At 45.4% G+C, this 237,387-nt stretch overlaps 1 protein-coding gene across 1 annotated transcript; it reads right to left on the reverse strand.

The window, feature by feature from the left end:
• Positions 1 to 32,215: 32,215 nt before the first annotated feature.
• Positions 32,216 to 140,638, reverse strand: LOC140197291 (chloride channel protein ClC-Kb-like). Its single transcript, XM_072257228.1, has 18 exons — positions 140,437 to 140,638; positions 138,963 to 139,091; positions 127,399 to 127,527; positions 122,087 to 122,226; positions 117,072 to 117,149; positions 113,922 to 114,000; positions 109,856 to 109,981; positions 107,728 to 107,812; positions 92,792 to 92,893; positions 88,845 to 88,929; positions 79,401 to 79,580; positions 76,616 to 76,685; positions 67,461 to 67,571; positions 64,548 to 64,761; positions 62,775 to 62,908; positions 56,560 to 56,696; positions 34,373 to 34,430; positions 32,216 to 32,257 (listed from the first exon to the last, which is right to left on the reverse strand). Exons 1-17 carry the CDS (start codon positions 140,636 to 140,638, stop codon positions 34,401 to 34,403), a joined length of 2,031 nt encoding a protein of 676 aa, XP_072113329.1. The 3' UTR covers positions 32,216 to 32,257; positions 34,373 to 34,400.
• Positions 140,639 to 237,387: the final 96,749 nt, after the last annotated feature.

The raw sequence follows: 237,387 nt of genomic DNA on the forward strand, positions 1-237,387 counted from the left end.
CGTCCTATTGGTATTCAGATAAATGCAGCCGTATTACCAACCATCGTACCATTCAAAAGGCGCTTCAGCTACCAGAAGGCCGATTGGAACGGGTTCACAGGAGCACTTGACCATAAGGTTAAACGTATTAAACCACTACCTGAGCACGACAACCTGTTTGCAAAAGCTGTCCAGGAAACAGCCAAAAGGAAGATCCCCCGAGGTTGTAGAGCACACTACATCTCTGGTCTCACCAAAGAGAAGGCTGAACTCTACAGAGAGTATGTCTCAATGTTTGAATCTGGCCCCTTCTCAGAGGAAACAATATCTACCGGTGAGAGGATGATGTTAAGTATCTCTCAAGAGCATCGAAACTCATGAAACACCTTGATATAGACAACAAAGCTTAGTAAAAACAGCAAGAAGGCATGGTCTCTCATAGGCAAACGTGGAGGCGACCCCAAGAAAGCTGCCCAACATCCCAATGTGTCTGCTGACCAAGGTGCACACCAGTTGCTCCTAAATGGAAAAACCAACAAGAAACAACCAAGAGGACAATGAGATAGGAAGAAGTACAGTGATGACCCTGGCTTCACTGAACCATTCACCATGGAGGAGCTGGAAATTGGTATATCTAGTCTAAAACACGGGAAAGCAATTGGTCTTGACAACACAGCATCGGAGCAAATAAAGCATTTTGGACAGCAAGCAAAGAAATGGCTCCTTCAATTGTTCAACCACTGCCTGGCAACACACAAGCTTCCTAATATTTGGTAGAAGTCACATGTAATAGCACTACTAAAGACCGGAAAAGATCCCTCAGATCCTAAGAGTTTTTGGCCAATCTCACTGCTTTGCCACACCTATAATTGTCATGGTCCAGTCCGTGAATTCCTCATTCCAGTTCACGGTCCGGTTCATCGATCCTTATTCCGGGTTTTCCTGTTTTCCCTTGTTCCATTGGGTGCCTTAATTGAGGCACCTGATTTTCCTTTTGGGCTGGCACATAAATAGCTCTGCGAACCAAGGATTCCCTGCTGGACTGTTCCCTTCCCCTCCCCATCTGAATCCCTGATGGTCTCCTCGGCAGTCATCCTCGGCGGTCATCCCAGCCCTGCGTCCTTGGAGGGTCCTGGTCCTGCGCTCCAGGGAGGGTTCCAGCTCCGTACCCGGGAGCCAAATCAAGCCGAGTCCAAGAACCACGCCCTGCCCAGGAGTACCTTGCCCTGCCCAGTGCTAGAGTTTCCTCATCCAGTTATATAGCCACGTCTTGTCCGTGCCTAGATCCGGGGTCTGAGCCCGAGTCAAGACCCAGGTTCCGGGTCCCTGTACAGTCTCTGCTCGGAGTCCTAGCCCAGGCTCCTAGTTTCAAGTTCCTTGTCCTGGTCCCGCTTTCCTAGTCTTAGTCCCAGCCCAGGCCTGGTGTCCTTGTCTCGTCCAGGGCCTGTGTCCATGTCCAGCGTCATTTCTTCCTGACTCCCCTTGCTTTCTTGATAAACCTTGTCCTGTTCCGAGTACTTAGGTGTCTGTGTCTTGCTTCTGGGTCCACTCCCAACTCCCTCTTATGACAATAAGCTGTTTGAACGCCTGATATTTTTTACAAACACCCGTTAGGGTGCATTCTCCAGTTACCTTGTAAGGTAACCGTAGCCTTCAGCCAGGAGCAGATGTCATCAGGTGGTTCCCAACCTTCACCGAGTGTTTCAACCCCTAACCACGACACTCTCCAGTTGGTGGGCCGGCAGTGGTGGCCAAATCACTGCCCATCTGCTCCTGGCTTCCAGCTTCCCTCCTCTTGCCTACTCCAAATCCAACAAGAAGCTCATTCTGCCTCTTCCTCCATCCTACGAGCTGCTTGTTTTTTGCTCCTTTTATCCAGGCCCAGATCTGACAGCAACCGCCATGTCGGTGGTGGGGAAACTGCTGGAGTCAGTTATCAAGGATGTGATAACAGCACATTTGGAAAGCGGTGAAATGATCGGACAAAGTCAGCATGGATTTGTGAAAGGAAAATCATGTCTGACGAATCTCATAGAATTTTTTGAGGATGTAACTAGTAGAGTGGATAGGGGAGAACCAGTGGATGTGGTATATTTGGATTTTCAGAAGGCTTTTGACAAGGTCCCACACAGGAGATTAGTGTGCAAACTTAAAGCACACGGTATTGGGGGTAAGGTATTGGTGTGGGTGGAGAGTTGGTTAGCAGACAGGAAGCAAAGAGTGGGAATAAACGGGACCTTTTCAGAATGGCAGGCGGTGACTAGTGGGGTACCACAAGACTCAGTGCTGGGACCCCAGTTGTTTACGATATATATTAATGACTTGGATGAGGGAATTAAATGCAGCATCTCCAAGTTTGCGGATGACACGAAGCTGGGTGGCAGTGTTAGCTGTGAGGAGGATGCTAAGAGGATGCAGGGTGACTTGGATAGGTTGGGTGAGTGGGCAAATTCATGGCAGATGCAATTTAATGTGGATAAATGTGAAGTTATCCACCTTGGTGGCAAAAATAGGAAAACAGATTATTATCTGAATGGGGGCCGATTAGGAAAAGGGGAGGTGCAACGAGACCTGGGTGTCATTATACACCAGTCATTGAAAGTGGGCATGCAGGTACAGCAGGCGGTGAAAACGGCGAATGGTATGCTGGCATTTATAGCGAGAGGATTCGAGTACAGGAGCAGGGAGGTACTACTGCAGTTGTACAAGGCCTTGGTGAGACCACACCTGGAGTATTGTGTGCAGTTTTGGTCCCCTAATCTGAGGAAAGACATCCTTGCCATAGGGGGAGTACAAAGAAGGTTCACCAGATTGATTCCTGGGATGGCAGGACTTTCATATGAAGAAAGACTGGATGAACTGGGCTTGTACTCGTTGGAATTTAGAAGATTGAGGGAGGATCTGATTGAAACGTATAAGATCCTAAAGGGATTGGACAGGCTAGATGCAGGAAGATTGTTCCCGATGTTGGGGAAGTCCAGAACGAGGGGCCACAGTTTGAGGATAGAGGGGAAGCCTTTTAGGACCGAGATGAGGAAAAACTTCTTCACACAGGGAGTGGTGAATCTGTGGAATTCTCTGCCACAGGAAACAGTTGAGGCCAGTTCATTGGCTATATTTAAGAGGGAGTTAGATATGGCCCTTGTGGCTATGGGGATTAGGGGGTATGGAGGGAAGGCTGGGGCGGGGTTCTGAGTTGGATGATCAGCCATGATCATAATAAATGGCGGTGCAGGCTTGAAGGGCCGAATGGCCTACTCCTGCACCTATTTTCTATGTTTCTATGCTGATTTGGCTGGGAAACCTCTGCAGCTGATCTCCACAGGGAACAACCATGCCTGCCATCCCTTGTCTTTACACTCCTGCACTACGGTCTGGTACTTCAAGGCCTTTCTCTCGTGGGCCTCTTCCCATCCCTCCTCCCATGGCACAGTCAGCTCAACCAGAATTATTTTCTTGTCTTCCGTTGACCACAGTACAATGTCCGGGCATAGGGTTGTGTGCACCACATCCGGGAACTGCAACCTCCTTCCCACATCGACCCTCATCTCACAGGGCCTGGTTATTAGCAGCAGACTGGGCTTTGGTTGTTTGGTTACGAAAGGCCTAGCTCTCTCTTTGATGAAGGTGATGGCCTTCCTCAAATCTGTGCCAGCCGTCCTCTCAATAGGATAGCACCAATAGGATAGGATACTCAATAGGATAGCACCAACTGTAGATGAGAAGATTATTCCAGAGCAAGCAGGTTTCCACCCCGGCAAATCAACAACAAGCCAACTGCTTAACCTCACACAATATATTGAATATGATTTTGAGCAAGGGATGGTAACAGCTGTTGTTTTTGTAGACTTGTCAGCAGCTTACGATACTGTAAACCATAGATATCCCCTCTGCAAGATCCTAGAGATGACAAAAGATATTCTGTCATATGGGGGAGGGGGGGGGGGTGCTGGCAGCGGACCCAGATGCAAGACACAGGCACTGAAGTACTAGGAACAGGACTTGACTAGAGAGCTGGGACAAGAACACAGACTTGGGCTAGGACATTGGCTAGGTGAGCGGGACCAGGACAAGGAACTGGGAACTAGGAGACTGGGCTTAGACTCCGAGCTGGAGACTGGGCAAGGACCCAGAACCTGGGTCTCGACTCGGGCTCGGACCCCAGAACTAGGCGAGGACATGACATGGCTACAGGACTGGACGTGGCTCGGGTTCTTCGGGGCGAGGACATGACGAGGCTTGGGTTCAGACTCTGAGCCAGAGACTGGACAAGGACCCAAAACCTAGGTCTTGACATGGGCTTGGACTCCGGAATTAGGCAAAGACATGACGCGGTCTTGGGAGACAGGACTAGGTGAGGCTACAGGACAGAACAAAAGACTCCTGGGCAAGATGAGGGAACTCCAGCACAGGATGAAGCACATGGACAGGACGAGGCACATGCACAGGACGAGAACATGAAGCCTTGACTTGGTAGTCAGGAACAGCCGAGCCTTGGACTTGGGATGACAGGAACCTCGGAACCTTGGACTTGGGACGAGAGGAACGCAGAACACGGAGCCTTGGTCTTGGGGAGGACAGGAACACAGAGCCTTGGTCTAGAGTACAGGAACACTGAGCCTTGGACTTAAGAGACAGGAACACAGGGACATGGAACACAGAGACGGGACCCCTCCTTGAGAACAGGACTTGGGGCCGGGGCTTTACACAGAATGCTGAACACGAAGAGATGGTTCCCAGCAGTAGGTAGCGGCAAACGGCCGGACCTACTTAGTGAAAGTGTGGACACAGAGATGGTTCCTAACATTAGGTAGCGGCAAATGGCCAGATCTACCTAATGAAGGCGTGGACACAGAGACAGTTCCAACTCAACGATAGACAGTGCTTTATCTTGACACAGCAAGGTTCCAGTCTTGCTCCGATGGTAGAAGGTTGCGGGTAAGGCTCCAGACACAGGTTGCAGGGCAAGGCTTCAGCAGGAAAGGGAAGGGAAGGGAACAGTCCAACCTCAGGGTAATGGCAAAAATGGCCTGGCTTACCCAACAGAGGCAAGGACAGGAAGGGACAGATCCAACCGTAGGGTAACAGCAAAGACAGCCTGACTTACCACATGGAGGCGAGGACGGGATACTGACGAGACAAACCAGAAACCACACTCAAACCCAGGGCCACTTATATTCCCAACCTCAAGTCGAGCATCAGGTGCCTATGATTAAGACCAACTGAAACAAGGGACAGCCAGAAGACCCGAGTCCGGAGTCCACGGACTGGACCATGACATATTCACTTAACAGAGCTGTGAGAAAGCATGCTTCAGAGTCGCCGGTTCTATGTTTAACGAGGTGGGAAGCGCAGCAGGTGACGTATTCAGAAGAATGGTCTTCCTCAGGGAAGTGTGCTTGCACTGCTGCTGTATGACACCTACGTGAATCACCAACCTATAGATGATGTCACACACCGTTTTATATATGCTGATGACTTGTGCATCACTGCCCATAGCACTGATTTTAACACTGTGGAGAAAACGCTTTCTGAGGCCTTGGAGGGACTAACATCCTACTATGAAGAAAATGACTTCCGTGCAACCCATCAAAGACGCAAGTTTGTGCATTCCAGCTCAGGAACCCTGAAGCCAGACGACTGCTTAAAGTGACCTGGTGTGGAGCAACACTGACACATTGCGAGCACCCTATCTAATGAGGAGCCACCCTTGACAGATGCCTCACTTTCAAGAGCCACATCAATAAGACAAAGGCAAAAGTGAGCACATGAAACAACATCCTGAATAAGCTCACTAACACAAAATGGGGAGCAAGCTCGTAAACATTGCGAGCCAGTGCACTTGCTCTTTGCTATTCCACCGCCGAGTACGCCTGCCCTGCATGGGAAAGATCTACTCATGCTGAGAAGGTGGATGCCGTTCTGAATGCAACCTACCGACTTATCACAGGCTGTTTAAAACCAACAACACCAACAGCCTATATATCCTGCTGGGTATCACTCCCCCGATATAAGGAGAACGGTAGCCAGCAAGAAAGAACGAATCCATCAAACATCAGATGAGAGGCACCCTCTACATGGTCGTACACCTACACCCAGCTGCCTAGAGTCAAGGAAGAGCTTCATGAACAGTGTTGTTCCATTACAATCAACCCCACCTGAAGCCCGCATCGCCTTGTGGAAAGACCAGCTCGCCAGTCTTAAACAACGCCCAACAATGGAAATTCCACCGGAGGAAAGCCTTTCCCCAGGAGCTAATTGCAACTGGGCAACCTGGAAGTGCCTGAACAAACTTAGGACTGGTGTAGGTCATTCAAAGGTGTCACTAAGCAAATACAACCAGTCCAACAACTTGTGAATGTGGAACTGAGCTACAAACTATGCAACATCTCTTGCAATGCCCATCGCTGGAGGAACCCTGTACTGTTGCAGATCCTGCCAAATTCAACAACAAGGCACAAAAATGTGTCCAGTTCTGGCTGGGCCATGTATAGACTGTCTGTGGACACGATAAGAAGACCCACTCTATACCGCTTGATGACGGAAGCTGTTTTCTTGTGGCAGTGACCATGATGGGGAGGGCTTTGCCTGTGAGGTAACTCATTGCCAACGAAGGTGTTTCCTGCTTGGCATTGCTGCCTATGCACCTCCAACAGTGGCCTTAGGTCAGCTGCAGGGTCAGCAGCCAGTGACCACCATTTATTGCTGTTTCGCTCCCTCTGTCCTGGTACGCCCCCTGGTGGCAGAGTAGTGTCAGGGTCCCTACAGCTTTCAATGCGGTTAGTCGGTCGCCCAGTTTCTGCCCTTCCGCCCCAGCCACAGACAAAAGCTGCGCTTTTCTGCCTCCCCAAACCTCTGGTGGCCCCCCAAGCTTCAGTCCAGTCACTGCTATATCCAGAAAACTGTGGAGGCTAAATTATTTTGTATATTTAAAGGGGAGATTGATTTGTTCTTGTTTAGAAACTGTGTCAAACATAATGATGCGAAGCAAGACAATTGAATTGAGATGGATAATAAATCGGCTATGGTGGAGTGGTGGAGCATTCTCGATGGACTAAATGGTCCAATTCTGTTCCTGTGCTCTATGGTCTCATGGGTTGCTATATCTTGGGACTGGGCCCCTTCACGAGAAGGGACTTCAGTGGACTTCACCTTGCCTAGGTCTGTAACCTCATCTCCATCAACGTCAGGTAAACTTTCACCACTTAAATCTGACCTTCCAGTCACGTTGACTTTCATCCTCTGTCCCAAGCTCATTGTTTCCTCTTTTCTTATACTGTTGCAATGAAGTTCAAGGAGCAACGTCTCTTCTTCTGTTTGGGCATGTTAGAACCCTCAGAGCACACTTCACCAGTTTCAGATAGCAAGTCATTCCAGTTTGTGCCTCATTTTCCCGGTGTTTCAGATTCACTCCTCCCTTGATGCCTTCTCTCTATTCACCAGCCCTCATCATTCTCACTTGATGGCATACCACCTCTGACCACATTCCGTGCTGGTCTCTTACCACTTATTCTCAATCTACCACTCCCCCTCTCCTCCACCAAGCCCACCCATGCTCTCTCTATCTCGCAACATCTGTTTATACTTCCAAGGAAAGAGTTGAAATTGGATATAAATAAACAAAGTCCTAGGAAAACAAGAAAACTTGGCTCAGTTAAATTAATCCTGAAAACATGTTTTTAGAAACATAGAAAATCTACAGCACATTACAGACCCTTCATCCCACAATGTTGTGTTGACCATGTAACCTACTCGAGAACGACCTAAAATTTCCCTACCACATAGCCCTTTATTTTTCTAAGTTCCTTATACCTATCGAAGAGGCTCTTAACAGACCCTATTGTATTCCCTTCCACCACCATCACAGGCAGTGCATTCCATGCACCCACCACTCTCTGTGTGGAAGAATGTAGCTTTGACATTCCCTTAGTACCTACTTCCAAGCACCTTAAAACTATGCCCCCTCGTGTTAGCCATTTCAGCCCCGGGAAAAAGCTCTGGCTATCTACACAATCAATGCCTCTTATCATCTTATACACCTCTATCCGGTCACCTCTCCTCCTCTGTCGCTCCAAGGAGAAAAGGCCAAGTTGTGCAGGAAACAGCAGCTAAGAAGAAAGACAGTGCTGATCACGCCGAATGTTTAAAACAAATCGAAAAGCTGCAAAGTCAACTCTCAGCTCAGGTAGGAGTGACAAGTGCATTTGGTGAGAGGGCTGATGATGATTGTGATGTAGATTGGTGTAATTTAGCATATGAGGGGATACACTGTAATAGTGAGAATGATTTTGAGGAAGTGGTCCGCCTACCCTGCTCTTACTAGCTCTTCCTTCAGTTAGTCCTGACGAAGGGTCTCAGCCCGAAACGTCGACTGTACCTCTTCCTAGAGATGCTGCCTGGCCTGCTGTGTTCACCAGCAACTTTGATGTGTGTCGCTTGAATTTCCAGCATCTGCAGATTTCCTCGTGTTTGCACCTACCCCAATGATGTCCATGGTGATGAAGAGAGTTCAGGTTACACCACGGCCAGGGGCATCAGGATGACATGGTATTCTACCCCTTTTGATGTGGCCCAATTGATTACTGTAGCTGTGAATACACCAAAGTGTGGGCTGGGAGATGATGCATGGGAACTTTTCCAGTGAATTTGGCAGTACAAGATAATTCATAGTTCAGATGAACAGAACATACAACATAGAAATCTACAGCACATAACAGGACCCTTTGGCCTGTCAATGTTGTGCCAAAGCGTAACCTACTGTAGAAGCTGCCTAGAATTACCCTACTGCATAGACCTGTATTTTTCTAAGCTCCATGTACCAATCTAAGAGTCTCTTAAAAGACCCTATTGTATCCACCTCTACCACCGTCACTGGCAGTGCATTCCACGCATACACCACTCTGGAAAAACTTACCTCTGACATCTCCTTTGTATCTACTTCTAAGCACCTTAAAACTATGCCACCTCATGTTAACTATTTCAGCCCTGGGAAAAAACCTCTGGCAATCCACATGATCAAGGCCTCTCATCATTTTATACACCTCTATCATGTCACCTCTCATTTTCCGTCACTCCAAGGAGAAAAGGCCATGTTCACTCAACCTATTCTCGTAAAGCATGGTTTCCAATCCAGGCAACATCCTTGTAAATCTCCTCTGCACTCTCTCTATAGCATCCACATCCTTCTTATAGTGAGGTGACCAGAAATGAACTCAATTCTCCAGGTGGGGTCTTATATAGCTGTAACATTACCTCACGGCTCTTGAACTCAATCCCACAATTGCTGAAGGCCAACATACCATATGTCTCTGAACAACATTATGCAGCAGCTTTGAGGGTCCTATGGACATGGACCCCAAGATCTTGCTGATCCTCCACAGTGCCAAGAGTCCTACTATTACTATTATGTTCTGTCTTCAGATTTGACCTGCCAAAATGAACCACTTCACACTTGTTTGACAACAGATCAAGAACTTTACACCAAGGACTTCCGACGAGGCACAAGGCAAGATGACAGCACAGCACTGAGCGCTGACATATAAACCTCCTTTTTCATGTTCTTTAAGGCGCATAGACGTTCTTAATACAAGGCTGAGTTGGAGAAAGATCTAACTAAAGACGTGACCTCAAAAAAAGATTCAAACTCAACCAGGAAACAAGATACCAGCAGACGACACCAAGCTAGCGATTCATCCGAGGAAATAGCTATGCTATTAAGCAAACAATGGCAACGGAGATGGAATCGCTGCAAGAAACAATAGCCAGCATGCTAAAGGAGTCGTTGGAAACGGCTCTCGACCCCATACAGAAACATATGGCAGAGAATGGCATCATTTTCCAGTCGTTAAAGGAGCAAGTGGACATTCATGCTAAAAAAAATTAACATGGTCTTCAACAAAATAGACAACATTCAGGTTTGCTTACACAAGAATGAGAAAGTTACGAACTTGTCTCACAGAGGTGACTAAGATACGGAAGAAGCTAAACGACTTGGAGGACAGATCCAGGAGAAACAATGTGCGGCTGGTCAACTTACCGACAGGTACTGAGGATGACAAGACAAGAGGTTACCTCCAGAAGATGCTGTCTAATTGGATTCCAGCGCTCAAGAACTCCCACAGCACTCCATTGGAGATCGATAGAGCACATAGGATCTTTTCCAACAACACCTCAAGACCACGGACCATGGTTTTTAGGCTTCCACGGTACACCGACCGGCAGGTTATCCTGGAGGGCATGAGGAAACCTACTGTCCCTGATGGCACCCAGCTGCAGTTCTTCGCCGACTACAGCCCTGGTACGATGCAGGAACGGCAGGGATACAAAGAGATCCGTGCTAAGTTTCGACAGAAGGGGATCGACTCGTTCCTCATATACCCGGCGATTTTGAGAGTGAATATCAAGGGCATGAAGATGTCATTTAACTCAGCAGAGGAAGTGAAAGAAGTTCTGAAATCATCAGTGCTGGGAGATATGGAAGAAGACCCTGGACAAAGTCCACATGCCCCTCGGGAGGAGATGGAACTGCATTAAGAACTCGGACCAGCCCGTATGTGCAATCTAACGGGCCCAGGCAAGTTAACATCCTAGGTGTGAAGTTTTCTGGTTATTCTTTTATTGGAAACTCGTTTGATGCACTTTTGTATTTAGTTAATTAAGGGGCCAATTTGTTTCTGAGTATTGCAGGTCAGAGTTTTAAGGTAATGGCTCTGTTAACAAGGATAACATGGTAAGGTGATATAAATCCGCCTAGATTTATACTTTTTATCTTTTACTTTTTAAGGTGATATTCAATACACCCAAATGTCATACTTCATCAAGAACGAAGCTGAAAAACAACAGTTTGTTTTGAATAACTTTAGAATGTTATGTCTCCAGTAGACTTGTTTACGTTTCTGGGCACCAGATAAGACGTCACTGCCACCATCACTAAGCGACGGTCTATTAAAGCGACAGTTTCTCGCAAGAGGCTGTTGGGGTCTTGATTATGTGTTATATTATATTTGAAATGGAAATGATTTTATATTTTAATTATATAGGTTAACGGGTTTGTCCAGGTTTTTTTTCTTGTCTCTTTGATATGATTGTCTGTGAGAACTGCTTTGCCTTTCTAATGAGTTGGTGCTAGAGGTGGGTGGTTAATGTTCAGTGTTAGGCATTGTTAAGTGACGCTCACAGATGTTACAAAGTAAAGGGTTGAATGGGAGGGGTGATGGGAGTGGGGTGGGAAGAGAGTAACTCAGGGCTCCACCACCAACATACAACAACAGATCCAGGGGAAGATGAGCAATACGGATAAATTAGAAAATCTTACTATTGTATCATTTAATGTTAGAGGATTAAACTCTCCTTACAAGCGTTCAAAGGTTTTAGATTTCTTACGCAGAAAGAAAATAGATATCGCGCTGTTACAGGAAACACATCTTAAACCTAATGACGTTCCCAGGGTTCAGAACTGCTTTTATAAATAAACCCATTGTAGCATCAGCTGATGGTACTTGTACGAAAGGAGTTATGATATTAATGAGACGTAGTATTAATGTATCAGTTGAAAGGATTGGCTCCGACAATGAAGGATCTAGCTTTTTGCTGTACATCCATTCAGGGTAAAAAAGTTGCATTCATTAGCCTATATGCCCCAAATATATTCGAGGTTGAATTTTTTTCCCTCAATTACCTCACAATTACTGAAGTTAAGTGACTACCAACTATATGTTTGTTCGGACATGAATGCTTTGGTAAACATTAACCTTGATAAATCTTCCTCAACTATATCAAGCTCTCAAGAATCTGCTTCCAAAGCACTTAACCTTTTTCTAACGGATTTAAATTTAACTGTTGTGTGGAGAGTGCATAATCCATCTGCTAAAGACTATACCTTCTTCTCCACAAGACATAAAACTTTCTCTCCGATAGATTACATTCTTATATCCTCCAGTCTGCTGCCTTTGGTACACTCAGTAGAATCTTTGCCCAGACATCTATCTGATCACAACTCAGTCATATCTACTTTTAATTATGGCAAAATTAAAAATAGGGCTACTAGGTTGAGGTTTAACTCCACACTTCTAAAAAACGACAAATTTCTTTCACAACTGAGAACAAAACTGACAGAATTTATAAACTTAAATAAAAATAGTGTCTCAGATGTGACAGTGATTTGGGCCTCCATCAAAGGTTTCTTATGAAATAACGCTATATGGTTCAGTTCTCACCTACATAAAAGCCGGCTTCAAAAGATTTCCACCCTAGAAGAACAAAATAATGTTTTGGAGAATGATCTCAAAAGGAGATACACCACAACAAAAAAAAAACAAGCTCAAAACAAAACAAACAGAATTAAATGATTTATTAAGAAGCAGGGCAGAATATATGATCCATATAACTAAATATGAGTATTATGCAGAAGGCAGGAGACCGAGCCATCTTTTAGCTCTAACACTCAAACAACAGGAAACTAAAAGGTCTATACCAGTGATCAGATGTGCTATACGTGGAGTAGTACCTTCGACAGAGGAAATAAATGAGACATTCAAGAATTACTTTAAAGAACTGTATACAAGTGACTCAGTTCCTTCTGAGAATGACTTCACCGAATTTTTTAGTGGATTAGACCTCCCTATGTTGTCATTAGAGGACACCAAAACTCTAGACTCTATTACACTGGGTGAGCAGTAAACCAATCAAAGCTACAAATAAGGACCGTACGCCAGGTATAGATGGCTTTTCTGTAGAAATTTACCTAGCACTTTGGAATATTCTTGGACCAGTATGGTTAGAAACATTAAATTATGCTTTTGAAAATGGCGCTTTACATAGAGATCTAAACACAGCCCTGATCACAGTTATACCTTAGCTCGGTAAGGACCCCTTGGATTGTGCCAATTATTGTCCAACCTCCTTGATAAATGCCAATCTCAAGATATTTTCCAAAGTCTTAGCCAGTAGGCTTGAGACAGTAGTTGGGAAAATAATTAGATTGGATTAGATTATGAGGACACTCAGAGTAAAACTGACAAAACCACATAATTATAACATATAGTTACAACAGTGCAAATAAATAACATAATTTGATAACGAGCAGACCATGGGCACGGTAAAAAAAAGTCTCAAAGTCCCGATAGACTCATCATCTCACGCAGGTGGCAGTAGGGAGGAAAGCTCCCTGCCATGAAACCTCCAAGCGCCGCCAACTCGCCGATGCAGCACCATTGGAAACACCCGACCACAGCAGACTCTGAGTCCGTCCGAAAACTTTGAGCTTCTGACCAGCCCCTCCGACACAGCCTCTCTGAGCACCATCCTCTACCGAGCGCTTCGACCCTGCCCCGGCCGCCGAGCAACAAGCAAAGCCAAGGACTTGGGGCCTTCTCCTCCGGAGATTCTGGACCACACAGTGGCAGCAGCAGCGAAGCAGGCATTTCAGAAGTTTCACCAGATGTTCCTCCGTGCTCGCACGTCTGTCTCCATCAAATCAGGATTGTGCATGGCACCCTGCTTGACAAATAACAGACATCACCACCGGAGTGGCTGCTGTGAGCTGCGTCGCGCCGCCATCTTGTCCTCTTCTCTTCTTTAGCCCAGATCAAACGGGCTTTATCAGGGGACGTCGTGCATCTGATAATATTTGCCGGCTCTTGCACATACTGAGTGCAACACATAAAATCCCGCCTGCCTGTGGCCTGCTATTTCTAGAAGCTGAAAAAGCATTCGATCGTCTTGAATGGCCATATCTTTGGAGAGTTCTATAAGAATTTAAGTTCGGCGATAAATTTATTAATATGATTCAAACACTGTATGCTAATCCTTCAGCCCAGGTATGTGTGGGAGGAGGTTTCTCAGAGTTATTTGACATAGGACGGGGCACATGACAAGGGGATCCTTTGTCTCCTTTAATTTTTACTATACCTATTGAACCACTTGCACATTTAATTAGAAACTCTGCTCAGATCTCCCCTATTACAACATCACGTTCAATATCACTTTACGCGGACGACACGCTAGTTTATATGGCAAATGTTCAACAAACTCTCCACTATGTTTTAAAAACACTGGAGCAATTTGGATTTCTTCCAGGATACAAAGTTAATCTGTCAAAATCAGCACTGATGCTGATTAATACAGATAAAAGTAAGGTGTCTCTCCCTCCCCAGATTAATGTTACAAATGAGGTCCTCTACTTGGGTATTAAAGTTAATACTTCCCTATTGTCTGTGGCTAAAACAAATTATTCTTTAATTTTGAAAAAAATAGAAGATATTAATAAATGGAGACACCTGCCAGCATCAGTCCCAGCCCGTATATCGGTCATTAAAATGAACATCTTACCCCGCATTAATTTTATCAGCTCAATGATCCCACTTGCACCTCCAGCAGGATATTGGCAAAAACTGGACTCCTTAATACGATGCTATGTTTGGAACAGTTAACGACCCAATATAAAGTAGTCAGCTCCACAATTCACAAAGTCGGATGGGGGATTGGCATGTCCAAATTTTAAATTGTATCACTGGACATTTGTATTAAAAAATCTTAGCTATTGGATGGAGGAGGATAAAGTTTCAACATGGAAAAATATAGAACAAGAGCTAATAGTACCAAAAAATGTGATTTGTATTACAGTCCAATTTTAACTCATATGCTACAAGTGTTCAGAGCAGCAGAAAAATTCCTAAAATTTAAAAGCGTACAGTGCAAATCATCTCCATTATGGAACAATAGTCATTTTCTATCTGGGGGGGAAGAAACCATTCACCAACAGAACTTGGGAGGATAAAGGTATTACTACTCTTCAAGATATTAACAGGACAAGTACTATCCTTAGCTTTCAAGAACTGGTATCTTGATATAATATTGATAAACACTCTCTTTTCTTCTACTTTAGAGCAAGATCAGCTTGCAAAGCCTACAGCGTTCCATGGGGGTCAGATTTAAAGGACCATCCCATTTTAAGTTGGATACAGAGTGCTCCAGGACAGATAGTGTCATATATCTATGATAAATTAAACTCCAAGAAATATATGCCCACATCAGGAATAAAAGCCTGGGATAGGGACATATCTGAATTGGGACAAGACTTATACTGGGATGCGATTTGGGATAATGCTGCCGGTGCTTCAAAACACACAAATCATTGGTATATACACTTGAAATTTTGCCATAGAGCATATTTAACACCGAGAATTAGACTTCAAATGGGACTGGTTCCTGTCCCAAATTGTTCATTTTGCCCCCACGGAAGCGTTGGCTCTTTTATACATGTTGTATGGGAATGTCCAGGGGTTTTTGGTTTGTGGGGGAAGGTTATCAGTACTCTTACAGAACTAACAGGGATACAATTACCAATGGACCCCGCTGTACATCTTCTAAATGATGACTCCCACCTTTCCCTTATGGAATAAAACATTCAAAGTCTGGCTGGCAGGCCTGACTGTAGATAAGAAGATTGTAGTCCAGCGTTGGAAACCTCCCCATGATATTTCAAGTACTCACTGGCTTCGGAGCTTTTTGGACATTTCTTACCTGGAACTTTCATCAGCAAGAATAAATGATGCACGACTAAACACAATCTTAATGTGGACAAATTTGATATCTAACTTAAAAGATCTTTTGTTAAAATAGGAATGCTTTGTCTGTGTATGTACTACTATTCAGTTGGTTGGTGGAGGGGAGAGGGATGGGGGGAGAGGGAGGTGGAGGAGGGATGGTGATGAAGGTTGGGGGGTGGTTGGGTTAAACAGTCAAAATGTAATTGGCAATTGGTTGTATTGAATGTAATTTGTTGGTGTTGCAATAAAAAATTAGTAATAAAAAAGGAACTTTACACCAAAATGGACGAACCATGGAACACTCCCAAATCATGTGAAAATATATGTCCACCTCATTTTTACATTTCCAGCATAAATTATTATCAACAATCCCCATTTTGTACAGTCTAGTTGGTGTCCAATAATATCTGTGTACTATCTTATACTGAATAAATTTCCCTCTCGCTTCCCTAATACGTCTACCCACATCTGATAAAATATTTGACCACTCATTATCTTCAATACTGCTTCCAAGATCCTTCTGCCATACTGCTGTGAGATTGTTACACGGTTCACCCACAGAGTGCTTGAACAGTTTATAAAACACTGATGCTTTATGAACTTCCTGTATTCAGTTAAAGGGTTACTTTGTGGGTCACCGTTCTTAAATATGCTACTAACGCAATGTCTTATTTGTAAATACTTCCAAAAACTCCCTTTATCTACAAAGTTATATTTCCTATGCAAATCCACATATGACATAAAAATCCCATTCTCATAGAGATCACCTACTGTATTTACACCTTTAATCTTCTATTCTTCCCAGTACACCATTCTTTTCCCAATGCATATCTCAGGGTTATTCCAGAGTGAGGAGCATAACTGGTTTAAATGTGACATTCTACAGGCTTTATGAATTGTACTCCACACACTCCTTGAGTGAAACAGTATAGGATTTAGATTAGTCTTGTTTTCCACGTGTTGGGAGAGGATGTTACGGGGAGAATATGGTGCAGCCAGGCTCTGTTCTATAATTACCCAATCTAAATCAACATCAGCCCTGTCCCAATGTTTAGCTAACTTGGTCATTTCAAAGGATAATTTATATGCCCTGACGTCTGGTAGACTGAGCCCACCCACGTCCCTGGACAGACACATCTTACTCATTTTAATTCTGGGCTTCTTCTTGTCCCATAGAAAATCACTGATAATTTTGTTGTATTGCTTGTAAATCAAATCTGATATATTTAAAAGAAGCATCACAGAAAGATAGTTAAACTGAGGTGCTATGACCATTTTAACTACATTGACTTTACCCCAGAGTGACAGTCTCAGTGCCCCCCACTTATCCAGATTATTTCTTATCCTACTTAATAATGGATCATAATTTAAAGTGATTATTTCATCCAAATTCTGACTGAGTTTGACCCCTAGATATTTCATCCCAACTAGCATCCATCTGAAATTAAACTGAGATACTGAAGTTGAATAACACAATTTTGTCATTGGCATAGCCTCAGATTTGTTGCAGTTGATTTTATAACTAGATACCTCAGAATATAATTGAATTGTTTTCATTAGTGGGAGTAAGGAATTCGGAGGGTCACTAATCAGTAATAAAATATCATCAGCATATAACATCAGCTTATGCTCCTTTCCACCTCCCTTCACCCCTCTAATATTTGGATCTGCTCTAATCATGATTGCCAACGGTTCCAAAAAAAAAATCATAAATAACAGTGGGGAGAGGGGGCAGCCTTGGCATGTACCCTTTGAAATGTTGAAAAATGGGAATATGATACCATTTGTAATAACTGCAGCCTTAGGGTTTTTATACAAAATTCTAATCCATGATTTAAAGATAGAGCCAAACTCAAAGAATGACAAGGCTGTGGTTAAAAATCTCTACTCAACTATGTCAAAGGCCTTCTCGGCATCCAGGGAGATGGCAGTAACTGGGATACTACTTGGGGAGTTCAGCCGTATTAAGTGCCAACCTGGTCAGTATTAACGATAGATGGCAATACCTTCTCTAATCGTGAAGCCAGTATTTTAGTCAGTATCTCACAGTCCACATTAATTAAACTTATAGGCCTATAATTGGAAGGATGTATTGCATCCCTGTCTTTTTTTTTGGGATCAACGATATTAATGCTTCATTATATGTATTAGGTAAAGATTCCAAATTAAATGCTTCTGAATAGATTTTTGTTAGAATAGGAGCCAATATGTCCAGAAATTTCTTATAATATTCAACTGGGAAGCCATCCATACCTGGAGATTTCCCCATTTTCATAGCTGCAATAGCCCATCTGACCTTATCCTCAGTAATTGAGGCATCCAAGGACTCAGTTTGTTGTGGAGATAATGTAGGCAATTTTATGTTAGCAAAAAACTGATTCAGCTCCTCCTGATCGTGGTTAAACGGTGATGCATATAAATGTTCATAGAAATGTTTATATTTCTTTAGATGATGACACTAATGTATCCCCTTTCTTAATTACAGGTGTAACACTATTCGTATTCTGCTGCTTTAAATATCGTGACAGCAGCCTACCAGCTTTGTCACCACCTGTTTTTAATCTAAATAATGCATATTCTGCTTTTTTGTTATATATATTATTTAGCTGGAATTTCAAATTGCACAGATCTTTGTATAAGTCATCGGTATATTGTCTTGCTAAGACCTTTTCCAATGTGGTTATTTCTGCTTCCAGTTTTTTTATTTACTCCATACTTTCTTTCTTCCTTTTAGATATTCGTGCTATTAATTTTCCTCTTATATATGCCCTGGATGCCTCCCATACCGAGGACAGCTTTACTGTGGTCCCTATGTTCAATTCAAAAGACAAAGTCAAATCCTCAGCCAACTTATCACTAAAATCCTCATCTTTTAACAGCATAGTATTCATTTGTCACCTAGCCCACCTTCCCCTTTCAGTATTTAAATCAATTTGAAATTCAACCGGTGCATGGTCTGATAATGCTATTGGGCCAATTTTACAGTCTATCACCTGTTCTACGATGGAGTTGGATATTTGAAAAAAATCTATTCTAGAGTAGAATTTATGTCAAAGAGAGAAAAATGTATATTCTTTTCCGGATGGATTCAACAATCGCCAGATATCCACCAGACCGATATCCTCAATAAGTCGATGTAAAGCAGCCCTGTCCCTAGGTACTGGTGATGTCTGAAATTTGCTTTTATCAATAACAGGGTCCATTACTTGGTTAAAGTCTTCTGCTAAAATTATTTTTCCTTCCTTGGTACCTAAAATTTCGTTCACCTTGTTAAGAAAGTCTGGGTTTTCCTTATTCGGTGCATATATGTTACAAAGTACTACTTTGACCCCATTAATAAGTGCATCTATACAAATTATCCTGCCTTCCTTGTCTTTAAATTCCCCAAGCAACACAAAACTAAGTTTTTTGTTAACTAAAACCATTGTCCCATTTTGTTTGCTATTAAATGATGAATAGAATACCTTGCCCACCCAATCCCTTCTAAATTTCAGTGCTTCAACATCTTTAAAACATGTTTCTTGGACAAATGCAACATCAATTTGATTACCTTTAAGGTATGATAAAATCTTTTTCCTCTTGATTGGATTTCCACACCCATTAATGTTCCATAATATGAAATTAACCATTTTCATACCCTAAACCTCATGCACACATGTGAAAAAATATACATTGACCCAGACGGCTGAGTCTAGAATGCAATAAAATGAAAACTCTGAAAAAAAATCTGAACTCTATCCCCATGCTCAATTATTATCAACAAACACTGTAAATGCTGCACTCCCAAACAACAAGTAAACAACCAACATAACCCAAAAACATAGAAGTGATATATTCCTGCCAGATTAACTAACAAATAAAAGCAAACAGGCAGGATAAACTCCACAAAGAAACAGAAAAGAAAAAGACTCATGATATGGTCTGCAAAGTGCTGTGCCAGCTAGTAAGCCTAGCCCTAATCAGATGCTTTAACCAGCTCCCCACCCACCCTGTTATACCTAAAAAGTTATCACCACCTGTTACTGTAATCATATCCTGTCTCTCAGTCAGTGCCAGTGCCGCGCTTTTACTGAGTGAATTTCTCTGCTTATGCAGCAGTAGTAAAAAACTTGTTCTTTCCTTTCCACGTGAAGCGTAGAAGTGCTAGATAAGCAAGTGTATACCTCACACTGACTTTTTGCAGCATTTTCCAAGCCGTAGTAAATGCCCTTCATTTTTCAGCCGATTCTCTGGACATATCTGGAAAGAAGGAAACGTTGCATCCCTCCCACTCAACTCCTTTCCTTGCTTTGGCCACTTGCAGCACTTTCTCTCTGGCCGAAGAGCGCAAGTATGGAATTAGAACCAGCCTGGGAGGGCGATTCTCGCCTGGCCTAGGAGCCGAGGCCCGATGTGCCCTCTCGATCTCAAACTCTGCATTCAGTTCGATGCCAAATCCTTTGGACATGATTCTTTGCACACACTTAATCAGAGTGCCCATTTCCGCACCCTCCTTTAGACCAATCAGCCTGACGTTGTTGCGTCTGCTCCTGTTCTCCAGCTCCTCGACACGGTTCCACAGCAGGTCCAAGCGTTTCTTATTCTGCTCGCTGGCACCCACCAGTTGCACAGTGGTGTCCTGCACACTGGACAGGTGGCCCTGGGCTTCTGTCAGCTTCTCTTGAATGCCATTGATGGAGTTCTTCAGCTCCGTTGTCATTTCCTTAATCATAGATACATCAGCAGCCACCACGGGTAGAGTGGAACTCATACGACTAACCTCAGCCAGTAAATTCTCCGTGTTGGAGCCTTGGTTCGTCTGTGTCATTATTGCGGCTTGCACTTCGGATTGTGGGCTCTGTCTTGTAGCCACGCAGCTCGTTGTAGCGTTCTTAGAAGGTCTTGACATCATACAGAGTTATCTCACAAAGCTGTTATCAGCACTTTTAGTGAAGAAAACACTCACAACACGCCAGAGGAACTCAGCAGTCGGGCAGCATCCGTGGAAATGATGAGTCGACGTTTCGGGCCAGAACTCTCCATCAGGACTGTAGAGGGAAGGGGCAGGGGCCCTATAAAGAAGGTGGGGGGAGGGTGGGAAGGAGAAGGCTGGTAGGTTTCAGGTGAAAAACCAGTAAGGGGAAAGATAAAGGGGTGGGGGAGGGGAAGCAAGGAGGGGATAGGCAGGAAAGGTGAAGAAGGAATAGGGGAAAACACAATGGGTAGTCGAAGGAGGCGGAACCATGAGGGAGGTGATAGGCAGCTGGGGGAGGGGGCAGAGTGAAATAGGGATAGAGGAAGGGAGGGGGAGGGAATTACTGGAAGTTGGAGAATTCAATGTTCATACCAAGGGGCTGGAGACTACCTAGACAGTATATGAGGTGTTGCTCCTCCAACTTGAGTTTAGCCTCATCATGACAGTAGAGGAGGCCATGTATGGACATATCTGAATGGGAATGAGAAGCAGAGTTGAAGTGGGTGGCTACTGGGAAATCCTGTCTGTTGTGGCGGACGGAGCAGAAGTGCTCGGCGAAGCGGTCCCCCAATCTGCGTCGGGTTTCACCGATGTAGAGGAGGCCGCACCGGGAGCACCGGATGCAATAGATGACCCCAACAGACTCACAAGTGAAGTGTTGCCTCACCTGGAAGGACTGTTTGGGGCCCTGAATGGTGGTAAGAGAGGTGTAGGGACAGGTGTAGCACTTACGCTTACAGGGATAAGTGCCGGGTGGGAGATCCGTGGGGAGGGACGTGTGGATCAGGGAGTCGCAGAGGGACTGATCCCTGGGAAAGCAGAGAGGGGTGGAGAGAGAAAGGTGTGCTTAGTGGTGGGGTCCTGTTGAAGGTGGCGGAAGTTGCAGAGGATAATGTGCTGGATCCGGAGGCCGGTGGGGTGGTAGGTGAGGACAAGGGGAACTCTGTCCCTTTTGTGGTGGCGGGAGGATGGGGTGAGGGCCAAAGTGCAGGAAATGGGGGAGATGCAGGTGAGGGCATCATTGATGACGGCAGAAGGGAAACCACCTGTCCTTACACCTCCTCTACTGCCATGATGAGGCTAAACGCAGGTTGGAGGAGCAACATCTCATATACCATCTAAGTAGTCTCCAGCCCCTTGGTATGAACATAGAATTCTCCAGCTTCTGGTAATTCCCTCCCCCTCCCTTCCTCTATCCCAGTTTCACTCTGCCCCCTCCCCCAGCTGCCTATTACCTCCCTCATGGTTCCGTCTCCTTCTACTACCCATTGTGTTTTCCCCTATTCCTTCTTCATCTTTCCTGCCTATCACCTCCCTGTCTCACCTCCCCCACCCCTTTATCTTTCCCCTTACTGGTTTTTCACCTGGAACCTACCAGCCTTCTGCTTCCCACCCTCCCCCCACCTTCTTTATAGGGCCTCTGCCCCTTCCCTCTATAGTTCAGATGAAGGGTTCCAGCCCAAAACGTCGACTCATCATTTCCACGGATGCTGCCCAACCTGCTGTGTTCCTCCAGCGTGTTGTGAGTGTTACTTTGACCCCAGCACCTGCAGAGTATTTTGGGTCGTGAAGAAAACAAAGAGTTTCTAACTGCAGGACAGCTGTATCTGGAGAAGGCGGGATAAATATGCTCTAATTAATAGAATTTCATGGTGGGTTGTCAGAGCTCCGCTCATGTGCGGCCATCTTGCCTGACGCCCACATGACTCCCCCCTTCATAGAAATTTTTGTGCCTGGTGATAGCAAATTCCATCCTTACAGTCCTGAACCCAGTAATTATTACTAAAATCTGTCCTGCCATGCAGCAGCCGTGCTGCCTAAGCAAACCTAAGCATGCCTAGACAAGATAGAAAACTTTCCAGCTTACATTGTAGGCAACATTTTAATTGACTTGAATTATGAATTATAATAATAAACATAAGTTTATTTAAAAATGGTGCCTGATAGGGAAATTTCATGGTGATTTTCATGATCAGTAGCCCAAAATTCATAAGATACGCCTAAAGGTATTCAGGAAGCAAAATCTTTGTTGTCCAGTGTTATCAGAGAAAGGATCTGTTGGCATCTGAGAATGTCCAAGGAGGTACATGAGAATGATCCTGGAATGAAAGGGTTAACATATGAGAAGTGTTTAGTTGCTCTGAGCCTGTATTTGTTGGAGTTTAGAAGACTCACGGGGGTGGGGGGGGGGGGGGTGTGTGGTGATCTTATTGAAGCCCATCGTATATTGAAAGACTCAGATAGAGCTGATGTGGAGAGGATGTTTCCTATAATGGACCAGAGGGTACAGCCTCTGAATAGAATGACATCCTTTTAGAACAGAGTTGAGAAGGCATTTTTTGGCCAGACAATGGTGAATCAGTGGAATTCAATTCCAAAGAAGACTGTGAAAGCAAAGTTTTTTGGTATATTTAAAGAGTAGGTTCTTGATTAGTGAGGGTGTCAAAGGTTATGGGGAGAAGCAAGAGAATGGATTTGAGCTATGGTGGAATGATGGACCATACTTGATGGGCCAAATGTCCTCATTCTGTTCCTATGTCTTATGATCTTACAGGTTGCTCGATTGTAGGGACTGGACCCCTTTACTAAAATGGACTGCAGTAGAGTTCACCTTGTCTGGGACTGTAATCTTATTCCTGTCAACCTCAGATGAACTTTCACCACCTAAAACTGACTTTTCAGTCACTCCCATTTTCATCCTCTGTCCTAAGCTCATTATTTCCTCTTTTATAATACTGTTGCAATGAAGTTCAAGATACAACATCTCTTCTTTTGTTGAGGTATGTTGGAGCCCTCAGAATGCCCTTCACCAATTTCAGATAGCAAGCGAATCCAGTTTGTGTCTCATGTTTCCTGGTGTTTCTGATTCATTCCTCTAACGACACTTTCTCATTATTCACCAGCCCTCACCAGTCTCATATGCTGGCACATTCATTTCTGACCAGATTCCCGCGGGGTCCTTTACATCTTTGTTCTCCATCCAGCACGCCCCCTCTCCTCCACCAAACCTACCCATGCTCTCTCTCAACATCTGTTTCTACTTCTAAAAATTAGGGATAATCAGTTAACGATCTGGAAAATGAAGAAGTTACATTAACCCCAAAAACTCGGATTGTTGAATGGCTTTTGCTAATGCCTTTTCTGTTTTAAGACTTGAAAGTTAATTTTCTTGGAGAGGCTTACAGGACGTTAACAGGCTTCTCGACCCAATTGGTTCATGCTGAACAAAATGTCTAAGCCAGTCCAATTTGCCGATATTTGACCCATATCCCTCAATAGTGGTAATGTCTGGGGCCAGAGGGCACAGCGTCAGAATAGAATGCTGTCCCTTTAAAACAGAGATGAGAAGGCATTTGTTTTGCCAGGGGGTGATGAATCTTTAGAATTCATTGCCACAGGTAGCTGAGGAGGCCAAGTCATTGGGTATATTTAAAGTGCTGGTTGATAGGTTCTTGATTAGTAAGATTGTCAGGAAGAGATGGAAGAGTGGTTTGAGGGGGGAAATAAATCAACGTTGACTGAATGTCAGAGAAGGCTTAATGAATAAATGGCTAATTCTGCACCTGTATCTTATTATATCTCAGAGAATGAGCAATCTGGGGGTACCTAACAAAATGGCACTCTCTCTGCAGTTGGGATAACCAAATCAAATCCAAGTCCTTGTTCCATTCATGCGCATTTGGTTGTTAAAGTTCCTGCAACTTTCCCAAGATCCTTTTAGCACGTGAGCTCTTGAGTTTCAAGCGGTCAGTTGGTCAGAATTTCAACCTGTTATTGGTTTGACAAACAAGACGAGGAAGGGAGAAAGAGTGGGGGAGATGAAAAGGGTAATGGATAAGGGAAGGAGCCAGCCTGATCACTGAGACTGATCCCATTGATTCACAATTCAAGTTTATTTACCATGTGTATATCAAAACATATAATGTAATGTGTCAATTATGTTAATGTCCAACACAGCCAATGATGTGCTGGGGGCAGCCCACCAATTCCTCACATATTCCAGAACCAACCATGCTCTGTAGTGTTAACCATTCATTAATAGTTATGGGTTAGGAAACTAGATATGCAACTCTTAATTAGGGGAGGAGGAGAAGATGGTGGTGCGACGCAGCACGCACAGCTGCTCCAAAATGATATCATATTTGTGAAGTAGGATGCCGTGCACAATCCTGATTTGATGGAGACGGACGTGAGAAGCACGGAGGAACGTCTAGAGAAACTTCTGAAATGCCTGCTTCGCTGCTGCTGCTACTGTGCGATCGAGAATCTCCAGAAGGGAAGGCTCCAAATCCTCGGTTTTGCCTATTGCCTGTTACCAGGGCCGGGGTCGAAGCACTCGGCAGAGATACTGCTCAGTGCTTGGTGTTGGAGGGCTGGTTTGAGGCTCGAAGTTTTTGGACGGACTCAAGAGTCGGCTGTGGTCGGGTGCTTCCAGGATGCTGCATCGGCAAGTTTGCGGTGCTGGAAGCTAATGGCAGGAAGAGAGTTTCTCTTCTCTTCCTTCTACCATCTGCGTGAGATGATGGGTCTTTCGAGAGACTTTGAGACTTTTTTTTACCATGCCCATGGTCTGTTCTTCATCAAATTATGGTATTGCTTTGCACTGTTGTAACTATATGTTATAATTATGTGGTTTTTGTCAGTTTTTTTAGTCTTGATTTGTCTTGTGTTTCTGTGATATCTTTCCGGAGGAACATTGTATCATTTCTTAATGCATGCATTACTAAATGACAATAAAAGAGGACTGCGTGTCCTCATAATCTATAATCTATCTATAATTACTTGAAACTTGCACTGTATTGTCTCTGCACAAACAACAATGTAATTTTGTTGACCATAGGCCAACAACTTAAAGCATGAATTCTACTGTTCCCTCTGTGCCAATACTTAGTCTGCGCTTTTTCAATTTATAACACTGAAATAGGGGGATCTCTGTTGGCCAGATGGTCGATCCTTCCTTCCCCCAGTCCCTGGTACAGAGGTTCTTCCTTGCGATAGCGGGTCTGTGAAGAGAATTATCACCACCTTGTATCTGAAAATCTTTGCTTTTATGTGCATTTCTTATCAGTTCAAATGTTGCCTTTCAGTGTTATTGGCTATGGGTTATCTGACTGACCTGTAACATCTTATTGGCTCTGGTCCAAGCCAGCATCCACTTCCACAAGTGATAACTGGTATTTTGTGTCTCTTTATTTTAAATTAGTTACCAAACCAGTAGCCAGTTTAAATCACTCAGGGCAGACACAGACCCTACAGTCACAAACCTGCAAGTTATATCTGTAACTCTCGCTTCGGCTAGTGGCTTCATATAGGGGGTGATAACCCCCGGCCCGGCCAGACTTAAGAAATCTCGTTTGGGTGGATGCTGCGCGGTGTCCCCTGTTACAAATCAGTACCCCGAAATAACAAACAGTACACAATATGTGATTAAGCAATTAAGCTTTATAATTCTTACTTTGATTATATGGTTAGTAAAGAAACGAAAAAAAAAAAGAGCCCAATCTTATTAAACAGTCTGTTGCGCAATGTTGGCGCTCACTGATAAGTCGATCATCCACCATCGACCTCCTCCGATCGTCGCTGCCCTTCGGACCCTTGCTCCAAGTCCACCCCTTCCGATGGTCTATCAAATCTCTTCATTCGCTTCTTTTCTCCTCATCTCTCCCTGGCAAAAGACCGCAAAAATCTCTTATCCAGCTCACAAGAAAGAACAACAGCATTCGAAACCCCATTATCTCTAGTCATAACCCAAACATTGCTGCTACAGAGAAACCTTTACATTAACAGTGAAAGCCTACAGCATGTTACATACCTAAGCAAAGAACACCTCACAAATAACTTCTTATTTGAAAATGATCCTGTCATGGTCCGGATCGTGATCCCTTTAAATTTACCTTGTTTATGTTACGTTCCGGACCGTTGAATCCCGGTTTTCCCATGTCCCTCGGCTTTGGTGATTAGAGGCAATTAATGCTTGGCTGAACCGGTAGTTTATAGGCTCTGGCTTTCAGCCGTTCGGCGGGGGAGTGTCTGCAAAGTCATCAAAGGTACGGTGTGCCGATGTCATCTGGCCAGAGCAAGCCTAGTCTCTGCCGAAGTGAGTGCCGGTAATTCACCCTTCCTCACCTGAGCAACCCTGTCCAGTTACCTCGCCGAAGCGAGCCTGCAAAGTTTCCTCATCAAGGTGGGTCCGTCAGTTAACCCGCCGGAGAGAATCAGGAGCTGCTGTCTACTGTTCCCGAGTCGAGTCGAGAGCTCGCCACTACCCGGAGGCTCCAAGTCTAGTGCTGGCTTCGGGGGCATTCAAGTACCAAGTCAAGTCCTGGCCCTGGCGGTCTGTGATTCCTGTCCTACCCCCCTGTCTGAATCCCTTCTCTGCCCCTCTCGCCTCTAGCCCTTGTCCGCTGCCCTCGCCTGTACTTCTGTCTAGTTCTATTGCCAGAGCTAGCTAGGTACTGTCTGGTGTTCTTTCGTGTTGGTCTTGTCTTGTCTTGGTCTCCGTGGGGTAAGTCAGGCCGTCTTGCCGTTGCTCCGCGGTGGGTCATGTCTTGTCTTGTCCTTGCCTCCGTGGAGTAAGTCAGGCCGTCTTGCTGTTGCCCCACGGGAAGTCATGAGTCCTGGCCCTATGTCCTGTACCCAAGGAGGGATCCCAACTCTGTATTCTGTGTATCTGTCCATGGTTCCAAGTACCTGCTCTCCCAAGACCGAGGCTCTGTTTTTCCATGTTCCTCCTCTCCCCAGCCTATGTCATGTCCATGCCTGGTTCTGGGGTCCGAGCCCAGGGCAAGACCCAGGTACTGGGTCCTTGCCCAGTCCCTGGCTCGGAGTCCATACCCTAGCCTCTTCATGTCTGCTGTAGTTCTGGGGATCCGATTCCGAGTCCTAGCCCAGACCCTTAGTCTCAGCCTAGTCGTAGTCCTGAGTCCTTGTCCAGTTTGCTATTCCTGTTCCTGTCTTGCTCTCCTGGTATCGAACAATAAACTAAATTTAATTAACTTCACAAGATGTATCTTGCATTTGGGTCTACCCTTGCTCCCAATGCCCCCCGCCAGTATGACAGATCCCTGGTCCTGCAATTACCTGCAGTGTAATTTTGTCTACTTTAAAACATTAATCAAGCCAAGCAAGTTCAGTTCGCAAAATGGAAGACTGCTTCCATTGTCCTTGACCCTTTCCAGTTCGATGTTTTCTTTCTTATTTTAATTCCTCGATGTCAACATCTCCCCCCTTTTGATCCACAGGTTAATCTCGGTGGTCACAGGATGTCTGAGTGAATACAGTACACAAGGAACACCAGCATTCATGACTACGTCAAATAATACTGGTAAAGATACTAGCAAAATATTGTTGGCTGTAAACATGGATTAAAAACAATATCAAAACACTGTCATATTCAAAAATATTATTAGTATAAAAGCATGTACCCAATTTTATGCAAATTCTTAAGTTATTTAAGTTGGCATCAAAAACACTTACGAAAATACATTGGATAACTATTAAAACGAAGAGAAGAACAATAATAACATGCACATCAAAGGATGTACATTAAGTGGGAGAACCCAATGCCTAATGGATGATAGGAAAGTGAATTCATTGAGTTATTGAATGAGTGTTTTTTCACCCAGTGTGTTAATGCACCAACAAGAGGGGATTCTGTCTAGGTTTGATATTCTGTAACAATCACGATAGCACATTGAGTACAGAAGTTGTTGAGCCTTTAGCAACAAATGATCATAATATTGTTAGTCTTGAAGTTTTTTTGGGAGAGTTTATCAGTAAAAACCAAAGCCATTAAATTAAATTTCAGAAAGGCAATGTTTGTGCAGATGCGGCAAAGACTTCGGAAGGTAAACTGGAAGGAACTGATTGATGCTGAGTCAGTTGAGGAACAATGGGGTTGATTTAATGTGGTAATACACACCGTGCAGGAAATGTTCAAACCCAAGGTCGGGAGAAGCAATAAAAATAATAATCAACTGCATGGATGAATAAAGGTATGCATAAAAATTATTAAAGACAACAATATAAGGAATACAGAAAAATATAGTAATGGTGTTAACCGTAGGGCATATGAAAATATGAGAGCTATAATCAAGAGGAGAATTTGGATTGCCAAATGTCAGGTTTGGAGGAGCTTAGGCGGAGACAATGGCGCCTAACGGTGACTCCTTTACTTGCATCTTCGGAAACAGCTCTATTTCCAGCTTTAATTTTTCCCTTTCAGGGTTCTTTTGAAGACCCTGACCTGGAGTTACATGCTGACTTCAGTTCTTTATAGGAATGGGACCCACTCTTGGGATTTCACGACTGGCCGTTGTTTAGCACACCAAGGGTGCAGCCTAAGAGCTCAGCTCATCTCGTGGCTCTGAAGAAGGGTGGATCGAAGGTCGGGGTCTTGGCAGATCAGTGTGTCGTGGGAGTTGGAAGATCTATGGTTGAGTGCCCAGAGATCTGAGATCTTTGGGCACAGAGCTTAGAAAAAGCAAAGCAATAGACTTTTAACATCGTAAACCAGTGAGTTGTTTGTTATGTCTCCCTTCTCGCTGTGGAATGGAGACATCTCTTTCTCCCTTATTAGGGAGAGAGAGCACCTGTGGTATGTTGAAATACTGGTTGAATGAGTAGACTTTGGGGTATTGCAAGTCTGTGTCTTTGCTGTTGCTTTGCTGTATGCTTGAGTTCTCGGTTGCAGGTACCAATGCTTTTGTTTTGCTGGTGGGAGGAGGGGGGATCGTTAGGCACCATTGTCTCCCCCTGTGCTCCTCCAAACCTGCCTTTTGGCAATTTGAGTTTCCCTCTTGATTATAGCTTTCTTATTTTCATATGCCTTACAGTTAACATCATTACTATATTTTTCTATATTCCTTACACACGGGAGGGAGGGGAGCTGGGGAGGGACTCTGGGGTTCTAACATTTAGCTGTCATTCATTCTTTGCGGGCATTCCTCTGTTTTCGTGGATGGCTGTGACGAAAAAGCATTTCAGGATGTATATTGTATACATTTCTCTGACATTAAATGTACCTTTGAAACCTCTGAGGTTGAGAAGGACATTGCTGATGATGCTAAGATTGACCCCAAGAGATTTTTTTCAATACTTTAGTGGTAAAAGTCAAGGAGGAAGTTAAGTGTATTAAGAATAATAGTGGGGTGTTAAGTTATGCAGAGAATGACATAACGGATACTCTTAATTCATATTTTACTAAAGATGTTAGCAATATGCCAGTAAGTGCAGAGAAAAATAAGGTTGTTTTAAGTGACAGAGATCTTAGAACACAAGGTCCTGCTTCAGCTGAAAAGGCTGCAAGTTAATAAACCTCCAGGGCCAGACAACATGTATACAAAAGTACTTAAAGGGGTCTGTAATTATATAAACAAGCCCCTAACATGTATTTTTCAAAAGTCATTGAAGACTGGTGATATCCCCAAGGACTGGAATTGGGTTAACATTGTCTCAGTATATAAGAGGGGTGACTGCATTTAACTATGGTAACTTTAGATCAGTAAGCTTAATATGTATCATAAGTAATATAATGGAACAATAATAAAGAATGAGTTAGGAAAGCAGTTGATAAGAACAGACATGTTAGCAGAAAGCCAACATGGGTTCAGAAAGTGAAATTCTGTTTTAGAAATATTCTGTAATTCTATGAAGAGACAACTAAAATTTATGATAACAATAGAGTGGTTAATATCGATTACTTGGACTTTCAGAAGGCTTTTGACAAAGTACACCACACGAGGGTAATAATCAAATTATAGGAGGATTTCAGGGTAAGGTGTGCGAAAGGGTGCAGAATTGGCTCAAAAACAAAACAGTTATGATGAGAGGATCATTTTCACACCAGAAGATGTTAAGAGTGGGGTTCTGTAGGGACCAGTTTTGGGGCCGCTGCTGTTTTTAATTTACATTAATAATTTGGATAAGCACATAACAAATAAACTAGTAAAGTCTGCTGATGACAAAAAATTAGGGGGACAGGCTAATAACATTCAGGCAGGTGAATCAATACAGTTAGATCTAAACAAAGTCCAGCTGTGGGCAGATAAATAGCAGATGAAATTTAATGTAAGTAAGTATTACAACATAGGAAGTAGAAATATTAGGTATAAATACACAATGGGGGTTTTGAGTTAGAAAGTGCACTGTATGAGGAGGATTTAGGCATCCAGGAAGACTCATCACTATCAACATCTAGACAATGCACAGAAGCGAGAAGGAAGGCTGATAGAATGTTGGGCTATATAATGCACTCAGTGGAGTTCAAGTCTAGAGACATTCTCCTTAAGCTGTATAATACACTTGTGAGGCTACACCTTGAGTATTCTACACAATTTTGGTCTTTATTTTGCGTGAAGAATATGAAGGCACTGGAGAGAGTTCAAAGAAGGGCAGTGAGAGTCATCCCAGGTCCACAGGGTATAAGCTATGAAGAAAGATTTGAAGAATTAAATCTTTTTAGCCTAAGCACTTGTAGAACGAGAGGAGACATGATAGGAGCATTCAAACTCAGGAAGGATGTAAGTAAGGTGGATGCCAACTGCTACTTCAAAATTAATCCATCATCAAGGACACAGGGCATAGGTAGAGACTGGTTAAAGGGAGATTTCAGACTAACATCAGGAAGAATTTCTTTACACAGCGAGTTGTGGACACTTGAAACATAATACCTAGTTGTGTAGTTGAGAGCAGTACTGTAGAGATTTTCAGTCTAAGCTCGATAATTCTTTCAACACCATGTGAATAGGAATTTGGCAGGCTTTTTTGGACCTAATGGACTGTTCTTGTCAAAAATGTTCATTAATGTTTAAACCCCAGTTCCAAACTTTACTCCAAAAAGAATGGATTCTGCAGAACATCATTAACTAAATCCACATGATCTTTAATTGCCTTGGAAACTTCATTACATTATTTAATAATAGCTTCATTCTAGTAAGTAAGTCAATCCCGCTGTGCTGTAAAATGAAATGCATGATAAATGTAGAGAAAAAATGAATTACAGTAAGTATATATATATGTCTATTAAATAGTTAAATTAAAATAAGCAGTGTGAAAAACAGAAATAAAAAGTAGTGAGTTTTTTATACAATATCCATTCAGAAATCAGATGGCAGAGGTGAAGAAGCTGTTCCTGAACTGCTGAGTGTGTGCCTTCAAGCTTCCTGATGATAAGAATGAGAAGAGGGCATGCCTGGGTGGGGGGAGGGGTTGATGTTGTCCTTAATGATGGACCTTGCCTTCCTAAGGCAACGCAACTTGAAGAAGCCTTGGATGCTACGAAGGCTAGTATCCTTGATGGAGCTGACTAATTTTACAAGTTTCTGCAACTTACTTTGATCTTGTGCAGTAGCCCCCCGCCATACCAGATGGTGATACAGCCAGTCAGAATGCTCTCCACGGCACATTTGTAGAAACTTTTGAGTGTTTTAGTTTACAAACCATATCTCCTCAAACCCCTAACAAAATATAGTCTTGCCTTCTTTATAGTTGTATCAATATATTGGTCCAGGTAGATCCTCAGAATCTGACACCCAGCAACTTAAAATTGCTCACTCTCTCCACTTCTGAACCCTCTATAAGGATTGGCTTGTGTTCCTTCATCTTACCCTTCCTGAAGTCCGCAGTCAGCTCTTTGGTCTTGCTGATGTTGTGTGAAAGGTTGTTGCTGTGACACCACTCAAATAGCTGGCATATCTCACTGCTATAGGTGGAAGAACAGTTGAACTGGTGGTTTTACCAAAGGTTATGGTAATATTTGCCCAGTCAAAACTAAGTCCTGCAAAACATTAAAAACTGAAAATTACTTAAGAATCCCTTCTTGTAATGTGTGCTTGAAGTATCAATGTAATTAGTATCCTTCACCAAGCAGATTTCAGCAATGTACTGTCATTGACAGGTAAAATGAATAGAGAATAATCATAAGGAACAAACCTACAACCTGTTAACCGATTCTTAATGAAATTCACTAGACAAACCCAATAATCTCCTTCTTGATGACAAGAAGCCAAATTTACTCCCTTTGTAGTTCCAGACCTCATCACACAACAAAGGACTAGCAGAATTTGGCACTGCAATGGTTGTGGTATCAGTTATTGTCAATTCCACATTGGAGTAAGGTATATATGGAAGATTGTGGAGCTCTAGAGACACTGAGATTCATCTCAAACAACAGGAATTCTGCAGATGCTGGAAATTCAAGCAACACACATCAAAGTTGCTGGTGAACACAGCAGGCCAAGCAGCATCTGTAGGAAGAGGTGCAGTCGACGTTTCAGGCTGAGACCCTTCGTCAGGACTAACTGAAGGAAGAGTTAGTCCTGACGAAGGGTCTTGGCCTGAAACGTCAACTGCACCTCTTCCTACAGATGCTGCTTGGCCTGCTGCGTTCACCAGCAACTTTGATGTGTGTTGCTGAGATTCATCTGCCTGGGGCACATACTAGCCCATGATCTTGTTTTTGATTTGTGTCAACGTGCCACTACATTCATAATAAAGTTGTACTCAAATTATAAACCTCTTTTTTCCTAAAGCAGGACCCCCCAAAAAAACATGACTTCCCACTGTTATCCTAGCACTCCCATCTTTTTCCCATATTTGGCCACAAGATTCCACAAAACATCAATCTCATTTCCTTTACGCAATCTCATCTCAGTTCATCACAAGTTCATTCGTAGTACATGTAATCTTCCACCACTGAGGCCACTCATCAATAGTATTCCAACACCAATCATTTCCGAACACTAGTGTATCTTTTAATTACTTCAATGTGTTTACTTCATTGATAGATTATCTCCTTTGCCTCATTCACAACACATATCTGGTCTGCAGTCAAGTGACAGATCAGTGGCAACTTGATAACAACATAGTCCCAAAAATATTGATCTGCATCACTGCGTTGCATTGTGAGGTTTTCCTTCATTACCACATTTACTGCTAGCTAAGAATGTTTGTCCTCCAACAGCCAGATCTGAAATCACATTCCCAGTTGTGACATTGTGACTTTTCAAAGGATATTGTTTCCATCCCTCGGTATAACTCATTGTTGTGGTTACTATACAATATGGATATTGTCAGATAAACTGATTATTCTCAAGCAATGAAAATTTTGCATAAGAACAGATAACACAATTTGTAAGTTTTGTCACATTAATGAACGTTTTCACTCTACTTTCCCACTGTACAATGTTTTCCTGTCTACAGTTAATAATATTATCCTTTGGAAAATATTTGGCTGTAGGCACTCCAATAAATTTATCTTGAGTGAACTTCAGCCCCACTGATATTTGCACAAGTGTGATCCCATACATCTATAATCTTACCATGACCATCATTATCTAAGGGTTGCTCAATAATTGGATCTAAAAAGTGACTATTATTCCCTCTGTGATACTTGATGTGAGCTTCCACCTTTATGACTGTGTTCTTTTTTTCCTTCACATATATCCCACAGTTGGCTTTCCTCTCAGCATCCTGTACATGTGAGGAACCATCGAAAAAAGAAGTTCTTCCTTCCTTTGTTTGTGTCTTCCTTCTCTGGTTTTGCTTTCTGATCTCCTTCTACCTCCCCTTCTTATTATTTTGATACAAATGGTCCCTTGGGGTCATTTGGTATCATATCCTGATGCCCATGCTGTTCTCCAGTCCAATGAAGATTATTTATAAGGAAGGGAGAAATTTTAATACCCTTTTTAGCTACAACTGAATTCTTCAGTGCCAAGGCTGACTGATCAAGACATTTTAATTCGAACATCCAGCAGTAGCTAGATAAATATGTGTTTTAAGATAGTAAGTGAATTAATGCTGAAATACTGTTTTGACCAGTCCAATATTTAAATCGAATTTTCATTTGCAATTTATATGACAAAATACTGATTACATTAAAACAATTTACCATGGAATGGCAATTCAAAATCCATATGTCAAAGGTTTCGGGCAACATCTTTTATCTTCTGTAAAAGGAAGCAGTCTTGTTAGTAAAACAACTTTAGGATTAGTCTCCAAATACTCTAATCTTCCCAAAATCATTAATTTCAAATTCTCAATTTAACAGTTCACCAATGAGCAATTCCCCTAAATGTCCATTTCCCTCTGAAATGGGGACATCTCATATCCAGAACAGAGGTGCACAAATTTCCATCTCAACATAGATTACACATGGCCAGTATGGAATCTTGGTTTCTCTGAAAACAATTCCATGGAAAATAAATGGAAAAAACCCCAAAACACAGACAAGACAAAATACAAAATCCATACTTGTACTGTTGTTCATTCAAATCCTCTACAAGTAACTGCAAAAATTAGAATAAACTTTTAATTTCCACCCTTGAAACATACTCCAAAGGACAAATGAAAAAAAACAATTCAGTTAGGTGGGGGCCCCCAACACATTAACAAATTCATGAACCTTTTAAAGGCACAGGCTCTTAAGACAAGATTGAAATTGCTCCAAAGTAGGAAATTAATTGCATTAATCACCTTTTGGTCTGAAACTTCCTCCCAATATCGATTGAGCAAACACAGAACAGTCTTTGCATTCTCTCTCACACAGACATGCTCACACACCCTCAAATAAACTCACATGTGGCTATACTTCACAGAATTAAAGCATACAAACCATTCACACTTTAAACCATTTTAGAAAAATTCTTATTCCTAAGGGTTAAATTGTTATCAAAACATCCAGTTACAATCTGATAAAACTGAGGAAATCCATTACTTCAGAATAAAGAAATCCTTGAATTTATTAATCATGTACAAGTAAATAACATTCAGCAAGTGTAAAGCATGAAATCACCCAAAATTCCAACATATCCCATGACCCTCTGTAATTCCAATCTCTAACTGTGTTAGGATGTAGATTACATGACCCCTGCCCTGGTGCCTGTTCCTCCGTCAGGGCAGAGTGTAACACTGAAGTTAGACACGGAAGGCTAACTTTACAATGATGTTGGAGAGAGATAAGAGCAGACAATTTGGGAAAATATTTAATTGGGGTAGGAGAAAGTTTGATGCTTTTAAGCAGGAACTTGGGAACATAAATTGGGACCAGATGTTCTCAGGGAAATGCACAGCATAAATGTGCCAAATATTTAGGGAACATTTGCATGGCATTCTGCATAGGTATGTTCTATTGAGGCAGGGAAAGGATGGTAGGGTAAAAGAACCATGATGTACAAAGGATGTAGAAAATCTAGTTAAGAAAAAAAAGAAAAGCTTATGAAAGTTTCAAGAAACTAGGTACTATTAGAGCTCTAGAAAATTACATGGGTGCCAGGAAGGAGTTCAGGAATGAAATTAGCAGAACTAGAAGGACTGTGAGATGGCCTTGGCGAGGATTAAGGAAAACCCCAAGGCATTCTAGAAGTATGTGAAGAACAAGAGGATGAACCGTGTGAGAATAGGGCCAATCAGGACTGATGGTGGAAACATGTGCATGGAGTTGGAGGATGTAGCAGAGGTACTTAATGAATACTTTGCTTCAGTATTCACCAGTAAATTCTCAACATGACTTACAGTGGACCGAAATGCTTGGATGTGTAGACATTAAGAAAGAGGATGTGCTGGAGCTTTTGAAAGGTATTAAGTTAGATAAGTCACTGGGACCAAATGAGATATACCCCGGGCTACTATGGGAATTGAGGGAGCAGATTGCTTATCCTCTCGTGATGATCTTTGCATCATCAATAGGGATGGGAGAAGTACCAGAGGATTAGAAGGTTGCAGGCATTGTTCCTTGTTCAAGAAAGGGAGTAGAGATAACCCAGGAAATTACAGACCAGTGACTATTACTTCAGTGATGGGTAAGTTATTGAAGAAGATCCTGAGAGGCAGGATGAGCATTTGCAGAGACATAATCTGATTGGGGATAGTCAGCATGGGTTTGTCAAGGGCAGATCATGCCTTACAAGCCTGATTGAATTCTTTGAGGGTGTAACAAAACACAATTGATGAAGGTAGAGCAGTGGATGTAGCATATATGATTTTAGTAAGGCATTTGATAAGGCTCCCTATGCGAGGCTCATTCAGAAAGTAATGAGGCATGAGATCCAAAGAGACCTTGCTTTGTGGATCCAGAAGGCAAAGGGTGGTTGTAGGTGGTTCATGTTCTGCATGGAGGATGGTGACCAGTGGTGTTCTGCAGGGATCTGTTCTGGGACACCTCCTCTTTGTGACTTTTATAAATGACCTGGATGAGGAAGTAGAAGGGTAAGTAAGTACACAAAAGTTGGGGGTGTTGTGGATAGTCTGCGGGTTGTCAGAATTTACAGTGCAACATTGATAGGATTCAGAAGTGGGCTGAGAAGTGACAGATGGAGTTCAACCCAGGTAAGAGTGAAGTGGTTCATTTTGGTAGGTCAAATTTGAAGACAGAATGTAATATTAATGGTAAGACTCTTGGCAGTGTGGAGGATCAGCGAGATCTTGGGGTCCGTGTCCATAGGACACTCAAAGCTGCTGTGCAGGTTGACAGTGTTGTTAAGAAGGCTTATGGTGTGTTGGCCTTCATCCACTGTGGGATTGAATTCAAGAACCATGAAGTAATCTTACAACTAAGTACACCCAACTTGGAGTACTGTGTTCAGTTCTGGTCACGTCACTACAGGAAGGATATGGAAGGATACTATAGAGGGTGTGCAGAAGAGATTTACAAGGATGTTGCCTGGATTGGGGAGCATGTCTTATGAGAACAGGTTGCATGAACTTGGCCTTTTCTCCTTGGCGTGATGGAGGATGAGAGGTGACTTGATAGAAGTGTGTAAGATGATCAGAGGCATTGATTGTGTGGATAGCTCAAATGGCTAACACGAAGGGGCACAGTTTTAAGGCGCTTGGAAGTAGGTACAGGGGGATGTCAGGGGTAAGTTTTTCACACAGCGAGTGGTGAGTGCATGGAATGCACTGCCAGTGACAGTGGTAGAGGTGGATACAATAGGGTCTTTTAAGAGACTCTTAGATTGGTACATGGAGCTTAGAAAAATACAGGTCTATGCAGTAGGGTAATTCTAGGCAGTTTCTACAGTAGGTTACGCTTTGGCACAACATTGACAGGCCAAAGAGGCCTGTTATGTGCTGTAGATTTCTATGTTCTATGTGTGTCATCTAAACTATGAATTATCTGGTACTGCCAAATACACTAGAAAAGTTCCCGGGGAACATCTCTCAGCCCACACTTTGTTGTATTCACGGCTACAGTAATTAATTGGGCCATATCAAAAGGGATGGGATCATGTCATCCTGATCCCGCTGGCCGTGGTGTAACCTGAACTCCCTTCATCACCATGGACATCATTGGGGCAGGCTGCCCACTTCCTCAAAATCATTCTCACTATTATAGTGTATCCCCTCATGTGCTAAATTATATTAATCTACATCACAATCATCATCAGCCCTCGCACCAAATGCACTTATCACTCCTACCTGAGCACAGAGTTGACTTTGCAACTTTTTGATTTGTTTTAAAATTGTTTCTTCAGCAGTTTGAATGGGGCACGACTGCACAAGCGCGTGGAAGTCGGCCAGTGAGGACAGCAGAAAGAGTTTAAAAAGAAGCCAGTTTTACAGAGCGGGCATCAGAGGAACGGGTGACAGAGTACAGGGAGACAGAGAAGGAAGACCTTGGCTCAATGGGACTTCAGCGATAAAGGGTCGAAGCGAGGTAGGTTATCTGTTTAGAATACAGACAGAAAGAATATGTGTGAGGCCAGTTTTCTGTGCTCGGTGTCAGGAGTGGAAGGCCCTGGAGACTCCCAGCCTCCTGAGTGGCCACATCTGCACCAGATGAATTGAGCTGCAGCTCCTTACGGACCGCTTTAGAAAACTGAAGATGCAGCTTGTTGACCTTCATCTGGTCAGGGAGAGCGAGGAGGTGATAGAGAGGAGCTATAGGCAGGTAGTCACACCAGGGCCTCAGGAGACAGATAAGTGGGTAGCAGTCAGAAGAGGGAAGGGCAAGAAGCAGGTGCTAGAGAGAACCCCAGTGGCTGTTCCTCTTAACAATAAGTACTCCTGTTTGAGTACTGTTGGGGGAGACAGGCTACCTGGAGGAAGCAACAGTGGCCGCGCCTCTGGCACAGAGTCTGGCCCTGTGGCTCGAAAGGGTAGGAAAAGGAAGAGGATGGCAGCAGTGATAGGGGACTCTATAGTTAGGGGGTCAGACAGGTGATTCTGTGGATGCAGGACAGAAACGTGGATGATAGTTTGCCTCACAGGTGCCAGGGTCTGGGATGTTTCTGACTGCATCCACGATATCTTGAAGTGGGAAAGAGAACATCCAGCGGTTGTGGTACATATTGGTACCAACGACATAGGTAGGAAAAGGGAGGAGGTCCTGAAAGCAGACTACAGGGAGTTAGGAAGGAAGTTGAGAAGCACAACCTCAAGGGTAGTAATCTCAGGATTACTGCCTGTGCCATGTGACAGTGAGTATAGGAATAGAGTGAGGTGGAGGATAAATGTGTGGCTGAGGGATTGTAGCGGGGGCAGGGATTCAGATTTCTGGATCATTGGGACCTCTTCTGGGGCAGGTGTGACATGTACAAAAAGGATGGGTTGCACTTGAATCTGAGGAGGACCAATATCCTGGCGGGGAGGTTTGCTAAGGCTATTGGGGAGAGTTTAAACTAGAATCGCTGGGGGGTGGGATCCGAACTGAAGTGATTGAGGAAAGGGAGGTTGGCTCATAAATAGAGCAAGCTTGGAGACAGTGTGAAAAGGAGGATAGGCAGGTGATAGAGAAGGGACGCACTCAGACCAATGGTTTGAGACGTGTCTATTTTAACGCGAGGAGTATTACGAGCAAAGCAGATGAGCTTAGAGTGCGGATTAGCACTTGGAGCTATGATGTTATGGTCATTACAAAGACTTGGATGGTGCAGGGGCAGGAATGGCTACTTCAAGTGCTAAGCTTTAGATGTTTCAGAAAGGACAGGAAGGGAGGCAAAAGAGGTGGGGCGTGGCACTGTTGAGATAGTGTCACGACTGCAGAAAGGAAGGAGGTCATGAAGGGGTTGTCTACTGAGTCTCTGTGGGTGGAAGTTAGGAATAGGAAGGGGTCAATACTCCACTCGGTGTTTTTTATAGACCACCCAATAGTAACAGGGACATGGAGGAGCAGATATGGGTTGTTGTGGGGGGAGATTTTAATTTCCCAAATATTGATTGACATCTCCCTAGAGTAAGGGATTTAGATGGGGTGGAGTTTGTTTAGGGGTGTTCAGGAAGGTTTCTTGACACAATATATAGATAACCCTACAAGAGGAGAGGCTGTACTTGATCTGGTATTGGAAAATGAACCTGGTCAGGTGTCAGGTCTCTCAGTGAGAGAGCATTTTGGAGATAGTGATCACAATTTTATTTCTTTTACCATAGCATTGGAGAAGGATAGGAACAGACAAGTTAGGGAAATGTTTAATTGGAGTAAGGGGAAATATGAGGATATCAGGCAAGAACTTGGAAGCATAAATTGGAAACAGACGTTCTCAGGGAAATGTACGGAAGAAATGTGGCAAATGTTCAGGGGATATTTGCGTGGGGTTCTACATAGATATGTTCCAGTGAGACAGAGAAAGGATGGTAGGGTACAAGAACCGTGGAGTACAAAGGCAGTTGTAAATCTAGCCCAGAAGAAAAGAAGAGCTTATGAAAGGTTCAAAAAACTAGGTAATGTTAGAGATCTAGAAGATCATAAGGCAAGCAAGAAGGAGCTTAAGAATGAAACTAGGAGAGCCAGAGGGGCAGTGAGAAGAACTTGACTGACAGGATTAAGGAAAACCCCAAGGCATTCTACAAATATGTGAAGAGCAAGAAGATAAGACATGAGAGAATAGGACCGATCAAGTGTGACAGTGGAAAAGTGTGTATGGAACCGGAAGAGATGGCAGAGGTACTTAGTGAATACTTTGCTTCGGTATTCAGTACGGAAAAGGATTTTGGCGATTGTAGGCATGACTTGCAGTGGACTGAAAAGCTTGAACATATAGATATTAGGAAAGAGAATGTGCTGGAGGCTTTGGAAAGCATCAAGTTGGATAAGTCACCGGGACCGGACGGGATGTACCCCAGGCTACTGTGGGAAGTGAGGGAGGAGATTGTTGAGCCTCTGGTGATGATCTTTACATCATCAATGAGGACAGGAGTTGTTCCAGAGGATTGGAGGGTTGCAGATGTTGTTCCCTTATTCAAGAAAGGGAGTATGGATAGCCCAGGAAATTATAGACCAGTGAGTCTTACTTCAGTGGTTGGTAATTTGATAGAGAAAATCCTGAGAGGCTGGATTTATGAACATTTGGAGAGGCAAAATATGATTAGGAATAGTCAGCATGGCTTTGTCAAAGGCAGGTCATGCCTTACGAGCCTGATTGAATTTTTTGAGGATGTGACTAAACACATTGATGAAGGTAGAGCTGTAGATGTAGTGTATATAGATTTTAGCAAGGTATTTGATAAGGTACCCCATGCAAGGCTTATTGAGACCCTGGTCAGACTCCACTTGGGGTACCGTGCTCAGTTCTTGTTGCCTCGCTACAGGAAGGACGTGGAAGCTATAGAAAGGAAGCAGGAGAGATTTACAAGGATGTTGCCTGGATTGGGAAGTATGCCTTATGAGAATAGGTTGAGTGAACTCGGGCTTTTCTCCCTGGAGCAACGGAGGATGAGAAGTGATCTGATAGAGGTGTACTAGGTAATGAGAGTCATTGATCGAGTGGATAGTCAGAGGCTTTTTCTCAGGGCTGAAATGGCAAGCATGAGAGGGCATAGTTTTAAGGTGCTTGGAAGTAGGTACAGAGGAGATGTCAAGGGTAAGTTTTTTACGCCAAGAGTGGTGAGTCCGTGGAGTGGGCTGCCGGCGGCAGTTGTGGAGGCGGAAATGATAGGGTCTTTTAACAGGCTCCTGGATGGAAACATGGAGCATAGAAAAATAGAGGGCTATGGGTAAGCCTAGGTGCTTCTAAGGTAAGGACATGTTCGGCACAGCTTTGTGGGCCGAAAGGCCTGATTTATGCTGTAGGTCAGCGCTGCCTTTCTTCTTAGCTGCTGTTTCCTGCAAAATATTTATAGCAGCCTGTAAATCCTGAAACAGACTTTTCCATTTCTCTGCTCCTGTACTTGCCTTTTAACATTCCTCTTCCTGTTTCTCCTTTTCTCTCGTTTGGCATTCGCAGTGAGCCTGAAACAGACTCATGTGTATCATATCCGCCTGGCCCTTCTCCCTCAGGATTTCATTTCCTTTCCTTCTTCACTTCAGCTCTTATCTACACTTACACAATTCCCCTGCCAGTTTTAGTTTTTTCTCTCTCCATCTCAATTATAATAGCAATTATGATAGCTTTTTAAAATCTCTTGTAATTTATTCTATTTCCTCTCACTAACTGTTTTTCACAATGCATTCCCCAGGGTCCATAATCTTCCACTCTCAAACTTACCTATCCACTCCTCATAATTGGGCCATTTTCTTAATATATAACTAGGAAAGTAATTTCTCTGCTACTCCAAACCCCCTGGGTTCTTCTTGTACTTTTCCCATTTTAATATCCCAACCTAGTGGGTGGTTCAACTCAAAACTAGGGTCCCAGACCCTTATACTTTTTATTCAAACCTACCCAGGGATGCCAAAATATGTTGACCATTTATCAAAGGAAGTAGTTTCAGAAATTAACTCCTAATTAATCGAAGCAGGCACTTTAACAACAATATTGACCCTGGGCCAACAACTTAAAATGTGAATTCTACTGTTCCCTCTGTACCAATACTCAAATCAGACCACATTTCGCTTTTCAAAATATTGGATCTCAATTAGCCAGATGATCAATCCTTTCTTCCCCCAGCCCCTGATGTGGAGGCTCTTCCTTGCAATGGTGAGTCTCTGAAGAGAGGTATCACTACCTTGTACCTGAAAACCTCTGCTTTATGTGCACTCCTTGCTAGTTCAAATGTTGCCTTTCAGTATTATTGGCTGTGCGTCATCGGATTAACATTTAACATTTTATTGGCTCTGGTCCAAACCTGCATACATTTATTGGCCCCCTTCTGAAAGTGACAACAGGTAATTTGTGACTCCTTATCTTAAATCAGTTACCAAACCAGTAGCCAGTTTGAATCACTCAGGGAAGTCACCAACCCCACAGAGAGAAGCCTGCATATTATATCTGAACAAAGAACACTTCTCAAATAACTTTTTATTTGGAAATGATCCCTGGTCCTGCAAATTACCTGGAGCACCATTTGGTCTACTTTAAAGCATTAATCATGCCAAACAACTTCAGTTCACAAAATGGAGGACGCAGATCTGCTTCACAAAATGGCAGCCTCCATTTTTTCGACCTCATGGCAAGAACAAAAACAATAAGTTTGTCTGCTTCCACCATTCTTGAACCATTCAGTTTGGCATTTTCATTCTTATTTTAACTCCTCCATGGAAAACAGTAGAACAACCCACAACACAACAAATGCTGAAACAGCAACAGCAAAATCAAGGCCCATTCTTCACTCTCACCCACACATATACAGTCCTTTAGCCCCAGGACAAGCTTCTGCATTCAGTCTCTACCAGACATGGATTTGGACAAGCGGATTTGACCTCCCCAGCAGACCCAGAGATTTATAGCATCAGCTCTGGGCTATGGGCTTGGACTTCCAAAACTTCCAATTCGACCCTCAGGCCTCAGTCCTCAGTATTGACCCCAGGCCATATCAATTGCCAAACATCAGGCCTCAGACTCCAATCTCAATGATTCACAAACCCAAAGTGTCATCAGAAATTATTCCTCCTGCCTTTGCATCCACAAGTTTGTTATTGTCTTTGACAGAAATTTGCAGATTAAAGACAACAATCATGGAAAGTACGGAACAAATCAGACAGATGTTGTCCTGCCACACTTTTTACTGCTGCTTCCTCTTTCAACTGTGGATGCCTGGGGCAACTTCATCCTTTCTGCCCTCTTAGTTTGATGAAGTGTTAAGGAAAGAGAAAAAAAGATCATCCTTGTCCTTTCTGTGACTCCAAACCCACCAGTCCAGCTGAGCTTTGACTGACTTATCTCCTCAGGAGCAGTTAGGGGCAGACATTAAACGTTGGCTTTGTTGGTTGAGAGGGCTAATAAATCAGCTGTGTTTGAATTGCAAAGCTGACTTGATGGGCCAAATGGCCAAAATCTGCTCCTATGTCTTTAAGTCTTATGGCGATATTCTCTCTGTCTCCCTCTTTCTATCCTGTTTCTTTCATCCTTTACCACACTCAGCTTCTACCTTGAACAGCGCTCTTGTGCGATCGGGTCCACTCTCGAACTCACAGTCATTATGATCTTGTACTTTATTGTGCTGCATTTCCTCTGCAGCTTTTCAACTTCATTCTACGTTATTGTTTTACCTCATTCTTGCTCAATGCACTGCATAATACTTTGATCTGTCTGAACAGTATGCAAGACAGGATGTTCTCCGCGTCTTGTAAACCAATACAACTATCCTACTTACTTTTTTAAATGAACCCCTCAACTCATTTAGGGAGAAATCCATTGAAGGTTTGAGGTGGTGAGGAAGAGGAAGATGTAGCGGAAGGATTCAGATCGATCACTCAAGGAGCATGAAAATTATGAAGGTTGAGCGGCCTGTTTCTGCCTGAGGTATTTGATCGAGTCAATCTCTCCAGTAGCTCTTGTCACTTGAGAAGCTGCTCCACCACCAGCAGGTGGATGGCTCGACTGTCAATTCTGATGGTCACTTTCCATTGATATTTGAGGTTGGATTTTAGTCAAATTTTATTTATTTAATTATTGAGATACAGCACAAAATATCCTCTTCGAGCTACGCCACTCAGTTTAATGCCAGCCTAATCATGGGACAATTTACAATGACCAATTAATCTACCAGCAGGCATATCTTCGAACTGTGAGAGGAAACCGGAGCACATATGGTTACAGAGAGAAAATAGAAACTCCTTACAGGCAGCAGTGGCAATGGGACCTGGGACGCTCTTACTGTAAAGTGTTATGTTAACCACTACGCCACCATGCTATATCATCGTGTGAGAGTCTACGACCAGAGGGCACAGCCTCAAAATAGAAAGATGTCCCTTTTGGGACAGAGCTGAGGAGGAATTTGCATAGCCAGAGGGTGGCTAATCTGTGGAATTCATCGCCACAGACACTGCGTTTATTCTTAAAGCAGAGGGTGGTAGGTTCTTGATTAGTAGGGGTGTTAAACATTACAGGGAGAAGGTATGAGAATAGGGTTGAGAGGGGAAATAAATCAGCAAATGGTGGAGCAGACTCGATAGGCTGAATGGCCTAATTCTGCTCCTATGTCTTATGAACTACCTGCCTAAGTCTCATGAACTACCTGCCAAACTTTCTTTCTACCTGGGTAAGTTTCATGTTTTTGGAAGTCTAAACCTAAGGTTGATCATTTAGAAATGTAGGAGGTGGGTGTTGTTGACAAGACCAGCACTTATTGCCTATCCCTAGCTGCCCCTTACTTACAGAACATAACAAACGTACATAGACATAACAACATTAGTCTACGTTGAAGGATGTATAGTCCAAGGCACCGTTAGAGTTTTTCAGGTCAGTTCAAGAATCTGATGGCAGTCGGAAAGAAGACCAGGAAGACTCATGTTCTCAGTATTTATTTATTTATTTATTTGCACAGTTTGTCTTTTGCTTAGACCATAAGACCGTAAGACGTAGGAGCAGAATTAGGCCATATAGCCCATCGAGTCTGCTCCACCATTCAATCATGGTTGAAACTTTTTTTCTATCTCCACCTCAACCCCAGTTCCCGGCCTTCTCCCTGTAACCTTTGATGCCATGTCCAATCAAGAACCTATCAACCTCTGCCTTAAATACACCCAACGACCTGGCCTCCACAGCTGCATGTGACAACAAATTCCACAAATTCACCACCCTTTGGCTAAAGAAATTTCCCTGCATCTCTGTTTTGAAAGGGCGTCCCTCTCCTGAGGCTGTACCCTTTTGTCCTAGACTCTCCCACCATGGGAAACATCCTTTCCACATCTACTCTGTCTAGGCCTTTCAGTATTTGAAAGGTTTCAATGAGATCCCCCCTTCATCCTTTAAAATTCCAGCAAGCACAGACCCAGAGCCAACAAATGTTCCTCGTATGATAACCCTTTCATTCCTGGAATCATCCTTGTGAACTTCCTCTGGACCCTCTCCAATGCCAGCACATCTTTTCTAAGATGAAGGGCCCAAAACTGATCACAATACTCAAGGTGAGGCCTCGCCAGTGCCTTATAAAGCCTCAGCATCACATCCCTGCTCTTATATTCTAGACCTTTTGAAATGAATGCTAACATGTGTGACGCCAAACCAAGCTATCGGACGATTGATGCTAATGAGAGAGATAAGAGAGACAATGGAGAAACATTCAAAATGCTAATAAGAGAGGAGAGAGGGATTAACGGAAAAGAAACACAATTCAGAATATTGACAGACTGGTTGCTTTGAACCTGAACTGTTTGAAGTTTGATGGACAGGTGATACCCCAGCAGGGGGATAAAAAGGGCAGGTTCGCTAAGGCAAGCGACACCACGAGACCACGAGACAACGAGACCCTGGAAAGAGCAGTGTGCCCCCACAAGTGGTGGGAGTTTGGAGGTCCGGTTCGCGGGAACCGACCATAGGCTCGCAAGGTGTAAAGGTACGATCGGTGGGAACCTGGGGTGTGTGTCCGCCCTTGCCTAGGTGCCGGGTTCACCACGGAAGAACAATCGTATCCGGAACAGAGGGGTCACAGTCGGTGACCACAGCGGGATAGAAGACATCAAAAAGGGTCTGCCCGAAACCAACTGTGAAGACATCAAAGGTCTGCCTGAACCAAATTGCATCTCTCTCTCTCTCTCCAACGGTACAACAGCGATTACTGCGAACTGCACTAAGCTGAACTGAGCTCTGTGTCACTGTAAGACTGATCATTTTACCCCTCGACTGCGATAGAGCTTGGTTGATTCCTATTACCCTAGTTCTTTGTATAGGTGTGTATTATCATTGCTAACCTGTTACATTTATATCCTTACGATTAGAGTACTGTATTATTTGTTTCTTTAATAAAACTTTATTAGTTCCTAGTAATCCAGACTCCAACAAGTGTTCCATTTCTGCTGGTTTGGCAACCCAGGTACGGGGTACGTAACATGGCATTTGCCTTCCTCACCACTGACTCAGCCTGCAAGTTCACCTTCAGGGTGTTCCGCACAAGGACTCCCAAGTCCCTCTGTATCCCAGATTCCTGGATTTTCTCTCCGTTTCGAAAATAGTCCGCACATTTATTTCTGCTACCAAAGTGCATGACCTTGCAGTTTCCAACATTGTATTTCATTTGCCACTTTCTTGCCCATTCTCCTCATCTAAAGTCCTTCTACATCCTACCTGTTTCCTCAATACTACCTTCCCCTCCACTAATCTTTGTATCATCTGCAAACTTGGCAACAAAGCCATCTATTCCATCATCTGAATCATTTATATACAGCATAAAAAGAAGTGGTCCCAACACTGACCTCTGCGGAACACCACTAGTCACTGGCAGCCAACCGGAAAAGGATCCTTTCATTCCCACTTGCTGCGTCCTACCAATTAGCCAATGCTTTAACCATGTTAGTAACTTCCCTGTAATAGCATTGGCTCTTAACTTGGTAAGCAACCTGATGTTTGGCACCTTGTCAAAGGTCTTCTGAAAGTCTAAATATACAACATCCCCTTTATCTATCCTACTTGTAACCTCCTCAAAGAATTCCAACAAGTTTGTCAGGCAGGATTTTCCCTGAAGGAAACCGTGCTGCCTTTGTACTATCTTGTCCTGTGTCACCAAGTACTCCATCACCTCATCCTTAACAATTGAGTCCAACATCTTCCCAACCACCACTGAGGTCAGGCTAACTGGTCTATCAGTTAGGAGGAGAAGATGACAGCGCAACGCGTGCACGCAGCTCTCCGGTGAAAATGATATCATATCCATTAAATAGAGGCCGTGGACAATTCTGATTTGATGGAGACAGACGTGAAAGCACAGAGGAACACCTGGATAGATTTCTGAAACGCCGGCTCGCTGCCACTGTTACTGGGCGATCGAGAATCTTCCGGAGGGAAGGCCCCAAAATCCCCAGATTTGCCTGCTGCTAGCAACTAAGGCTGAGGTCGAATTGTTCAGATAGAGATGGTGCTCGGTACTCGGTGTTGGAGGGCTGATCAGAGGCTCGAAGTTTTCGGACGACTCAGAGTCAGACTGTGGTCAGGAATGGCAGGGAGAGTTTTCTTTCTTCTCCCGTCTGCGTGAGATGCGGTACATTCGAGAGACTTTGAACTCTTTTGCTGTGCCATGGCCTGTTCTTCATCAAGTTATGGTATTGTTGCACTGTTGTAACTATATGTTATAATTAGGTGGTTTTTGTTGGTTTTTCAGTCTTGGTCTGTCCTGTGTTTATGTGATATCACACCGGAGGAATATTGTATCATTTCTTAATGTATGCGTTACTAAATGACAATAAAAGAGGACTGCGTGTCCTCATAATCTAATCTAATCTAATTTCCTTTCTGCTGCCTTCTTCCTTTCCTAAAGAGTGGAGTAACATTTGCAATTTTCCAGTCCTCTGGCACTATGCCAGAGTCCAATGATTTTTGAAAGATCATTTCTAGTGCCACCACAATCTCTAATGCTACCTCTTTCAGAACCCTGGGGTGCAGTTCCTCTGGTCCGGGTGACTTATGTACCCTTAGGTCTTTCAGCTTTTTGAGCACCTTCTCCCTTGTAATGGTAGCTGCAGCCACCTCTCTTCCTTCGCACACTACAACATCAGGCACACTGCTAGTGTCTTAGACAGCGAAGACTGACACAAAATACTCATCTAGTTCATCAGCCATCTCCTTGTCCCCTGTTATTATTTCCCCTGCCTCATTTTTTAACGGTCCTATATCCACTCTCATTTCTCTATTATTTTTAACATATTTGCAAAAGCTTTAACTATCCACCTTGATGTTAATTGCTAGCTTGCTTTCATATTTCATCTTTCCCCTTCTAATGATTTCTTAAGTTGCTCACTGTAGGTTTTTAAAAACTTCCCAATCCTCTATCTTTCCACTAATTTTTGTTTTGTTGTTATGCCCTTTCTTTTGCTTTTAAAATAGCTTTGACTTCCCTTGTCAGCCATGGTTGTACTATTTTACCATTTGAGTATTTCTTCATTTTTGGAATACACACGTCCTGCACCTTTTACATTTTACCCTGAAATACATGCCATTGCTGCTCTGTCAACATCCCTGCCAGCAGCTCCGTCCAATTTACTTTGGCCAACTCCTCTCTCACACCACTGTAATTTCCCTTACTCCATTGAAATACTGCTACATCAGACTTCAATTTCAAGTTGAACACAATCATATTGTGATCACTGTTTCTTATGGGTTCTTTTACCTAAAGCACCCTAATTGCCTCCATTACATAACACCCAGTCTAGTGCAGCTGAACCCCTCGTCAGCTCAATGACAAACTGCTCTAAGAAGCCATCTCATAGGCATTCAACAAACTCAAGATCCATTACTAACCTGATTTTCCCAATCGACCTGGATGTTAAAATCTCCCATGACTACCATAACATTGCCTTTTGACTCGCCTTTTCTATTTCCTGTTGTGATCTGTGGTCCACCTCCCAGCCACTGTTGGGAGGCCTGTATATAACTGCCATCAATGTACTTTTACCCTTGTAGTTTCTTAACTCAACTCTCAAGGATTCAACATCTTCTGATCCTATGTCACATCTTTCTACTGATTTGATGCCATTCGTTACCAGTAGAGCCACACCACCCCCTCTGCCTACCTTCCGATCCCTCTGATATAACGTGTAACCTTGGATATTCAGCTCCCAACTACAACCATCCTTCAGCCATGAGTCAGTGATTGCCACAACATCATACCTGGCAATCTGTAATGTTGCAACAAGATCACCCACCTTTTTTCTTATACTATGTGCATTTAGATACAACACCATGAGTACCGTATTTGCTATCCTTTCTGATTCTGTATCCCTAATGATTTGATACTCGGCCTGTTGGCTGCGACTAAGTTCCATCACCTGTCAATGCCCCTCCTGACAATCTGACTGAAGGCTATCTTTACTTTTTACCACCTGTCCTTTCCTGAGTTCCTTCACTCCAGTTCCCACTATCATGCCAAGTTAGTTTAAACCCTCCCCAACAGCTCTAACCAAACTGCCCGCAAGAATATCGGACCCCTCGGGTCCAGGTGCAACCTGTCACTTCTGAACAGGTCATGCTTGCCCCAGAAGAGATCCCAATTATCCAAGAACTTGCGGCCCTGCCCTCTGCACCAGCTTTTCAGCCATGCATTAATCTGCCAAATCATCCTGTTTCTACCCTCACTGGCACGTGGCACAGCCAACAATCCAGAAATTACTACCCTAGAGGTTCTGCTTCTCAGCTTTCTACCTAGCTCTCTAAATTCTCTTTTTTGGACTTCATTGCTTTTTCCTTCCTATGTCATTGGTACCAGTATGTACCAAGACATCTGGCTGTTCCCCCTCCCTCTCCAAAATGTTGTGGACGAGATCTGAGACATCCCTGACCCTGGCACCAGGGAGGCAACATACTATAGAAACATAGAAACATAGAAAATAGGTGCAGGAGTAGGCCATTCGGCCCTTCGAGCCTACACCACCATTTATTATGATCATGGCTGATCATCCAACTCAGAACCCCGCCCCAGCCTTCCCTCCATACCCCCTAATCCCCATAGCCACAAGGGCCATATCTAACTCCCTCTTAAATATAGCCAATGAACTGGCCTCAACTGTTTCCTGTGGCAGAGAATTCCACAGATTCACCACTCTCTGTGTGAAGAAGTTTTTCCTCATCTCGGTCCTAAAAGGCTTCCCCTTTATCCTCAAACTGTGACCCCTCATTCTGGACTTCCCCAACATCGGGAACAATCTTCCTGCATCTAGCCTGTCCAATCCCTTTAGGATTTTATACATTTCAATCAGATCCCCCCTCAATCTTCTAAATTCCAATGAGTACAAGCTCAGTTCATCCAGTCTTTCTTCATATGAAAGTCCTGCCATCCCAGGAATCAACCTGGTGAACCTTCTTTGTACTCCCTCTATGGCAAGGATGTCTTTCCTCAGATTAGGGGACCAAAACTGCACACAATACTCCAGGTGTGGTCTCACCAAGGCCTTGTACAACTGCAGTAGTACCTCCCTGCTCCTGTACTCGAATCCTCTCGCTATAAATGCCAGCATACCATTCGCCTTTTTCACCGCCTGCTGTACCTGCATGCCCACTTTCAATGACTGGTGTATAATGACACCCAGGTCTCGTTGCACCTCCCCTTTTCCTAATCGGCCACCATTCAGATAATAATCTGTTTTCCTATTTTTGCCACCAAAGTGGATAACTTCACATTTATCCACATTAAATTGCATCTGCCATGAATTTGCCCACTCACCCAACCTATCCAAGTCACCCTGCGTCCTCTTAGCATCCTCCTCACAGCTAACACTGCCGCCCAGCTTCGTGTCATCCGCAAACTTGGAGATGCTGCATGTAATTCCCTCATCCAAGTCATTAATATATATTGTAAACAACTGGGGTCCCAGCACTGAGCCTTGCGGTACCCCACTAGTCACCGCCTGCCATTCTGAAAAGGTCCTGTTTATTCCCACCCTTTGCTTCCTGTCTGCTAACCAATTCTCCATCCACATCAATACCTTACCCCCAATACCGTGTGCTTTAAGTTTGCACACTAATCTCCTGTGTGGGACCTTGTCAAAAGCCTTTTGAAAATCCAAATATACCACATCCACTGGTTCTCCCCTATCCACTCTACTAGTTACATCCTCAAAAAATTCTATGAGATTCGTCAGACATGATTTTCCTTTCACAAATCCATGCTGACTTTGTCCAATGATTTCACCGCTTTCCAAATGAGCTGTCATCACATCTTTGATAACTGACTCCAGCAGTTTCCCCACCACCGACGTTAGGCTAACCGGGTGTCCTGTTCACATCCACAGAATCTCCTGTCTGTTCCCCTCACTATCGAGTCCCCTATCACTAGCTCTCCCTTCCCTCTCTCTCTCTTTCCCTTCTGCAAGACAGACCCATGCTCAGTGCCTGTAACCCGGTCGCCATGGCATTCTCCTGGGAGGTCATCCCGCACAAAAGTACCCAAAGCGGTGTACTTGTTTTTGAGGCAGATGGCCACAGGAGTGCACAGCTCTAACTGCCTATTTCCATTTCTCCTGACAGTCACCCAGCTACTCGCCTCCTGCAACATTGGGGTGATTACCTCCCTGTAACTTTTGATCAATTATATCCTCGCTGTCCCGTACAAGCTGAAGGTCATCCAATTGCTACTCCAGATCCCTAACACAGTCTTCGAAGAGCTGCAGTGAGATGCACTTCATGCAGATGTAGTTCTGGGAGAGTCTGGGTCTCCCAGTTCTCCAGCATCCGGCACGAAGAGCACACCATGGTCATTTAAATGGTACAGTAAGAGAGGAAAAAATAAAACAAAAAGGAAACATTAACAGACATTTGTTGATTGTTTGTCAGTCTTTAGGTATAGTTTTCCATTGAATCTATTGTAATTCTTTGTTCTACTGTGAGTCCCAGGAAGAAAATGACAGTCAGGGTAGTATATGGTGATTGGATATTGTAGTATATGTAATTTAATAATAAGCTTACTTTGAACTTTGATGCTGTTGAGCTTTGAGTTGTGGGTCTTCAAGCTCTTGTAGCTCCTTCCTGATGTCAGCATTGAGAAGAGGGCAAACCAATCAGAATGCTTTCTGCTGAACCTATGCTGATGTGGTCTGTGGTCCTCCTGCATTGATTACTGACTTCAATGTTTTTTGAGGAGGTGGCAAAGGTGACTGATAAGTGTAGAGCTGTGGCAGTTGTCTACATGGACTTCAGTAAGGTGTTTGACAAGGCCCCACATGGGATCACATGATCCTGTGCATCTCCTGTGATAGTTTTCTGAACCAACATGTCAAGGAACCAACTAGAGAGTAGGCCATTCTGGACTGAGCAATGAGGAAGGGTTAGTTAGCAATCTTGTCGTGCGAGGCCCCTTGGATAAGAGTGACCATAATGTGGTGGAATTCTTCATTAAAATGGAGAATGATAGAGTTAATTCAGAAACAAAGGTTCTGAACTTAAAGAAGGGTAACTTTGAAGGTATGAGACGTGAATTAGCTAAGATAGACTGGCAAATGATACTTAAAGGATTGACGGTGGACATGGAATGGCAAGCACTTACAGATTGCATGGATGAACCACAACCATTGTTCATCCCAGTTTGGCAAAAGAATAAACCAGGGAAGGTAGTGCACCCATGGCTGGCAAGGGAAATTAGGGATAGTATCAATTCCAAAGAAGGAACATACAAATTAGCCAGAAAAAGTGGCACACCTGAGGACTGGGAGAAATTTGGAGTCCAGCAAAGGAGGACAAAGGGCTTAATTAGGAAAGAGAAAAAATATTATGAGAGAAAGCTGGCAGGGAACATAAAAACTGACTGTAAAAGCTTTTACAGATATGTGAAAAGAAAAAAGATTGGTTAAGACAAATGTAGGTCCCTTACAGTCAGAAACAGGTGAATTGATCATGGGGAACAAAGACATGGCTGACCAATTGAATAACTACTTTGGTTCTGTCTTCACTAAGGAGGACATAAATAATCTTCTGGAAATAGTAGGGGACCGAGGGTCTAGTGAGATGGAGGAACTGAGGGAAATAAATGTTAGTAGGGAAGTGCTGTTAGGTAAATTGAAGGGATTGAAGGCAGATAAATCCCCAGGGCCAGATGGTCTGCATCCCTGAGTTCTTAAGGAAATAGCCCTAGAAATAGTGGATGCATTAGTGATAATTTTTCAAAACTCTTTAGATTCTGGACTAGTTCCTGAGGATTGGAGGGTGGCTAATATAACCCCACTTTTTAAAAAAGGAGGGAGAGAGAAACTGGGGAGTGATAGACCGGTAAGCCTGGCATTGGTGGTGGGGAAAATGCTAGAATCAGTTATCAAAGATGTGATAACAGCACATTCGGAAAGCGGTAAATCGCATGGTTATTTGAGTTACTGTCACCTTCCTGTCAGCGTGAACCAGTCTAGCCATTCTCCTCTGATCTCTGTTATATTTTGTAAGACGTTGAGTTTACGCTGACTGGCAACTCCTGCGATGCTGCTGGTGCCAAACTGTATTGGTCTCTGCCGTTCCTTTACTTGGAGAGGGGGAGCTTACTACATGGGCAACCATTTGCTCTCTTTATTATAGTGCCCTGTCTTATATATCTAGTGTAACGCCCCGTTAAAGATTACACTGCTAACAGTGTTTGGGTTATTGTTAGAGATAAGGGGTGCTTAGGAATGTGGGCCATCCAACCAGGAGAGAAGGCTGGGGGAGTGCATTTTTCTTGTGCCCGACACTGGTGGGAGTTTTGGTCTTTGTTTGGTGGAAGATGAAGACAGAACACAGTGGAGAGAACCGGTTATAGGATTCGATCCGGAGGGGACCGTGATTTGATGGAGCCAAGGTGTGGGAGCCTACTGGGGAGCAGTGAATATGACTTTTGGAAGATTTGAGCTCCAGCCTGTGCACATTTGACTGTTTAATTATAATGGGTCCTTTTTGTGTTTTTTTTTCTCTACTAACCCCTTAGTTAAGTTAATAGTTATAAATTTACTTTTTATTGTATGCCGTGTGCGATCTGTCATTGCTTGCGACGAGCTGTAACAGGGCAGCAAATCACACAGCATTCACACAAACCGGGGCTTGGCTGGACGAGACATCCCAATCTCACGGATTTGGTGGGACCACAGTGTGTATACCCTAGAAGTGCATACCCTAGAGGATGGAGAAAAGTGGGCTTCTGTCACTGAGTTGAGAGACTGCCAGTGGGGGCTAACTAGCTGAGATGCCCAGGAAGAAATAGGGTTTCATTAGATAGCTAAGATACAACATCTATAGTTCACCCTGACCAACGGAGGTCCAAGCAAAATCCAGACCATGATGCAACCAGTCAGGATAGTTTCAACAGCATGGCTATACAATTTTAAGGATCGAGGATCAAGGATTAACTTTATTCTCCATATACATTTACATGTATTAGGAATTTGCAGTGGTGGGTGTAGTTGAGTAAGAATTTGTTAGAGTGTTTGGTGACTCTGCAACCCTCATTAATCTTCTGAGAAAGTAGAGACACTGAGTATATTTTTATAATAATCTTATGGAGATCAGAATCACTATCACATAGAGAAGGCCGCAGAAATTTAAAATCTCATGCAAGGTTAATTGTCAATTTTAAGTCTGAAGATGTTAGAATTTTGTTATCCAAAGACATTCAAAGATGAAGGTAAAAAGGAAGATACACAGCCATGGATTGGTTCTGATGCCATGTGGAGTGCTTTGGAATGCTTGTTATATGCTTAGTGGCCACTTTATTAGGTACACCTGCTTGTTCATGCAAATATCTAATCATTTGGCAGCAACTTAACGCGTAAAAGGATGTAGACATGGTCAAGAGATTCAGTTGTTCTTCAGAATGGAGAACAAATGTGAACTAAGTGACTTTGAGAGCAGAATGATTGTTGGTGCCAGACAGGGGTGGTTTGAGTATCTGCTGATCCCAGCAGTCTCTCGAGTTTACAGAGTGTGGTCAGTATATGGAATGAGCTGGCAGAGGCAGTGGTTGAGGCAGGAACACTAACCACATTTAAAAGGTATTTGGCCAAATACAAGGAGCGGAAAGGGGTTGATGGATATGTACAAAATGCCAGCAATTGTGACTAAAGATTAGCTTTATTTGTCACACGCAAGTCGAAACATCAAAATGTATTGAGAAGTGCGTCAGTGACCAATGCAACCTGATGATTTGCTGGGGGTAGCATGCAAGCGTTACAATGCCTCTGGCGCCAACGTAGCATACCCACACACTAATCCTAACCTGTACGTCTTGGGAGTGTGGGACAAGACCAGAGCGCCGGAGGAAACCCATACAGTCACAAGGGGAACGTAACAAACTCCTTACAGATGCTGGTGAGAATTAACCCCTGTTCTTCTGATCACTGGTGCTACGTAGTCATAGCCTAGGGAAACTTGGTCAGCATTGTCATACCAGATCATGATTCTGAGGGTTTATGAGGCACTGGTGAGGCCTCACCTTGAGTATTGTGAACAGTTTTGGGCTCCTCATCTTAGGAGAGATGTGCTGACATTGGAGAGGGTCCAGAGGAGGTTCACAAGAATGATTCTAGGAATGAAAGGGTTATCATACGAGGAACGTTTGATGGCTCTGGGTCTGTACTTGCTGGAATTTAGATCTCATTGAAACCTTTGGAATATTGAAAGGCCTAGACAGAGTAGATGTGAAAAGGATGTTTCCCATGGTGGGAGGGTCCAGGACAAGGGGCACAGCTTCAGGATAGAGGGGTGTCCATTCGAAACAGGGATGCAGAGAAACTTCTTTAGCCAGAGGGTGGTGAGCTTGTGGAATTTGTCACCACAAGCAGCTGTGGAGGCCAAGTTGTTGGGTGTATTTCAGGCAGAGATTGATAGGTTCTTGATTGGACATGGCATCAAAAATTATGGAGAGAAGGCTGGGTAATGGGGTTGAGGAGGAGAAGAAAGAAGGGTCAGTCATGACTGAATGATGGAGCAGACTCGATGGGCCAGTTTAGCCTAATTCTGCTCCTAGGTCTTATGGTCAACCAGTCAGGATAGTTTGATAGAGGATTTGGTGACAAACTGAATATCCCCAACTTTCTCCCTGTTCATCTGACTAAAATCTTACTGTCTGCCTTCACAGGGTGTGCCAACTTTGATCTTGTGCTTGAGTGTCTAGAGTGGGACCTGAATTCACCACCTTCAGACTTAGAGGTAACGAGATCACACACTGAGTGGAAGTGCAATGGTATTGTAGAGTCTGGAGAATCTCACCATGTGGATTGGATAGACTTTCAGGGGGCAAGGAGCAAGTTCGTTGCCAAATTCAGTGTTGGGCGGGGTTCTTACACTATGGCTCCCCTCCTCCCAGCCGCCTTCCCCCTCGCCTCACCTCATGCTCTACAGGTGTCTCGCTGGGCTGCTGCCCTCGCTGCTGCTGGAACCGTAGCCTCCTCTCTGGGCTTAGTTGCGTGGCGAGGAGTCTGGCCAGGTTCTTGCGCTTAATAGACCCCAGGAGAACCTTGGACTCTGAGAAAACAAACAGGGCAGATTCTTTACCACAGGCCTCCTGGCATTCCACTTCATCACTCTCCCAGTGAGTTTTGTAAAGAGGTTTGTTAACAACACAAATTCTTTCTCACATTCAGTCTCCCTCAGCCTTACTGATGTTCCTCTTCTGCTCCCTCCTTTTCCTGTTCTTACACGCTCTCCACTTCCCTTTACTCCCACTTCTCCCCTCCCTCTCCCTCAATCTGGTCCCCAGTCTCTGTCAAAGGGAAAGGGTCTCCAACATTTCAAAGAAATTTCCGAATGGAAGGAGGACATTACCGTGGCTGACAAGTGAAGTCAGAGCCAAAGTAAAAGCAAAAGAGAGGGCATACAAGGAAGCCAAAGGTAGTGGGAAGATAGAGGATTGGGAAGCTTTTAAAAACTTGCAGAAGGAAACTAAGAAGTCCATTAGGAAGGTGAAATTATGAAAGGAATTGGTGACTAATATTAAAGAAGATACTAAAAGCTTTTTTAAGTGTATAAAGGGTAAAAGAGAGTCGAGGGTAGATATAGGACCAATAGAAAATGATGCTGGAGATATTGTAATGAGAGATGCAGAGATGACAGAGGAATTGAATGCATATTTTGCATCAGTCTTCACAGTGGAAGATGTCTGCATTATACTGGACATTCAGGAGTGTCAGGGAAGTGAAGTATGTGCAGTGAAAATTACAACTGAGAAGGTGCTCAAGAAGCTTAATGGTCTGAGGGTGGATAAATCTTCTGGACCTGATGGAATGCACCGTTGGGTTCTGAAAGAAGTAGCGGGAGAGATTGCAGAGTCATTAACAATGATCTTTCAAGAATCAATAGATTCTGGCATTGTACCGAATGACTGGAAAATTATAAATGTTACTCCGCTATTTAAGAAGGGTGGAGGCAGCAGAAAGGAAACTATAGACCTGTTAGCCTGACATCAGTGGTTGGGAAGTTGTTGGAATCAATTGTTAGGGGTGAGACTACAGAGTACCTGGAGGCACATGACAAGATAGGTCAAATACAGCAAGGTTTCCTGAAAGGAAATTCCTGCCTGACAACCTACTGCAATTCTTTGAGGAAATTTCAAGGATATGGTGTACTTGGATTTTCTGAAGGCCTTTGACAAGGTGCCACACATGAGGCTGCTTAGCAAGGTAAGATCCCATGAAATTACAGGGAAGTTACTAGCATGGGTGGAGCATTGGCTGATCAGCAGAAAACAGAGTGGGAATAAAGGGATCCTATTCTGGCTGGCTGCTGGTTACCAGTGGAATTCCACTGGGGTTGGTGTTGGGATTGCTGCTTTTTACGATGTATGTCAATGATTTGGACTATGGTATTAATGGATTTGTGGCTAAATTTGCCAATGATACAAAGATAAATGGAGGAGCGGGTAGTGTTGAGGAAACAGGGAGCCTGCAGAGAGACTTGGATAGTTTAGGGGAATGGACAAAGAAGTGACAAATGAAATACAACATCGGAAGGTGTATGGTCATGCACTTTGGTGGAAGAAATAAACGGGCAGACTATTATTTAGATGTGGAGAGAATTCAAAATGCAGAGATGCAAAGGGACTTTGGAGTCCTTGTGCAAGATACCCTAAAGTTTACCCTCCAGGTTGAGTCAGTTGTGAAGAAGGTGAATGCAATGTTGGCATTCATTTTTAGAGGTATAGGATATAAGAACAGGGACGTGATATTGAGGCTCTATAAGGCACTTGTGAGACCACACTTGAAGTGTTGTGTGCAGTTTCGGGCTTCTTATTTTAGAAAGGATATATTGACTTTGGAGAGGGTTCAGAGAAGATTCATGAGAATGATTCCAGGAATGAAAGGGTTACCATATGAAGAACATCTGGCAGCTCTTGGGCTGTATTCCCTGGAGTTCAGGAGAATGAGGAGGGATCTCAGCAAAGTTATTTCCCATGGTAAGGGATTCTAGGACAACAGGGCACGACTGCAGAATTGAAGGACGGCCATTTAGAATAGAGATGCAGAGAAATTTCTTTAGTCGGAGGGTGGTAAATCCGTGGAATTTGTTGCTATGAGTGGCTGTGGAGGCCAAGTCATTGGATGCATTTAAGACAGAGATAGATTGGTTCTTGATTAGCCAGGGCATCAAAGGGTATGGGGAGAAGGTAGGGGAGTTGGGATGACTGGAAGAACTGGATCTGTCCATGATTGAATGGCAGACCAGGCTTGATGGGCCGAATAGCCTACTTCTGCTCCTGTATCTTATGGTCTCATGGTCTAACTCTGTCCGTCCTTCCTCAGTGTTCAGTAACGTACCACTCAGGACATGCACCCTTCTCATCACTACCAGCGAGGCAGAGTTTCAGGAGCCTGAAAACCCATACTCAATGTTTTCCCCTCCGCCATCAGATCTCTGAGTGGAATCCATAAGCACTACCACAATATTTTTGCACTAACTATCTATTTTTTATTTGTCCAGTATGCTTCTTGTTATAATTGTGGTATATTTTATGTTGTTCACTGTACTGATATTACAAAATGTGGAGTGGATGTTTCCCATTGTAGAGGAGTACAGGACCAGAGGGCACAGCCTCAGAATAGAGGGTCGTCCATTTAGAACAGAGATGAGGAAGAATTTCTTTTGACAGACAGTGATGAATCAGATGGCTGTGAAGCCAAGTTGTTTGGCATATTTAAAGCGGAGATTGATAGGTTCTTGATTAGTCAGGGCATCAAAGGTCACAGGGAGAAAGCAGGGGAGCGGGTTTGTGAGGGATAGTAAATCAGCCGTTATTTATTTATTTAGTGATACAATGGTCCTTCCGGCCCTTTGTGCCGCACCGCCAGCAACTCCGTCAACCCCGATTTAACCCCAGCGTAATCGTGGGACAATGACTAGTGACCAATTAACCTACCCGTTACGTCTTTAGGAGGAAATGGGAGCACCCGGAGGAAACCCACGCAGTCACGGGGAGGACAGACGGACATGCCTTACAGAGGAGCCTGGGATTGAACTCTGAACGCCAGCGCCCCGAGCTGCCATAGCATCGTGCTAATCGCTGGGTACCGCTGTACCCAAGGAGGAGCAGATTTAATGCCAGAGCAGACTCAAAGGGCCGAATGGCCTAATTCTGCTCCTGTGTTTTATGGTCTATGGTTGAAAACAACAAATTGCACGACGTATATTGGTGATAATAAACCTGATTCAGATACCACTCAGTACTGTGCTCCCTCCTCCAGCTATTCTTTGCCCACCCCACCCGATGCCATCTGAGCAACCAGCAGGTCGGGGTTACAGGGAGGAGGCCTTTCTGCCCACTTTCATTCCTGTACTCAGTTAAACTCAGCACAGTCTGTCCCTGAATACCAAATGTGTCCTGTTTTCACAGGGATCTTTAAGTCAAAATTACACAAAAGTCAGACAATAAGGAAACCATACCTCCAACATAGTTGCAAAGAATGGCATCAAAAGCACACAAGATTGATTAGGAAGAACATCCGAGTTGCAAAGCAACTTGGGAGTCCTTAGGCAGGATGAAGATTAATTTGTTGGTTGAGTTGGTGGTGAGAAAGGCAAATGTAATGTTAGCATTCATTTCCAGAGGTCTAGAATATAAAAGCAAGGTTGTAATGCTGAGGCTTTATAGGCATTGGCGAAGACTCACTTGGGGTATTTTGAGCAATTTTTGGCCCCTTATCCAAGAAAGAATGTGATGACATAGGAGAGGGTGCAAAGGAGGTTCATGAAAATGATTCCGGGAATGAAAAGCTTATCATATGAGGAGCATTTGATGGCTCTTGGCCCCATATTTAAGTAAGGAAATGCTAGCGTTGGAGAGGGTCCAGAGGAGGCTTATAAAATAATCATGGAAATGGAAGGGTTAATGTATGAGGAGTACTTGATGGCTCTGGGTCTGAATTCACTGGACTTTAGAAGAATGAGGGGAAGGGAACGTCGACTCAGACCATGAGAGGCCTGTGTCGGGCATTTTCATGCCTTACAAGGCGCAGATTGGAAGTCTGTGTGGGGTGCCACTCCTCGCACATTAGAAGAATGAGGAGGGGTGTATTTTATTGAAACCTACTGAATATTGACAGGCCTAGATAGGGTGGATATGGGGAGGATGTTTCCTATCGTGGGGGAGTCCAGGACCAGTGGGCCCTGTCTCGGAAATAAAGGACGCCCGTTTAGAACAGAGATGAGGAGGAATTTCTTTAGCCAGAGGGTGGTGAATCTGTGAAATTCATTGCCAGATGGCTGTGGTGGCTAACTAATTGGGTATACAGTATATAAAACGGTGGTTGACAGGTTCTTGATTAGTAAGGGTGTCAAAGGCAGGAGAATGGGGTTGAGAGGAATAATAAATTAGCCATGTTTGAATGGCAGAGCAGATTTGATGGGCTGAATGGCCTAATTCTGCTCCCTTGTCTTATGGTCTAGTTGCCATTTCACCTCTTCTCCTCCACCACCTCATGACCTGTCCATCATCTCCTTCTGGCTCTCCACCTCCTTCCCTTTATTCTATTGTCTACTGTCCTATCCTATCAAATTCCTTCTTCAGCCCTTTATTTCTTCCACCTATAACCTCCCAGCTCACCTGGTCACATGTCAGTTTGTGCCTCTTCCCCCTCTCCCTCCCCCACACCTCCTTATTCTGGCTTCTGCCCCTTCCTTTCCGCTCCTGATGAAGGATCTCAGCCTGAAAGCATCTCCCGGTGGTCACCCATTTCAATTCTGCTTCCCATTCCAACATGTCAGTCCATGGTCTCATCTACTGTACCAATGTGGCCACACTCAGGTTGGAGGAGCAACACCTTATATTCCATCTGGGTGGCCTCCAACCTGATGGTATGAACATCACTTTCTTGAACTTTCGGTAATTGTACCCCTCCTTTCCTTCACCATACCCCTCTCTTGTTTTTCTCTCACACCTTCTCTTCTTACCTGCCCGTCATCTCCCTCTGGTTCTCCTCCACCTTCCCTTCCTTCCATGGTTTTCTGTCCTCTGCTATCATCCTCTCCCTTCTCCAGCCCTTTGTTTCTTTCACCAATCTACTTCCCAGCTCTTTACTTCACCCCCCCTCCCCATCACTTGGTTTCATCTATCACCTACCACTTTGTACTTCTTCCTCCCTTCCCCCTACCTTACTCTGACCTCTGCCCTTCTTTTCCAGTCCTGATGACTGGTCTTGATCTGACACGTTGAATGTTTACTCTTTTCCACAGAGTCTGCCTGACCTGCTGAGTTCCTCCAACACTTTTGTGCATTGTTCAGCATTTCCAATATCCACAGAACCTCTTCTGTGGAGCAGCCTTGATGGCCTTCTCCCTTTCCCTGCTTTATCAAGTCCCAGACATTCAAGGTCTTTGCTGAAATTTTGTCTTATTCATGAGAATGTGGATAATTGATAATCCAACTAATTCTTGCCCCCTCACTGAATGCCCCTGAGCTGAGAGGCTTATGGGACTCCTATTGGGTGGCAGTTGAGTATCTGGGGTCACATACTGGGCTGAGTCCCTCCTCTGACAGGAAGTTCGGGTGGACTGTTATTGACTTATTGAGTTCTGTGAAAGTGAATTCCTCTTTTAAACTCACGTTAAGAAGTATAAAGCCTCGACTGATAGAGGACACACTGCATGTTTGATTGGCACATCATCAAACATATATTCGCCATTGTCCGCCAAACTCACCTTAGATTCTACCCCTCAACGCACAAACTAGGGGGGAAATTTACATTAATTGACCCACCCTGTATGTCACACCGGAGGCCAGGATTGAAGCAGCTCAGCTCCAGAGCTGCCTCTCCTTACCAATCCGCCGACCTGTCCTCCATACACGCTGACTTATCCCAGCCTGAAGCAGATTAACATGAGGTCGTGACTGCAGCAGCCCAATGGCAGGAAGGAGAGAACTAGCCACTTTCAGACCTGCCGGCTCCATGGATTCATGAACTCTAACAACCTCACTGTTCCTTTCTTTTGCAGCATTTATTTATTTTGAAATTTCCAGCGATTTTATGCACTTGCACTGCACTGCTGCTGCAAACACAACAAATTTCACACCAGGCAACAGTAATAACAAGCCCAGTGGTGTGCTGTATGTACCTGTGGAGTCAACCAGGGGGAACTGCTTCAGCTCACTGTTCTTCAGCAGGGATCGGACGTCCTTGTACTTCTGGTCCTTTGCCACGTACTTCAGGTCCGTCACCATGAAGTCCTCTGCGTAGATGTCGTGGGCGCTGTGTTAACAAACAGCCTCAGCATCAGTGCTCAAGGCAGGTGGCTCCCCTGGTCCCTCTGACCTTCTGCTCCCTCTGCTCCTCGCTGAGGAAAGCGTTATTCATGGGATACCTCAGATCAGTGGGGGGGAGGGTGGGGACACTGAGAGCCGAGGATGCCGGGGCTGCACAGCATCTGTGGAGGGAGAAACTGAATTGATCGTTCAGGGGTGAAACGTTAACTATTTCTTTCTCCACAGATGCCACCAGACCTATTGGGCGTTTCCAGCATTTTCTGATTTTATTCCAGATTTGCAGAATCATAATATTCTACTTTTTTGCTTCTTTGATAACTGGGCAGTGCTCAGGAGGGGGACCCAGGCCCCAGTAGAGCAGGGTCACCAGGAATCTTGACCGTAAGAGGTGGCAAATTTAGCTCAGTTTGATGTTTATTGAACACTTACAGACAAATACACAACCACAAACGCAGAATATCACAGGTACATGAATGAACAGGCACACCACACACAAAACACTCATATCATACAGGACATGCACACATTTATATCATATACTGTGTATAATCACACACATTTACAAATAATCACACCACACAAATATAAATTAGATCACACACATGCACACACACATGCACCGTTCCTTTCTGAGAGGGAAGGGGTTGGGTGGTTGGGGTTTTTGATGTTCTAGCTGTCGTTTTCTGGGTGGGTGTGGTCAATCTGTTAGTTTTTGTTTGAGGGAGGGGGTTGGGCATTTAAGGTTTGATGTTCTAGTTGCTGTTTTCCGTGTGGGCAATCTGTTCACTTTTTTTGTGTGAGGGAGGAGGTTGGAGGTTCCAGGTTTGTCGTTCCAGCTTCTGTTTTCCATGTGGAGCGATCCATTAGTTTTATGTGGGACGGAAGGGGGTGGGGGGGTTTGGGGTTTGTGAGTTTTGTTTCCTCTTCTTTTCTGTCGGGGGGTGGTCGGTATTTCACGGCTATCTGGAGAAGACGAATATCAGAGTTGTATTGTACGTGCATACTTTGACAATAAAATGAACCTTTAAACACACACACACGCTTTAGGTGATACACACACAGGATCACACATACACACAACTGGATCACACGTGGCACTTGACTACACACACTGTTGTTCACACTCACACGGAGTGGAGAGTTTCACACGTAAGCGGAAATACTTCCATTAACATCAGCCTTCCACAACCTCGGCTATCTGATGAAGTTTAGTGAGGAGAGAACCACCTCTATGAAGAGCAGACAGTATTATAACACAGGCAACGCAGCAAGCAATGAGTGCATATCCTGATCCCACAAACAGGAACTGCCCAATATTGATTGGGGGATTGGGGAGGGGAGGATAAATATTATCCGAGATCACGGTGAAATAGCGTGGATTGGATCCAAGCTGCGACAGGGTAACATCTCACCTGGGGGGATACACTCTGGCAGGGCGGCACTCTCTCAGCACTGCCCACCAGTTCCAGACCAGAGGTGGAGGTTCATATCTCCAACCCTGTCCCCCCCGACCTTTAGAATCAAAGGACGAGAGGGGGACGAGAGGGTTACGAGAGGGCTGGGGCAGATGATACTTCCAGCCTCACCCCCCCCTCCCCTCAGAACGCGCTCCCTCCATGCCTCACCCACTCTTGCCCACAGTCAGCTTGGGCAGGTAAGGTAGCTTCTTCACAATGACAATCCCGTCAAAGAAGGAGGGCTGGCAGCGCTGGCTGATGGCGTTGGCCACCAGGACAGCGATGAGCACCGGCAGGGTGTGGGACATCTGGCCCGTCAACTCGAAGACCAGCACGGCAGTCGAGATGGTGTGGGTGACAGCTCCGGAATAGGCAGCAGCCCCTGCAGGAGAGGGAGAGGGATGGAAGGCGGTAGAAAGAGAGGGTGGATGTAGGGGAGAGAGGGAGAAGGAGGGAAAGGGAGAGAAGAGGAGGGAGGAAGGACGAGGAGCAGGGGAGAGGTGGAGCAGGGGAGGAAGGGTTGCAGGATGGTAGGAATGGTGAGTAACAGAGGAAGAAGGAATGAAAGGAGGAGATAAGGTAAGGGGGGAGAGAGGGGGAAGAGGGGAAAGGGGAGAGGGAGGGAGAGAAAGACTGGAATTTAGAGAAACTAGAATGGTTTCCATTCTGACATCTATGGCCTCCTCTACTCTCAGATTGGAAGGAATAACACAACGAGACCATAAAATATAGCAGCAGAGTCAGGCCATTTGGCCCATCAAGTCTGCTCCAGCATTTTATCATGGTTGATCCATTTTCCCTCTCAGCCTCAATCTCCCACCTTCCCCCGTAACCCTTAATGCCCTGACGAATCAAGAATGGCAACTTCTGCCTTAAATATAACCAATATTTAATTTGAGAATGATGCAATTTGCATTTGAGCAGCAAAAGATAAAGCTAGACGTCTCAGTCTAACAGTGGGGTAAAGGGAATTACGGAGGCATGAGAGAGGAGCTGTCCAAAATGGATGGAAGGGGACACTGGCAAGGATGATGACAGAGCAACAATGGATGGAGTTTCTGGGAGCAATTCGGAAGGCGCTGAATAGACACATCCCAAAGAAGAACAAATATTCTAAAGGCAGGATGATGCAACCGTGACTGACAAGAGAAGACAAAGCCAATATAAAAAGGGAATCACCATCAACTTCCGGTAATTTCTATCCTCCCCTTTCCTCTGTTTTTTCCATTCCTCATTCTGGCTTCCCTCTCACCTCTTCTCTTCTCCTCACCTGCCTAATGCCTACATCTGGATCCCTTCCTCCTTCCCTCTCTTCCCCTATCAAATTCCTTCTTCTTCAGTCCTTTACCTTTTCCTGCCATGGTCCGGTCCGTGAGATCCGCATTCCGGTTCACAGTCAGGTCTGTTGATCCTTATTCTGGGGTTTCCTGTTTTCCCCTGTTCTGTTGGCTGCCTTGATTGAGACGCCTGATTCTCGTTTTGGGCTGGCTACATAAATAGCCTCAGGATTCAGCTTCTTTTGCTGGGTTGTTCCCTTCCGAATCCCCGTCAGAAACCTCATCGTTCCTCGTCTCAGTCCCCGTCAGTACCAACACCCAGAGGCTCGGCTACAGAACTCTTTCCAGGAAGTTTGGCATTAGAGACCCGCCAGAGTGAGACTGGAGCCTTGTCACGTCAAGATAAGGAACATTCTATCGTTGAGTGCTGGACTGTTCTTTCTCTCTTTCTCTCACCCCCTCTCTCCTCCCTTCTGAATCCCCGGCAGTTACTTTGGCAGTTTATCTCAACAGTTATTTTGGCACTAACCTTCATCTGTAATCTTCATCTGTTACCTTCGCTTGCTACCTTGCCTGCAACCTGGTCTGCGTCCTCGCATGTATCGCCGTCTAGTTCAACCGCCAGAGTGAGACTGGAGCCTTGCCACACCACGATAAAGAGCTATCTATTGTTGAGCTTGGAACTCTGTGTGTTCCCGTGTTTAGCGTCCGTGTCAAAGAAGAGCCCCGGCCCTATGTCTGTTCCCAAGGAGGGGTCCTGGCTCTGTGTTCCGTGTACGAGTCCTGGCCCTATGTCCTGTTCCCAAAGAGGGGTCCTGACTCTGTTTTCCTGTGCTTCAGTCCAAGGCTCTGTGTTCCTGTGTTCCAAGACCTAGTCCAGGTGTTGTGTTCCAGCCCTGTCCAAGTCTGAGCTTTGTGTCCTCATCCAGTTCTGGTGCCTTGCCCAGCCCAGGAGTTCCTCACCCAGCCCAGTGCTGGAGATTCCTCGTACTGTCCTATAACCACATCTTGTCCTTGCTAAGATCCTTGTTCCGAGTCCTAACCTAGACCCGGGTTCCGGTTCCGAGTTGAGACCTGGGTTCTGAGTCCCAACCAAGGCCCAGGTTCTGGGTCCTTGTCCAGGCTCTGGTTCTGGAGTTCCGAGTTCCTAGTCCAAGCTCCTTGTTCCTAGTTCCTCGTCTGGGTTCCGTGTTTCTTGCCCAAGTCCTAGCCCAGGCCCTGAGTCCTAGTCTCGTCCAGGGCCTGTGTCCGTGTCCAGCTGCGCTTCTTCCCGCTATGCTTTGCTCTCTCCTGGATTTCCCTCTGATCAATCCTTGCTTCCTGACTTCCCTAGCATTCTTATGGTTATAGTCCGGTTCTTAGTACTTCAGTGTCTGTGTCTTGCATTTGGGTCCGCTTCCAGAGTCCCCTGTATGACATTTCCATCTATCACTTCCCAGATTCTCACTTCATTCTCCCTCTCCCATCCACCTACTTCCCCCCTCACCTTGTCTCACCTAGTTTACCCTCCTTCCCCTCCCCACCTTTTTATTCTGGCTACTCCTCCCTTCTTTTCCAGTCCTGATGAAGGGGTCTTAGCCTGAAACACTGACTCTTTTTCCCTTTCCATAGATGCTGCCTGGCCTGCTGAGTTCCTCCAGCATTTTGTGTGTGTTGCTCTGGATTTCCAGCATCTGCAGAATCTCTTGTGTTTAAGGATTGCATTATAACACTGCTGCAAAACAACAAGTTTCACCATATGCCTGTGATAATAAACCTGGTTCTGAAATTCTCCTCCAACTCTGACACAAAGAGGGTTGCTCACCCGCCAGTGCATATCCTGAAGGAGTGATTTTGATCTGAATTCCTTCTGATATGATTCCTTCTGGAAAGATCTTTGCCATTATTTCCCCATACAGCCGCCCAAGTCCTGCACCTGTGAAAAGGGAGAGCGTTTCAGGAGATTTGGTAACTTAATGCGATTACAGCCAGTCTCCAGCCCCAGGCCAGGGAACTGGAGCTTGTCTTGCAAACTGTTCATAGATCAAATCATTACACAGTGCATTGAGGTAGAGCAAGGTAAAGCTATCATAATGCATAATACAGAGAAGGTGCAGTGCAGGTAGACAAGAAGGTGCAAGGTCAAAATGAGGTACATCAAGAATCCAATTTATCATATTAGGGAGCCATTACAGAATAAAGTGTAACAGGTACAAGAAAGGACATCAAAACATTGAAACATAGAGTGAAATCGAGTTTTGGGGCGATTTGCCCTGCTAAGTGATGAACTGAGGTTGAGGTTATGGGCCTGCTCCAGCTGCTGTGGACTCAACTTGGTTTGGAATGCTGCTGCTTGCTTTTACTGTCTGCATGACTTGTGTGTTGTTTTCTCGTTCTCTGCGCATTGGGTGTTGGTCCTTTTTTTAAACTGGGTTCTTTTGGGTTTCTTGCTTTGTAGCTGCCTGTAAGGAGACAAATCTTAAGGTTGTATAATAATAATAAATGTACTTTGAACTTTGAAATGTGTTGTTTGCATCAATGACCAACACAGTCTGAAGTTGTGCTGGGGACAGCTTGCAAGCATCACCATGCTTCCAACGTACAATGCCTACAATTTACTAACCCTAACCCCTACTTCCTGGAATGTATGAGGAAACCAGAGGTCACCCACACAGTTATGGGGAGACCATTAAATCTCCTTACAGACAGCAGTGGCAAGTGAACGCTGGCCACGGGCATTGTAAAGTGTTATTATAACCGCTATGCTACCATTCTTTTTCCTTCTTGGCCCTTAGCTTCCAGTGGAGCTTAGGCCATTGGTGACCTCCCATCTTCATCGTCCTCAGTTTTAAGCTAGCCTCCCGAGAGTAGACCAGGAGTATCCCCATTTCGTCCTCAACATGTCTCCTCCATGTGTTCTTTGGGCATTCCTTTTCCCTCTTTCCTTGGGGATTGCATTTTAATGCCTGCCTGGTGATGCTTTTGGTTGGCTTCCTCAAGGTGTGGCCAATCCACCTCCATTTCTGTTTGCGTATTTGTATTTTTATGAATTCCTGGTTGGCGTTTTCCCACAGTGTCTGTTTGGTTACTCTGTCATCCATCTGATGTTTAGAATCCTTCTCAGGCACTGACTGATAAAAGGCAACCAGTCTTTGCAGTGTCTTCATTGTTGTTTTCCAGGTTTCAGAGCCATACAGGATCTATGCTACCATACCACCCCTAAAAATGCAGTGTAGGTAAACAACGAATAAACTCTCCTTGGGCTTCCAGTCAGGTAGAGGTATCGATTTTAATCGACGTTTCGATGACAGACTTTGCCATCCTCATCAGGGATTATGCCTGGACATGTCTAGTCCGGTGGTATTTATACCTTTGTCATCCCGTCCCCTGATTAACTAGTCTTCATCCAATCAGTTTCCGCTGTCCCACCTTGTTTACAATTGTATTCCAGTTCTTACTTACAGCGAGATCTTCATCTTCGTTAAAATTTCCTCTGATTTTATTTCCATGGCTTCCTTTACCAGGCGGTCCCAAAAGCCATTGGCGCAGGACTGTCGTTTTGTGCCATTGAAGTCAATGCTATGGCCATTGCGGATGCAATGTTCTGCTACTGCCAGTTTCTCCGGGTAACCACTGATGAAGATGGCAGAATTTGTCATCGAAAGGTTAATTAAAATCGATACCTGTACCTGGCTGGAAGCCCGAGAAGGGTTTATTCATCCTATATGCCAGGAAAGCACTAGATCCTTTTTAAATACAGTACAAGATCATAACAAGGCAGATTGTGAGGTTAGGAGTCCATCTTATCGTACATGGGGTCCATTCAAGACAGCAGACCAGAACCTGTCCTTGAGTCTGGTGGTATGCGCTTTTGGGCTTTTGTATCTTCTGCCCGATGGGAGAGAGGAGAAGAGAGGAATGTCTGGGGTGGGTAATGTCTTTGATTATATTGGCAGGTACCCACTATACTGAGGCGGCGATACTCTAGCCATATATGTACCTGAGACTTTTGCACAGTACTGTATCTGCACTGCATGCTGGCCCTTCAGATCCATCCCGAGTAGTCTCACACAGCCCTGGGCTGGTCCTGTCAGGACAACGTTAGGTGCAAGATCTGGTCACCTTCCGCAGAAGGCTGGTATGTCAGTCAACATTCTCTCCCTCAACCAGGAGATGCTTGACGGTGTGGATCCTTTCTGGGGAGTCGCTGCATTTGTGACTGGTTCTTCTGCCTTTGCTAGAGGAGACTGACTGGTCTGGCTCTGTGTAGGTTTGGCGAGTGGCCAGTGAGGTGCTCCTCATGGTCACAGATCCTGTCGACCTGCAGAAGATTTGTGAGTGCCAGCATGGATTGACAGGGAGAAATGTTCCTGACTCCTGGTAGGTCAGCGGCGAGCAGACTCCCTGCTGGCACGGATGAGCTTGTTTGCGTGGAGAATCATGTACCCATTGTATCTGGGAGTTCACCCAAGCCCCACTGAGGAAGACTGGCCGGCAAACTGAGTAGGAGCTGGAGGCGCTGGGAGGGACTGGTGTGAGTTACCACCCGGCTGGGGCGCTGGGCAGGACTGGTGTGAGTTACCACCCGGCTGGGGCGCTGGGCAGGACTGGTGTGAGTTACCACCTGGCTGGGGTGCTGGGCAGGACTGGTGTGAGTGCTTTCTCACAGAAACCAACTAATGGTCAGGAACAACCTGTCACCTCCATGCTTGGCACATGTGGGTCTCTTTAGCCCTTGGTGTCAGGTTCCAGAAGAAGCAGTGGGTTTCTCCTCTGGGTGAGCTGACGCACTTGGGTCCCTGCCCCAGCTCGGAGTCTCCTGACTGAGGAGGATGTCTATCACTGGTGAATGTCTGAACCCTGGTGGTGACTAACCACCTGAAGACTCCTCAGAGATACCTGTATGTAGAGCATTCTTCCAGATAAAATGGACTCTTGACCTCTCAATCTTCCTCATTGCACCTTATTGTCTGCCTGTACTGCACTTTCTCTGTAATGGTGCAACAAGATTACAGTGCCAGGTTCAATTCCCACTGCTGTCTTTAAGGAGTTTGCATTTTCTCCCTGTGACCATGTGGGTGTCCTCTCTCATTCCAAAGTCATATGGGTTAGAGTTAGTGAGTTGTGGGCATGCTATGTTGACACCATTGGTTTCTTAAGATTGTTATAGCTGGGAGTGATAATGGGGATAAGTTCCCACTACCTATTAAATGCTCCCAATGGTGTGCGTCTCAAATAGCCTCTGACAACCAAGTCCAACTCCTGACCTTTATGTGAGGCTTAGCTACTAAGCCCGGCAGAACTGTTTCCACTGACAGGAGAAGGGGCAAAGGCGGATTACTGGTGCCATAAAACCAGTTACGCTCATCAGCTGTGAGTTGACAGCTCATCTAGGAGAAGGAAAACTCTGATCTCAAACCTCCGCTGCCTTGCAGCTATACCCACTCATGGGGAAGACTTCGGGAGTAAGCCCCGATGGAAATATCCAGAGCGGAGGTTCCTAAGACAGTCCTACGTTGAGTTCAACACTGACTGGAAATTCCTGCGATGCTGCTGGTGCCAAACTGTATCGGTCTCTGCTGTTCCTTTGGGTTCATCAGATGCGTGGAGAAGGGGAGCTTGCTACATGGGCAACAGCTTGCTCCCCATATTGTACTGCCCTGGCTTGTGTATCTAGACAGCTAGGATTCAACATTGATGGTTGACCCAGACTGATGGAGGGCATGTATACTGTATGTGGTGCAATCCTGTTTGGTTTGATCTGAAGTAATGGACACATTTCACTGTATGTTTGGTTGTATGTGTGACAAACAAAACTAACTTTTTAACATTGTGTTCTTGTTTTCCCTTGTAGTACCTCAAAGCATTGATGTGCTGAAATGACCTGTATGGGTGGCATGCAAAACAATGTTTTTCCCTGTGCCTTGATACATGTGAAAATAGTAAACCAATTTACCAATTTAATTTACTGACTGTATTTCCTTCCAGCAGGGGCTGAATGACACGCAGCTCCCAATGGTGAGCATCAGCCGCGCTGCTCTGCGGGAGTTGCCTGCCCTTTTCAGACACTGGGACACAGTCACCTCCATTCAGAGTGAACCCCCATACCCCCATCTTTTGAGGGGTGTGCTCTGGCTGGACGGATGAAAGGACAGATCAGATGGCAGAGGCATGAGGGCCCGTGGCCAAAATCTCTGGACATCCTGTCACAATGGCTGTCGTGCTGGGCTGGGCGGGGTGGAGGGGGAGGGGCGGTCTAGACAGGGCTGAAAGTTACCTGGCTGGAATTACTCATCGGATCCAGGCCCCAAAACCCCTCCACCGAAACCAGTCTCACACAACGTAGATTATCTCCCAGGAACGGCCTCAGTGTCATTGGCACGCCGTGCAGAGGCGTTTCCTGTATGGGCGCTCATGTGCACTCTCCAGCCCCTTGTCCTTCTGCTCGATAATGACTGTGTGGTCAGATTCCATTCTGGCTCCATTCTAAATCAGGGGTTCCCAAACTTTTTTTAATGCCATGGACCAATACCACTAAGCAAGGGGTCCCTGGCCACCAGGCTGGGAACCCCTGATCTAAATGTTTGCAAGTGATATAGCCAGTAGGTGCAGGAGTAGGCCATTCAGCCCTTCGAGCCAGCACCGCCATTCACTGTGATCATGGCTAATCATCCACAATCAGTATCCAGTTCCTGCCTTATCCCCATAACCTTTTGATTCCGCTATCTTTAAGAGCTCTATCCATCTCTTTCTTGAAAGCATCCAGAGACTTGGCCTCCACAGCCTTCTGGGGCAGAGCATTCCATACATCCACCGCTCTCTGGGTGAAAAAGTTTTTCCTCAACTCCATTCTAAATGGCCTACCCCTTATTCTTAAACTGTGGCCTCTGGTTCTGGACTCACCCATCAGCGGGAACATGCTTCCTGCCTCCAGCGTGTCCAATCCCTTAATAATCTTATATGTTTCAATAAGATTCCCTCTCAGCCTTCTAAATTCCAGCGTATACAAGCCCAGTCGCTCCAATCTTTTGACATATGACAGTCCCGCCATCCTGGGAATTAACCTTGTGAACCTATGCTGCACTCCTTCAATAGCAAGAATGTCCTTCCTCAAATTTGGTGACCAAAACTGCGCACAATACTCCAGGTGCACTGCAGGAGATATGGGTCCTATCTAAAATAATGATGAGTCAGAATACAGGAAGGAGGTAGAGATCCTCGTGACATGGCGTCATGACAACGACCTTTACCTCAATGTTAGCAAAAGAAAAGGGATTGGTGGTGCACACTCTTCTGTCTATTTCAATGGTGCTGAGAGCTTCGAGTTCCTAAGAATGAACTTAGAGCATCCTGTTCCAACCATGTTGATGTCACAGTCAAGAGAACTCACCTATGCCTCTACTTCCTCAACAGGCTAAAGAAATTTGTCATGTCCCCGTCGACTCGTACCAAATTATTATTGATGCACCACAGAAAGCGTTCTGTCAGGCTCCACAACAGCCCGGAACAGCAACTGCCCTGCCCATTATCACCAGAAACTGCAGAGAATTGTGGACACAAATCCGGCCCTCCGTGGACTCTGTCTACACACCTCGATGCCTCAGTGAAGAAGCTGGCAAAATTAAAGACCCTCACCCATCCCGGACATTCTCTCGTCTCCCCCCCATCGGGCAGAAGATACAAAAGCCTGAAAGCACATACCATCAGGCTCAAAGACAGCTCGGATCTCATGGTTATCCAACTCTTGAATGATAAGATGGACTCCTGACCTCACAATTTACCTTATTATGATCTTGTACCTTACTGTTCACCTGCACCGCACTTTCTCTGCAGCCGTTACACTTTATTCTGCATTGTGATAGCTTTACCTTGTTCTACCTCAATGCACTGTGTAACGATCTGATTTCTACAGTGTGCAAACTTTTCACTGTATCACAGTACATGCAACAATAATAAACCAATTCCAATACCCATGCCTGCATTCCAGACACATTACATGTTCCCTGTGGAGGTCTCTCTACACTGGACTCTTCCCTGCCTTTACATCAGAATCTGGGGTGGACAGCACTGGACAGAGCAATGTGACACAACAGGTCTTTAAGTTGGTTCATGGACACCTGTGCCACCTGCCATTTCTGCACCGGAAGGAGTCCACGTTCCAGTTATAAGAAGACAAGAAATAGGAGCAGGGGCAGGCCATTTGGCCCATCGAGCCTGTTCTGTCACTGAATAAGATTATAACTGATCTGGCGATGGACTTTGCTCCATCCGCCTGCCTTTATTATCGAAGTATGCATACGTGATACAACCTCAAGGTTTGGCTCCTAACAGGCAGCCACAAAACAACCAAAATAACCCATTAAATAAAACACTGTCAAATGCCACAAATTGCAGCAAAAAAAAAATCATGCAAACGATAACTGCAAGTAAATAGCGTTCTGAGCTGAAGTCCACAAAGAGAGTCCGAGACCCGTAATTCGGCGCAGAGCCAAGTAAACGTTGCAGAGCAGCGAGCTGAACCGGCCCATCCCTCACCTCGGGTCCCGACTCCTTGACCTTTTCAATGTGACCCGGTGCTTAAATCATCATCCAATCATCGGGTTCAGTCACTTTGATACTCTCTGAGGCCTGGATCCCCCACCACCTCGATTCAGCCTGTACCTGACCTTTCTAATTTGGCCCGGTGCTTAAATCAATTGAACCTCCGAACTTCCTTGCTCTCAGCTATGGCCCGCTGCCTCACCTCGCCTCAGTTCTGCCACATGGAATTGCTTCCATTGCCTTCATGTCCAAAGGGAAGTTACAGGCCTATGGGTTATGACGATAGTTTGCCAGAAAAAGAGCGATTAACAAAGTATTCAGATGTTTTCCTATTTCATTGGGCTCTAGCCAGAAGTGTCTGAGATTCATCAGCACCATCTTGAACTGAAGTTCCCCTACTAAGCAAAAATCTAACTATGTCTTAAATATGTTTAATGAGGAGGCCTCTACTGATTCCTTGGGCAGAGAATTCTACAGGTTCACTGCTCTCTGGGAAAAGCAGTTTCTCCTCATCTCCATTCTAATTCTACTCCTCTGAAACACTAAGCCAACTCCCCTAGTTTTAGGCTCACCTACCAGTGAAAACAACTTTTCCCTCTATCCTATTAGTCTCTATCTTATTTATTTCTCATAACTTTATATGTTCCTCGCAGATCTCTCATTCTTCTGAGTTCCAGTCAGTACAGTCCCAGGTGACTCAGTGTCCTTTTATAGACTAAACCCCTCATCTCCAGAATCAGCCTGAGGGTCTGAAGGCATGGATTTTTCAGCCCTGCTCCCTGATATTTGGGCATTCAGTGCAGGTGGTGTCATGATGTGCAGGGACAATATTGGAACCCAGGTACGGAGGAAGATCAGGTTCCAATGTAGAGATGGCAGTGAGAGCTTACTCACAATAATTCCAAAGAACATCGGTGGGTCCACAGAGTGACATCGTGAGATGTAACATTCTCAAAACTAGGACCCCGTGTCTAGAGCTAATCAGGCATCCACTTAAATAATACGAGTAACATGGAATCCCAAAGCCAATCAAAATAAAGTTAATAAGTTTATACAGAAGACACCAGGAGACCACTTTACAAAGAGCAAGTCACTCAAGAAAAAACAATTAACGACTCTCAATAAACAACAATTAACCATTTCAGGTGCTCTAAAACCCTCAGAGCTCAATGCTCTCCAGTGCCCTGCATGGACAAGAAGAACTCATTAGGGTGGGGGGAGGTTATAGAAAAAAACAAAAACACACAAAATGACCTATTATAAAAGTTTAAAAAACAGTCTCAATACTGAATAAAAATAAAGACAGAAAAGTGGGTTAAACACGGAGTAAAGCTCCCTCTACACTGTCCCATCACACACCCCCAGGGTCAGACACAGAGTGAAGCTCCCTCTACACTGTCCTATCACACACTCCCAGGGTCAGACACAGAGTGAAGCTCCCTCTACACTGTCCCATCACACACTCCCAGGGTCAGACACAGAGTGAAGCTCCCTCTACCCTGTCCCATCACACACTCCCAAGGTCAGACACAGAGTGAAGCTCCCTCTGCACTGTCCCATCACACACTCCCAGGGTCAGACACAGAGTGAAGCTCCCTCTACACTGTCCCATCACACACTCCCAGGGTCAGACACAGTGTGAAGCTCCCTCTACACTGTCCCATCACACACTCCCAGGGTCAGACACAGAGTGAAGCTCCCTCTACACTGTCCCATCACACACTCCCAGGGTCAGACACAGAATGAAGCTCCCTCTACACTGTCCCATCACACACTCCCAGGGTCAGACACAGAATGAAGCTCCCTCTACACTGTCCCATCACACACTCCCAGGGTCAGATACTGAGTGAAGCTCCCTCTACACTGTCCCATCTCTCACTCTCAGGGTCAGACACAGAGTGAAGCTCCCTCTACACTGTCCCATCACACACTCCCAGGGTCAGACACAGAATGAAGCTCCCTCTACACTGTCCCATCACACACTCCCAGGGTCAGATACTGAGTGAAGCTCCCTCTACACTGTCCCATCTCTCACTCTCAGGGTCAGACACAGAGTGAAGCTCCCTCTACACTGTCCCATCACACACCCCCAGGGTCAGACACAGAGTGAAGCTCCCTCTGCACTGTCCCATCACACACTCCCAGGGTCAGACACAGAGTGAAGCTCCCTCTACACCGTCCCAACACACACTCCCATAAAGTAAAGGTCCCTTTACACTGTCTAGTAAGAGCAAACAGAATGTAGTTTGCTACAGAGCTCAATACTATGAATTTGATAATAGCATCTGAACACAATTTCCAAGAGAAGTCTGTTGTTAATTGGCCATTCCCAACTGTCTGAATTTTCTGTTCTGTGTTAACTGCTGGGTTTGAATGACATTGAAATATTTACCCTTGGTGCTGGGAGTTGGGTCTCAGCAGTGCCTCTGCAGAACTCACCATAAACAAACACAGGCAGGAAATAACCAGCGGGAAGCACCATTGTCGTGGCCAGCAATAGCATGAAGAACTAGGGTGAGAAAAGAAAGGTCAAGGGCAGCTTGTATCAGATTCCCAGTCTGCTGTGGTTCTGTTGTGAGATGATAGGGGAGATGCCATGATTTTGGACTGGAGCTACTGAGTGGGAGACACAAGTTCAGATCCCAGCAGCACAGCTAAGCAGTCATAGAATCATGTTGCACAGAAACAGGCTCTTCAGCCCATCTAGTCCATGCAGACATGATCTGCCTAGTCGCTTCTTCCTGCCTCCAGATCATATCCATCCAAACTCCTCTCCTCCAAAGTTCTCCTTAAGCACTTATCTACCACTTTTGCTTGCAGCTCCTTCCAGACTCCCACCTCTCTTTGACTGAAGACATTTCCCCTCAGGTTCCCCTTAAATATTTCACCTTTCACCCTAAACCTATGACCCCTAGTTTTAGTCTCACCCAACGTGAGGGAGAAAAACCTGCATGCATTCATCCTTTCTGTACCCCTCATAATTTTGTATACCTCTATGAGGCCTCCCCTCATTCCCCTGCAATCCTGGGAATAAAATCATAACCTGTTCAACCTTCCCCTATAACTCTGGTCCTCAATTCCAGGCTATATCCTTGCAAATTTTCTCTGTACTCTCTCAAATTTACTGCTATCTTTCCTGTAAGCAGATGTCCAGAAATGCTGCATATAAAATATAATAAATTGATCCTCACCAACGTCAACATAACATCCCATCTCCTGTACTCCTGCACTGCTTTATAAAGGCAAATGTGCCAAAGCTCTCTTTACAGCCCTATCTGTCTGTGATACCACTTTTAAGGAATTACGGATCTGTATTCACAGATCCCTCTGTGCCACTTCACTCCTCAGTGCTCTGCCTCTGACCATGTAAATCCTACCCCGGTTTGTCCTCCCAAAGTGTAAAATCTCACACTTGTCTCCATTAAATTCCACCTGCTATGTTTCAGCCCATCTGCCCAGCTGGTCTAGATCCTGCTGCAAGCTTTGTTAGTCCTCCCCGCAGTCCACTACACTCCCAATCTTGCTGTCATCACAAATTTGCTGATCCTGCTTACCATGTTACAATCCAATTCTTTAATATAGATGATAAACAACAAAGGATCCAACACCGATCCCTGCGGTGTACCACTAGTCATAGGCCTCCTGTCAGAGATACCACCTACTCTCTGAATTCTTCCGTTAAGCTAATATTGGATCCAATTTACTACTTCCTCCTGAATGCCAAGTGACTGAACCTTCCGGACCAGCCTCCCATGCAGGACTTATTCAAAAGCCTTGCTGAAGTCCATCTAGTCAATGTTCACTCTCTTTCCTTTATCAATCTTCTTGGTGATCTCCTTGAAAAAGTCTATAAGACTGGTTAGACATGACTTACTATGCAAAAAGCCATGTTGACTATCCTTGATCAAACCCTGCCTATCTAACTACTTATGCACCCTCTCACTTAGTATGTGTGAGTGGAGGGCGTGAGTGATGTCTCAGTGGGCTCAGAACTCACCAAGGTGCGGGCAAAGGGAGATAACTCCTGATCTTCATGTTTGGCTTGGCTACTAAGCCCAGAGAAACTGTTTCTATTGACAAAAGAAGGGGCAAAGGTGGATTACTGGTGCCTTAAAATCAGTTGCTTTGAGCAGATGGGGCCCGTCGGCAATGGCTGGCAGCTCATTTAGGAGAAGGAAGGCTCTGATCTCAAACTTGCATTGTTTTGCAGCTATACCCACTCATGGGGGAGGCTTTGGGACTAAACCCTGAGGAAAAATCCTCTGTTGAGTTCAACATTGATTGGCAACTCCTGAGACGCTGCTGGTGCCAAACTGTATCGGCCTCTGCCATTCCTTTGGTTTCCTCAGCTGTGTGGAGAGGAGGAGCTTGCTACATGGGCACAGCTTGCTCTCCATATTGTACTACCCAGGCTTGTGTATTACGTAGATAGCTACGATGCAATATCCATGGTCCACCCCAATCAACAGAGGGCAAGGAGGCTTTGGAGAGCGTGCTGAAGAGGTTCACCAGGATGTTGCCTGGATTAGAGAGTATGTGTTATAAGGAGAGTCTGGACAAACATGGACTGTTTGCTTTGGAGCAGAAGAGCCTGAAGGGAGATCTGATAAATGTAAAGAAGATGTGTAGGTCAAGGTTTTTTACAGAGCCATGGATGCCTGAATTGGATTGCCAAGGAAGGTGGTGGAGGCAGATACAACAGAGGCATTTAGGAGGCTGTCAGACAGACACATCAACATGCAGAGATGGAGGGAGCAGGGTCAAAGTTCAAAATTCAAAGGTTAAAGTAAATTTATTATAGAAGTACATATCTATCACCATATACAACCTTGAGGTTCATTCCCTTGTGGGCATACTGAATAATTCCATAGAATAATAACCATGACAGAATCAATGGAAGACCACACCAAGTTGGGTGTTCAGTCAGCAAAGACAGAAAGCTGTGCAGAGGCAACAAGAAAGAAATAATAAAAAATAAATAAGCAATGGATATTGAGAAAGTGAGTTCATAGGTTGTGGGAACATGTCAATGAAGGGTCGAGTGAAGTTGAGTGAAGGCAGAAGGGATTTAGTTTAATTTGGCTTTGTGTTCAGCACAGACATTGTGGGTTAAAGGGCCGGCTCTGCTGCTTCACTGTTCTGTGTTCTACAATGGGCCAGTTAGCACCTGCCATGCTGTGGATTTCTGTGATCCAATGATGTTAATAGAAGTGTAGGGGCTTACCTTGAGTATTATGAAGAAGGTCAACATTTCCAGAGAGGACAGCCTGGGGTGGGTCCATTGAAGCCACTTGGCGTTGTAGGTGGGGAAGGGAGGCTGGCTGCTGCTGTTCAGGAACCTCTGCTCATCGGAGCCCCACGTTCGGTTGTCGAAGAACGTTTCCAGGTGCTCCTTCATGGACAGCTGAAGCCAAAAACATTTGGGCTTAAAACTGACACATTACCACAGCTGGGCATGAATCTGCTTGTACCTACAGGACTGTGCAAAAGTCTCAGGCACATATATATTGCTCGGGTGCCTAAGACTTTTGCACAGTACTGTGGCAATTGTATGTATTGCACTGTACTGTGACCACAAAAAATATAAATTTCATGACATATGCAAGTGATGATAAACCTGATTCTGATAGGGGTCTCTGTTGTGGACTGAGAGTGGGAAGGGGGGAGGGAGAGAGGAATCACAGTAGGGTAAAGAGGAAGGGAGAGGGGAGGGAGCAGGAAGCACCAGAGAGACATTCTGTAATGATCAATAAACTAATTGGAATCGGATGACCTTTCTTTGTGTCTAAGGACTGGGTGTATCTGCACCTACACCAACCAACCCGTGGCCCCCCCCCATCTTTGGCACACCTTCTCTGCCACCTGTCCCACACTCCTCCCTGAGGGAGCACTGCACCCTCACCACTCCCAACATCCTTTGCTCCTGCCAGACTTACAAACTGGCTCTCTGCTCCACTTTGACAAATACAGTACTGTGCAAAAGTCTTCAGCACCCAAGCTGTATATATGTGTATATACTGTATAATATATCATGGGCTGCAAGTAGTGCTGGTATCTCACAGCTCTGTCAAACCCAGTTCAATCCCAATGTGCGTGTGTGTGTCTGTCCATCCATCCGTCCATCTGCGTCCGCTTGGGTTTCCCTCATGAGCGCTGATTTCCTCCCACATCTCAAAGAATCAGAATCAGAAACAGGTTTAATATCAGCAGTATATAAATACATCGTCAAGCTAAATAAGCAGTGCAGAAACAGAAATAAAAACAGTCACCGGGTAGTGTTCATGGGTTCAATGTCCACTCAGAAATCAGATGGCAGAGGGGAAGAAGTTGTTCCTGGATCATTGAGTGTGTGCCTTCAGGCTTCTGTACCTCCTCCTGATGGTAGCAATGAGAAGAGGGCATGCCCTGGGTGATGGGGGTCCTTAATGATGGCGCTGCTTTTCTGAGCTCTGCTCCTTGAAGATTCCTGGGATATTACGGAGGCCAGTACCCGTGATGGAGCTGACTAAGTTTACCACTCTCTGCAGCTTGTTTCGATCCTGTGCAGTATTTGCGCTCCCCCCCCCCCCGCCACAATACTTGATGGTGAGGCAGCCAGTCAGAATGCACTCCATGTTACATCTGCAGAAGTTTTCAAATGTTTTAGGTAACAAATCAAATCTCTTCAAACTCTTGATGAAATATAGCTTCTGTCGTGCCTTCTTTATAGCTGCATCAATATGTTGGGACCAGGTTTGATCCTCAGAGATATTGTCATCCCGGAACTTGAAATTGCTCACTCTCTCCACTTCCGATCCTTCTATGAGGATTGGTTCGTGTTCCCTCATCTTGCCTTTTCTGACGTCCACAATCAGCTCTTTGGTCTTATTGACGTTGAGTGCAAGGTTATTACTGTGACACTACTCAACTAGTTGTAATATCCCACTCTTGTCTCCATCTGAGATTCTACTAACAATGGTTGTATCATCAGCAAATTTATAGGTGGTATTTGAGCTATGCCTAGACACACAGTCATGTGTTTAGAGAGAGTAGAGCAGTGGGCTAAGCACACACATCCCTGAGGTGTGCCAGTGTTGATTGTCAGTGAAGAGGAGATATTATTATCAATCTACACAGATTGTGGTATCCACTTGCAGAGGGAGGTACAGAGACCCAAGTTCTGTAACTTATCAATCCGGATTGTGGGAATTACAGTGTTAAGCGCTGAGTTATAGTCAATGAACAGCTTCTTGATATAGGTATTTGCATTGTCCAGGTGATCTAAGCCTATGTGGAGAGCCATTGAGATTGCACATACTGTAGACCTATTGTGGGTCCAGGTTATAGTTAGCTAGTTGGTAGGTTAATTGGCTATTGTAAATTACCTTGCATATGAGGGGGGGGGGTCAACAGGAGAATTGGGATTGATTGACAGGCAATGGCTTCCAGAGAAACAAATTGGGGGGGGGGGGGAGATGAAGGGTATAAGATCTTCTGATGGCTGGCATCGACTTCAAGGGCCAAATGGCCTCCTTTGCCATTTGTGAGGAAGTAAGTTATGGTCTCAGGAACTTTTTCCAAAGGATATTCCTGTATCTAGCTTGATAAAGATTTCTATAGATTCAAGTCTGTCTTGGGCTAGAGACAGGAACATTTACTATTATGAAATAGTATTTCTCCATACCCACTGTGACCCCAGTGATGCTTGAGAGGGCAACATTGCGGTCATGGTGGTTATGAAGAAAGAACCGCACAACGTGAGCAAGCTTCCAGCATCACCAATTTATTGAAGCAGTCCCTACATTTAATTGGTTGTCGTCCTATGTAAAAGAAATGTCCATAAAGTGAGGTTGTAGTATGTTGCATGCCTAAGTGTGATTATCCAGTGACATCACTGAATGATGGTCCCTTCCTCTTACCTACCCTCCGAAATGACTGAATTCAATGCTGTTAAGAAGCCATGTGGTGTTTTGGCCTTCATTAGTCACAAAGTTGAGTTCTGGAAATGCAAAGTAATGTTGCAATTCTATATATATAGAAAAAGAGTTAGACCACACTTGGATTATTGTGTTGAGTTCTGCTCGCTTCATTACAGGAAGGATATGGAAGCTTTAGGGAGGGTGCTGAGATTTACCAGGATGCTGTCTGGATTAGAGAGCATGAGTTATGAGGAAAGGTTGAGTGAGCTAGAACTTTACTTTTTGGAGTGAAAGAGGATGAAAGGTGACTTGATAGAGGAGTACAAGATGATAAGAGGCACAGATCAAGTGGACAGCCAGAGACTTTTTCCCAGGATGGAAGTGGGTTTTAAGATAATTGGGGGAAAGTACAGAAGGGATGTCAGAGATAACTTTTTTTTATACAGGGAGTGGTGGGTACGTGGAACAGCCTGAAGGATGGTGGTAGAGGCAGATACATTAGGGATATTTAAGAAACTCTTAGATAGGCACATGGATGATAGAAAAGTAGATGGCTATGTGGGAGGAAGGGTTAGATTGACCTTGGAGTAGGTTAAAATATTTTCACCACATCATGGACTGAAGTATCGTACTGTGCTGTCTTTAGTCCTATGTTCTATGAAGTAAATGGGCGATTAGGTTAAGAACTGGACTTGATTGCCTTCAGTTACTCTGGGTGGAAGGGAGGGGTTCCTTCTCAACAAGCCAATTGCAAATGCAATGTACCAATCATTCAGCTCTTTGAATCCACTCTGCTATTCAAAATTAATCAGTAAACACCAAAACATGGGCCTCAGTATCCCCTTGTGCAATTGGACCCCAGTTGGTCAAATTGGCAAAATCATCTCCTCCACAATCTCCATCAGCACAGATGCACCACAGGGATGTGTGCTTAGCCCCCTGCTCTACTAGTTTTACACCTATGACTGTGTGGCTAAGTGCAGCTCCAACACCAGATACAAGTTTGCTGATGGCGCTACTGTTGTTGGCCGTATCAAAGGTTTAGATTAGACTAGATTAGATTCAACTTTATTGTCATTGTGCCGAGTACAGATAGGAAGCCAATGAAATGCAGTTAGCATCTGACCAGAAATGCAAAGAATAGTGTTATTTACAAAATAACTGCGAATAAAAAGTAAGTGCTACAGCACACAAATATAAAAGTACTGAGACAGTACAATTTGAGTGTAATACTGCTTAGCATTGTGATGTGAGGTTCAGCAGTGTCACAGCCTCAGGGAAGAAGCTGTTCCTGTGCCTGCTGGTGCGTGAGCGGAGGCTCCTGTAGTGCCTACCGGATGGGAGGAGAGTAAAAAGTCCATGGTTAGGGTGAGATGCATCCTTGATAATGCTTTTCGCCCTGCCCATGCAGCATTTATGGTAGATGTTCTCAATGGTGGGCAATTGGGAGCCGATAATCCTCTGGGCAGTTTTCACCACTTGCTGGAGTGCTTTGCGGTCTGATGTGGGACAATTGCCATACCACACTGAGATACAGTTGGTGAGTATGCTCTCAGTGGTACAGCGGTAAAAGTCCGTCAGTATCCTGGGACAGAGGTGAGCTTTCTTGATGCTCCGCAGGAAATAAGGGGGCTGTTGTGCCTTTTTGCCCAGGATGGAGGAGTTCAGGGACCAGGTGAGATCCTTGTAAATGTGGACACCAAGGAATTTGAAGCTTGATACACGCTCCACTACAGCTCCATTGATGGTGGTGATGAATCAGCGAACAGGAGAGAGATTGAAAACTTGGCTGAGTGGTGTAATAACAACCTCTCACTCAATGTTAATAAGACCAAGGAACTGATGGTAGACTTCAGGAGAGGGAAAAAGAGTTCCAGGAGTCAGTAGTCAAAGGATCAGAGGTAGAGAGGATGAGTAAATTTATATTCCTGGGTGTCACTATCTCAGAGGACCTGTCCTGGACCCATTAGGTAAATATAATTGCAAAGAAGGCACAGGCAGGAGTCTGCGGAGATTTGACATGTCAGCAAAAACCTTAGCAAACTTCTATAGAAGTTCAAAGGTTCATTTATTATCAAAGTATACAACTCTGAAATTCTTCTTCTCCAGATAGGCCAGAAACCAAGAAAGAAACAAATGGCAGCAGGACCATGAACACCCAAATCCCTGCTCCCTGCACTAAAAACACACAAAAATGGAACAAGGACATTGATCCCCTCCCAAATCCTCCTCCCCTGCACCCAAATAAAATGAGGAAGTTCAGAGGGAAAAACACAGAATACAAAAAAAAACCATATGACTGAAAAAAAAGTCCACAGTCCAAATCCACGTCCAAAACACAGAAAACCTGGGCAACATTCTCCTCTCTGTTGCAGAGCGATCCCACCAGAAATAAAAATACAATCTCTCCTCTCTGCACGCAGTGATCCTCAGTGATAAAAAGGCAGGCAGCCGGTGTTTCAATCTCCTTCGTCACGTTAATTGGTGAACAATTTAATTGGCCTACAATGTTGTGCCAATCAAGTAACCTACTCTAGAAACTGCCTAGAATTACCCTACCACATAGCGCTCTATTTCTCGAAGCTCCATGTACCTATCTGAGAGAAAAATCTAAGAATCCCTTAAAAGACCCTATTGTATCCGCCTCCAGCACCGTAGCCAGCAATACATTCCACTGACCCACCACTCTCTGTGTGAAAAACTCACCTCTGACAGCCCCTCTGTACTTACTTCCAAGCACCTTAAAACTATGCCCCCTTGTTTTCGCCACTTCAGCCCTGGGAAAAAGCTAATAGCGAACAATGGAAACTTTAATTGTCAAAATGGAGTTGAACATCGGCTTGCAGCCTTCTTGCCACGAGGTTCCCGCATGCTGCCTCTGCCTCCCGGAATTCCCTTGGAGACTGCGGAGCACTGAAATACCCAAACAATCTCCACACTGCAAATCACAGGCTCCAACAGTTCCAGAATCACATTCAAGATGAAAAAGAAATGTAAAAGACATAAATGGAGTGACATATATGGTTTCATGATCTACCTAGAAGATGTCGACTGAAGAAGTATTGTACGCAGGCACCATCTTAACTGGGTGGTGGAAAGTGTGCCGACTGGCTGCCTGGTATGGGAACACCAATGCCTCTGAGCAGAAACTCCTACAAAAGGTAGTGGGTTCAGCCCAGTACATCACGGGTAACGCCCACCCAATCATTGAACTCACCTACTGAAACACTGCTGTAGAAAAGCAGCATCCATCATCAAAGATCCTCACCACTCAACTGGTGCTCTTTTCTCACTGCTGCCATCAGGTAGGAGGTACAAGAGCCTCAGGACTCGCACCACCAGTTTCAAGAACAGTTACTACCCCTCAACCATCAGGCTCTTGAACAAAAGGGGATAATGACACTCATTTAAGGTTTCTGTTATCTTGTCATTTCATGCTTGTTATTTATTGCTTGGCTGGTGGCATAGTGGCATTGGCGCTGGACTGTGGAGCGGAGGTTCCGAAGTTCAAACCCAGCCGGCTCCCCCCGGCACGCTTTCCACCCATGCGGGGTTAAGAGCTGGTGATCTCTTTGGGAAAAGAAAACTCACCCAGCAGAAGGCAATGGCAAACCACTATTGTAACTTGCCTCGTATGCGAATTCCAACTACGTCAGAACGGCATGGGAGGAAGTCGCCTGCTACCTGGAAAAGTTCTGGATGCGACCTACATTACTATTATTATTATTTATTACTATTTACTTTTTATCTGCATTTGCACAGTTTGTTTGCAGTTTACAGTTCCCAATGTTTACAGATCCTGTTTACAGTTCCCATTCTATAGATTTGAAAGTACGCCCACAAAGAAAGAATCTAGTGTTGTGTGTGGTGAAATATATGTACTCTGATAATAAATTTTACTTTGAACATTGAACGTTGAAGATTGGTCCTCCACCTCAGTAGCTTATGCCTGTCTCTCTGCTTGCCTCGGAATCTAACCAGCTCCTTCGTAAACTTCAGTCAATAAACTTCTGTGTCCATGGGTAATATGGAGTTGGTACAAGTTCAACAGCAGCTGATGGAGATACTTCAAAATCCTTAGACCATGATCCTTGGTCCTCAACCCACTCCAGCCAGGGGCAACTTTTCCCTGTCAGAACTTCAGTGAGATCTCCTCTCATTCTTATAAACTCTAACTGTCCTATGTTGTACCAATTTTCCTTAAGGCAAGCATCCTGCCACCCCTGGGTCCAGTCTGTGGACTAAGAAACAATCTCAGACACAAGAGATTCCGCAGATGCTGGGACTGTTGAGTGACATGCACAAAATGCTGGAGGACCTCAATGCTGCTCGATGGCTTGTCAGTCTTTGTGTGTAGTTTTTCATTGATTCTATTGTATTTCTTCGTTCTACTCTGAATGCCCACAAGGAAATGAATCTCAGGGTAGTAAATGGTGACATATACAGTATTGTGCAAAGGTCTCAGGCACATACACGTAACTAGGGTTCCTAGGACTTTTGCACAGTACTGTATTTGTCAACGTGGAGTGGAGAGTGAGTTTGTAAATCTGGCAGCAACAAAGAATGTTGGGAATGGTGAGGATGGAGCACCGTGGGAGGCCTGGTTGGACAGGTGGTAGAGGAGGAGTGCCAGGGGTGGGCGGAGGTGGCACGGGTGCAGACACACCCAGTCCTGAGACACCTGGCAAGGTAATTTGATTCCAAACAATTGGTTTATTGATCATTACAGTATGTCCCTTTGGTGCTTCCTGCTCCCTCCCCTCTCCCTTCCAGTTTTTCCAACCATGATTCCCCTCTCCCTGCCCCCTTCCCACTCTCAGTCCACAATAGAGACCCGTATCAGCATCAGGTTTATCATCACTCACATATGTCATGAAATTTGTTTTTTTGTGCAATACATAAAGTTACGACAGTACTGTGAAAAAGCCTTAGTCTCTCTAGCTTAGACTTTTGCTCAGTACTGTACATACTTTGGTAGCACATTTACTTTGAACTTTATATTTCCATAGAAGCTACCCAGCTTGCTGAGTTCCTCCACCATTTTGTGTGTGTGACTCTCAGGAGAGTCCTTCATGGTAGCACCATCTAATAACGTTTAACAGCAGTGCCAATACCAAATACTGGATCAGTTCAATCATTGCCTTTGGTCAACAGGGAGCTTGTCATCAACTAAAGGCCCGGCCTCCAGTGGTGGAGTGATTAAAAGTCCAGAGAGATCAGGAGGTCAATGGTAGAATGGGCAGGGGCGGAGATCAGGAGTTTACAGGGATGGGAGTCTGTTATTGCACTGTCCCTTGCTGGACTTTCTCCTAGCTGCGTGGGTCAGACAGCTGTGGAAGCCAAGTCATTGGTTATACTTAAAGTGGTGGTTGACAAAGTTCTTGATTAGTAAGGACGTCAAAAGATACGGGGAGAAGGCAAGAGAGTGGGTTGGGGAAGGATAATGAATCAGTTGTGACTTATTTATTTATTTGGAGACATTGTGGAAAAGGACCTTCTGCCTTTTTGAGCTGCTCTGACCTGCAACCTTCAAAAACTTTGATTTAACCCTCACCTAATCACGGGACAATTTACGACGACTGTTGAACTTGCTTGGTACGTCATTGGACTGTGTGAGGAAAGCGGATCATCTGAAGAAAACGCACACAGTCTACAGGGAGGACATACGAAGGTGCGTTACAGAGGGGCAGCACGGCAGCATAGCGGTTCGCACAACACCTTACGGCACAGGCAACCCAAGTTCAATTCCTGCCACCGCCTGTAGGGAGTTTGTATGTTCTCCCCATGACTGCATGGGTTTCCTCCAGGTGCTACGGTTTCCTCCCACGGTCCAAAGACGTACCGGTTGGTAGGTTAACTGGTTACTGTAAATTGTCCTGTGGTTAGGCTAGGGTCAAATCAGGGTTGCTGAGCAGTGCGGCTCAGAGGGCTGGAAGGGCATGGTTTGTGCTGTACCTCAAAAAATAAATAAAAAGTAAAAATCCTGTCTGGTATTAACAATCATTCCATGGTTAAAAGTCACTTAGTCACATTCTTCCCCATTCTGATGTTTGGTCTGAACAACAACTGAGCCCCTTGACCACGTCTGAATGCCCTTATGCATTGAGTTGCTGCCACGATTGGTTGATTTAATGATGAGGTGAAAGGTCTACAGATGTGTCTAATAAAATGGTCACCGAGTGCATGGGAGGGCTGGGAGAATATGCCACTACTTGCACAGAGTAATGGTATTGAATACTGAATATTTGACCATCTTTACAACCGCATACACTGCTTACTTGCCACCCATTATGCTGCTTGTGTTTAGGGCAGCAGTGAAGGTCCTCCATGGCTTAGTTCATCGGTTTTCACTACTGTCAGTCATGCAAGTCCCGGGTGGAGACTCAGGAATATCGTCACACTCAGATGTAGAAGGATCCTTCATTGCTGTTTCTGTAACAATTTTGTTTGACCAGTCAGAGTTGTTAGCCATGAGCTGAACTCCCGAACCTGTAGGACTGGTGGACCACAATTAGTCTGGCCTCTACCCTTTGACCTGTTTGGCATGGGTGACCCTACCAAGAGCCAAAGCATAAAGCCCTGACTCCAGCCAACATCGCTCTCCAGGTCATCGAGGCAAGCAAGCCTCCAAACCGTGACAAGGTTGTGGTCTTCTTGGAGGTGCGTACATTGCAGACACTATTTAATTCCTGGAGGCTCTAGGATGATGTGAGGAGGTTAACAACCCCAATGCAAAGGAAGGTAATGCAGGAAGGTCAGTGGCGACTCACCCTGGAACCAATGTACTGTCCGACTCCATGAGGGAACGTCACACTCGCCAACACAAGAGCCACAAACCCCGCAAAGAGGATCTTGCTGCAGGAACAGAAAACGAGGCAATTAGTTCGGCAATGACGTTGGTGGACAGAGGAAGGGTTAGTTGACCAAAAGCAGGCCTTCCTGCCCGTGTTGTGGATCCACATACACTGCAGCACAGTGCACACCTGGATTCAGAATCTTAGAGGGCGATGAGGAGGGGTACAGAAGTGAAATAGATCAAATGGTTACATGGTGTTGCAACAAGAATCTGTATTGATCAATAAACCAACTGTTTGGAATCAAACGATCTTGCCTGGTGTCTCAGGGCTGAGTGTGTGTGTATATATATATATATATATATACACACACCCAAGACTGTTGCATAGTATTCTAAATAATTAGTGGAAATCAAGAATAGTGAGATAGTGTTCATGGCCAATTTAGAAACCTGATGGCAGAGGGGAAGAAACTACTCCTAAGACATGGAGTGTGGTATTCAGGATTCTGTACCTCCTCCGTGATGGTAGTAATGAGAAGAGGGCATGTCCCAGATGGTAACTGCTGCTTATCTGATGCTCTGTGCCAGTGAAGCCACAGCAAGCAAGGTTTTCTTCACGCCTGTGCACACGTGGACTTGTGCAGATGACAAGGAACTCCACTTTGAACCTTTAAGAGGAACCAGGATGCAGTTCAATCATCAAGATAGAGAAGGCTACGGACCAAGTGCAGGTAAATGAGGTTTAGGTAGAAGGCTCCTGATGGCCAAGCATTGACAGGATGTGCTAAGGCTCTGTTTCTGTGCTGTGTGACTTTAAGATTGTTTGACAGTTTCCATCTGGAAGGATCACAGCAAACCAAATGTTTATTGTTATTTTGTCGGTTTACAGCTGCTAATCTGGATATTAACTTTTAAAATTCCAGATTTAATTAAAAACTTAAACTTAAGTTCCCCAGTTGTCGTTTAGGGATCCAAACTCGCGGTCACGAGCCCGATGTCCTTGAAAAGTAATGGATGCAACCCAGTCCATCATGGATAAGGCCCTCCCAACCACTGAGCACATCTACATGAAACATTGTTGCAGGAAAGCAGCGTCCATTATCGGAGATCCCCACCACCCGGGACATGTTGCTGCCATCAGGAAGAACGTACAAGATCCTCAGGACTCACACCACCAGGTTCAGGAACCTTAGTTTTTAAGAGCTATTGAAGCCTTGGTTAAGAAAAAGAAAGAGGTGTATAGCAAGTATAGGCATGTAGGGAAAAATTAGGTACTTGAGGAGTAAAAGAAATACAAGATTGCACTTAAGAGGGAAACCAGGAGGACTTAAAGAAGGCATAAGGTGCTCTCGCAGACAAAGTGAGGAAGAATACTAAGGGCTTCTGCAGATACATTAAGAGTAACCTTGTTGCTGCTGCCATCAGGAAGAAGGTACAGGATCCTCAGGACTTACACCGCCAAGTTCAGGAACAGTTATTACCCTCAACCGTCAGGTTCTTGAACCAAAGGGATAACTTCACTTGCCCCATCATTGAAATGTTCCCTCAACCTATTGCCCCACTTTCAAGGAGTCTCCATCTCATGCTCTCACTATTTATTGCTTATTTATTAATTTTTATTATTTATTTCTTTTTGTATTTGCACATTGTTGACTTCTCTATACTGGTTGAACACCCAAGTTGGGTGGTCTTTTATTGATTCTATTACGGTTATGATTCTATAGATTTATTGAGTATGCACACAAGAAAATGAATCTCAGGGTTGTATATGGTTTACATACTTGGAAATTAAATTTACTTTGAACTTTGAATATCCCCAGCACAGTACCATTTTGTTCTGAAGGCAGCTCTTCAACTTGAAATGTTAACTGTTTCTCTCTCCCCAGATGCAGCCTGTCTCTGAGTGTTCCCAGAACTTTAACATTTTTTCTCCAGCCTTCCCGCTTTTCTCCTAAATCTTTAGGAAGGGGCTTGGTCGAGGGGAGCAGAGGGATAAATCTAACCCTCTAATACTCCCCATACGGGTGGTGGGGTGGAAATATGAATCTACCAAAGGAGGTGTAAGGCATTCCTTCCCTTCGCTAGCCTGCAGGTCACCCTTGGTCACCCTTGGGCAAGGTGTAGCACCTGCTTAGCACCCCCCCCCCCCAATCAGGGATATGCAAAGCCATGGGATCAGGTGGTGGATGGTTGTATGAGCAGCCGGTGCAGATCACAGGTCCTGGTTATGCGACCACTGACACCAGGCAGACAATCTCTGATAATGGCTGGGGTCGCCCGTCTTGTAAAGACACTGCCCAGATGAAGGCAATGGCAAACCACTTCTGTAGAAAAATTTGCCAAGAACAATCATGGTCATGATTGCCCATGTCATAAGACATGGCACGTAATGATGGTGATGAATACTCTGTTTGAAGCACCCATTGCATGTAGGATATCAGAAGGATGAGGGGGAATCTCACTGAAACTTACTGGCTACTGAAAGGCCTGGATAGAGTGGACACGGGGATGATGTTTCCATCGGAAGGAGCTTCTCTAATCTGAGGGAACATTCTCAGAATAAGGGAACTGAGAAGAGGAGGAGTTTCTTGTGGCTCTTGTGGCTTGGCGCAGAAAGCTAAACCCCATGCCAGTCCCCAAAGGCTGGGAAAGCTTTGTATTAACAGAGTCCAGGCTCATGAGCTTCAAGTGCTGAAGGAATATTCAGGATGGGACCATGTCTTAGGAAGACTGAGGCTCTATAAGGCATTGGTCAGACTGCACTTGGTGTGTTGTGAGCACTTTTGGGCCCCTTACCTAAGATAAGATATGCTGGCATTGGAGAGAGTCCAGAAGAGGTTCACAAGAAGGACCCTGGGAATGACAGAGTTAATGTACGAGGAACCTTTGATGGCTCTTGGCCTCTACTCATTGGAGTTTAGAAGAATTAGGGGGGGATCTCACTGAAATATATCAAATATTGAAAGACGTAGATGTAGAGAGGATGTTTCCAAAAGTGGGGGAAGTCTAGGACCAATGGGCACAGCCTCAGAATAGAAGGACATTCCTAAGGACAGAGATGAGGAGGAATCTCTTTCACCAGAGTGTGGTGAACTTGTGGAGTTCATTGCCACAGACGGCTGTGGAGGCCAAGTCATTGGATATATACAAAGTGGAGGTTGATGGGGTTTTTGATTAACAAGGGTATCAAAGGTTACAGGGAGAAGACTGGAGAATGAGATTGAGAAGGATAATAAATCAGACAAGATCAAATGGCGGATAAGACTCAATGGGCCAAATAGCTTAATTATACTATTTCTTATGGTATATAGCGACCAGAATTGCAGGCTTTGATATACAGTCTTGGTGTAATTTAGCTGCCCTCATAGCTTGGTGCAGAAAGATAAATTCACTCCATGCCAGCCCCTAAAGGATTTGTTGAAAGTTCAAAATAAATTTTATATTAACAGACTCCAGACTCATGAGCTCAAAGTGCAGAAGGTACATTCAGGATGGGAGCATGTGTTAGGAACACACTGAGGCCAGCATAAATGGTGGAAGGAATCCCCCATCTCCCAAGCTGTTTCCTGCCTCAGCTGTGGCAGAGTCTGTTGGTCATTCACTGGCCTCATCAACTAAATTGGAACCCACCGGAGTTTTCAGGTGAGGGGATGCGTAGTAAGACAAGGAACTGCTAATCCCAAGCAGGAGAATATCTGCAGGTGCTGGAAGTCCAAGCAACACACACAAAATGCAGGAGGAACACAGCAGGCCAGGCAGCACCTATGGAAAAGAATATAGTCGATGTTTCGGGCCGAGACCCTTCATCAGTCCTGTGGATATCGGGACTAGAATGGAAGGCAAGGAGACGGGTGTGACGCAGAGCAACGGGAGGGGCAGAGAACTCGTCCAGTCAAACCCCACCTGGCTGAAAATACTCACTTATCAGCCATGAATTTGGAGATCTTTCTATGTTTGGTCAGGAACATGGTGAGATTCCTGTGGCAGAAGAGGTAGAGGCAGCAGAGACAGCCACAAATGACCCTGGAACCATGCAAGAAATGAGATTAGGCATAGGTGGCTCACGCATAACATCAGTAAGGTATCTCGATCCCTCTTACTATAACATACCACTTACCTTCCTAATTTCTTCCAGTCCCTGAGTGTTACTTTTCAGCGACTCCTGTATCAGGGCACCTAGGTCTCTCAGAACACTGACACCTTTTAATCCCTCATTGTTTGAATTTTTCCTATTTTTCCTATCAAATAGAATTGACCTCATGTTTTTCCATGTTTTATTATCTACAACATGGAACATGAATTGTTTCCTATACCTAGAATAGGAAACCTATCGACCTGGCATGGCCAAGAATGGAAAAGCCTACAGAAAGTGGTGGATAGAGCTGAGTCTATTTCCGGAACATCCCTCCCCAACATTGAGCACATTTTAATGGAGCACCACCTCAAGAAAGCTGTATCCGTCATCAAAGACCATTCTGGCCACGCTCCCTTCTCACTGCTGCCATTAGGAAGGGCACACAGGAGCCTTAGATTCCACACCACTAGGTTCAGAAACAGTTATTCGACCAACACTGGCTCCTGAACCAGTGTGAATAACTTCATTCACCTCAACACTGAACTGATTCCACAACCTATGGACTCACTTTCAAGGACTCTACAACTCATGTTCTCAATATTATCTATCTCTTGTATTTGCACAGTTTGTCTTCTTTTATCAGTCTTAATTTGTAGTCTTTTATTGATTTCATTGTATTTCTTTGTTTTCCTGTGAATTCCTGCAAGAAGATGAATCTCAGGGTAGTAGATGGTGACATATACATAGGCACTTTAATAATAAATTTACTTTGAACTTTATTTTCTTATCAATAAGAATCGTTTCTTTTTTTCTTATCAATAGGAACATTCCTATCAATAGTAGTATTTCCTACTTTTTCTATGAATAGGAATTGACCTAACATTTTTCTGGGATATAAAACACCTGCCACACACCTGCCCATTCCCCTAGACTAGGGGTGGTGAACCTATGGCACTCATGTCCAAGATGGTATGTGCAAACATTTTATTGGCACATTGCCCTTCAGTTCTTTAAACCTCACCCATAATAGGGAGATACATAATGATCATCTTTGTTGCCAAATTAAATAGTAAAATGATTTTCTTACAACCTGGGTTCAGTGTGATATTTTCACAAGAAACATCTCACACCTGCTTGGTGCCAGCTAAAGGGTTGCAAGAAAACGTGATGCTAGGTGATACATTTTGAAACCTTGCCAACCTGGTGTCATCATCATTATTTCACTTTTGCGTCTTTTACTTGTGTTTTTCACCTTGAATGTGATTCTGGAGGTGTTGGAGCCTGTGATTTTCAGTGTGGAGATCGTTTGGGTGTTTCAGCACTCTGCAGTCTACGAGAGGATTCTGGGAGGTAGAGGCACCATGTGTGAACCTTGTGGTGAGAAAGCTGTGGGGGACACGAACCGATGTTCAACTCCATTTCGCCGATTAAAGCTTCCATTGTTTGCTGATTAAAGCAACGAGGGAGATTGAAACAATGTGTGAATATGGAAGGTGAGGGCCGGCTGCTTGTCTTTTGATTGCTGGTGGAATCGCTCTGCTATGGAGTGGGGAGACTGCCTTTTGATCGCTGGTGGGATCGCTCTGCTATGGAGTGGGGAGACTGCCTTTTGATCGCTGGTGGGATCGCTCTGCTATGGAGTGGGGAGACTGCCTTTTGATCGCTGGTGGGATCGCTCTGCTATGGAGTAGGGAGACTGCCTTTTGATCGCTGGTGGGGTCGCTCTGCTATGGAGTAGGGAGACTGCCTTTTGATCACTGGTGGGGTCGCTCTGCTATGGAGTGGGGAGACTGTCTTTTGATCGCTGGTGGGATCAGTCTGTTACCGGAGAGAGGAGACTGTCTTTTGATCGCTGGTGGGGTCACTCTGCTGCCACAGAGAGAAAGGCCTGCTGCAATGTTACCTAGGTTTTCTGCGTTTTGGATATGGTCTTGGACTATAGACTTTTTTTCACTCTTATGATTGTTTTTGTATTGTGTATTTTTAGCCTGATCTTTCTTTTTTTTTGTGCGCAGGGAAAGGGGGATGGGGTTGTGGTTGACGTGCCTGTGCTATTTTTGTTCGATTTTTGTTTGGGAAGCATTTGGGAGTTCATGATCATGCTGCTGTTCTTTTCTTTCTTGGTTTCGTGGTTATCTGGAGGAGAGTTGTATACTTTGATAATATATGAACATTTGAACTTTTGATAAGGTGCCATGCCCTATGATGTGGGCGACCATGGTTTTTCCATGACCATAACAGTTCTTCGCAAATTTTTCTACCAATGTATTGCCTTCTTCTAGGCAGTGACCACAGCCATTATCAATATTCTTTGGAGATCATCTGCCTGGTGACAGTGGTCACAAAACCAGGACTTGTGATATGCACCAGCTACTCCTACGACCATCACCACCTGCTCTGATGGCTTTATGTGACCCTGATTCGATGGGGGAGACAAGCAGGTGCTTCACCTTGCCCAACAGTGACCTACAGGAGCACCTTACACCTCCTTTGGTAGAGACACATCTCCACCCCACCACCCATAGTCCTGGTGTACTGAACAGTATTTGAACAGTATAGTTACAAAAACAATATTATTGAAATAATGTCATTTTTAATTGACTTTTTAAAAGATTAATATTACAGGCTTTCTGAAGCACTTCATTTATTCTAATCTCTCCCTGTTACTTTCTTATTAATAGTAAAACACTGAGTACTTGCAAATAAGCAACAGGACTCATCCTTTTTTCTTAAAATGTCCATAATTATTATTACTAATTTATTAGTCAATAATAGAATCTGCTCAAAATTACTATGGCATGCCAGAGAGTTTTTTTAGAGGATTATCACCAACTTGGACACTTGACACGTTTTGCCAACCCTGCCCTGGTCTATCCATATCCCCTCTCTGTATCCTCCTTACCAGCAAACTTTAATATATTCCACTTGATCCTCCCAACCATATCATAGACATAGATTGTGTCAACAAGTGACGTACCAGCTCTGATTTCTGTGGCATTCCTCTGGTGTTAACCTGCCAGTCCCCTATAAAACTGTTCCATTATTCTTACTGTCTTTTCCCTATTCTTCTAGTGAGTTATCAGGATAATTGAACAATTGTGCAACAGAGGGAATGCCACACCACCATCTTTTGGTGTAAACTTTACTGAGGGGATAAGAAATGATTGGGTGCAGATGGGACATACTGCGATCCACTGTTGCTGAGAAGATAGAAACCACAGAAAAACTACAGCACAGAAACAGGCCTTTTGGCCCTTCTTGGTTGTGCCAACCCATTTTCTGCCTAGTCCCACTGACCTGCACACGGACCGTATCCCTCCATACACCTCCCATCCATGTCTCTGTCCAATTTATTCTCAAATGTTAAAAAAGAACCCACATTTACCACCTTGTCTGGCAGCCTCTTCCACACTTCCACCACTCTCTGTGTGAAGAAGCCCCCCCTAATGTTCCCTTTAAGCATTTCCCCCTTCACCCTTAACCCATGTCCTCTGGTTGTTTTCTCCCCTTGCCTCAGTGGAAAAAGCCTGCTTGCATTCACTCTACCTATATCCATCATAATTTTATATACCTCTATCAAATCTCCCCTCATTCTTCTACGCTCCAGGGAATAAAGATGTTTGATTGCATAGTGGAAGAGAGTTCAAAAGAAGCGACCGGAGGCAGTCGGGACATTCTGTGTGCCACGGTTCCCGAGGAGATGTTGAATTGTGTACAATTAGGCACTTGGCAAGGGACAATAAAAATAAGTTGGGTTTATGTGGAGTGGCCATTGTGGGAGTGGTCCAGTTTTAGAGTGGGGAGTTTAGGCTTTGGCTCATACAGGCTTTAATGAAGAGAGATAAAGGCTGTAGTAGATTTTTTTTGGTTGAATTTTTCATTCTTTCTTTCTTATTGCACAGTCAGAGCAGTGGGGATGCCAGGCAGAATAGTGGAATGCTGCGTGAAGTCAGGAAGGCCTCTAGTGACCCTGATGACTATACCTGCAAGAAGTGCATCCAGCTGCAGCTTCTTTCCAACCACGTAAGGAAGTTTAGCTGTAACTATATGAACTCCTGTTCTCTCAGGAGGCTGAGGGGTTGCTCAACAGGACATACAGGGAGGTAGTTACACCCAAGGTGCAGGGCACACGTATCTGGCTGTCTGTCAGGAGTGGGAAAGGGGATAGGCAGCCAGTGACCACTTTGTCTGTGTTGGTGGGGGAATTCTAGCAGAGCAAAGCACAGGTCTCTGGCACAGAATCTGGATCTGTAGCTCTAAAAGGAAGAGGGAGAAGAGGAGAGCTATAGTGATAGGAGATTCAAAGGTTAGGGGAACATACAGGAGGTTCTGTGGACAGGAACAAGATCCCAGATAGTGTTGTATGTTGCTTCCCAGGTACCAGGATCAGGGACATCTCAGATTGAGTCCCCTTAAGTGGGAAGGTGAGCATCCAGAGGTTGTGGTCCACATTGGTACCAATGACATGGCTAGGATGGGTGTGAAGGTCCTGCAAAGTGAGTTCAGGAAGTTAGGTGCTGAGTCATAGGATAGGAATTCCAGGGTTGTGATCTCAGGATTGCTACCCATGCTACATGCTAGTGAAGTCAGAAATAGGAAGATCATACAAATTAACTTGTGGCAAAGGAAATGGTGCAGGAAGGAGGGCTTCAGATTTTTGGATCATTGGGGACTCTTCAGTGCCAGATCGGATAGTGGAGTTGATTGTTGGGAAAGGTGTTGTTAAGCCTTCGTATCAAGCCAGGAAACGAAAGGTTGAGCATGGTGGGTGTAATGTTCAGAGTTATATGTATTTCAATGCAAGCAGTATTGTAGAAAGTATGAATAAGCATAGGGCACGGATCAGATGTGGAATTATGATATTGTAGCCAATAGTGAGACTTGGTTGTAGGAGGAGAAGGACTGGCAGCTCAGTGTTTCAGGGTTCTGTTGTTTCAGACGTGACAGAGCAGGAGGGGCTAAAGGGAGAGGGCTAGTATTAAGGGTCAGGGAAAGTGTCACAACAGTGCACAGACAGGACAGACTGGAGAGCTCATTTACTGAGGCTATATGGGTGGAACTGAGGAATAAAGATAGCAATGATCGCATTATTGGGATTATATTATAGGCCACACAGCAATCCGTGGGATTTAGAGGAACAAACTTGTAGAAGGAGATAGAAGACTGTTGCAAGAAACATAATGTTGTGATAGTAGGTGATTTTAACTTACCACATATTGACTGGGACTTCCAAACTGTAAAAGAGTTGAATTAACTAAATATGTTCAGGAAAGTTTCTTTAATCAGTACATAGAAGTCCCAACTAGAGAGAGCATGATACTAGATCTCCTATTAGGGAATGAGACAGGGCAGGAGACAGAAGTTTGTGTAGGGGAACACTTCGCATCTAGCGATCACAATGCCATTAGTTTCAAGATATTATTCTGGAAAATTAGAGAAAGGCAAATTTTGGTGGTATCAAAAAGGATCAGGCAAGAGTGGATATGGACAGTTTGTTTACTAGCAAAGGATGTGCTTGGTTTGTGGGAGGCATTGAAAAGTGATATTTTGAGAATATCGAGTTTGTATATTCCTATCAGAATAAAAGGTAAGGACAATAGGTTTAGAGGACCTTGGTATTCGAGAGATGTTGAGGCCCTTGTTAATGAAAAGGAGGTGCATAGCCGGAAAAGGCAGGTAGGAACAAATGAGGACTCAAGGAGTACAGTTTAAGAAATGTAAGGGAACAGCTAAGGAGGATATCAAACACAAGGCATGAAGTTGCTCCAGAAGACAAGATGAAGAAGAATCCCAAGGGCTTCTACAGATAAATTAAGTGCAAAAGGGCAGCAAGGAACAAAATTGGTCCTCTTGAAGATCAGAGAGGTCATCTAAATATGGAACCAAAAGAGACGGGGGAGATCTTAAATAGAATGTTGCATCTGTATTTACTTGGGAGACATACATAGAAGTAGCCGTGAGATCATGGACTGTATGCAGGTTACAGAGGAAGAGGCTTTTGCTGTCTTGAGGACAAGACAGGCCCCTGGGATAAATTCCCAGGTGCCTGACAACGTGTGCCCTTGAGAGGCTAGTGCAGAAATTTCAGGGGCTTTGCGGAGATATTTAAAATGTCCTTAGCCACGGGTGAGATTTTGGGGGATTGGAGGATAGCTAATGTTGTTCCATTGTTTAAGAAAGGATCTATGAATAAGCCAGGAAGGTGAGCCTGACGCCAGTAGTGGGAACTTACTGTAAAGTACTCTAAGGAACTGGATATAAAATTATTTGCTGCAACACACATAAAAGTTGCTGGTGAACACAGCAGGCCAGCAGCATCTATAGGAAGAGGTACAGTCGATGTTTCAGGCCGAGACCCTTCGTCAGGACTAACTGAAAGAAGAGCTAGTAAGAGATTTGAAAGTGGGAGGGGGAGGGGGAGATCCAAAATGATGGGAGAAGACAGGAGGAGGAGGGATGGAGCCAAGAGCTGGACAGGTGATTGGCAAAAGGGATATGAGAGGATAATGGGATGGGAGGCCTAGGGAGAAAGAAAGGGGGAGGGGGGAAACCCAGAGGATGAGCAAGGAGTATAGTGAGAGGGACAGAGGGAGTAAAAGGAGAAAGAGAAAAAGAATATATATATAAATAAATAACGAATGGGGTACGAGGGGGAGGAAGGGCATTAACAGAAGTTGGAGAAGTCAATGCATTATTTGGACAGACAGGACCTGATTGGGGATAATCAAGATGGCTTATAGATCTCTGGAGAATCCCAGAGTTAATAAGGTTGATGATAGTGTGGGAGACAATGGCTCCTTCATGGGGTCCTGTTCCAGGGGTAAGTAAGAGGAGGTGTCTGACTGTTGTTGCAATGCCTCAGCAAGGTAGAGGCCAGTCCGTCAGACACTTGGGTGTTTGGAGACAATCCTCCTCTCACCCCACCTTCCCTGAACACCTCAACCCTCCTCTCACCTCAGACTCTATCAACACCCCTCATCACCTCCCTCTGATCCCATCTCTCATCCATGCTGGGTCTTCACCATCCCCTCTGACCTTCCCTTCTCTGAGGCAGAACATTCTGTTCTCAGTAAGGTCCTCACCTTTGGCCCCTTGCTCCCACACCTCGGTGAGTTCTGTGCCCGCCACGGCGCTGAGCTCCTGTTCTGCTGCCTCCGTCTCCGTGCCCACTCTCCATTCCTCACCGATGACACCTTCTCCCGCCTTCAAACCTCCTCCTCCAGGACACTCCGCTCTGGTCTTCTGCCTGCTCTGGATCTTTTCATTGCTGACTGCCAACAGGACATCAACTGCCTCGACTTCAGCACTCCTCTCTCCAATTCCAATCTCACCCCTTCAGAACGCTCCGCCCTCCACTCCCTCCCTCTGCACTAATCCTAACCTCACCATCAAACCTTCATATAAGGGATGCTGCAGTAGTCTGGCAGACTGACCCCTACCTTGCTGAAGCCAGGCAACAACTCTCAGACACCTCCTCTTACTTGCCCCTCAAAAAGGACCCCACTCAGGAATACCAGACCATTGCCTCCCACACCAGCACCAACCTTATTAACTCTGGGGATCTCCCATTCACTGCCACCAACATCACAGCTCCTGCACCCCACACCTCTCATGTCTACCTCCTACCCAAGATCCACAAACCTGCCTGTCCAGGTAGACCCATTGTTTCAGCTTGTTCCTGCCGCACTGAATTTATATCCGCAATCCTTGACTCTGTCTTATTCCCCCCAGTTCAGTCCCTTTCTACCTACATCTGTGACACTTTACATGCTCTTTCAATGATTTCAGATTCCCTGGCCCCGAGCATCTTATTTTTACTATGGATGTCCAGTCCCTATACACCTCGATGCCCCACCAGGAAGGACTCAAAGCTTTCTGTTTCTTTCTGGATTCCAGACCCAACCAGTTCCCCTCCACCTGGCAGAACTTGTCCTCACTCTCAATAATTTTTCCTTTGGGTTCTCCTACTTCCTTCAGACAGAAGGGGTAACCATGGGCACTCACATGGGTCCCAGCTATGCCAGTCTGTTTGTCGGCTGTGCAGGACAGTCTATGTTCCAAGCCTACTCTGGTATCACTCCCCAACTTTTCTTATGCTACATCATCGACTGCATTGGTGCTGCTTCCTACACCCATGCCCAGCTCGTTGACTTCATCAAATTTGCCTCCAACTTCCAACCTTCCCTCAAATTTACCTGGTCCATTTCTAACACCTCCTTCCACTTTCTCGATCTCTCTGTCTCTATGTCTGGAGACAGCTTATCTACTGATGTCTACTATAAACCCACAGACTCTCACAACTACGGAGGCTATACCTCTTTCCACCCTGTTATTTGTAAAAACGCCACCCCCTTCTCTCAACTCCTCCAACTCTGCAGCATCTGCTTTCAGGATGAGGCTTTCATTCCAGAACTAGGGAGATGTCCTTCTTCAAAGAAAGGGGCCTCCCTTCCTCCACAAACAGCACTGTTCTCAACCACATCTCTTCCATTTCACACACATCTGCTCTCACCCCATCTACCCCCCCACCCTACTAGGGATAGGGTTCCTCTTGTCCTCACCTACTGCCTGACCAGCCTTCGCATCCAGAACATAATTCTCCAAAACCTTCACCATCTCCAAAGGGATCCCACCACCAAGCACATCTTTCCCTCCCTCCACTTTCTGCTTTCCGCACCTCCTCTCGCAATACCATTCAGGGCCACAAACAGTACTTCCAGGTGAGGTGATACTTCACCTGTGAGTTTATTGGGGTTATATACTGTGCCTGGTGCTCCCGATGTGGCCTCCTGTATATCAGTGAGATCTGATGTAGATTGGAAGACCGTTTTGTCAAGCAGCTATGCTCCGTCCACCAGAAAAAGCAGGATCCCCAAGTGGCCACCATTTTTAGTTCCACTTCCCATTCCATATGTTATCCCATGGCCTCCTCTACTGCCGCGATGTGGCCACACTCAGGTTGGAGGAACAACACCTGATATTCCGTCTGGGTAGCCTCCAACCTGATGGCATGAACATTGATTTCTTGAACTTTTGGTAATGCCCTCCCCTCCCTTCACCATTCCCAATTCCCTCTCTTACCTCAGTTCCTTACCTGCCCAACACCACTCTCTGGTGCTCCTCCCCCTTTTCTTTTTATCATGGCCTTCTGTCCTCTCCTATCAGATTCCCCCTTCTCCAGCCCTGTATCTCTTTCACCAATCAACTTCCCAGCTCTTTTCTTCAACCCTCCCTGCTCTTAATTTCACCTATCACCTTGTGTTTCTTCCTTCCCTCCCCCTCCACCTTCTAACTCTGACTCTTCACCTTTATTTTTCTCCAGTCCTGCCAAAAGGTCTCGGCCCAAAACATCGACTTTTCTCTTTTCCATAGATGCTGCCTGGCCTGCTGAGTTCCTCCAGTATTTTCTGTGTGTTGCTTGGATTTCCAACATCTGCAGACTTTCTCTTGTTTGTGAATGGCTTATAGAGGTTTTTTAAGGAAGATACCAGGAAAGTTGATGAGGGTAAGGCAGTTGATGTTGTCTACATGGGCTTTAGCAAAGCCTTTGACAAGTCCTGCATGAGAGGTTGATCAGGAAGGTTCAATTGCTCTGCATTCAAGGTGAGGTAGTAAATTGGATTAGGCATTGGCTTTGTGGAAGAAGCCAGAGAGTGGTAGTAGATGGTTGCCTTCCCTGTGACTAGTGGAGTGCCGCAGGGACCGTTGCTGGGTCTGTTGTTGTTTGTCATGTATGTCAATGATCTGGATGATAATGTGGGAAACTGGATCATCAGATTTAAGGATGACATCAAAATTGGGGGTGTAGTGGACAGCAAGGAAAGTTATCAGAGCTTGCAGTTGATTTGGACCAGCAGGAAAAATGGGCTGAAAAATAGCAGATGGAGTTTAATACACACAGGTGTGAGATTTTGCTTTTTTGAGGGACTAACCAGGATAGGTTTTACATGGTGAGTGGTAGAGCACTGAGGAGTGCAGTAGAACAGAAGGATCTGGGAATACAGACTATCACATGTAGACAGGATCATAAAGAAAGCTTTGGCACATTGGCCCTCATATATCAAAGTACTGGGTGCAGAAGTTGGGATGTTATGTTGACGTTGTATAAGTTAGGCCTAATTTGGAGTATTTTGGTCAGTTTTGGTTACCCGCCTATAGGAAAGCTGTCCTATAGGACAGAGAACAGAGAAAATTTACAAGGATGTTGCCAGGACTTGAGAACCTGAGTTACAGAGAAAGGCTGAGTAGGTTAGACTTGATTCCCTAGAGCATAAGAGAATGAGCGGAGGTTTGATAGGGGTATACAAAATGATGCGGGGTATCGATAGGGTAAACGCAAGCAGGCTTTTTCCACTGAGGTTGGGAGATGTGAGTATTAGAGGTCATGGGTTAAAGGTGAAAGGTGAAATTGAAGGGGAACGTCTTCACTCAGAGGATGGTGAGAGTATGGAATGAGCTGCCAGCAGAAATGATGGATCTGGGTTCGATTTCAGCACAAGTGAAATTTGGATAGGTTTGTGGATGAGAATGGTGTGGAGGGCCTTGGTCCCAGTGTAGGTTGATGGGACTGGATGGGTAAATAGTTCCACATGGCCTAGTGGGGCCAAAGGGCCTGTTTCTGTGCTAAAGTGTTCTGTGACCATAAGATGTGGGAGCAGAATTAGGCCATTCAGCTCATCAGTTCTGCTCCACCATTTGATCATGGCTGACTTATTATCCCTCTCAACTCCATTCTTCTGCCTTTTTCCTGCAACCTGTGGTGCCCTTATGAATGCTTTGAATACACCCAGTGACTTGGCCTCCACAGCTGCCTGTGGCAATAAATTCCACAGATCCTTGTATCCTTGTATTCTGAGGCTGCACCTTCAGTTCCTAGACTCTTGTACTACTGAAGACCTCCTCACCATGTCCACTCTGTATAGGCTTTTCAATATGTGATGGGTTTTAATGAGAGCCCTGCCCTCCACCTTCATTCTCATTGAATCTATTGAATGTCTCACCACTCCTCAATGTTGGATCTCATTCAAACCTATCGAATGATGAAACCCCTTGATAGAGTCGATGTGGAGGGGTTGTTTCCTGTGGCTGGGGAGTCTAGGACCAGAGGACACAGCCTCACAGTAGAGGGATGTCCATTTAGAATGGAGAAGAGGAAGAATTTCTTTAGGCAGAGAGTGGTGAATCTGTGGAATTTGTTACCACAGGCAGCTGTGGAGGCCAAGTCATTGTGCATATTTAAGGCAGAGGTTGATAGATTCTTGATTAGTCAGGGCATGAGGGGATGGGGGGAGAAGGCAGGAGATTGGGGCTGAGAGGGAATTGGATCAGCCATGATGAAATGGCAGAGCAGACTCAACGGGCCAAATGGCCCAATTCTGCTCTTATATCTTATGGTTTTATTGTTACAAACTCCAGCAAGTACAGGCCCAGAGCCATCAACCCTTTACATATATAAGTAAAGTAAACTTAATTCATAATTATAAATTATTTACAAAAATAAACCATTCAATGCCTTTTCATTCTTTGTACACATGGTCAATGCTTTCCATACTGTTCTATTAGTTTCATACACATTATTAGCGTTCTGCCACTCATGTGTCACTCTGGGGTGGAATACTAACTACTACACTAATTGAGAGGCTTCTTCCCCCCACCAGGCCCCTCCCTCTCGTAGGAGAAGAATCCTACCTACCCCGTGGTCCTTCCCACCGAGTCCCTGTGGTGGTTGCATCAAGCTTCAGCGCGTCCCTCATCCCGTGCTCCTGCAGCCTGGGATGTGCCAGTTGGCAGCATTCGGCCACGGATATTTCGATGTGCTCACAGACCCATTTAACCGAGTTGATGATTTTCCAGCAGTACTTGGTGTTCGTCTCCGTTAAGTTAAACTTTACATTTCCAGGTTCATTCTTGTGAACCTCCTTTGGATGCTCTCCAATGCCAGCACTCTCTTTCTGAGATATGGTTCCTAAAACATAGAAATCTACAGCACATTACAGGCCCTTCGGCCCACAATGTTGTGCCAACCATGTAACCTACTCTAGAAGCTGCCTAGAATTTCCCTACCACATAGCCCTCTTTTTTTCCTGAGCTCCATGTACCTCTCTAAAAGGCTCTTAAAAACCCTATTATATCCTCCTCTACCACTGTCGGTGGCAGTGCATTCCACACACCCACCTCTCTTTGGGAAAAACTTACCACTGACATCCCCTCGGTACCTACTTCCAAGCACCTTAAAACTGTGCCCCCTCCTGTTAACAGTTTCAGCCCTGGGAAAAAGTCTCTATCCACACGATCAATGCCTCATCATCTTATACATCTCTATCAGGCCACCTCTCATCCTCTGTGGCTCCAAAGAGAAAAGGCCAAGTTCACTCAACCTAATCTCATAAAGCATGTTCTCCAATCCAGGCAACATCCTTGTAAATCTCCTCTGCACTTTCTCTATAGTATCCATATCCTTCCTGTAGTGAGGTGACCAGAATTGAACACAATACTCTAAGTGAGGTCTGTCTAGGGTCCTATGCAGCTGCAACATTACCTCTTGGCTCTTGAATTCAATCCCATGGTTGATGAAGGCCAGCACACCATACGCCTTCTTAACAACACTGTCAACATGCGCAGCAGCTTTGAGTGTCCTATTGACACGGACCCCAAGATCTCGCTGATCCACATTGCCAAGAGTCTTACCACTAATATTATATTCTGTCTTCAAATTTGATCTACCGAAATGAACCATTTCACACTTATCTGGACTGAAGTCCATCTGCCATTTCCCAGCCCAGTTCTGCATCCTATCAATGTCGCGCTGTAACCTCTGACAACACTCCAAACTATCCACAACACCCCCAACTTTTGTGTCATCAGCAAACTTACTAACCCACCCTTCTACTTCCTCATCCAGGTCATTTATAAAAATCACAAAGAGGAGGGGTCCCAGAACAGATGCCTGTAGAACACCACTGGTCACTGACCTCCATGCAGAATATGAACCATCTACAACCACCTTTCGCATTCTGTGGGCAAGCCAATTCTGTATCCACAAAGCAAGGTCTCTTTGGATCCCATGGCTCAATACTTCCTGAATGAGCCTTGCATGGGAACCTTATCAAATGCCTTACTGAAATCCATGTACACCACATCCACTGCTCCATCTTAATCAATGTGTTTAGTTACATCCTCAAAGAATTCAATCAGGTTCATAAGGCATGACCTGCCCTTGACAAAGACATGCTGACTATCCCTAATCAGATTATGTCTCTCCAAATGCTTATAAATCCTGCCTCTCAGGATCCTCTTCAACAACTTGCCCACAACCAAAGTAAGACTCACCAGTCTATAATTTCATGGGCTATCTCTACTCCCTTTCTTGAATAAGGGAACAACATCCGCAACTCCCCAATCCTCTGGTACTTCTGCCGTTCCTATTGATGATGCAAAGATCATCGCAGGAGGCTCAACAGTCTCCTCCCCTCGTTCCCACAGTAGCCTGGGGACAATACCAACAATACTGCTCGCAACTGCTCACAATACTCCAAAGTGGTCGGACCAACGTCTTGAAGAATATCATTACATCCTTCCTATTATGTGTTCAAAATGAACGCTAACATTGCATTTGTCTTTCTTACTGATGACTCTGGGTGGTGGGGTGAAGATATGTCTCTACCAAAGGAGGTATAAGGCACTCCTCCTCTTTGCTAGCCTGTGGGTCAGCCTTGGGCAAGGTGTAGCACCTGATTAGCCCCCTTCCCCCACCCACCGGATCAGGGTCATGTGAAGCCATGGGAGCAGGTGGTGGATGGTCGTACGAGCAGCTGGTGCACATCACAAGTTCTGGTTATGTGACCACTGATGCCAGGCAGACAATCTCTGAAGAGTATTGATAATGGCTGGGGTCACCCATCTTGTAAACAAGAAGACGACAATGGCAAACCACTTCTGTAGAAAAATTCCCCAAGAACAAAGAACAAAAAGCAGAAAGACTGTGATCACCCATGTCATACTACACGGCACATCACAAACAGACAAACTAATGACTCAAGGTAACCTTTAGGGAATTCTACACTGGAACTCCTAATTCCCCTTTCAACTCTAACTTCTGAATTTGCTCCCTGTTTAGAAAATACGTCTTTATTTCTTGAGTCTACTGCACAACCATACACTTCCCTATACTGTATTCCATCTGCCATTTCTTTGCCTCGTCTCCTACTCCTACCCCAGCACCCCAGGCAATTCCAAGGGGACCTAATGATCACAACGGGGAAAAAAGGGAAAGTCTTTCACTAGAGGCTGTGCCTCCTCGTGTGCTAGGAGACAGCAGAGAAAATGGGAAAACCCAGACTTCCCACTGAATCCGAAACAGAATCTGTTGAAGTCCTTCTGCAGGCTCCCTTCTTCCCCAGCAGTACCTGCCCCTTTACCTATTTTTGTATTGTCTGCAAACTAGGTGACAATGCCACCGATTCTGCCATCCAGGTAACAAAGTCTTCAACTCAGTCATCCAGAAAAGTGTGGCTCTCTCCATCGATGGAAAACACATAGGCCATTCAGCCCATTACGTAATTGCTTTAGTGGAGGAAGTGTGGGAGGGGCATCCAGTCTCTCCTACAGCCGGTACGTCGTCCTCAACCCATCTATGGATGTGTCATGTTGCTGCCTGAGCGATGTCGCTAACCTGCTCCCTCTTTCCCTACAATTGCACCAGTCTCCACACTACAATTGTTCTGCTAAGCCAGGCGGGACGCCCTGGCTTTGCTCCAGCTTGGCCGGCACGTCTGTGTCTTACCCGAGGATGGCGAAGGAAAGGAACTCAGGCAGGTCGAAGGGGAATTCCACCCTCCAGTTAGTGCTGAAGAGGACGGCAACGGTCTCTGGGGGTGGGTGGGGGGGAGCAAGAAAGAACGATTAGATAAAGAATTAAGGATTTGTCATATATACATCGAAACATACAGTGAAATGCTTCATTTCCATTAACAACCAACTTAGCCAAGGGTGTGCCAGGGGCAGCCCAGAAGACAAAAGATACCATTGTGGATTTCAGGAAGGCACACGTCAATGGCTCTGCGAAGACCACACAGTTCCTTACTGTGTACATAACAGACAATCTAAGCTTGACACACAACACCTCATCATTTTTTCAAGAAGGCGCAGCAGTGTTTACAATTTCTGAGGAGATTGAGGCATACAAAGCTCCCCACCCCTGTTCTAACAACTTTCTACAGGAGCAACATCGAGGCTGTCCTGTCTGGCTGCATCATCATGCGGCAATGGGCCACAAGACCCTACAGAGGATAGTAAAAACTGCCGAGAAGATCACCAGGATATCCCTCTATGTCACTATGCTAGCGTTTGCTATGTCACTATTTGCGGGAGCGTCATATTCGAAAGGCCTGAAGCTTTGTTGAGGATCGTATCACCCAACACACAATCTCTTTGACCCACCAGCATCAGGAAGGTGGTACAGCAGCATCAGGAATGTGAATGCCAGACTGGGTAATCAACGGGTACTGTTGCCGTACTATTGCCAGGCGGCAGTACTACCCATCGTGCCCCATGCCCAGCAGAGACCTGAAATTTCTGCGAAATTAGGATTTGCAAAGAGGGCTGAGATGAATCTTGCAATGATGGTACATTTAAATTCCTCATCATCTTCTGCTCTGAACCAAAGTCACCCTCCACCTCTTCCTTCTGTCCTTTTCCACTCTCCATCCTGGCTCCGCTCAAACCCTTCTTCTTCTCCTCACCTGCCCATCATCTCCCTCTGGTTCCCCTCCTCTCCCACTTTCTCCCACGGTCCACTCTCCTCTCCTATCAGACTCCTTCAGCCATTTACCTTTTCCACCTATCACCTTCCAGCTACTTAATACCCCTCTCACCTAGTTTCACCTATCAGTTTGTACTTTTTCTCCTCCCTCCATCTTCCTATTCTGACCTCTTTCCTCTTCCTTTCCAGTCTTGATAAAGGATCCTTACCCAAAGTGTCGACTGTTTATTCCCTCCACAGATGCTGCCAGGCCTGCCAAGTTCCTCCAGCATTTTAGACCATACGATGTAAGAGCAGTGTTAGGCCATTCAGCCCATCGAGTCTGCTCCTGTATCCGATCATGGCCGATCAGCTTTCCTTCCCAACCTTATTCTCCTGCCTTCTCCCCATAGCCACTCATCATCCTCTGCTTTAGCACTAAAAGCCAATCATTGAGTAATAATATTTCAGCATTTAAAATAGTAATCAATATTACAATCATCATCATTATTATGTGCCATGTCACGTGTCGAGGGCAATCACGGTCTTTCAATGGCCATGATTGTTCTTGGTAAATTTTTTATAGAAGTTGTTTGCCATTGTCTTATTCTGGGTGGTGTTTTTATAAGACGGGTGACCCCAGTCATTATCAATACTCTTCAGAGATTGTCTGCCTGGTGTCAGTGGTTGCATAACAAGGACTTGTGATATGCACCAGCTGCTCATACAACCATCCACCACCTGATCTCATGGCTTCACGTGACCCTGTTCGAGGGAGCGGGGGCTAAGCAGGTGCTACACCTTGCCCAAGGGTGACCTGCAGGCTAGCAGAGGGAAACAGCATCTTGCACCTTCTTTGGTAGAGAAATATCTCCACCCTGCCACCCAACTATTTCAGTACCCAATACAAAATGACCTGATAAAGGATCTTGGCTCGAAATGTTGACTGTTTACTCTTTTCCATAGGTGCTGCCTGGCCAGAATGTTGTGTGCATTACAAAAGATTAGTTATCCAGTTTGTGTGTGTTACACTTCGTTCTCATTGTGATTGTCCATAACATGCACTTATGTATATGACAATAAAACTGGCTTTGGCCTTGACTCTTGACCCAGTGACATCATCACAGTGCCGGCAGACTCCTCCAATCCACCCCTCCAGGTCAATAGTTACCATGCTCATTGTTCACCACGGCCAGGACTCGGAACATCAGGGCAGCACACGTCGCGGCGAAGAATCCCCGCCAGTAATTCCGCACGGCAAAGTGGGTGGCCGTGGTCTCCACGCTGAACAGGACACCTGTGGGGGCCAGGGGTGGGCAAGAGCAACACAGAGTGATCAGGCTTGGGAATCTGGGAAGAATGTCAATGTTAGGTGCACTTTGATAGAAGGAATGAAAGCATAAACTATTTTCTAAATGGGGAGAAAATACAAATATCCGAGGTGTAATGGGACTTGGGAGTCCTCATGCAGGATTCCCTGAAGGTTCATTTGCAGTTTGAGTCTGTGGTGAGGAAGGCAAATGCAATGTTAGCATTCATTTCAAGAGGACTAGAATATAAAGGCAAGGACGCAATGTTGGGGCTTTATAAAGCACTGGTGAGGCCTCACTTGAAGTATTGTGAGCAGTTTTGGGCCCCTATTTGAGAAAGGATGTGCTGACATTGGAAAGAGTCCAGGGGAAGTTCATGAGAATGATTCTGGGAATGAAAGGGTTAATGTATGAGGAGCAATTGATGTCTCTAGGCCTGTACTCATTGGAGTTTAGAAGAATGAGGGGGGATCTCATTGAAACCTATCAAATGTTAAAAGGCCTAGAGTGGATATGGAGAGGATGTCTTCTATGGTGGGGGAGTCTAGGACCAGAGGGCACAGCTTCAAAATAAGGGTAAGTCAGGTTAGAACAGAGATGAGGAGGAATTTCTTTTGCCAGAGGGAGGTGAATCTGTGGAGTTCATTGTCATAGGTAGCCATGGAGGCCAAGTCATATTTATGGTGAATGTTCATACATTCTTGATTAGTCAGGGTGTGAAAAATTATGGGAAGAGGCAGGAGATTGAGGCTGAGAGGGAAATAGATCAGCAATAATGAAATGGTAGAGTAGACTCAATGGGCCGAATAGCCCAATCCTGCTACTAATGTATGTCGTATGGTTTTATGGTCCCTGTGCCTTCTACACGCTGATGTTGAGATTATAAGCAATTCTTATTGAAACAAAATGTGAGACAATGTAGAGGAAACCATCCAATAGATGTTTCAAAATTCAGAAATCACAGTCTGTCCACAAAGCAAAGCAAGTGTGGAGGAAAAGAGGGATCTTGGGGTCCACGTTCATAGATCCCTGAAAGTTGCAGAGTTGTTCAGAAGGCGTATGGTGTGTTGACCTTCATTAGTTGGGGATCGAGTTTAAGAGCTGTAAGGTAATGTTGCAGCTCTATAAAACCCTGGTTAGGTATGTTCAGTTCTGGTCACCTCATTATAGGAAGGATGTGGAAGCTTTATAGAGGGTGCAGAGGAGATTTATCAGTATTCTGCCTGGATTAGAGAGGATAGATTGAATGAACTAGGGTTTTCCCTCTCTGGAAAGAGGTGACTTGTTAGAGATGTACAAGGTGATAAGAGGCCTGGATGGAATGAACAGCCAAAGACTTTTTTTCCGGGGATGGGGCAATGACTAATACAACAGAGGACAATTTTAAGGTGACTGGAGGAAGGTAGTTCTTTTACACAGAGAGTGGTGGGTGCATGGAACTTGCTGCTTGGGGTGGTGGTAGAGGCAGAGACGTTAGGGATCTTTAACAGACTCTTAGCTAGGTATATGGATGAAAAGAGAAATGGAGGGCTATGTGACAGTGAAGGGTTAGATTGATATGGGAGTAAGTTGAAAAGTCAACACAATATCATGGGCCAAAGGGCCTGTGCTGTCGAACCTTGAAGTGGATGGACTACAGTAGCAGAAGACTGTGAACATATGCTCAGTGGCCAGTTTATTAGGTACAGGAGGTATCCAATAAAGTGGCCACTGAGTGGGAGTAGAAGAATAAGTTATATTCTATCTGGGCATCTTGCAGACCTGTTAGGATAAGAGGCTTCTCCAAGCTCAGGTAAACTGCTCTCACATCATTTTCCCTTGTCATGGTGATTTCCCTTTCCCTCTTCCTCTTACAGTTGGTATTCATGCTCCTTATCACCTGATCTTTCTTGTCCATACCATTCATTTTATCACTGCTCCACAGTTCTACTTTGAAAACTGTAAACCCTCTAGTTCTCCTCCCAGTTGTGAGAAAGGGCCGCTGACCTCAAAGGTCAACTGGTTTTGTTCACCATGGATGCTGCCAGTCCCAGCTGAGCTCTTCCCATGTCCCTGTTTTTGTTTCAGATTCCCAGCATCTGCGGTATTATTTGTTTTCCATCTCCGCATCTACCTGCCATACTCCCTTGGTATCTGTTTCAATACAATACACTTATTCTTCTGAATTCCAAAAGAATATAAATCTCATCTTCTTAAGCCTCTCCTTCCTTTTAAAATTGTACCTGTAAAGAGCTCCTCAGGCCTGTGCAAATTGCCAGAGAGCACTGGACTGTGAAGTTTTTAGAGCACCTGAATTAGTTAATTGCTGTTTAATGAGAGTCATTAATCATTTAGTGTTCCTTGTGTTTTTCTCGAGCAACTCACTCTTTATAAGGAAGTCTCCTGTTTCTTTCTTAATAAACTTGTTGAGTTTATTTTGATAGGCTTGGGGATTCCATGTTATTTGTTTTATTTAAGCAGACACCCGATTAGCACTAAATGCGGGGACCCAGTTTTGAGAACGTTACGTCTCGCAGTGTCGCTTAGCCAGGCCACCGATATTCTGTTGGAATTCTCATGACAATCTCTCATCATTGGAGTCCATCGTTCCTTCGCATTTGGATTCCGATACTGCCAGCACAGATTGTGACAGTACCACTTAGCCCCCCATTTTTTCTCATTGCATCCACAAGAATATGTCACCGGACACCTCTCTGGATTAACTTTTATCTGCAGAAAGTGGTCCAGATGACTTTCGAGATGACTTTAACAGAAGATCTCCACTTTTCCTTGTTATCAAGTTTGCCATAAGATGGTGCCAACGAACATTGCAACCACGGGCGACATCACAAAACTACTTCCTTCACGTCTTCTTTTTCTTTCGGATGCAGCTCTGGTACAGTTGGAACCTACATTATGGGTCTGTGTTTTCAGGCCGATTGAGTGACCTGGCGCTTTGCTGTCTCCGCAGATGTTCGATGAGGTTTCAAACGAAGCGTGCGGCTTCAAGGCCAAGATGGAGACAGGAAGTGAGCCCACGATCGACTCCATTTCTCACCGATCTCACTGATTAAAGTGTGGAGAAAGATCGAAATCATCGAGGCGAGAGCGGAAGGTGGTGTTCAGCGCTGTTTACCAGCCTCTGGCTCGCTTCTGCCGGAGGAGGCTGCCTGTACGTGACAGTCTCTTTCTCCCTCTTGCTTCTGGAGGAAGCTCACTGCATTCAGGTGGTCTCTCTCTCTTTCCGGCTCGTTGCTCGATGCTGTCAGACGATGGTGCTGAAGTCCCAGGTCTTGGTCAAGGTTTAATCGATGAGGTTTGTGGATTGGATTCTGCAGATCATGTTATGATGTGTTTCTCCTTTTTTTTTTTTTGTTGCTACTTTGTGCAACGTAGATCGGGGTGGCCTGCAAATAACAAACGACACAGCTCTGGAATGAACCGACCTGAGCTTAACTGAATACGCTTGGACTCTTTCGATGACTTTGTGGGTCGGTGTTTCATATTCTGTGTATGCACGACTTGTGTTTTTTTTTGCATGTGTGGGGCTTTTGTTAGGGGAAGACAAATGTCAGGGTGTATACTGCATACATACTTTGACAATAGATGTACTTTGAATCTTTGAAATAACCATACGTAGGGTAACACACACACAATATTTTGGTGGAACCCAGCAAGTTAGTCAGCATCTGTGGAGGAGAACAAATAGTCAAAGTTTTGGACCGAGACATACTTGGACTTCCCGTTGAGTTCCTTCAGCACCTTGTGTGTTGCTCCAAACTTGAAAATAGAGTGAATTTTTTTTTTTTGTGCATCTGTGATCCCAGGCTAACTCTTCTCACGATTTCATTTTCCAAGAGAGGAATGTGACCCCCCCCCCCCCCCGCCCAGTTTATATATAGTTTTTTAATGATACCTATTGTCTTGGACGAGAGGAAAGTCTCTCACCTCCAACAGGTGCCACAAAGCAGCAAGCCACACCCACTGCAGCACCGGCGATCAGCATTTCATACTTGCGTCCTTTATTCTGTAAAAAAAACATATGGCAAGGGAGTTGTAAGCCAGCAATCGACACGTACGGAGAAGCGGCCCAGCAGCACCATTGATAGGGCTGCTATGTGAGAACTTTGGTGACACGGATTCGATCCTGACTTCTACTACTTTCTGTGTGGAGTTTGCATGTTTGTCTTATGACCCGGTGGGTTTGTCTGTCTACTATAATTGATATTGGTTTATTATTGTCGCATGTACTGAGATACAGTGGAAGGCTTTGGTTTGTCTGCCATCCAGGCAAATGATGCCATGCAGAGAGTACTGTGCAAAACTCTTAGTTACATTATAAATAAATAAATAAATCTAGGGTGCCTAGAACTTTTGCACAGTACTGTAGTAATTTTATGGATTGCACTGTACTGCTGCCACAAAGAAAATCAAATTTCATGACACATATGAGTGATGATAAACCTGATTCTGATCTGGGGAAGGGAGAGGAGAGGGAGCAGGAAGCACCGGAGAGACATTCTGTAATGATCAATAAACCAATTGTTTGGAATCAAGTCACCTTGCCTGGTGTCTCAGGGCTGGGTGTGCCTGCACCCATGACACACACCACCCCGCTCCCCACCCCTGCCCTGACACTTCTTCTCAGCCAGCTGTCCCGCACTCCTCCTGCGGCACTCCACCCTCGCCAATCCCAACAACCTTTACTCCCGCCTGATTTACAAACTCGCTGTCCACTCCATACTGACAAATACAGTATGGTGCAAAAGTCTTAGGCACCCTAGATACACACACACACAGGACTTATGCACAGTACTGTACATACTTTGGCAATAAGTACTTTGAACTTTGATCTTGTCTGTGCTACTGCATTATGCAGCAAGCTAGTCCCATCTGCCTGTATTTACTCCATAGCTCTCTAAGCCTCTCCTATCCATGTATGCATTGATATGGGCTTTACAGATGTTGTCATGAGCCCTTTGGGACTATGTGGCTAACCATAGCGTGCTGGGCTCTGAGATTTCTAGAGCACCTGTATTTGTTAATTGTTGTCTTAACTAGAGTTGTTAAGCCCTTGTGCTCTCTGTTGAACCCCACCATGTTTATTTTGACTGGCATGGGTTTTCCATTGTTAGTGATTTTTTTTTAAAGTGGATTCTCAATTAGCCTTTGTCGTGGGGTCCTTGGTTTGAGAGTGATTTGTCTCACGGTGTTGCTTGGTCGAACTACCAATGTTCTGTTGGAATTCCTATGTATCAATTCTTGCTTCCGTCTTCTTCTGCACCTGGTCATTGCCAGCGCACGGAGGTTCAGCAGCGACTTGGACATTGATCAGCTGGAGGCGAGGGTGCCTTCTATACTCAGTTCATGTTATGAGCCTGTCTTCTGAGTGTCCTGAGTCTACATTCTCAATAGGTCCCAATAGGTACATTTAATATCAAAACATGTATACAATATACATCCTGAAATTCTTTTTCTTTGTAGACATCCACAGAGGAGTGCCCTAAAGAATGAATGACAGTTAAAATGTTAGAACCGAAAGGCACCCCCCCTCAAATCCCCCTTCCACGCAAAAGCAAGGCAATGATCCCCCCACCCCCACCAGCCGAAAAGCATCAGCACCCTCCACTGAGCAAGCATGCAGCAAAGCATCAATAAAGACACAGACTTGCAGTACCCCAAAAGCTACTCATTCACCCGATATTTCGACATAACACAGGCTTTCTCTCTCCCTGATAAGGAAAAAGGAGGTGTCCCCATTTCACAGTGAGAGGGGAGACATAACAAACGTGTATGTTCTGAGCTTTACCAGTTTATGTTCAAGTCTTTTTTCCATGTACTCTAGGTCAACAAGTTTCACTAGGTCTCCCGTGGGATCAATTTTCCTGAGTTATGTTAAATATTCCCGGGTTTCCCAGCACTGTCCAAACAGCATCAGGTCTGCCTCAAGTTATCAGTCCTGTCTTGAGAGTGCCATGTCTGTGTCGAGTTTACCATCCCTGCCTCATCCAGATTGTCTCAAATTTACTAGCCCTAGCTCGTGAACATCAGCTCTGTTTCGAGTTTACGAGCCCTGCCCCGAGAGCATCAGGTTTCCCTGGGCTGTCAGGTGCTGACTTTAGGGAAGGAGGCACTGTCATGAGCCACTCAGCTCTGTGCAGCTAATGATAGAGCATGGGCTCCGAGGTTTCTCCAGCACCTGTATTTAATTGGTTACTTAACTGGAGTCGTTAAGCCTTGTGCTTTCTGTTTAATTTTGTCAAGCTTATTTTGACTGGTGATTATTTAAAGTGTTCTCTTGATGTGCACTTATTGTGGGGTCCTTGCTTTGAGAATGACTTGTCTTGCAGTGTCGCTCAGTCAAGCTATCGATGTTCTGGTGTAATTCCTCTGTGTAAGCTGTTGCTTCTGTCTCTACATGGGAGTCTGTCGTCCAGTCATTGCTAGTGCATACCATGACAAATGTACCTGATTCAACCACTATTTCTGGCAGCTCATTCCAAATATGCACCACTCTTCCTGTCATATAGACGAGTGAACACACTTGTAAATCTCTCGTCTCTGATCTTAAACCTGTGCTCTCTTGCTATTAGCAGCCAATCCTTAGGAAAAAGACCATGTGCCTTTCTTTTTGTCCTGTCTATGCCTTCAAGGTCATCTATACGTCTATCAGGTCACCCCCCCCAACGTTCCAGGGAATAAAGTTGTGGGGGGACGGTTGTACTGAAATCAGAGGGCACACTGGTTAAGTTACTAGACTACAATTAACTAACTGCAGTTCCACAGAATCAAATTCAAATCTCGCCTTGGTACGTAAATAAATAGGGAGTTTATGAGAAAAAACCTCCTGTAGTAACTACCCACACAACTATTGTCCTTCCTTGAAGGTCACGCATCATCTTTACTCAGTCTGTGACTCCAAGCACACAACAATGTGGTTGGCTTTCCATCACCAACTCGGGGGCAAATGAGGATGGACAATAAATGCTGACACCCGCATCCCGAGGAGGGATAAATCAATGCAATTGGGCTTCTGTTTCCCAGTCCAAACGGGGGTTCCTTTCTTTATCCAACACCACACATAGATCTCAGGATTACCTCTTTGGTACCTGCAAACTTCACCATGACTTTTCCCAGTAATGTGGCCAGGATGGTAGCCATGTGAACGAAAGGGCCCTGCAAATAACGACAAGAAAGTCTGTCAAGGAGATGTTGCCACTGAAATTTAGTAAATTAATTTATCATTGCCATTTGTAGTGAGGCAATCCAGCTGGCTCCTTGCTTGCTTTCCATCTGTGCTGGGTTGAGCCTCGAGCTAGCAACTCGGCCTTGTAGAAAACAGTCAAAATGCTACGGAGAGAGCAAAAATGCTACCTGACGCACCAAAAAAAAGTACTGAGCTACAGTGGAAACTTAGTGTTAGAGTCATAGAGTACAGCACAGTACAGGGCCTTTGGCCCATAATGTTGTACCAGCCTTTTAACCTACTCCAAGATCAATCTAATCCTTTCCTCCCATACAGCCCATGACCTGCCATTTGTTCATTCAGCCATGTACCGATCTAAGACTCTCTTACTTACATACTTAATTCCTGTTACACCATGGCATTTAGGGCAACAGTGAAGGTCCTCCATCTTTGTCTATGTAGAATGATTCTTCACTGCTGTTTCGATAACAATTGTTTTTTGACCAGTCAGAGTTGTTAGCCCTGAGCCGAAGCCCCGAACCTGGAGGATCGTTGGATCACACTTAGTCTGGCCTCTACCCTTTGACCTGTTTGGCATGGGTGACCCCACTAAGAGCTAAAGCACAAGGCCCTGGCTCCAGCCAACATAGCTCCCCAGGTCACTAAGGCATGCACACCTTCAAACCCTGCAACAAGCTTGTAGTCCTCTTGGAGGAAAAATCTCCTTTGCATCAGCCTCCACCTCTATGCCTGGGAATATGTTCCAGGCACCCACTCTATGTGTCTCTGTGTAAAATAACTATCTCTGACACCCCCCCATGTATTTTCCTCCCTTAAAATTATCCCCCCCCTTTGTACTAGCCTGGGTGGCAGGGTGGAGATCCGTCTCTACCAAAGGAGGTGTAAGGCACTCCTTCGCTTTACTACCCTGCAGGTCACCCTCGGGCAAGGTGTAGCACCTGCTTAACACTCCCCCAGCCCCGATCAGGGTCACGTGAATCCACGGGAGCGGGTGGTGGATGGTCGTACGAGCAGCTGGTGCATATCACAAGTCCTGGTTATGTGACCACTGACGCCAGGCAGACAATCCCTGAGGAGTATTGATAATGGCTGGGGTCACCCGTCTTGTAAAGACACTGCCCAGAGAAGGCAATGGCAAACCATTTCTTGCCAAGAACAATCATGGTCATGGATAGAGCAACAGCATGAAAGGGGCTTCCCCACAGACAATGATCACTTGCTCAGCAGACAGAGTAAAGACAGTCAGAAAGCCATGATCTCCAATGTTATATGATGTGGCATATTCTGACGATGAAGATATATTAGCCATTTCCACCCCGGGATAAAGTCCCTGGCTGTCCACCCTATCAATACCTTTTATAATCTTATATACCTCTATCATGTCACCCCTCATCCTCCTTTGCTCCAAAGAGAAAAGCCCTAGCTTGCTCAACCTTTGCTCATAAGACATGTTCTTTCATCCAGGCAGTATCCTGGCAAATCTCCTCTGCACCCTCTTGAAAGCCTCCACATCCTTTCTATAATCAGGTGACTAGAAATAAACCAAATACTCTAGTCTAGCTAGAGTTTTATAGAGCTACAACATTACCTCAAGATTCTTGAACTCAATCCCCTGACTAATGAAGGCCAACACACCATACACCTTCTTACCACCCTCGGAACTTGCGCGGCATCTTTGAGGGATCTGTGGCCTTCGACACCAAGATCCCTCTGTCCCTCCACATGCTAAGAATCCTGTCATTAACCTTGTGCTCCACCTTCAAGTTTGATTTTCCAAAGTGAGTCACTTTTTCACACTTTTCTGGATCGAACTCCGCCTGCCATTCCTCTACCCAGCTCTGCATTCTATCTGTAATCTGTTGTAACATACGGCGATTTTCTACACCGTCCACAACACCACCTTCCCTCGTGCCATCTATGAACTTACGAACCCACCCCAAAGCTTCCTCATCCAAGTGATTTAGAAAATTCATAAAGAGCAGAGGTTCCAGAACAGGAATGTCAGGCAGAATTCGCTCCATCTACAACCATCCTCTCCTTTCTATGGGCAAGCCAATTTATGTTTTATTGACATACAGTGCGAAATAGGCCCCTCTGGCCCTTCAAGCCATGTCACCCAACAATACCCCAGTTTAATCCTAACATAATCAAGGGACAATTTACGGTGACTGATGAACCTACCTGGTCTTTGGCCTGTAAGAGGAAACCGGAGTACCCGGAGGAAACCCACACTGTCATGGGGATTACGTACAAACTCTTTACAAGCAGTGACGGGAATTGAACCTGTGTTGCTGGTACTGTAAAGCATCGCACTACGCTACGAATGCATGTAGCCAAGCTCTATGCATCCTATGCCTCTGAGTTCCTCAATGGGCCATCGATAGGGAGCCTTGTCAGGCACTTTACTGAAGTCTACATACACCACATTCACCGCTCTACCTTCATCAATTTGCTTTGTCACCACCCTGAACAACTCAAGCTTGGGAGGCACAGCCTGCCCCTGTCACACCTTGAACTGGCCACCAGAGGGAGGTAGGGATGACAAGACCAACCCCTCCCCGCTCACCTGCCTATTAGGCTCATTATTATTCATTGTTATCACCTGCAACCTGTTTGTAGTCCTACAAGTTTCTTGTCCCTTGTTTCTTTGATCAGTTTTGGAGTCATCGTTTGTAAGAGATGGTTGTAGAGATCTCCAGCTTCTGAAACTCTAGCTATATATTTTTTTGATATTGACTTTGCTCGTGAGTTTTCTCGTAAGGTAGGGGTGCATTTGAACTTAGTGGCCTCTTGGGGGCCACCCAAGGTGTGCTTTTCTTTTCAAAATGTGTTTTTTTTAAATGATTTTAAGACTATTCTGTACTCCAAGAACTATGGGTACAGCAGGTCTACTGCATCAGTGATCTGCTTGTTGCTTTGAGCAGCTGGCTGGCGTTTTGAAGGAGCTGGAGAGGTTGGTGGTTGGGCTGGCTAAGACAGTGGTCCCCAACCTCCGGGCCGCGGACCAATACATTGCTGCGAAGAATGCAGTGGTACAGCGGTAGCCAGAACGCACCCAGCACATCTTTAAGAAAAAAGCTGAAATAGACATGTTAATTAATTAGGTGCCGCCTGGCACGTAAATGTTGGCCCAGACCAGAGGCGAATCTTCGCGGCAATGTACCGGTCCGTGGCCTGGAGGTTGGGGACCACTGGGCTAAGGAGGGGCCAGTGGTTGGGATGGAGAGCATTCAGAGGAACTGACCTGGCTGGAGACCTGAAGGCATTGAAGTTGGTGTGTGAAAGCAGTGTAACTGTGACTGTCTTGGATGTTTCTTGTGATTGCAAGACCCTGCTGAACATTGATAATGTTATCTGCTGCAGGCCTGTTTCCCTCTCCACCCCCTCCGCTTTCCGCAGGGATTGTTCCCTCCGTGACTCCCTAATCCACACGTCCCTCCCCACGGACCTCCCACGTGGCACTTATCTCTGTAAGTGTAAGTGCTACACCTGTCCCTACACCTCCTCTCTTGCTACCATTCAGGGCCCCAAATAGTCCTTCCAGGTGAGGCAACACTTCACTTGTGAGTCTGTTGGGATCATCTATTGCATCCGGCGCTCCCGGTGCGGCCTCCTCTACATCAGTGAAACCTGACGCAGATCGGAGGACCGCTTCATCGAGCAGCTCCGCTCCGTCCACCACAAAAGACAGGATCTCCCGGTTGCCACCCACTTCAACTCCCATTCCCATTCAGATATGTCCATACATGGCCTCCTCTACTGCCAGGATGAGGCTAAACTCGGGTTGGAGGAGCAACACCTCATATACCGTCTAGGTAGTCTCCAGCCCCTTGGTATGAACATTGAATTCTCCAACTTCTGGTAATTCCCTCCCCTCCCTTCCCCTATCCCAGTTTCACCCTGCCCCCTCCCCCAGCTGCCTATCACCTCCCTCATGGTTCTGCCTCCTTCTACTATCCATTGTGCTTTCCCCTATTCCTTCTTCACCTTTCCTGCCTATCACCTCCCTGCTTCCCCTCCCCCACCCCTCTATCTTTCCCCTTACTGGTTTTTCACCTGAAACCTACCAGCCTTCTCATTGCCACCCTCCCCCCAGCTTCTTTATAGGGCCTCTGCCCCTTCCCTCTTCAGTCCTGATGAAGGGTTCCGGCCCGAAACATTGACTCATCATTTCCACTGATGCTGCCTGACCTGCTCCTCCAGCGTGTTGGAGTGTTGGCCTGTTTCCCTCATTTGGTGGAAAGACAGGTGGATGAGGCAGCAGTGTGGTCTTGCTTGTAGCAAGGACTAGGCCTCAAGCTGCAGGTGAGATGCTGGATGTGCTGCATTGGGGTGTTTGTGTAGGGCTGTGAGCTGGCCTCTTCTGTTGGTGCTGCCCTCTAGTGTTTGACTGGTGGAATTCTCAGGCTGGACTGCTGGGAGTGTAACATCAGTTTATATGTTGCTCAAGGACTTGGACAATACATGTGTTTTCTTGTGTAAGGATTTTTTTTTCTCTCTCTCTCTCTTGCTATTTTGAATGAATTTTATGCACCTTGGCCCCAGAGAAATGCTTTCTTGTTTGACTGTATCCATGCATGGTTTGAATAATAATGAAACTTGATTTGATTTTTGGACCCTCTGCCTGTACCTTGCCTGCTACGGAATTCAATAAAGCCTTGTTGGATTTTTTCACTTTAATTTTGTGTGACTCCTCAGCGCATTTGGGTTCACCACTGTGCAGTGTGAGGAAAGTCACCGAGTCAGCTGTGACAGCCCCTCCCAAAGCCATGCTTAGTGTAAGAATTTCATATTATTTCACTCAAATTCAGTATTTAGTGCAACTATAGGATAGAATACCCTGTCTGCTATCTGCCTGCCTCCCCTCCCCCACCCCCCTTAACCTTTGTGCCCGATGGTGACCTACCACCTTTCCCAGGAAAATGGTGCTTCCAGCCGCGAGGGTGCAGATGACACCGATCAGCTTCGCCACGAAGGTTCGGAAGGTGAAGAACTCGTCGAGTACGACACCACGCAGAGTAACCTTCAACTCGGGAATGCCAGAGCCTTTGGTCGGGGGGGGGAGGAGGGGGGGATGGAAATAAAAGTGCTGTCACCTTGTGCACACGCTAGACCGATGAGGGACAACGCAATGAGTGAAATGCTCCCTTGCCCTGCTCCCTGAGAAATGAGAGCTTAGAATTTTAGGGTGCTGGTGAGGGAATGCCACACGGTGTGAGGAGGCAGCACTGTACTGTGGGTGGGGTGGTAAAGAGGGAACGCCACACGATAGCAGGGTTGGTGAGGGACTACCCTGCTGTGGAATGGGCAATGATGAGAAGGTGTTTCACTCGGAGGGGCAGTGAGGAGGGAGTGTCGCGCTTGAGGGGGGTGCATGGCGAGGAAGCGTTGAACAGTGGGTGCGGTGGCAAGGAGGGAATACTACACGATGGGGGAGAGATGTGTGCTGAGGACAGGGTGGTGAGGATGGGGCACCGTGCAGTGGGAGAGGCATGAGGGAATGCTGCAATGTGGCAGGTGAGGTTAGGAGGTAGCCCTGATAGTGTGAGGAGGGGCAGCACACTGGGAGGGGGTGGAGCCTGATGCCAACTATGATGTTTGTCAACACTGAACCCATTTGCTCACCTTAGACCTGTATCGTAGATGGATAAGGTATAGAGTCTATACCTTATCCATATAGCTAACTACTGTCAATGCCTTTTAAACATTCTAACAGCACCTGCCTTAACCACGTCCTCTGGCAGCTTGTTCCATATACAGTACTGTGCAAAATTCTTGGGCACATTTATAGCTAGGGTATCCTAGACATTTGCACAGTACTGTAGTAATTTTATGTATTGCACTGAAGTGCTGCCACAGAAAAACAAATTTCATGACATATGTGATTGATAATAACCTGATTCTGATATGGGTCTGTATTGTGGACTGGCAGGGGGCAGGGAGCGGGGTATCATGGTTGGGAAAAGGGGAAGGGAGGGGGGAGGGAGTGGGATGCACCAGAGGGACATTCTGTAATGATCAATAACCAATTGTTTGGAATCAAATGACCTTGCCTGGTGTCTCAGGGCTGGGTGTGACCGTAATCCACCTGTCCCTGGCATTCCTTCTGTCCCACTCCCACCCCCACAGTGCTCCACGCTCACTATTCCCAATATCCCTTGCCGTCACCAGATCTGCAAACTCTCTCTCTGTTCCGCATTGACCAATACGGTACTTGGCCACCCTACCTATATTATGTGCATAAACATTTGCACAGTACTGTGCCCACCATCCTCTGTGGAAAAAGTTGCCACTCAAGTTCTGTTTTCAAAAACAAAGCAACTCCCCATTCTCACCTTAAACTTGCCTCCATTAATTTTAGATTCCCTTGTCCTGGGAAAAAGACAGAACATTCACCCAGTCTATGACCCTCGTGTTAAAGAAACTTTTGAAGGCCACCCTCAGCCTCCTACACTCCAGAGGAAAAAGTCTCAGCCTGTCCTGTCTCTCCTTTGTGGCTCAGGTCTTCTACTCCCCTGTTAACATCCCTGTGAATTTTTCCTCTACTTGTTTCAGCTCAAACATGTCCAATAGCCCCAGGCGACCTGCTCCTAATTATAGCTTCCAACTTGAAGGCATAAATATCGAATTATCCTTCTGGTAAAAGAAAATTCTCTCATTCCCCTTCCCCCCCACCCCTCTATTCCCCACTCTGACCTTTTACCTCTTCTCACCTGTCTATTACTTCCCCCAGTGCCCCCCTCCTTCGTTCTCCTGTTGTCCACTCTCCCATCAGGTTCCTTCAGCCTTGGCCTTTCCCACCCAACTGGCTTCACCCATCACCTTCCAGCTAGACCCCTTCCCCTCCCCACCTTTTTATTCTGCCATCTTCCCCCTTTTCAGTCCTGAAGAAGGGTCTTGGCCCAAGACAGTCGACTATCTATTCAGTGGCATCGATGCTGCCTGACCTGCTGAGATCCTCCAGCATTTTGTGTGTGGCTAAGTTGCTGATGGTGCTTATGAAATAGCAGCTTGCCAGTTTAAAAAAAAAATTGAATTCACTGACATCATCGAGGGAGGAAAATCAACTCTGCTATCCACCCTCAACCATATCTGACTCCAGGATCACCATGCAATTATGTTTTAAGTGCCACTTTGAACTGACCTATGGAGTCCACATCATGGAGAGTGGCAGCAAGTTGAAAGCAAGATTCAATAAAGATTAGCTTTAGTTGTCAATGCATATCGAAAATGTGCTGGGGGCAGTCTGCAAAGGTCTCCAAGTTTCCAGTGCCAATAAAACATGCCCGCAGTTTACTAACCCTAACTTGTAGGTTTTTGGAGTGTGGGGCACCTGCAGGAAACTCCTTGCAGACAGCAGTGGCAATTGTACTTTAATCAGAATCACCAGTATACGTCATGAAATTTGTTATGTGGCTGCAATACATGATAAATATAGAATAAACATATCGAATAAATACAGTGTGTATGCATATTGGTTATTTTAGAAATGGTACAAAAACAGAAAAACGTGGGATAGGCTTTATGGGTTCAATGTCCATTTAGAAATCTGATGGCAGATGGTAGAAGCTATTCCTGAATCACTGAGTCTGTGCCTTCAGACTCCTGTACCTCCTACCTGATGGCAACAATGAGAAGAGGCCATGTCCTGGATGACCGGGGTCCTCAATAATGGATGCCGCTCTCGGGGGTGGGGGGGGGGGGTGGTTTCACAACTGGCCGTTGCTCGGCACACCAAGGACTTGGCCGAAGAGCTCTGCTTGCCTTCAGAGGACAGAGTTTTCGTGTCCCTGGAGACGGGGGATTGGGGTGGGGTGGGGAATCGGAGGTCGGCGTCCAAGCAGAAGACCAGTGTGTCATGGCAGATGGAAGATCTAAGGCACTGTGCCCAGAGACCCAAGATCTACCTCGTCGTATCTCTTGCACCTTTTTGTCTGCCTAAACTGCACTTTCTGTGTAAATCGTAGCACTTTATACTGCATTCTGATATTGCTTTATTGAGAATAGGCCCTTCTAGGCTTTTGAGCTTTTGAACCAGCTCTATTTCCAACTTTAACATCTCTATTTTTCCCTTTCAGGGTTCTTTTGAAGACCCTGACCTGGAATTACACGCTGACTACGGTTCTTTGGGGGAATGGGACCCGCTCTCAGGGTTTCACGAATGACCGTTGTGCTGCACATCAAAAGTTCGGCCTAAGAGCTCCACTCACCTTCAGAGGACCGAGTTTTCGTGGCTCTGGAGATGGGGTGTGGTGGAATCGGAGGTCGGTGTCTGAGCAGAGGACTGGTGTTTCGTGGGAGATGGAAGATCCAAGGCTGTATGCCCAGAGACCCGAGATCTTTGGGCACAGAGCTTGGAAAAAGCAACGCAATGGGCTTTTAACATCATAAACCAGCGAGTTGTTTCTTATGTCTCCCCTCTCGCTGTGAAACGGAGACACCACTTTCTCCCTTATTAGGGAGAGAGAGAGAGAGCAAGTGGTACGGTGAATGTCGGGTGAACAAGCAGTCTTTGGAGTGCTGCAGGTCTGTGTCTTTGCTGTTGCTTTGCTCATGCTTGAGTGCTCGGTGGCGGGTGCCGATGCCTTTTTTTTGCCGGTGGGGGGAGGGGGAATTGTTGCTTTACTGCTGCTTACGTACAGGAGGGAGGGGAGTCAGGGGGCTTTGGGGTTCTAACATTTAACTGTCATTCATTCTTTGGGGCACTCCTCTGTCTTCGTGGATGGTTGCAAAGAAAAAGCATTTCAGGATGTATATTGTATACATTTCTCTGACATTAAATGTACCTTTGCAACCTTTGATCTGTGAGGTTTTGCACGTCAGTAGGACCAACCAGGGTAGGTCTTGACCCGCAAATGGTAGGGCACTGAGGGGTGTGGTACCACAAAGGGATCTGGGAACACAGGTCCATAATTCATTGAAAGTGGTGTCACAGGTGAGTAGGGTCAGAAAGAAAGCTTTTGGCACATTAGCCTTCGTAAATCAATGTATTGAGTACAGCAGATGGGATGTTATGCTGAAGTTGTATAAGACATTGTTGAGGCCTAATTTGGAGTATCGTGTGAAGTTTTGGTCACCTACCTGCAGGAAAGATGTAAATAAGGTTGAAAGAGTACAGGGAAAAATTACAAAGATGTTGTGGGTTATGGAGGACCTGAGTTATACGTGAAGTTTGAATAGGTTGTGCTGTATTCTTTAGAATATAGAAGATTGAGGGGAGATTTGATAGAGGGATACAAAATTGAGGGGTATAGATGGAGTAAATGTAATCAGGCCTTTTCCACTGAGGTTGGGTGGGACTACAACCAGACGTCATGGTTCAAGGGTGAAAGGTGAGAAGTTTAAGGGGAACATGAGGGGAAACTTCTTCACTCAGAGGGTCGTGAGAGTGGAATGAGTTGCCAGCACAAGTAATGTGTGGAAGCTTGATTTCAACTTTTGAGGTTTGGATGGGAAGGGTATGGCGGGCTATGTTCCTAGTGCAGGTTGATGGGAGTAGGCAGTCTAAATGGTTTGAGCATGGACTAGATGGGCTGAAGGGCCTATTTCTGTGCTGTACTTCTCTATGATTCTATATTAAACCCAATGCTGATTGTTTGATTCTGAGAACAATAGAGGAGCCCTTAGGTTCACTAGCAAACTGGAGTGCAGGAAACGAGGAGACTTTGGCAAATAAAATTAAACTAAAGATTTATTACAGAAAATTACCTAGAAAAACTAAAGAGCTAAGTAAGCTATACAGAATCATGATGAACCGAAATCACTTCTGGTACGCAGAAACTCAGTTTCACAAAGAGGGGATGGCATGCCCCCCTGGAGCAAATAAGAATTCAGGACAATGACAATACCATAATAATTAAATCAAACAATTGAATAAAAGTGATAAATACAAAGAGCTTAACAACCCCCATGATCACAAATGAGACCTCTGCAAAACACAGTGAATACCCAGAGCCAGTGCAAAAACAAACAATTAGACATAACAGGTAAACAATCCAAAGACAATGTAGGACAACGAGGTGACATTCAGAAAATACAGTCCACATACTAACTTCTTTACAAACAATAGTTGTGACAGGAGCAGTGGACTGAAGTAAGGGGATGAATGCGAACAACCCCCCACCCCACAGGACCAACAACACAAAGAGTCTTTCCCATGAAAGGATAGTGGGAGGTGCGAGGGATAAGAAGGCAGGTAGAATAGACGTTCGGTCATACCTGCTGCTTGAGGGGAGATGTACTTGGCTACTCCAGCGGACACCATACAAAGGATGACATGGTAGAGGACCCACGAGAAGTACTGCAGGTAGCGATATCTTTCCAGGGCGTCGTAGACCCAGAGGTTGGCTGGCAGAAGGAAAATCACAGGTAGACTGAAAGCCAGTGATTCAAAATGGAAACACCGGGGTGACACGGTAGCATAGTTAACATCATGCCAATGTACAGTGCCAGTGGCCTAGCTTCAATTCCCACCGCTGTCTGTAAGGAGTTTGTACGTTCTCCCTGTGACCGTGTGGATTTCCTCCAGCAGCTCCGGGTTCTTCCCACATTCCAAAGATTTATGGGTTAGTAGATTGGTCACATGGATGAATTCAGGCTGAATGGCCTGTTACCGTACCACATCTCGGAATAAAGTGAAATAAAATCTGTGGAGTGAGAAGTAGTTAATGTTTCAGGTCAATGGTGTTACATCAGAAACTGTACAAACACCTCTCACATCCCTTCTAGAATATCCAAGGGAGATAGATAGATTGGCATCCATCGGCCCAGATGGATAACATAACACGACGCGCATGCAACTGACGCTATTTTAAAAACGTTTTGCCCCATATTGTCCAAATGTGACTGGTGCTGGTTTAAAACTGTCCAGCAACAGTTCCCTGTCCCAAATAAATGGCATAGTGTCCCAAATAAACCAAGGGGATCCCAGCTATTTTCACCGTTAGATTTAGTTCTTTAAGAGTTGTCCCGGTAAGTGGCTGCTCCGATTAACTGATGGTCCAATTAACTGGAATCCACTGTTTAAAGTGAAGACTGATAGATTTTTGATTAGTTAGGGCATGAAAGGTCACAGGAAGAAGCCAGGAGAATGGCATTGAGAGGGATTAGAAATCAGCCATGATGGAATGGCAGAGCAGATTTGATGGACTGAATGGCTTAATTCACCTATGATCTTTAGAGCAAAAGAGCAAAAATAGTGAGTTAGTGTTCATGGTTCATTGTCCATTCAGATATCTGGTGGCAGAGGGAAGAAGCTGTTCCTGAAACGATGTGTCTTTCGGCTCCTGTACCTTATCTTTAATAGCAATGAGAAGGGGGCATATCCTGGGTTATAGGGATCCTTCGTGACTGATGCTGCCTTTTTGAGGCAACGCCTTTTGAAGATCTTTTTGATGCTGGTGAGGCGAGTTCCTATGGTGCAGCTGGCTGAGTTTGCCACCTTCCGCTGGTGGCAAGGAGAAGGGGGCATGTCCTGGGTGATGGGGGCCCTTAATGATGGGTGTCACCTTTTGAAGATGTCAGCAAGGTTACGGCGGGGGGAGGAGGGTAGGTGGATTTGCAGTGTTGACGTACAGTCTGATTGGTTAATGGTGGAGTGGGATTGAGAGGCCTACTTAGGCATATAAGATAATAAGAGGCATTGATCCTGTGGATAGTCAGAGGCTTTTTCCCAGGGCTGAAATAGCTAGCACGAGAGGGCACAGTTTTAAAGTGCTTGGAGGTAGGTACAGAGGAGATGTCAGGGTAAGTTTTTTATGCAGAGAGTGGTGAGTGCGTGGAATGGGCTTCCGGAGACGGTAGTGGAGGCGGATACAATAGGGTCTTTTAAGTGACTCCTGGACAGGTACATGGTGCTCAGAAAAAATGGAAGGTTATGGATAACCCTAGGTAATTTCTAAAGTAAGTATGTGTTTGACTCAAGTAGTGAGGTAGTGTTCGTGGGTTCAGTGTCCATTCAGAAATTGGATGGCAGAGGGATGAAGCTATTTTTGAATCATTGAGTGTGCCTTCAGGCTCCTGTACCTCCTTCCTGATGGTAACAATGACAAGAGGGCATGTCCTGGGTGGTGCGGTCCTTAATGATGGACGCCATCTTTTTGAGGCACTGTTCCTTAAACATCCTGGATATTCTGGAGGCTAGTACCCATGATGGAGTTGATTGAGTTTACAACTTTCTGCAGCTTCTTTCAATCCTGTGCAGTAGCCCTCCTCCCCACCCCCTGCCCCCTTACAAACCAGACAGTGATGCAGCCAGTTAGAATGCACTCTATGATACATCTGTAGAGGCCCAGGTTCTGGAGCTTTTTGATCAGAATTGTAGGAATGATCATGTTAAATGCCAGGCTATAGTCAATAAACAGCATCCTGACATAGGAGGAGTAGGGGTTGAGGTCCCCTCTGACCACAGTGAACCCTTGTGCAAACCCACCCTCATCTGCTGGATACGAATGATTAATAGGCCAGAGATTCGATCTTGACAGATTAGCCACAGTGGAGATTAGACAGCACTTGCTACACTGAATGTATCTTAGAGCAGACATTGTATATTTAAGAGTTAACATATCACAATTGGGTTAGAGAGCCACACTATGGATGTGCCAGTGCACAAGATCCTGAGAGACTGCTGAAGATTGTAGACTCTGCCTGCTCCATCATGGGCACAACCCTCCCCACCCTCGAGGACACTGTTAAGAAGTGTAGCCTCAAGGAGCTGGCATTAGGACCCCCACCACCCAGGTCATGCCATCTTCTCCTTGCACCTCAGGAAGGAGGTATAGGAGGCTGAAGGCACAGGCGCAACAATTCAGGAATAGCTTCTTTCCCTCTGCATTGGACATTGAACCCATGAACACCACCTCAACACTTTTTTTTTCTTTTTTTGCACTATTTAAATTAACTTTCTTAAGAAATACATTTATACTTCTGACAGCAATGTGGCATAATTATATGTGCGGCTGCTGCATAACAAACTTCACGATGTATGCCATCATTGCCTCGAGGGTGGCATCCATCATCAAGGAGCCTTGGCATCCGGGACATGCCCTCTTCTCATTACGACCATCACGGAGGAGATACAGGGGATTGAAGACCCACACACGATGGTTTGGCAACAGCTGCTTCCCTCCTGCCATCAGATTTCTGAACAGTCTAGGAACACCAACTTGTTAATCCTCTGATCATCCCCTATATTTTTTGTATTGCAACTGCAATAATTTGCTATGCGTGCACAGTCCTGCTGCCACAAAACAACAAATTTCATGACTGTGAGCACAGGGAAGTCCACAGAGGCTGGAAATCCAAAGCAGGGCACACAAGATGCTGGAGGAGCTCGGCAGGTCAGGTGGCTTCTATGGGAAAGAACAAACAGTCGACATTTTTGGCTGAGACTCTTGTTCACGTCAGTGATAATAAACCCTACTCTCATTCCAATGTTTGTTTTGCAATGGTCTTACTTGGAGTGAACCAGTTTGGGAACATTAGCTAGTGAAACCGTGACCTTGGGGAAACTGGGCTTGCCACTCCCATGTCATCATCATGTGCCGCGTCATAGGGCATTGGCGATTACTGCCTGGCGCCAGTGGTCGCATAAGCAGTTCTTGTGATTTGGACCAGATGCTCATATGACCACCCACCTGACCCCGACTGGGGGGGCTAAGCAGGTGCTACACGTGGCTCGAGGAGGGAAGGAGCTATTATCATTTAATTTAATTGATATAATTTTTCCACAATCTAATTGTAAATTTTTTTAGTCTATTTTCTTTTCTTGCTGGCAGTTTGATGTTTATTTTTAGAAACTTTTTGTATGACGCATGACTCTGGGGTTGTACGTCTAATGGGTTCTTTTTTTTTTCTCACTTTCCTGCTTAGTAGGTTTTTTTTGTTATCACAAAACTTTTTTTTTCAATCTTTAAGATAACGTCTTTTTTGAGACATTGTAAGTGTTGTTACTTCAATGTACTCATGTTATTTTTCCTGTATAATATAACAATTAAAAAGGTTTGAAAAGAAAAGAGGAGGGAAGGAGCATCTGATACCCCCTTTTGTGGAGACGTATCTACCCCCCGCCTCCCAAACTTCCATCATTTAGGACAAATATTATATCTGAGTCCTAGAAGTACTGGACATGTGTACAATGACATCACACCATCGGCACTGATCCCCTGACACCATTTTCCCTCACTTCCCAAAATTCAATTGGGACCTCCCACAGGAAGTAGCCGACATCTGTCCAATCAGGTTTTATGATTATGACATCAACACCAGAAATGGAAACTATGCAATTTGTGGATACAGTAATTTTGTGCATACAAAACACTGTGAAGATGCTGGAAATCCAGAGAAGTGCAGGCAAAGTGCTGAAGCAACTCAGCAGGTCAGGCAGCATCTATGGAGCAGAATAGACGGCTGATGCTCTTGAGCTGAGACACTTGGATTAGGATGAAGAATCTAGACCTTCAGCATTTTGTATGTGTTAATCTAATATTTAAAGAAAATTAAGTCATTATTTTTAAGATCTGAACATTGATTGTACATCTCTGAGGGCCAGGAACTGAGGCCATTTTAGGATAAAGTAGAACTCCATGGATCTGGAGTCACATCCTGGGCTGACTGGGTGAGGCATTAGTGGACTGATCGCGGAAGTGTCCAGCACAGAAGACAGGAGCTTAAGGCCAACTTTGTTCATGTTAACTGCATGCTTAGGGACACTAATCCCACCAGAAATTGGGATCGAGCCTTGTTCACTGAAGCTGTGAGGCAGAGCTCTGCCAATTTTTGCTACTGCGTTGCCACGATTGAGATCAAACCCTACCCCAGGATTTAAGTTCTGGAATTAAATACTCTATCAAAAGTGGCCATCTAGATTGTTAGACTACTCTATCTGTGGAGGATTTCTCACGAGTCAGGCTTGTATGCGACTCCAGACCCAGAGTGCTCAAGTTTAGTTGTCATTCAGCCATACACATAGATGAAGCTACAGTACTGTACAGAAGTCTCAGGCACATGTACATCTTATAGCTAGGATGTCGAAGACTTTTGCACAGTACCGTTTGTCAATGTGGAGCAGAGAGCGAGTTTGTAACTCTGACAGGAACAAAGGATGTTTGGAATGGTGAGGGTGGAGTGCCACGAAGGGGTGTGGGACAGGTGGCAGAAAAGTGCCAGGGGCGGGGGGGGGGTGGGTTTGGGTGGGGATTGGCTCAGGTGCAGACATGCCCACCCCTGAGACACCAGGCAAGGTAATTTGATTCCAAACAATTGGTTTATTGATCATTATAGAATGTCTCTCTGGCACTTCCTGCTCCCTCCCTTCTCCCTTCCCCTTTTACCAACTATGATTCCCCTCTCCCTGCCCCCTTCCCACTCTAAGTCCTCAACAGAGACCCATATTAGAATCAGATTTATCATCACTCACATACGTCATGAAATTAGCTTTTTTTTGTGGCAGCAGCACAGTGCATACATAAAATTACTACAGTAATATGCAAAAGTCTTGGACACCCAAACTATTTGTGTCTATACATAAATACCTAAGACAGTACTGTAAATGAAAGCACATTCCTCTGGGACGAAGGTGCAAAACCGAGTTCATGGAGTCGCACACAGCACATAGTTACAGTCACCAAATAATATTAGCACAAGTCCCTTAGTGTCAGGGCCTGTAGATTGATGGTACATGGGATGTTGTCCTAGAGCCATGTTTCTGCAAGAACAAGAATGCAGCAGTTCCTCATCTAATTTTCATTATTTATCCTAAAATGGCCTAAAAAGTCACTCTGCTCTAGACAATTAGATGTAAAGTCATCGCAGGTCTGTTAAGTCTTCTGTCTTACATGAACTTGCACCTTGCACTTTATGTCACCTGTCAATCTTCAGGCTATACCACGCAGAGACTTGTGGTAATGTTATTCTGTGACTCTATGTGCTGGAGTGGCTATGTGCTGTGCTTTTCATCTGGTGCCAGAGGAGCAATGTTTTGTTCAGCTGTACATACGTGTATGGCTGAATGACAATAACCTTAAATAGATTCCGGAGAACAATTCCCCAAAGACAGAAGTTAAACGGTTTCCATTTCCGATTCTGATGTCTTAATCATACAAGGTGGCATGGTAGTGTAGTGATTAGCACAATGCCTTACAGGACAGGCGACCCAGCCTCAATTCCAGTCGCTGCCTGTAAAGTTTGTACAGTCTCCTCCTGACCGTGTAGGTTTCCTCTGTGCACTCTGTTTCCTCCCACGGTCCAAAGACCTACAGGTTGGTAGGTTTGTTGGTCATTGTAAATTGTCCTGTGATTAGGCTAGGGTTAAATTAGGGGTTGCTGGATGGCGTGGCTCGAAGGCCCAGAAGGGCCTACTCCATGAGGTATCTCAATAAAGAAATCAGGTCAGATATCCACAAGGGACCAAGCCATAGGGTTTCTGCACTGTTAACAAAGATAACTACTTAAGCCCTCACCTTTGCCTCCAGTATAGCACCAAGTAAACAAAAATATGTTCTAAAGGCATTAGTGTAAATTGTAGTAAGCACTTACAATATATAAACATCTAAACGGAAATATTAGCTAACAAATTACCTCCATTGAAACTTATAACCTGTGATTGGCTTTGAAATTACAAGGTGCAAAAAAATCTAAAGACTGCACTCTATCTCTCCAAGAGGACCACAGCCTTTGGAGGCTTGGAGGCTTGTGTGCCTCAATGACCCAGAGAGAGACATTGGTTTGAGTCAGGGCTTTGTGCTTTGGCTCTTGGTAGGGTCACCCATGCCAAACAGGTCAAAGTAGAGGTCAGACCAAGAGTGGTCCACTGGTCCTCCAGGTCTGGGGGTTCAGCTTGGGGCTAACAACCCTGACTGGTCAAAAAAATTTGTTACAGAAGCAGCAATGAAGAATCCTCCTTCATCTGAGTGTGACGGTATTCCTGAGTCTCCATCTGGGACTCGCATGATTGTCAGTGGTGAACATCAAAGGGAAGCTATTGACATGATGAAGGAAGCGCTGAACACTGCCAGAGATGGAGGACCTTCATTGCTGCCCTAAGCACAAGAGACATAACAGGCAGTAAGTATGTGAGCAGTCTGTTGGAGAAAAAACACAGCAGGAAGCCACGTGACATAATAGAAATAGAAATAGAATAGTACAGCACAGTACAGGCCCTTCGGCCCACAATGTTGTGCTGACCCTCAAACCCTGCCTCCCATATAAGCCCCCACCTTAAATTCCTCCATTGGTATGGAAACTGATCATCTTATTTATACAGGAAATGATTGACCCCTCAAGGTGATTCACTTGAGGAATGACATGACAGCAGGTCCTTGTACTACAACGAATGAGTGTATACCATAATTCTTTATTCCATCATTGTTCACAGTCATTTTACTTCATGCACCTTGTTCCTTTTCGCACCTTGTAGTGTATCAGGGCCATTTTTGGCATTTCCTTAGTATTTGTCTTTTTTGTAACAAGGCAGAATTACTAGCTCCACGCTTAACCCAGCACAGATGGAAGGCGTGAAAGGAGCCAGCTGGATTTGAACCCAGGATCAGGAGCTGGCTGGATTCGAACCACCAGCTGTTCATGCACCATGCACCTTACATGCAAATCCTTGGTGTTGAAGGGAATGGAACAGTCTGGCTGGCTCACATAGCGTCAGAGTACTACAGCCAATAAACAGGCCATTTGGCCCAACTAGTTCATGCCAAACTACCTCGTCCTACCTACCTGCACCTAGACCATAGCGCTCCATACCCCTGTTATACATGTACATATCCAAACTTCTCGTGCTGCGATTTATCCTGTGTCTATCACTTCCACTAGTAGCTTATTCCAAACTCTGAGTGAAGAAATTTCCCCTTGGGCTCCCCTAAACATTTCACCCATCACCCTTAACCTATGTCCTCTAGTTCTAGTCTCACCCAACCTTAGTGGGAAAAGCCTGCTTGCATTTACCAAATCTATTCACCTGATAATGTTGTACACCTCTAAGATTCCCCTGATTCTTCTGTGCTCCAGGGAATAAAGTCCTAACCTGTTCAAATTCTCCCTATAACTCAGTCCCCACAACATCCTTGTAAATTTTCTCTGCACCCTTTCAAGCTTGATATCTTTCTTGCAGATAGGTGACCAGACATGAGCACAATACCCCAAGTTCCGCCTCACCAACATCTTAGAGCCATGGAGCACTACTGCACAGAAACAATCCCTTTGGCCCATCCAGTCTGTGCCAAACCAATAATCTGGTCCCTCTACCTGCACCCAGACCATAACCTCCATACCCCTCCCATTCATGTACCTATTCAAACTTCTCTTGTGTTGAAATTGAACCTGAATCCACCACTTGCACTTCTTCCACATCTCACCACCCTCCGAATGAAGAAATTCCCCGTCATGTTCCTCTTAAACATTTCACTTTTCACCCATAACCCATGACCTCTCGTTAAAGTCTCACACAATCTCAGTGGAAAAAAGCCTGCTTGTATTTACCCTATCTATACCCCTCATAATTTTGTATACCTTTATCAAATTACCCTTTAACCTTCTACATTTAGGGATTAAAGTCCTAACCTTTTCAACCTTTCCAGATAACTTGTGTCCTCAAGATCTAGCAACATCCTTGTAAATTTTCTCTGTACTCCTTCAACCTTAGTTACATCTTTCCTGTAGGTAGGTGACCAAAATGGCACACAATACTCCAAATTAGACCTCACCAACATCTTATACAACTTCCACATAACATCCCATCTCCTTTGCTCAATACATTGATTTGTGAAGGTCCGTTTGCAAAAAGCTTTCTTTACAACCCTATCTACTTGTGGTGCCACTTTCAATAAATTATGGATCAGTATTCCCAGATCCCTTTGTTCTACCGCACACCTCAGTGCCCCCTTGCTCACCCTGACTGGTGCTATCAAAGTGTAAAACCTCACACTTGTCTGCATTCAATTCTATCTTGAATTTTTCAGCCCATTTGGTAGTCTTCCCCACTGTCCACTACACCCACAGTCTTGGCGTCATTCACAAATTTGCTGCTCCATTTTACATTCTCAACCAGATCATTGATATAGATAACAAACAACAGCAGACCCAGCACCAATCCCTGCAGCACTCCACGGGTCACAGACCTCCAGTTAGAGAAGCAACCTTCTACTGCCACTTTGTGGCTTCTCTCGTGAAGCATATATCTAATCCAATTTACTACTTCATCTTGAATGACAAGCGACGGAACCTTCTTGACCAAACCCCCTTGCGGGACCTTGTCAGAGGCCTTGCTAAAGTCCATGTAGACAACATCCGCTACTTGTCTTCACCAACTTTCCTATTAACTTCTTCACAACACTATAAGATTGGTTAGATATGACCTACTGCACACAAAGCCATATTGACTATCCCTTATCAGTCCCTGTCTACTTATCTGGTCCCTTAGAATACCTTCCAAAAACTTTCCAAGTGATGTCCGGCTCATTGGTCTATACTTTCATGACATATTCATAGAGCCTTTCTCTAACAATTGAACACCATTACCCATCCTCAAATCCTCTGGCAACACACCCGGTATCTTTGCTAGGGCATCTGCAACTTCTGCACTTTCCTCGCACCTTGTCAGGGATATATCCATCCTCATTTGCCTGAAGACAGCAAAAACCTTCTCTGTACAGTGTATAGAGTCCATGATGTTGATGCCATTTTCCCTTGCTTCTACAGACTCTGTGTCCATCTCCCAAGTTAATACTGATGCAAAGAATCTGTTTAAGATTTCCCCCATCTCTTTTGGGTTCACATATGGATTACCATTCTGATCTTCCAGAGAACCAATTTTTTCCCCTTGTAATCCTTTTGCTCTTAATACATCTGTAGAATCCCTTGGGATTCTCCTTCTCTTTGTTTATTTATTTATTGAGATAAAGTGTGGAATTCGGCAATCCCCCAATTTAATGCTAGTCTAATCACGGGAGAAATTACAATGACCAATTAACCTATCAACTGGTAGGTCCTTGGACTGTGGGAGGAAACTAGAGCATGTGGAGAAAACCCACCCGGTCGTGGGGAGAACATACAAACTCCTTACAGGCATCAGCAGGGATTGAATTTAGCATCTCTGGTACTGCCCCACCCGTTTTAAAAAAGAAATATTTGTTTACCAGGATTTTAAGAGGGTTCCCAATATTGTCTGCTTGAGCAACCCCATGGCTTCTTTTAGCCCTCCTGATATCCTTCTAGGTGTGTTCTTGCATTTCTTATACTCCTGAAGTACCTCATTTGTTCCTACCTGCCTCTACCTACTGTGACGAGAATACACATAAAATTAAGATGTTTGATGTCCTGGGTTAGCATCAGTGGCATCAGCAGTTGGTCTGCCACCTGTCCTCAGGGGAAGGAGAGATAAGGAACAATGAAGCAGCATCTGGAGATGTGTAATGAAGGGACGGGAGAGAGAGCTGTCTGGAGCGGCTCCCCCTTTGAACCCTGAACTGTTTGAAGTGATGGACAGGCAATACCCCAGCAGGGGGATAAAAAGGGACAGGTTCGCTAAGGCAGGACACACACGACACCCGAGATAACGAGACCCTGGAAGCGGTGCTCCTCTCACGAGTCGGTGGGAAGTACCGGATCTTAAACGCACAGGGTGGAAAGGTACGATCAGCGGGAACCCGGTGTGTGTCCACCCTCGCTTGGGTGCCGGGTTCACTGCAGAGGATCGACCGCATCTGGAGGAGGGGTCACAGTCGGTGACCTCAGGTGACATCACAAAAGACCCGCCCGAAAGCTACTTATGAGCAATATCGCCGGTCTGTGAGTGGAAGCCGTTTCTGAATGATCAGTCGTTCTCGTTCTCTCTCTCTCTCTCCCTCCCCCCACGTTGTCCATCGCCATGGCAACGATTACTGCGAACTGAACTAAATCGAACTGGACATTTGTGTCACTTTGAAATTGGTCATTTACCCCTAGACAACGATAGAGCTTGATTGATGCTGTTATCTTAATTTTGTGCACATGTGTGTTTATCATTGCTGAACTGTTGCATTTATTATCCTTTCGATTACTGTGTTTCTTGTTTCTTTAATAAAACTTTCTTAGTCCTAGTAATCCAGACTCCAACTGAGTGATCCATTTCTGCTGGTTTGGCAACCCAGTTACGGGGTACGTAACACTACTATGCACCTTCATTTTCTTAACCAGGGCCTCAATGCCTCTCAAAAATCAAGGTTCCCTAAATCTATTAGGGACTAGGTCTCATCCACTAATAGAACTAGTATTGCCTTCTCTAGTTGGGATTACTGATTACAGAAACTTTCCTGAACACAATTGGTAAACTCTTTCCCATCCAGCCCTTTTACAGTATGGGAGTCCCAGTCAATATGTGGAAAGTTTAAAAAAAAAACCTACTATAACAAACTTGCGTTTCTTGCAACAGTCTGCGATCAACTCCACAAATTTGCTCCTCTAAACCCCGTGGACTATTGCGTGGTCTCTAATATAGTCCCAATAAAGTGCTCATACCTTTCTTATTGCTTAGTACTACTCATGAAGTCTTATTTCACATCAGCATTGCATCCAGTACTCAATGCCTTGATTTAAGAAGGCCAAAATGCCAAAAGCCCTCTTTATGACCCTATCTACCTGCATCACCACATTCAAGGAATAATGGATTTGTATTCTCAGGTCCTTTTGCTTGACCATGCTCCTCAGTGTCTGACCATTCAACCTCGGCCTCAGTTTCTTTCTCTGCAGCAGTTTATGCAATGTGCAGTGAAGGCCCCATGAGGGAGCCCATGGTACGTTACCTCGCTGGCACTTGGAGGTGACGACGTCGAGGCTGAAGCTGATTGTGGCCATTAGCATTCCCAGCAGGAAGAGAAAAAACCAGTCCTCTCCCACCTTCAGGATCTGCTTCCGCAAGGAGAGGGCGAGTGCTGTAATGAAACAGCCGGTGTCAGTGAGGACGTACCGACATTTCCCTTCGCCAGTGAACAGGTAGGTCACTGTGAGATAGAAACCTGATGCAGTCTGTCTATCATTGATATGGATGAGATGCCTCTCCTGACTCAGCAGGAACTCTGCACATCACATTATCCCACAACAACAAAGTTCAACAGCACAAAGTCAACAACTCCAACTGAGGCTTCAAACAACTGAAAGTACAGAAGGCTGTGGGGGGAGAGTGGGGCAGTGGGATTAGTTTGGGGACTGATACAGGTCTGTGTGGAGAGACTGGGACAGTGGGATTAGTTTGGGGACTGTTACAAGACTGTGGGGAGAGATGGTGCAGTGAGATTAGTTTGGAGACTGATACAGGGCTGCGAGGGGAGAGAGTGGGGCAGTGGAATTACTTTGGGGTCTGACACAGGTCTGAGGGGAGAGAGTGGGGCAGTGGGATTAGTTTGGGTACTGATACAGGTCTATGGGGAGACAGTGGGGCAGTGGGTTTGTTTGGGGACTGATACAGGACTGTGGGGAGAGAGTGGGACAGTGGGATTAGTTTATGGACTGATACAGGGCTGTCGGGAGAGAGTGGGGCAGTGGGATTAGTTTGGGGACTGATACAGGTCTGAGGGGAGAGAGTGGGACAGTGGGATTAGTTTGGGTACTGATACAGGTCTATGGGGAGACAGTGGGGCAGTGGGTTTGTTTGGGGACTGATACAGGACTGTGGGGAGAGAGTGGGACAGTGGGATTAGTTTGGGGACTGATACAGGGCTGTGGGGAGAGAGTGGGACAGTGGGATTAGTTTGGGGACTGATACAGGTCTGTGGGGAGAGAGTGGGACAGTGGGATTAGTTTGGGTACTGATACAGGTCTGTGGGGAGAGAGTGGGACAGTGGGATTAGTTTGGGGACTGATACAGGACTGTGGGGAGAGAGTGGGACAGTGGGATTAGTTTATGGACTGATACAGGGCTGTCGGGAGAGAGTGGGGCAGTGGTATTAGTGTGGGGACTGATACAGGACTGTGGGGAGAGAGTGGACAGTGGGATTAGTTTGGGGACTGATACAGGACCGTGGGGAGAGAGTGGACAGTGGGATTAGTTTGGGGACTGATACAGGTCTGTGGGGAGAGAGTGGGGCAGTGGGATTAGTTTGGGGACTGATACAGGTCTGTGGGGAGAGAGTGGACAGTGGGATTAGGTTGGGGACTGATATGGGGCTGCGAGGGGAGAGCAGAGCAGTGGGACTGTCTGGATTACTCTTGGTCTGACTGCAGGAGCCCTTGGTGCCCCGTAAGGCTGCCTGTCCTACCTTCAGTCACTGAGACACTCACGTTTGGATAGTTGTCCAAGCCTGCGTGCCAATTCCCTTGCCCTGCTCTGCCAGCCGACTGCCGAGTCGCCCTTACTGGGATTGTGCACTTCCTGCTCCTCTCCTCTCCCTGCCTCTCGGTCCCAGCGCTGCCCACAGATCATGTCGGTCCTCTCCCTCTTCTCATCCTTATCCAATTCCTCCTTCTCCGAGTAAGGGGTCATCTCCCAGAGTGAATCGAAGCTGCCTCGGCCTCTGGACTGCACTGGTTACTGGTTAATCCCTTTTTACACGTCAGGGCCTGGATCCAGAGGGAACCAGTCTTGGCTGTCCGCTCTTTCTCTCTGTTGTTGCCTGACGTTTTCTGTGTTTTTTATCTCAACACATTCCCCAACCACCCCAACCCCCCCATCTTCAAGCCAAGGTTTACTAGAGCTGGTCAGTTAGAGTCCATGGGGGTGGGGATGAGAAACTCCACAGAACTTTTTTTTAATCGCCTTATTCCTGGGGTTTAAGGCATCCCCCTCAGAGTAGCAGAGCTGTCCTGCCTCATGATCCCGGTTTGGATTGTGCACTTCGACCTCCCCTCATCCCCCTGACCGGGACCACGAGTGAGTCTGGTGTCTGGTGGACCCCTTTCCTCGAACTACGATCCTGCGGATGAAATAATCCAGAGGGGAGGGCAAGGTTTCATCACGAGTTGTGTCGTACTGGACTGATCGACGCAAAGACGAAGTACCACAAAAACACTAACACACGTAATTCTTTTTCAAACCTTTATTCTTTATTCATAGTATGCTATGGGGGAAGTTACAGACTGATCTCCCACAAGAGCCAGTCCAGACACTGCCCCCGAATTACACAGTTGTCCACAATTTATAACATTGATCAGGTAGCAGTAAATCTTACGATTACAAGTTTAGATAATATAAAAATCATTTCAATCAAATGCTAAGATACAATTAGATGTAAAATAATTATTGGTCAGTTAGTTATAATTATTTTAAGCCAAAGCTAGCCCATCAGTTTCTCATTCGGACCCTTCCCCTTTTCTCCAGAACATTCTAGCCCCTACACTATACTTCCCATATTTAGCTATACTTTGAGCTGCTTCTGCAAGATCAGATAGTTCCTTACTTGAGCCTTTGCCTATCTTTAGAGAACAATGACTGGTACGGCACCGGTTGCTGGGTAAAGCTTCTTTTTGACTGTCCAAAACAGTAAGCCAAGGCGCATCCAAGGTGATTGACCATTGTTCTTAGTCTATACCCCTATTTACCTAGCCCTTCACCCCATCATTCCCCCCTTTCATCATACCATGATGACAAATCAAATGGGGGTCGAGCAGAGTGCCATCAGTCTTTCCGTGAAAAGTCAGCAGCCAGCATTTAGACAGGTCATTATCACACAGCAAGCGATAATTATAACAATGAGGATAATCAGCCCATGCAGTAAAAAAGACCCCATGATCCTCCCTGCAACCATCCTAACCATCGCCCCACTTCCGCGAACCTTGCCTGAAATCATCCAATTGTTTCTTAATAGACTGAATGGCATGGGTCACGTCGTATGATTCGTCAGTAACATGGGTGATACATTTGTCTCCGACTATAGCGCATACCCCTCCCTGTTGGGCCAATTGATAATCCACAGCATACCTGGTCTGCAGTGCACAGAGTCGCAACTCCACCAATTCTCTGTTAACAGCCTCCAGACCTTCCATCGTACTGTTTCCCAATGCCGCCAGCCCACAAATGAGGTAGTTGCGGTTCCTTGCAGCTATGGTTCCTGCCGACCCCCCTAGCGAGAGAGTGCTCAGAAACCCATAGCCCAGAGAAGAGTAACAGGATTCCTCCAGTCAGCACAGAATTCCTTACCCACGGCTCGAGTTGTCAGTCGCCGTCGAACGTGGGCAACCTGAGGGCAGGGAACAGAAAGTGGTCCAATCTTACCTACTGCAAGGAGGTTAGGCAGAGTGGTGGTAGCTGTAGTATAGGTACCGTTGAACAATAACACATATCCTGTCTTGGCCCGGTAGCAGGTATTTTTGTAACTCACTATTTTATCATATCACAAGTGCTCCTGTGGATACAGGGAGGAGTATTCAAAAGTCCCTGAACCTGCCGACTCACGAGTCCCATTGCAATATCCGCATATGTACTGAATTCCATTAAAGAAGGGCACGCGTTGTTCGTGGATACATTTGCAAGAGAGTATTCCCTGGTCTCTCCTACATCGGCGGTCCGGGCAATGTTTCTTTAGGCAAGGTATCTCCGGGGGAACCCTGACAAGGACGCAGCCTTCCCCCTTCTCCTGCAAAACAGAAGGGATAATCCCCGACGCCCTCGCCGGTAGTCTCACCACCCACTCTCTTGAGTCACTTTCCCATAGCCCCCTTTTTACGTTTTCCTCTTATCCCCTTACATTCTACCCCTGATCTATCCTCCACTATTAAGCCATGTTCCGCCCAATTTAGCCCTGATGGGTTAGCAACAAACAATGCTGCTAGAGATTGTACCAAAGGATAACACGCAGTACGGTTACCATGCAGACGCATATGAGTCTTATAAAATAAACTGTCCTCCAGGCTTAATACCGCGGAGGTAGTTATGATAGTGAGAAGTCCAGTAATAGTCTTTAGTCCACCTGCGGAGCCCATCGTTTGCAATCACTTAGGTGGGTCCAGCGGCTGTGCCCTCGAACCTTAACGGCCGTTGGGGTTTGCAGTAGTATCTGAAATGGCCCTTTCCACCGGGGTCCAAGCCTGGAGCGCTCCCAATCCCTGATCAATACCGAGTCTCCAATTTTTAACTCCGGCCACTCCGTTCCCTGACCTCCAGGCTCCTTTAGGGTATTCTGTACCTGGGAGAGAAGAAACTTTAGAGAGGATGTTAGTTGGCGAAAGTACTTCTGCAATTCGTCCCCCCCATGACATTTAGATCAATTTGGGTGGGAGGCTGCATGTCAGCGTCCCATGAGGTCCTTCCCGGACGCCCACAAACAACTTCAGCTGCAGACACCCCTGTAGTGGAGTGCGGGGTAATTCTCATACGGTATAAAGCCAGAGGAAGGACCTTCAGCCAACTCAGTCCGGTTTCGGACATTAACCTAGACAGCTTGTTTATCAGGGTGCCGTTGGCCCGTTCCACTATTCCTGCAGTCTGAGTCTCGGTATAATCTCTGTAAGCAACAGCCTTACCGATGTAGAAGCTTTATTATTGGTGGTCGGAAAGGCTTCAATCCATTTACTGAACACATCTACAATCACTCAGCAATGCTTATAACAGTACACGCGTGGTAGTTCGATAAAATCAAGCTGAATACATTCAAAAGGACCACTTGGCAAGGGGATTTTCCCTGGGGCACACTTTACTCCCTTTCCCGCGTTTGTCTTTTGGCAAATCAAACAGGCTTGTATTTTTGCTGCAGCAGCTTCCTTCAGCCTGGGGTGCCACCATGTGCGGAGCAAAATATTACTCATTCCCCCCTTGCCAAGGTGGGTGTCCGTATGCAAGCAATCCAGCAACATAGGCAGCAATGCATTAGGATTACAAACTTGGCCAACTGGGGTATGTCAGAGGCCTGTGGACATCGAATGCGTACATCTGTGTGTTTTCCAGAGTTGTTTTTCTGAATCGGGGCGTCCCCCTGGAGTTTTTGAACTGTAGCCCTGTCTGGAGTGGCCGACGCTCGTGGTGTTTTAGTCAGGATGAAGGCCAATCATTCTGCAGTTAAGACTATAGCGGTCGCCTCCTGCGCAGCCTGCTTGGCAGCCAAATCGGCCCTGTTATTTCCTTTAGTCACTGCAGACTCGTCTTTTAGATGAGCCGAACATTTAATAATCGTTAATTTTTCGGGGAGGAGTATGGCCTGAAGGAGGTTCCTTACACACATAGCATTCTGGATGGGGGTCCTGGAGGAGGTGAGGAAATGGTTCCGTAGCAGACAGTCATTAGGAGGCTCAGTCAACTCAACAGGTGCCGTCTCTAAAAATGTAGCAGGGTTGATGGTATCACAGTATGCAAAGGTGAGGAGTGGGTTATTAAGTAATGCTATTTCATAATGGCTTAGTCTGGCCTGAGTCAGATGCTGGGTTTGGTGGGAGGTCAGCAGCGCTACAATGGTGTGGGATGAATACACTGTAACTGGCTGTTGGAGGGTGATGTTGGAAGCAGCCGTAACTAGGGAGTAAATGACCGGGAACATCTGCCAACAGGGGGGTAATCCCTTCGCTACGGCGTCTAACTTAGTGGATTAATAGGCAACAGGCCTGCGTCTATCCCCGTGAATCTGAGTGAACACTGCAGTGGCACAGCCATCTAAAACGTTCACAAAAAGCTGGAACGGATGGTCATAGAGTGGGCGGCCGAGAGCAGGCGCCCTCGAGAGGGATTTCTTCAATTCCTCAAAAGCCTCTCTCTGTTGCTCAGTTAGCTGTAGGGGCCCCGCAAGCGAACTGGAAGCCAGAGGGCTCAAATGTTTTGTATACAGAGCAATATTGGGAATCCACTGTCTGCAAAAGCTTACCAGACCAAGGAAAGCACGCATGGCTTTCGGCGTAGATGGCAGGGAGGTCGCAAGGATCGGGGTCACTCTTTCTGGGGCGAGCTGCCTTTCGGTGGCACTCAAAAGAGTTCCCAGAAATCTCACTTGCCTTTGGGCTCTTTACTTTTCGGGGCGGGATCACGTATCCCCACGAATGCAGAGCATTCAGAAGCGTATCGGTGTCCTGCACGTTTGAGGCTTCTGACGGGCTTGCCAGTAGGGGGTCATCTACGTACTGTATTTCCGTAGAGCCGCCGGGAAACTGTAAATCTCTAAACTGCCTATGTAATATCTGCGAGAAAATGGTGGCAGAGTGCACAAGTCCTTGGGGTAACCTAGTCTAAGTGTACTGCTGGTCTTGAAAGGTAAATGCAAAAAGGTACTGTAACTCAGGAGCAAGGGGTATTGCAAAACTCGCATGCTGCAGATCTGCTATAGTGAAAACTTGGGAGTCCGGTGGAATGTTGCTTAAAATCGTAGCGGGATTAGGGACCACCGGATGCATAGGCTGCACAATTTCATGCTTTACTCTGGTTGGCTTGGAATCCCTGCATGACTCCAAAAATGCTCAACTGCCCTTTTCATGACCTGCTTATTCCTATCGGGCCAGTCCATATCAGTTCTAATAGCCTTGGGCTCAACCTCGGGGAGGCACTGCAATGTCATCGAAATAAACTGGGGCGAAGTATTGCCAGCATTATAGGCGGTATCTCCAGCGTAGGTTGCATAAAGGGAGCAGAAGCGTTCCCCAAAATCGCAACCGTCCATTTCCTGCCTTTGGGCGGCACTCAAGGACCTTAGCGATATCGACGGGGCGCTGCGAAGCCTTCTCTAGAGCCTTCGTTATTTTATCCACCTGCTCTGCGAGCGGGGTTGCGGTGGAAAAGAACTCCCAGTTGGCATGATCCCTTATAGCTTCTTTCCATTTCTCCTGTTCACTTGTAACAGTCATGCAGCACAAGCTAAAAAGATCCTGGGGAGTCGCCTGAAACATTTTGGGGTTGTGCCAACCACATAATCGATAAATCCCTCGGGATCATTTTTCCTGTTCGGGGCCTGATTCATGATCATACACATTTCTCGGGGCTTCCAAGGAGTATAAACCTGCATAGTAGCTGCCTGGTTCGGCTGTCCTACCCTAGGGTTGGGAACGGTCCTGTTGGGAAATTGCCCCGGGATCCCTCTCCCTCTGGATCTCGAGTCTTCAGAATCATCATTTTTAATACTAAAGTCATAATCAGTATTCGTCTCAGGGTCTATCAGGGGGCCATCTCCCACCAAAAGGTTTCGTCGCCTCCTAGCCTGGTGCCTATACTCCCCCATCGCGGAAGTTATCCCTTAGTTCGGGCGGCTATTGGGCTTGGAGACGGTGTATTCGGAGGTGCCTGGGGTTGGGCAGCAGTAACGTTATAAGGGGATGGCGGCGCCGTGGGTTGGGGTCGAATGCAGGCAACGGGAATGTGCCATACCTCCTCCTCCTCAGTCTCATTTTCATTAAAGAGCATGGGCAGTCCAGACTGGTCAAGGGGTACCTCAGTTTTACTTTTGCCGGCTTCATCATCCTTCCGTCTATCCTTAGCCCACCTATCTCCTTCTTCCCTATCCTGTTTTTCCTTATGCTTATCGTGATCCTCACACAATCTTTTTAATATCTCTCACGGTTTCGAATTTCCTTCATTGTCCCATACAATAACCCCTCTGCGACGTGCGTTATGCTCCCAACTACTTTGCTTAGATCTGTTACTTTAATTCTTCTGCCGTTTTTCTCCAATTGGACATTAAAACCTTCCATTTTTGTCCGGTACTACGCTTCCAAATTGCTTCTTCTGCCTTTAGACATTTATCTAAATCCCAGGTCCCACCCAGAGGCCAAATTTCACTCCCCAATTTCTTATTTAGGCATGCTGATAACCTTCAGTAATCATTCTCTCTCTCTGGGTCATCCTTACAAAGTTTAAACAATTGCGTGTTATTTACAGACTTATCTAATGTTTGCCCCGTGCTCCCTAACCGCCTCCTTTTCTCACTCCTACTTCAGGTTCCTGACCTTCGCGTGGGGGATTTCCCCTCTTAACAACTGGTCTAAGGCAGGGTGCTGAGATAGGTAAATTGTCACAAGTGTACCCCAAAACGTATTTACAGCATCTGGATAGATTGCAGAGGAGAGCCACTTCCCCTGTGTTTGGCCAGACATCTGCTCTGCCCTGTGCGGTCAATTTACTGTTCTAGGCGCCCCAGCCCTCCACGTCAATTAGAATGGTTACCAGCTCCAAAATGTAATAGGTTACTGCCACGAACCCGCTGACCAATTTGCTGTAACACATTCAAAGAAAATGTAATAGATCACTACCAATGATCCGCTGCCCAATTTGTCAGCATCGGCAGGCTTTAATATTCACAATACTTCGTCGGGGACTGTAACCCCTGACCTTACCTTATACTTCATTGGGGACTCTAGCCCCTCTTTTAACCTGTGGTACTCGGACGATCCTCAACTCAGGTTTCGGAAGGAGTCCGTCAGAGGATTACCCGCCATACGAGGGGGTCGTCAAGGTGGGCAATTAATGACAGAGGTCAAGGTAAATCTTACCTTGTGGGCCTACCTGTCTCTGGTCACCGCCACCGAGTCGACCGCTGACACCGTCTCACGAGACCCTCGTTTTTGGACTCCTGGTTTTGGCTCGCCAAATTGTCGTACTGGACCGACCGATGGAAAAACAAAGTACTGCAAAAACACTGTGACTAACACAAGTAATTCTTTTTCAAACCTTTATTCTTTACTCATAGCTTGCTATGGGGGAAGTTACAGACTGATCTCCCAAAGAGCCAGTCCAGACACTGCCCCCGAATTACACAGTTCTCTACAATTTATAACATTGATCAGGTAGCAGGAAATCTTACGATTAAAAGTTTAGACAATATTAGAATCATTTCAATCACATGCTAAGATACAATTAGATGTAAAATAATCATTGGTCAATTAGTTATAATTATTTTAAGCCAAATCTAGCCTATCAGTTCCTCATTCGGACCCTTCCCTTTTCTCCAGAACATTCCAGCCCCTACACTATACTTCCCATATTTAGCTATACTTTGAGCTGCTTCTGCAAGATCAGATAGTTCCTTAGTTGAGCCTTCCGTCTCTATTTCCTGAGGAGACTGAGGTCCTTTAACATCTGCCGGACGATGCTGAGGATGTTCTATGAGTCTGTGGTGGCCAGTGCGATCATGTTTGCTGTTGTGTGCTGGGGCAGCAGGCTGAGGGTAGCAGACACTAACAGAATCAACAAACTCATTCATAAGGCCAGTGATGTTGTGGGGATGGAACTGGACTCTGACGGTGGTGTCTGCAAAGAGGATGCTGTCCAAGTTGCATGCCGTCTTGGACAATGTCTCCTATCCACTACATAATGTACTGGTTGGGCACAGGAGTACATTCAGCCAGAGACTCATTCCACCGAGATGCAACACTGGGCATCATAGGAAGTCATTCCTGCCTGTGGCTATCAAACTTTACAACTCCTCCCTTGGAGGGTCAGACACCCTGAGACAATAGGCTGGTCCTGGACTTATTTCCTGGCATAATTTACATATTACTATTCATTATTTATGGTTTTATTACTATTTAATTATTTATGGTGCAACTGTAACGAAAACCAATTTCCCCCGGGATCAATAAAGTATGACTATGACTTTGCCTATCTTTAGAGAACAATGACTAATACGTCACTGGTTGCTGGGTAAAGCTTCTTTTTGACTGCCCAAAACGGTAAGCTAAGGCGCATCCAAGGTGATTGACCATTGTTCTTAGTCTATACCCCTATTTACATACCCCTTCACCCCATCAGTGGGATCTTGGGGGTGGGGGGAAAGAAAGGATTAATGTACAAGGATTTCTGGGCCTGAACTTGCTGGAGTTTAGAAGAATGGGGGTGGGGCAGAAATCTCATTGAAACTGATCAAATATTGAAAGACCTAGATAGGGTCAAAGTGCAGAGGATGTGTCCTGTAGCGTGGGAACCTAGGATCAGAGGGAACAGCCTCAGAATTGAGGGATGTCCCTTTAGGAAAGAGATGAGGAGCAGAGGGTGGTGAATCTGGGGAATTTGTTGCCACAGATGGCTGTGGAGGTCAAGCAATTGGATATATTTAAAGTGGAGGTTAATAGGTTCCTGGTTAGTGAGGATGTCAAAGGCTACAGGGAGGAGGCAGGGGAATGGGGTTAAGAGGAATATTGGAATGACAGTACAAATGGCCTAATTCTGCTCCCACGTCTAAGAGATGAGAGATTCCACAGATGCTGGAAATCCAGAGCAACACATATAAAATGCTGGAGGGACTAAGCGGGTCAGGGAGCATTTATGGAAATGAATAAACAGTTGATGTTTTGGGCTGAGACCCTTCTTCAGGGCAAGACTGGTAGGAGGTAGGAACGAGCAGTGCACAGCATGGGCATTATAAGATTGGTGGCTGTAGACAGAAGATCTCCAAAGCTGGTGACCCAGTCCTGATGAAGGTCTGACGCTGCCTGACCTGCTGAGTTCCTCCAGCATTTTGTGTGTGTTGTTCATATGTCTTAAGATCTTCGGGTCTCAGTGACCATGGACATTCAACTCTTGAGTACCAGTACCTGCTCAGGATGTCCCTGTGTCCAACACAGCTCACAAAAGTTCTATTCAGGTGTTTGGCTGTGAACATTTGGGGCATGGGTTCAAACTGCAGTGTGGTTGCAACTACATCCATCCTTTGGTTACAAGAAAGTTATTAATAAAGTTGAAAGAGTACAGAGAAAATTTACAAGGATGTTGCCAGGACCTGTAGGGAAAAGGTTGAATAGGCGAGGTCTTTATTCCTTGGAGCATGAGGGGAGTACTGATGGAGGTATACAAAATTATGAGGGGTATAGATAGGGTAAATGCAAGCTGGCTTTTTTCACTGAGGTTGAGTGAGACAAGAACTAGATGTTTATAGGTTAAGGGTAAAAGGGGGAAAGTTTAAGGGGAACCTGAGAGTGTCACAATGGCAGGGCATTGGGAGCAAGAGTGGACCCAAATGCAAGACACGTCTTGTGAGGTTACTTAGATTTAGTTTATTGTTCGATATCAGGAGAGCAAGGCAGGAGCAGGAAATAGCGAACTGGACAAGGACTCAGGAGTACGACTAGGCTGGGACCAAGGGTCTGGGCTTGGACTCGGAATCGGCTCCCAGAACTAGAGGAGACATGAAGATGCTAGGGTATGGACTCCGAGCCAGAGACTGGGCAAGGACCCAGTACCTGAGTCTTGCCTCGGGCTCATACCCCAGAACCAGGCAAGGACATGACATGGGCTCGGGAGAGGAGGAACATGGGAACACAGAGTCTCGGTCTCGGGGAGCAGATACATGGAACCATGGACACATACACAGAACACAGAGTCGGGACCCCTCCTTGGGTACAGGACATAGGGCCGGGACTCACACACGGAACAGAGAGCCAGGACCCCTCCTTGGGTACAGGACATAGGGCCAGGACTCATGACCCTCTGCGGGGCAACGGCAAGATGGCCTGACTTACCCCACGGAGGCGAGGACAAGACAAGACATGACTCCCCGCGGGGCAACGGCAAGACGGCCAGACTTACCCCCATGGAAGCAAGGACCAGACAAGACATGACCCACCGCGGGGCAACGGCAAGATGGCCTGACTTAACTCATGGAGGCAAGGACAAGACAAGACATGATTCCCCATGGGGCAACGGCAAGATGGCCAGACTTACCCCCACGGAGGGGAGGACCAGACAAGACAAGACATGACTCCCCACGGAGCAACGGCAAGACGGCCTGACTTACCCCATGGAGGCGAAGACAAGACAAGACAAGACCAACATGAATGAACACCAGACAGTACCTATCTAGCACTGGTGATGGAACTAGACCGAAGTGCAGGTGGGGGCTGCAGACGAGGGCTAGAGGCGAGAGGGGCAGAGAAAGGATTCAGACAAGGGGGTAGGACAGTAATCACAGACCACCAGGGCCAGGACTTGACTCAGAACTGGGAAGCCGCCAGGGCCAGGACTTGATTTGGAGCTTGAATGCCGCCAGGGCCAGGGCTTGACTTGGTGCTTGAATGCCGCCAGGGTCAGGACTGGACTTGGAGCTTGAATGCTGCCAGGGTCAAGACTGGACTTGGAGCTTGAATGCCGCCAGGGTCAGGACTGGACTTGGAGCTTGAATGCCGCCAGGACCAGGACTGGACCTGGAGCTTGAATGCCGCCAGGACCAGGACTTGACTTGGAGCCTCCAGGTAGTGGCGAGCTCTCGACTTGGCCCGGGAACAGTAGACAACGGTTCTTGATTCCCTCCGGCGGGTTAACTGACGTACCCACCTCGGTGAGGAAACTTTGCAGGCTCACTTTGGCGAGGTAACTGGACAGGGTTGCTCCAGTGAGGAGAGGCGAATTACCAGCAGTTGCTTCGGCAGAGACTAGGCTTGTTCCGGTCAGATGACATCGGCACACCGTACCTTGGATGACTTTGCAGACACTCTCGCGCCAAATGGCTGAAAGCCGGAGACTATAAACTACCAGTTTAGCCGAGTGTTAAAGACTCTAATCACCAAAGTCGAGGGACATGGGAAAACAGGGAATCAATGGTCCGGATCGTAACATAAACAAGGTAAATTTAAAGGGACCCCGATCCAGACCATGACAGAGAGGTATCTTCATCACTCAGAGATTGGAGAGTGTGGAACAAACTGCCAGCGGAAGTAGTAGATGTGGGTTTGATTATGCACTTAAGAGAGGCTTGAATAGGTATGTGGGGGTGGGGGGGGGTGAGGTGTAGAGGGCTATGCCCATATGCAAGTCGATGGGACTAGGCAGAGCAACAGGTCCTCATGGACTAGATGAGCCAAAGGCCTGTTTCTGTGCTGTGCTGACTGAGTTGATCAGGGACTGGGTGTTATGTACAGGTACCCTAAAGCCTCGGTTGGAACAAGGTTGGGAGCACCTTACCCTCTGGGCGAGTGCAGCATCGACAACTCTTCGATCAGCTCGCCATCCACCCTCTGCCTCCCAAACAGTCCCGTCCTCCATCACAGCGACTGCAAGATGTACCGCGGGTCCTCAGCCAGGACACACTTGGGTATGCATGCTCACATACACAATCAGTAAAGGTAAAGATTAGTTTTATTTGTCACATGTACATTGAAACATACGGTGAAGTATGTCACTTTGCATCAATTCAAATCAGAGAGGATTGTGTTGGGAATTCTGCAAGTATCACCAGGCTTCTGGCACCAACATAGCATGCCCACAACTCACTAACTCTAATCTGTGCCTTTTGGACTGTGGGATGAAACTGGAGCATCAAGAGGAAACCCATGTGGCTATGGGCAGAATGTACAAACTCCTTACAGACAGCAATGGAATGGAACCCTGATCTGATCTCTCGAGCCTGATTGACCTACTCACAACCTCTCCTCCCTTCAGCACCTTCTCCGCTGCTTACACATACAAAACAGACACAGGGACACAGAAACATGCACACATGTGCCATATACATGCATGTGTTTAGCACATACATATAAATTGTTAAATGGTTCTCGAGTAAAGTAAAATTAATTCCTGTCCTCACAATCTAGCATGCATCTTATTGTCCACCTGCACTGAACTTTTTCTGTAGCTGTTACACTTTATTCTACATTGTTATTGTTTTATCTTGTTCTACCTCAATGCCCTGTGTAATGATCTGATCTGTACGAACAGAATTAGAATCAGGTTTAGATTTAATATCACCGGCATATGTCGTGAAATTTGTTGTCTTTGTGGCAGCTGTACATAATCAAAAAAGCTGAATTACAGCAAATGTATGTGTGTATTTATAAAATAGCTAAATTAAGTAAGTTGTGCAAAAATAGAAATTAAAAAGTGAGCTGGTGTTCATGGGTTCAATGTCCATTCAGAAATCGGATGGTAGCAGTGAGAACAAGGCATGTCCTGGGTGATGAGGGTCCTTAATGATGGACGTTGCCTCTTTGAAGCCTCGCTCCTTGAAGATGTCTTGGATACTGCAGGAGGCTAGTACTCATGATGGAGCTGACTAAGTTTACAACTCTCTGCAGCTTATTTTGATCCTGAGCAGTAGACCCTACCCCATCACCTGCACCCCTGTACCAGACGGTGATGCAGCCAGTTAATCTGCTCCTCATGGTACATCTGTAGAAATGTGAGTGTCTTTGGTGACATACCTAATCTCCTCAAACTCCTAATGAACCATAGCTACTGTTGTGCCTTCTTTGTAACTGCATCAATATGTTGGGCCCAGGATAGATCCTTAGAGATGTTGACACCCCGAAACTTGGAAATTGCTCACTCTTTCCACTTCTGATCCCTCTGTGAGGACTGGTGTGTGTTTCCTCATCTTACCCTTTCTAAAGTCCACAATCAGTTCTTTGGTTTTACTGACGTTGAGTTCAAGGCTGTTGCTCTGACACCACTCAACTAGCTGACATACCTGGCTCCTGCACACCCTCTTGTCACCATCTGAAATTCTGCCAACAATAGTTGAATCATCAGCAAATTTATAGAAGGCATTTGAGCTGTGCCAAGCCTCATAGTCATGGGCGTGAAGAGAGTAGAGCAGTGGGCTAAGCACACATCCCCATGGAGCATTAGTGTTGATTGTCAGTGAGGCGGAGATGTTATTTTTGATCCTCAGATTGTGGCCTTCCAGTTAGGAAGTCAAGGATCCAGTTGCTGAGGGTGGTTCAGAGGCTTAAGTTTTGGGAATTTCTCTGATCAGAACTGTAGGAATGATTGTGTTAAATGCCAAGCATAAACAGCATCCTGACATGGGTATTAGTATTGGCCAGGTGATAGAAGACTGCTGTGAAGAGCCAATGAAACTGCATTCACTGTAGACCTATTGTGGCAATAGGCAAATTACAGTGGGTCCAGGTTCTTGCTGAGAGCTATAACCAACCTCCCAAAACACTTCACCGTAGGTATGAATACTACTAGACCATTGTCGTTAAGGCAGCTCACCCTGCTTGTCTTGGGCAATGGTATGATTGTTACCCTTTTGAAGCAGGGGGGAACTTCCAACTGTAGCAATGAGAGATTGAAAGTGTCTTTGAATACATCTGACAGTTGGTTGGCACAGACGTTCAGAGCCCTACTTGCTACTCCAGTCACCTTGCGAGGGTTTACCCTCTTGAAAGACTATGCAAGACGCGATTTTCACTGCATCTTGGTACTTGCGACAATAATAAACCAATTCCAATTCTAACTGTAGATGGTGACCTGTTGCTGTTGTGGTGGAGATGTCATAGTTGGAAAGTGCTGTCAGAGTACTTACTGCACCTATTTGGCACTGATTAGTGGATTTTTAAGAGGCCGGCCATATGATGAAGGATCCCACCCACCCCGTTTGGCCCACTCCCATCAGGGAAGAGGCTACGCCGCACCCAAGCCAGGACAGCTAGATGCATAAACAGTTTCATTCCCCAAGCCGTCAGGCTGAACAACACGTTAATCCCCCATCACCAGCACAGACACATCACCTAGCGTCACTTGGTCAGTCTACGCGAATAACAGTTACTGTACAGTGTCTTCCGAGATTTCTTTTATGTTTGTGTTTTTTTTTGTGGTCTTTATGGTTATTGTAGTTATTTTATGTTGCATTGGATTCGGAGCACCCGTTCTTTACATTTGTGTACTGAAGAGTGATAATAAACAATCTGGAACCTTGACTTGAGTAAGTGGCTACTTTATCCTGAATAGTGTCGAGCTCTTCAAGTTACGAGAATGTTCGTGAGAATTTCTGGATGACTATAGCTAATGCTGCAATTGATTGATTGATTATCTGTCGTATCTGACAGACAGTTCTCGAAACCTGTGCGGGAGAATTCTTTTAAAAAGTGGAAAAGCCATTTCATTGGGCAGCTCCATTCTCTTGAGCTGAGGTCCGGGTCCAGTGGTACAAATAAGTTATCTCTACCAGGTTTCCTTGGATAGAGTTTCTAGTAGTGACCAGATGACACAGCCTCAGATTCGAAGGATGTCCCTTTCAAACAGCTGAGGAGAAATTTCTTTAGCTCGAGGGTAGTGAATCTGTGGAATTCATTGCCACAGACGGCTGTGGAGGCCAAGCAATTGCGTATACAGTTGATTTCAGTTAATTGGGACATATTGGAATCAATACATTTTGACCCAATTAAGTAGCTGCCCCAATCAACCAAAGTTTAATCGAAATAGTTAAAGGTATACTGTAATAACGATGAGCTACAATTTAAATAACTAAGTGTATTTAAATGTTCTGAATTTACTGCTTTTCATTATCAATACTACAACAGAACTATAAAACTAAATTATTTCCTAATAATTATCTAGTGTATGCAGAATCGGCGTCCATCGGCCCATGTGGACAACACATCAGAAGCACACGCAGCTGACCCGATTGAAAAACCTTTCGCTTCATAGTGTAAAACAGCGAGTGCACGTGACTGACTCTGGTTAGTAACTATTCGGCAACAGTTTCCTGTCCCAAATAAGAAGCTTAGTGTCCAAAATAAACGAAGGGAATCTCGGCTATTTTATTGATTAGTTTTTGTTCTTGGAGTGTTGTCCCAAATAAGAGGCTGACCCGATTAACCGGTGGCCCAATTAACCAGAATCTATTATTTAGAGTGGAGGCCGATAAGGGTGTCAAAGGTTACAGGGAGAAGGCAGAAGGACAAGTTTGAGGGGAAATAAATCAGCCATGATGGAATAGTGGAGCAGATTTGATGGCCTAATTCTGCTCCAATACTTTATGACCTTTAGGGTGGCCAGTTGACCTTCCAACGCACGCATCATTGGAGAAAGCCCAGACACCCTCTAGGAACCCATTTGTTCACAGGGAGAACGTGCAAACTCCAGACACGCTCTCGTCCGCGCTCACGCACCTACGCAGAGAACCGGAGGTTGGGATCGACCCGGGTCTCCAAGTCGCTGCGAGGCAGCGTTTGTATCCATGGGACAGGACCAAGAATGGATACCTGAAGGTGAAAGGTCAGATAATGTTACCGGCCTGTCTCTCCGCAGTTACTGCCTCATTTTCGGCAATATCCATAGGTCTGATAGGCTGTTTATGGCATCGTTGACTGAAGCTAAGAATAGAGATAGAAGAGCGAAAGACAATTTTCAGATTTTAGATTATGAGAACACTCAGTCCTCTTATTGTCATTTAGAAATGCATACATGCATTAAGAAATGATACAATGTTTCTCCGGAGTGATATCACAGAACATCACACAATTGAAGTTAAAACTGAAGGAAAGAAGTTCCCAAGTTGTGATACGCTATCTGGGATTTGGGAAAATGAAGACGCATCAGATAAAGATTCTTCACGTCCTTCTAGCGCATGATGGAGTGTGGGCACAGCTCAGTGCATCACAGAAAACAGCCTCCCCTCTATGCTTCTGTCTATAAAGTACTTCTCGCATGCCTCAGTATAATCAAAGTAGCCAGCATAATCAAACATGGCAGCAACCCAGACATTTTCGCTCCCGCGCACCACCCCCCACCCCAATCACGTACTACTAGGTTCAGGGACAGCTTCTACCCCATTATTATCAGACTCGTGAATGGACATAATCGTCAATTAATTAATTGATTGAGTTCCAGCATGGAATAGGTCCTCCTGGCTTTGAGGCACGCCGCCCAGCAATCCCCCAATTTAATTCGAGCCTAATCATGGGACAATTTACAACGACCAATTAACTTTCCAACCGGCATGTCTTTTGACTTTGGGAGGAAACTGGAGGCCCCACGATGGAAACCCACACAATCACGGGGAGAACGTACAAACTCCTTACAGGTAGCAACGGGAATTGAACCAGGGTGTTGTGCTAGCTACTGTGCTACCGAATCTATCCCCATCAATAGTGTTGTATTGTGAAAAAACTCACGGGAGAGACACTGAAGATGGCCAAAGATGGGAGGATAAAGTGTAGGTTAGGGTATGTGCGGGTGTGTGATTGGGTGAAGGGATTTAGAATGTAAGTCTATTACACACTCCGGAGCAGAAGGTGGTGGTAATGCACCATTAAGCTGGGTGCCAGCCGCTGTAAAACAAGACGGAGACAGAGACACTGAAGGTAATGGATACAGAAGTGTTTTATACAACCGCATGTGACACTCTTGGAGTAAGAGGCCCGTTCAATCCAAAGTTACAACATTTTTATACGCTAAAGATAAAAGGATGCATCTTTACAATGCTTCCTATGAATGACGATTTCCACATCACCTTTGCACCCACACCCTAGACACAAAATAATGGTTAATCAACATTGTCTGGTTTTCAATTAACTGGAGTCCACAGCTCCAGGAAACTATTGTCTAGGGTTGCATTTTAAATTTAATTCATAATCCACATTCAGGTCTAAAGATTAATTGCTGAAGTTAATATTTGCTGTATGCCCTGACTGCAGAATATGCCCCAACAGATCTCATGCAACATACAGCCTTCCATTGTATCTTGGTACACGTGGCAATCATGAACCAAGTACCAATTAGATAGACTCCACAACATCCCGCCTGTAATGGAATACAAGCAGATTTCTAGGATTTGGATCAACAATGGAGAAAGAATACGTCAGGAATGCAAGGTATAAATACTAACTTTTAAACAAACTGCTAGCAAATTTAAAACATTTGAGAAGGAAAAGACATTGAAAATCCTGAACAACATACAAAATGCTGGAGGAACTCAACAGGTCAGGCAGCATCTATGGAGAGAAATAATCAGTCAAAGTTCCGTGCTGAAACCTTTCACCAGGACCAGCAAGGAAGGGGGCCGAAGCCAGAATAAGAAATTGGGAGGGAGGGAGGAATACAAAACAGATGATAGATCAGACCAGGTGAGAGAAGGTTGGGTGGCTGGTGGGGGGGTGGGGAGATGAAGTGAGCAGCTGGTAAATTGAAGAGATAAAGGGCTCAAGGTGAGTGGAAAGGAAGAGGGAGGAGCACCAGAGGGAGGTAATGGGCAGGTGAGGAGAAAAGGGAGCGAGAATGGGGAATAAAAAAGTGTGTGTGGGGTAGGGGTGGGGGAAAATGATAGATAAATCGATGTTCATGCCGTAAAGTTGGAGTCTACCCAGACAGAATACGAGGTGCTGTACCTTCAGACTGCGTGTGGCCTCATCACAGCATTGATAAGGTTAAGGACGAACATGTCAGAAAAGGAGTGGGAAGTAGAATTAAAATGGGTGTATATCGGGAAATTCAGCCCTTTGATGGCGGAAGGTACTAACAACTTATTAATAAAATGTTAATAAGACACCACATCTCACATCCTTCTGACTGTTGGGGATTCGTTAAAGGCCGGTCTGGAGAACTCGAATTCTGGTGATCCTGGGGCACCCATCATGAAGGACCCCCTCATCCAGGATCTGCCCTCCTCATTGCTGCCATCAGGAAGGAGGTACAGAAGCCTAAAGATACTCAATGATTCAGGAACAGCTTCTTCCCTTCTGCCAACCTATCTGTGAATGGAGATGAACCCATCAACTCTACCTCACTACTAATTTATATTTTTGCACTAGTTATTTGATTTCTCGCTGCTGCCATCAGGCAGAAGTTGAGTTCCCCAGGACTGGGGCCACCAGTTTCAAGAACAATTACTACTCCTCAACAATCAGGCTCTTGAACAAACTGGGATAGCTACACTCACCTATTGAGATGTTGTCACAACCAATGATCTCACTGTAAGGACTCTGTCGTGTGTCACCGGGTACAGACGTGGCCCAATTGCGGAGCGAGAGACATTGAGGCAGGTCGATAGTTCACAGAGTTTAATGCGAACAGTGTTAAAGGGAAAAGAAAACAATACACACTAGACTTAACATGGCCGTAAACTAAAACTCTCAAATGGAAAACGAAGCCAGTGCTGCGGCTGCAAAGAACAACTAAGAATAAAATAAATACCGCTAATCTTCAGAGTCTGATGACTCGACAGTCCAATTTCTCAGGCAAGACGGAACACAGCAGCGAAGTATAGCTGTGTCCAAGTCTCCACAAATACTGTGTCTGTCTGTCTGTATCTTGTTTTACGGCGGTTGGCATCCAGCTCAATGGTGCATTACCGCCACCCTCTGCTCCAGAATGTGCACTAGACATACATGCTAAATCCCTTCAATCGCGCGCGCACACACACGCACACACACACACACACATATATATATACAAACCTACACTTCACCCTCTCATCTTTGACCATCCTAGTATCCTATTCCTGTTTATTCGTCATATTCTATAAAAAACCCCGGTACCCCTTAAAAATGCTAAAAATACCCGGACTTGTGCTCTCTCACCCATTGCCAACAACCCTTTTAATGTGAATTCCTGCATCCCCAGCTCCCTTAATTTATTTCTCATCATCTCTCTCTGTATCCCATACTTCCTGCAACACAAAACTACATGTTCTACTGACTCCTCTTCCTGACATTCCTCATACAATCCTGTCTGGTGTTTCCCTATCATTTTCAATGTTTTGTTTAATGCACAATGCCCCAGCCTTAACCTAGTCCACACAATTTTCTCTCTTCTGTTTCCATTACCTACCCTAGTAACTGCAACACTCTTTTGTATTTGATATAAATGCCTCCCTTTCCCCTCGCTGTCCCATCTTTCTTGCCACATTCGGTTGACTTTTTCCCAGATTACACTCTTAACCTCTGCTTTACTGTTACTAATGTGCATTTCCACATTTCCTTTCTTTAACGCCCTCTTTGCCAACTCATCCACCCTCTCATTCCCCTTCACCCCTACATGTGCTGGAACCCATAGAAATTTTACCTGATCTCCCTGATTTGCAATTCTTGTAACTAACTGAAGGACTTCATAAAGTACATCTTGCCGACTGTTTGTGTGAAAAGACCTTAAACTTGCTAGAACTGAGGATGAATCTGAACATATCAATGCTTTGGCTTGTCTGGCTTTCTGCACCCATTGCAACGCAACCAACACTGCCAGCATCTCCACTGTAAACACCCCTAACTTATTAGATGTTCTTCTGCTGATTCCAATTTCTTTTGCTGGTATTACCACCCCAAACCCTGTCACTCCTGTTTCAGGTTCCTTCGCACCATCCCTATAAATGTGAGTATAATCACTATACTTTTCCATCACATGACAGTTAAATGCATTTACCAAATCTGTTTTATATCTTTCTTTCCTTTTTACCTCTAACAAATGCCAGTCTATGTCAGGCCATACAAGCTTCCATGGAGCTACAACCGGATAAGCTACTGAAGGACTTATCCTCAGATCAAATACTCCACATTCTTTCGTGATATCATTCCCTACCCGACTAAAGGTATCCCTCTGAAACCTCCCATTTTCCCAGCACTCCTGCAACACTCCTTTAGTAGGGTGAGAATCATTGTGCCCCTGCAAGTTAGCCCAGCAGTTTGTCATCAGCTGCATCCTTCTTAGTTCCAAAGGCATTATTCCCATTTCTACCTGTAGGGCTGACACTGGTGACATTTTAAAAGCCCCACTGCACACTCTCAAGGCCTGAGCCTGAATCACATCCAGTTTCCTTATAAGAGACCTAGCTGCTGATTCATATACTATATTTCCATAATCCAATACAGATCTTACTAAAGCCACATACATTCTCTTCAAAGCTGAACAACTTGCTCCCCATTCCCTACCAGTCAAACATCTCATCACATTTATTACTTTTTTACATTTCTCCTCAACTTTCCTGATATGGTCTGGCCATGTTAATCGTGAATCAAATATAACTCCCAGAAATTTAAATGATGCAACCCTCTCTAATTCAACCCCATACATCCTTAACTTCTTCCCTACCTCAACCCTTTTCCTGGTAAAACATACAGTTTGAGTTTTATCTACTGAAAATCTACATCCCCAATCATAACCCCACTCCACCACTTCATCAATTGCTTCTTGTAGTTTCCTGATTATATGGTCCATGTTCCTGCCTCTTTTCCACAAGGCCCCATCATCTGCAAACAGTGACCTACCTATATCCACTGGTACCTTTGTGAAGACATCATTGATCATAATGATGAAAAGTAACGGGCTAATCACACTACCTTGAGGTGTGCCATTTTCCACTATGTACTGTTTTGATAATTCTGATCCAATCCGAACTTGAATTTTTCTACCAAACAAAAAATCTTTAATCCAATTAAAAACTCTCCCACCAACCCCCATCTTGTGCAGTTTAATTAATAATCCTTCCATCCACATCATATCATAGGCTTTTTCAATGTCAAAGAACATTACCACTACTGACTCTCTATTTGCCTGGGCCTTCCTTATTTCAGTCTCTAACATAATCACTGAGTCCATGGAATTCCTTCCCTTTCTAAAACCACTCTGATAACTTGCCAGCATTCCCCTTTTCTCAAGCTCATATGATAACCTTTCTGTTATCATCCTTTCCATTATCTTACATATACTTGATGTTAATGCAATTGGTCTGTAGCTAGTGGGTTTTGACAGATCCTTGCCAGGCTTCCTTATTGGAATTACTACTGCTTCTTTCCATGCACTTGGTAATCTTCCCTCCTCCCACACTGTTATAAAAATGCAGCAACTTCAACAGCGCTCCTTCTCCTAGATTTTTTAGCATCACAGAGCATATCAGATCTTTCCCTGGGGAGGCTGGTCTCGATCTCTTTATTGCTCTCACCATTTCTGCTAATGTAAATGGATCATCAATCATATCATCTGTTCCTTCTCTCCTGCTTAACACACCTGGGTGTTGGCTCATTATTCTTTCCCTTCTTCTTCTCCCTTCTTCAGACAAATTTTCTGAACTGTGTATCAGTACAAATGACTTGGCCATGACCTCAGCCTTATCCCTACTGGAGACTGCAGTTTCCTCCTCAGATATCATTACTGGATATTCCCATTCCCTTCTATCTCCTCCCATCCTCTGAATCATTCCCCATATCTCTCCCACAGGTGTTGTTCTTCCTACCTTGTCGCAAAAACTCCTCCAACTTGCCCTTTTAGCTTGACGTATAGTTCTTCTCACCACTGCCTGTGCTTTCTTATATTGAACCAAATGCTGCATATTATGGGTTCTTTTAACTAGCCTGAATGCTCTATTTCTGTTTTTTACAGCCTGACAACATTCCTCTGTCCACCATGGTACCAGTTTTCTATTCATCCTATTTTTACTCCTAGGTATAGATCCTTCTGCTGCCATGATAATTGCTGAAGTCACCTGACTGTTTAATTCATCTACATTTCCAGAAATATCAATCTTTGTCAACCCTTCTTCACTCAACTTCTGGAACTTACCCCAATCAGCTTTTTCAAACACCCACTTTGGGGTTCCGCCACCTGGTCTTACTTCAACTCTTTCACCCACTGAACACAAAACTGGGTAGTGATCACTGCCTACTGTTGAAGCAGTCCAAACTCCCCAGTTACTAATGGCAGCCAAGGTATTAGACACTAACGTAATATCTAACACTGACTCAGTTCCTGTTGTTATATCTATCCTTGTGCCGCTACCATCATTCATACACACCAAATCCCTTTCTTCCATCAAATCTTCAATTACCTTTCCATTTGGATCTGTAATCTGATCCCCCCATATTGTGCTATGAGTATTGAAATCTGCACACCACACTACTTTATGTCTGTTTTGTCCTTGTATCTTTAATAGGCTGTCGAAATCTAACCTTTTACATGGATTGTAGTAGTTAATTATAACCACTCCCTCCCCTCTCTCCCACACTTCCACCACTATGTATTCCTGATCACCTCTTTTTTCCAGTACCCTATATGGTATACCTTGCTTGATTAACATAGCACAACCCCCTCCTCCCCCTAGATTTCTATCTTTCCTTATCATTGTATACCCATATACCACAAAGTCTAAAGTTGGTTTCAACCAAGTTTCTTGAATACACACTACATCCAGTTTTACAACCATTTCTTTAATAAAGTGCTTGAATTCCTGGCTATTGGCCAGTAAGCTCCTTGCATTCCATTGTAAAAGAATCACCATAATTAGTATTAACCAACACATGACACTTCCTGGCTTGACTGATTACTGAGGTTCTCCCTCACTTCCTCCCATGTCAGTCCTACTAACCCTAAATGGTTTACTGCTGCTTTTACCACCAGCTGAATTTTGTCACTTTTTGACTTTACCTCAGACGTACTATTAATCACCCCTGCAATGAATGTTACTAGAGCCTTTTTGTCTACATAGATCCTGTCATTTGTTCTTTGTTGCATTTCTCGTATCCCTATTGCTCCCTGTTCATTAGGAACATTATTCTGTTCTCTTGACATTCTTACAGCTTCTGCATAAGTGATCTTTCTTTTCACTCTTATTTCTTGAATTTTAGTCTCCCATCTCATAACCTCACACCCACTATATGCAACATTATGAGCTCCTCCACAATTGCAGCATTTTGGTTGAACTCCTGTTCTGCACTTTCCATATTCATGATCACCCCCACATCTAGCACATCTCCTCTGCCTTTTACAGTTTTTAGCCACGTGTCCAAACCTTTGACAATTATAGCACCTCAGTGGCTTTGGCACATACACCCTTACTGGGTAACTCATGAAATCCAGGAACACCTTCCTTGGCACTCTTTCTTCTTCAAATTCAATCAATACAGATTCACTTTCCTTTTTCACTCCCTCCTTTGTTGTTTTCAGTCTTTGAACATTCATTACTTTCCCTCCTTTGATATTCCTCTTTATCTCCTCCATATTTATACTCATTGGTATCCTCATGATCACTCCTTTACAACCACTATTTTGTGCTCCCACCCTCCCAGTGTATTCCACCTTGCATTTTCCTATCTCTTTTAGATTGAGTGCTTTCTCAAGTTGTTCCTCATTCGCACATCTTACCAATAAGTTGCCATCATTAAGGACCTTTGCAAATACTATTCCCCCTATCTTATTTGTCAGAGTTGTTGTTAGCACAAACGGGTTAATTTTCTTCATATGTTCCTGAGCCTTCTCATTAAACCTAATTATGACAACACCTCCGCTCTGAGCTTGTTCATCTTCCTCACTTTCAGAGCTTTCTCCACTATCATTTCTTATTCTTTTATTCCCTTTGTCTTGGTTTTTATTCATCCGACCCCTCACTACCTCCTCATTCCCTTTATTTCTCCCTTCACAATAATCCACCTCTCCCTAGCTGCCTACCTCTGGTCCCAAGTCTCTATCCCTCTCCTTCTCCACTTTCTTTCCCGCAACCCCGCCTCTTATCTTGTTCGCCATTACTGGACCCACACCACTCCCTCCCAGCAATTTCTGTTCCTTCCTCACTCTCTTTCCCTCAACAGGTTCCAAACCACATTCATGCATCAAGCAAAACACAGCCAGCCCCTCCTCTGGCCACCTGGCCCAACTGTTGTCGACCCACACCACTTCCCGCACTCCACAAATACTATGTCTGTCTGTCTGTCTGTATCTTGTTTTACGGCGGTTGGCATCCAGCTTAATGGTGCATTATCGCCACCCTCTGCTCCAGAATGCGCACTAGACATACATTCTAAATCCCTTCACCCAATCTCTCTCTCTCTCTCTCACACACACACACCTACACTTCACCCTCCCATCTTTGACCATCCTAGTATCCTATTCCTGTTTATTCGTCATATTCTATAAAAAAACACTGTACCCCTTAAAAACGCTAAAAATACCCGGACTTCTGCGCTCTCACCCAACACAAATACTGTGATCGAATGAATGGAGTTAAATACTATCACAATAAATAATAATTAGCTGACACGTGCATATTCACGAGCGCAATTGCCGAATCTGCTGCGCTGCCGAATCCATGGTTGTGACATCTTGTTATTTCAAGCTCTCGTTATTTATTGCTGTTTATTTATATTTGCATTTGCACAGTTTGTTGGTGACATGTATGTAGCCTGGTAATACATTGTACTTTGAACTTTGATATACATTAATTATATTTATATATACCGCGATTTATGTTTTTTCTCTATTACTATGTATCGAATTGTACCGCTGCCGCAAAAACAACATATTTCACGACATGTGCCGGCGATATTAAACCTGATTCTAATTCTAACCTCACTCTCAGTTCATACATAAATAGTTAGAAGGAAGTCTACAGTATATTACTAACCTCACACACACTCGTCAATCACATTCAAAGATCACCCAACTTTCGAGTCATAAAAAATGGACGCTGTTAATTGCCTTCCCGCTGGAAACACGAGAACGCCCTGAAGCCCTAAAGAGGGTCTCGGCCTAAAACGTCGCCTGTTTGTTCATTTCCACAGATGCTGCCTGCCCTCCTGAGTTTCCCTGGTATTTTGTGAGTTCCTATATAAACCTGTTTATCTCACCACATGGCTACATTTCGCAGCTGCAGAACACAGGACCTGCTGACTCACTTGCTTTTCTCCAGCCAGCCTGCTCGCTCAGCCTCGGTGCGGTTAGAAGATAAAATTGTTTTAATTACAAACATGGTTTTAACCCTCGCGCTCCATTTCTCAGCCCGGCAAGGTTATCGGTCTGAAATGTTAAGTCTCTTTCCCTCTCTACATGCGCTTTCTGACCTGCTGAATTTCTCCAGCATTTTTGGCGTAATATTCCCGTAAACGTTTGCATTTTGACAGATTTTTAAAACTACCCTTTTGGGATTTATTTAGGCTCAGAAACAGAATCAGTTGATATTTTCACTGAAACATGACGTTGTTTTACGTGAGGAGTAGTCTTCTCTTTCCTACCGGGGCACAGGCCGACGACAGCAGGTCGCTAGAGTCCTCTGTCTTAGGCCCGTCTTTCAAGTTATCTCTAGGTGTAGCCATCTTCGAAGTCCCGTACTCTCCCAGGGATGAGGTTTTCCGAGCTTCTGTTGGCGTTTCAGTAGTTCTGTTTTTTTTTTACGGGATGGGTTGCAGGCCGCATACCCTCACTAATTTTTATAGATGCACCGTAGAAAGCATTCTTCTAGGGTGCATCACAACCTGGTATGAAAGTTGTCCTGTCCAAGACCGGAAGAAGCTGCAGAAGATCGTGGACACGGCGCAGCGCATCACACAAGCCAATCTTCCGTCCTTGGACTCACTTTACACCGCACGCTGTCGGAGCAGTGCTGCCAGGATAATCAAGGACATGACCCACCCAGCCAACACACTTTTCGTCCCTCTTCCCTCGGGGAGAAGGCTCAGGAGCTTGAAGATTCATACGGCCAGATTTGGGAACAGCTTCTTTCCAACTGTGATAAGACTGCTGAACGGATCCTGACCCGGATCTGGGCCGTACCCTCCAAATATCCGGACCTGCCTCTCAGTTTCTTTTTGCACTACCTTACTTCCCCTTTTCTATTTTCTATTTATGATTTATAATTTAAATTTTTAATATTTACTATCGATTTGTACTCCAGGGAGCGCGAAGCGCAGAATCAAATATCGCTGTGATGATTATACGCTCTAGCATCAATTGTTTGGCGACAATAAAGTAAAGTAACTTGCTCCTTCCGCAGCCGGGCTTGAGACCGTCCATGGCGGAGTTCATCAGTGCAGAGATATAAAAGTCTTCACATTATCAAAATAAATACGCGGTGTAAAACAAACGAAAAAAAAAATAGAGGCAACGTTCATGGGTTCAGTCAGAACTCTGATGGCGAGGAGAGGAAGCTGTTCCTGAATCGTTGACTGTGAGTCTTCAGGCTCCCGTGCTTCCTCCCCGATGGTGGCGAGAGCTGAGATGGTGAGGGTCCTCCTGGCTTTCTTGAGGCACGATGGCGGGGAGAGTTGCGCCTGTGAAAGAGCTAGTTGAGTCTATTACCCTGTGCAGCCCCCTGCGATCCTCCTTGCCAGGCGGTCATGCAGCCAGTCAGAATTGTGTTCTCCGTTCGCAATTTGGAGGCGTCGTTGGGGCATACAAAGTCTTAGGCGCATATAAAAAACCTGTAAAGGAAGATGCTTTAAAATAATGAAATGAAAAGTTTCTAAATACCAAAAATTACCATACAGAGCAATAAACAGTAAATAAAATCATATCAATATTTGATGTGACCCTTGCTTTGCCTTTAAAACTGCACCAGTTCTCTTAGGTACACTGCCGTGCCGTTTTATAAGAAAATTAGCCGGTAGGTTGTTGTAGTAATCTTGGAGAACTTGCCACGGTTCTTCACAAACTGTGGCTGTCTCGCCTGCTTCTGTCTCTCCGGGTAATCCCAGACAGCCTCGATGACGTTGAGATCAGGGCTCCGTGGAGGCCTTACCGTCTGAAATCACTCAAAAATCGAGCGTGCCTACAGTGCTGTGTAGGATCTCATCACGCGCCCAACTAAGCGGAACCGAGGTTAACATAGGTATCACTCCCTCTTTTTGCAAGGAGGGGTCGAGCAAACCAGCCAGTCTGAGCAACATTGATGGGAAAGGTCATTTATCTAACGAAATGCAAGTGGATTTGATGACAGGGGGCAGCATCGCTCGGCATTCCGAACTTGCTTTGAATGGACTGTTTCTGAGTATTATTGGACACCCAGTGCCCACTTTATTAGGTACACCTGTACTCGTTAATGCAAATATTTAATCAGCCTACCATGCTCAAGAGGTTCAGTTGTTTTTCAGACCAAAAATCAGAATGGGGAAGAAATGTGAATTAAGTGACTTTGGCTGTGCAATAATTGTAGGTACCAGACGGGGTGGATTTGAGTATCTCAGAAACTAATGATTTCCTGGCATTTTACGCATAACAGTCTCTAGAGTTTACAGAGAAAAGCAAACAAATCATCCAGCGAACGGCAATTCTGTGGTTAGAAAAGCCGTATTAATGAGAGAGGATCATAGAGGAACGGGGCAGACTGGTTCACGCTGACAGGAAGGTGACAGTAACTCGAATAAGCACATGTTACAAAAGTACTCCGCAGAAAAGCATCTCTGAACGCACAACAGGTCAAACCTTGAAGTGGATAGGCTACAGTAGCAGATGACCATGAACATACAATCACTTGCCACTGTATTAGGTACAGGAGTGTATATGTACTTGATTTCCCTGCTATTAGTTCCACTGATTGCTGATCTGCTCTGCTGCCAGTAGGTGGCGGTCTCTCTCCACTTTCACGCTTGAAAATAAAACTGCAAATGCTGGAAATTGCATGTGTGCAGAGTTGGAGCAGAGATAATAGACTCGAATTTGACTTTGATTGTAGGAGGCCTCTAATGATCTCGCTCCACGGGCACTCTGCCATTGTTGCAAGTGCGGGGGGTGGGTTAGGGCGGGGGAGGGAGGAAGGAATATTGCAGGGCAGTGAAGAGGGGCAACACACAAAATGGAGCTCAGCAGGTCAGGCAGAATGTGAGGAGGGAAATGGACCGTCGACGTTTCAGGTTGAGATCCTTCACCTGGACTGAAAGTGAGATTGGAAGTATCTAGTATAAAGAACTGGAGGGAAACGGGGTGGGGTGGGGGTTGTCCGGTGCATAGGCAGACAGAGTTTTGGCTCGTGGCCAAGTGTTAAGGCGTTTGTCTAGTGATCTGAAGGTCGTGAATTCGAGCCTTGGCTGAGGCAACGTGTTGTGTCCTTGAGCAAGGCACTTAACCACACATTGTTCTGTGACGACACTAGCGTCAAGCTGTATGGGTCCTAGTGCCCTTCCCTTGGACAACATTGGTGGCGTGGAGAGGGGAGACTTGCATTATGGACAACTGCCGGTCTTCCATACTACCTTGCCCAGGCCTGCACCCTGGAAACCTTCCAAGGTGCAAATCCATGGTCTCACGAGACTAATGGATGCCTTTTTAAAATATAAAAGGCAGACAGAGGAGGGGGAAGGAGGGAAGAGCATCTGAAGCTGGAAGGAGACATACTCAGCCAGTTCCATCATGGGCACAACCCTCCCCACCATGAGGACATCCTCAAGAGGCAGTGCCAACGGACACTTACCATCCGGGGCATGCCCTCTTCTCATTGCTATTTCGAGAGGAAGTACAGGAGCCTAGGCGCTTGGAGATGCACATTGAACAGTTGACGTTTCGGGCCAACACTGTCATGGTCCGGTCCATCGATTCCTTATTCCAGATTTTCCTGTTTTCCCTTGTTCCATTGGGTGCCATAATTGAGGCACCTGATTCTCGTTTTGGGCTGGCACATAAATACCTCTCAAACCAAGGATTCCCTGTTGGACTGTTTCCTTCCCCTTCCTTCTGAAGCCTCGCCTGCATACTCATCAAGTTCAACTGCCAGAGTGAGACCGGAGCCAAGATAAGGAACTATCTATCGTTGAGTTTGGAACCATCTCTTTGTGTCCCCGTGTTTAGTGTCAGTGTCAAAGAAGAGCCCCGGCCCTAAGTCCTGTTCCCAAGGAGGGGTCCTGGCTCTGTGTACCGTGTACGAGTCCCAGCCCTATGTCCTGCCCCAAGGAGTGGTCCCGGCTCTGAGTTCTGTGTTCCTGTGTTCCAAGTTCCAGGCGCCGTGTTCCAGTCCTGTCGAAGTTTTCGGCTTGTCCATGTGCCTCGTCCAGTCATATAACAATCACAGCACGGCAACAGGCCATTTCGGCCCTTCTAGTCCATGCCGAACTCTTACTCTCACCTAGTCCCACCGACCTGCACTCAGCCCATAACCCTCCATTCCTTTCCTGTCCATATATCTATTCAATTTAACTTTAAACGACAACATCGAACCTGCCTCAACCACTTCTGCTGGAAGCTCGTTCCACATAGCTACCACTCTCTGAGTAAAGAAGTTCCCCCTCATGTTACCCCTAAACTTTCACCCTTTTAACTCTCAACTCATGTCTTCTTGTTTGAATCTCCCCCATTCTCAATGGAAAAAGCGTATCCACGTCAACTCTATCAACCCCTTCATAATTTTAAACACCTCTATCAAGACCCTCGGCGGTTTACCTCGGTAGTTCCCTCGGCAGTCATCCTGACCTTGCGTCCTAGAAAGGGTTCCGTCCCTGCACTCCAAGGAGGAGTCCCGGCGCCGTACCCAAGAGCCTAACCAAGCAGAGTCAAGAGCAGAGCCAAACGTAGTCCAAGAGCCTCGTCCTGTCCTGGAGTACCTCGTCCAGTCCGCGTCCAAGGCTCTGAGCGTCCAGTCCGCGTCCACGTCCAAGGCTCTGAGCCTCCAGTCCACGTCCAAGGCTCTGCGTTCATGTGCTCCAAGACCAAGTCCAGGCGCCGTGTTCCAGCCCTGAGCTTCGTGTCCTCATCCAGTTCCGGTGCCTCGCCCAGCCCAGGAGTTCCTTGCCCAGCCCGGTGCTGGAGATTCCTCGTCTCGTGCTGGAGTACCTCGTCCTATCCCGTAGCCACCTCCTGTCCTTGCCAAGATCCTAGTCCTGAGCCCTAGCCTAGACCCTGGTTCCGGTTCCGAGTCAAGACCCAGGTTCCGAGTCACAACCAAGACCCAGGTTCCGGGTCCTTGTCCCGGCTCTGGTTCCGGAGTTCCGTGTTCCTAGTCCAGGCTCCTCGTTCTTAGTTCCCCGTCCGGGTCCCGTGTTTCCAGTCCAAGTCCTAGCCCAGGCCCTGAATGCTGGTCTCGTCCAGGGCCTGTGTCAATGTCCAGCGTCGTTTCTTCCTGACTCACCTTGCTATCTCGGTAATCCTAGTCCTGTTCCTAGTACTTCAGTGTCTGTGTCTTGCATTTGGGTCCACTCCCAACGCCCCCTTGTAACAGAGACCCTTCAATGGGAGTGGACAGGAAGCGGGAAAACGCCAGAATAAAATGATGGGAGAGGGAAAAGCAAATAGCTGGAAGGTGATAGGTGAAGCCAGGTGGACAGGAAAGATAAAGGGCTGGAGAGGAATGAATCTGATAGGAGAGGAAAGTAGACCATAAAAGAAAGGGAAGGAGGAGGAGACCTAGGGGAGGGAGGAAGTGTAAGGGCATGTGTAGCACTTGTTCCGCTTACAAGGATAAGCGCCGGGATGGAGGTGGATGGGAAGGGATGGGGGGGGGGGGGCAGGGAAACGAATGGACAAGAGAGTCGCATAGGGAGCGATCCCTGCGGAAAGCAGAGAGAGGGGGGGAAAGGGAAAGATCTGCTTAGTGGTGGGATCCCGTTGGAGGTGGCGGAAATTACTGAGAATTATATGTTGGACCCGGAGGCTGGTGGGGTGGTAGGTGAGGACAAGGGGAACCCTATCCCTAGTGGGGTGGCAGGAGGATGGGGTGAGAGCAGATATGCGTGAAATGGGGGAAATGCGTTTAAGAGTAGAGTTGTTGGTGAAGGAAGGGAAGCCCCTTTCTTTAAAAAAGGAGGACATCTCCTTCGTCCTGGAATAAAAAGCCTCATCCTGAGAGCAGATGCGGCGGAGACGGAGGAATTGCGAGAAGGGGATGGCATTTTTGCAAGACACAGGTTGGGAAGAGGAATAGTCCAGGTAGCTGTCAGAGTCCATAGGCTTATAGTAGACATCAGTAGATAAGCTGTCTCCAGAGATGGAGACAGAAAGATCAAGAAAGGGGAGGGAGCTGTCGGAAATGGACCAGGTAAACTTGAGGGCAGGGTGAAAGTTGGAGGCAAAGTTAATGAAGTCAACGAACTCAGCATACGTGCAGGAAGCAGCGCCAATGCAGTCGTCGATGTAGCGAAGGAAATGTGGGGGACAGATACCAGCACAGGTTTGGAACACAGATTGTTCCACAAAGCCAACAGAAAGGCAGGCATAACTGGACCCATACGGGTGCCCATGGCTGCACCTTTAGTTTGGAGGAAGTGGGAGGAACCAAAGAAGCAATTATTAAGAGTAAGGACTAATTTCGCTAGACGGAGGAGAGTGGTGGTAGAGGTGAACTGGTTAGGTCTGGAATCCAAAAAGAAGCGGAGAGCTTTGAGACCTTCCTGGTGGGGGATGGAGGTATATAGGGACTGGACATCCATGGTGAAAATAAAGCGGTGGGGGCCAGGGAACTTAAAGTCATTAACAAATTCAGAGCGTGAGAGGTGTCACGAACATAGGTGGGAAGGGATTGAACAAGGGGGGATAAAACAGTGTCGAGGTATGCAGAAATGAGTTCGGTGGGGCAGGAGCAAGACGAGACAATAGGTCTGCCAGGACAGGCAGGTTTGTGGATCTTGGGTAGGTGGTAGAAACGGGAAGTGCGGGCTGTGGGAACTATAAGGGTGGTAGCGATGGAATGGAGATACCCTGAGGTGTTAAAGTTGGTGATGGTGTGGGAGACAACAGCTTGGTGCTTCCTAGTGGAGTCATGATCGAGGGGTAAATAAGAGGAGGTATCGGCGAGTTGTCGCTGTGCCTCGGCAAGGTAGAGGTCAGTACGTCAGACAACAACAGCACCCCCCTTATCGGTGGGTTTAATATTAAGGTTAGGATTAGTGCGGAAGGAGTGGAGAGCAGAGCGTTCGGAAGGAGTGAATTTGGAATGGGAACAAGGTGTGGTGAAGTCGAGACGGTTGATGTCCCGTCGGCAGTTAGCAATTAAGAGATCCAGAGCAGGCAGAAGACCAGAGCAGGGTGTCCATGAAGAAGAGGAGGGCTGAAGACGGGAGAAGGGGTCATCGGTGGGGGTGGAAGAGTCCTTGCTGAAGAAGTAGGCTCGAAGACGGAGCCGGAGGAAGGAGAGTTCAGCGTCATGGCGAACTCGGATCTCGCTGAGGTGTGGGCGAAGGGGGACAAAGGTAAGGCCCTTACTGAGGACAGAGCGCTCTGCCTCAGAGTGTTGAAGGTCGGAGGGGTTGGTAAAGACCCGGCACGGATGAGAAGTTGGATCAGAGCTGGGAGGGGGAGGGAGGCTGGTAGTGTCAGTGGAGAGGGGAGGGTTGGGGTGAGAGGAAGATGGAGCCTCTGAGGGTCCAGGAGCTGACGGTGGGATCTGACGGAGACGGGGTTGCAGAGTATTGGTGGGGGAAGGGGAGACGGCAGTCACAATAGCAGCAAATAAAGTCCCGGCCCGGAGTTCAAGGCTGGACTCTTGAGAGCTAGGATATAATGACGATAGAAAGGACCGAGGAATAGAAAATAGGTGCAGGAGTAGGCCATTCGGCCCTTCGAGCCTGCACCGCCATTTATTATGATCATGGCTGATCATCCAACTCAGAACCCCGCCCCAGCCTTCCCTCCATACCCCCTGACCCCCATAGCCACAAGGGCCATATCTAACTCCCTCTTAAATATAGCCAATGAACTGGCCTCAACTGCTTCCTGTGGCAGAGAATTCCACAGATTCACCACTCTCTGTGTGAAGAAGTTTTTCCTAATCTCGGTCCTAAAAGGCTTCCCCTTTATCCTCAAACTGTGACCCCTCGTTCTGGACTTCCCCAACATCGGGAACAATCTTCCTGCATCCAGCCTGTCCAATCCCTTTAGGATCTTATACGTTTCAATCAGATCCCCCCTCAATCTTCTAAATTCCAACGAGTACAAGCCCAGTTCATCCAGTCTTTCTTCATATGAAAGTCCTGCCATCCCAGGAATCAATCTGGTGAACCTTCTTTGTACTCCCTCTATGGCAAGGATGTCTTTCCTCAGATTAGGGGACCAAAACTGCACACAATACTCCAGGTGTGATCTCACCAAGGCCTTGTACAACTGCAGTAGTACCTCCCTGCTCCTGTACTCGAATCCTCTCGCTATAAATGCCAGCATACCATTTGCCTTTTTCACCGCCTGCCGTACCTGCATGCCCACTTTCAATGACTGGTGTATAATGACACCAAGGTCTCGTTGCACCTCCCCTTTTCCTAATCGGCCACCATTCAGATAATAATCTGTTTTCCTATTTTTGCCACCAAAGTGGATAACTTCACATTTATCCACATTAAATTGCATCTGCCATGAATTTGCCCACTCACCCAACCTATCCAAGTCACCCTGCATCCTCTTAGCATCCTCCTCACAGCTAACACTGCCCCCCAGCTTCGTGTCATCCGCAAACTTGGAGATGCTGCATTTAATTCCCTCATCCAAGTCATTAATATATATTGTAAACAACTGGGGTCCCAGCACTGAGCCTTGCGGTACCCCACTAGTCACCGCCTGCCATTCTGAAAAGGTCCCGTTTATTCCCACTCTTTGCTTCCTGTCTGCTAACCAACTCTCCACCCACACCAATACCTTACCTGCAATACCGTGTGCTTTAAGTTTGCACACTAATCTCCTGTGTGGGACCTTGTCAAAAGCCTTCTGAAAATCCAAACATACCACATCCACAGGTTCTCCCCTATCCACTCTACTAGTTACATCCTCAAAAAATTCTATGAGATTCGTCAGACATGATTTTCCTTTCACAAATCCATGCTGACTTTGTCCGATCATTTCACCGCTTTCCAAATGTGCTGTTATCACATCCTTGATAACTGACACCAGCAGTTTCCCCACCACCGACGTTAGGCTAACCGGTCTATAATTCCCCGGTTTCTCTCTCCCTCCTTTTTTAAAAAGTGGGGTTACATTAGCCACCCTCCAATCCTCAGGAACTAGTCCAGAATCTAACGAGTTTTGAGAAATTATCACTAATGCATCCACTATTTCTTGGGCTACTTCCTTAAGCACTCTGGGATGCAGACCATCTGGCCCTGGGGATTTATCTGCCTTCAATCCTTCAATTTACCTAACACCACTTCCCTACTAACATGTATTTCGCTCAGTTCCTCCATCTCACTGGACCCTCTGTCCCCTACTATTTCTGGAAGATTATTCATGTCCTCCTTAGTGAAGACAGAACCAAAGTAATTATTCAATTGGTCTGCCATGTCCTTGCTCCCCATAATCAATTCACCTGTTTCTGTCTGCAGGGGACCTACATTTGTCTTTACCAGTCTTTCCCTTTTTACATATCTATAAAAGCTTTTACAGTCCGTTTTTATGTTCCCTGCCAGTTTTCTCTCATAATCTTTTTTCCCCTTCCTAATTAAGCCCTTTGTCCTCCTCTGCTGAACTCTGAATTTCTCCCAGTCCTCAGGTGAGCCACTTTCTCTGGCTAATTTGTATGCTTCTTCTTTGGAATTGATACTATCCCTAATTTCTCTTGTCAGCCACGGGTGCACTACCTTCCTTGATTTATTCTTTTGCCAAACTGGGATGAACAATTGTTGTAGTTCATCCATGCAACCTTTAAATGCTTGCCATTGCATATCCACCGTCAACCCTTTAAGTGTCATTTGCCAGTCTATCTTAGCTAATTCACGTCTCATACCTTCAAAGTTACCCCGCTTTAAGTTCAGAACCTTTGTTTCTGAATTAACTATGTCACTCTCCATCTTAATGAAGAATTCCACCATATTATGGTCACTCTTACCCAAGGGGCCTCTCACGACAAGATTGCTAATTAACCCTTCCTCATTGCTCAAAACCCAGTCCAGAATAGCCTGCTCTCTAGTCGGTTCCTCGACATGTTGGTTCAGAAAACCATCCCGCATACATTCCAAGAAATCCTCTTCCTCAGCACCTTTACCAATTTGGTTCACCCAATCTACATGTAGATTGAAGTCACCCATTATAACTGCTGTTCCTTTATTGCACACATTTCTAATTTCCTGTTTAAAACCATCTTCGACCTCACTACTACTGTTAGGTGGCCTGTACACAATTCCCACCAGCGTCTTCTGCCCCTTAGTGTTACGCAGCTCTACCCATATCGATTCCACATCTTCCCGGCTTATGTCCTTCCTTTCTATTGCGTTAATCTCTTCTTTAACCAGCAACGCCACCCCACCTCCCCTTCCTTCATGTCTATCCCTCCTGAATATTGAATATCCCTGAACGTTGAGCTCCCATCCCTGGTCACGCTGGAGCCATGTCTCTGTGATCCCAACTATATCATAATCATTAATAACAACCTGCACTTTCAATTCATCCCCCTTATTACGAATGCTCCTTGCATTGACACACAAAGCCTTCAGGCGCTCTTTTACAACTCTCTTAGCCTTTATACAATTATGCTGAAAAGTGGCCCTTTTTAATGCTTGCCCTGGATTTGTCGGCCTGCCACTTTTACTTTTCTCCATAGTACTTTTTGCTTCTACCCTCACTTTACACCCCTCTGTCTCTCTGCACTGGTTCCCATCCCCCTGTTGTGAACTAACCTCCTCACGCCTAGCCTCTTTAATTTGATTCCCACCCCCCAGCCATTCTAGTTTAAAGTCACCTCAGTAGCCCCCGCTAATCTCCCTGCCAGGATATTGGTCCCCCTAGGATTCAAGTGCAACCCGTCCTTTTTGTACAGGTCACACCTGCGCCAAAAGAGGTCCCAATGATCCAAAAACTTGAATCCCTGCCCGCTGCTCCAATCCCTCAGCCACGCATTTATCCTCCACCTCATCGCATTCCTACTCTCACTGTCGCGTGGCACAGGCAGTAATCCCGAGATTACTACCTTTGCGGTCCTTTTTCTCAACTCCCTTCCTAGCTCCCTATATTCTCCTTTCAGGACCTCATCCCTTTTCCTACCTATGTCATTGGTACCTATATGTACCACGACCTCTGGCTCCTCACCCTCCCACTTCAGGATATCTTGGACACGATCAGAAATATCCCGGACCCTGGCACCAGGGAGGCAAACTACCATCCGGGTCTCTGGACTGCGTCCACAGAATCGCCTATCTGACCTCCTTACTATCGAGTCCCCTATCACAACTGTCCTCCTCTTCCTTGCCCTACCCTTCTGAGCTACAGTGCCAGACTCTGTGCCGGAGGCACGGCCACTGTCACTTCCCCCGGGTAAGCTGTCCCCCCCAACAGTGCTCAAACAGGAGTACCTGTTGTTAAGGGGCACAGCCACCGGGGTACTCCCTATTACCTGACTTTTCCCCTTCCCCCTCCTAACTGTGACCCACTTGTCTGCCTCCCGTGGCCCCGGCGTGACCACCTGCCTGCAACTCCTCTCTATCACCTCCTCACTCTTCCTGACCAGACGAAGGTCATCGAGCTGCAGCTCCAGTTCCGTAACGCGGTCCCTTAGGAGCTGCATCTCGATGCACTTGGCGCAGATGTAGATGTCCGGGAGGCTTGGAGACTCCAGGGCCTCCCACATCCGACACCGAGAACAGCAAACTGCCCTCACACTCATACTGCCCCTCTCCTCAAATAACAACAGAAAATGAATGCCAAACCTTCCTCGCCTGTTTCCGCCTAAGCCCGTTGAGCCGAAGCCCTTAAGTCTTCACTCTGCTCCCGGCTCTCTCCGCAGCCCGCAAACTACGCTGCCCGCTCTATGAGGCTCTGTTCCTTTCAAATCTGCCGCACTGCACAGCCCGACGTCACACGCCTGCGCAGTCCCGCCTCTCAGAACGCCGTTGGAGAAAAAAAAATAACGAAAATTTCAAAAATGTCTTTCTCGGCACTCACACTGAGACTCTCAGACTCCTTCTTCGAATCAAACCCGAAGCAGAATGACTGCCCTTTTAAATCTGCCGCGCTGCACTGCCGGACGTCACATGCCTGCGCAGTTCCGCCTCTCAGAACGCCGTTGGAGAAAAAGAAATAACGAAAATTTCAAAAATGTCTTTCTCGGCACTCACACTGAGACTCTCAGACTCCTTCTTCGAATCAAACCCGAAGCAGAATGACTGCCCTTTTAAATTTGCCGCGTTGCACTGCCGGACGTCACACGCCTGCGCAGTCCCGCCTCTCAGAACGCCTTTGGAGAAAAATAATAACGAAAATTTCAAAAATGTCTTTCTCGACACTCACACTGAGACTCTCAGACTCCTTCTTCGAATCAAACCCGAAGCAGAATGACTGCCCTTTTGAATCTGCCGCGCTGCACTGCCGGACGTCACACGCCTGCGCAGTCCCGCCTCTCAGAACGCCGTTGGAGAAAAAGAAATAACGAAAATTTCAAAAATGTCTTTCTCGGCACTCCCACTGAGACTCTCAGACTCCTTCTTCGAATCCTTCTTCTTCGAATATACTGACCAAGTTTGGTCTGAGCACGCATCAGATCCCAAGTATGAAGATCAGTACCCTCCTCGTGTTTGTGGGGCTGCTCAGTCAAGATGAGACAGACAGCGCTTCGCATCTCTTTTCATACATCTGGAGAGGACATAACTCTTCACGATCGCAGAAAGTGATCCCCCTTTCAGGCCAATAAACAAAGGTCAGATACACGGCATACAAATGGGTTCTTCATTAATAAACAGCACGTCCTGAGTGGTGATTGAACTGGTGAATGATTAAAAGTGCGCTTGGATGAAAGGAGTGCCCTGCGGTGTATCAACTATACAAAGGCTCAAAGATCCAATTTGATGTTAGAGAAATGTATAAAATATACATTGTGAAATGCTTTTTCTTCGCGACCGTCCACGAAAACAGAGAAATGCCTCCAAAGAATGAACAACAGTTACATGTTAGAACCCCAAAGTATCCGGCCCATTCCTCCCTCCCGCGCGTAAGCGGCAGCAAGCAACATTCAATCAAGATTCAACATTCAAGGCGGAATATTCACTTTCTTCAGTACACGTGTTTAAAGGAGGACAAAATGGTAGTTACTCCGGATCCGATGCAGCATAAAACACAATAAGCGTAAATTACACAACAAAAAAAAAGACACGATAAATATACAGTCGGTGGCCAACTTATTAAGTACAGCTGTATACCTGCTCGTTAATGCAAATATCTGATCAGCCAATCAATTGGCAGCACCTCAAATGCATAAAAACACGCAGACATGGTCAGAACGTTCAGTTGTTCTTCAGACCGAACATCAGAATAGGGAAGGTATGTGTTAGAAGTGGCTTTGTCCATGAAATGACTGTAGGTACCAGACAGGGTGGCTTGAAAATTTCAGAAATTGCTGATCTCCTGCGATTTGTTTTCACACAACAGTCTCTACAGTTTACAGAGAATGGTGCAAAAAATCAAACAAACAGAAAACTCCGTTGAGTGACAGTACTGTGGGCGAAAACGTCTTGCTAATGAGCTGAGTCACAAGACAAGGGTTCCCAACAAGTCAGCAGAGTCTCCACTGCATCCAACGTCAAGCTGAGACAGATGTTAGAGATGAGAAATCATACAGGATCAGGGGCGCCTGGCACTCGTGTCATTGGCAGAGATACTGTGCGATGTATCTGTAACGCTGTTTCAATCACGGACTTCGCCGATGATTCTGGGCGCCCTCGCCGACGGGTTGCTGAACTGAGTCGACAATCCCATTCGTGAGTATGCAAGTTCCAGTTAATTAGCATTTCATCGTCGTCGAATTTAACTCCGTTCCTCTTGGTCTAGCCGAATCTTGACTAAAAGGACAGCAACACCAACACTCCCTGTTTCCCTTTGTCCATTTTCCGGGAAAGAAGACCTCGCTTAGCCCACTGTAAAGGAGCGGTAGTTCTTTAGTGTCACGTACCCCGTGACGAGAATAAAGAACCAGCAGAGGTGGAAAACACTTTGGAGTCCAGTATTGCTATAAGCTAATAATATTTATTAGTAACGGCGCAATACAGTAATATAAATGTAGATAAATCAAACAGGTTGGCAACGATTATATACATAAGTAAGTATATCAGTAAGTATGGAAGTATATGTATGAAAAACCAAGCTTCTTTAAGTCTAGAGGTAAAAAGATACAGTCTTACGATGATGAGTAAAGTTCAGTTCAGTTCATTTCATGGTTTTGAGTTGAGTAGTCATGGAGAGAGAGAGGGGGAGAGATTTAAGTCTTCAGGTTTGCTGACGCCGTCGATCTTCTCGTTGTCCTTCGGAATCCTTTAAAAGTCACCGACTGTGACCACAACAAAGAAGACTTGTTTTCAGTGGTGGAGCTATCACCCAGGCGAGGGTGGAGACATGGACAACTCCCCACCAGTCAACCCCTTTCCTTTTTACTGCAAGAGCGACTGATCGATCCTCCAAACCCCACTTTCTCTGCAGCACAACAATGCTCATTCAGTGTCCAAAACATGTGTCTGAGGTCTATCATCCAACCTTGTATTTCATCTTCCCGTGCTGAGCACCAACTGTCATTCAAATAACTCCTCCCTCGTCTCTCTGTGTGTAAGAAATCCACAAGTAGGCGACTGTCCTTGAGAAGTATCAACACCCTGTGAACAGTCTTAATCTCTCTCTCTCTTTTCAAAAGCACATGTCGGTGTTAAATAACTCTCTCTCTCTCTCTCTCTCTCTTCAAAAGCACAGCTAATGGGGGTAGACAACTACAGTTCATAGGGGTAATTCAGGATCCCGTCACCTTAGTATTAAGTTACTGTTTCCGAGCTGCGAGGTAGGTGTTAGCGTTCAGTTTGTGAATTTCAGTCAGCGACCCTGTTGGCCTAGCTTTCCTTTAATTCTGCACAATTCTTGTTGGAGGCCAATGAACTGTTTAGCCGCTTCAGCGTTTCTCCCTCTGCGCATGGGCCGTCACCGCACACTTCTATCAGCAGGATTCAACATGCTAAAATAGACCCAGCGGAGAGAAAACAGCTGATCTGGGCGCTGAGTTTCGCTGGGCAGGTAGGAGAGAAGTTAAAGTCAGTGGCAGCTGGGTAGGTAGATGTGGCTCCTGCGCTGCAGATCGGCAGGCCGCGTCTAAACCGGGGTTCGTTGGTCAGAGGGAGGAGAAGTTGATGTCAATGGCTTCAGAGTTGGCAGAGAAGGAAAACCCCGAGCTTCCCACGCTCTGTCTTCACACACTCACTCATCACCGAGTACCCAGTCCCGGAGGAGCCTATGCAAGTGGAGAGCATGCACCTATCTCAGAAGGAAGGAGATCGGCACTGGAGGACAGGTTCCTGTCTCCACTGTAGCGATCCAAGACACTTCCGGGCATCGAATTCCAAGCACGCAGTAGAAGGGGACACCCATACAACCATAAGACCGTAAGACATAGGAGCAGAATCTGGCCATCTGGCCCATCGAGTCTGCTCTGTCATTCAGTCCTCGCTGATCCTTTGTTCCCCTCCTCAGCCCCACTTCTCGGCCTTTCCCCCGTAACCTTTGATGCCGTGACCAATGAAGAACCTATCAATCTCAGCCTAACTACACCCAACAAACTGGCCTCCACAGCTGCCTCTGGTAACGAATTCCACAGATTCACCACCCGCTGGCTAAAGAAATTTTCCGCATATGTTTTAAATAGACGCTCTACTATCCTGAGGCTGTGCCTGCCTGTCCTAAACCCCTCACCATGAATAACATTCTTTCCGCATCTACTATGTCTAGGCCTTTCAACATTCGAAAGTTTTCAATGAGATCGTCCCCCCCCACCATTCTAAATTTCAGAGTGTACACGTCCGGGTCCACCAAATGTTCCTCATATGATAACCCTTTCCCGGAATTATCCCTGTGAATCTCTCTGAACCCTCTCAAATGCCATCACATCTTTTCTTACTTAAGGAGCCCACAGATGTTCACAATAGTCAAGGCGAGGAGTCACCAGTGCCTTATAAAACTTCAGCATCACATAGCTGCTTTTATATTCTAGAGTTCTTGAAATGAATCCTAATGTTGAATTTGCCTTCTTTACCACCAATTCAACCTGTTAACTTTTAGGGTATTGTATATAAGGACTCCAAAGTTCCTTTGCATCTTAGAATTTTGGATTTTCTCCCCGTTCAGAAAATAGTCTGCAAATTTATTTATTTTACCAAATTGCATGACCATGCATTTTCCAACATTTTGTTTCATTTGCCACTTTCTTGCCCATTATCCTTATCTGCCTAAGTCCTTCTGCAACCTTCTTGTTTCCTTAACACTACTTGGCCCTCCCCCAATCTTCATATCATCTGCAAACTTGGCAACAAAGACATCTATTCATTGATATAGATCACAAAAAGAAGTGGTCCCAACACCGACACTTACGGAACACCACTAGTCACTGACAGCCAACCAGAAAAGGATCCTTTTATTCCCACTCCCTGCCTCCTACCAATCAGTCAATGCTCTAACCATGCTAGTAACTCCTGTAATACCATGGGCTCTTAACTTGGTATGCGGCCTCAAGTGTGACAGCTTGTGAAAGGCCTTCTAAAAATCCAAATGTACAACATACATATTACCCCTTTTATCTATCCTACTTGTAATCTCTTCAAAGGATTCCAACAATTTCGTGTGGGAAGTATTCCCTTAAGGAAACCATGCTGACTTTGTCCTATATTGTCTCGGTCACCAAGTACTCCATAACCTCATTCTTAACAATTTACTCCATCATCTTCCCAACTACTGAAGTCAGGTTAACAGGTCTATAATTTCCTTTCTGCTGTCCCCTCTTTCTTAAAGAGTGGAAAGACATTTGCAATTTTCTAGTCCTCCAGAACCATGCCAGCGCCCAATAATTCTTGAAAGATCACTACTAATGCCTCCATAATCTCTACCACTACCTGTATCAGAACCCTAGGGTGCAGTTCATCTGGTCTGGGTGACTTATGAACCTTTAGGTTTTTCAGCTTTTTGAGCACCTTCTGCCTTTTAATAGTAACTACCCTTCAACACACACTGCCAGTGTCTTCCACAGTGAAGACTGATGTAAAATACTCATTTAGTCCATCTGCCATCTCCTTGTCTCCGATTATTATATCTCCAGCCTCATTTTCTAGCAGTCCTATATCCATTCTCCTTTCTCTTTTTTATCTGCTTGAAAAGGCATTTTCTATCCACCTTGATATTGTTTGCTAGCTTCCTTTCATATCTCATCTTTTCCCTCCTAATAATTCTTTTAGTTGTTTTCTGTAGGGTTTTGATAGCTTCCCAATCTGCTATCTTCCAGCTAATTTTTGCTTTGTTGTATGCCCTCTCTTCTGATTTTACATTAGCTTTGACTCCCTTATCAGCCACCGTTGTACTATTTTCCATTTGAGAATTGCTTTGTTTTTGGAATACATCCATCCTGCACCTTCCTCATTTCCCCCAGAAACTCAAACCCTTGCTGCTCTGCTGACATCCCTGCCAGCATCTCCTTCCAATTTACTTTGGCCAAATCCTTTCTCATACCACTGTCTTTCTTTTACCTCCACTGAAATACAGCTACATCAGACTTTGCTTTCTCTCTATCAGATTTCAAGTTGAACTCGATCAAATTGTTATCACTGCTTTCAAAGGGTTCCTTTACCTTAAGCTCCCTAATCGCCTCTGGTTCATTACAGAACACTCAATTCAGTATACCTGATCTCCAGTAGATTCAACAACAAATTGCTCTAAAGAGCCAACTGGTAAGCATTCAAAAAATTCACTCTCGTGAGATCCCTTATCAACCTGATTTTCCCAATCTACCTGCATGTTAAAATCAATGACTATCATTTCTCGTTGTAATCTGTAGTCTACATTACAGCTACTCTTTGAAGGCCTGTATAAAATCTCCATCAGGGTTCTTTTACCCTTGCAGTTTCTTAACTGAAACCACAAGGATTCAACATCTTCTGATTCTATGTCACATGTTTCTCATGATTTGATACCATTCTTTACCAGCAGAGCCATGCCACCCCCCTCTGCCTACCTTCCCATCCTTCCGATGCAATGTGAAACCTTGGACATTCAGCTCCCCACTTCAACTTGCCTTCAGCCACGGCTGGGTTAAGCCGTCAGCAGGAAGGGGAGGTCTGACGAGTCAACTCTCCCTGAAAGCTTCTCCCCCTAATCGCGTAATAGTCTCATTTTCCTTGTCGTGGGGCGGGGGTGGTGGTTTAGACCCATGAGCATCAGGCGTTTATTGACTCCAGGGCAGCCAGGAACCTCATGGGTATCTCTATGGCCCAGTAATGGAGAGTTTTGACTCGACAAATGAGAACGGATATTGATGTCAAGCTTCTGAATGGTTGGCCGAGATCTACCTTTCCGCAGAACCCCTCCAACTTGTACTAGAAGGCAACCATAAGGAACAGCTCTCTTTCCATCTTGTTGATGCACCTGCCGCTGTTGCGTGACCTTTCCTGGCTATCTCGATGCGACCCACGGATCGATTGGTCCCTAAAGCGGTTCTATGAATGGGGACCGGCATGTCTGTCTACTTGTCTGGGTCCAGCTCAGACCCATGTCAGAGCATTCGCTCCTGTTCCATCTGCTAGTGTAGACCTCTCTGGTGTTGTGGCTGAATATGCTGACCTTCTTGAGGCCTCCAGTAAGAGTAAGGGAACTCCCCTGGCTCACTCACTCCTATACACTGACTACCTGACCCCGGCAGGGTCCAAACACGTAACGTTGAAAATGCCTCTGCTGATGCTGCTCGACTAGCTGAATTCTCTGGCAGTTCGTTTATTACTCCACTAACATCTCTTTCCTTGGTAATAGAGCAAGAACAAATACTTCTTAAACGTTCTAGCCTTGCTCTTCATAACTTACATGGAGTATATCGACTTTCCCTTTTGCACATTGGTTGTTTTCAGTCCTTGTGTATAGATTTTCATATATTCTATTATATTTATTTTCCTGGTAATACCTGCAGGAAAACGAATGTTGGTAACATATGCTGAAGTACACGTAGTGTGATAATAACTCTTCTTTGACTTTGACTTACTCAAACTGTTCAATATACCCTCTCTGTATGTACCATATCCATCCCCTCTTAAACATTTTTTTTGGATTATGAGGACACTCAATCCTCGTTTATTGTCGCTTAGAAACGCATGCATTCCTCCAGAATGATATCACAAGAAACACAGGACAAACCAAGACTAAAACTGACAAAATCACATAATTATAACATATATTTATAACAGTGCAAAGCAACACCGTAATTTGATAAAGAGCAGACCATGGGCACGGTAAAAAAAAAAGTCTCAATGATCCAACAGCCTCATCATCTCACGCAGACGGTAGAAGGGGCAAACTCTCCCTGCCATGACCCTCCAAGCGCCGCAAACTTGCCGATGCAGACCATTGGAAGCACCCGACTGCAGCGGACTATGAGTACATCCGAAAACTTCGAGCCTCCGACCAGCCCTCCGACACAACCTCTCCGAGTACCATCCTCTGCCGAGCGCTTCGATCCTACCCCGGCCGCCGAGCAACAAGCAAAGTTGAGGACTCAGGGCCTACCCCTCCGGAGATTCTGGACCACACAGTAGCAGCAGGCAGCAAAGCAGGCATTTCAGCAGGCATTTCAGATGTTTCACCAGATGTTCCTCTGTGCCCTCACGTCCATCTCCATCAAATCAGGATTGTGCACGGTACCCTACTTGACAAATAACAGACATCACCACCGGAGTGGCCGCTATGAGCTGCGTCGCGCTGCCATCTTCTCCTCCTTCAAAAGATCATGTCTCGTTCTTCCACATTCAAATGAGCATTGAGCCGCTAAAACAAATAGTAACATGTTTTATATGTACAAACTGTCTTTATATTATAATAATCAGGAGAAAGTCTACAGATGCTGAAAATCCAAAGCAACACACACAAAATGCTGCAGGAAAACAGATGTTTTCCGGCATTCTTCACCTTCCCCCTCAGAGCTGAAGAAGGGTCTCATCCTGAAACATCGACTATATTCATTTCCACAGATACTGCCAGCATTTTGTCTCTGTCGCTCTACCTTAGTGTGTTGACATTATTGCTCCAATAGAACAGTATTGTAACGTAACATAAAACGTGCAAAGTTCATATTTCTGTATGGCCTATGAAAAGGTAAATTTGGCCTCTTGAGTCAGATCACAGATTGCGTTCTCCCGGAAATCATTCTTCCCATATATCTGTCCACTGTCCAAATTCTACCACTCACCGACACACCAGGAGAAATATACACAGACCTATTCACCTTTCGAGAGGTTATATCCAATGCTTCCTATATCCCCGAACCCTTCTCTTTCTTTTTATTATTACCCTCGATCACTTCCCTTTTTCAGTTTCCTACGGGTTACAAGTTAAGATCTCTAGCATAACGTTCAGCATAAAGCATGAACGCTGGAAATACGAAGCCAGTCAGGCAGCATCTGCGGAGAAAGAAAGATGTGATAACCTCCCTCTCTTTCCGTAGCTGCTATCTGTCCAGCTGGAGATTTAACTATCCATCCATTCATCCGTCCAGCTATCTCTTCCTCCCTTCCTCCATCCATCTTCCATCTATCATCTATCCATCTATTGCCATGAACATGGCTCCTTATTCTAGACAGATGCACAAGGATGATTCTGGGAATGAAAGAGTGATCATATAGAAACGTTTGATGGCTCTGGGTCTGTACTCGCTGAAATTTAGAAGGATGGGGGTAGGGTGGGGTGGATCTCATTGAAACTTTTTGAATGTTGAAAGACTTAGCTGTGAAAAGGATGTTTCCTTTAGTAGGGGAGTCTGGTACAAGTGGACACAGCCTCAGGATATAGCAGCATCCATTCAAAACAGGGATGAGGAGAAATTTCTTTGGCCATAGGGTTGTGAATTTGTGGAATTTGTTACCACAGGCAGCTATAGAGGCCAGGTCATTGGGTGTATTTAAGGCAGAGAGGTTCTTGATTGGCCATGACATCAAAGGTTACAGACAGAAGGTCGTGGAGTGGGGCTGAGTTGGGGGGAAAAGGATCAGCAATAATTGAATGGCGGAGCAGACTCAAAATTTGAGCAAAAATTCAACCACAGTTGTCAAAAAGAACAAAGAACGTTTAAAACCTTTCGACAGCCAACGCCCTTCAGTGTGAAGAAGCAAGCGTTCAAACTCCTCATCGTTACTTGGCTTAACTGGCAAAATATTCAGCTATTTAATGGACGAGCTGTAATTTGGTTGATAGTGGATATTACAAAAATTATCCTTCAAAAAATTCGCTGGCTGAGGTTTTTGTCTGTGAGATGTTGGCGATGAATTACACAATGGATTGCAAACAGACTTGGAATTTCCTTTTTCTTAAGTACCACGAAACCAGCATGGCAACCTGTCATGTATGGTGCTCCATCTGTTATACAGAAATGATGTTCCTAATCGGAATACTTTTATTCTCAATATACATTTTGTGCTCGTCGTAGATTGATTCTCCATTGATATTTCTTTATTACTTTTTGCAAAAGAGAATCTCTTCATAAACTTTTCCATTTTTGATAAACCGTACATATGCCTTTAGCACTGCCTCATTGTCTCGCACAGTTGACTCATCCACCTGTATCCCAGATTCTGTTTTTTGTGGCTTTGTGCATAGTTGATACTTAATGTCTTCACTCATTTCATCAATACGATGAGCTACAGAGTTAATACTCAGAGGAATTGATCTTAAAATGCTGGTATCCATTTTGAGAAGAGGTGATCACTTCTGATACAGCAGGCATTATTAATCTTTCTGCAATCGTATGAAATTTTCCACTCTTTTTAGAAATGTTATAAAAAGCAATAAGACCACTATCAAGATTATTTGTAGCTTTCTTGGCAAATGACTCGAGAGTGCAACTCAAATTCTCCTTTCATCTTCTGGAACTGAGTAATACCATAAGTAGCCCTTTGTGGAAGTGTTCCTGCAATCTTGTTGTTTTCATGGCTTATTTAGACAATACAGTATTACAAATAAGGCTCATGGGGTGTCGCTGATCTGACAGGACCGGATTAAAACCATACTTCAGGTATGTAACATTCTATTGACGCACTTTATGTAGTTTCCTGACGAAGGGTCTCGGCCCGAATCGTCGACTGTACCTCTTCCTATAGATGCTGCCTGGCCTGCTGCGTTCACCAGCAACTTTTATGCGTGCCGTTTGTATCTAGTCGTTCACCAACTCCGACCCAACTTTGTTGTGCTTGGCCAATGAGATATGGGTATGACTCAGACTTGAGAAAGTAGGTGACTTTGTAAATGACTGCAGTTACGTTTACTTGGCCTCATTAAGTGCTTGCCTGATCTTCATGCCCGTGTACTGACATATTCTTGGTTCACAGTCCTCTCCCACTACTGCAGAGAAGCGCTTCTGCAAAACTATCGTTCATGCCGCAGATATTTTAGCCCAAATCGCAGAAGCAGACACGGCGTGCTGCCAATCTTAAAGGTTTATGATACTTACCGTACTTCACAATATTTTGACATGTTTTTCTCCACTTGCGTTAGTTTTTGTACGAGTTGTGTGTAACTTTCTTGTGAAAGTCGTGCCTCTGATGTTGCTGCAAGTTTTTCATTTCGCCTAGGTGAACATGTACTTTTACAAATATGACTCTAAACTCGACTTTGACATTAACTCTGATCCCATTGCAAAGAGGCTTCCACTCCGTAAGAAACCCTTGCACAGCGCGTCCGATATGCTGTTTCCACCACGACCATTTGGTTAAATACATGTAGTGTGATAATAATTTTTCCTTTAACTTTGGCTTAGTCAGACTGTTGGATAAATGCCATATCCATCCTCGGTTACACATTTGAATAGGTCCCTTCTCGTTCTTCTACATTCAAATAAGCTTTAAGAGCCCGTTTAAACAAATAGAAACATGTTTTATATGTACAAACTGTCCTTTTCTTACTAGAAACACGAGAGGATCTGCAGATGCTGGAAATCCAAAGCAACACGCACAAAAATGCTGGAGGAACTCAGAAACTTTTTGGCATCTTCCTCCTTCCTTCTCAGTCCTGAATGAGGGCCTCGGCCCGAAACCTCGACTATCTATTCATTTGCATAGATGCTGTCAGAACTGCTGAGTTTCTGCAGCAATTTGTATCTGTTGCTTTATCTTATCATGCCAATGTTATTCTTCCAATTGAACAGTATTGTAAATAACATAAAACATACAAAGTTCACATTTCCATTTGGCATACAAAAAGGTAAATGTGGCCTGTTGAGTGAGATCACAGAGCAAACATGTTCTCCACTGATCTCCCCCAATCCATTCTTCCCATATTTCTGTAGAGTCTCTCCAAATTCTACCACTCACCTACACCCGAGGGGAAATATACAAGGGCCACATTAACCTTTCGAGAGGACATGTCCAAAACTCTCCATCTCTCTGCACTCTTCTCTTATCTTTCCTTTTATTGTTACCGTGGGGGGGGGGGGGGTTGGGATGAGAGTACCAACGTTTTACTGTCATTCATTATTTGTGGTACTCCTCTCTTTCCGTGGAAGTGCGAGAATTTCAGGTTGAACACGGTATACACTCTCTAACATTATATGGATCCATTAAACTCTCGTTTATTTCTCACTTTTCTGCTAGCATCAAGTTAAACATAAGGCATGAATGCTGGAAATACCCAGCCAGTCAGGCAGCATCCACGTAGAAAGAAATAAAAATGTTTTACCCTCTCCCTGCATCGATGCCTCCTGACCAGTTAGAAATTATTTATTCATTGATTGACTGATCGATTGATTGATTAAGATATGGCGCAGAATAGGTCCTTCCAGACCTCAAAGCCACGCTGCCCAGCACTTGCAGGACCATTTACAATGACCAACTAACCTATCAGGTAGCACGTCATTGGACTGTGGGAAGAAACCGCAGCACCTGGAGGAAACCACGCGGAAAACAGACCAACTCCTTAGAGGCAACGGCCGAATTGAACCTGGGTCGCCTGTACTGTAAAGCGTTGTGCTAACCATTACACTACCGTGCCGTCAGAATCCGGGCAGTTCAGTTTTTATTTCAGATTTCAAGCAACTGCAGACTTTTACTTTTGAAAACTAAACAGTTTCAGTGGTTAACTAGGTGTGGAGACATGGTACACGATGATCCTCAAATGATTTTCCGTGTAATCTTTGATCGCTATATTAGGCAGTGCTTAATAGTTCAATCTGGTGAGACATGGGTCTCCACAAGGAGAGGATGGCAATTGGTTTCGGGACATATTTGTTTCGAGGGCAAATGTTTAACAGGCAAACGAACCATTCAATTTCAGAAATAATTACCTAACAGACCCACCAATACTTTTAGTGGATAACGCGTCCCCGATCAAACCATTTACAGCTCAGTGACATTTCTTCCCGAGAATGTTGTATGTAGGTTTGGTCATTTACCTAATGGAGAGATGCCAGTAAGATTGGAAGAGAGCAGAGAAATTTTATAAGTGTGCTGTCAAGACTTGAGGACGTGGGGTATAGGGAAAGTTTGAATAGGTTAGTACTTTATTCCCTAGAGCGCAGGAGAATGAGGGATTTGATAGAGGTAAACACAATTATAATGGATATTGATAGGGTAAATGCAAGCAGGATTTTTTTCCAATCAGTTTAGGTAAGACTAGAACTTAACGGTCATGTTTAAGGGTGAAAGGTGAAATATGAGAGGAAGCTTCTTCACTCAGAGGTTGGTGAGAGTGTTGAGTGTTCTGCCAGCGGAAGTAGTAGATGTGCGTTCGCTTGTAACTTCCAAGAGAAAATTGCATAGGTACATGGATGGGAGGGGTATGGAAGGCTATGGTCCAGGTGGATGGGACTAGACAGCTTAATAGGTCGTCACAGACCAAAATAGCCGAAGTGCCTATTTCTGTGCTGTAGTGTTCTTTGACTTTGACGTTATGGGAAATTTCCAGTGGGACAGTTCGGTGATGTGTTGACAATTTTGATGTCGCTAAAAAAAAAGCAATCAAGGTCCGTGTGCACCACGAGCCTGTCAAACCCAGGCATGATTTAACAATATACCCGCTCGCAGAAGCAACGTTGAATGCCCATCTCGATCAAAAGAAAGTCTAACAATCTACGCTTGATATACAAAGGCATTGCCATTTCTGAGCCCCGCCATCATTAAAATGGCGCTGTTGCTGCTTCACACCTGTACGGACCCAATTTCCATCCTGGCAGTTCATTTCCCCCAGACGGACCCTCACTATTCGGGACATACCCTCTTCTCATCGCGGAGGAGGCACAAGAACATGAAGACCTAGACTCAATGATTTAAGCTTCTTCTTTCCCGCCATGAGATTTTGGTACGGTCCATGAACACAGCCCCTTTATTTCCTTGCGCTATTTTATGTTTATGTAATTTGTAGATTTTAGTGTTTACTTAGTGCTTTAGTATGCTGCTCCGGAAATTTCACCTCATATGTCAGTAACAACAAATCTGTGTTACAACTGGCCGTCGTTTTAAAAAGAAAATAAAATCTTTTTTCCAGTTAGTAGGCGGATTGTATTTTTTCCGTGACACCACGTGGGTATCCAGTGTACCTTCGTTTCCTTACGCTTTATGTCTAATTGTTTGTCGTTGGACTAGTCCAGCGTTTTCACTTTGTGTTGCAGGTGTCCATTTTGGTATCATGGGAATTGTTAAGTTCTCTTTGAATCTATCACTTTTATTCATTTTGTGGCGTTACGTACCCCGTAACTGGGTTACCAAACCAGCAGAAATGGATCACTCAGTTGGAGTCTGGATTACTGGAACTAAGAAAGTTTTATTAAAGAAATAAGCAACACAGTACTCTAATAGTAAGGATATAAATGCAACAGGTTAGCACTGAATAAACGCACATGGACACAGAACTAGGATAATAGGATCAATCAAGCTCTATCGCAGGCTAGGGGTAAAATGTTCAATCACAAGTGACAGAGTTCAGTTTAGTTCAGTTCGCAGTAATCGCTGTTGTGTCGTTGAAGAGAGAGAAAGAGAGAACAAATGAATATTCAAATCGGATTCCAAATTGACCTTCGATATTCCTCGCAGTCAGCTTTCGGGCGAGCCCTTTGTAATGTCTTCTGAGGTCACCGACTGTGACCCCTCCGTTCCAGATACGATCGTTCCTCTGCGGTGAACCCGGCACCCAGGCAAGGGTGAACACACACACCAGGTTCCCGCCGACCGTATCTTTCCACCCTGTTCGTCTATGGCTGGTCCCGCGACCAGCCATCCAAAAACTCCCACCGACTTGTGGGGGGGGGCACGCCGCTTCCAGGGTCTCGTTACCTCGTGGTGTCGTGTGTGGTGTCTGTCGCCTTAGCGAACCTGTCCCTTTTTATCCCCCCTGTTGGGGTATCGCCTGTCCATCAGACTTCAAACAGTTCAGAGTTCTAAGGAGCCGGTCTTGACAATACTCAGACCAGTGTCTCCTTCCGTTAAACTCTCTCGTCTCTTCTTTAACATTTCCAAATGCTGCTCCATTGTCTTACTTATTTCTCTCTCCTGAAGACAGGTGGCAGATCAACTATTGATCCCACTTGTGATAGCACAGGACAGTTAACATCTTAGTCTATGTGTACTTCTGTCACACCCCTCCCTTTTAAGGATTTTTACCGGGTTAAAAATTATAAACATGAATACATTATTAGATACACACAAATATACATTTGGCTAATACAGAGAATTTTAAGTTGTCAACACCTGACAGACAGTCAGCAATCACATTTTCTGTTCCTTTTATATGTGTTATTTTAATAATCCTCTCAAACCAGGTTCCAACTTAGCAGACTTCATAGTGGCCGAAAATACTAATGAATAGTGATCAGTGTCACTTCTCAGTGGTTTTCGCCCCAGACACAGATAACAAGGGTCGTCCCATACCAATTTAGCATTCTTTGTCAAGGGCTTTGTAAGAGGGTAGGTACTATCCGCAAAGTTGTTTTTTTTCTGCAAAACTTCCCATAGTACCCCACCATCTCCAAGAACCTTCTCAGGGCTCTCTTGTCTGTCCGAGTGGGGACTTCAGCGATAGCCCGCACCTTAGCTTGCATCGGAGCCAGCTGCCCCTGTCCTACCAGAAATCCCAGATAAGTGACTTTTTCGTGGCCGAATTCACTCTTTGCGAGGTTTACTGTCAGGCTGGCTTCAAACAGCCTTTTAAACAGCTCCTCCCATGTGTTACTCCAGACCACTACATCGCCAATATACACTTCTGTGTTCTTTAGCTCGTTTGTCACTGAATTAATCCATCTATAGGGCTGTTGCTCACTAGGCTGACCTGATGTGACAACAACCCCATGTCCCAGCTCTTTGCATCGCCTCGGGACATCTAGACCTACGTGCGCGTGTCGGTTAATTAGCTTTATCAATGGCCCGCTTTGTTCGGGGGTCAGGTGAGAGACCTTATCAGCAAAACGGGTCAAAACAATAGACATCTCCCATCTGGTCAGCACCACATTTACCGTTTCAAAGTGGGTCCTCCCCTTATCAGGTGGCACCTTAGCCTCATTAATTTTCATGATATCACCAGCTAGATCTGTTCTCTGATCGTGGTGGGCTTTTAACATGTTAATAGCCTCTAACTGTGTTAACTCACGTCTGCAATAGTCAATAACATCCTTCCTCCTGCGCAGCCAGTAAAACTCTTTCATGATTCCGCCGACTATTTCCCTCCCCCCAAAATGTCCACCGTGGGGTATCTTATGGGCCAGGTTAAGAATATCATCCCCATAAATTTTTGGCACCATCCTCCATTCCTCATCTGCGGGTACGGTACTTGGTCTCCCTTTCTTCCTTAGCACTCCCTCCTCCACACAACAGCCTACTGGCGCTCTTTTTAATCCTTCTTCAGAGAGAGCTGTCTCCGCCGAAACTATCAGCTCCTGCGCCCGTACAAATTCCTTCCTGGCTAATGTTAAGTCTGCCTCAGCTCCCTCACTTCCTCCTGTTTCACTACACTCCTTCTTTTCACTTTCTACCTCCTCCTGGTACAAGGCTGGTAGAAATGTCTCAGCTAAGTTTACTTCGGCAGTCTTTCTGGACACACGCCGAATCACTGCGCAAACGGGATGAACCTGTGGGTGCATGGGCGGGGCCTCAATGCTGGCAGGCTGACCTGTCAATCTCACTGCTGAGAACACAATTCTCCCGGCGAGGTCATTACCGAGCAAGACTTCCACGCCTTTCATCGGTAATTCGGGCCTCACCCCGATCGTGACTAGTCCAGAGACCAAGTTGCTTTGTAGGTGTATCTGGTGCAAAGGGACTGCCTCAGTCCCTTTTCCAGTGCCTTTTATGACCCTGACTTTCCCAGTCTCGGTCTCTGAACTAAAGTCTAACACACCCTTTAATATCAATGACTGACACGCTCCCGTGTCTCTCCAGATCCGTACTGGAACTAGGTTTAACCCCTCCTTCACCGACACCAATCCGGCCGAGATAAACCTCTCGCGCCCTTCCTGAACTTTGGCAGACCTTTCCTCTCCTAGCGGTTTGTTTACCAGCTCAATACAGCCAGTCGAAATCGCCGTTTTTCCTTTCCCCGTCTCCTTCTTTGGGGCAAAGCACCTGGACGCAAAGTGTCGGACTTTCCCACAATTATAACAGACGACCCCAGGAGACTTCCTACCAGACTGCTCCTGGTCTACCTTATCCTTCTCACTAGTCCCCGGCTTACTTACTGACTTTTCTGGCGGACTCTCCCCGCCGTCCTGACTACCCTTCTGGTAGCCTTTACTCGGGGCAAACTTCATTTTATGCGTCAACGCGTACTCGTCCGCTAACTTAGCAGTTACAGCTAACGTGGTTGCCTCTTTCTCATCTAGGTAGGGTCTCATACCGTCAGGGACACAACCTTTAAACTGCTCAATCAGGATCAGCTGTAGCAGTCTGTCATAATCCCCATTTACCCCCTTCGAGGTGCACCAACGCTTACAATATGTCTGCATCTCACTGGCAAACTCTAAATACGTGCTGTCCCACTGCTTCCTCGCATTCCGGAACCTCTGCCGGTATACCTCTGAGACCAACTCATAAATCCTGAGGATGGCCTCTTTCACCACCTCATACCTCTGGGTATCTTCCGCGGACAAAGCTGAGTAAGCTTGTTGGGCTTTTCCTTTAAGTACACGCTGAAGGAAAACAGCCCACTTATCCCTCGGCCAGTCCTGACTTGCAGCAACTTTTTCGAAATGGAGAAAGTACTGATCCACATCGGTATCGTCAAATGGGGGAACCAGCCTAACCTCTTAGGTCGCCCTGAAACCTCCACCTTGGTTCGGCATGGGCCCCTGCTCTGCCATCATCTTTAACCTCTCCAGCTCGAATTCCCTTTCCCTCTGCCTCTCTTCTCGCTCCAACTGCCCCCCCTCTCTCCTGCCGTTCTAACTGTTTCTCTTCCTCCTGCCCTTCTAACGGTTTCTTTCTCTTCGTGTTCTAGCTGCCGTACCCGGAACTTGTGCTCGAGTCTCAGTTTTTCAAGCTGCACCTGCACTGCGTCTCCACAGGTTTTCCAATAGATATCACCGCCAGCTCCCCTTGGGGAAACACACCTTTAGATACATAGTGCTCTACGATAGCTCTGTGCATCTCCGCTATCCTCATTGTCGACTTCCCCTTAACAAGATTCAACCGTTTGGCCACAGCTGCCAATTCCACTTTCCTGGCATCCTCTAACGCGTCCGAGGTCGGCGCCTTTAGAAATTCCTCAATCTCCATTTCTGCTGTTTGCCTTTTCTTTCTTTCGGGAATTTTAACCCAATCAATTTACCCCGCCCCAAATTTAGCGTTCAAAATCGCGGACGAGAACCCCACTTATGTTACGTACCCCATAACTGGGTTGCCAAACCAGCAGAAGTGGATCACTCAGTTGGAGTCTGGATTACTGGAACTAAGAAAGTTTTATTAAAGAAATAAGCAACACAGTACTCTAATAGTAAGGATATAAATGCAACAGGTTAGCACTGAATAAACACACATGTACACAGAACTAGGATAATAGGATCAATCAAGCTCTATCGCAGTCTAGGGGTAAAATGTTCAATCACAAGTGACAGAGTTCAGTTTAGTTCAGTTCGCAGTAATCGCTGTTGTGCCGTTGAAGAGAGAGAGAGAGAGAAAACAAATGAATATTCAAATCAGATTCCAAACTGACCTTCGATATTCCTCGCAGTTAGCTTTCGGGCGAGCCCTTTGTAATGTCTTCTGAGGTCACCGACTGTGACCCCTCCGTTCCAGATACGATCGTTTCTCTGCGGTGAACCCGGCACTCAGGCAAGGGTGAACACACACACCAGGTTCCCGCCGACCGTATCTTTCCACCCTGTTCGTCTATGGCTGGTCCCGCGACCAGCCCTCCAAAGACTCCCACCGACTTGCCGGGGGTGGGGGGGGGGGCACACCGCTTCCAGGGTCTCGTGGTGTCGTGTGTGGTGTCTGTCGCCTTAGTGAACCTGTCCCTTTTTATCCCCCCTGTTGGGGTATCGCCTGTCCATCAGACTTCAAACAGTTCAGGGTTCTAAGGAGCCAATCTTGACAATACTCATACCGGTGTCTCCTTCCGTTAAACTCTCTCGTCTCTTCATTAACATTTCCAAAAGCTGCTCCATTGTCTTACTTATCTCTCTCTCCTGAAGACAGGTGGCAGATCAACTGTTGATCCCACTTGTGATAGCACAGGACAGTTAACATCTTAGTCTATGTGTACTTTTGTCACAGTGGTAATTGAATTTGCACGGGAGTTTCAACGTCTTGCATTGTAGTTGTTGTTGTATTTGGGGGTTCCTGCTTCGTCTAGACACTGGGGCTTTCTGACTGGTCCTGAATTCCTACGTACTCCAGGGTGTATATGGGTGGGGGGGGGGTGCTTGCCAACCTCTCTTTGCTTGGATGCTTGTCTGGTGAAAATCTGACCGAGTCCTTCTGTGCATCGTGAATGATTTCATTTCTTCAGGATTCCGTATCTCAACAAAGCCTATTCAGTCTTTGATGCTGCCTGGTTTCGAGGGCATGTACTTCATGAGAGGCTGGATACTTGAATTGTTTTCTCTGGAGCTGTGGAGGCAGAGGCGAGATCAGGTAGAGGTTTATAGGATTATGAGAGGCATAGATAGAGTGGACAGGGAGTATCTGTTCCCCAAGGTTGAGATATCTAATAGCATTGAAAGTGAGAGGGGGTAGGTTCAAGGGGGATGTGAAGGGTAAGTTTTTTACTCAGAGAGTGGTGGATGCCCGGACTGTGCTCCCTTGTATGCTGGTAGAGGCAAATACATTAGCAACATTTTAAGAGATGTTTAGATAAGCACATTAGATTATGAGGACACTCAGTCCTCGTTTATTGTCATTTAGAAATGCATGCATTAAAAATGATACAATGTTCCTCCAGAATGATATCACAAGAAACACAAGACAAACCAAGACTAAAACTGACAAAACCACATAATTATAACATATAGTTAAAACAGTGCAAAGCAATACCGTAATTTGATAAGAGCAGACCATGGGCACAGTAAAAAAATGTCCCAAAGACTCGATAGCCTCATCATCTCAGACAGACTGTAGAAGGGAGAAAATCTTCCTGCCATGAACCTCCAAGCGCCACAAACTTGCCGATGCCACACCATTGGAAGCACCCGACCGCAGCGGACTCTGAGTCCGTCCGAAAACTTCGCGCCTCCGACCAGCCCTCCGACAGCGACGACTGAGCACCAAGCACTATCCTCTGCCGAGCGCTTCGACCCCGCCCCAGCCGCCGAGCAACAAGCAAAGCCGAGGACTCGGGGCCTTCCCCACCAGAGATTCTGGATCACACAGTAGCAGTGGCAGCGAAGCAGGCATTTCAGATGTTCCTCCAGATGTTCCTCGGTGCTCTCACGTCTGTCTCCATCAAATCAGGATTGTGCACGGTACCCTACTTGACAGATAACAGACATCACCACCGGAGTTGCTGCTGCGAGCTGCGTCGCGCCACCATCTTCTCCTCCCGCCAATGTATGTGAGATCGATGGAGGGATATGCCAATGGCGCAGGTAGGAGGGATTAGTGTTTGGGCGCTTTTGATGTGCTTTTTCTTTGTTAGTTCGGCACAACATTTTGGGCTGAATAGCATGCTCCTGTGCTGTACTGTTCTACGTTCTATGTGTAGTTTGTGTTCTTGTTAGTTTCACTGATAATTTTTCTGTGATAAATCTTTTGTTTTGTTTGAATTGCTGAAGTCTCTGGAATTCCTGCATTTGAGTTCGCTAGTGACCCCGACACTCTGACTCTGATTGTGAACACACGACTTGAGCCTGCTCTGTGATGTAATCAACTCGTGCTTAATCTGACAGTAACTACAAATCTTTTCTCTCTTAAACTCGTTCACCTGCTTGCTTAACAAGAATCAGTCTTGCTTTGTCTCGGAGACTGCTTCCAAAGCCTTTTGAGGAAAGGAGTTTTTCTTTATTCTTTAATCGATAAATATTAACCCTCTCTCTGTCTTACATGAACGGCCCCTTTATTTTTAAATTCTAGATTCCCCCACAAGAGGAAATATCCTTTGCACGCAGACCCTGTTAATAACCCACGTAGCTCATGAATTTTTCAATGCTTTGTTGACGACATTGAGTGTCGTCACATTTCCGATAATAATATCCACTTTCCACAGTTGAGCAGTATCAAATTCACTTGTATTTAGCTATTAACACCTCCCTCCCGCCCCCCTCCCCCCCCGGCTCAACCCAGCCTCCCTCGCCACTTTTCGAGTTTTTTTTTACCGGGATGGTGTTGAAGGAACTTTAAACGCAAGAGATTCTGCAGATACTGGAAATCTAGAGTAACGCATACAAAATGCTGGAGCGACTCAGCACGTAAGGCTACATCTATGTAAAATGAATAAACAGTCGAACTTTCGACCTCGGTCGTTACGGAGCTCGGCCCGTAAAGTCATATTTTTCACGTTTCCGTGAATGGTGTTTGACGTATTGAGTTCCTCCATCGTTTGTATGTATTGAGGGAAATTGGTTGCCTTTGGCGATTGAGATATGGCTAATCCAGTGTTCGGTAGTACTAGGATTCCACTTCTCAAGCAGAGCAAGCAGGCAATCCCAGGTCTGCTTTGGACTGACGTTAATGTCAGCAGAATAACAGAGATAGTGTGCCAATTGATTCCATCACTTCAGATTTTTCAGACCCAGAATGTCCAGAAGTTCCTCACGGTCCAGTCCGGGGACGATTCAGAGAGATGTATCTCACTGGCTGAGAAACACATCTTCGATCCGACAATGACCACAACCGCTATTCAGTGTATAAGAGATTTGCTGGTTTTAGAATCCCAGGTGGAATTGACAATGCTTGATTTACGTATAATTGGAGGAGGCTGGGGGAAGAGATAACAGCGCGCCACGGGTGCGCAGCCCTCCGGTGAAAATGAAATCGTATCCGTTAAATAGGGGCCGTGGACAATTCTGATTTGATGGAGATAGACGTGAAAACACAGAGGAACACCTGGAGAAATTTCTGAAACGAGAAATCTTCCGGAGGGAAGGCCCCAAAATCCCCGGCTTTGCCTGCTTCTGGCGATCGAGATTGAGGTCGAATCGTTCGGATAGAGTTGGTGCTCAGTACTGGGTGTCGGAGAGCTGATCGGAGGCTCAAAGTTTTCTGATGACTCAGAGTCGGACTGTGGTCGGGCGTGGCAGGGAGAGTTTTCTTCCTTCTCCCGTCTGCGTGAGATGTGGGACACTTGAGAGACTTTGAACTTTTTGCTGTGCCATGGACTGTTCTTCATCAAGTTATGGTACTGTTGCACTGTTGTAACTATATGTTATAATTATGTGGTTTTGTTAGTTTTTTCAGTCTTGGTTTGTCCTGTGTTTTGTGATATAACACCGGAGGAAATGTTGTATCATTTCTTAATGCATGCATTACTAAATGACAATAAAAGAGGACTGCGTGTCTTCATAATCTAAATCTATGATAATATATGCACAAGTTTGCTAATTTAAGCCCTTGTTAATTTTTGTTGGCAATGATACAAGAAGCTAATTTTTATCGCCTCTATACACCTATACCCATAAACGACCTTGTGCAGTGGGGATTCAAAGATACGCTATTCATAACAACGAATCTCTCCAATTTACAATCAATCCAAGTGCCCCTGTCTGCAGGCCGTCCACCCACCCCCCCAACACCCCAGTATTGCACGCGCTCCTTTGTATTTTGAAGGGGTTTTCTTGTGGCCCCTGACTGCGATCTCTGCCACGGCCCCGAGTTACACTCGAGAAGCTCCCCACCTGTAACCAGCCTAACTAGCCTGACCGCCGTTCCTTCTGGCCACATTCAGAGCATTGCACATTCCTCAACACCGGCTCCTGAGCCGTCACTGTAAAAATACCAGGCAAACCAACACTACTGTACTGGGAAGGAAGACGTGCGTAGGGAGACAACGGGTGCGCAACATCTTTTATTAACATGGTTCATGTGGTAACGCTACCGGGTCATGGGTATCTCGACAAGATAGAGCCTGAATTAAGGCCACTCCTCTGGTCAAACAAAGATCAAGTCAAGTCACTTTTTATTGTCATTTCGATCATAACTGCTGGTACAGTACACAGTAAAAACAAGACAACGTTTTTCAGGACCATGGTGCTACATGAAACAATACAAAAACTACACTGAACTACGTAAAACAACACAATAACTACACTAGACTACAGACCTATCCAGGACTGCATAAAGTACACAGAACAGTGCAAGTATTGCAAATGAATAATAAACGAGACAATAGGCACAGCAGAGGGCAGTAGGTTGGTAGTCCGATGGCTTGGGAGAAAAACTGTTACATAAATAAACAGCTGAATGGAGGCGTCCGGGATTCCGTCCGTTTCTGCACTCCCGCCGAGTATTTCGTTGGCCTCTTGGCGCCCTTCCTCCCCGTTTCGCTATTGTTTCACACAACAGTGATAGATGAAGGGACATTTGCCGTTGATTACCTTCTCGCCAGCCCGGCAGTATTTCACCTCACAGGTCCCCCCGATAGTGGAACAACCGAAAATTGAATGTGAAATACAAACATTCTGTTAGACCATAAGACAAAGGAGCAGAAATAGGCCATTCGGCCCATCGAGTCTGCTCCGCCATTTTATCATGAGCTGATCCATTCTCCTATTTAGTCCCACTCCCCCGCCTTCTCACCATAACCTTTGATGCCCTGGCTACTCAGATACCTATCAATCTCTGCCTTAAATATACCCAATGACTTGGCCTCCACTGCTGCCCGTGGCAACAAATTCCATAGATTCACCACCCTCTGACTAAAAAAATTGCTTCGCATTTCTGTTCTGAAAGGGCGCCCTTCAATCCTTAAGTCATGCCCTCTCGTACTAGACTCCCCCATCATGGGAAACAACTTTGCCACATCCAATCTGTCCATGCCTTTTAACATACGAAATGTTTCTATGAGGTCTCCCCTCATTCTTCTAAACTCCAAGGAATAGAGTCCAAGAGCGGACAAACGTTCCTCATGTGTTAACCCTCTCATTCCCAGAATCATTCTAGTGAATCTTCTCTGTACCCTCTCCAACGTCAGCACATCCTTTCTTAAATAAGGAGACCAAAACTGCCCACAGTACTCCAAGTGAGGTCTCACCAGCGCCTTATAGAGCCTCAACATCACATCCCTGCTCCTATACTCTATTCCTCTAGAAATGAATGCCAACATGGCATTCGCCTTCTTCACTACTGACTCAATTTGGAGGTTAACTTTAAGGGTATCCTGTACGAGGACTCTCAAGTCCCGTTGCATCTCAGAACTTTGAATTCTTTCCCCATTTAAATAATAGTCTGCCTGTTTATTTTTTCTGCCAAAGTGCACAACCATACACTTTCCAACATTGTACTTCATTTGCCACTTCTCTGCCCATTCTTCCAATCTATCCAAGTCTCTCTGCAGACTCTCCATTTCCTCAGCACTACCGGCCCCTCCACCTATCTTCGTATCGTCAGCAAACTTAGCCACAAAGCCATCTATTCCATAATCCAAATCGTTGATGTACAATGTAAAAAGAAGCGGCCCCAACACTGATCCCTGTGAAACACCACTGGTAACCGGCAGCCAACCAGAATACGATCCCTTTATTCCCACTCTCTGTTTCCTGCCAATCAGCCAAAGCCCTATCCACGTATATAACTTTCCCGTAATTCCATGGGCTCTTATCTTGTTAAGTAGCTTCATGTGTGGCACCTTGTCAAAGGCCTTCTGAAAATCCAAATATACAACATCCACTGCATCTCCCTTGTCTAGCTTACTGGTAATTTCCTCAAAAAATTGTAATAGGTTTGTCAGGCAGGATTTTCCTTTAAGGAATCCATGCTGAGTTCTGCCTATCTTGTCATATGCCTCCAGGTACTCTGTAACCTCATCCTTGACAATCGACTCCAACGACTTCCCAACCACCGATGTCAAGCTAACAGGTCTATAATTTCCTTTTTGCTTCCTTGCCCCATTCTTAAATAGCGGAGTGACATTTGCAATCTTCCAGTCTTCCGGAACCATGCCAGAATCTATCGACTTTTGAAAGATCATCGCTAATGCCTCCACAATCTCCACAGCTACTTCCTTCAGAACATGAGGGTGCATTCCATCTGGTCCAGGAGATTTATCTACCTTTAGCATATTCAGCTTCCTGAGTACTTTCTCTGTTGTAATTGTGACTGCGCACACTTCTCTTCCCTTCCAACCTTTGAGTGTCCGGTATACTGCTGATGTCTTCCTCAGTGAAGACTGATGCAAAATACTCTTTCAGTTCCTCTGCCCTCTCCTTATCTCTCATTACAATTTCTCCAACATCATTCTCTATCGGTCCTATGTCTACTCTCACCTGTCTTTTACTCTTTATATACTTGAAAAAGCTTTTAGTATCCTCTTCGATATTATTTGCTCGCTTGCTTTCATAGTTAATCTTTTCCCTCTTAATGACCTTCCTGGTTTCCTTTTGTAAGGTTTTAAAAACTTCCCAATCCTCTGTCTGCCCACTAATTTTTGCTTCTTTGTATGCCCTCTCCTTTGCTTTAACTTTGGTTTTGACTTCTCTTGTCAACCATGGTTGCATCCTTTTTCCACTAGAAAATTTCTTTTCTTTTGGAATACACCTGGCTTGCACATTCCTCATTTCTCACATAAACTCCAGCCACTGCTGCTCTGCTGTCTTTCACGCCATTGTCCCTTTCCAGTCAACTTTCGCCAGTTCCTCTCTCATGCCACTGTAATTTCCTTTACTCCACTGAAATACCGACACATCAGATTTTGGCTTCTCTTTTTCTAATTTCACAGTGCACTAAATCATGTTATGATCACTGTCTCCTAAGGGTTCCTTCACCTCAATCTCTCTAATCACCTCCGGTTCATTACACAATACCTAATCCAGTGCAGCCGATCCCCTAGTGGGCTCAAACAAGAAGCTGTTCTAAAAAGCCATCTCACAGACATTCTACAAATTCTTTCTTGAGATCCAGTGCCGACCTGATTTTCCCAATCTACTTGCATGTTAAAATCCCTCACAATTATCATAACACTGCCTTTCTGACAAGTCTTTTCTATTTCCAGTTGTAATTTGTAGTCCACATCCCTGCAGCTGTTTGGAGGCCTATAAATAACTGCCATCAGGGTCCTTTTACCCCTGCTATTTCTTAGCTCAACCCATAAAGATTCTGCACCTTCCGATCCTATATCGCCTCTTTCTAATGATTTAATATCATTTCTTACCAATAAAGCCACACATCTCCCTCTGCCTATCTTCCTATTCTTCTGATACACCGTGTATCCTTGGATGTTCTGCTCCCAGAGACATGCATCCTTTAGCCAGGACTCAGTGATGGCCACAATATCATACCTGCCAATCTGTAGCTGTATGACAAGATCATCCACCCTATTCCTTACACTGCGTGCATTTAAGTACAACACCTTTAGACCAGTATTTGATACTTTTTGCTTTGATTTCACTGCAACTCATCCCAATGGCTACAAATTTGCCCCATCACCTGCCTGTCTTTCCTGACATCTTTACTGCTCACTATCTTAGATTTATTTCTGTTTTCCCCTTCCTCCGCTCTATCATTCCGGTTCCCATTCCCCTGCTAAATTAGTTTAAACCCTCCCTAACAGCTCTATTAAACTTTCCCGCTAGGATATTGGTCCCCTTCGGGTTCAGGTGTAACCTGTCCTTTTTGAACAGGTCATACTTCCCCTCGAAGAGATCCCAATTATCCAAGAATCTGAAGCCCTGCCCACTACACCAGTCTCTCAGCCACTCATTCATCTGCCTGATCCAACTATTCTTCACCTCGCTAGCATGTGGCAGAGGTAGCAATCCTGAGATTACTACCCTGGAGGTCCTGCTTCTCAGCTTCCTTGCTAACTCCTGGAAATCTCTCTTCAGGACCTCCTCCTTTGTCCTATCTATGTCATTGGTACCAACATGTACCAAGACTACTGGCTGCTCCCCTCCCCCTTTAGAATATTCAGGACCCGATCTGAGACATCCCGTACCCTGGCACCTGGGAGGCAACACACCATGCGGGTATCTCTGTCAGGCTCACAGAATCTCCTGTCTGTTCCCCTGACTATGGAATCCCCTACGACTACCGCATTTCTCTTCTCCCTCCTTCTCTCCTGCACAACAGCGCCAGGCTCAGTGCCAGAGACCGGGTCACCGTGGGCGTCCCCTGTCAGGTCATCCCCCTCAACAGCATCCAGAACAATGATATTTGTTGCTGAGGGGGACAGCCGCAGGTGTGCTCTCCACTATCCGGGCATTTCCCTTCCCTCTCTTGACACTGACCCAGTTTTCTGACCCCTGTAGCCTCGGGATGACTACCTCCATGTAGCTCCTGTCTATCACCTCTTCACTTTCCCTGATAAGCAGTCGGCCATCAAGCTGCAGCTCCAGATCCTTAACACGGTGTCTGAGGAGCTAAATCTCGGTGCACCTGGCGCAGATGTGGCCATCAGGGAGGCTGGAGGTCTCCCAGGATTCCCACATCTGACACCCTGAACAAAGCACTGACCCTGCAGGCATGGTACCTAATTCTACAGGAATGAAACAGGAAAAATAAGTCTACTCACCCACTTACCTCGCCAAACAGATGAACTTTTTAAACCGTTAGCTCGTACCGTTAGCTGTGAGAGCCCTGCTGTTCCTGTCTGTCCGGGCCGATTCGCGAAAGGGGTGGTGGGGGGGGAAGAAAAAATGAGTTGGCGCTTTGCTCTCGCCTCTTCCTGTTTACCGCCGAAGCCCGTCGAAGCCAAAGCCCTACAGTCTGCTCCCACTCACTCCGCTGCCCGCTGTATAGGGTGGTCTTCTTTTTAAACTCTCCGCGCGGTCCTGTTGACGTCACGCACCTGCGCAGTCTCGCCCTGCTTGCACTCGAAGAAGTTTTAAAAAAAAACTGCCTTCCTTCAGAATTCAGCTCCCACGACGCTCTGTGGTCCCATCTGTTAGCCTGATGAAGAGTGAGAATCACCATAACACAAGAAGGTAGAAGAAAGAAGTTGTACTGTTAAGCCCATTTGATATACTTTAGCACCTGGTACTCTTCCTTGTCTCCACTCTCCACCCCCATGTCCCTTTGTGCACTCAGCGGTCGAACTCTACTGATTCCAGCCTTGAATAGGCTCAATGACTATGCACACTAGGGTGGGGGAACTCCATGGATATCCATCCTCTCTCCACTCAATGAGAATCAATTACCTGAAAACAAGTTCCAGCGCTCCACACTACCCACAGACCGGATGCTCAATTACCTCTTCTGACTTAGAGCCGCAGAGTCATTCAGCAAAGAAACAGCCTCGTCAAGCCAGCTGGTCTATGCAGACGAAGATTACCATCTACGCTCGCATTGAGCCCCTATCCCTCCAAATCTTCCCCATTCACGTGACTGCTCAAGTGCCTTTGCTACCAGCTTTGAATATTCTCAATGATTGAGCAAAGACGGCCCACGTGTGTGAGGAACTCCAAGGATCTCATCTCCACTCTTATCTCAATCGGAGTCCCATTCCCTGAAACAAATTCGAGCGACCCACACTCCCCGACCGGCGGATGTAGCCTCTGAGCGTCAGTCCTCTTCTCTGATTTCCAGTCACAGAGTCATGCGGTGTGGCAGCAGGCTCTTCTGCCCAGCGTGTTCATGACGACCAAGGTTCCCCTCTAAGTTAGCCCCAGTTTCTCAGGTATGGCCCATATCCCACAAAACCTTTCCAATCCATGTATCTGCCTCAGTGCTCGTTAATTATTAATATACCTTCCGCAACTACATTGTATGACAGCTTGTTCCACCCGCTGAGTGAATAGTTGCTCCTCGTGATCCCATCAATTCCTCCCTCTTTCACCTTAAACTGATCCCCTCCAGTTCTTGATGCCCCGTGTTATTTTCCAGTGAATAGAGGCCCAGCCTGCCCAATCTCTTTCCATAACGCAGTCCCTAGAGACCAGGCAACACCTTCATAACTATCCCCTGCATCCTTTCCAGCGTAACGGTACCTTGTGTAACGATCCTCAGACCAGCGGGCTCAGGTGCGGAACAAACACAGGGCTCGATAGTAGAAATTAACGATAAAGATTTATTCGGAGAATAAAACAGGGAATAATCAAACTAAGAGCTCACATTCTCACGATTGAGCACAGAGAACGAAAATTTACGCAGAACTCGAACCCAGAACTGAGGGACGAGCATTGGTCCAGAAAAACCTTAAAGAGAACATACGATTACATCTACGGGTCTCACTCAAAAGCCAATCACTTAAGAATGAGAAACGTAAGAAAACCGTATTCATACAATGAGCATCACGGGAAACACAGTGACAATTTCACATTAAAAGTAGTCATTAAACAGTCCTAATAAACTGAAATAAGTGACGCTCAAGTACCTCAAGACCTGCCGTTACCCCGCGCCCATCACTGGTCAGAATGGTTCATGACACCATTCCGATAGCAGTGTAACCTGAAGTGAAAACAACATTCTCAAAGCGGCCTCACCAACCTCTTGTAAACAATATCAGCGTCTCTGTGCCCTGACTGCCGGCGGCCAGCGCGCTGAAAGTCTGCTTCACCAACTCCTCTGCTTTCTACGCCACTTTCGGAGAACTATGTACTTTTAATCGGGGCCGCCCTGTTCTACATCATTCCCTGGTGCCTTACCATTCACTGTGAAAATCCCACCCTCCTTTCCCTTCTTAAAATATACCAGCCTGCACTGATCTGAATTAAATTCTATTTGGTATTCCTGGACTCAATTAGCCGGCTACTAAGATCCTTGCGTAAATCTTCATAACCATCTTGACTTTCACCTATTTTACTGCCATCCGCAATCTCTCGAATCGTACCTGTCTATCGTCTCTGATATATGCTGACCAAACCATGCCTTCCTATATAGACCGAGGAATATATTGACCATAGAAAGGTCTGAGGAATATAGTGAACAAACACGGTTGCGTGCCCGTACACGATGCTGGTCTCAACAAGAATCAGCACCCCGAGTATGAAGATCAGTGTCCTCCTCCTGTTTGTGCGGCTGCTCAGTCAAGACGAGACAGGCAGCGCATCGTTATCTCTTTTTATGCATCTGGAGAGGACGTAACTCTTAATGATCACAGAAGGTGCCCTGGTCTCACTTTCAAGCCAATAAACAAAGGTCGATGCGGCATACAAATAATAATAAACAGAACGTCCTGAGTGGTGATTGACCTGGTGAATGATTGAAGGAGTGCTTTGCAGAGCATCAACTATATAATCAAGATTCAACGTTCAAGGTGGTTTATTCACTTTCTCCAGTACACGAGTGTAAAGGAGAACGAAATGATAGCTACTCCGGATCCGACGCAGCATAAAAATACAATAAGCATAAATTATAGAGTAAAAAGAAAGTAAACATGATAAGTATCCAGTCGATGGCAATCTTATTAGGTACCTGTTACTTGTCGCTGTGTTTAATAGTGTTGCTTTTATATTTAGCTTCAATGGCTACCTTTTTAGGTACAGGGGTCGAACCCGGTGTACCTGCTCGTTAATGAAAATATCTAATAAGCTAATCATGTGACAGCAACTCAATGCATAAAAACATGTAGACATGGTCAACAGGTTCAGTTATTTTATTTTCTGATCAAACTTCAGAATGGGGTAGAAATGTGACCTAAGTGACTTTGACGGTGAAATGATTGTTGGTGCCAGACGGGATAGTTTGAGTATCTCAGAAACTGCGGATCCCTGGGACTTTCACACACACCACTCTCGAGAGTTTACAGAGAATGGTGCAAAAAAACCCCCCAAAAAACCAACAACAACAAAAAAAGTGAGCAACAGTTCTGTGGGTGAAAACGCCTTGTTAATGAAAGAACTCACAGGACAAGGGTTCCCAACCTGGGGTCAACGGACCACTAAGTTAATTGTAGTTGCCCAATGGCAAAACAAAAAGGTTAGGAACTCCTGTCATAGGAGAATAGACAGACTGATTCAAGCTGACAGGAAATCGATAGGTAACTCAATAAACAGTGGTGTGCAGAAGAGCATCTCTGAATGCACAGCACATCGAACTTTGCAGCGGATAAGTTACAGCGGTGGAAAACCACACCGGGTTCTGCTCCTATACCTTATAAAGTAGCCATAGAGGCTAATTATAAAAACAAGACTATTAAACATAGTGACAAGTAACTGTTACATACACAGACTGATTTTACGTTCATAAGCAACACTTGATGATAAAATTTATGTTGGGTGGGGCGACTTAGTGGGTGGATGTTAGTGTTTTTGGGATTGTTTCAGAGTCTAGTGGTCTTGGTGTGGATGCTGGGTCGCCTCTTCCCAGATGGGAGTGGGACAAACAGCCCACAAGCTAGGTGCTGGGATCCTTCATAATATTGCTGGCTTTTTTTTCCGGCACCTTATATAACCTTGATGGCGGGAAGGCCGGTGCGGGGATGCGCTGGTCAGTCTCAACTACCCGCTATAGAGCCCCCCTGTCCGCTGCAACACAGTTTCCATACCACACGGTAATGCAGAGAAAGGATAGTAGAGTGGCAATGGCACAGAAGGAGGCTATTCTGCCCTGTCAATCTGTGCTAATTCTTCGCAAGTATAATGTCGCCCGCCCCGCCCTCGAGTTTTTCAGCCTTGAACATTCTGTTTTCTTTAGTTCTCTGACGTCCGGCTTATTGAATTCGGCAGCACGAGGCTCTAATTATCAGGGGCCTGTGCTCAGCACCCATATTGGGCGCCGGTTTCTTTAGGGACATCTGCAGAGTTGCAGATATCAGCTAGCTACTGTCCCGCTGCTCCTCTGGCCCAAGTTACACCCCTGACCTCTGGTGTTCCCTGCATGGGGGAAACATACAGAAACTACTGAAGGAACTCATCAGGTCACACAGCATCTATGGAGGAAAATGGACAGTAGAGGTCGGGCAGAGACCCTTCGTGAGGACCTCGTCCAGAAACGTCGACAGTCCAGATCCCTCACAGACGCTGCCCGATCTGCAGAGTTCCTTCAATCTTTCGTGGATGTTGCTCCGGGTTCGTTGCATCTTGTGCTTCTTCTTCGCTGTCTGTGTGGAGTTTGCAAGTCTGTCCCACGACTGCGTGGGTGTCCTCTGGGTGCTTAAAACGACGTGCGGGTTGGTAAGTTAATGGGTCTCCGTAAATTCCATGTAGGACCACCACCCTGTCGCGTTTGCGTGCCTCAATGGCACAGATGAATACACTGGCTGCAGTAGGGTCACCCATCACAACAGATCAAAGGGTAGTGGCCAGGCTAAGCGTGGTCCACCTGTCCTCCGGGTTCGAGGGTTCAGCTCAGGGTTAAAAACCCCAGTTAGCAAAACAAAACTATTAGGGGATCAGCAACGAGGGATCCTTCTACATCTGAGTGGCCAGGCAACGATGGAGCCGAAGGAGGTACGTCGCCGCCCTAACCGCCAGCGGCTTAGTGAACGCGGTGAGTAAATTCCCTGTACTGCGGAGAGAGGGCTTGGGGAATTGTGAATTGGGGAAATACAATGGTATAGTTAGATGATTAATGGGAGACTGGTTTATTATTGTGGTATGTACACATATAATGAAAAACTTTATTTTGCATGCCATCTAGACAGATCATTCCAAACATGGGTACATCAAGGTAGTACAAAGGGAAAGGCATTAACAGGATGTGTTTAGAGTTACAGAGAAAGTGCAGTGCAGAAAGACAAAATGTGCAAGGTTCCTCTGTATTATACGAGAGGTCCATTGGATAGTCTTATAATAGCGGGATAGAAGATGTCACTGAGGCCAGTGATATCTATCTATATACAACTAAAACTCTCATGCTCTGTCTGTTTGTGACCTCCAATTAGCGCAAACGGTGCATTACAGCGGCACTTTTTTCGGCTCACTCCAATTAAAATGCGCTAACTTACAGAATGCAGGCAAAGTTCAGGGTTATATATTGGTATAAAATTGCTCATTCGCCAAAAATCAACAGGCTGGCTTTCACCCAAGACCCGACCGACCATCATGGAAATCGGGACGCGACAGCCCGACGCATGCGCATGGCCAACCTCAGCAGCGACACCTACCGGAGCAAAAAGGCAGGGCAGTTCTATTTCGAGGGTTCGCATTCTGCTAATCACCATCAACATGTGCAGGATTGGGACAGGTTTAACTGCCACCCATCAATAAGAGATAATTAAATCTTATTGTAATGACGTACTTCGAGACACCCATAAAACCCTTTGCTGCAGTCAAAGGACAGTGGTGACTATATCATGTCCATTTAGGAGAGCGCCAACCACATCATCAAGAATAATCAGCATCCTTTAGTGTTACTGCTTCGTATCTTCTATCCAGCATTAGGGTTAAAAAATGGTCAGCCTAATTCTGCCGCGTGGAAAGGAAAGGGGGACGTTATGATCAAGAGATGACGCCAAGCGTCGTCGGGAAGCAGCAAGGAGAGGGAGAGAACAAGAATCGGATGAGGCCAGGGCCGCACGACTCCAGGATCAAACAGTCAGGACAAAAAAAGATGACAGAAGAGGAGACAGAGGAGGAGAAGCATGCACGTCTCCAGGATCAGAGACAAAGAACAAACAGCGGAAGAGATGAAGAGACGGAGGATGAAAGGGCTGCACGTCTCCAGAATGACAACGAGAGGCACAAGGGTGGCAGATAAACCAGAAATGATGCCATCAAAAGTGTCCTTCGTTAAATGAGGAACAGCTATATTTGCTTTGCTACGCGTCGTTCTTCTTTAATAAACGGAGGTTTTCTACTTTAGTTTCCAAAGCAAAGCGATACCAATAGCATTCAGGAAAATTTAATGTTCATTCTGGTCACATCGGACCGCACTACCCTTCTCTCAAAGGGTGCCCCAACGGTTAAAGGTTTTGTATCATAGTCCGATGGGAAGGGAGAGGACCGAAATGACAGGATGGGAGGGGTGGTTGTTTATAGACGGGTTCTTTCTCGCGGCAGAGAATGAAGACTTGATGTTAAGTGCGGATTGAATGTTGTCAGTATCTTTTCTCCTCCCCCTTCTCTCTCAAGTGTTTTTATTTAGAAGCGTGACCACGAGTGAAAGCAGCCCTGCAATTTCTGCCATGCCATGTTTTCATGATTTGGGATATTTTGAGCCTCTGGCGATGATCTTTGCATCAGCAATGAGGACTGGAGAGGTTCCGGAGGATTGGAGGGTTGCGGATGGTTTTCCCTTATTCAAGAAAGGGAGTAGGGATAGCCCAGGAAATTATAGACCAGTGAGTCTTACTTCAGTGGTTGGTAAGTTGATGGAGAAGATCCTGAGAGGCAGAATTTATGAACATTTGGAGAGGCATAATATGATTAGGAAGAGTCAGCATGGCTTTATCAAAGGCAGGTCGTGCCTTATGAGCCTGATTAAGTTTTTTGAGGATGTGATTAAACACATTGATGAAGGTAGAATAGTAGATGTAGTGTATATGGATTTCAGCAAGGCATTTGACAAGGTACCCATGCAAGGCTTATTGTGAAAGTAAGGAGGCTTTGTGGATCCAAAATTGGCTTGCCCACAGAAGGCAAAAAGTGGTTGTAGACGGGTCATATTCTGCATGGAGGTCGGTGACCAGTGGTGTGCCTCAGGGATCGGTTCTGGGAGCCCTACTCTTTGTGATTTTTATAATTGACCTGGATGAGGAAGTGGAGGGGTGGGTTAGTAAATTTGGTGATGACACAAAGATTGGGGGTGTCGTGGATAGTGTGGAGGGCTGTCAGAGGTTACAGCGGGATATTGATAGGATGTAAAACTGGGCTGAGAAGTGGTAGATGGAGTGCAACCCAGATAAGTGTGAAGTGGTTCATTTTTGTAGGTCAAATATGATGACAGAATATCGTATTAATGGTAAGACCCTTGGCGGTGCGGAGGATCAGGGGGATCTTGGGATCCAAGTCCATAGGACACTCAAAGCTGCTGCGCAGGTCAACTCTGTGGTTTAGATAGCATATGGAGCATTGGCCTTCATCAATTGTGGGATTGAGCTTAAGAGCTGAGAGGTAATGTTGCAGCTATATAGGACCCTGGTCAGTCCCCACTTGGAGTGCTGTGTTCATTTCTGGTCGCCTCACTACAGGAAGGACGTGGAAACCATAGAAAGGGTGCAGAGGATATTTACGAGAATGTTGCCTGGATTGGGGAGCATGCCTTTTGAGAATAGCTTGAGTGAACGCGGCCTTTTTTCCTTGGAGTGACAAAGGATCAGAGGTGACCTGATAGAGGTGTACAAGATGATGAGAGGCATTGATCGTGTGGATAGTCAGAGGCTTTTTCCCACGGCTGAAATGGCTAGCACGAGAGGGCATAGACTTAAGGTGCTTGGAAGTAGGTACAGAGGAGATATCAGGGGTAAGTTTTTAATGCAGAGAGTGGTGAGTGCGTGGAATGAGCTGCCGGCGGAGGCGGTGGAGGTGGAACCGATAGGGTCTTTTAAGAGACTCTTGGATAAGTACATGGAGCTTAGAAGAATAGAGGGCTATGGGTAAGCCTAGGTAATTTCTGAGGCAAGGACATGTTCGGCACAGCGTTGTGGGCTGAAGGTCCTGTATTGTGTGTAGGTTTTCTATGTTTCTAAAATACATATTCAGGTCCTCCGCCATTTCGTTGTCCCCCTTTACTTCCTGTCTAGAATTGTTTTCCAGCGGTCTGATATCCACTCTCACCTCTCTTTTACAGTTTATGTATCTGAAGAAACTTTTGGTATCCTTTTTAATGTTATTGGTTAGTCACTTTCATATTCCATCTTTACTTTGTTAATGACTTTTTAGTTCCTTCTGTTGGTTTATAAAAGCTTCCAAATCCTCTAACGTCCCAGTATTTTTTTTTTTGGCTGTATTATATATGCCCTCTCTTTGGTTTTTATATCAGCTTTGACTTCCCTTCTTAGCCACGGTTGAGTCATCTTTCCTTTAGAATACTTCTTACTCCTTGGGATGTATATATCCTGTTCCTTCTGAATTGCTTCCAGAAATTCCAGCGTTTGCTTCTCTGGCGTCATCCCTGCCAGTGTTCTTTTCCAATCAATTCTGGCCAGCTCCTCACTCACGTCTCTGTAAACCCCTATACCCCAGTGTAATGCTGATACATAGGACTTTAGCTTCTCAAATTTCAGGGTGAATTGGATCACATTATGATCTGTTTATCCTAATGGTTCTTTTACCTTAAGCTCGCTAATGAATTCTGGTTCATTGAACATACCCAATCCAGAATAGCTGGATGCCCTAGAGGGCTCGACCACGAGCAGCTCTAAAGAATAAACTCATTGGCATTCTAGAAAAAGCCCATCTCTTGGAATACAGAACCAACCTGATTTCCCCCCCGTGATATTGCCCTTTTGGCATGCATTTTCTATCTCCCATTGTAATTTGTAATCTGTTTGGGGATCTCTATACAAATTCCATCGGGGTCTTTTTACCCTTGCAGTTCCTTAGCTCTACATACAATGAGTCCGACCCTATGTCACCCCTTTCCAATGATTTGGTTTAAATTTTTACCAAAAGAGTATCACCGCCCCTCTGCCTTCCCGCCTGTCTTTTCAATACAACGTGTATCCTTGGACATTAAGCTCCCAGATATAATCTTCTTTCAGCCATGATTCAGTGATGCCTATGTAAGGGGTTTCTTGTTTCGTTATTTGCTAAGGCTAATAAAATGGCTTTTTTGTTATGTTATAATAAAATGGCTTCTCTGTCATGTTAACTGCTAAGTTAATGGTGGCAGCTTGTTTGGGTTATAATTACCGATAACGGGAATTGTATTCATTTGCTAACCAATTGCGATAGATGTTATTCTTTCTTGTGTGTCTGTAAACTATTGTTTTCGTGGGCTTTGGGCAGAAAGCGCAATGGGGGCAGAGATAGGAGACGCGATGAGAGAGATGCTGTAAGATGGGCGAGGATTGGACCCAAGAGGGAGTCCGAGGCCCAGGGCTTTTCGCGAGGAGAACCGAAGAGGAAGGACGTGCTGGACGCGCTCTGGTCGACCACCGTATCTCAGTGGCGGGTCGAGGAGGTCGGAAGAGATCGAATGGTGGAAAGACGACTCCGTTAATTGAGCTCCAATGGTTATGCACGAAGTGGTTGAACTCTGATAAGTTTGGCGCTTTTTACTTTCCTTTTATATTGTACAGTAGCTCTATTAATTACATAGTTCCAGTAAGACCTATAAAGTGTAATCTGTAAATCGTACATTGTGTGCTGTCTGTTAATTGGCAGTGCGGGGGACATCACACGGCATCCACACAAACTTGATTACCCAGTTTGGCGGGGCCGAAGGCTGCTCCTCCTAGACGAAAGCAAGCTGAGCGAGCCTGAGGCTTACCAGGAGGCTACACCTACAACAACATACATGCCAATCTGTGACTGTGCTGCAAGTTTATCTACCTTAGTCCGTATACTGTGTATATTAAGATATAACACCTTCAGTCTTGTATTTACCCTTTTTGATTTTGTCCGCCTTTTATGTTGCAACTCATCCTGTTGACTGCAATTTTACCCTATCAGCAGCCTCTCCTCACTACACATTGCCTGTGTGTAAACCACCTGCCTCCCTTTAGCACTATAATCTACATTTTCTATGATACTTCTTGCATTGAAATATATGCAGCTCAGGACACTAGTCGCACCATGCTCAACCTTTTGATTCCTAACTGTGTTTGAGGTCTCTTCACAACCTCTCCACTAACTGTTCTGGCACTCTGGTTCCCACTCCCCTGCATCTCCAGTTTAAACCTCACCGTGCAGCATTTCGCGAGGATATTAGTCACCCTCCAGTTCAGATGCAATCGCACATTCTGTAGAGGCCCCACCCTTCCAGCAAGAGAGCCCAATGATCCTAATTCCTTAGCCACGTATTAAACTGTATAATCTTCCTGTACCATTGGGAAATGAGTCTTGGTAACATAAGTTGAAATACACATAGTTTGATAATAAATTTTCTTTGATTTTTACTTACTCCAACTGTTGGATGCATCCTCGCTGTAAGTAATTTATCCATCCTCTGTTACACGTTTCAATAGATCACGTCTCATTCTTCTACATTCAGGTCAGTTTTAAAAGCCACTTAAACAAATAGCGATGTGTTTTATATGGACAATGTGTTTTATTGAAAACACGTGGAAGTATGCAGATACTGGAAGTCGAGAGCAACACACACGGAATGTTAGAGGAACTCAGATGCTTTCCGGCAGCTCCCCTGCCTTCTCAGTCCCGAAGAAGAGTCTCGGCCCGAACCGTCGACCATCTATTCATTTCCATATGTGCTGCTGACCTATTGAGTTCCTCCAGCATTTGTGTATGTTGCTTTATCTTATTATGTTAATATTATTGCTCCAACTGAAGAGTGTTGTTACATAACACAAATCAATGGATTCCTCCCATATTTTTGTCCACTCTCTCCGAAATCTCTCACTTACTGATATGCCAGGGGCAACTTACACGGGCCACTTAACCTTTCGGAGGATATCTCCACTGCTCTTTATCTCTCCACACTCTTATCTTCTTTTTCCTTTTATTCTTACCCTCCTTCAGTTCTCTTTCTACTCTCCTGCGGGTTACAAGTTAAGACACCTGGCATAAGGTTCAACATAAAACATGAATGCTAGAAATGCTCAGACAGTCGGGCAGCGTCTGCGTGAGAAAGAAAGAAATAGGTTATAACCTCTCTCTCCATAGCTGCCACGCGGCCAGCTGAAAATTCATTTATTTATTTGAGATACAGTGCAGAATAGGCTCTTCCAGAGCTTCGATCCGCGCTGCCCAGCAGCCCCCTGATTTAACACTAAAATAAAAAGGACAATTTACAATGACCAATTAACCTACCAAGTGGTAGGTGTTTGAACCATGGGAGGAAATTGGAGCACCCAGAGGAAACCCACATGGTTACTGGTCGAATGTACAAACTCCTTACAGGCAGCGGCGGGAATTGAACCTGGGTAGACTGCAATGTAAAGCATCGTGCTAACCACTGTGTTACTGTGCCACGTAAGTTCTGAGCATTTCTCTTTTTTTTAATTTCAGAATTCCAGGAACTGGAGACATTTGTTTTTCAAAACTAAGCCGTTTGTGGTTAACTGGGTGACAAGGTGTGGTACACAATGATCCTCAGATGGTTCACCATGTAATCTTTCATCACGATATTCGGCAGTGCTTAATAGTTTAATCTGGCGGGACGTGTGCACTCCACAAAGACAGTATGGTAACTGGATTCGGAACATAATCGTTTCGCGGGCAAATATTTAAAAGACCCACAAACCATTCAATTTCAGAAATAAATACCAAGAAACCCACCAGATAATTTTCGTGGATAACACGTCCTCGATCAAACCATTCGCAGCACAGTGATATTGCTTTCAGAGTGTATTGAATGTAGGTTTGGTCTTCTGCCTAATGGAAAGATGCCAATAAGATTGAAAGAGTGAAGAGAAATCTTACAAGGATGTTGTCAAGACTGGAGCACCTGAGTTATAGGGAAAATGTGAACAGATTAGGACTTCATTCCCTGGAGTTCAGAAGAATGACAGGAGACTTGATACACACATACAAATTTATAATAGGTATAGGCATCCGGTTAGTCTTATGAGACCATGGATTTGCGCCTTGGAAGGTTTCCAGGGCGCAGGCCTGGGCAAGGTTGTATGGTAGACTGGCGGTTGCCCATGCTGCAAGTCTCCTCTCTCCACCAATGCTGTCCAAGGGAAGGGCACTAGGGCCGATACAGCTTGGCACTGGTGTCGTCACAGAGCAATGTGTGGTTAAATGCCTTGCTCAAGGACACAAGACGCTGCCTCAGCTGAGGCTCGAGCTAGCGACCTTCAGATCACTAGACCAACACCTTAACCTCTTGGCCACGCGCCAACACTAATAGGTATAGACAGGATAAATCCACTGAGGTTGTGTGAGACTAGAACTTAGGGGTCATGGTTAAGGGTGAAAGGTAAAATGTTTAAGGGGATATGAGGGGGTGCTTCTTCACTCCGAGGGTGGTAAGAGTGTGGAACGAGCTGCCAGCAGAAGTAATGGATACGGATTTGCTTGCAACATTTAAGAGAACTTTGGATAGGTACATAGATGGGAGGAGTATGGAGTGCTCTGGTCCTGGCTGATGGGAATAGGCAGATTACTAGTTCTGCATGGACTAGATTGGCCGAAGGACATGTTTCTCTTATGTATAGTTCTATGACTTTGACACTATGAGAGGATAGCAGCGGGAGGCTTCGGCGATGAGTTGACAATTTTGATGTTGCTAAAAATTAAGCAGTCAAGGCTTGTGTATAACAGGCTTGGCAATATACCCTCTCTCAGAAGCAGTCTTCAATGCCCATCTCTTTTGAAAGAAAGTCTACAATCTACGCTTTATATACAATGATGCTGCAATTACTGAGCCTTGCCGTCACTATTTTGGCAATTAAAATGACACGATTGCTGTTTCACACCTGTACGGACCCGAATTCTACCCTGAAGTTCATCTTCTAAGAGGACCCTCACTAGCCAGGATATATCATCTTCTCGTTACTAACCATCGTGGAGGAGGTACATGAGCCTGAAGACCTAGAGTCAATGATTTATGGAAGCCTCTTCTTCAGATTTCTGAATGGTCCATGAACACAGCTTCCTTATTCCCATCTTATGGTCATAGTCATACTTTATTGATCCCAGGGGAAATTGGGCTACAGTTGCACCATGAATAGTTAAATAGTAATAAAACCATAAATAATTAAATAGTAATATGTAAATTACGCCAGGAAATAAGTCCAGGACCAGCCTATTGGCTCAGGGTGTCTGACCCTCCAAGGGAGGAGTTGTAAAGTTTGATGGCCACAGGCAGGAATGACTTCCTATGACGCTCTGTGTTGCATCTCGGTGGAATGAGTCTCTGGCTGAATGTACTCCTGTGCCCAACCAGTCCATTATGTAGTGGATGGGAGACATTGTCCAAGATGGCATGCAACTTGGACAGCATCCTCTTTTCAGACACCACTGTCAGAGAGTCCAGTTCCATCCCCACAGCATCACTGGCCTTACGAATGAGTTTGTTGATTCTGTTGGTGTCTGCTACCCTCAGCCTGCTGCCCCAGCATACAACAGCAAACATTATCGCACTGGCCACCACAGACTCGTAGAACATCCTCAGCAGATGTTAAAGGACCTCAGTCTCCTCAGGAAATAGAGACGGCTCTGACTCTTTGCGCTATTCACTTACGTAACCCTCTCACTGGGGCTCATATAGAAACTCAGCCCATACACAAACTTGGCTCGTATACAAACTCGACTCATTTGCTAACTCACCTAACAGCCATGTGACTCAGCAGTGAGAAGGCCATCTTTCATAAGCCATATACGTCAAGGGTCGGTATGATTTACGGTTCAACCAAACAGGAGAGTTACGACGTTCCGATTAAGGAACATTGATTGTTGCGAATGCTGTGTAAATACTGCTCCATGCAAAGTTATTGTTCATCAGTAAATTAACAAATTATAAAGGAAGTATATTTACTAAAGTTTCCACTTTAACAAACAGTTACAGGTCAAAGGGCCCATTAGAGTTGAACTAGTCCAATGTGTACATGAACGTTGGAGCTCATTTCTGGAGTAGTCTCTGTATCACTTTACTCACACGCTGAAGCCACATTCTGTGTGAAGGACACCAGCCACAGTTCAACCTTCCCTCGAAGACCATCTCGAATTAACTGGCTCTCTCACGAATATTGGTACTTCCTCCTTCGGGCCATTCATCTGCACAAGGCACTTCTTCCAACGGGTCTCTCCCTCGAACAGCATTCTCCCACATCTTCCCCTGTGCTCCACTGCACAGCTCCCGCACCAAAATGATCCCAAACCAAACTACGGTCCTTCCCGCTCAGCTCTCTAGAACCTTCTCTCAGATCCCACAATTTTGATTGGTTGGCACAACATTCCTAAGTTGGACAACATGCCTCCCTATCTTTGGCAGAAGCCAAAACACTTAACAGCAGGGCATTCTGTTTTACAGAAAACTGCTAAAATAAAATACCTTACAGCATAGAAGTAGAAATCTTAACCAGGACATTACGCTTATTTTTGTAATTTATAGTTTTTAATGTTTGTGCACTGTACGACTCTGCAAACTTCACCTCATATGTCAGTAACAAGAAATTTGTGTCCCAGCCAGAGGTTGTTTTCAAAAGAAAAGTTTTTTTCTGCTTAGTATGTGGATTGTATTTTCTCAGTGTCACCTCGTGGGTATGCAATATTCCTTGGATCGCTTACCTTTTATGTCTAATTGTCTTTGGACTAGCTCTGGGTTTTCACCTTGTGTTGCAAGTATCTCATTTGGTATCATGGGGATTGTAGCTCTCTTTGTACTTTTATAACTTATAGATTTTAGTGCCTGTGTACTGTGCTACTCCGCAAATTTCACCCCGTATGTCAGTAACAATAAAACAGTAAGACACCCTTGCACAGCGGGTCCGATGTGATGTTTCCACCACAGCCACTTGGATTTCTCAATTCCGCGTACCGCCATTTGGGAACGGATTCCGTTTGATTTATATCGATTATACCCCAACTAGGGAGAGTGCAAAGTGAAGAGCTAGGAGGTGGTAAAGGGCTGAAGGGTAAAGGTAAGAAAGAATAAAGGAGGAAATAGAGGAGGCAAGTTCCTCGGGGATTAATCGGAAGCACCAGAGCCCGAAAAATCGGTTCCTTGGGTAGAGCAGCTGCATCACAGCCTCAGGGTTTCCAGTTCGAACCCGATCTCCAGTGGTGTATGTGTGTCTGTGTCTGTGTGTGTGTGTGTGTGCGTGTGTGTGTGAGTGAGTGAGAGAGAGAGAGAGAGAGAGAGAGAGGGGTGTCACTGAGCTCTACATGAATTACCTTCATGAAAACCTTTTACATACAAAATTAAATACGTAGTGCTAAAAGAGAGCAAAATTCGTGATTTTAGCATTCACGGCTATACTGTATTGTCCATTCAAAAATTGGGTGGTGGAGGGGAAGAAGCTGATCCTAAAATGTTGAGTGCGTGCCTCTGGATTTCTGCAGACGCTCTCTGATGGTAATAGTGAGAAGACATGGGAGTAGAATTAGGCCATTTGTCTCATCGAGTGTGCTCCGCCATTTCATCATCATGGCCGCCGCCTATTTCAATGAATTCCACTCTCTGGCTGAAGAAATTCCTCCTCATCTCCATTCTAAAAGGAAGCCCCTCTGTTCTGAGGCTGTGTCCTCTGGTCCTAGACTCACCCTACCATAGGAAACATCCTCTCCACATCCGCTCATTCAGGTCCAAACTCTTCAAGGAAACTGTAATGTAAGTGCAAAGCACACAGAGAATGCGCTTTAACAAACCATGAAGTACTATTACTATTACTACTACGTCGACTCAGGCCTAGGGGGCCGGCGTCGGGCATGACGACGGACTCCCACTTCTCCCTCTCCCTCATCAGTGTGTTCAGTTCATAGAACATAGAACATAGAATAGTACAGCACAGTAAAGGCCCTTCGGCCCACATTGCTGTGCCGACCCTCAAGCCCTGCCTCCCTTATAACCCCCCACCTTAAATTCCTCCATATACCCGTCTACCAGTCTCCCAAATTTCACTAGTGTATCTGCCTCCACCACTGACCCAGGCAGTGCATTCCACGCACCAACCACTCTCTGAGCAAAAAACCTTCCTTTAATATCCCCCTTGAACTTCCCACCCCTTACCTTAAAGCCATGTCCCCTTGTCTACATTAGCCGCGCCGCTGTCTTCTAGGAGTGTGTTGACCATAGTCTTGGAAGGGCGCCCAGGGTTCACCCTCCCATGCTTGGGCTTCCATATGATGACTAGGCTGGCTGGTAGCTCGGGGTGGCGTAGACAGTGCCCCGCTAGTTGCAGTCTTCTCGCCTCGATTTTAGTGGTGAGCATCGGTACGTTGTTAAAGAGCTCGCGTCCGTCATGTGCTGTTGCCAACTCACGTCAAGAGCCATCCGGAGCATTCGTGTATAGCAACCATCTGGGAACTTTCGCTCGTCTTGGTGAGTGTCCATGTCTCGCATCCGTACGTGAGAATGGACTCTATGACTGCTATGAAAATCCTCTTTTTAAGCCCTCTGGTCAGGTTCGACTTCCAGATTTCCTTCATGTCGTTCATAGCCCTCCACGCCAGCACTTTCCATATCTTTATGTCCTTCTCCAAACTCAACATTCTTAACCCGAGGTACTTGTAGTCAAAGACTTTCTTTATGTTATCAGTCTCTACAGTCTTGAGAGTACCTTTGTCGCAGTTAAACGCCATGTACTCTGTCTTTTTAGCGTTTAGGTGAAGTCCAACTTCATTGCACTCAATTTCCACTTTTGTCAGTAGCTGCTGTGCTTCCTCCATCTGGTCAGAGAGCAGGACTATGCCATCTGCAAAATCAAGATCTGTGAGCGTAACTGGTCTGACGCTTTTGTTTCGCCATGGTTTTATGGTAAAACCAAGCCTGTCACGATCTTTGGTAGCTTGACGCAGAGCGTAATCAAGGACGATTATAAAGATGTAGGGTGCCAGAGTGTCTCCTTGCAGCGCACCAGCTAGGAGCTCGAACACTGCTGTTTCTCCGTCTGGTGATACAACTTTCGCCATGGTGTTGGTATAGCTGGACTATGAAGGGAGCACTAAAATATATGGATAATTTTATTATGTAAAGAAGGCTTATTCTGGGTGCTCAGTGTTTGGTGCGACAAAACAAATGCTTAAGGTAGGCGCTGTTCCTCTAATTTGAAGTTCACATTTACTGTCATTCGGCGGTATATATGTACAGTATCAGCCCTAGATGACGCCAGACATTTCTGCGGACCTGGGTGACTTTTTTCAGTTTACCTGCGAATTTTTTTTTTGTTTTAATATCTTTCGTTCACTTTTCAATGTGGTTGGGGTTCTGTCGGAGCTCGTGATCTACGACTGCTTTCAAACTGCGGTTCTTCACGGCAGCGGGTTCTCACTGAGCAGCCGGCATCTTAGGCTTTTCAAGTGAAGCTTTGAAGATGCGCGCCTTCAGGGTGCGGCCCCGTGGTCGACCCGACACCTCGCCAGTGTCGCCGATAAAGCGTCGCGGGAGCTTGAAACTTCGTGACAGCAGTGTACACTCCTGTTGAAAGAAGGCCCTCCAGCCGCCGGAGCTCGAATAAGGCTGCAGAATGTAACACGCAAACAACAAGTTGTTAGTTTCCATCTTGCTGTGGCAGGAGCAATATCTCTCTTTCCCTCGCAGTAAGAGAGATAGCCTGTCCGGGACGTCGAGGTGTTGGTGGACTCTGAGGGCTTTGGTATTGCTTGAATGGTGGGTGGTGGAGTTGATACAGCTGGAGCAAGCGGAGGTCGGACGGGGGGGGGGGCGGCTTTACGGTTCTAACGTTTTCTGTCATTCATTCTTTAGCGTTTTGTTTCTGTTTCCTGGATGTCTGCGAATAGTAAGGATTTCAGATTGTATAGTGGATGCATTCTCTGAAATTAAATTAAACAATTGAACCATTGAAACGAAACAACGTCCCTCCTGACCAAGATGCACAACACAGTATATATAACGCACACAGCACAAAGTAGGATTACCACAAATAATTTACGACTTTCCCTTGACAAGACATTGCTAGAAAGAAAGCAATATATCGCTAATGGCGCTTAATACGTGGCGAGACGTGAGTGGCGGCAGGGGATTCGATCGCGCTATCCTAACTGGCCTACAGCACCTCCTGCCTGATGGTGCGGGGGGGGGGGGTGGTCAAAGAGATGTGCGGGATAACTGACTACACGCAGCGCTCCGGAGTTTGCCCTTGGCTTCGACCCAGTGGAGGAAGCCGCGGGCAGACACGTTGGCGTGGGACTGGCAAGCGGAGGTAAAATGTCTGAACACTGGGAAATCTCACCTGGCACCGCCGGGCAGAGGGAAGGTGCCCGGGGAAGCTGTTCCTTCCGCCCTCCCCACCCCCAGTCTTCGTCCGGTCTCATCGATATATAGGCGGCCACACCAGGAGCACTGGATGCAAAGGATAACATTGCAGTGTTCGCATGCGAAGGAGTGCCTCACCAGGAAGGGCAGTTTGGAGCTCTGGGTGGTGGTGAGGCAAGAGTAGAGGCAGGTGTAATATTCTTGTACAGTTGCAGAGTAGAGTGCCTGGGGAGGGCCTCCTCCGGGATGGCGGTAGTAAGAGGAGGGCATATCATGGAGGGCCCTTAATGATGGACGCAGGCTTTGGAAATATGCACTGTCGGCCTTGAACCAGTTTAGCAAAGCTGCTTCGTGCAGCGGATCCTCGTTCAGAAGCCTCCAGTCGGCGCCAGGTGGCAGAGCTCATCGCTGGAGTGTGACCGGGCCGTAGCCGGGAGCGAGTGAGTGGAGCAGGGGCGCAGGAAGTGTCCCTGTGTGATGATACGCTGCACGGAGGCCCTTTCTGCGAGACAATTCAGGATGTGTGGGACCAGTCCTCGAAGAAGTTTCGGAGCCTACGCCCGACGAGCCTTTCTGGCCGTGCGGTAGCTACCTGGCGATGTTCCTGACCTGAGCTTAAGTGCCAAGCCACGGTAGAGGAAGCGTCCATCTGTATATGGAAGTTCAAAGTTGACCAAATAAATCCTTGAGTTTCATCATTTTTGCAGGCAGCCACAAAACAAATAAACACAACAGAAGTAATGAAAAATCAGACACAACAAAGAATGGCAAACAGCCAATTTGTAAAAGAGGACAAATCATGCAAATAATAAATACAAATTAAACAAATAATACTGAGGACATGATCAGCAGGTTTGCTGGAAATGAGTCTACAGGCTGCGCAGTCAGTTCAGTGCTGAGGCGAGTGAGGCCGGTCCAGGAACTCGATGGCTGCAGGGTAACAACTCCGCCCGAACTGGGCGCCCGGGGACCCAAGTCTCCTGTACATCCCGCCTGATGGTAGTAGCACAAAGAGAGGAGGGCAGGCCAAAAGCAGGGAGACAGGCCGGACTCGGATGGAGGGTCTGTATCCAAAACATCGCTGCCCTTGGCTTTTAGATCAACCATTCATTTAGTCATATATACAGTACTTAAGAAAGTTTTTAATATCTTCTTTGATGTTATTCGCCAGCTTCTTTTCATAATTCATCTTTTCGTTCCTAAAGACCTTCTTAGTTCCCTTCTGCAAGTTTTTAAAAACTTCCCAATCCTCTATCTTCCCACGAGCTTTGGCTTCTTGTATGCCCTCTCTTTGACTTTTACTTTGGCTCTGACTTCACTTGTCAGCCATGGTAGTGTCCTTCTTGCATTCGAAAATTTCTTCTTATTTGGAATATATCTGTCTTGCACTTCCCTTATTTTTCACAGAAGCTCAAGCCATTGCTGTTCTGCTGTCCTTCCTGCTATTGTCCCTTTCCAGTCAACTTTGGCCAGTTCCCCTCTCGTGCCATTGTAATTTCTTTTATTCCACTGAAATACCGACACATTGGAAATTAGCTGCTTCTTCACAAATTTCAAAGTGAACTCGATCATATTGTGATCACTGTTTCCTAAGGGTTCCTTAACCTTAAGCTCTCTTATCACCTCTGGATCATTGCACAACACCCAATCCAGCACAGCCGATACCCTAGTGGGCTCAATAGCAAGCTCTTCTAAAAAGCCATCCTCTGACATTCTACAAATTCCCTATCTTGAGGACCAGTACTGGCTTACTCTTCAAGGATTAACACTGAACAAAACATTTAAAATACAATCATGCAATCTTTAAAGAAACTTTAAGGTTTAAGACTTTAAAACAAAAGAATGTAGCAAGTTATTGATAATGATCCTGTCCCTCAAGACTCAACAAGTATTATCAAATGCTGTTGTTCAGCACAATAATCAGGCACTCTGCAAGGAGCTCTCTCTTGGAAAATTTCGTAAGAATCCAAAAAGCACAAAGTTTATAATGGATTATTGAGCATAGTTCCAGTACCTACTTCAATGTTTGGGGTTTAGACAAGTAACTTTGTAGAGTCAAGGAGAGTGCATGTCCACCGACAAGACTACTTCAGAGTTCTAAATCTCCGTGGATGACCGAAAGGGTTTTAACCGCAAAATGCTTACTGTTTTACAGTTCAATTAAAATACAATTCTTATTGTATTGCAGTGATCAAGGATGGCTATATGAACAAGTAATTAACAAAATAAATCTATCCGTCACTGGGCATAACCTTCCCTGATGTCATTCTTATTTATTTTATGTAAGGTTCATATCTATCATGTGGTGTCATCTTGACGTATGCAATTCAGGTATTTTTACCTCTATCCATAATGAATTATATAAATAACAAATAATGTTGGTTAAAACAATGTATTTATGATATTAATCAAATATTACTGAAATATTAAATACACAACATTTTTCACAGTGATAGCTGTAAAGTACTGCCTAGGAGTGGTAGGAGTGACTGAAAAATAAGGATGTTAGGTCATCCTTCATTCTTCTGAATTCTAGTGAATTCAAGCCCACTGGAGTTCAGAAGAATGAGGGGTAACCTAATTGAAACCAATCGAGTGGTGAAAGCTCTTGATAGAGTGGATGAGGAGAAAATGTTTCCTATGGTGGGGGTGTCTAGGACCTGAGGACGCAGCCTCAGAGTAGAGAGGTGTCCTTTTAGAACGGAGATGTGGAGGCAATTCTTTAGCCAGAGAGTGGTGAATCTGTGAAATTGACTGCCACAAGTGGCTGTGGAGGCCAAGACTTTATGTACTGTATATTTAAGGCAGAGGTTGATAGATCTTGACTAGTCGTGGCAGGAAGAGATAAGGATGAAGACAGGAGATTGGGGCTGAGAGAGAAAATGAACCAACTACGATGAAGTGACGGAGCAAACTCGATTGGCCAAATTGCCCAATTCAGCTCCTATATCTTATGGTCTCAATGAAAATAAGTTCCCATTTTCATCTTTGAAAAACACACACTGAACCCCAGGCACATTACATGCATATTCACACTATGTCAGACAGGAAAATCCTGTCCGAATATTTCTATTTTACAAAACAAACCAATTATCACATGACAAAAGCCTTCCAATGGAGCAATCAAAACACTGAGTCTTGACATATGCAATGCAGTTTATCATTATAGAAAAATACCCTTGTTAGGAAAACAACATGTAATGTTTCCCCACAAATGTTCGCATATATCTCAGAGCTGGAGAGTAGCCAATACCTGCCAAAAGAACATCTGCAGGCATCCTGACCTCTGTAAGGGACTGGCAGCTGTTGGTGGACCCCGAACAGCAGCTGAAGTTCCCCAACCATATCGCAGCCACCATCCTATGACCAGACATTGTCCTAGTGTCTGAGTCTACTTAGCAAGTGGTGCTGCTGGAGCTGACAGTCCCATGGGAAGATAGCTTGGAAGAGGCATTTGAAAGGAAGCTCTCCAAGTACGCAAGACTGGTCAGCATCTGTCAGCAAGCTGGATGGAGAGCGAGGTGTCTCCCAGTGGAGGTTGGTTGTCGGGGATTCACAGCCCGTTCCTTAGTTAGAGCCTTCAGCATTTTGGGCATCGAGGGAGAGAGGAAGAGGAGAGCCATACGCAGTACCACTGATGCAGCAGAGAGGGCCTCAAGATGGCTGTGGCTCAAAAGAGGGGAGCCATGGAGTCATAAGTAGCTAGCCATCTGGAGACAAGCTGGGGTCTGATCAGCCCCGGCTGGGTCACCTGGAGGAGGTTGTATGATGTTGAAAGACCCAAAACACCTGATGATTCCAGGAACATCACTGAAGATGTGTCCAGAAGCATCAATAGATGTATGTACACAGCAGAGTACTATGTTCATTTCTGTTTGCCTCACTATAGGAAAGAGGTGGAGATCTACAGAAGCTGCAGAGTAGATTTACCAGGATACTGCCTGGATTAGAGGAAAGGATGAGGGAGCTAGGGCGTTTCTCCTTGGGGCAAAGGAGGATTATAAGCAACTTGATAGAGGCATACAAGAGAAGGAAGCATAGATAGATTGGTCAACTACTGCCCTTTTCCCAGGCTGGCACTGGCCAATATCAGCAGACATATGTTTAAGGTGAGTGGAGGAAAGTGTAGGGGAGATGTCAAGTGCAATTTTTGTTTACACAGAGAGCGGTATCTGCGGGGTTGATGGTAGAGACGGATGCAACAGGACATGTAAGAGATCCTTACAGCTGTACATGTTTGTGATGAAAATGGATGGCTATGAGCTGTGTAGGAGGAGATAATTACATTGACTGTGGTGTAGGCCAGCACAACGTCATGGGACGAAGGGTCTGTATTGAGGTGTACTATCTCCCAAACTCATTTTACTTTTATACTTATCACCAATTTCCTAAATTGTCATGTCTTTTCAAAAATAAGGACATCTCACACCAGGAATAGATTCATGTTTTTAACACCTCAGTCTAGACTCCACAAACTCAGGCTTTCCCATCTCCCTTTTAACAATTCTGAAGTAAAGCAGTATAAGAACATAAGCATGACACAGAAAGCAAATGTCAATCTCAAAGCAAAAATTGATGCTTGCATATTTTTTCGCTTACGTGTCATTAACTGGACAATTCCGAATGCGTGTTGTTTCCATGATGAAAATGTGAACAGATAATTATTTGTTCACATAAATGTGAACAAATAATAGAGGAAATGAAAAATGGATGGGTGGGACCCCATCCATCACACACTTAATCAACTTCTTAAAGAGATACCACCTCATAAAAGAGATTAATTGCACTTCAATTGACAGATGTTTCTCCGGAGCACAGATTTGATATTGAAACATCCTTCCACACAGAGCTAACTTGTAGCTTTTAGTTCACTCATTCATTTAGTCACTCATTCTTTCTCCATCTCCCTCTGCTGATCAAAACGAACTCATCAGTCTCCAGACCCCCTGCACCACTGTACCATTTTCACTTCAAATTGGTCCAGAAACAGACTTACTCTTCAAGGATTAACACTGAACAAATAATTTAAAATACAATCATACAAACTTTAAAGAAACTTTAAAGTTTAAGACTTTAAAACAAAGGAATGCAGCAAGTTATTGATAATTCTCCTGTCCCTCAAGACTGCAACGGGCATTATCAAAAGCTGTTATTCAGCTCAACAGTCAAGCACTCTGTAAGGTGCTTTCTCTTGGAGAATCTCTTGAGAATCTCAAAAGCACAAAGATTATAATGGATTATTGAGTATATTTCCAATACCTATTTCAATGTCTTGGGTGTAAACAGGTAACTTTGTAAAGAGAAGGCAAGAGTTTCTCAACCAACAAGACAACTTCAAATTTCTAAACCCCTTAGGGTGGCCTGAAGGGTTTTCAGCACAAACGCGAGACCACAAAAAAGATATTGTTTTACCATCCAATAAAAATACAATACTTACTATATTACAGTGATCAAGGATGGATATACGAACATATAATTAACAAAGCAAATATATCCTTCACTGGTCATTATATAATCTTCCACGATATCATTGTTAGAGTGCCATTGAGGGTTGATTAACAGAACAATTCATTTATTGTCTACCCCTTAGTACGGATTCAGAACATCTCACAACCCATGGTGCTAAGTTCAATAGCAGAAGTTATTTTGTCATTTCCAAAGCATGCCTATCACCTTGTCTCATACTGTACGCCCATAACCTGCCAGTTATGACTTTTCGATTACTGTTGGAAAGTTACATGTGAATAATGTTTGTTTTGAAATCTGATTTGTATTAATTAGTTGCTTCCCTATTGTATAACTCTTTTAAATGTCCCACACCTAACGATCCTTAGCACGTGTAACTCACAGTCAGAACTGTGTCAGGAAAAGATATGGCTCCAAACAGTATTGTGGATCAATACTGTGATCTTTGAATGTACAGTAGTCACAGAGTCAGAGAGGCACAGCACAGAAAGTGTATAGTTGGCACAATGGGGTGTATCCGGACTGGTTGTATCATGACCTGGTATGGAAACATCACTGCTCAGGGGCAGAACGGCCTGCATGAAGAGGTACGTACAACCCTGTCCATCCAGGCAAAGCCCTCCCTACCAATGAGCACTTCTGCAAGGAGCGCTGTCTCCTGAAAGCAGTATCCATCAGCAGGGGCCACCGGCATCCAGGCCATGCTCTCTGCTCACTGCTGCCATCTCAAAGGAGGCACAGGATCCTTAGGTCCCACACCACCAGCTTCAGGAACTGTCATTACCCATCAACTGGGCTCCTCAACCAAGATGAATAGCTTCACTCACCTCAAACCTGAACTGACCCAATCGATGGACTCTTCTTCTTATGTTCTCAGTAATATTTGTTTACGTATTTATCTTTTTTTTTTGCATTGTTTGTTTTCTTTTGCATATTCGTTGCCTGTGGTTTTTGTGTGTAATTTTTTTACAACAATTCTATGGTATTTCATTGTCTTACTGTGAACGCCTGCAAGAAAATGTGCCCCAAGGGAATATACGGTGACTTGCACCTACTTTGATAACAACCGTACTTCAAAGTTTGAATCAGGCCTTTTGGCCCAACTGGTCCTTACCAGCGTTTGGCCTATACTCTAAACAATATACCCGTCCAAATATATTTTGAATGCTATTAACTTACTTACTTTGATTACTTCCTCAGGCAGATTGTTAGATACACTGACCACCTTCCAGGTGAAAAACATGTCCCAGTAGTTCCTATTTTAAATAAAATAGCTTGAAATATTCCCTTTACAGGATTGAGAGCAAGAGGTGATAAAGCCGCAATTTTTGTTGATCAGCTAATTGACGAATCGGGCAGCTGCGAGCAGAAAGAAGAAGTGGTGGAGTGCCCTATGCAGGAGTCTTGAGTGTAAGAGGGTGACCTTGAGGCTTTGGAGAGAAGAGGGAGCGGAAGGAAGGGTGAGGTTCCAACAAAGTCTCTTTTTTTCTTCTATTGCACAGGTAGAACAGTGGAAATGGTACGACAGCTCTTCCTGCAGGATGTGGGAAGTGTCTGATAACTACACCAGTGGGAAACGCATCTGGCTGCAGCTCCTCACACACCGCATTAGGGAACTGGAGCTCGTGATCTCTGACTTATTAGGGAGGCTGAGGCTTCCGGTTTAAGATGGCGCTACCGATCGTGTACGACAACTCCCCGAAAGTTCAAAATGCAAGAAATTTGACTAAAACATTACTAATAACACCTGTTCTGACATAACGTAGTAAATTATCACTGCAAACGATGAAGAGGTGAGCGAAGGCAATGTGAATTCAAGGGATGAACTGCGCTGGTACGCTGCAGAATTGCCGCGGATGGAGGGAGCCATTTAGAGAGGAGAGGTTGACGAAGCAGAGTTCTGATGCCGGTACAACTGGCCACGGTGCAAGGTTCGATCGCTGTCGGCACCGAGTTGATATGCAGAAATCAAGAGAGGCTTCGGGCTGGGTGGCGAGCTCTAAGCATGGAGCCTTTCACTGCAGCGGTTTTCCGGTCCCAGTGCGAGGTACGAAATGCCATTTGGACAATTGAAACAATATACTCGGAAAGACCAAGTGTCGGGATCAAAGGCGAGAGCTGATCCCGTGATGTCCTCTCCTGTCACACTATGGCGCTGAAGCTATGAAGACTGCCCCGGCTGCTGTGCTCCGCACCCACCAATACCGAGGCTTGGGTCTACTCTGGGCTCCGGGATTTGGACCTAAGCACTCATTTTGGTTCGGAATGTTGTTCCTCGCTTGTATTGCTTGCATGATTTGTGCTTTTCTCCCCTTTGTCTGCGCATTGGGTGTGGGTCTTTATTTTTTTTAGGTTTCTTCCAGGTTTCTTATTTTGGGACTGCCTGTAGGCAAACAATCTCAATAAATAATTTTTACATTCTTTAACAATAAATGTATTTTGAAGTTTTTGAAAGGCAGCAGTTAAAGGGAGGCAGCCACAGCTAAGTCATCGGAAGCATGTGGCTGGGCGACTGTCAACGAAAAGCAAAGGGAATACACAGTCAGTGTAGGCCAGTGTGTCTGTCCCACTCAATAACAAGTATACCACTTTTGATACTGTAGAAGTGGACGTCCTACCTGGGGTCTCTGGCAAAAAGTGCATTTGTAATTGCGATTCAATTCAGAATTGGCTTGCCTGCGAAAGATGAGGGTGGTGCTATTTCCCTAGGGTATGGTGACTAGTGGTGTTGTACAGGGATCTGTTCGAGGACTGCTGTTTTTGATTTTTTAAAAATGACTTGGATGAAGAGGTGTAAGGGTTGATTAGAGGTCGTGGTACATATTGGTACCAACGACATAGTTAGAAAAAGGGAGGAAGTCCTGAAAGAAGAATACAGGGAGTTGGAAGAAAGCTGAGAAACAGGACCTCAAAGACAGTGAGTATAGGAGCTGGAGGATAAATGAGTGGCTGAAGGATTGGAGTAGGGGGCAGAGATCCAGATTTTTGGATCACTGGGACCTTTTCTGGGGCAGGTGTGACCTGTACAAAAAGGACGGGTTGCAGTTGAATCAGAGGGGGACCAATATCCCGGCGGGGATGTTTGCTAATGCCATTGGGGAGGGTTTAAACTAGATTTTCAGGGGGGTGGGAACCGAAGTGAAGATGCAGAGGATGGGGAGGTTGGAGCACAAGTAGTGACAGCTTGTAGGGAGTTTGTGAGGAAGGATAGGCAGATGTTAGAGCAAAGATGAACTCAGCCTGATGGTTTGAGATGTGTCTATTTTAATGCAAGAAGTATCTTAAACAAGGCGGATGAACTTAGAACGTGGATCAATACGTGGAAAAATGATATTGTGGCCATTACAGAGACTTGGATGTCTCAGGGGCAGGAATGGCTGCTGATTGTGCCGGGCTTTAGATGTTTCAAAAAAGAACAGAGAGGAAGGCAAAAGAGGTGGTGGTGGTGGTGGTGGGGCGGGGGGGGGGGGAACATGGCATTGCTAATTGGGGATAGGTGACGGCTGCAGAAAAGGAGGAAGTCATTGAGAGATGGTCTACTGAGTCAGTGTGGGTAGAAGTCAGAGACAGGAAAGGGGCAACAACTCTACTGGCTGTTTTTTATAGAACCCCCAATAGTAACAGGGATATTGAGTAAGATAGGGAGGCAGAGTCTGGAATGGGTCAATAATAATAAGGTTGTCGTGATGGGAGATTTTAACTTTCCTAATATTGACTGACATCTCCTTAATGCAAGGGATTAGATAGGGTGCAGTTTGTTAGGTGTACTGTATTCACGAAAGTTTCCTGACACAAGATGTAGATAATCCAACTAGAGGAGAGGCTGTACTTGATCTAGTATTTGGAGCAGAACCTGGTCAAGTGGCAGATCTCTCGGTGGGAGAGCATTTTGGAGGTAGTGACCACAACTCTATCTCCTTCATCATAATGCTGGAGAGGGATAGGAGCAGACAATTTGGGAAAACAGTTAATTGGGGAACGGAAAAATATGATACTATTAGGCAGGAACTTAGGAGCAGATGTTCTCTGGGAAATGCATGGCAGAAATGTGACAAATGCTCAGGGCACATTTGCATGGAGTTCTGCATAGGTATGTTCCATTGAGGTAGGGAAAGGATGGTAGGGTTAAAGATGGTAGGTGTATAAAGCATGTAGAAAATCTAGCTAAGAAGAAAAGAAAAGCTTATGAAAGGTTCAAGCAACTAGGTACTGTTAGAACTCTAGAAAATTACAACATTGCTAGGAAGGAGCTTAAGAATGGAATTAGGAGATCCAGAAGCGGCCATGAGAAAGCTTTGGTGAGTAGGATTAAGGAAAATCTCAAGACATTCTATAGGTATGTGAAGAGCAAGAGGATGAGCTGAGTTAAAATAGGACCAATCAGGACTGATAGTGGAAACGCGTATGGAACCAGAGGAGGTAGCGGAGGTACTTAATGAATAATTTGCTATAGTATTCACCAGGGAAAAAGACCTTGGGAATTGTGGAGATGACTTACAGTGGACTGAAACGCTTGAGCATGTAGGCGTTAAGAAAGACGATGTGCTGGAACTTTTGAAACGCATTCAGTTAGTTAAGTCACTGGGACTGGATGAGATTTACCCTAGGCTACTGTGGGAAGTGAGGGAGGAGATTGCTGAGCCTCTTGTAATAATCTTCGCATCATCAATAGGGACGGGAGAAGTACTGGTGGATTAGAGAGTTGCAAATATCGTTCCCTTGTTCAAAAAAGGGAGTAGAGATAACCCAGGAAATTATAGACCAGTGAGTATGGCTTCAGTGGCGGACAAGTTGTCGGAGAAGATCCTGAAAGGCAGGATCTATGAGCTTTGGAGAGACATAATCATATTAGGGATAGTCAGCATGGCTTTGTCAAGGGCAGGTCATGCCTTAGGAACCTGACTGAATTCTTTGAGGATGTAACAAAACACATTGATGAATGTAGAGCAGTGGATGTAGTGTATATGGATTTCAATAAGGGATTTGATAAGGTTCCCCACGAAAGGCTCCTTCAGAAAGTGAGGAAGCATGGGATCCAAGGACACTTTGCTTTGTGGATCCAGAAATGGCTTGCCCACAGAAGGCAAAGGGTGGTTGTATATGGTTCGTATTCTGCATGGGAGTTGGTGATCATTGTGGTGTTCCACAGGGATCTGTTCTGGGGCCCCTTCCTCTTTGTGGTTCATATAAATGACCTGGATGAAGAAGTAGAAGGGTGGGTTAGTACGTTTGTTGATGACACGAAGGTTGGGGGTGTCGTGGATAGTCTGGATGGTTGTCAGAAGTTACAGCAGGACATCGATAAGGTGCAGAACTGGGATCAGAAGTGGCAGATGGACTTCAACCCAGATAAGCGTGGTAGGTTATATTTGAAGACAATATAATATTAATGGTAAGATTCTTGGCAGTGTGGAGGGTCTGAGAGATCTTGGGGTCCGTGTCCATGGGACACTCAAAGCTGCTGCGCAGGTTGACAGTGTTGTTAAGAAGGTGTATGGTGTGTTGGCATTTATCAACCGTAGAGCTGAGTTCAAGAGCAATGAGGTAATGTTACAGGTATATAAGACCTTGGTGAAACACCACTTGGAGTACCATGTTCAGTTCTGGTCACCTCACTACAGGAAGGATGTGGATACTACAGAGAGAGTGCAGAGGAAATTTACAAGGATGTTGCCTGAATTGGAGGGTGTACCTTCTGAGAATAGGTTGAGTGAACTTGGCCTTTTCTCCTTGGAGCAACGGAGGCTGAAAGGTGACCTGATAGAGGTGTATAAGATGATGAGGGGGATTTATCATGTGGATAACCAGATGCTTTCCCCAGGGCTGAAATGTCTAACACGAGGGAACATAGTTTTAAGGTGCTTGATAATTGGTACCGAGGGATGTCAGGAGTAAGTTTTTCAAATAGAGGGCGGTAAGTGCATTGAATGCACTGCCAGCGGTGGTTGTGGAAGTGGATACAATAGGGTCTTTTAAGAGCTTCTTAGATAGGTACATGGAGCTTAGAAAAATAGTGGGCTATGCGCTAGAGAAATTCTAGGCAGTTTCTAGAGTAGGTAATATTGTTGGCACAACATTGTCAGCCGAAGAGCCTGTAATGTGTTGTAGATTTCTATGTTCTCTGTTCTTGTAAGTTTACAGAGTACGATATGGATAGTATGCACAGTTGTCACAAGTTACAACGGGACACAGACAGCATGCAGAGCTGGGCCGAGGTAGCAGATGTAGTTATATTAACTATAGAACATTTTTTCAGAGCGGCAGCTGGAAACACACTGCCTCGGGGTGGTAGTAGCGACTGATAAAATAGGGATAACTAGATCATCCCTCATTCTTCTGAATTCTAGTGAATACAAACCTACTGGAGTTCAGATGAATAAGTGGTGGCCAAATGGAAACCTGTTGAATGGCGAAAGGTCTTGATAGAGTGGATGAGGGGAGGATGTTTCCTATGTCGGCGGACACAGCCCCAGAGTAGAGCGGCGAGGAGGAATTTCTTCAGCCAGACGGTGGTGAACCTGTGAAATTCACTGCCACAGGAGGCAGTGGAACCAACGAGTTTATGTACAGTATATTTAAGGCAGAGGTTCATAGATTCTTGATTCGTCAGGGCATGAAGGGATACGGGGAGAGAATGGGGTTGAGAGGGAAATGGATCAGTCGTGATGAAATGGTGGAGCAGACTCGATGGGCAAGTGGCCTAATTCTGCTCCTATATTGTAGTTCCTTTTTCACTCCTTGTGGCGCATCGGGCGGCATTTTTGCCATTTCTGTAGCACTTGTCTGTTTTTGACAAGGCTCGATGCTCAACCCCGCGCTGATAAAAGCACGTAAGGAGCCGCCTGGATTCGAACTCAGCACCATTCACCTCAAAGTCCAGTGCTGATGCCACTATACCACCTATCTTACGGTCTTATTTAAACAACACTTAGACAGTCATGCGGAAGTAATAAAAATTGAGAATTGTGGGCTGTGTAAGAAGGCAATTTTTATGTACGAATATAAACTTTATTCATAATAAAATATTCCCAAAATAAACCAAGCAATACATTTTAATTCTGACATCCATTGAAAGTGCTTTTGGTACTGTTCTATTAAATTCCTTAACTCAGTAGAACTGTAGCCACTCATGAAGATCCCTCTGGAGGGACACTACTACAATAATTGAGTGGATTCCTCCTCCAACCTGGACTCTCTCTCTCCAGTGGCAGTTTCTGGGGTGGCGTGGTAGCATAGTTGGCAGCACAACGTTTTACTGTACAAGCGAGATTTCCCCTACTGCGCATAAGGAGTTTGTACGTTCTACCCTTGACCGTGGTTTCCTCTCACAGTCCAAGGACGTACTAGGTGGTACCTCAATTGATCATTGTAAAGCTGTTCCTGTTGCAACGAACGAGGCGAACCCAAACGCAGGACACAGGCACCGAGGTTGAATTAGCATGCAGACGCGGGCGTGAGCATCGATCAGGAGGGAGTGCAGGAAAGCAGGAGGCAGGCAGAACTTATCTTGACACGGAGCGTAGAAGGGAAAACGGCAGACAAAACTTTTCTTAGCACGGAGAGACGGACTTACACAGGTAAACTTCAGCGCTGAAGTAAAACTTAGAATACTTACCTTGACACGGAGAGACTGAGTTTCACAGGTAAACCTCGGTACTGAAGCAAAACTTAGAACACACAATCCTAAGCAGCTGGGAAACGTTAATTACAACACTGGCAAAACCAACGATCTGGCAACTAGTGGGTGCAAAGCCGGGGTTCTTATGCTGCAGGTCTTCATGAAAACTAGGTGTGTCGCCATCAAAGGAAATTAGGAGAAAATGGGGAATTAACGGTCGGGACCGTGACAGTCCTGTGATTAGGCTAGGACTAAATCGGGGAATTGCTGGGTGGCGTGGCTTGAAGAGCCAGAAGACCTATTCTGTACTATATCTTAGTTAATCAATAAATAAATGACCCTTTTCTGTCATCCTTCCCCACCGAGCCGTTGCAGTGGCTGCACCGAGCTTCCGTATCTCTGCGCGTAAGGGATTAGCTTGTATTGCGGAGTAGGTCTGTATCGGTCGCACCAACATCCCGCTGTACTCTGCTATCTATTCAATCTCTTTCCTCTCACTCTAAATCTATGCCTGGTAGATCTTCATCACCAATTTCTGTGAAATGGACAGTTTTACGATATATCCTAGCGTACTACACATCAGTCCGAATGCGCCAAAGATGGAAATATAACGTCAACACAGCATGTAAAGGGAACGTGCCATTTCAATGTGTTAACTAATGCTCCTTATATACTCACACGGAGAGAGCAAGATTGTAAACTGTACAGGAAGAGAAGATGGAATGTCTGTGAGTGGTATGCTGCAAGGGACAGAGTGTAGGCCTCTGAAGATGCAAAACACGCCGTGAGGAAGGAGGACGACGCCCATTAATTTCTAATGCAAGGAGGCTTTTATTCCTGTCCGCCACCTCGATTACTACTTCATGCCTCAGAGGCGTGTCCAACTTAATTCCCCGCCACTTAAGAACGGGTGGCGCTGGAAGCCGATCATGCTGCATTCACGGAGCGGGAGACACTTCAACACTTGAGAGCAGAAAGGGCGGGAAGCAAGTCACTCAGCATCTCTGGAGAAAAAAGCAGGTAAGCTTTCAGGTCGGCGGTTCTGTCAAAAGGGGATAACAACGAGATTGAGGCGGCGGAAACTGGAAAGAGAGGGGGGCAGTGTGGTGAGGGGGGTAGATCACTTTGTTCGGGGCCCTTTGCAAACACTGCAAAGATTCCGCTCGAACAACAGCCGCTTCGTGTAGCGCAGCAGAGAAAGTACGCCAGGACAATCACTTCCATTCGGTGCCCCAAACAGTCCTTCCACGTGAGGTAACACTTCACCTGCGAATTTCACCTGGGGTCGACTATTGTGTTCGGTGCTCCCGATGCGGCCTCGTGTACATTGGGTGAGACCCATCATAAATTGGGGGACCGCTCCGTCGAGTGCCCCTGTTCCATCCGCCAAAAGTGGGACTTCCCGGTGGCCAAATATTTTAATTCTAATTCCCATTCCCGTCCCGACGTGTCGATCCATGGCCACCTCTTGTGCTAAGAAGAGGCCACTCTCAGGGTGGAGGAGCAATACCGTATGTCCCATTTGGGTAGCCTCCAACCTGAGGGCATGAATATCGATTTCTCCTTCTGGTGAAGAAATT

The sequence above is a fragment of the Mobula birostris genome, chromosome 5 (assembly GCF_030028105.1).
Source record: "Mobula birostris isolate sMobBir1 chromosome 5, sMobBir1.hap1, whole genome shotgun sequence".
Taxonomy (NCBI): Eukaryota; Metazoa; Chordata; class Chondrichthyes; order Myliobatiformes; family Myliobatidae; genus Mobula; species Mobula birostris.

Bases quoted from the DNA above. Each gene is read 5' to 3' on its own strand.
- LOC140197291 (XM_072257228.1), bottom strand. From the start codon at position 140,638: ATGACCCCTTACTCGGAGAAGGAGGAATTGGATAAGGATGAGAAGAGG. The intron at 127,528-138,962 runs GTAACGTACCAT...TCCTTCTGCCAG, and splicing joins CACCTCCAAGTGCCAGCGAG to CCAACCTCTGGGTCTACGAC. The intron at 114,001-117,071 runs GTAATCCTGAGA...TTTTTTTTACAG, and splicing joins AGTTTGCAGGTACCAAAGAG to AATAAAGGACGCAAGTATGA.